Source organism: Myxocyprinus asiaticus, chromosome 14 (genome assembly GCF_019703515.2).
Source record: "Myxocyprinus asiaticus isolate MX2 ecotype Aquarium Trade chromosome 14, UBuf_Myxa_2, whole genome shotgun sequence".
NCBI lineage: Eukaryota > Metazoa > Chordata > Actinopteri > Cypriniformes > Catostomidae > Myxocyprinus > Myxocyprinus asiaticus.
In genome coordinates, this window is record NC_059357.1 from 37607419 (window position 1) to 37895776 (window position 288358).

Here is a 288358-nt window from a genome sequence, read left to right on the forward strand (position 1 = left end):
AATATTTTTTTATTTTTTTTTTTAATGTTCAGCTGGCAAATGGAGGAAAAGTCACCAAGTCTTGTACTGCTCAGATAAAAGAAACCATTCTTATTACATTTTAAAATGTATTGGACCCACTTTATATTAGGTGGCCTTAACTACTATGTACATTTAATACAATGCACTTATTATGTACATACATGCTGTTGCATTGTAATTACATTTAAAGTACTTGTATTTAATTACATTCGTAGTTACAATGTTAATTTTACCCCTAACCCAACCCTTACCCCAAAACCTAACTCTAACCCCTAATCCTAACACTAACCCTACCCTTACTCCTAATCCTACCCTTACCTCAACCTCAGTAGCAGCAAATGTGGGAATTTTTACAATAGTTACACAGTAAATACATAGTCTTTTATGTATTTAATGTTATTACATAGTAGTTAAGGCCACCTAATATAAAATGTGACCAGTTTATTTAGGTCAAAAATGACCGAATACCATAGGAGGGTTAATGGGGAAAAACTACTGAGTGCACCTTTAAAGTTTTAGGTAAGTTTAGGTTTTAGGTTTTTGTTCTGTGTAAAAAATGTGGCTTTAGAGCTGCTTTGTTGTTAGCATTATGGATGAACTCAGTAATCAATATTGCTGTGAAGTCCACAAGTAGTAAGTTGAAAATTAATGATTATGTCATTGTAATACTTGCATACTGGTCAATACTTGCATCTTTCTTATATCTATTTTCATCTCTTTTTTTGCATCTATTTATCCATATAGCTGCATTTACACCATGCAGATGGCGTTGCGCTGTTTTTATTTTCATGCAGAGCTTGGTGTCATGCTAACAACAAAGAAGCTCTAAAGTCATGTTTCATTTACACTTTAATACTATTCTTGTGCTGCATTGCCAGCACTGATGTCTCCCTCAGGAAATGCAAATCTAGTTCTCTCTGTGTTGTTTTGGAATGGTCGTCAATTAGCAAAGATTATGATGAATTCAGGCATGCGTTTAAATGGTTGGATATAGTCGAAAAAGAGTTCTGCAAAAGTTTTGCCAAACTGGGAAACTGATCAGGACATACAGCATGATTTTGATGTTGAACAGCTTGTCTGGAACAATTGCCTGCCAGGAAGTTAGGCACCTGAGTGAGATATTTTTGGCGAGGGAGGAGGCATGGGGACCCTAAATGGCCACCATTTTATAAGTCACTTCATCTTGTAGTTAACTGGTCAAATGTACTGCAATAGGTGGCTTTATTAAGAGCAAAAGAAGGAGAGAGGACCATAAACAGTGAGTTCTGAGTTCCCTTTCAACTATGACTCACTGGCAACAGTCATTAGAGTGGAATAATATTGTTCCAAAATAATCAGCATTGATGTCTGGCACCAGAATTACAGTGCAATTCCAAATCCTATGATTGTGGTTGATTACATTAATTATTAAAACTCTTCCAGGATTCTTCGGTGCAAGTCAGGTAAATTACACTATGCGTGTTTGATAAACAGAAAGAGTTTCCTAAATATATTTCATACATTTTCCAACCTTCACTCTGTATATGTAGGCTTAAGCAAGATCATACCTAATTTGTCAGTTCGGTTGATCTTTTAACCTGCACTTTCCTCTTCAATTGTCAGGTACTATATCCAAAGCCTAGTGAGCTGCCTACAGAGGCAACATTTTAAAGCATAAAAATTGCTTGGGATTTTGTAGTTACTGCAACTTTTACACTTCATTTTCTCAGAATCTGAGCATAATTGAAAAATAAACTGTTACAGGGCAGATCATTGTCAGAAGCCAATTTTGGTCATAAGTCAGTTTTGAGTGGCTAATGTGAAGCTGTTCCAAAATGTACTAGGCAACTTTTTTATGCTGCCTCCAAAGTAGGGTTGCCAACTGTCCCATATTAGCCTGGGCATCCCATATTTTGGTCGAAATAGAGACACCCCATAATTCACTAATAAATCCAAGATGGCAGATGAAGCAAGGTATTTATTATACATTTTGACAAGCTAAAAAGTAGTTCAGTATACTTAGAAATGTATTACTTTACCCAATATGTGTGTGCATTGTGTATTTTTATGCTTTTTAGAGAATCACACAATGTTAGCTTAGCAACATGCTAATGTAAAACTCTACTGAAATCAATGTGTTTCTATCTTATTTAGCAACATAAATCTAGTAATTTTTTTATTATTTTATGTAAATTTAAAAGATTGTTCTTTGTTTTATATTACCTTGGCGTAAGTTTAAAAAAAAACAAGTAAACACTGCTGCGATGGGATTTTAAACAGCGCTGCTGAGGAAGTGACAGTAAATTTGGTATGAGAGAAAAAGCCAGGCAAACTTTAGCCTGCTATTTGACTGCACTTTAGCTTTTAGCTGGCAATTAGCATATATTACTGCACTTCTTTCCTTACTAAACTACTTTGTGTTTCCTCACACGTTGCCTATACAAAATGACTGGTTACCATTTAAAAATCAAAACAACTGTCCAGCTTATACTGTATAACATGAAAACGTAATAGTTTATAGCCTACACTGAGGCGAAGTAAATATAGCAGAAAAGATCAAGTACTTTCTACAATGAATACGTTAGTTTAAACGTGAACTTGAAAATATTAAGGAAATTCTACATTTGTACTCAATTCAAACATGTAAAAATTAATGCTCTAGCTTAAAAATAAATGTTATTCATGATTGTTTATCTTTACAATGCCTCTTCATTTATCAATCCTAAAGTAGAAAAACATATTCGCTAATTTGAGTAAATATCACAGGCAAATAAAATATGTACGTTTTACTTAACTTTTCGAAGCTGGCACCAGGCTTGAATAATAAATGAGCTTGCATGGCTTCACTGTTTGCATGTTTATTTACACTGTTTTTATTGTTGATTTATTGTCTTTTGTCCATTCTGAAGTTAATTTTCTACTCAAAACTACCCTTCATCGTGTTTTGCGCACCAGTGTTGAGGTCTGCGTGCCAGCCCTGTAACTTGTTTCTGTTGCCTGTAATAGGTGTTGTTGTATTATAGACTACATAACATGCATTAAGATTCCTTCTGAAAGGCTTCCGTAAGTCATGGTGTACACGATTAAACGTGTTTTTAAGGAAAGTTAAATATGTGACATTTTCAAATAAAATGTTCATTTACATTTTTTCACAATTTATTTAAGTACCATGTGCATCAAATTTGTAAGTAAAAGTCACTGTTTTAACTGAAATGTTCAAATTCACTTAGAAAAACAGTGTGCAAAAACTTTGTTTTTAATAAAAATTAAGTAAATCTTACTAGTAATTTTTTTTCAGTGTACCAATCTTTAATACTACACTAACATACTCTTTCTCCTACTGCACCACCATACCAACTGCTTTGATCTGTATCTCCCTACATAATGGTTACGCCACTGTGTCATGATTACATCGGAATAATACCTATAGTCTTAAATTCATCGCCATAGAAGTTTACCCCACCATAGTTTACTTCCGTGTTCCAAACCCAGAAATGTAAAAAGCGTCCTCCCATTTAAAGCATTATTTGTGTGACACATGATGATAAGGATGCTGTCTTAAAATGCAGCTGCCTATGTAAGCAGTAGGCAGCAATGCAGCTCACTAGGCTTTAGAACAAAGCAATAGTCTTCTCAGCTATAGTGGGAAATTTTCTTCATACTGAAGACCACCTTTAACTTCACCAGAGGCCAAGTGCACCAGGGCTGCATCATTTGTGCAGAAAGCAGGCAAGAGAAAGCAAAGCATTGTCTTAAACTGAAATACATACACTACCAGTCAATAATACCTGTCAGTTGTGCTTCTTTTGTACTTTTTGGAGCTCAACTTTCATTGTAAGGAAAATAATAGTTTGAACATTCTTCAGAACATCAACATGATGTTCCACAAGATGAAATGAGGATGAATGATGACCGAATTTTCATATTCCTTTGAAACCCAAGTCTAATTGAGAAGGATCAACATACAATGGAAAAAGTATTGAATAAGTTCATCTATCTTTCATTCATTTAATCAAACATGATTTGAACACCTCTTTAATCTGTCAAACCAAAAGTATGGCAGATGTCTGGCACCCATCACTGTTACCATGGTAAAACTGGTCTGAAAATGTCTTATGTGGTTTAATGAATAGCCTCAGTCAATGTTGTCATTAAATGGCAAAACAAAGAGAGCTTTACTTAGCTTTTCATTTGCTCTCTGAAGTGTCAACACGGTTGTGATGTTTAATTTTCCTGAGCAGCTGCCCCAAGTCACTGTTTTGCACGTACGGTAGTTATCTGCATGCAGACTGCACACCAAAACATATACAGTACAGACACACACCTTTGGCCATTCCCCTTCAGGTGTGTGTGAAGATGTTAAACAACATGGGTGGGCCTTGCCTGAGGATAGTAGCTGTCACCTATCAGACTAACTTCGATAGCTCCAGACTGTTTTAGTTCGCTTCAAATGAGGTCTGAGTGACAAAGGTGTCAAACCTATGAAATGGATAAATATAGAGGTAATGATAATGTCTCTATTTGCCTGAGACTTCAAGTTCAGGGATTAATTTGACTGAGGTTAACTGATCCATGCAATTAGGCCAATAGTGACTAATCCATTGTGTTTTGGTATATTTCATACACTGTAAGAAATTAAATCATGCCAACGCTGTTGTGACCTTAATGGAATAGTTCACCCAAAATGAAAATTCTTCTTTTGTTCCAAACTTGTATGACTTCCTTAATTCCGTGGAACTCAAACGGATAAATGGAAAAAGCAATGAACTATAAACTGTACCCATTTATACATACCAGTGTGCGCTCGTACACTGGGGGAATCCTGGAGATATTCTTAAAAGTGTTGTAAGCGATTTTAGCCATTCTAACTTCCACGAGACTGAGCTGTTGATTTAGCCACACCCCCTCTTTCCAAAACACAGCCCCGATACCGTTGAGACTGAAACAAAGCATGTTCCCACAGTTGTCAAACATAACAGTAGTGAAATAGCTCCCTCAACTGACAAATTATAAATCAGAATATGTCATTAAGCCTCAATAATTTGCTGCAACGACAACACTATGAGAACGCGCAAAATTATTGACAGGCATAGTGTCAGAGACCGAGGCCCACGGACACATTTTTGTTTGCTGTCTACAAAGTCTGTAGTGGTAACAGAGATCGGTAAGATATCTCATGATCTCATTCAGGTAGTAGGAATGTTTTTGCATACCTTTCCATGAAAAAAAAAATCACTTACAGAACCTTTAAGAGGGAAACCCCACTATTGCAGAGTAATTCTGCTGCAGGACACAATAGAAAGTCAAGGAAACAAACACAGCAACAACTCTGAAATATCTGGAAATAAAGCAAAGCATATAGTGAAGTCTTCCTCAGATACCATGCTTGTTATTTACATAAGCGGCACCTGGATATTATGTTGCTCTGGAGAAAGCTGCTTACTGACTGAGCCACATACAGGAGTAAAGAGTACGCCGCTTATACTGTACAATGCTTATAAATGCAGAACGCTGCTTTCTCGCAATATCCCGCTTTCTAGCAAAAAGCCGCTTTATGTTGTCCATGTAAAGGTAATGATTCACTTTTACCCTAAAATGCATATGTGGGTAAAAAAAATGACAGAGCTGTCTACTTTTCGACTATAATTATTAAATGAAGTGGTCTTTTTATCTGATACTGCAGGTATTCTTCCATTAAGGTGTCTTTGACCACATGAACTGACTTTTTAAAAATGTAGTTGAATATTTGTTGAATTGTTATAGAGTTTGTATCATTACTCCTAAAATGCTTAAGTGGGTCCTATAAGTGTTTACTATGGTGTTCAATGCACTTAACACTGGTCTTACTCTTGTAATAAATTAATTGTTTTCATTTTCCATCTGTTATGTAATTACATATATGCAGGGTTGGGAGGGTTACTTTTGAAATGTATTCCACCACAGATTACAGAATACATGCTGTAAAATGTCATTTGTAACATATTCCATTGTATTACTCAAGGTCAGTAACGTATTCTAAATACTTTGGATTACTTCTTCAGCACTGGTAGATTTTTTCACTTGTTTTGACTATAAAAACTCTGCCAGTGCAGTAAGACAAAATACACATGTTAAAAATACATTCTCTGAAAAACCTAAATATCTTATGCAGTGTTGTTTCTAAAACAAGATAAATCAAATTGATCTTGTTTTAAGGATTGTTTTTATATTTTTTCAGGAAAACAATTAAAAAATTATTATCAAGAATATTATTTTTGAACTAATATCAAAGGTCTTACTAGAAAAAAAGAAATTATGATCCAACGTGAATTTTCGTACCTGGAAATTCACGTTGGATCATAATTTCTTTTTTTCTAGTAAGACCTTTGATATTAGTTCAAATATGATTGTACCTGGTAACATGTGCATGTATAATGGCTAGAAATAGCATTTTAGCTTAGTGTAAAGCTGACAATTTACACAAGGTTTATTTCTATTTCTTGTGCTCCAAACTTCTCTGTCTGCTTGTATGAATGTAACACATCATAAGAAAGTGTTTCACTGCTGTTCAAATGCACTTTGGATCACATCATTTATATGTATAAATGTTTTCCATCTGAAAGGACTAAATATTTAATGAAACAAATGACAATTAAATGCAAAGTAATCTCTTCAGTAATCAAAATACTTTTTGAATGTAACTGTATTCTAAATACCAATGATTTAAATTGTAACTGTGGTGGAATACAGTTACTTATACTTTGTATTTTAAATACGTAATCCCGTTACATGTATTCCGTTACTCTGCATATATGTTTAATACCATGTTCATGTTCATATTTACGTGTAGTATGCAAGTAAAGCAAGTTGCCCTTGTTTTTATCCAAAGTGTTTGACATTATACCAATGAAAGGGACAATCCTCACTGAGCAATCTGATTCTAGATGCCTTGTTTATGGCAAGGGCACAATGGTAATAGTAGCTCCTGGACCACTTCTTAGTGTGTTTAGACATGCAACTTTTTCACCATTCCAAACAACAAATATAGCTACATAGAATAATATAGAAATATAGTGTCATATGGCAATAAGAGGTTGTCTATTTTCAAGATTTTTTCTACATTTGATCCAAGTCCATTGTACTTACAGTGGCAAGAAAAAGTATGTGAACCCTTTGGATTTACCTGCATTTATATATAAATGTATCTTAAAATCTGGTTTGATCTTCATCTAAGTTACAATAATGAACACACAATCTGTTTTAATAATAACACAAATTATTGTATTGTTCTTGTACATTTTGAATACATTGTTCAAACATTCACAGTGTAGGTTGGAAAAAGTATGTGAACCCCTAGGCTAATGATGTCAACAAAAGCTAATTACTGTCAGGAGTTGGCAAACCTGGCATCCTTTTAATGAAACGATATTGGAGGGTTGGGTTAGAGCTACTTTGATTTATAAAAAGCACTCAAACATTTTTAATTTGCTATTCACAGGAATAATCTGCTGACATTGACCGTGCCTCGCAAAAAAGAGATCTCTGAAGGCCAGCGATCTAGAATTGTTGCTTTGCATAAAGCTGGAAAGTGTTACAAAGTTATCTTGAAGAACTTAGATATTCATCTGTCCACAGTTAGAGAAAATGTCTATAAATGGAGACGATTTAGGACTGTGGCTACTCTCCCTAGAAGGGGTCATCCAGCCAAGATGGCTCAAATGAGTTATAAATAGAACCCTAGAGTGACAGCTGAAGACTTGAAGGAATCATTGGGACTGGTTAACATCTCTGTTCATGAGTCTACTATACAGAAAACATTAAACAGCCATGGTGTATATGGCAGGACACCACGAAAGAAGCCGCTGCTTTCTAACAAAAACATTGCTGCACACCTGAAGTTTGCCAAAGACCACCTTGACACTCCACAATGCTAATGGGGAAAATGTTTTGTGGACTGATTAAACTAAGGTTGAATTATTTGGGAAGAACATGCAGCACTATGTGTTTGGGATGTGCCCGAAGCCGAATAACCTATTCGGAAAGGCACGAATAATGACTTCAAAACGAATAACGGATTCATCCGAATAATATAAACAAATATTCGTTTGACTGATTATCCAAGAAGCACAAGAATAAAGCAACATTTTAGATAAACATATCCAAAATGACAACAAATTTATGGATCTGTGCAGCCAATATTTCTAAAGTGTAATCTTTATAAATGAAAATGCGCACGTTGTGATTTCAAATCGGATGGGTGCGGTCTCTGTTATTTGTGTGCATCTGGAGCTTATCAAGTGTAAAATTAAGATACAACATCATATACACTTTCAACTTCTTGAAATGTCTATGCTAATGTATCACATGATTCACACGTGATTCTCATGTATTCATTTATAGCCTAAACCTGAGCGCGATGTTAAATTCCTGACCCGAAGTGAGGATTTCACATCGGAGCTCGTCTATCCGTCTCTTCAAGTTGACCACATTTATATTCACTTCAGTGATTTGGGTAATTATCTGGTTAAGACTTCATTCCCCCAAAAAGTTAAAATGCTCCATAAAGGTTTAAATGCTCCATAGAGTATTCATCTTTTAGGAATATTCCTCCTTATATTAAAATGAAGAAACTGAAACATGCTCCATCTTTTTTTCATTCTTCTTCTCCTTTAAACTGCTAAATTTGAGAATGTTAAGTGTTCTTGAGCTCTGGAAAGGCGCTATATAAATTTTACATTATTATTATTATTAAATAAATAATGGTGTCCTATTATAAAAAATCAGCCCAGTCTAATAATAATAGTAATTATTATTATAATTATTATTAGGCTATTATTATAAAAAGGCATATACAAGGCATTTTATTACTATAAATAATAGTTACACTTAATAATTAGGTTGACGCACTTCCGATTTAAGCCCCGCTCACATCCTGTAGTTTTGACATACTTCCAGTTTAATCCTCTGGGGTCCACGGACATGCCGGCATGTCCTGCTGGATTTTTTCCACATAACAGCGGAAACAACTTAAAATACTCCGTCATTTTTGGGCATACAGATAAGTGTAAGACATCTTTAGAAACTATAAAGGGTCTACTTTTATTTGTGTACACTCACAGTAACAATAAAACATTGTGCTTTAGTAAAATAAAGAAAATAAACAGGGTGCGCTTTCAGCCGTCTCTGTCTCCGCGAGCATCTTTCTGAAACATGTCACAACAATTAACTGAAACTCCGCGAATATTTATCACACAAACATGAAACATATGTCTAAAGAAAGCTTAAAATGTCTACTTTTAAATAAAACAATTCAATTTAAAACAAATATTCTTCTGTAATGTAATCTGTATGAAAAAAAGCGATGTACAGTTTCTCCTGGCTCAGCTAATTATCGCTAATATGATCACACCCACCAGCAGAGCGCGCTATTCATACGGTAATGTGCTGAGGCGGTCTATGCAAATATGCAAATGGTAAACGCCCCCACAACAATGCCTTAAAAACATCAAGTTTCATCATCAGATTCATTCACTTTCCTGCGCGTTTGGAAGACGGCATGCTACACAGGTGAGAAAGCTCTACAGATGGTCCTGGATAGTGACGAAGAGTTCACATCTTCCTCAGAAGAAGAGCAGGACTCCGACGATGAACGTTTACATTTTGAAGAGCGAATTGATCCAGCCGAGGATACAATTTCGGATGAGTAAGTCATTTAGTTTTACTTACATTAGTTGACATGCTATTTTATATAAACATGGACATATTTTACTAGTTGGACTATTTCCAGACTTGCCAGCCAGTATTCAGAGTATTGACATTTGAAATATGTCCGAATAGGCAAGTTTAGTTACATTTAAATGTTGTTTCAGCTAAAGCAGGTATTTAAATTGTATGCTGTATGATATAAATATATGTAATATGCTATAAAAATAATATGAATGTTTAGATTATATTTTAACCAGTGTTTATGCTGCCTCATCATCATCAACGAAGCTTGTGCTTGCAAATATCTGTTCGGGTGTAAATGTGTAAAATGTGCTGTAAATATGCCCATATTAGAAAAGCAGCATATTAGAATGATTTCTGAAGGATCATGTGACACTGAAGACTGCAGTAATGATGCTGAAAATTCAGCTTTGATCACAGGAATAAATGGCATTTTACAATATATTCAAATAGAAAACAGTTATTTTAAATTGTACAAATATTTCACAATATCACTGTTTTTGCTGTATTTTGGATCAAATAAATGCAGCTTTGATGAGCAGAAGAGACTTTTAAAATCATTAAAAACATCTTACAGATCTATAAACTTTTAAATGGTAGTGTAGGTCTAACGTTTTTAAGTAAAGTCTTTATGTAAAGAAAATATTTAATCAGATAATACATTCAATCATTAAGTCTCCTCACATTCATTCTCTCTCAGGGGAGGGGACTTTTTTCCTCAGGTGTGAATCACATCAATATTCATGATCATCCACGCATCCTCGCATATTTTAGTGGCCTTTTTAACACTAAAAGTGTCTTACAAAAGTTAAACGACTATATTGTTTTGTATGAATGAGTGATCAGGATGGTTTTCACATCATTTTGTAGCAAAAACTCTAGGCTACAAGATCCAGTTCTCAAAAGTCTTGTGAATAAATGTTTAGTATGTGTTATATGGCCTTATTTCAGTGACTTACAATTTTTGTTTTTTCAAAAACCAGGCATAAAGATTATTTTCTCAAAAATACAAACATGTACATACATGTTGTTCATGTATTATTGTAGCCCCGTTTGTGCTGAATACAGTGTTATCAGACTTTAGCCATTAATATGTTTTTAAGCAACTGAAAAAAGCACAAATGTCAAGGCATGTCAAAACTTCTCCAGGACCCAAAACACCTCAGACCCCAGAGGGTTAAGCCCCTCCCATATTCGGTTCCATCCGAATACAGATACAGATCATTTTATCAAATGAACAAATACAGATAATTACTTCGCTGCACACCCCTATTATGTATGGCGTAAAAAGGGCACTGCATACCAACATGAAAAAATCATCCTAACGGTGAGGTATGGTGGAGGTAGCATCATGATTTGGAGCTGCTTTGCTGCTTCAGGCTTTGAAAGCTTGCCATCATCAAGGCAAAAATGAATTCCCAAGTTTATCAAGATATCCTACAGGATAATGACAGGGTGGCTGTGTGCCGGCTGAAGGTCAGTAGAAGTTGGGTGTTGCAGCAGGATAATGACCCTAAACATCGAAGTAAATCAACCTTTTGAAGTGGCCCAGTCAGAGCCCAGACTTCAACCCAATAGAGAAGCTGTGAAATGACCTCAAGAGAGCCGTTTACACCAGATATCCTAAGAATATGGCTGAGCTGAAGCAGTTCTGTAAGGAAGAATGGTCCAAAATACCTTCTGAACGTTGTTCAGGTCTAATCCTCAGTTACCGGAAACACTTGGTTGAGGTTATTGCTGCCAAAGGAGGATCAACCAGTTATTAAATCCAAGGGTTCAATTACTTTTTCCACAGCATTGTGAATGTTTAATGGAATGTGTTCTATAAAGACATGATAGACTATAACAGTGTGTGTGTTGTTAGTTTAAGCACATTTTATTTGTCTATACTTGTAACTTTAATAAAGATGAGATCACATTTTATGACCAATTAATGCAGAAAACCAGCTATTTGTGTGCGTAGGGTTGTTGAGACATTTCACACCACCATACATGGAAATTGCCTCTGTTGCTGTTATACAGACTTTTTTACAGTCACCCAAAACTCCTATGAATAAATGTGCAGGTGAATAAATGTGCAGAATCTTCCTTTTTGGTTGAACTATTCCTTTAATTGAGCTATTTCTACCTAATCTGACCCTTAAAGGTGTAGTTCATTTAAAACGTGGAACACATAAGGAGATGTTATGAAAATGTTTTACACACACACACAAACACACACACACACACACACACACACACACTCACACTCACACTATGAAAGTATAATAAGAGTAATCCATACTACTCATGCGCTATATTCCAAGTCTTCTAGTCTAAAGCCATGATAGCTTCCATTCCACGCAGCCCTTAAATCTCATTTGTGGTTGCAGATATTTAAATCTGCAGTGTGACAATGTGTTTGACATCAATGACATCAAAAGTTATTTGTTCTTGCATCTAATGTGACCGATCTCGTTGCACCATGTTTGAATATGTAGAAATGCAAATGAGATTAGAGAGATTTTCAGTGAGTATCTTAAATTTTGATCTTTTCATCAAAGAAAACACATTTTTGGTTGTACTAGACCTATTTACCTTGTTGTTGAGCTTCACTAAACTGGACATGGGTGGACTGAGAGAGATTGACCCTATTTTCCAATCCATTTTGGTCTTACTTGTCAAGTGAGACCTGTTTTTTATTGCTTTATTTTGTATTTTCTTCTTCATAGATTGTGTTCATTGCAAGTAGAAACAGAGTTGATAAATTTGTGTCTAGGGTCACTCCAACAACAGCACTGAGGAGGTCCCTCTCTCCTCACTGGCTAATCAAGTCCATTGGCCTGCCCTGCATTTAGCGTCTCAAAGCTGTGGAGATCATTCTCTGTCACCCAATCCTTTTAGAAACAACATTTGCAGTTTAGACTTGCAAATTCTTACTCCTAATGTCCCAAAGTTTTCATTAGCCACGTGGCGTGAGTTAGGGTTATGGCTACAGCACCTTTTAAAGATCCCTCATGGTCTCAATTTACCCAGTCTGGAAGAGCATTTTAATCCCAGTAGTCTTGGTTGATGGCATGTGCCATGCACAGACAGGCTGCTAATAACAGTGCCCTTGGCCTCTAACATTAGCAGCTTTAGAAGTCGGTCTATGAAGCAACACACTGATAATGAAATTCTTAGTTGGTGGTAAGAGACACAGCTTCAAACATGACACCCTCTCAATAGATGGTAAAACGACACTCTTTGTGAATAAGTTGTGGTTTTGGCTGATCACACATGTTCTGAGAACCTGCCCTGCAGACATCGGGAGTGTCCAACTGCAGGTCACGACCTGGACTTGATACCTTCAACAGCCCTTTAGTCTCAGTTAGCTTTGTTTTTTACTAATGCTAACAGAAACTTAAAGGGTATCAGATGACTACATTTGCATTTCAAAATGCTACATCATACAGCGAAGAGGTGATTTAATGTGTGAGTAGCCTACAGGGATTTAATTAAAGAGGTTTCAGAAATGATAAGGCCTGTCAGAGCAGCTGGAAACTGGTTTCAGCCAGCCTTGCAAGGCATTGTAAGGATAAACTGCTGCCAGTGCAGCCAAGTACTGCAAGTCACACCTCACTGACCTCTGCCTGCATCATCTTGTTCTTAGGATGGACAACACAGCAAATAAACTTCTATCAACCGCAATCCAATCGAACAGCGAGTAACACCTCTCTTACCACAGCTTGCGTCACTTTTCTTAAAATGGAAAACATAGACAATAAATGAATGGCAACTGTAGACTTCATCAGCCAAATAAGACACTTCCGCATTCAATTCAGGATGGGCTTCAAAGACACTTAATCATTAATTTTACAGTTCATTCAATATCCTTTTTATTTTTATTTTTTACAGTTTTAAACATTGCCCACCACACATCTTCTTTGTTTACTCAATTAATACATGGCTTGTATTACACATAGATAACTTATACTGGCATTATATTCATGCTGTATAACCAAATGGGAACCGGTTCCTCCAGTTGAGCCTGCTTTCTCCCAAGTTTTTTTTTTTTTTTTTTTTTCATTAACTCACATCTTATAGAGTTTTTTTGTTCCATGCCACAGTTGCATTTGGCTTGCTCTTTGGGGGCCTAAAGACAAAGAATTTTTAGGCATGATTTTCCATATAGTTTTTTCAATGACACTGCATGATGACTTTAAGACTTTTAAGACTAGGGTTGCCACCTGAGCAATGACCAAAAGACGTATTTCTGGCCATCATACAAGAAATAAAACATATTATTTTCTGATTGTTTACTCCTTGTTTGATATAGAAATGACTGAATATATAGCATATAATTGTATCAAACAATAACACACACACACACACATACACAAAACAAAAGTTAGATTTTTTTTTAAGATATACATTTCAATTTCATAGCTAAAGTCCATCAAAATGAATTTTTAAATAAATTAAATAAAACTTAAAATATTTATTTATTTATTTATTTTGTTAAAGACATTTCAATTTGATGGAATTTTGTTATGAAATTAAAATGTGTACAAAAAATGTTTAGTGTAATTTAGTAAATTCGTTTTGAGTTTTGGGCATTGTAAACCTAAGAGATCTTACAGTAAAAGGAAGGATTTTCCTTTTTTGGACATGTTTACCAGAACATTAAAGCATTATAGTAAGTACACTATAATGTTTAAACGATTGTTCACACAAAAGTGAAAAATCTCAATCTCAATCTCAATCTCAATCTCAATCATCCAAACAAACCAGTTCACTAAAATTAAACATATTTTCTTATTATTCATATAAGTATGGGTTTGATTCTCCACCTTGCCTAGTGTGCTTATAAACAAGGGTTTATATGTGTGAACGTGTCAGGACATTATTTAAAATCTGGGACATTTTGCATACTGGAAAGGAATATAATTTGTCCAGGACAGATGGTCAATTCCATACTTACTGATAAGTGATCATTTCTAGGTAGAAACTGAACAGCCTGATCTCATGAAAATTGTGTGACTGTGGTGACATTTTTGCAAAATGTTATTAATGTACATGGTTTCTTACACGTATCACAGCAGTTTCGAGTTGGTATGTCCACAGAAAGGCACTAAAAGCAAGTTAAATGTTCTCCTAAACAGATGAGGTTTTAAAGGTTAATTTTCCATTGAGATTTAAATCAAGAAAACCTACCTCCCTACCCTAAACCCTAAACCTAGACCTAACCAATAGTGTCATAAAAAGCTAATGTTACATAAAAAAACGCAATTGCCAAAGCACCCGCGTCATTTTGTGGTGTTTCTATGACACTTTCAGCTCATGTGTCGACTTGCATGCTCTCCAGGACTCGTATCCCGGTCCAGTCATGCACTATATTAAAAGTATTTATATGTCATAAGATAGCATTGTGTGAGGAATACAGGGAAAAGTGTTTATGAACTAATATTCTGCTGTTTTACACATGATTTTTGTGAAAGAAAATAAAAGTCATTGGTGTTTTAGCACCTCTTGTGTTCATTTCACCAGGAAACTGCCACGGTATGTACAATGAGGAATGTTAAATTATTTTGCAAAAATGTAGGTATAGTAGTATGAGACCTGGTTGAAACTTGATCATAATATAAAATAAATAAATATATTTTTAAATGTATTTACCCTTTCAACCGCTTCATCAGACGCCATTTTTATTATTTCAACCAACCATCAAACTGCACACACTCGAGTCTGTGATATCATACACAGCAAAACGTGAAAATGTGCCGTTGTTAACCTACGCAGCTATTTCTATCTAATCTGACCCTTAAAAATATTTTACCTAATATAATTAAGTTAATGTAGTCATTTTAATTTTTTTTTTTTTTTTTTTTTACTTAAATAAAACTTAAGGTAGATATTAGTCTATCACATGAAACACATTCATTGGTTACCAGACAAAATATTTTTTACAGCTTAGAGAGCTAAGGCTATATGCAACCTTTAAAAATCAAATACATGTAAGCATTTTAGTTGACAGGATGTTACGCACACATTGATTTCAGCCATCCTTTGATGCCTTTCTACCTCCATATACTGCTTGAGAAGGCAGGAATTTTCAAGGCACTGTCAAAGTCCTGCTTTCACAGTATTAGTATTAGCAATTGCAAAGGTCATGGGTACCAAAGGCCATGAACATTGGGGAAACAACTTTATTAGCTCAATAGCAGTTAGACTCTGAGACAATAACTCACCATCTGGCCGCAGACTCAACAATAACTTGAACTGAAGAGATTATGATTATGTAAGTATTTTGTAATTTTTGTAAATTATAAAGTAAACTAAAACAGAACCATATCAATGCATGAATGAAAGTATCACAAAATCTTAATTCCAATACGGTTACAGTATGAACTGGATCCGACAGAGAACTTGTTGTAAGATAAAGAATCGTTGATGTAGTTCGTTCTGTAGGCATGCTGGTCTGTAGTATAAATACATTCTTACTTACTTACTTCAATTGCTGTTTTCCCTTTGACCTGTGTGTTTTTTAACATTAATAGACAACAACTAGGAAAAAGTGGAGTTAAACAAGTATAATTTAACCATGAGGAACAACCTTCTCACTCAGTAGGTCATCTGGGTAGACTATTGTTCGCCTACTGTATCACGAATGCAGAGTTTTTGAACATTCTTCTCATTTGACATACTGCTTTTTTCATACTGTATGTTAGGGAAGTACACATATTCAGATGCAGGGTAAGATTGAGCTCATGAGATGAGCTTTATGCTTTGCATTGTAGGAGATATGCTGTGATCTTTTCCCTTTGACCTGTTCCCCTCTTACATTCCTGTCTCTTCTCGGTATGAAACGAGCATGATGAAGTGGTTTTCGGGTGGAAATTCAGAGGCAGGGGTCTTTTGGGGAAATGCAGATGCTTGAGATCCCCAACATATTGATTTAAAGTAGTCAGGAGAGCCTCTGAAACGGCTCGTTTGCGGGTGCATGTTTCCTGCACAGGTTTGAAAGCACTAAAAGATCCATCAATGCTTGAACGTGATTAACATTTGACTCCAGACTAATAAAAACAAATGACAGAACTGAGGTCAGAAGGTCGAGATCAAGGCTCAGAGGATCTCCTCTCAATTTCCAGCCATAGAGATTAATGGTTCCCCTGTGATAAGAGCAGAGAGTGGCTATTTTTCAGTATCACTTACTCAATGAGGCCTCTGAACCCTTAGGCCTCAGTGCACTGCCCACCTGTTGCCCCATTAACTACTAATGGACTGCACAACAGAGAGTTGAACAGAGAGCACTTTTTGGAGGCAGTTTGGCAGTTTGAGTCAACTGGGGTTTGAAAAGGTTTGTTTGTGAAATAGGAAGTAAAGGCAAGTTTATCTGAATAGCATATTTCATATACAATGATCATTTAATGTGATTTATACAGACATAATATTAAAAACAGAGAAGTTTTAAGTCATATAAGAAGATAAAAATGAGAGAGTGCTATGTAAAAAAGGAGAGTGCTTTGTATTTTTATGTGTAGTTGATGACATTATAGACTGTCCAATATTGTTTTTAATGACCGATACGGTACTGATTATTTTTGTTTAAGTGTCCGATTTCTGATATGCATAACCAATTTTTTATTTTTTTATTTCTGCTTTTAGACACATTTACAACTTAATCATTTATTACTAACCTCTGGTGAACTGCTTTACAAAACCAGTATTGCGTGCAGTCTACAAATAATTTATTTGTCTAGTTTTAGTTGCAATATACACTTGTTTAAAGCCCCTCATTTAAGTTATATTTAACATGTAAAGTCTTTTGAGTCCAACTTTATCTGTAAACAAAATATTAAAGAACCAATTAAGATGAAAATTGTAAATATCTGTAAAAATATCGGTTAAACAGATTATCACTTGATGACATATTTATGAACCCTTTTTTTTTTTTTTTTTACATGAAGATAAAAATGCAAATGAATGTATACGGGAAAGTGTATATTTTAGGTGCTGTAACTGGTCACAGTTTCTTTTTTTACCATTTTCATTTACCTTTTAGCTTTTTAGCATTCCAATTAATAGACTTTCAGTGTAACTTAAAAAAAGGCTACTTTTTTTTTTAAACAAGCCCTTTGAAGCCCTTTGGGTCAAGGTTTGGCTGCTTAGCATGGTCCAGTTAGCCTCTGCTGGAAGATGCGGTAACTACACCATGATGGGGGCAAAAAAAGCATCTTTCTGCATTGATGACCATTCAAAAGTAGCCAGCTGAGCAGCTGCTATTGAGATTAATGAGAATGCTAATGGGTGGCTTTCTCCAGTCAAACAATTACATACTTCTGTGTCAGATGTGTGAATCACAGACTTTGTAACATTTTTAGAATGACACCTTATGGTTGTCTGTCATCACCATTTCAACACCTATCTGTGCTGTGTTCACGTTAGCTATTTTTACCCAACATTTGGAATAGTTACAGTGCTCCTATCTTTGCATCTAACAAATTTGATTTTGCTTCCGCTACTGTCTTTTACCTGCCATGCCCTAATACTTTCCATAAAGAGTTACACTGTTCACATTCAATAATCTTTTTTGATCTTTCAAGTGGGATCATACAGCTTATCGATGATTCAGCTTGATTTCCCACAATGTTTTATTTTTATTTTTTGTCATGTCCTTTACCTTGTGTTTGAATCCATCTTTAATCAAAGGAGTCACAGAGTTAAGAGAGATCATTTGGATGGACAATGGGGAAAATGTGAGAGAGCAGTTAATAGCAAAGTCAATTTAATCTTCACTTACAGTTTAAGCACTGTTCTCTCCAGGCCCAATGTAATGTCACAGCAATTCTTTGGTAAATCCTGTCCATATTACCTGACTTGAGATAGTGTTAAGGAAATAATATTTCTTACCCATAATTCTAATTAAAGTTAAAGCATTACTAAGCAACATTATTTTCAATATTATTATAACCAAATACTTTTTGATACATCTTTCTCATTTATGTTTCACAGCATTTCTTCATTGTAATGGGTTGAACGAGCGCGTATACATGCACGTTCTTACACCGATTATGCTTAATAAGCCGACAACGCATGTGATCATGTAAACACAAAAAAACGCATTCCTTTATTGGCGTAAAAGCCATAAACGGTTTATGAATAACCCAATCGACACGAGTAGATTTTTGCCCATTACACCGATTTCGCGTGCAATGTAAACACCTTACCCCGTGTTCTTACCGGCTCATCCAATGTGCGCACGTGTTGAGTGCATGTCTCTTCACGATTTGATTTCAAATGTAGAGAATAACACAATTATTTCAAATATCGTGTAAATGCGGATTTCTTGCCTTGTCAGACTTTTCAAATAAGCTGATTTTAGAGAGTAATCAGTGTATTGATGTGCATATAAACGGGCATTGATTAATTTGGTATTATCCTCTTATACATATAATAAAAGGGGGGGGGGGGGGATGGAAATGATATGAACAATAATAATCATTATTAAAAACATTATAAATATTAGTAGTAGTAGTAGTTGCAGTAGCAGCAATAGTAGTATAAGTATTGGATTACATTTATTTGGCATGTACACTGAAAAAGATTTACTTTCATTTTGATTTCTCAAGTTTTTGCACACAGTTATTCTTAGTACATTTTAATGGTATAAAATTAAGTAAAATCTACTTATCTTTGTGACTTGATTGAAGTGAGTGAGTTAATTTACCTTAAACATTTCAGTTAATACAGTAACTTTTACCATCAAACCAATCCTCTCCTCGACATCTCGATCCTTCTGTCAGCGGCGAGGGCTCTCTGACAGCACGTCTTCCTCCAGTCCCGGGTTTCGGCACCAGTGTAACAGATCTCTGCTTGTTCTGGAAAGGAGGAAGCAGGAACCGGATAACAATCAACAGACTTTTAATAAAACACTGACGAAGACTTAACATAAACAAAAAGCACACACACACGAACACTGCTGCGTGTGTCTCTCTCTCTCTCTGGCATCCCAGGCTAACCTTTTATCTCTCCTGCTTATTGGGCAACTCAGCATGCATCCTCTCAGCCTGGCCACGCCCTCGTCGTCGTCACACTTACTCATTATTCAAGCCCGGTGCATGCTGGTAACACAAGCTTCGAAAAGTTAAAGGTGCTGTTTCATGGAAAGGTTGGTATGCAAAAATCTTCCTACTCCCTGAAAGATATTAATGAAATAAGGCTTTGTTCACATAGGCAGAAAAAAAGCTGATTTTTTTTGGCCTATCTGACTCAAATCTGTTTAGGTTTTTGTAGTCTGAACAGGACAAAAACACAAGAAATCTGATTTTTACAAACCTGATTCAAACCACATTCGTAAATGGTTTGGAATCCATTAAAAATCAGATTTTTCTAAATGCGTCTCAGTCTGAACAGTCAGATCGGTTTTTTATGTGTTTTTTCCTCATTCATTGTGTGTCACGGGTTGTTTCATTGAGAAGACATGTACTGCGTTCCAAATGGCTTAAATGATGTCTTCACAGGGCACTTTGAAGGGAAACCAATAATGATGACCATGCTCTAAGATCGTTACAAGAAATTTTTCAATGAAAAATGACTTAAAAAGGGAGTTCAGAATGACCGTTTTATTACACCTTTCAGCCCTCCGACAGTGGAAAGTAAACTAGTCTATGAGAGGAATAGGGCATTGGGATGATCACTTCTCAATGGAGCACACCCATGTGTCATGTATAGTATTTGTTACAGGGCAGCCAAAGCAGTACAAACCTCTAAAATAATACAGATATTTTAAGAGCACGATAAGCTATTGAATGACACACGCAAATACTGGACACGCTAACCGCTAAAATACAGAACAACAGGTTTCCCGTATGGGGTAAAACACAGGACAGGTCATGGACCGTTGTAAACCATAGCAGCAATAAACATATGCCCTCTCTTCTTTTTTAAGCCATTGTATGTGACTAATGTAATATTTTATACTGCCCTCATGAAAACATCCATTGCTAAACTCTCACACATGAGCCTCTATTCCACCATCGGGCTGAACTGTTCTTGTTGCGAAACCGTTCTATTCTGTGCCGATCCGGGCCAGCCGGTATTGTGTCGAACTCTGTTTCCCCGTCGGGATATGTTTCCCACCAGCAGATCTGTATGGAGGGAACAGTATCTGATGGTAACATTCTCCACTGTCAGAATATGTTCCCCCATGCACAAACCTAAGCCTAACCCTTCCCTACCCTACCATACCCTAACCCTAACCTACACTACCCTATCTACCCTAACCATAACCATAACCCCATACCCTATAGGGGCTAGGGAGAATCAGATTCCGACGGGGAACACAATTCGTTACAACACCGGCACGGTTACAGATTTTTTTTCCACTGTGGTGCTGGGGCTGGTTGCACCAGCTGGACATACACCCGGTTGTAAGGTTAGGCTGGACGTAAAAGGCGCCTTAAGTGTTCTGTAGAATTTATACCTGTTACTACGACTGAGACTAAATCTTACACCTAATCAAAGGTAGGTGTAAAGTGAAAAGTCTTGATTAGTTTCCAATGACAATAAAAACTAAATAAAAACATTGATACAATGGTGCAACTAATATACAGGCTACATGATCAGTGGGCTTTCAGGCGTGAAAGAAAAATGAGAGACTGCACCAATCCTCTGGATATATATGGGGATAGAGAGCTCATTGAAAGATTTTGTTTTAGCAGGGCTGAAATGTTAGAATTAATTATTGATTGATTTAATTGTGTTTATTCAGGGATTTACAGTACATTTATTTAGATTAATGGGGTGTATGGGATTATTTAGATATTCATAAAAACACAGTCATTCTTGATTGTGGAGCTGGCCCTTTGCTGTAATAGCTGGATTTCTAAGGCAAGTTTCCATTTCTCGAGCTCAAGCTTCTACTTTTCCACCCTTATCCTCTCCGTCTCCATCTCCACTCACATAATTTCTTTCTCCAGTAACACAGATTGGAGATTCGGAGCTCTTGTCTTCCGAGCAGGTAAAGTTAACGTGTTTTTCGGAGCTGTCCGTGGTGCTAAAGGCGGGTTGGGATTCTCTGCAAGAGATGCAGCTTCATTCAAATAAAACTTGCTTCATAAATTTGTGTAGGCTACTCTGTACACCCAGTGGAAACAGGTTTATTACTTTTTATTAGCCTACTATTTTTAAGAGGCAATGTTACCTTCATGACTGGAGTCTGACATCATTTTTTATCTATTTGACAGTAAATTTAAATTTGTAACCATAGCAACGTGAATGGCGTGCAGGGTTGTGGAGTAACGGAATACATGTAAAGGGATTACGTATTTAAAATACAAAATATTAGTAAATGTATTCCACTACAGTTACAATTTAAATCATTGATATTTAGAATACAGTTACATTCAAAAAGTATTTTGATTACTGAAGAGATTACTTTGCATTTTATTGTCATTTGTTTCATTTAATATTTAGTCCTTTCAGATGGAAAACATTTATACATATAAATGATGCGATCCAAAGTGCATTTGAACAGCGGTGAAACACTTTCTTATGATGTGTTACATTCATACGAGCAGACAGAGAAGTAAGTTTGAAGTAAGTTTGGAGCAGAAGAAATAGAAATAAACCTTGTGTAAATTGTCAGCTTTACGCTAAGATAAAATGCTATTTCAAGCCATTTTACATGCACATGTTACCAGACACAATCATATTTTTTTATCAAGAAAATTCACGTTGGATCATAATTTCTTTTTTTCTAGTAAGACCTAGTAAAATCATATTCTTGATAATAAATTTTGTATTGTTTTTCTGTAAAAATATCTAAAAAATCCTTAAAACAAGATTAGTTTGATTGATCTTGTTTGAGAAACAACACTGCATAAGATATTTAGGTTTTTCAGAGAATGTATTTTTAGCATGTGTATTTTGTCTTACTGTTCTGGCAGAGTTTTTATAGTCAAAACAGTAGCAGATCATCCAACAGTAAGGGATGACTTTGTTTAGGAGTAAAACTGTGGGATGGGAACAATGTTGTCAACAAAATGGGAATAATTCGGATATTAATAGTTAACATTATTCATCTTGACAACAGCACTATGAAAACGTTGTTAACGATAATGTTGGAACGCTAAAAAATTTATAAAACCTATTAGGTGAAAAAAATAGCCATTTTACTACAAAAATGAAACCTAAAATGCCACAGGGACGTCTAAGAGCCATATCAAGCGATAATTCGATGTTGGAACCGGTTCAGTGATATGAACCCTTCGAACGAATCAATTCGCTAAAATGAATCAGACTTCTCAACACTACTCAGGAGGCTATGACAGAAAGAAGGGCTGTGGCTGTGTCTCGTTTAGAAGGATGCGTCCTCCGGAGGTTGCATTTGTCGGCCGCATACGCCATCGAGGCTGTCTCATTTCAATAAAGCAAGTAGGACACTTCGAATGTGACCTTCTTTCACGGGAATTCGGAGGATGCATGAGGTGTATCCTTCGTGGGCACTCATAACCCACAATTCCTTGCTTCAACAGAAATGTCTAAAATAAATGACGCCAATTTGCCCGTAAATATGATGTTCAAACACAAGTAATGTTAATTCCCAAGTTGAAGTACCTCAGTAGATGGGTGCAGAGTATATAATATGTATAATTATATTAATATATAATTAAAATAAAGTATTAGACTAAAAGTATACCTGTGAAATCTATTTTCTTTTCTCTTTACATCATTATAACTCTCCTAAAATGTACCTCATACATTCCCTTCTAAAGGGACTTTGTTCCCTTCTCACTCGAAGCGCTCGCGCTTGTTTAAGAGTGTACGTGCTGTCATAGCAACCATGTTACGTTCAGTTTCCGTTTGTTCTACGAAGGCCGTCTCGTTTAAACGAGGCTTGTTTAAAGGGGGACACTCGGTATACTGCAGCCTTCAAAGGATGTGTCCTACCTAGCATGCAGCCTTCCAAACGAGACACAGCCAAGGACTCTGCGATGGTCCTTTTTTAGTGCAGTTTAGACTACATTAATGCAGCCACATGATGGCAGTGTTTTCTTTATAAAGACCCAGAGTTCAGCTCACGTACTGTTCAATAATATTCCTAGAAATATATTTCGTGTCTATGTGTTGTATAGCCTCTTCTGTTATTTCCTTATTGTTCTTTACTTATTTTATTTTAGAAATGTGTGTGTATATATATATATATATATATATATATATATATATATATATATATATATATATATATATATATAATCTGGAAAGTTCTGTTATCTTCTTGCACTGTTTGAAGGAGATCCCATTGTGATTTTACTGTAATAATACATAAATAAATTAGGCTAACTGTTGGGTTTTGGCTGAAAATAGTGTTACTATTTATTATTTATTATTGTTTGCCTACTCTTTGTCCTGTTTTAAATTGCTCTGCAGACCTGGTGAAACGACAGTTCGCTCCACATACTCAATAACACTAGCACGTCGTGTAAAACTACATTTCCCATCCTGCACCGCGCTCGTGTCGTTCCGCTGCTGTCACTTTGCCCGAGTTGAGAATCGCCCAGCAAGCAGCATCTCTTTTACAGAGAGCAGTCAAGCGCAGCGCAAAAATGCATTGAAAGATGCATCTCAGGACGTTTCCATCCTTTTTCTGTTTGCCATGAGGGCGTGTGACGGGAATAATGTGGATGTTCGCACCGGAATACGGGCCTTTATTTTGAGAGAAATGCGGAGTGTTTTGCGCTTGAGGTGTTAACGCAGAAAAAAAAAAAAAAAAAGAAAAAATACAAAAATGAAGAAGCAATTCAATCGGATGCGACAGCTCGCCAACCAGACTGTTGGCAGGTGAGCGCTATGATCTTTTAATGTGATCATTTCATGGCGTGACAAAGTTTATTTAATATTTATTTATTTATTTATATATTTAAAAAACAGTGAAAGTTTGAATGAGAAACCATCCCAAACTGCAGTGGTTTCGAATTCAGATTTCAGGTATATTTTCCCATTCAAACTTTCACTGGTTTGGCATGTATAAATACATATGTTTATACGCAAGTGTTGGTCTGAGCCATCAAAAATCACGTCTTCCTGACTGCGCAACGCATCTTTAAATAGCTTCATGCATTATCATCTTCATGTAATGTTATGCATTATTATAAATCCACAATCGGAGGTTGTGCATGCATTTCTCCTTTGCGTATTATGCGTAAATGGTTCACTGCAGAGGTAGTTTTTCCGGCGCAATGCCCCTCAGAGGTTCCCCGTGGCACAGATATCAGGACGCACAAACGTCTCACGGGTATATTTCCATCAAATGCAGCTTTTTGTCTCCCTGCTCTATCAGATCTAACTGGTTTGAATGAGAGGTGTGAGTGTGACATGTACAGCTGATGCATATGAGGGAAAACGAGAAAGGCGCAATGTTTTCATCACGCACTGAGCTCTGGAATAAGGAGGAGTTGGGTGCAGTACACCAGAAAGATCTGTCACTGATGTAGTAGAAGGTCATCATTGCTTCAGACAGCATGGCTTCAGATTTCCATGCATGTAGAACATGAAGTAATTAATGCAATATATTGAGAACTGCCAATATGTTTTAAAAGCTGTTTCTGAATAATAATAATAATAATAATAATAATTCAGTTACACTTTAATTTTAATAACATTAATGTTCCCTTTGTAAAGGGCTTCTAAAGGGGTTTATTAATGATTAATAATTAATTTACAAATGCATTATAAATAATTTATATACAGTTGTAACAGCATGATTTAAACAGAGCAGCTTTCATGTGATACTTGCCAAATAGTGAGCCATACTACATTACATGTTATAAATGCTTTATAACACTTATTCAGCATTAGTTGTTTGTAAAGTAAATGTGAAGTGGACACATATGAAGCATTTATAAAGGAGGTGTCAACATTACAACCTTATGTACATAAAAGTAAAGTTCAGTATAGTTTAATGGTCATTATGCTTTACTATTATGATATATGTTGTGAATAAGCATGAATACCTGAAATGTGTTTTTGCAGAGGACTTTATGTAATTAGGACTAGGTAAGTTGGGAAACCACTCAGAGTAGAACCATTCTTTAATATCAAAAGTGACAACACATGATTCAAGATATTACAGTAATTAATATAATATAAATACAAGGTGGACTGTAATGACATAATCCCTCCTTTTAATTTCAGTGTAATTGTCTATTTTTGCTGCATTGTGACATAAATCATGAATTTGGGCATTTTATTTTTGGATTAATTTGAATAAGTATATTAAGTATGAATAACTATATTTATTAAGCATTTATAACATATGAGATAAAATGGCCCACTGTTGTATTACATGAATGTTGGTCTTTTTATTAATGTTGTTATAACTGCATATCAATGATTTTTAGTCATTAATAAACCCTTTTATAATCTCTCAACAAAGGAAATATTAATGTAAAGTGTAATCAATAATTCCTTTTTTTTTTAGTCACTCCTGCTTCACATTTCCATGCATGCAGAACATAATACATTATACTGTGGGTTGTGCAAATAAAGTTTTAAAAATAAAAAGAAGCGACATCATTTTGACAGAGAGGAAGAGATATTTCTTTATTTTTGGTCAGTTGTGCATCATGGTTGCGCCAACATTTATCCTGTTTATGCTGGAGTGGGTGTGCAACATTTGACCTTTCACATGCTCCATTTGTTTGTTACATTCCTCGCCCACCCCACCTCTCTCCCCACCTGGTATTGAGAACAGCTTGTCTACGCGAGGCAGTGCGTAGGGCCAAAAGGTGTGCTTTGCTATCGGGCAGCTCCTTGCTGGGAGATTATTCATCAGTGTTGTGGGTCATCATTTCAAATACATGTCAGATTTAGAAGTCAGATTTGCTTTCATTGTCTCTGGCTGTCATTAGCAGGGTACTGGAAAATGGCAAGCCTGGCCAATTCAGGGCATCACATTTTGTGTGTGTGTTTGTGTGCGTTTGTACGTTAGCCCTTCATTAGTATTCCCCACCTTTCCTCAGCAATGTCCAGGGAACAGTGGTAGTGGTCTGCTGTGGCATTCTGTTCGTAATGAGAAACAACATGTTTCCTAAACAGCAGTGTCCTGAGATGCAGTAAAATGTTCCAGGGCTGGGAAGGGGCACGCTGGACTAAGGTTTGCTTTGTAAAATAGATTTGCATGTTTCTGTCATGTACTATCACAAGAGTCACATCACTCAATACCAGCTGAGAGTGGCATGGTATGTAATTATATACTCTGTTCGTGACCTTGACAGACTTATGTAGAAGTAATGCAGTGTAAGATGTGATCAATGGCCCTTGTTACGTCACTGACTTCTGATATCCATTATCACCACCATCTTTGTGCTTTAAACTGTTCAAGAAGGCTATTTATCAGAGGATGGAATATGTTATTACTCTGTTATATGTGTGTAATTAAAATGTAATTACACTATAGTTCCTCACAAGGCAAAGATTCCTTTATAGTTTAGGTCCAGTGGCCCAGGGCTGCTGCCTGAACACATTAAGACTGCACGAGACAGCAAGCAGCCTACAAATCATGTGGTTTACATCACAAAGGTGATTTTAACTTACTGTATATACTCAATTGACTCGGTGACATTTGTGTATATTAGGGGTGGGTAAAATGACAAACATCTATTACAGAATAATTTTATATCACAGTAATGGTATATGTTACAAATAGTTATGTTATTTGCTGTAATTTCATTGAAAAATTGTTTATATATAAGATAACATGGTAATGCCTTAATCCTGTAAATTTAAATACTTCTTATAATGAAAAGTACTTTATTTAATTTGATTATTGTCATTTTTATTCAGAACATGATGGATGCAAACCAAAATATAAGGTTATTCATAACAAATAAATGATAAGCCTGACATCAGTGCAAAAACAGTGTCACATCATGTCACACTTGAGTTGAAAACTAAAGACTCAAAATAGTGAAACTAACTTTATAAAACAGATAGCTTCTGCTGTGACCACACATTTGAATTCTATAATAATGTGCCTTGTTTTAATGTTGCTTGGCAACTGAAAACAACTGCTTTGCTTTATAGTCATTAAAGGAATAGTTCACCCAAAAATGAAAAATATCTCATCATGTACTCACCCTCATGCCATCCCAGATGTAATGACTTTCTTTCTTCTGCTGAACACAAAGATTTTTAGAAGAATATTTCAGCTCTGTAGGTCCATACAATGCAAGTGAATGGTGACCAGAACTTTGAAGCTCCAAAAAGCAAATAAAAACAGCATAAAAGTAATCCATAAGACTCCTGTGGCTAAATCTTTATCTTCAGAAGTGATATGATAGGTGTGGGTGAAAAACAGATCAATATTTAAGTCCTTTTTTAGTATACATTCTCCTCCCTGCCCAGTAGGTGGCGATATGCACAAAGAATGTGAATTGCCAAAAATTAAAGAAGAAAAATGTGAAAGTGAAAGTGGAGAGTTATAGTAAAAAATGTCTTAAATATTGATCTGTTCCTCACCCACACTTATTATTTCGCTTCTGAATAGGGGTGTGCAGCGAAGCCATTATACGTATTTGTATATGTATCTGTTCATATGGCAAAATGATCTGTATCTGTCTCTGTATTTGGATAGAACCGGGTGTGGGCGGGGCTTAAAACGGAAGTGCGTAAAAACTAAATGAAATGCCCATTTTTAAATGTTACTCTTACATTTATAGTTTTTATTAATAAAATATGCTTTGTATATGCCTTTTCATAATATTAACATAATAATAATAATAATAATAATAATAATAATAATTATTATTATTATTATTATTATTATTATACAACAATTATTTAAAAAATATATATAATTTATTATTTTATTTCTTACCATATAAAGCTGCATTTGTAGGATACATTAACTGTGGAATATGTTGTTAACTTTGGTTTCTCCTGGTATTTCTGATATTAATATCTGCATGAAACAGAATTTTTGTTTGTCTGTGCATGTTTAACAAAATTATTCTGGAGGCAGGAAGTGTCAAGCAAAATGTGAAATGTCAAGCACACATTTTTCATTGAATAATAAATACAAATTCAAACAATAAAAGAAATGAAAATAAAATCAATATAGCCTACAAACATGAAAGTCCATGTAAATCTATCAGGAATGTTTATGATAAGACACCATTATTTAGTTAAATAATAATAATGATGATAGTAATAATGTTACATTTATATAGCACCTTACCAGAGGTAGCACAGTTTAAAGAAGAAGAAAAAAGAAAGACGGAGCATGTTTCAGTTTCTTCATTTTAATATAAGCAGGCATATTCCAAATAGATGAATACACTATGGGGCATTTAAACCTTTATGGAGCGTTCTAACCACAAAGTCTTAACCAGATAATTACCCAAATCACTGATGTGAATATAAATGTGGTCAACTTGAAGAGACGGATAGACGAGCTCCGATGTGAAATCCTCACTTCGGATCAGGAATTTAACATCGTGCTCAGGTTTAGGCTATAAATGAATACATGAGAATCACGTGTGAATCATGTGATACATTAGCATAGACATTTCAAGAAGTTGAAAGTGTATATGATGTTGTATCTTAATTTTACACTTGATAAGTTCCAGATGCACACAAATAACAGAGACCGCACCCATCCGATTTGAAATCACAACGTGCGCATTTTCATTTATAAGGATTACACTTTAGAAATATTGGCTGCACAGATTCATAAATTCGTTGTAATTTTGTAAATGTTTATTTAAAATGTCGCTTTATCCTTGTGCCTCTTGGATAATTAGTCATACGAAAAAAAAATTATTATTCGGATGAATCCGTTATTCATTTTGAAGTCATTATTCGTGCCTTTCCGAATAAGGTATTCGGCTTCTGGCACATCCCTACTTCAGAAGAAATGGATTAAACCACTGGAATCATATGGTTTACTTTTATGCTTCCTTTATTGCTTTTTGGACCTTCAAAATTATGGTCACCATTCACTTGCATTGTATGGACCTACAGGGCTGAAAACATTCTTCTACAAAGATTCATTTGTGTTCTGCAGAAGAAAGGAAGTCATACACATCTGGGATGGCATGAGGGTGAGTAAATGATGAGAGAATTTTCATTTTTGGGTGAACTATCCCTGTAATAGCATATTCTTTGTAGTCTTGACTTGTTTGGAAAATGCCCCACTCTGTATATTTACATTACTCCATGTTTCTTTGCAGAAGCAATCCTGCCCACTGATAGCTGCACAATTATATCTACCATGGTATAAAGAGTATAGCAGAATCTCTACCAGAAATGTTGACATATTTCTACCATTAAACAATATATATGTCATACTGCCTAGCCTTGATGTAGCTATACATTTGTATTTACGCATTTGACATTTGTCCACAATGCTTTTATAGCTTTTTCCCCAACCCTCCCCACTGTTTTAATTTTTCATCTGTAAATCACATTCCATTTGCCCAGTGTGGTGAAAATAACTACACACCCACTGCTCCATGTATGTGTGTGTCTAGCTCATGGGCAGTATTTGTGCCCTTACACACATTGTTCTCATTGGGAATTTATTTATAGTCCTCTCATTCATGTTTTTGTGGCTGTAAGTGTTTGTGAGTTTGTTTGTTTTTTGGGGGGTTTTGCACTGCCTCTAGTGTTTTTTCTCTCAGGAAGTGTGGCAGCCTCCCCTTCCCTCAGAAATGCCAGCTTGTTTTTTTACAGGGGGTAGTATGTAAGTGCTTTCAGAGATGTGTGTTTTTTTTTCACTGTCAGCAGAGATAGGGAACAGTGTATATGTTGATTTATGGCCCAGCGTAACAAACATGCCCACACATTGCAGGGGAATCCTTCCAGAGAGCAATCGTCCATGAGTGGTATACTGTATATCTGTTATTTATTGAGTCCTTATTAATGCTTTTACTGAGTGTTGGTTGTTTAAAGATGGGTTAGTAATGAATTTTAAAGTGACATTTTGTCATCATTTACTTATGAAAGTGAATGGGGACTCAAGCGATGACTTCTTGGGGTTCACCATAACTGTTAAAGCAATCCCGTTTAGCTTGTGAAAGTACATCGCTATTGATAGCATACAATTTGCCAATAGTATAAGGAATTTTTCATTGCTTCTTGTGTCCACAGAAATTGCCTTTGGCAAGTAGCTTTCATTTTTGTGAACAACACTTTCCATTTGTTAGTCGTTACCTAGCTAGAGTGGTAAACATCTGCCGCTAGTACTCATGGTGGTACACGTATTGCAAACATATTGTATTACAAAGCCAAGTATTGTAATGGTAGAGGAATCAAACTTAGGTTCGGATCAAGCAATCGGAACAGTGTCCCCTTGTAGTGCATAGAAATGCAATCCAGGTTGATGTTTATGCTCAGATTGGATGACTCATCAAATCTCATATATTGCCACTGTCATGTTGTGAGACTGAAACCCATTAGTCATATGCTGAAGATGTTGTGTTATATTATGTGTTTGTTAGCTTATTGATATAAGCTACTAATATTTCTTCTGCAGCAAAGCTACAAGGATTCAGAGGGTTTTCCAGTGAAGCTAAATAAATTCATGTTAGCATGCTCTAATTGTACTTTATTTCAAATCGATCTGAATTTATATGTTTAAATGGTCAATAATACAGATAATTATTTTTATGTTATTCCTGATTATGGCAGATATTTTAAATCAAAATGGTTTTGTTTAATGTTGAAAAAAAAAGTAGGCTAGTCAAAGTTATGTTTCAATGTATTTGACATGCTATCGGTGAAATCAAGCATCAAAACATTGTAATGTACATTAGATACAAAGGCTAACTGTTTCATATGTTAGTAGTCTGGCATAGAACATTTTTAACTTTTTTAATAGTTATTGTTTTGACGTCATCAAAATTTCATTAAAAGTTCAAATTAAGAGTTAGCATTTGAGTTGCAGAAAATAAACCTTGATATTATAGCACTGCTTAAAAACCTGGGTTGCATCTCAATCAGCTCCCTAGTTCAGTAGTCAGGGCACTGATCAGGGAGTCGGCCAGTTCTAGGGCAGTCTCAATCACAAAAATTAACCTTAAAAACCAGGGACCATCGTTGCTCACTATAATCCCTTACAAGAAACTTTGTCATGTTCTGAAGTCTTTCAAGTCATTAGAAGACGAGCACTGGTGTAAAACTATGAAGTCAAAGCCTTATTTTATCTTTAATCCTTGTGTGACCTTCGGGACATTTTTGTCTTTTTCATAATTTTTTTTTTTCGATCATTTTGGCTGTGTTAATGCCAAAGGCATACATTTTGCAATGGTGTGTATTTTGGGGGGAATTTTGATATTTCAGCCTCGGTATAATACATCTATAATACACTGTGTACACAAAATAGTTACACTCAGGAACTTAAGGACAAAAATGTCCCCATTGAAACCCATTAAATTGATCCCAGTACCATTAAAGCATAAAATCATGAATTTTACGATATTATGCTTTCATTCCGGAGCCCTAGCTTCAAAATGTAATTTTTTTTATTTTTATTTTCCACCAGATGGCACCATTTTTCTCATCTTTAGACTATGGAGCAAATACATGCTTTTTCCCTATTTTCTGTTTGCTGTATTATAGAGCACTGCAGGCCAATTGAATAAATGATGAAACTAAAATTGTGTGGGTGTGCAGGTTTAAGTGGTTTACGAGGACTTTTTTTGTAGGTTACAAACTGGTAATTACAAGGGTATTATGCTATAAATGTGGTTTATGAGGACATTTCTAGTGTTCCCATAATTTAAATCGTTTAAAAAACATACTAAATGATGTTTGAGAGTTAGGTTTAGGTGTAGGGTTAGGGTTAGGGGATAGAATCTATAGTTCGTACAGTATAAAAATCATTATGTCTATGGAAAGTCCTCATAATGATAGCTGCACCAACTTGTGTGTGAAAAACAACACTGGCATTATGTAAACAAATTGCCATTTAAAGGGTTAAAATCCTGAACATTAATGAATATTTGGTAGTTATGATCAGGACTGATGTTGGTTAAAAAAATAAACTAATTGAAAGTGGAAAATAATATTAATATATTTTTATGGCAGTTTTTTGATACAGACATTTTTGTCCTCTAAGGACCTCTGAGTAACTTTACTTTTTGAATCACAAGTGTTAAAAGAGATGTTGTTTGTAACGTCTTTCATCCATAATGACCGTGAAAGAGAAACAATCTTTTAAATATAAGAACGTTAAATATAAGATATATTACAAGATTATATATAAATATAAATACGTTTAAAAATATACTCCTTTATATTTGTATTTCTTTATTTAAGTCATTTATCTTTCATAATTACACTGTACATTTGAATATTTACAACGAAAATGCACAACAGCGTCATATCTACAGCGATATTGTTGGTTAATACTAGTTGTGTTTTAATGCACAAGCTCATTATCGTGTCACAGGTGATTGAGTCATAAGTGTTCCAATGTTCAGTGGATGAACACCCTTGTCATTGCCTGAATTATACTGATTCATGACATAGAGAGCTAGGGAGCTGATTGAGATGTACTGCTAGTGAACTGCCTACCTAAACAGCATTTTAAGACTTCATAGGCTGTTCACAAAACTAGGCAGCAAAATAAAGACAGCACTGAATGGTTTCTTTATGAATAAGTAAGTGCCAGAATGTATAGTGAGTGACAGTGAAAAAATAATTAAAGATGGTGGACAGATTTGAGAAAAATTTCATTTTAAAATACATTACAGTTTTAAAAATGTAATTCATTCAGTACAGAAAAGTAGCGATAAAATTAGTTCCATTTCATTCAAATTGACTTTTTCCCCCAATATTTGTTTGTGCTGTTAATTTTTTTGGACTTACTGACTTTAGCTTAGCAACATACTGCATGGTAATGCCAAAGACTTAAGTTGAGAGTGTCGAGTTGTTCATGTGACATGCATAAAATGTACATACAATGGCAAGAAAAATTATGTGAACCCTTTGGAATTTGCTGGTTTTCTGCATTATTTGGTCATTAAATGTGATCTCGTCTTCATCTAAGTCACAAGTATAGACAAACACAATATACTATAGACAAAAATAATGGCAAAGTTTGTCGGACTGATAAAAACCTGTGCACCCTGACTCCTAGATGTTGCATATTAATTCAGGCAATCTGATTGTAGCTTGTGGTTTTCACAAGTCTTTCTAGTTTGTGGCAAGATTTAATTAGCTGGTTTTCTGCATTAATTAGTCATTAAATGTGATGTCATCTTCATCAGTGTCACAAGGATAGACACATACAATGTGCTTAAGCTAAAAACACACAAACAATTATACTATTTCATGCCTTTATTGAACACATCCCATTGACAGTGCTGTGGAAAAAGTTAGTGAACTCTTGGATTTAATAACTAGTCGATCCTCATAAGCAATAACCTTAACCAGGCGTTTCCGGTAACTGCAGATTAGACCTGCTCAATGTTCAGAAGGAATTTTGGACCATTGTTCCTTACAGAACTGCTTCAGCTCAGCCATATTCTTAGGACGTCTAGTGTAAACGGCTCTCTTGAGGTCATTCCAAAGCATCTCTATTGGGTTGAGGTCTGGGCTCTGACTGGGCCACTTCAAAAGGTGGAAAATGAAGCCATTCTGTAGTGGATTTACTTCAAGGTTTAGGTTCATTGTCCTGCTGCATCACCCAACTTCTGCTGAGCTTCAGCTGGTTCTCAGCCACCCTGATATTATCCTGTAGGATATTTTGATAAACTTGGGAATTAATTTTTGCCCTCAATGATGGCAAGCAGTCCAGGCCCCGAAGCAGCAAAGCAGCCACAAATCGTGATGCTCCCTCAATAGTATTCACCGTTGGGATGATATTTTCATGTAGATATGCGGTGCCCTTTTTATGCCATAAATAGTGCTGCGTGTTCTTCCCAAACAGTTCAACCTTAGTTTCATCAGTCCATAAAACATTTTCCCCATTAGCATTGTGGAGTGTCAAGGTGGTCTTTGGCAAACTTCAGGTGTGCAGCAATGTATTTGTTAGAAAGCAGCGGCTTCTTTCGTGGTGTCCTGCCATATACACCATGGCTGTTTAATGTTTTCTGTATAGTAGACTCATGAACAGAGATGTTAACCAGTCCCAATGATTCCTTCAAGTCTTAAGCTGTCACTCTAGGGTTCTTTTTTTTTTACCTCATTGAGCATTCTGCGGTGTTCCCTTTGTATCACCTTGGCTGGATGACCACTTCTAGGGAGAGTAGCCACAGTACTAAATCATCTCCATTTATAGAAAATTTGTCTAACTGTGGACAGATGAATATCTAAGCTCTTCTAAATTACTTTGTAACACTTTCGAGCTTTATGCAAAGCAACAATTAATGATCGTAGGTCTACTGAGATCTCTTTTTTGCAAGGCTTGGTCCACATCAGCAGATGCTTCTTGTGAGTAGCAAACTCAAAATGTTTGAGTGCTTTTAAAAGTCAAAGTAGCTCTAACCCACACCTCCAATCTTGTTTCATTAATTGGATGACAGGTTTGCCAACTCCTGACTCTGCTTAGCTTTTGTTAATGTAATTAGCCTAGGGGTTCACATACTTTTTTTAACCTACACTTTGAATGTTTAAATGATGTATTCAATATGTACAATACAATAATTTGTGTGTTATTAGTTAAACCAGATTGTGTTCGTTCATTATTGAAGATCAAACCAGATTTTAAGACAAATTTGTTCACAAATGCAGGTAATTCCAAAGGGTTCACCTAATTTTTCTTGCCAAACAATATAATATTTAACATAAAACACCCCAATGTGCATAACTGATATCAAAAATAAGAAGAAACATAAATCTAAAAATAAAAGCAAATGTGGGTCACGCAAGGACTTCAATTATTGTTGTAAAAGTAGGCTACGTGTATTGTGTATTACATTTTCTGTTAACTATAAGATAAATCATACTTTTTACTTAAAAAAAAACATTTTTTATTTATTTTGCTGTAAAATGGCATGTATTTTCTTGTTAAATAATATATATATTTTTTACCATACATTGTAAGGTAACTACCAGTTAACCAGTTAACAGTTTTTCTGTTGGCATTAGACAGCAAGGCAGCTCTTAAGGTTTGAAACAGAGACATTAATAACTTCACAAATTAGCCAATTCAGACTTAATAAAAAAATAAAAAATCCTAATATTGGTAGATACTCATATGGTCACCAATATATTTCGCATCCCTGTAGTACAATGTCTGAGTTTCTAGATGTTTGCTCTTTTGTGATCATTCTCTCTTTGAAGACACTGTGACACCTCCATTCTTAGATACTAGAAAATGCTCTTTAAAGTTTTGCCAGTTCAAAAATGTTTCCTAGCACAAAGGCAGGGTCAATGTATGCAAGCATTGGCACAGAAGCTGAGACTTAGCTCTCCTACTGTAGCTCTATCATTAGCCTGCCCTATATTTGATGTAAGTCACAGGGACAGTGTCTTTTTTCAGCCATCATGGCGTCTCTTCGTTGCTCTGCAGTGGCCTAGTTTTTAATTAGATGGGAAATGCTTCTATAAAGAGGTTCTTCTTCCATCTCTTCTCTTCTCCTGCCTCCACCTCTGTGTCTCTGGGGGCGTGCAGGTGTGCAGTGTCAGCAGCACAGAGACAGAACTCATGCGAATGCTGCTGGTGTGATGCTCCTCGTCCACTGCTTAGTGGTGATCAGTCACTGCACTGAGTGCACACAGAGAAAGGAGTTACTGGTCCACCTGTTGGAGAACAAGGTGTTATCATAATTAGTGGTGAAGACATGAGAAAGCAACTTCACTCCCTACTCTTGTTCCATAGCCCAGGCCTTTTGAAATAATACTCATTATGGTGCAGTAATAGATGTCTGCAAAGCAATTAAGGGCTGGTGGACTCTCTCTAATGCAGGGTCCAATTACCAGAACGAATCCACTGTTTGGAGTGGGCACTGTGGTCCCCTCACAATCTTTGTCTCTGTTAATCTGTTTTCCCCCTCTGCTTGGCTCAGAGGACATGCACGCTCAGGTCAGAATACATTACAGATGAGCTCTAACCCAGATTGAGTAGGATTACCAAGCTGAGAGCAGAAACTGGATGTGTATTTGGTTGCTGTGGTGTGTTTTTGCATGGGGATGTTTTAAAGAGCATTCACACTAGAGCTTTTGGTGCAGTTCTGAGGCTGTTTGACATCAACGTTTGGTTAATTTGATTGATTTGAAAGTGTTTTTTCAAACTTAGTGAGCACCAGTGAATCACCCGATGTTCATGTGAACTGCAGTAGAGTTTGAAATTGTATGAAAGCACTCTGGCCTAACTTGCAGGATTCAGCCACTACAGATAATGTATAATTGGCATCTTTACATGCTTCCAGTTGCAAAGGAGCACAACAGTCTGGTTCCGGAAGTGAAAATTGCATTTTTCCATATAGTAGATTAATTGATTTTTAAGGATAACTCATGAACCTTTAAAGACAGACCTACTGTGAGCCCAGAGGTTGTTGATTGTACTGTATATGTTTCTGTCAAAGCTATCACTCTGGCTGGCTACCACCCCTGGAGTTTGCTAGTTCGAATCCCAGGGTGGGCTGAGTGACTCCAGCCAAGTCTCCTAAGCAACCAAATTGGCCTGGTTGCTAGGGAGGGTAGAGTCACATGGGGTAACCTCCTCGTGATTGCTATAATGTGGTTCGTTCTCGGTGGGGCGCGTGGTGAGTTGAGCATGTATGCCGCTGTGGGAGGCGTGAAGCCTCCACACACGCTATGTCTCCGTGGCAATGCACTCAACAAGCCACATGATAAGATGCGTGGGTTGACGATCTCAGACGCGGAGGCAACTGGGATTCGTCCTCCACCACCCGGACTGAGGCGAATCACTGTGTGACCATGAGGACTTAAAAGCACATTAGGAATTGGCCATTCCAAATTGGGAGGAAAAAAAAAGCTATCACTCTGCATTATTTCAATGTCATGTTTAAAAAACATGTTTAATAGCAGAATTCATGGTGAAAAATTATAGGAAAACGAGAATCACGGCAAACAAAGCACAACAAAAGTGCTCAGCAGTGACCGCCCACTTCCATGAAGCACTGTGGATGATGCAATCAATTCGGTCTCCCTACACTCTCAAACTATTAAAATTATTGTATATATATGAATATTTTGCAATAAATCAAAAACATATTGTTTCTACACTTATTATCAACAATTTAATCAACTATCACAGAATGAGACCTTTTTGTCTGCAAGCGCTTTTCATGTGTAGTTCAAAATTGCTCTGAAGTCCTGATGCGAATCATGAACACGGCTTCGCGATTGCTCTAAAAAAATGGATAGCCTCAGTCTACTGGCAGGTTAATATTGTGGAGGATGAGAGTTTAAGAGATTGAATGACCATTGCAATGAATATGCAACCTATGTGGGGACTAGTTCTTTCAATTAGTCAAACTCCCACTTAGACTTTGTGAAACATTTAATGTTAATTGAATTGGTGATATTTTAGTGTATTTCTATCTTTATACTGTGGATGGCTTTGTTTGGAAAATATTAATAAAGCATAAAGTTGTTACATATTGTTTTGCTGTCTTTCCTAATAAGGAAATAAATGCATTTTCACAGGAAAAGAAGTATATTTAAAGTCAAATTTATTTACATAATCAATTAATCACAATTTACTACAGAAATGTATGCGATTAATCACAATTAAAATTTTAATTGACTGACAGCACTATTTTAAATCAATAGTTTTATATTTTCATGTAGTTATTTATTCGATATACAACATTCTCAATACTTCATGGGATTGTAGTTCATTCAGTTCATTATGTAGAGTCTTGTATATTTGTCTTTTCGTTCAGTTCTTAAATACTTCTTTGCTTCAAATCAAAGCTTGTAATGTTGAGATTGACCTCATAGATGGTTATTTTTTAAAGAGATTTTTTTTTTTAATTCCTATGGAAAAAATACTTCTAGAACCAAGATAGCAGAAAAAGTGGGCGGGCATTGTTGCGCTCTGTTAGCATTGTAAAACTAATTTCTCCTAGCAGCTTGCCTACGATTTGTCTTTCGAGTGCAATTTGCATTTTTCACATGTCTTGTACTGCATAAGTGGCAGAAAAATGAATGGGCAAAATCGAAGAAACACTCAATATGGCGGCTGTTGAAAAGGGAGTTGCACTTTGGGGTATTAAGTATTTAAAATACTAAACATACTTTAATGTGCCAGCTTAACCCACATCACCTCCTAGTATCAGAGGCTCTGATACTGTTTTGGTTCTCTATGACCCCGTTTCCACCTGGTATTACAATGCGTCTCAGGTGATCTGGTGAGACACATCAGTGTTTACACCTAGTCATTTTAATGCATCACCTGTGACCACTTGTGATTGTATTTGGAGGGGAGGATCTCTGTTTCATGACGACATACATCAATCACTATGTCAGTGTGTTACTGCATGATATTAAAGCACAACAAAATCAGAAAAGACTAAGAAAGGGCGTAAAAAACAGTGCGCTGTTTCTCCCAGTTGCGGTTGAAATTTAATCTAAGCACAAACTCAACATGTCAAGCAGAATTATCAGTTATTTTAGTGGATTACTTGTATTAAAGGAGCTTCAGGTGTTTGTGCTTGTCATCTGTGTTGATACCAGACACACTGAAGAAGATCCGTGAAACTCTCGTGACTGTGTATGTATCCGCTTTTTTAAATTTTCCAATCGGATGGTTATTTCCTTTTAAAGCAGCTCTTACCAGCAAACTTAAAACACTTGTTTTAGCGCAGCAGTTGATTGACAGGTGAGGGGTGGTGCTTCACTGCTGCTGTGACACATACGGGATGGATTAGCATAAATTAATTAGTAACTAATTGAGACTGAGGGCCTCAGGTCCATTTAGGGCAATCACAGGGGCTTTTGTTGGTGAATCAGCAATGATGTTTGTGGTGGCGGGGGCGAGGTCAAGCGTTCGTCCGTATAGAGAGAAAGCGGTAAGGGTGCACACACCTGAGTGCTATAATGTCTAATGTTTCTGATTGCAGTAAGCACTGGGGAGAGCGATAAAAAGGGACCATGCTAGAGATAAGGGGAGAGAGAGAGAGCTACCTGAGAGAAAAGACTGTGTTAAAAAAGTGTGACCTGATCTGATGATTGTACTGCTGAAAAGCCACTTTGAGTTTGTTTTATTAAAGTTCTACCTTTGAGTTGCAATCCTAAGTTTTCCATTTCCTTCTTTCCCACCCTATGAACCTCTTACAATGTTATAGTTTGGAAGATTCCAGACCTAAAACCATATACATTATGCATACAATGATGTGTAGTGTCTGTAATAAAAGTTTGCATACCGTATTATCCGGAATATATCACTTTTTTTTTTCATCATCTGAAAGGTCTTGCGACTTATTGTCTTATAATTATAGACTTATAATTAGTAATGTGATTACTTTTTAAATGAAGTAATTATTAAAGTAATCTTATTACAATTTTAGAGAAATAATTAGTAATTTGTAGTGTATTACTATTTTTAATTAACTTACCCAACACTGAAAACGAAACATACAAATGGAGAATTGCATACCTATTTAAATTATTCAAGTTCTTATATGCATAAAACATGGCCATATTTCACAATGAGTTTATTTATAGAAACATGGAGGAACCAAGAAAAGAGGCGAAAAAAGAGACTCCACATAAACATTTTCAAGGTATTAGGAAGTAAAGGCTTGATAAAAGTATTCTAATAATAAGAGTTTCTAATAAAAGATAGACTGCTGAGTGTCAGAAAGTTACATTGGCAGTCATTGCAGCTACTTCAGAACACTGCAAAGTTACAAAAAGTTTAATCAAACAGTTATTGAACTGTAAGTTTTGGGAGTGACAACTGCAAACAGCACTTTTTGGACATTTTTTGCTTGTTTTGAACAAAGCACCCAAAGGAGTGCCAAAAGAACCCGGAAGTGCCGCCACCTAGCGTTTGTTTGTAAACAGTAACTAACCCAGGCAAGTTGACCCAAGCAAACTTGCAGCTTCGATGGCTGTTTCCTTGCGGAAAAGACCAGCTTAAGCCAGCAGAGACAGGGACGATGCTTGTGCACACTGGTTTATGCAGGTTAGTGCTGGCTGATGGGTCTCTCTGGTGAAGCTGGTTAACCAAGGAAGTCTTGCTGGTTAAGCCTATTAAGAAGGAACTTTGATCTCATGAAAATGTTGTGACTGTGGCAACATTTTTGCAACATGATATTATGTGAAATGTCCACAGACAGGCGCTAAAAATGAGTTACATTTTCTCCCAAACAGATGAGGTTTTTAAGGTTAATGCTGTATCAAGTTTTAAATCAACAAAACCTAGCTCCCTACCCTAAACCTAACCGAAATTGACATAAAAAGCAAATGTGAGATAAACAAACACAACTGCTGAAGCAACCACGTCATTTTGTGGTGCTTATGACACTTTCGGCTCATGTGTCGACTTTTGTGCTCTTCAGGACTCATAGCCCAGTCCTTTGCATCGTAAGTTGCAAGCTACTGCACATTAATCACACTCGAACAAGCTTGTAAATGTAGTTGATTATGTAATGCAAACATTAAAATGTATCACCTTACAACTTATGCACTATAGTAAAAGTGTTTTGATATCATAAGATAGCATGGAGCAAAAAGTATGTGTTTATGAACTGATAATCCGCGGTTTTACTCGTGATTTGTGTGAAAGTGAGTAAAAGTCATTATTGCAGCACCTCTAGTGTTCATTTTAGGAAACTTGACGCAGTACGTACAACAAGCCTCGTAAAGATCTTTTTTTCAAAAATGTAGAGATCACGTTTTCTATTTTTCTTTTTACCATTTACTCAATTCTCAAGTTATTGGGGTTGCTGCAGAGGCAACAGTAGAGCTGCATTTTGCCTGAAATAAAGGTTTATAGGTTGTATAATTTAACAATATATTATTCAGCTTTTTCTGCAGCAAAATCTGTTTCCTTCTGGTTTGATATATGGTACCGATCAGGCTGATCTTTCAGATGCTTGCTTCATTTTGTTTGTCCCTCAGGTCAATTTTCCCCTCCAGATCTGTTTTCATCTCCCTGTTACTATCTATTTTATTCAGAACTTTGTGTTGTTAATGTTATAGGAATCTCACATTCGGTTGCCTAGTAACCATGCATCTCGCTTTTTCAAATTGGTAGCTTAGTGCCTACTTGATATCGATAATTACATCCTGTTATTCCAGGAAGGTGAAACACAAGTTACAAGCCAAAGCCATTTGGTATTTACATCAGAGGTCCAACTGCATCACACAGAAATGTGCTGTAATTAATTTGGCACATATTATGTGTTAGGAAAGTTAAATTGTGTAATGTGTCGGGTAGAATATAAAACTTTTTATTTTCTATCTTTTGTAACTTTTTAATGACCAAAACTAGCGATGTCCCGAGTACTGACACTACCAATACCTTTTTTTCTGAATTCCATATCAACAGTTTATTTAATTTTTTTCAACAAAATGGTGTCTAAATAAATGCATTCATTAAAACTATAATCAAAAGAAAGCAGAACAATCATTTTTCAACATAATATTATATTATTTTTATCAAATGAAGAGCTTTTCCTCACAGCACAATCCAGAATACAACATTGGAGTTATTTTTGTCAAAACAATTCTGCATAACAGAGCATCACAGATGTGCGATACTAAAATATAATACAGTAACCAGTAATTTATTATTATTAATATTAGTAGTAGTAGTATTACAGTTAATATTACATAACTAAACAGTAGTGATACATTTCTGTCATACTTCTTTCCTTTTAAATTGAGCCTTTATTTTGGTGGAAGCTTTTATTTTGAAGCTGTTTCCATTTCTGTGTGTTTTTGACGGAAAAGCAGGTCACAGTCCGGAAAAGCAGGTCGCTACGTAACTCAATGTGATTATTAAACCACAAAAGTCTGCTATTTGATTAAATAAAAATGTAGTCTGTATGTGCCGTGCGCTACAAAGTGAATTAGCACTCTGCTCGCTGTCATCTGCTACAAACAATGCACGATGCTCATGATGGTGTTTTCCGTGTATGAGACAAGGAGCTCTAAAAGGTATGAACATTCACTTTGAAGCATGCAGCACACGTGATGAGATGTATTTATCTCATTAAATTGCAGCCTTTGTGGTTAATAATCACATTAGGACGTAACGTGATTTTAATTTGTGTGCTGAATGTTTACAGAATGATATTTGTACAGATGGGATGTTTTTTGTTTTGTTTTTTGTTTTTGTATCAGAGCATTTTTACTAGCACAAGTACAAGTACATGAGCGTGGTATCGGACCCAGTATCTGTATTGGGACATCCCTAGAAAAAACACAAATGAGACCTCTTTAATATCTCAATTACTGAGGGGGCCTGGGTAGCTCAGCGAGTATTGATGCTTACTACCACCCCTGGAATCCAGGGTGTGCTGAGTGACTCCAGCCAGGTCTTCTAAGCAACCAAATTGGCCCGGTTGCTAGGGAGGGTAGAATCACATGGGGTAACCTCCTCGTGGTCGTGATTAGTAGTTCTTGCTCTCAATGGGGAGCGTGGTAAGTTGTGCATGGATTGCGGAGGGTAGCATGCTGGGAGTCTCCGTGGTGACATGCACAACTAGCCACGTAATAAGATGCACAGATTGACGGTCTCAGAAGCAGAGGCAACTGAGACTTGTCCTCTGCCACCCAGATTGAGGTGAGTAACCGTGCCACCACGAGGACCTACTAAACAGTAGGAATTGGGCATTCCAAATTGGGAGAAAAAGAGGATATATATATATATATATGTATATCAATTACTTATCCTAGACAGCAATCAGGATGAGGAGAGCAAAAGTCTGAAGTCTGTATATCTTTCGATTCTGTGCAGTTTTCAACCATATCATGTGTGCTAAATTAAACTATTCCACTATTTGATACTATTCGATGGGCTTCACATGTTGCATCTTTAGCTCAAACATCTTGGCATGTCTGCTGTGCTCTAGGGACACTCAGGTTCAATATCACTGTTGCGTGATGTTTCAGAAACTTTATGTGTGTTTGTTCCTTGCAGTTAATATTGCATATTTAACAAAGTGGTGACCTAGTTCACAACATGGCCCCAATAAGTGGGTTATTTGTTTGAGTAGCCTCGTGTTATTCCTTGTCCTTCATTTTTATAATTTCAGTGTCGTGTTTATGTCTCTTGCTCGTTTTTGAGGCATAATATTTGCAAAATATACTCTGTGGAGAGATATTGTAAAAGCGGGTCTTGCATGAAAATGCCTCTCAGTTCAACGCCAACGCTCCAGGCCTCAATCATTCTCTCCCTTCTCCTCCCTCTTTCTCACACTCTCTTTTTGTCTCTCCATCTCCCCGTTATTAAAATGTAGCATCTCTTGTGTGAGGTTGTGTGAGAGAGAGAGAGGAGAGAGGGAGTGGGCGGCACAGTGTGATAGTAGTGTCGGCCTATTAGTCTCTCCAGATCAGATATACTCATCTTAGGCCCAGAGTGAGGAGGAGGAGATGGAGAAAGAGGAGGAGGAAGAGTTTGAGCAGTCAGTTTGCTCTGCACAATTGTATACTATTGCTGCTGCTAGTTTATTCAGATTTGATTATATAAATGTGAATTATTCATGGCTTCATAACTGCAATATACTGAAAGGTAAAGTATCAGGCTGATCAAATATGAACAAATGTGATATTAAAGTTAGAACTGTATAAACTAGCAGTTCTCAGCTGGTTTTGCTTTTGGACCCAGATTTTGCATGAGACATCATGGGTTGTATTTTTGTATTGGTTTTCAAGGTTGATGCGCTGTTAACCAACCTGTCTTTGTTGGTAGCTTCTTAATCTAGGCCACGTCCACACTATTATGTTTTAATTTGAAAATGCATCTTTTTCTCTACGTTTTGGCCTTCCGTACACAGACAGCATTTTTGACTGCAAAAACAGAGCTTTTCGAAAATGCTCTCTCAAGTGGATACATTTGAAAACACCGTCTTCGCATTGTAGTGTGGACAGGGGAAACGGAGATATCTGAAAAAAGATGGCATATTTGTTGTCATGTGACACAGTCATGTGATCCATTCAACCCAAAACATTCAAGATGGCAGCCTATGTTGTAGCGCTGTTGTTTTGTGTGCTATTCACTTTGATAGCCATTGTACAGTAGAGTTTGACTGGATGCACAATTAGTTGGACACACAATTGATTGGACGTTTTTGATGTCAACAACAAAAGATATCGGAAGCATTTTCTCTTTCATTTTTAAAGTTGATAAGTCTATTTATTTTGATATTCTTACTATGCACAATTATATGGTTTGCTGCATTTTATTTTTAGCATTTAACTTTTTTTGGGTTAGGCTATTTGGTTAGGCGCAATTTGATTGCATCTGAGCAAGCTTGTAAATGTATTTGATTATGTAAAGCCCATGTTTAAATGTATCGCCTTACTAGTCATGTGTTATAAGAGTATTTTGATGTCATAAGATAGCACTGTGTGGAAAGGGTGAAAATGGTTTATGATAATCTGCTATTTTACTTGTGATTTGTGTGAAAGGAATAAAAGCCATTGTTGTTGTAACACCTCTTGTGTTAATTTCACCACGAAAGTGCTGCGATATGTACAATTAACCATGTAAATATAATTTTACAAAAATGTAGGTATAGGAATGTGATTGTATGAGATCATGTTGAGAATATTAGTGTATTGCTAAATGGCAGTAGCTTTGGGGCACTTGTTAAAGGGACATATCATGTAAAATAGGATTTTCCTTGCTCCTTTACTTTCACAACACAAACTATCACACCTCCCTAGTTTACCCAGACTATTTATGGAAATTAAGCTGCAAAAATTGTCATGGTATTGACGTGGGCTTCAGTGAGTCTGTTAGTTCTGAAGATTTAAATTTGAAACCACTTTAAATCAGTAAATATTTGACCATGACGCAAATGGAAAGGAAGAGATTCAGAAGCAAATGGAGCTCAACTGATTTGGCAAAGGCTGCTACTACAGTAGTCTCACATAGCCAGACCTTTGATTAAAGCAGCGAAGGTCTGGGATCTATAGCAGCTTCAATGACTTCAAGTTGGACAGGAAAAGCCCTGTAAAAAAAAAAAAAAAAAAAAAAAAACTGTAAAGCAGTCAATCACAGTTAGTTTAGTCATCACATGCCATTTAGGGGTGTGGTTATCAAAGATATACTGTATCATTCCATAATAAAAGACCATCATGGGGAAAGATAAAAATTATATAATGGCGTACGAGTCTCTGCAAACGATTGCACAGAAAACACATAAAAATAGCTAAAAATATGTACATAGTCTAAGTAAAACACAGAAAGCCCAATCACTGAGTATTTCACAGAAATAACTAAGTAAACAAAGCAGAAAATGCAGCTCTGCTCGTGGATATCTGCTTTACTTTCTGCTATGTGCCTCAAACAAAACCCTGAATACCTTTTAAAAGATTTGATGTCACTAACCTGGCAAACTTTTTTATGATTATTTTGTCCTCAAAAGTGCTCATTCTATCAGTGCGGAACCTTGTGAACATAATTCTGTTTACAGGCGGACTGATAAAACGTCCTGTGTGCGTCTACTCGCGGAAGTTTCATCGAACCAGCCTATCAGATATGTGCTCAGTTGTTCGAGAAAGCGTTTTCCAATTTTGTGTGCTAAAAGCATCAGACGGTTTGTGCATGGACTTTGGGCAGTCCTTGGGCATGCTGTCTTAGGCTAAGACTACTCCTACAGTGTCTTTACACCGCAAAACTACGACAGTCAAGCACATGTCTTGTTTTCTTTCAACATTTGAACATTGTTTTCCGTGATTGTGATTCCATGTAATTACATTTATGCCACCTCTGTGTGGCATTAAAAAGTCTGTATAAACCATAGAAATAGGAAATAGTGGTTGAGTCAGGGACGGGGTTACAATTTCCAAAGTCTCAAACAACTGTCCAACCGGGGCCCACAGGGCAGGGCGCAATGGCTCAAAAAATTCTGAAAATTTTGATATTTTCCAGGCTGTTGACGATATTCGAAACGTGTTTACAATTGTTTATTTGCTCAGAAATTACATAAAAGTGATTTTAAATCAGATTATTTTTATTCATCCTAACTTTTACAACTTTTTTTTACTCAGCCATTGTAACCAAGTTGATTCAAAATGTTTAATGAAATAAAAATGTAGTTTTTCGCTAAATGAACACAATGAAGAATGGCATTTAGAGTAACTTATAATACACCTGTTATAAATATAATTTGTATGCACCAATACAACAATACAGTAATAAAAAGGCAACGTATACCTACATATATTTTTTCAAAACATTTTTGTGAATGAACAGGGTGGGCAAAAACTACAACTTCATTCACTTATATTTTGGAGCCTAGCTGAATATTATGTATTAATGTCCAGTCAAGTTTATTATTTTTATAATGTGATGCTGAATTAGTATTATTATTTTGAGGGCATGTTTTATACAATAGTAATATATTTCTGTCGTACTGACTTCACCTTTACCTGAGGCTTTTATTTTGATGCAGTGTCAGTATGTCACAGTTTACAATGTTACTTATTACAAATCTGGTGAAATGCTGTCACTTTCTCCATTTCAGTGATACTGCATCACTTTTTTAGATCTGTATAATAAGCTGTAAACTTTAAGCGGCTTAAAATCTTTGGAATTTTGTGAATGGGTGAACCTGCAGTACTTTGCCTTCACAATTTACGTGAACCACTCCACAACCGATGAAAACAATGTATCCGAGCTGAACACAGAACAGCGTATCACCCATTGAGTGTGTTGCCATCCGATCGGGGGACCCCCCGACATCCAGGGCCCCAGAAATTGCATGGTTTGCGTGATGGTTAACACTGCTACTATCCTGGGTTGAGTGGCAGTTAGCATGAAACTTGTTGTCAAGTTTTATTGTATAATTAACTATATGCTATCTGTTGTTATTCATTTAATGCCTAATAAACTTTCTCAGTGCAAGCCGATGTCATCCAGACCACTGTTGAAGCGACCGTTTATAAGTGTGTGATACGTTACTTTTCTCAGCGCTGGCAAAGGACGTTTGAATGTTTTTTTAAGCAAACATATGACATTTAATATGATGTAACTACTGATTCAGTTTAGCTACAGTGTTTTTGTTAAAGCTTCAGTTTCAGGCATCCTTATCAAATAGATTCAGGATGTGCATGTGAGTAAAAAGTACTGAGAGATGGGTGACAGATGGCTCTCTCTGTCTGCCTTTATGTGACTTCTGCATGTGATTCCACCCACACGATTATTAAAACCGTACCCTATATTTATCCACTTCTGATTAAGTTGATATTAAAGCCAAGTCATATGCACAAGTCACAAATACTCACACATACAAATATACATCCTCTGTCTTTACATCCACATCCTGTCTATGTTTGTGGTCAATAAGACCACTGTGTTTGGGGTTATTTCCTGTTTTTCCCACAAAACAAACTGTGCAATTGGCTTTCAGCACTTGACTTGATAGGCAGACCGCGTGCATGTCAGATATCACAGGAGGAAACTCCTCCCCTCTGAAAATAAACAGTCAAGAGGAACATGACCCCAGTCTGACTCTTTAAAGATCCATGCTGATATTTCGCTTTTGATGTTGATTCTGGCAAAAATCCCCTCCTGTCCCATGTGTTACAGTCAAGTGTCCTCTCGCTTGTTTTCTGGGGCTCATCTCCTGTACTGGGGCCTGGCAGCAGAGAATAACTACCTGTCTGTCTCAAATGACATTTTGATGCAGAGTTGGCGAACAAGTGTAGCTGCACTGCAAGTAGGAGGCTTTCAGCTTTGAAGATGTGACTGCCAGATGTCTGATCTCTCTCTTTTTTTTTTTCTTTTTTTTTTTGCCTCGCTGAATGTGTCAACTGGCACGGAAGAAATCAGCTCAATACTGCCCAGAATGCCTAAAGATTGTTGCTTTGGGGATGAACAGCACGTGTGGTTGTCTTTGGTCAGACTGATCGTACTGTGAAGTTGTAAAGTGAGTTTTTTTGTTGTTGTTGTAGATGATGTAAAACAGTCAACAGAAATGCATATTTGATTAACTCTAACCCATAACCCAAACCCCAACCTTAAACCTTATCATCAGAGGAGTAAAATGTAATCTTAGAGAGAAAATGCAACCTCCAAATCACACTCATAATGAATATCATGAGGTGGAATTTGTAACTAATTGTTAAGGGTAAACAAATTTGGCTTGCTGTCCGTGAAGGAGGGGCTCGAGCATGAGGGGTTTGAGCATGCGGCTCAACTCAAGCTCTATGTCCCCCTCCCCCCCTTCAGGAATACTTAACTTAAGTTAGATAAGGTTAATAATCATGGAGGAGTAGGGGTGGTGGAGGGACGCCAGAAGAATCATCACGGGAGTGAGGTAAGTGGCTGCTTATATGTGCTTGCATTATGACTGACAGGACTGGCTTGCCAAGCTCCTCCCTAACCTTTGATTAGAACTCCATTATGTGAAAGCGATTACTTCCTGGTTTCTATGGGACCAGAGCCCATGTCTCATCAGTAGCACAAGTAAAAGATGCAAAAATGTCTGAAGGGAGAAGGCACTTGTCAGTAATTTGCAGAATGTTGATTTCAGGGTACTGGAACATTCGGTAGCAACATGTCGATTTCCTATGTGATCATGTTGCTTCCCTATGGTATATGATTGTTTTGAATACAGTCTAGTGTTGGGGTACTCAAGTTTGGTCTCTGACTTTGGTCTCAAGAAAAACTATATTATAATTGGATACCCTGATATTGACACGTTGTTTTCCGTTTTGATGTTAAAACAAGCTTAAAATATTGATGTAATGGCTTAGTGTTGAGCAGAGGCAATTCAAGGAACTCTGGGGGCCCTAGACAAAAATAAAAAAATGTATTAGTCTTATTGTAGATTGCACTTACTTCACAAAAATTGCCTGCCGCAGTTTAGATTGCGCTATTACCGTGAGTGAAAGTAGGCAGTAAAATGAATTTATTTAAAAGAGACATTTTCAACTGATCATTTCAGCTGTAGCCTAATCTAGTCTAATCTAATAATCATCAAATGATTGAGAAGAGCGTTATAACCTGGCATATATCCAGATGCGCGGTGTAGTCAAGTGCACGTTCTGCATGTTTAAGAGATGATTCAGGTGTTGGATCACAGTGATGCTGTACAGTCCTGGCAGGGTGTGTCATACGGTGGTCTGCGACATCCTTTTGCTTGTGCAAATTGCGCTCAGCAGCGATTTTGTGGGCGTGTTTGCGCCGTTGCCTGATCTGCTTAATTTATTTAGTAAATCGGGCACTAAACCAGCGCAGAGTGCATGCAAAAATGTTTTGCTTTTACTGGACACTATTCATTTTTAGTGAATCTGCCCCTAAATGACAATCAGTAATTTCTAAATAAATTTGAAGTTGGCCTAAACAAGAGAATCCATAAAATTGTCTCTAAATGCACACATATTTGGACTGCAACTTTTAATGGAAGTTGTTTGCTAAAGCCTCACAATGACAAAAAGAGGAGCGCTCACTTTAATGGGCATGTGTCTTTATTACATGTTTATGTCCGTAACTTGCGTTTTGATTTTGCGTGTCAGATGTGTAGGCCCTTCTCCCGATATGAGTTACTCTCACTGAAACATTTCTATCATAAAACAGTGGTGAAATATCAAAGCTGGAGATTACGCCTTTCTAATGATGTAGTTATATATTGTTGTGATAAAATAAGAATTGTATGGACAACAACGTGCTGTGAATGTAAATTGTGCGGCCTTTGGCAATCTTTTCAAGAGAATGGATAATTCAGTTAATATTACAGATTCTGTAACGGTCAGCACAGTCATGCTTTTTCTTCTCCTCTTTCTTTTTTCCTCTTCTGACTCCCAGATTAGTACGTCGGACATCCTCTTCATGATGCCTGCATCCCTCTCCTACTTTAAATTGATTGTAGCTAAAGGGATGGGGGCCCACTAGGGGGATTTTCAAAAATGTCATTCTAGTCTACTAAGCATTGCCAATCATTGGTTTCAAGTGTCATTGCTGTGAACTACTGTAATTGCCGCCCGTGGGGGGCCCCTGCCAGCTTGTGGCCCCAGGCAATTGCTTGCCTTGCCTGTCCCGTAGCTTCGCCTCTGAGTTTACAGTTAAATGTTTTATTCAGATTCATGACCAGACTCACTTAGACTTGATTTGCTCTCGGCTGTTATGGTAAAGTAAAAGTAAAAGACAAGAAAGAAAGCGCTAAAAAACGGTGCACATTTTTTCTTAATTACATGCAAACATGACGAACAGAGTTATTTTATTTCACTCATGATTACAGTTGGAGAAATGCAATTTCTGGGAATGTATTACTTAGCAGAATTAAAGGGGAAAGGGGATTGAGTTTAGAACAAAGGAATTTGAATGTTTGGTCCAGTCTGGCTACAAGGAGAAATAATACAATAATTCAGCTGTGATAATTATCGCTATAATAAAATGTTTTTTCTGATTTCATCACTATGATGAAAGCATGCAAACTGCATTCAAATCTGAATTAAATAGTGATATGTAACTATGTGATTGGCTGTTTGTTGTCAAACAGCCAATAACTCTTCCTCCAATTCGTTGTCAAAGAGAATGAATTGGAAACGCCCGCTCATGCTACGCGCTCTCTTACATGCACCATCAGAGATAACAGTAAATCCATTGATTTGAATGGGGAAGATGTGTCGCCAAGATATCCACAGTTTTTCTGACTAACCACTGGGTGGTGCCATGATGATTCTGATAACCACTGGACGGTTTTCTGGTTCCAGTCTCCATAAGAAGCAATATGAAAACTATCGAAATGAGCGACAACAATTTTATGTGTTTTTTGGAGTAAAAAAAGAGTTCAGGCTCAACTTGTACAGTACAACTCAAAGAAGTTAATGATAACAACATATAATCCCCATATAGGGCCATCGCTTTATGTTATCGACCCACTCGGGTGAGGCACTTTCAAAAGACGGTCATCGCAACATGTTTTTTTATTCGCCAGCTTATTTCGCTAAACATCACATTTTCTGCTAAAAACATACGCAGATGTGAGTGAAAACAACGGAGACTGGCTTCCGTTATGAACCATGGAACATTTCTGCATCAGGTGGATCGAGGGAAACTTAAGAAAATGTATGTTTTTCTGCAATGCATTCTGATGTAACCATCCGTTGACAAATGAGAATTTCAGACAGGTCGGTCCAGTTGTGCCACTTCATTTCAAGCTGACCTTTCTTTTTCCATACCATCAAAATGCATATTACACATTCCCATCCATCCCATCCTGTTCCTTTCTCTAGTGTGTAGGAGCTCTTATTCTGGCTGTCTCTGCCTCTCTGCCTGGGGCTGTTTGCACACATGCAGAATGACAGACCCACAGCTGCTCTGCTTTCTGCATCATGTTGTGTGTAAATCTGCGGAGGATGTATCACGATAACTGAAAAAAAAGTGAGCAGACTGCCAGAAACCATTATTTTTTGTTTGTGTTGGTAGCTTTGTGTGTACACCTGTTATTATCAGTATCCACTATTTTGGTCCTCTGCCATGCAAATAATTGCTCACATTCTGTCCATCTCACTATGGCTGCATGTAGCACATGCTTAAGAAAGAAGCAGTCCATTTCTGTGTGTGATGTCCCAGATAACTTGGGATGTGTCCTCATGTCCCACTAAAAGATACTTTTGGAGATTACTTATATGCAATATTCAGTTAAACACACCAGGGATGTGTAAAACTACATATTTTCAACTTAACTGGACTTAAAGGGACAATTCACCCAAGTTATTCTACTCTTTTCAGCAGAAGTAACCTTTCTGTCTTGCCTAAATGCATTATTAGCATATTTTCTTGTAGCTGCTCTTTAAAAGGGTGCCTAAAGCTTCAGAATAACTGTTTTAGGCCTGCAAAGTGCTTCAAATAAGATGGAGGAATTAGTAGAGCCAAGGAACAGATGGCACAAAAACAATCCTTCCACCACAGGGCTGTTGGCTTTAGATAAGAGTCCTGATAGCAGCTCTATTCTTCACTGCAGTGGTACAGTCTGATGCTGTCTTTAAATAAAAGCAGCAGAATGGCTATTATGCAGATTGTCACGGCAGCGGCGTGGCTCCACTCAAGTCACAATAGCAGGAAGTGCTTTTGCAGACAGGACAGGAAGTGGGAAGGAGAAAGTGAGTCTGTGTGGCTGCTGTCTTGACTGTTCTGAGGTCCGTGATTTGGGTTGTCCATACCCAATCATTGTTTCTGTGGTCTGCTCAGTGTCAGACAAAGGCCTCGCTCACACAGGAAGTGCCACGACTGTTTGGAATTCTGGAAGTGGAGAGTGCCTGTAATAATTAGTGATTGATATATGATATCTGCTGTTATTTGGCCATTTTGAGATTATGGGCTTAGGGTGGTACTGTAACTATATCGATTAACAGTGGTGGTCATTCCGCCTAGTGTCAGTTCCACAACCTACCGACTTGTCTTTGGATTTTGCAGAATTTCTATTTTGAATATTGTAAGTGAAGTTTGAGTAAATATTGTGTAAAATAAGTATGACATTTATTTCAAGCTATTGTGTGTAAAATATTATAACATTATAACATATTATAAATTTTAACCCATTTGCACAATAAGTGCCATTTCCACCTACGACAAAGAAAATGTACAATGAGTTTGATGTCTGCTTTGCTACTGGCATATCTCGGGCGCTCGAACTTTAGCAGGTTGCTGTGGACAGGATCAAGGTAATGTTCCTTCTATCCTGGTTGAGCGGCCGCACTCAAGAGTCGCACACAACCATTAAAATGAATATGTTAATAAAAATCTGTTTATTGTATTCACTGCAGTTGTCATCACTGCCGGATCCTAATATAGAGTGGCAATGTTCTCTCTTGCATAAGGATTTAGAAAACCCCCTGAGCAGAATGTTTCTGGAATATCAATACAATGTTTTAATAAAAACTAAATTTCTACAAGATGTTTGCAAACTAAATGCTACCTGTGAGAGTGTTCCTGCTGTCCATGGGTTGTGAAGAAGAGCTTTTTTGAGCCTCTCGACTGGACGAGTGTATATGTTTGTTTGTGTGTGTGTCTGAGTGAAGTCCCCGGTCAGTGCCTCTCAGCTCTGGCCCGGCCCCAGCAGGCTCTGCTCTCAGCACTAGGTCATTCACATGCATCATCTCTCTGCTGCCAGCCTGCTTGTTTGTTTTCGTATTTGCCTTGGGAAATGTTCAGTGTAGGAGAGCTGTTCAGCTTGAAGCATCTGTTGCAGGCACCTTGTGTGTTGGTTATTTTTTAATCAATTGATATGGAGGAGGAGACAGCAGCTCAAAAGCAGGATGGAGAGTTTGACAACAATTATGCAAACTCTGATTTTATCAGACACATGCTTACATGATGTTTGTCTTATCTTCAGAGTTCTTATAGATTTTGTAAGAGTGATATTCAAGGCCTTTAAAAGTAACTACAGTAAGTTAGGTCCGGCACTACACATACATGTCCCCCAAACTATTTATAAAAAAAAAAAACAGAAAACATGGTGAAATTATAAAATAATACAGAATTTTAATAGATCTTAATGGATGCCTTTCTTGGTTAAATCAGCAGAAAAGACAAAACCAGATTGCCTCAAGCAAAATTCTTGCCTTTAGATATAAAACACCCCTCTATCTACATCAAGACCCTCTCTTACACTCTAACAAGTCACTGTGATCATGGATGGGAAGGAGATGTTATGGTGTCTATTTTCATTCCCCGACATTTGCTGCCATGGCAACCTGCTCTTCTTTATGTATGTGAGCGCCATATGGGTCATGCTGCTTTTCTGAGACTCAGTAGGAAGAGAGAGTGAAAGGGAGAACCTGTATCCTTGCCGTGGTCTCAGATTTGCTGTGATTCATTATAAATTTGTAATAGTCAAATTTCATTCCGCAGCATTCAAAGGGGTTCATGAAGATTTTCATGACTCATGGATGTATCTGACCTAGAGGAAGTTGAGGACTGTGTTGATCCTCCACTCATTTCTAAAAAGTTTGTTGCCTTATTAGGTCCAGGCAATATAATATGTACTGTATATATACAGTATATACACTCACCAACCACTTTATTAGGAACACCTGTACACCTACTTATTCATGCAATTATCTAATCAGCCAATCATGTGGCAGCAGTGCAATGCATAAAATCAAGCAGATATGGGTCAGTAGCTTCAGTTAATGTTCACATCAACCATCAGAATGGGGAAGCTTTCTGTTCTTGGCTGACAGAACTGAACCCGAAGTGGTCTTCTACTGTTGTTTCTAGTTTATTTTATTTATAAAGCACATTTAAAACAACAGTCGTTGGCCAAAGTGTTGTAGAGTAAAATATATAGAAACAAAAACACACACAAGGAAATCAACAATTTGAACATAAAAACATAAAACACATAAACAGACGATCTCATGCGGATGGGTTGTATCCCATCTGCCTCAAGGTTCGAAGTGTTGTGCATTCTGAGATGCTATTCTGCTCACTACAATTGTACAGAGTGGTTATCTGAGTTACCGTAGTCTTTGTCAGCTGTATGATGTACAAAACAAGCCCAGATGGGACTTGTAAGGCACATTTTAATAACCACAGAAGCAAGTCAAGTCTTAACTGTTACCAAAACGCAGAATGAGATGTTTTTATCTGGAAGTGCTTTTCATGGGTGATTTCAAAGCTTGACGCTGGCATTGATGCTCTGATGCAAATCATGAACGCAGCTTCACGATTGTTGTAACAAAGTGGATAGCCACAGTCTACCGGCAGATTAATATGAAATGGGTGGATGGAAGATGAAAGTTTAAGAGATTTAATGCGCATTGCAATGAATATGCAACCTATGGGGAAACTAGTTCTTTCAATTAGTCAAACTCCCACTTAGACTTTGGGAAACATTTAATGTTACTCGAATTGGTGCTATTTTAGTGCATTTCTTGTGGAAGGCTTTATTTGTAAAATGTTAATAAACCATTCTATCTTTTGTTTTCTTTCCTAAGATGGAAATAAATGCATTTGGACAAGAAAATAAGTATATATAGTGTCAAATTTCAGCACTTTGAAAATCTGTGATTAATCGTGATTAATCGACTGACAGCAGTAATATACATGCAATATCACACGAGCAAGAGTACTGTATATCCAGCTATCAGCATGGCTGTGATTCTACAGCAGGTAATCACAGCCGTGCTGATAGATAAACAATACAGCATGATTGCTAGTGTGATATTGCTTTTATACAACAGTTCAATAAACAAGTAAATAAATAAGTAGGGGAAAACTAAGGACTCCCCCCATGGAACTATTTGAAAACCCATGTGCATGGAACTACACAGGAACTGAGGCTGCTAGTTTGAAATAAATGTCCAAGCCTCCATTACTTAATCGAGTATGATTATCTAGTAGTGATGAACAGTAATGCAGCTGTTAGTTTAACTCTATTCCTCAGCTGTAGTGTGATAGTAATCTGCTCTGATTGTGGAGTGATGCTGCCATACATGCTATCTAAGTCTTTAATTCATGCTCAAGTGTTTTGTTGTCAGAGAGAAATAATGGAGGATGCCAGTTTCATTCTTGTGTATTTCTAGGGGAACTCATATTTTGACACTGACACAGAAAGCATTCTCTTTTCCGACATGTTTAAAGTTTACGTCTTCTCCCAACTCGGAAACTTGTATCAGGTAGGCGCTCTGAGCGTGTTTGATTACTCCATGTGTAGTGACTCTCAGCTGTGATCAGCAGTACTGCTGAAGCTGTTAGTTTAACTGTATTTCTCAGCAATAGTATAGTAATCCGAGCAATCATGGAGTGAGAGGTAATTTCAGATGACTTCAAAGAAACTCGCGCACTAACTAATGCATTTTGTCAACGTCAGCGCATCTCACTCATAACACACAAGATGGTCTTTTGTCGCTGCCTGCTGGCTCAAATCTTTAATGTCACAGGGATAAATGAAAATTCACACATTTAGCTGCTCTTACACATCAGCACTGCTAGTTAGTTTGGAATGCCACGAACACAAGAGGAGTGATACAAACAGTAAAGCGTCCCAGTGGTGATGGTGTGAGCTATCAACCTTCTTGGAACGGCTCTCTTCCAATCTTAATTTTTCAAGACTTTATGCCTTTATCTCAATATGCTCTTAAAAGGTTTATTTTTTATTAGAGGAAGCATCATTTTGACCAAACAGTCATTGTTTCAGTACATACATTAGAATACAATAAATATTTATATAAAATAATCAAGGTATGGTTTTTTCACACTTTTTTTCAACTTACAAACACGAACAAAGAAAATTACAACTATAATAATATAGTAGGGTGAAATTATCAAATGTATTCCTTGGTTATATAATTGTTTATTTAAATTATTATTAATAATAAATATAACTATTATGAAATATTGATTTTTTATTATACTGTATAGCTGTTGCCACAAACGGGGTCTGTACTTTGCATCATGCCTACTGTAAGAGCACCCCTCATCACTGTAGCACACAACCTTAAGTGAATTATTGCTTTATTAAACAAATCGTTCAACAAATCACTGAATCAGTGTTTTTAGCTTTGATTCATTGATTGCTTGGTGCTTGTTGATTTGATGTTCGTATGATATCATCAGTTTAAGGCAGAATAAAAATCATGGTATCATATGAAAAAAATACTTATCATGCACACATTTAGATGTTTTAAATAGCTTGTGTTTAATTAATTACAGATGGTATTTAGACTTATTCCCATGATAGAAGAACTCCTGCTGATATGGCTTAAATATAGCTAAGCCTCTTGCTGCTGGTGCACCTCCTTAATTTCTGTTTTCTTCCACATTACAGGGCAGAAAAAACAGAGGTACTCAGTGAAGACCTTCTACAGGTGAGACATCTCTTTCTCTCTCTGTCTGTCTGTCTGTCTGTCTGTCTGTCTGTCTGTCTGTCTGTCTTATTGTAGATGTGTTCACACCTGTGTATGTGTTAGCTGCTCTTCAGATGTGTTTGTATTTTGTATTCAGGTGGAGAAACGTCTGGACCTGGTGAAGCAGGTTTCTCACGGCACACATAAGAAGCTGACCGCCTGTCTACAGGGACAACAAGGCACCGATGTAGAAAAGAGATCAGTCAAATCACCCTCTGTATGTTAGCACTCACACATCACATACCACAGTTTTCAACATTACACTTTTATACACTCATAATCCTTTTATTTTAATGTCTCCCTGTACAGAAAAAGTTGCCCCTGACAACACTTGCTCAGTGTATGGTGGAGGGAGCTGCTGTGTTAGGAGATGACTCTCTTCTTGGGTGAGAATAGTACATGTTTGCCTCTTCGCATTGTGCTAACAATACAGAGGTCATTGATTTGATTCCCATGGAACACACATACAGTATTGACAATAAATGTATACCATGCCCTTGAATGAACTGTTAGTCGGTTTGGAAAAGCATGTGTTAAATTCTTGACTCCTTGGCTGCATCCCAAATCACACACTATTCGTTCTATATAGCGTGCCAGATTAGCATGCTAATGGATTGGTGTGTTCCAATATAGTATTTTTATGTTATATAGTATGTTTATAGTATGTTAAAAAAGGAGCATGAATGTCATAATTTATACAGCAGATTTTCAAATGATGCATCTGTGCGTGTTTTTTTAAATTAAAGTCACCCCTAACCTCTTGTGATATAGAAAAGAAGAGGAGTTCCCCTTCTGTCACTCACTCGACATTGTGTCGATGTAGTGACACTAGGGGTCGCACTTGGGAGCCCCAAACACCTCTAATCTTTGAGAAAAGGCCAATGAGAATTGACGAGTGGAATTTGCATGCCACTCCCCCGGACATACGGGTATAAAAGGAGCTGGCTCGCAACCACTCATTCAGATTTTTTCTTCAGAGCCGAGTGGTTGTGTGTCAGCGAGCTGAATTCCACTGCCGGTCCATTCACCTCAGAAAGAAGCGTATGTTGTTGGATATACGGCGCATTCCAGCGGCTTTCTCTCCTTCTGTACGCTTAGTGCAGACTATGCCCCTGGGCACTTCGACAGCGGTACTAAGAGAGTATATATTTCTGCAAAGAGTATATTTTCCTCTATCAGAGCAACACATTGACATGAACGTCTTTTTAAAGATGCCTTTCCATCTTTGTGTGATTCCTGGATGCGGTCGTTATCTCTCCGCCTCCAATGGCCATGTGCACTGCCTCACGTGTCTGGGCCGCAATCACACTGAGGCAGCGTTCGTGGATGGTTCGTGTTCTCATTGCAAGAACATGACCATGGCAACACTGCGGTCGCGGCTTTCCTTCCTCTGGGGGAAAGCCACTCCAACCGCCACCCGCGCTGCGCCTTTGGGGATTTCAGTGGGCGCGGTCTCGCCGGGTAATTCCCCGAAGACCTCCCATTCCCCAGCACGCTCGTCTGCCCCTGTCGAGTTCCGAGATGAGACCAGCTTGCCTCACGGCCAGCTTAACATCTCTTTCGGGGCTCGCAAGCAGGATGAGTCCTCAATCGCTGCGTTAGAGAGCGCACTGGTGATGTCGGATGCCAAGGACTTGACTGGGCTGCCACCTTCGTGTCTGCCTGCCCAGTCTGAGGCCAACCCAGAGCTGACTGCTATGCTTGCCCGGGCCGCCGCGAGTGTTGGGTTGGACTGGAACCCTCCACCCTCCCCTGAGATGACTGGTTCCTGGGCTCTGGGCGCTGCTCCCCCCCCCGGGTCCCTTTCTTCCCGGAAGTGCACAACGAACTGACAAGGTCATGGAGGGCACCTTTTTTTCTGCCCGAACCCGACTTCTCAGTTCGTCCGCTCTCACTACCCTCGATGGCGGGGTGGCCCACGGGTACACGGAGATCCCTCTGGACAATGAAGGTCACGGCGCAAGCACTCGGGCAGGCGATGTCCACCTTGGTGGTCCAGGAGCGCCACCTGTGGCTGAATCTGGTTGAGATGAGGGACGCCGACAAGGTTTGCTTTCTCAACGCACCCATCTCCCAGATCGGCCTATTCAGCGACATCGTCGAGGACTTTGCCCAGCAGTTCTTGGCAGTGAAGAAGCAGACGGAGGCGATACATTGCCATGGTGCGGCTCAAGATCCCGTACCCTGTCTGCTCGCTGAGGGTGTCCCCCTGCGGCGGCGAAAACTCAGGTGGCTCCGCCACAGCCCAAGCCCAGTTCTCGGCCCCAGCATAGAGCCCCCCGCAGGAAGCTGACGCCCCCCGCCTCACGACCTGGCACAAGGATCCGGAAGGCTCCTAAGTGCCCCTGAGATGGACGACCCAGGGAGGGAGATGTCCGCTGCTACCGTAGAGCTTTTACCCAGGCCACTCCGTGCCCCAGTGGAGGGCCGGGAGGTAAATCCTATGTTTCCTTTTTTGTACCCACATTTTTTAAAAAAAAGAGCAGTTTCCTCACTCCTTGGGTCACATAATCAGTGCAGCCAGGGCCCTGCAAATGCGGCCCCCCATATTCGCATGCCCGGCCGCACCCAGCCCTGTCATTGCTGTGTCTGGTGCATGCTTTGCGCATCTACTTGGAACGCATGTGGAGCTTTAGACACTCTGAGCAGCTCTTTGTCTGCTTCAGCGGACAGCGGAAAGGGAACGCTGTCTCCAAGCAGAGGCTTGCCCACTGGATCATGGATGCCATCACTTTGGCATACCAGGCCCAGGCCATGCCTGCCCCTTTGGGAATACGAGCACACTCTACAAGGAGTGTGGCATCCTTGTAGGCACTGGCCAATGGCACCTCTCTAGCAGACATCTGCAGAGCAGCGGGCTGGGCAACACCCAATACCTTTGCGAGATTTTACAAACTCCGAGTTGAGCCGGTTTCGTCCTGTGTTTTGTCAGATACGAACAGGTAAGTTTGGTAATATGGAACAGCTGGCCGGGTGTATCGCTTGCATTTTGCCCCTTTCCCCTTCGTGAGGCGAAAACGTGTGCTTCTTCTCCCATGCGAGTTCACGAACCGTGAACCCTGGATGTCCTTCCCCCCTAGCCCTGTGGCTCGCGAATTCGGTGGAGGAATTCACAGCCAAACCCACTACGGGTACTAATATGCCCTGTACTGTGGTAGGTGCTCCACAGGTGCCAGTTACTCCGGTATCACCCTGTGATGTATTTTCTGCAGTATGGTCTCCCTGTCAGCAGACCCGCATCTCCCTTAGACAGAGCTCTCTCTGCCCTGGTTGCTGTGTTTGTAGAGCTCCTCCCCTTCGAGGCAGGACCTACCACCGTGCCTCTTCCATGTGCAGCTAGTAAGCCCACGTGACGTATTGCCACATGTTACCTCCCCGTCGGGCAGGATGTGGTCTCTGTGGGGTCTTTTGCCCCTGAAAGAATAGGAAAGGGAAAGAACACCTTCCACGATGTGTATAACAGCGTTAGATGGCCCCAGCCGAATCTAATACTCTTTGAAGAGAAACATAGAGAGAAAAGGCCGAAGCTGGCGCAGCCTGCTCCCATGCTAGTTACGTCGCTTCCCCCCTCTGGGATGTGGGGAATTACATGACGTCTTGTGGGGCATTGGGGGAGGTTACGTGCGGACTGTTGCAACTGCTATTACGCACGCAGCAGCTTTCTTGCACCTGCATCGGCAGTTCACGTAACACGGTCCAGCTGTTGTGCCATTTTTCTATAGGGACACCTAGTGTCACTACATCGACACAACATCGAGTGAGTGACAGAAGGGGAAGGTCTCGGTTACTGTTGTAACCTCTGTTCCCTGATGGAGGGAACGAGACGTTGTGTCCCTCTTGCCACAACGCTGTACTCTCCACTGAAATGGCCGTGACCTTGTCTCGGCTCCTCAGCACAAAACCTGAATGACTGGTTGCGAGCCAGCTCCTTTTATACCCGTATGTCCAGGGAAGTGGCATGCAAATTCCACTCGCCAATTCTCATTGGCCTTTTCTCAAAGATTAGAGGTGTTTGGAGCTCCCAAGAGCGACCCCTAGTGTCATTACATCGACACAACTTCTCGTTCCCTCCATCAGGGAATGGAGGTTACAACATTAACCAAGACGTTTTTGACGCTTCTCTTGCAACTTTTTCAGTTGAGGTTTGCAAGAATGAAACTGCAACAGTACTTTTTTTTTTAAATGTATGAAGTTGAGGAAACATGCAAGGGGGTCTCAAGTGGTATCAAGATGCAGTTTTATGGTTTTATAATTGGGGCTATCAATCGAGTAAAATTGTTAAATAATTATGTAATGTGCCGATTAATTAATCAAATTTATTAGCAAATGTCAATATTTACAAACTTTATAAAATTGTATATATAATAATGAAAATGATTATAAATATAATATATTACAAATATTATAATTCAGATAATTCAAATACATTACACCATATACATATATTGTGGCAGCAGACAAGTTAAGCATTCCTACAATACAAAAAAGTGGCTCAAAAGTCCAAATATTGTTTGTTTTATTTCCATACCATTGAATATAACCATATTATTCGCCTACTTTTGTCTCAGCTATTGTCTCAGTCAGCTCCCTAGTTCCCTATGTCATGAATCAGTATATCAAGAACATGAATTCGAGCATTGGCAAGTGTGTTTATCCACTGAACATTGAGACACTTGTGACTCAATTACCTGTGATAAAATAACGAGCTCACTCGTTAAAAAACAGCTGGTATTAATCAACAACATCGCTGAATAAATGACACTGCCATGTATTTTCGTTGTAGATATTTAAACGTACAGTGTTATTATGAAAGATAAATGGGATTAAATAAAGAAAAAAAAAGAGTGTATTTTTAACCTTCTTCTAACAACTTATTTAAAAGATTGTTTTCCTTTCATGGTCATAATGGATGAAAGACATTATAAACAACATCTCTTTTAAAGAGAAAATAAGCCGTTGACTTCATAGCATTACACTTGTGCTCGTCTCCTAACGATTTGAAAGACTTCAGAAGACCTGACGACGTTTCCAGTAAGGGAATATAGCGGGTGTGTCTCAGTACGAAGGCTGTTGTAGGTCACGTCCTCTGTAGGCAGCAGTATACAGAGCGTCCTCAACTTAGAATTAGCTTTGTTTAAACCAGCAGCGTAGCTAAACCCTGGCTGATAGGGTTGAAGCCCCAGTTTTTTTGTTAATAGCCCCAAATGTTTTTTATGATGAAAAAAAGAAAAAAAGAAGGCTTAGTGTTCATTACATCAGGGTACAAATGCAACAAGGCAGGCTGCAATTCTGGCTTCAAATCTAAATTAACACGATCAGTGAGCCAAACTTGTATTAACTGACAGTTCGCACTTTGACTTTTACCTGCTGTTCGTGCTCAAGTTCATCAGACACATTACGAACACCTCGAGTGGGAGCTTTCTGTTTTCTCTCACAGGCGTGCAACTTTTCTGTATCAGAGGCACTAAGGTTTTATTATGCAAGATTTATTTGTAAATATATAATCTATAAACCTCATTTCTAATCTTCATTTGTTTTTAACAATCCACACACCAAGTAGATTTTAATGCATGCATCAGTCATCTTGTTCGATTATTCGAGTTTAGTTGGGAGTCAGTACGCGGGAATAAAGAATGTTTAATGCAATGGAATTTCCTTAAACACAACTCAAAATAGCAGCGCAGTGAGCTATAAGCATAAATAGCACAATAAATAGGTCTTAAAATGATAAATCACACAAAAGTCAAACAAAAATGATCAAAGTGTCACTGCCCGTATATGCGATCTGCCCGTGCTGGTTCACATTTCCATGTCATGTGCGTGAAGTTAAACTGTTGCATTTAAATAGTCTCTTTGGGGTACCTTGATTTTTAAATGGTTTAAAATCAAATGACATTTAACTTATCTAATTATTGTACTTAAGTCTGCACACCAGACCAGAGCAAAAGGGAAAAAAACATTGTCTTACCATTTATCAAGTGCTGAAACAGTGCTTTGTAAAAAAAACAACAACCTGGAATAATGTTTAATAACAGTCATGAAACCCAACGCAGTTGTTTCGAGATGCATTTATAAAATTTATGTTATATTTTACTTTACTCTGTGATCCCATGATGCCGTTTTATTGCAACGTTAAATAAAATGCAAAAAATTAAGATTTCGAGAAAGTCGTAATATTTTGCAAATAAAGTAAAAATTACGAGAATAAAGTTGTAGCGTTAAGAGATTAAAGTTGTAATATTATAAGTAGTATATTGTGTGAATAAAGTAGAAATATTAGAGAAAAAAATCTCAATATTAGGTTAAACAGTGCCTCATTATCACAATGATAGAATGGACACCGAGACAGCAGCTTCATTAATGCAAGAGATGGATGTGGAAGATGTAGTTTAATCATACTTTAGGATAGGATTTATGCAATAAAGAAATCCTTGGTCTTTTGGATCATCAGCACAGAGGTATTAGTATCCGGACTCTGCAGTGGTTATGTATGAAATGTTATTTATTCAGGAGAAAGAACCAGACAGATTTGCACAGTCCCGATCGGTGTTAGGTTTTCCTCTCTTAACAATACTGTAACTGAGGGGATGTTACCACATCTTGATATGGACTTATATAGTTCACAGCAGTTCCAATTATTTTTCACTTCACTTGAGTTTGAGCCTATACAGAGACTATTAAGCAGAGACAGGCCACTTCTATTAAAATGAATGAAGCTCTTGCGCCCAACAGTCAACTGATGTAGAAAGGAAGTCCCGCCTTAAAGATAAAAGAGCCAATCACTGTTTAGATACAGACATCGCCTGTCAATCACCTCGAGAACACGCATGTGCATAAAAACTGCGTGTTTTAGCACAATCTGAGGTAAAGAAGCACAATTTATTATTCCAATATTATTACATTTTATTGCTGATTTGAAATATGTTCTTTGATCGTAATCTTGACCAACCGTTTTTTTAGATTTCGATGTTCCCCCATTCAAGTAGAAAAGATCTGCACTGTCATGACAGGAAATAGTCTCCCGAGAGCATTCCAAACATGGCCGATAGTGGACTGACTTGCTATAAAGACTTTGGCCTATATCTCATGCCTCCCTTGACAGGTGCCCACATGTTGAAAACTCCTGTACTAATGCACACCTCATTCATGAACAGAGAGCTCACAAAAACTTCCCACATATTCTGCTCGGTTGCATTGCCAAGAAATCTCCCTGGTTAGTGATGTTGTATGTAAAGACCCAGACACTCCACTTTGCTGTTGTCCACCACATCACTTTGATGTTACTTTCCTTTTGATTTATTCTCAAAATATTACAACTTCAATCTCATAATGCTTCGACTTTCTTCTCTAAATTTTTACTTTATTCTCAAAATATGAATGACAATTGCACATTTAAATAGTTAAATAATATTGATTTTATTGTTAGCATTAATTTCTGCACAATGAACAATGAGCCGACAAGTTGTAATTCTCGCTTTGATCCTCTGCAGTTTAAATTAAAACGTGTTTGATTCAATTATTGTGCGCCTGACCTTTGCTCATATAAAGTTCTGAACCGTTGTCAGTGTTGTGCTTAAAAAATGACCACCCTACCTGTCAAATAATAATTATATTAAGTCATGGAAGGAAGGATTCTTCTTATTTTTAGATTATAATATGGCCTGTGGGCTAAGCCCCGGATGACACTGAAGGCTAGCGACGCCCCTGGTTTAAACAAGATGGCCTTCGTAGGACAAATGGAAACAGAACATATCATGGTTGCTATGACAGCTCGCATCGCTCTCCAGCTGTGCGAGCGCTCTGAGTGAGAAGAGAATCTTTGAGGTAAACTTTAAGAGAGTTATAACAGTTGTAGAGAGAAAAGAAAATGGATTTTGCTGCAGTACTTTTATATTTACTTTATCATTTATTTTATATTATATATTATTATAATTTTACATATTGTATATTTTACAGACGTCTACTGAGGTACTAACATTACTTGCATTTGAACATCATATTTTCGGGTAAAACTGTGTAATTTTTTCAGAGAAATTATGTTAGTTTATGCTCACGCAAAGAATTGTGGGTTGTGAGTGCCAACGAAGGATCTCTTGCATCCTCCAAATTCATGTGAAAGAAGGTCGCCTTCAAAGGCTGTCCTATTTGCTTCTCTAAAAAAAACAAGACAGCATCTGTGATGTATGCGGCTGACAAATGCAACCTCCGGAGACCCCACAGCCATCGAAACGAGACACAGCTGGTGAGCAACGATACTCCCTGCTTTTTGGGAATTTTTAGGGAGTGAACGTTTCAGTGCAGATTTCAGATTAGGACAGCCCTAGAAATGGCAGACTCCCTAATCAGTGCCCTGACTCAATCAACTTGGGAGCTGATTGAGATGCACCCATGTCATGTACTCATGCGTCAGACGGACACTTTTTGAATGTCTCACTTTGGTTGTGTCGCGTTTCACTAATTTTCAACGTCTCTAGTCATATGCATTATTTTTAGGATGCTGTGTCAAGTTAAATGTAGTTTGAATCTTTGAAAAAACGTGTCTCGAGATTCCTGCATTTTGTTGTGGTCGGTCCAGCTGTCTTTGAGCCCATAAACACATCTGTGGAAGGCTGTGCTGCCAATTCCTCTTGTTGGTTTGACGAGACACGTTGCTTGAACAGCTGGAGCGCTGACTGCCCCCTGCTGCCACATCAAGGTAGAACATCAAGCTTGAATTGCTCTGTGGTAGGAACATTCCTTATTACAGAATTTACGTACGGATCGTGTGCATGTTTAACTGGGTTATTTTTTTTAAAGCATTATTTCATATGATTAATCGCACTAAATTAGCAAGTTAATTTGACAGCCCTAGTTACAGTATAATACAGTATGTATTACTACATATTTAAAAATATGTATTTAGCTATCACCAGCAAATTAGTCACATTTTCAGGTCACATTTGACCCCAAAATCAAAAGATATATTAATTAAACATTAAAAATTTGATTTTGCATATAGAATGGACACTAGGACTAATAATATTTGTATTGTGACATTATTTTCATGACAATAAAGCACATTTTCCTCCAAATTCTCATTACAATAATCTATATAGATGTTTCATTTCTCGATTTTTAGTGAAATATGACTTTGATATGTTTCATGAGATTCAACCAGAAGTGTGTGAATTGGGATGCAGCCTTGAACTCAGTTTCCTTAAATGCAGTTTCATTGAGCATATCTGATTTAATTTAATTGACTGCTGGCCTCTTTTTTCAGTAAGATGCTGAAACTCTGTGGAGATACAGAGGAGAAGTTGGCCCAAGAGCTGCTTGTCTTTGAGTTTCAGATTGAAAGAGATGTGGTTGAGCCTCTATATGTGCTGGCTGAGGTGAGTGTATTTTCCTGTCAACGCTCTGTAGTAATCCACATCTCACATACACCCTCGTGAATTCTGAAAGCTTTAATAGTGTGTCATTTCTTCAATAACAATATTGCTTTCTCTTCAACTTTAAAGGTTTGTAAGTATTGTTAGTTTCCATGCAAGACGGATTCATTATTAAATGATCTTCATATGCGCCTTGCCTTTTAGGTGGAAATTCCAAACATACAGAAACAGAGAAAACATTTAGCCAAACTTGTCCTGGATATGGATTCTGCAAGAACACGGTACTGAATATCAATGATGTTGCTGATTGAGATTAGATTCTTCTGCACTCTGCATTCTGCTCTCACCGTGTTGTTTTGTTCACTGTAGGTGGCAACAATCATCCAAGTCTTTGAGTCACCCCAGTAATGTGCAGCAGTGCGGAGCCAAGGCTGATTCCCTGAGAGAGGAGATGGAGGAGACGGCCAATCGGATGGAGATCTGCAGGGTGGCGATTTCTCTCACTCTTTCACATGCATGTAATCAATTGCTGCATTCGGAATGGAAAACTACCATACCACTCTTACTCTTTCTGCCATATATATATATATATATATATATATATATATATGGCAGAAATAGCAAGATAAATATGGTAGTATGCCATTTTGAACTCCGACCATTAATTCGGAAAATTATACTACCACACTTCTTTTACTATTTTTGGAGTATATAGCATGTATGCTGTGCACAGTATGCACATTTTCTGTATGCATATACCCAGATGATCTACTACATTTGCCAAAATGCACCACAGAGTATTATTAGGCTACCGGATGACATTTGTACTCAAAATTGAATTAAAAAATACAAAAGAACCAAGTTTTTGTAATGAGGTCATGTGACAATGTAGCATTTGCTATTTAAAAAAGATTACATTTGTGGTATAATGTTGATTACCACATAAATCAAAATACAGTTTCAAAAGTATAACCACAAGACGTTAACAAAATGAGTGTTAACATGACCTTTTCTGTGTAAAGTTATAGCCAATTTTACAACTTCGTTGCCATTACAACTCAATGGCATAAACCCTAAAACGACCATAAAAACAATGATTTAAACAACTCTACAGCTCAAATAATGCAAGTTTTAACAGAAGAATGAATGTAAGTGCTTTTATAAAATTATAAGATTCACATTTCTGCCTTTAAATCCTCCAAAAATTGGCCCCATTCACTTCCATTGTAAGTGCCTCCTGTAACCTTGATTTTTGCTTTTTAAAGAAAAGGAGGGAAGAGTCTAAATATTTTTTTTTTTTTTGCCTAATCAACATTATGCCACAAATGCTGACAATTGAGCTTAACTTGTATTAAGCCCGGAATATTCCTTTAATATTTTCAAAACATACTAGCTTAGAATACTAGAATACTAGAATACTGTGCAGTATTCAGCAGGTTGTAAGCTAGTATTCCATTCCAAATGTATGTAGGGTTGCCACCCATCCCGTAAAATACAGGATCATCCTGTATTTAAAGATAAAATGATTGATTCAATACGGGACGTGATTTGTCCTGTATTTAAGCTGGTCAGATAGTGTCACGGTGAAATCGTTCCAGATCGGCAATTTAACATTGATATAAGTTGGAAAATTTGGCTACGGTGGGTAAGGGACCATCTGGAAAGTCCACACATTGTGCTAAAACGTGCTAATACTGTGGAGGGTGTGGTAAGGGACTGTCTGAAAAGTCCACAAATGGTGGTAAAACTGTGTTTTTTTTCTATATAAATGTTCAATAAGATCAAACAATGAATACAATCATAAAGTACAGGTGAAGGAAAAAAAAAAAAAAAATATATATATATATATATATATATATATATATATATATATATATATATGTATAAACCATCCAAAATGTATACATAAATAAGATAAAGATAAATAAATAAATATATTTTAACATATAATTTTTTTGTATTTATTTTTTTATAAGTCATGGGTCAGGAAAGTTCTCATTTTAGCATATAAGAAAGGATATACAGTTTTTATTAATAACGCATATTAACTCAACGCATTTATTGCTAAAACTGTGGAGTTTTAAGTGTCCCTTATTTTAAAACTTCAAAAGCGGCAACCCTAAATGTATGCCACGTCCACACTAATCTGTTTTGTTTGAAAAGGCATTTAGTTTGCTACATTTATGCCTCTCATCCACACTTGAACAGCTTTTTCCTTCACCACAAACGGAGACTTTTGAAAATGCTCTCCATAATCGCATACTTTGGAAAATTATTATATTAGGAATCTAATTTTCAAACAAAAACAGGTTTGTGTGGATATGGAAAGTCACTATGAGACAGTTTCCATCTCAAAAAGTTTGTTTTATTAGAAATGAGAACTTTCAAAAATTCACGACATCGAATTTATACATCTCTCCCTCTGCAGGACCAGTTATCAGCTGACATGTACAACTTTGTGGCCAAAGAAATAGACTATGCAAACTACTTTCAAACGGCAAGTACTTCTGCACAATACTAAAGGTGAAGTGTGTAAATTCTCTGCCACTTGCGGCACCAAACAGAATCAAATCGCAATTCCGTTTGTTGCTGCTAGTGGTGCAGAAACTACACTCTTTACCTTTAAATCCACTCTTAAAACAGCATGCAATGCTACATGACCAATTAAATCAATAAGATACTGTAGTGGAATGCTGTGAGAACCCTTACATCATGCATGTCCTCTTATTCCTCTTCCTGTAGCTCATAGAGGTTCAGGCGGAGTACCACAGGAAGTCTTTGGAGATTCTGCAGAGTGTGCTGCCACAGATCAAAGCTCACCAAGGTGAGGCTCTCCACCTCCACTTTAGTGTGTGTGATCACACAAGTTGGGTTCAGTTGTGTCTTTCATGTGCCTGTGTGGGTCTGTCAGTAGACCTGTTTCTATGGTTTTGAATTTAGCCTGAATCGACTCAAAAAAGGTGCATTTTAATGTGCATGTGTGATTAACGTTAGTCATGATGTGTTCCAGAGGCCTGGATAGAGAAGCCGTCGTATGGAAAGCCTTTAGAGGAACATCTGGCCATCAGTGGCAGGGAGATCGCCTTCCCCATCGAGGCGTGCATCACCATGCTGCTAGAATGTGGCATGGAGGAAGAGGTGCGAGACTGCAGAGAAATCACAGCATGCCATATTTATACCTGTAAACAGGTTTCCCATTTGTTCTTACAAACTGCGGGGCAGGTCGAAATTATTGACTGTTGTAATCAGCATTATGTCACAGATGTTGTCCATAAACAATAAAGGAATAGTTAACCCAAAAATAAAAATTATGTCAAAATTCACTCACCATTTGGTTCCAAACTGTAACACATTCTTGACTCTTCAGAAATGAGGAAGCAGGAGCCAACGAATTTCCACCTTCTCTGATCTTTTATTTTTTAAAGCACTTTTCAGTGATACACCAAAATGTCCACATAAACACACACACATCCAACATGTGTCAGTCCTCTCATCTGTGACTCTCAGCTCCCTTTTATTTCTCTGTCGCCTCTCACTGCAACAAAGAACAGCTGTTAGTAAAATTGCCCACAGGTCTATCTCCTTACCACTCTCATCTCCCGGTCTCGCTCTCCATTCTCAAATCGGCGCTCGACCACACCCCACCGCCACACAAACCCATTTAATTTTCTTTCTTATGCAGAGAAAAGGATAATTTTAATGAATACCCAGGTCTATCTTTTTAATACAATGGAAGTTGATAATGACTAATTTTAAAGCATAAAAAAGGACCCAAATGTATCATAAAATAGTCCATGCAGCTTGTGCATCATTTTCCCTGTCTTCTGAAGGCACATGTTCACACTAGAACTTATGCTGTTTTGAGCTAAAAACAACACATGAACCTGTACCTTCAAAAGACTTAGAAAATGATGATAACTTGCGTTCACGCTTAGCGCTAAACAACTCAACTTCTCGCATGAATACGCAAGCCACAAGCTTCTCTCATAGCGCTCTTGAACACCTAAATTTTATCATACTGTATGCCTTCAGAATACTTGGAATATGATGCACACACTGTAAACCCTAATAAATTAGCAGAACTTTCAGATTTTGTTTTTGTACTACACATGCATGTTAATTGCTTTTAACTTAAAATATTGTGTAAGCATAACATTTTAATGGCACTTTAAATTTAAGTCATTGGCTGAACTTTAAATTACCATGTAAGCTTAACTTAAATACTTCAAGTAGAGGGAACCTAACTAGCTAGTGCTAGCTAGAACAAGCTAGTTCAATGAATGTTAGCATGCTGGAGACATGCTAACTGAAAACACCATGCTTTGATTAGCATAGCAATTGCTCAACAAGTAAAGGAATATACTGTAAAACAGTTTTTAATTGTACCTTTCCTCAACCTAAGCTCAAGATTCACCATAAGGGTCACCCCCAAACACTTTAACATAACAGAAACTCTTCTAAATAACACAACAAAACATTCAACACTAACAAGTATCCCCATTTACATTAATCTTGCACAAACACTTAATTTTAACATTTACTCTCCCTGGGATGCATGCAGAGCATGCTGGGATATAGAAATGCCCTGCCCAGTTTCAGTTAAATTTAAGTTCCTATAAATTTAAAGAGACAAGTTAATTAAACTCAAAACAATAAAACAATTCAGGTTGCTTAAAAGATGTCAGTTTCGTGAACTCAAAAGAAAGAGAAAGTTCTAAATACTCATCGATGTTCATTTATTTGAACAAATTTGTATAATTGATTGTTTTCCCAACTCAAAACAATTTGTTATTTTGAGCATTAGGGTTTACAGAATCGCATGGGCTATTGTTATGATACTTTTGAATCATTTTTGAAGCTTTAAAGAGATAGTTCACCTAAAAATTATATCATTTACTCACCCTCATGCCATATCAAAATCATAAGACTTTCTTTCTTCTGTGGAACAAAAACAAAGATATTTTAAAGAATGTATGATGTGTTTTTGTCCATATAATGTAAGTCAATGGGTCCAAAACTTTCAAGCTCCAAAAAAGACATAAAGGCAGCATAAAGGTAATCCATAAGACTAGAGTGGTTTAATCCATTTCTTCTGAAGTGATATGATCAGTTTTTGGTTAGAAACTGTCCAAAATGTAAGTCCTTTTCCACTATATATCTTGACATCCGGTCTGATTGGAACATAATGTAGACTTCAAGATAGTGATACTTTGATGCTGCACACAGTTGCCAGGTTCTCAGTTAATATATACAATACAATATTACTATAAATCAGTAATTGATGAGAATTTACATTTTTGGGTGAATGCCTCTGGGTCTGAGACTGTCAATCCGTGCATCTTATCACATGGCTTGTTGAGTGTGTTACCGCAGAGACATGCGTGTGGAGGCTTCACGCTATTCTCTGCGGCATCCATGCACAACTCACCATGTGCCCCACTGAGAGCGAACCGCATTATAGTGACCACAAGAAGGTTACCCCATGTGACTATACCCTCCTTAGCAACTGGGCCAATTTGGTTGCTTAGGAGACCTGGCTGGAGTCATTCAGCACACCCTGGATTTGAACTTGCAACTCCAGGGGTGGTAGTCAGCGTCTTTACTCGCTGAGCTACCCAGGCCCCCCAGGCTGGGAATTTTCATTTTTTGTATAACTGTTCCTTTAAGTTGAAAAAAAAATGATTTAGTCCAATTAAAGTACCAATGACCAGGACTATAGTCTCATCCTCAGACAGCCACAGTCATTCACTGACAGACTGATGCATGTTGCACACAAAAAAATTAAAAATCACAAGCTGCAATCACATTAGAGCTTGATTTAAAACACAACTTCCAGAAGTTTCCAGGTTTAACCAGTTCGCCAGGTACACAGAGCGCTTTTGAGGAAGAAATAATCATTGTAGTAGCCAAAGTTTTAAGTTTTAGTCACAAGTCTGGTTACGTTAGATTTTTTGGATTTTATAGCCAAATAATCAAAATTTACACTTTCCGTCACTATTAGGGTTTATTCCGGGTGGCCCCTTCGGCCTCGAAGCTGAAGAAGCTGAAAGCGTCACTGGACTGTGGGGTTCTTGATGTGCAGGAATACTCAGCCGACCCGCATGCCATCGCAGGTGAGCATCTGTGCATCCATTCTCTCTCTCCTCTTAGAAGTGTTCACTGTTTTACGCACAGTGTCTTTTTTGCAGCTACAAAGGGTCAGACCCCAAGGCAGTTCCCATTAAATTCTGTCCCAGGTTAATTTGATCTCATTATAGTGGGCCTGTAACATGACCCAATGCCGCCTGGTATGGGGCCCACAGCCGATAGGCAGTGCATGCTGATTGTGCTTTTGACAGCTCATTTATTTGTCAGGCTTTCCTTTTCTCATTTGCATTACAATTTAAGATTCAAGCACACCTCCACTCACTATGGTGACCAGATTTTAAAAGGATAGTTTACCCAAAAATTTAAATTCATAATTTGCTTACCCTTATGTTGTTTCAAACCATATGACTTTTCTTAGTTTCTTAAGGCAGAATGTTAGGGACTGAGAGCCTCAGTTTCCATTCACTTTCATTGTCTAGGAAAGATCGCTGCATTAATATTCTTCAAAATGTAACTTCTTGTTTTCGAAGGAATAAAAAAAATCATACAGGCTTGGAACAACATGAGGGCGAGTAAATAATTACATACTATTAATTTTGAACTTACCCTTTAAGTCTTAAACTGGGGAATGTAAGAGTCATGTTTTTTAATCCTAGTGTGTTTGAACCCTGGGCACACCTCACCTGTTGAACATGGGGACATATTTACATTTTTTGTGAACTGATGGGACCCAAGAACACCTCATTACACTGGGGCTGTCTGTGATCACCCTACTTCTCATGCTGTAATCTCATCTTCCATCATGTTCCTGCCTCTTTAACTCTCTCCTTACCGACTGAACTCTACCCGTCATCCTCTGCTTCCCTCAGGGGCATTGAAGTCTTATCTTCGTGAACTTCCTGAACCTCTAATGACCTTTGAACTCTATGATGAGTGGATTCAGGCCTCAAAGTGAGTAGCGGTGGCCTAACACACATTCCATTGCCCTTTATCCTGAGCCATTTTCATATTGTTGTGAGACTTAAGGTCTGTTCCAAAACCCAGTGAGATGCCTAGTAGACAGCATTTTAAAGAGATGAAAAATAAAACGAATACACTGATCAGCCACAACATTAAAACCACTGACAGGTGAAGTGAATAACATTGATTATATCATTATTATGGCATCTGTCTAAGGATCTGAGCGACTTTGATAAGGGCCAGACTTTGATGGCTAGACGACTGGGTCAGATCATCTCCAAAACGGCAGGTTTTGTGGGGTGTTCCCGGTATGCAGTGGTTAGTATCTACCAAAAGTGGTCCAAGCAAGGACAACCGGTGAACCTGTGACAGGGTCATGGGTGTCCAAGGCTCATTGATGCGCATGGCGAGTGAAGGCAACACGTCTTGTGCGATCCCACAGAAGAGCTACTGTAGCACAAATTGCTGAAAAACTTCATGTTGGCCATGATAGAAAGGTGTCAGAACACACAGTGCATCGCAGCTTGCTGTGTATGGGGCTGCATAGCCGCAGACCGGTCAGAGTGCCCATGTTTACCCCTGTCCACTGCCAAAAGTGCCTACAATGGGCACGTGAGCATCAGAACTGGACCATGGAGCAATGGAAGAAGGTGGCCTGGGGAAGAGATGCACTATGGGAAGAAGGCAGGCCGGCGGAGACAGTGTATTGCTCTTGGCAATGTCCTGCTGGGAAACCTTGGGTTCTGGCATTCATGTGGATGTTACTTTGACACGTACCACCTACCTAAAGATTGTTGCAGACCACGTACACCCCTTCATGGCAATGGTATTCCCTGATGGCAGTGGCCTCTTTCAGCAGGATAATGTGCTCTGCCACACTGCAAAAAAATTTTCAGGAATGGTTTGAGGAACATGACAAAGTGTTCAAGGTGTTGACTTGGCCTCCAAATTTCCCAGATCTCAATCCGATTGAGCATCTATGGGATGTGCTGGACCAACAAGTCAGATCCATGGAGGCCCCACTTCGCAACTTACAGGACTTAAAGGATCTGCGGCTAATGTCTTGGTGCCAGATACCACAGGACACCTTCAGAGGTCTTGTGGAGTCCATGCCCCGACATGTCAGAGCTGTTTTGGCGGCATGAGGGGGACCTACACGATATTAGGCAGGTGGTTTTAATGCTGTGGCTGATCGGTGTATTTTGTAATGAAATACTTACCCTAATGTTGTTCCGTGGAACACAAAAGGAGATGTTAGGCAGAATATTAGCTGCAGTTACAAGTTTTTTCATACAATGAAAGTGAATGGTGACTGCGGTTAACATTCTGCCTGACATCTCCTTTGGTGTTCCACTGAAGGAAAGAAAGTCATACAAGTTTGGAAAGACATAAGGGTGAGTAAATGATAACAGAATTTTGCGAATTATCCTCCAAAACAGAGGCAGCAAAATTACTATGCCTTTTAAGATACCTCATTTTGGACAATTACTTAGGCAGCATCACATGTGACCATTGTGGATAATGCCATCCCACAATCCAGCGCAAAAAGCTCTGTGAAAATAAAAAACATTTGTCTAATATGGTGGACGAGTCTAAATAAATGCAGATTAGTAATTGATATTCATTAAATACTGAAAAAATAGCTTATTCAATTAAAAATTCGGTGCAATGTATTTTTTGCTTATTAGAGTAGCAAATGTAGGCTTGCCAACTTTTTGCCACACGAATATAGGATGTTTGAGCATTATGCCGCTTCAATACAGGACACGATGCCTTCAGTACAGAGCATTTTTATAATTTTGAGCACTTAAAGTTTTTTCTCATTAAAAAAGTTTTACTCTTAAAGAAATTAACCTCTTCAACTCTGCGGACCTGTCGTCAGTTTGAAAAGGGACGCTAGATCATGAAAGAAGTTTACGCGTAATAGTCTCCGAATACATAAGTCAGGCATATGTGATATCGTTGGAAAGCTTAGAATATGAACTTTTCATAGATAACAATCACTTCTTCATTTATGTTACATAAAATAACAAAATAAGACCTGAAAACATTCGCGTTTCAAATCAGCACCACCTAGAGGTCATGTGGTAGAAATATGAATATGAATAGAAAAGTCTTTCAAATAGCACATAAATAGACAAATCATATATCAAATCAAAGCTCTCACTCTCAAGAATGTGACTATACTTTATTTTGTTGCCCTAATACCACAGTTAGAAAGAGTTTCAAAAGAATCAAGTGAAATATGATTTCTGAATAACATCAGATATAAACATCTCTTTTATGTGGCGATCACTGCTGCTGTAAGCCCCAAATAGTTAAAAACGTTACATATGCTTTTACCTTAGGCCATTTTTTTTTTTTTTTTTTTTTTTTTTTACTTGTCTGTGAGCTTGCTTGGCTGAATGATCTAATGTTAGATATTAGATGTCCAGAACAAAATATGCAGTCCAGCAGCATGCTAAACAAATAATCGGAAATACATGTTATCGACTATTGATGATAAAATGTTATACATATCGCAAAGCTTTCTAATGACACCTAGATTGAGCTTCTAGTCCATTTCAGATCTACATTTTGTGATGGAAGGTGTTGAGTAGCCGCAGACTGGTCAGAGTGCACATGATGACCCCTGAAATGCGGGACAAAATGGGGATGCTGTAATTTTGGCCAAAATATGAGACTTCCTGGCCAATAAACGGCAACCCTTCCCTTACAAAAAACAAGAGTTCATGGCAAATTTGACGCAAATTCGGCACTGATCGTTTTCACATGCAAACGAGCTTGTGGTTCACCACAAATGTTTGTGGCTAGTTTGCCTGTGCTCTAGATTTTTTGTAAGGGTTATCACATTGTTAGCTTATCAACATGCTAACGATAAAGTCTATTTAAATTAACTGTGTGGCATGCATGAGCAACTGTTAATGGACCTGTTTGCAGCATTCCAAATCATTTGAGGTTGCTTTATGTTCAATGGTTTGGTTTCATTTCAGTTAGGATGCTAACTGTTCAGACCAACACTCCAAATGTGGCGCTCCTGCATGAGACACTGAAAAACATTGAGACTCTGCTCATCGGTCAAGGACGTCCATCTAGTGCATGTTTACATAAGAAAACAATAGAAACACAATGCAGAAATGCAAAAGCGTGTTCAATGTGAATGGCCCCTTAGAAGATAGCAGCATATTTATACAGTAGAATACAGGGCAGCTTACTAAGCTTTGGAACAGAGTTATTATCTACATAAAAAACAGCAGTATATTCAGAGAACAAACTGCATCTCTCCCTGTATCCTTCTCTAGTATTCAAGATATGGATAAAAGGCTCCAAACCCTGTTGGCTACATGTGAGAAACTACCAGCAGACAATCTGAACAACTTCAGGTATGTGGTACCTGTTAGTCACCGGATGCTCACTGTGTCTAATGAGGGTTTTGTTTTTTAATCAGACAAATGCTCATTAGCAGAGAGGTGTCAAATGTGGCAGGACCTTCACTGACAGGAAGTGGGCATATTTCTGAATATTTGCTGTTGCTGTTGTACTGAATATTAGCACAGTTGTGATTTGGCCGCAGGTATCTTGTTAACGTTTTCTACATCACACTCCACACTTATTGGTGAGATAAATGCACTCAGAGCAATCCTGAAGCGAGAGAAAACAGAGAGAGATAGAAACACGTTCCAGACAAAATTGCACGACTCCATTTCCACTCTGCACCATTCATATACTCATGTCTGGAACGCTGCGAACAAAGACAAGCAGAGTGATACAAACAATGAAGTGTACCAGTGCTGTTATACTATATATCAGCACTCTTGGAATGCCGCTTACCAATCAAATTTAAGGACCAGAACTACAGTAACTGTTATATCATGGTCAATACTGTATATCATGAAATTGGGATTATATTCAAACAAAGCTTCCATTTAATAAAACAGCTTTATACAAATTGATCGTGCAATTTTACGTACAGTGCCACTGTCAATTTCTGTGAACATTTGGCAAATCTTTACTCCTAGCCAATATGACAAGGCTGTATTTGGAGGTTAACTCTGGGTCTATATGGGTCATGAGTGCACCTACCTCAGTCATTTCATTCAAGCTCACTGAAATACTGATAATATACAGCGACAGAAGAGATCAAGTAAAAGTGAATGTCACAGCTGAAACCCTTTTGTCAAAGCTGAGATTGAAATTGAAGATACATTTCTTTCCTTTTCTGAACAGATATTTAATCAAATTCTTAGCCAGACTCACAGAGCATCAGGACGCAAATAAAATGACACCAGGTAATATTGCAATAGTTCTCGGACCCAACCTGCTGTGGACACATTCAGAGGGGTGAGTGCATGCCCTCCTTTGCCTTAACGCTCTCATTTATGTGGGGAGCAGCTAGAAATTAACTTTTTTTTAAGGGGTGATATTTGTCCCCCTGGAATTAATTTTCAGGTGCATTTTTGCATTTATGAAACCATTTTTATCCTTATAAATGCATACAATGAGTCATCCATGTCAAATACTCCTACTGAATTTCAAATCATTGGAATATATTTTAAATTTGAACAATTAAGGCTGTAATGTATAAAATAATACCAATATTAAATACAAAAATAGATGTAAATAATGGACAAAATATCATAACACAATAAACCTTATGCTACAATAGATTTAAAATAATTGGTCAGCCCCTATATGATATTAAATGGTTCTCTACTGTCTATTGTCTAGTATATTTTGATGTTATTACTGTTTTGGAGTTGTTGGAATTTGGGAATGTTGTTTCCCTAGAGTTCTTTAACAGAGCTGATTTATTTATTTATTTATTGTTAAAGAAAAAACACTTAATGTTAGCTGCACATTTTACAACACTTACCTCTGAGACAGTTGATACATACACCGATCAGCCACAACATTAAAACCACCTGCCTAATATTGTGTAGGTCTGCCTCGTGCCACCAAAACAGTGCCAACCTGCATCTCAAAACAGCATTCTGAGAATAGCATACAGAGCATTTATCTGAGTTACCATAGACTTTGGCAGTTCAAACCAGTCTGGCTGCTCTCCGCTGACCTCTCTCATCAACAAGGCATTTCTGTCCACAGAACTGCCACTCACTGGATGTTTTTTGTCTGTACAATTGTGGTGAGAAGAATAGTATCTCAGAATGCTATTCTGAGATGCGGGTTGGTGCTGTTTTGGCAGCATGAGGGGGACCTACACAATATTAGGCAATTGGTTTTAATGTTGTGGCTGATCGGTATATATTTGAGAGCCTCAGGTCACTACAGTGTCTGCAGTGGCACTAAACCTGTTACTAGACTGGTCTAATAAAATATTATGAAATCAATCAAATGTTACATAACTGATTCTTTGGACATGGGACAAAACAAGTCCAATAACTTTACCTACCATTAGATTTTGAAAAAGCAACATTTTCTCTTTGAAACTAATCAGCGATGATCACTAGAATGATCTTAAGGGATAGTTTAGCCACAAATGTATTTCTCACCCTCATGCCATCCCAGACTTTCTTTTTTTCTGCTGAACACAAACAAACATTTTTAAAATAATATTTCAGCTCTATAGGTCCATACAATGCAAGTGAATTGTGGACTCCAGTGGTTAAATCCATATCTTCAGAATCGATATGATAGGTGTGGGTGAGAAACAGATCAATATTTAAGTCCTATTTTTACTATAAATCTCCACTTTCACTTTCTTCTTTTTGTTTTTGGTGATACGCATTCTTAGTGCATATTGCCACCTACTGGGCAAGGAGGAGAATTTATAGTAAAAAATTACATTAAAATGTATCTGTTTCTCACCCACACCTATCATATCGATTCTGAAGATATGGAAGTAAACACTGTAGTCATGTGGATTACTGTTATGATTCCTATCTGTGATTTTTTTTAAGCTTTTTTGGAGCATTGTTCTCTCTGATCAAAATTATGACATTACATCATCACTCACAACTCTTAAAACCACCTGTCCTCAGACCATAATAATACAGAAATTTACTACAGGGGCATTTTCATTTTAAATACCTGGGGCATTTTGCCCCAAACCCTGAATATTTCTGACCCCAGTACACTGTAAAAAGTGGAACTGTAAATATGTTTCCTTAAGGAGTTATTTCTACCTGAACTGACCCTTAAAATTATTTTGTTTTGTTTGTATAACCTAATATAGTAAGGTTGATTTAGTCATATTACATAAAATTTGACTTAACCAGTTAATTCAGATGTTACAGCACAAAGCAAATTTTTTAGGTAAATGACAAAATATTTTTTATAGCGTAGCATCAAATTCTACCAGCATCTTAATGAATCTTGGTGTTTTTATTATGAAATATGAAATGTGTAGATTAAATCAGTCATTAATCTCCACAGGAACATAACAGAAATGATGACCACCGTATCACTGCAAATTGTTGGCATCGTTGAGCCGATTATTCAACATGCTGACTGGTTCTTCCCTGGAGGTTAGATAGAAAGAGTTATGAAAACATATATACACACTGCAAGCTCTCCCATGAGATTTGAACTCATTTTTCTTGGCTATTCTTAGATATTGAGTTCAACCTGACAGGGAGCTACGGAAGCCCCGTGCACACCAACCACAACTCCAACTACAGCTCGATGCCCTCTCCAGACATGGACCAATCAGATCGCAAGCAGCAGCATGACCAGGGCCGACGCCCACTCAGCGTTGCTACTGACAACATGATGCTGGAATTCTACAAGAAGGATGGGTGAGTTGTTCTGTACTTGTCAGCCATCACTGTATCTCTCCCACACTCATCCATTCCCTTACACCATCCTTACTTGTTTTAAAGGAATACAGTAGTTCAAGCAAAAATGAAAATTCTGTCAACATTTACTCACTCTCATGTTCCATGTAACACAAAAGGTGACTGGGACAGTCAAGCTTGAAAATGACAAAAAAGCACCAATAATATATCATGACAGTGGTCCATACAACTTGTGTGCTATTTTTCAAGTCTTCTGAAGCCATATGATAGTTTGTGTGAGGAACAGACTGAAATTTAAGTAATTATTCACTGAAAAATGTCCTCTCTGCTGCAGCTCTCGAATGAAATATGGCCTATTTTGATGCATGAATCATCATGACACTTGCATTTAATGTCAATGGCTTCAATGGTCCATACGATTTTGTAGTCTATTTCAGAAGATTATGACTGAATAATGACTTAAATTTTAGTTTGTTCCTCACACAAGGCTATCACATGGCTTCAGAAGACTTGGAATATAGTCATATGGAGTCATATGGACAACTTTCATTACACTTTATTGGTGCTTTTTTGTCATTCCTTAACATTACAGACTTAGTCTACATTCACTTTTATTACAAGGTGAAGAGCAGCCAAATATGTTTAAAAAAAGAGAATGTCATTTGAGTTTGGAACAAACTGATGGTGAGTAAATGATGAAAGAATTTATTCCTTTAAATTAAACGTCACTGGTCTCATTGTACTAACTGCCCATTACTGGCAGGGCTCGACAGGGCTGCTTAAATCAATTAGAGGTGGAGGATGAGACAGCGGTAGATAGCTAATGTGTTCGGCAAGTGATTCACTTAGACTGGGGTGTCAATCACAACCTTATCCAATGACCTTCCAGCATAATTTGTTCTCAATAGGAGTCAGCCAACTCCCACAAACTGCTCTCTATTTAAATAGAGCTAGTTTCAGGCTGATGGGCTACCAGGGTCTCTATGGCAACGTGGATGGAGTGTTGAAGGAGGGCCGCAGCTCGCTTATCATTCACTGAGGGGGCTGGATTTCTGTTGCTATCGGCAAAGACACATGGCAGATGTGCCAGGCTCTGACTCATGCCACCTGCAATGCTCCAGCAGGTGGGAAAATGCCGCATACGGAGGAGGAAACTGGAGATCCAGACTTCTGTTAGTCACAATCCTAACTCCAGACTGCTTTACAAAAATATTGCATTCTGGCAAAGACTTGTGGCAAACATTGCCACAGATGTACCACATATTAACTGCAAGGAGCTTATGAGTAATTATTTCTGGCAGAGACACACCCATAGGAAAGAAAAAGCACACATGAGATCTCTCAGTTGTTTCTCCTGGACAGCAGTTAGATTACATGGAGAGCAAATTCGCTGAAAAACTTTTGAGTTTATACCTTACATAGTCATAATTTTTTATATATATAAATTACACAGCAATTAAAATGTATGTTCTCAATCAGCCTCTCTGGGACTATTGGCTTTCGTCCTGCTTGCCTGTGTTTCATCTGCTTGAAATATGCTTTGCTTCTCTCCCATAGTTCATTGTTTTGTAATGTATATTTGGTATATGTTTCTTTGTTTAATGTTTTATGTTTAATTTTACAGCATCTTTGAGTTTTGGAAAGGCGCTATTATTATTATTACTAATCTATTGATCTACTGACAAACAAATCATGGCTAGTATTAAAAGTGATCGATAGTTCTTTGATTTAATCCTTTGGTGGAATCCCCAAACTGCAAATGCAGGAACTGATTTTAGACTTTGTGGCTATATTAGACGTCATAGTGCAATGACCAGGAAAATAGCTAATTGCACAGATAGCGCAAACACTCCCACCAGCACCCACTTGCACTGTAGAATTAGCGCTCTCATTAAAATTCAATAAATCTTAGTGCACAGTCGTTGTGCTTAGCGCTGCATCTAGCATGGTCATGGAAACAGAGCCCAAGGACTCAACCAGTAGTATGAGTTTGGAGCTGGACTGTCTATTTGTCTGATCAAAAGCAGAAGGGGGCAGCATTCGGGAAGGTTGTTTGAAAACAATAATTTTCTTCTTCTGCGCTAGAAGTGCAGAAATTACACACTTCAACTTTAAAGACTCTTGTCGACTGTATTTTAGGGTTGATCTGTTGTGTTTGATTGGAGACAAAGTGTGTAATTGTTTATGTCCTAAGCACTCTGGGGAAAAGCAATTAAAGTAAATGAGTCTTAATGGTTTCACAGCAAGTAGGAATGCCAACCGCTCATTTAGGCTGACATGTTCTCACCTCTGAACCTCCCTGATCCCCCAGTATCCTGTCAAACTACACATGTCCCCCACTGCATGCTGCAGACTTCACGTTCTTATTTATTTTCTACTCTTACTCAACTTACTCAACTCACAGTTTTTTTTTTTCTTAATGTAAATGCACTGTTTCTTTTAAATTCATTCTTTTATTTTCACTTAAAGCAGCATTAGGAAAATCCAAAGGTACTGTCTAATTTCTTTACTAGAATACATTGACTTTCTTTGTTTTTGGTAACACTTTTTAATAACTTTCATTAATAAGTCATTAACAATACTATGTAATGCTTTACACATCAGCTGTTAATGTACTTTCAAGTATGTATATATATAATATTCTTCAATTAGGGACACTTTTTACTTTCTTGAACAAACTTTAAAGGGATAGTTCACCCAAAAATGTAACTTCTCTCATCATTTCCTCACCCTCATGCCATCATAGATGTGTAAGACTTTCTTTCTTTTGCTGAACACAAATGAAGATTTTTAGAAGAACATTTCAGCTCTGTTGGTCCATACAATGCAAGTGAATGGTGACCAAACCTTTCAAGCTCCAAAAAACACATAAAGTCCATTTCACATTTTGAAAGTGAAAGTGGAGATTTATAGTAAAAAAAAGTACATAAATATTGATCTGTTTCTCACCCACACTTATCATATCGCTTCTGAAGATATTCACTGAACCACTGGAGTCTTTATGTGGTTTTTGGACCTTTAAAGTTCTGGCCACCATTCACTTGCATTGTATGGACCTACAGAGCTGAAATATTCTTCTAAAAATCTTCATTTGTGTTCTGCAGAAGAAAGAAAGTCATACACATCTGAGATGGCATGAGGGTGAGTAAATGATAAGATAATTTGTACTTTTGGGTGAACTATTCCTTTAAGTGAATTTTGATATTATGTGTGATAGTAATGAGAAAAATTTAAATAAGCTTTGGACTTGTTAACATAACAAGTCAGCTAGCGCTCAATAACCTTATATTTAGAAAATTAAAAAGAAATGGATTGAAGTGTAAAGTTGTAATAGTTGTAGTAGTAGTAGTAGTATTTAAAAACTTTTTTTATATTATTTTATATTATTATCTATTTTATATGAATATTATTTAGATTATATTATTTTCATAATTATATTATTATAAAGGGGAACTTAAAAGTCTGGGTAAGGGGCATGCCCAAAATAGAGAAATACTTGCAAATTTATCCTTTCAATATTTTTCTTGAAAATGAGGAAAAAGCAATTAAATAGGCTTAATATAAAAAGTTTAAAGCTATTGTAATCTAGCCTTTAAAACTAAAATGATTAGAGTTTTTAAAGCATTTTTAAGAAAAGTAAAAGAAAGAAAAGTGTATACATTAACTCGTAATCTGGTAGCATATTAATCTGATGTATATTACACACAAAAATGGCGAGAGCTGGTTGAAATTTGATATGCTGGCTGCTGCACAATTTGAATTTTTCCAGTGCATGCTGGTTTATAACTGTGTGTGTATTATTATAAATATGTCATATTAACTCTCTCCTAAACATCATGTAAAAAAATACATGTTGATCAGATGACCTCTTCCTGTCTACATGGACAGACTTAATGGCAATATGAGAGACTAAGCATTAAATAATATAATGCTTGTTAATGTTATAAATAAAGGTTATTATAAAGTGCTTAATTCCTGTAAAGTAAATCTAAATGTTTTTGTGTTCTGCACATGATTACTATCTGACTCGGTTTTGTTTTTTATGTGGTCAGTGTGGGTGTCAGAGTGATGGACACGTCTTGGGTGAAGGGCAAGGGTTCCTCTACACTGGCACGTAAAGCCTCATCCACTCCGCCCGGCTCTCCTGCTGACACCCTGATCACAGAGCAGCCCGGCGAGCTCGCAATATCTCCAACCCCTACACCCCCTCCTGCAGACAGGGGCAGGTAAACACACACACTATCCCTGTCACACTGTATCTCTATTTCATGATCATTTCAATATACATATATACACATTTCACATAACTAGTTACATTAGTGAAAAGTAGAAGTAATGTTTGACCTCATTGTTTTCCATTCAGCAATTAATTGTTTCATCTCTCGCTTTCCTTGGATTTGCCTATTAATGACATAATTTCCTCTGCTTTTTTAAGCTTTCCTTGTTTCACATTATTTATTTATTTATTTATTTTGCCTTGGGTAATTCCTAAAATGCAGTACATGTTCATGTCCCAATCGTATATGTCTTAATATATTGGATAAAATATATATTTATATATTGAAGGGATAGAAATGTGATGGAAATGATGGGATGCTGCCATTTTTGTCCCCTGGTGCTATGTATGTACCTACATCTAAAATTCCAGGTGTCTCTTTATTCCTTTTTCTAATTTAAATAACTCTAACTTAAAGTTCCCTATCTGTCACTCACTCGACGTTGTGTCGATGTAGTGACACTAGGGGTCACTCTTGGGAGCCCGAGACACCTCTGGTCTTTGATAAAAGGCCAATGAAAATTGGCGAGTGGTATTTGCATGCCACTCCCCCAGACATACAGGTGTAAAAGGAGCTGGCGTGCAACCACTCATTCAGATTTTCTCTTCGGAGCCAAACGGTTGATGTTTACTGAGCTGACTGTTCATTCACCTCTGCTGGATCTGACAGCGCATTTCAGCAGCTTCTCCCTCCATTTCACTGGTGCACTGCAGAGAATGCCCCTGGGCGCTTCGGCAGAAAAAAGAGAAAATATTTTCCTGAAAGAGTATATTTCTCTAAAAGAGCGGCACACACGGAACGTCTTTTTAAAGATGCATCTTTTTAAAGATGCCTTTCCGTTTGTGTGTTATTCCTGGTTGCGGTCGTTACCTCTCAACTTCAGACGGTCACGATCGCTGTCTTTCGTATCTGGGCGCGACCCACACGGAGACAGTGTTCGTGGATGGTTCATGTTCTCACTGCGAGAACATGACCATGGCAACATTGCGGTCACTCGGTCGCTCGGTCCTTCTACGTACGGGTATGAGGCCAGCGCGGTTAGCACTGGGGCAATTTGGGGAACCCAGTGGGATCGCCTCCGCCGGGTATCCCCCCGCAGACCTACCATTCCCCAGCACGCTCGTCTGCCCCAATCGGGCTTCCGGATGAGTCCGCCGGCTCATCTCACAGCGAGTTCAACCTCTTGTTCGGAGCCCGCGAAGCTGATGAGCTCCCTCCTACGGAAGGGTGCGATGGAACCTGTCCCTCTGGCCGAGATGAAGAAGGGGTTTTACAGCCCCTACTTCATCGTACCGAAAAAAGGCAGTGGGTTGCAGCCAATGTTGGACCTGCGAGTATTGAACCGGACTTTACACAGACTCCCGTTCAAGATGCTGATGCAAAAACGCATTCTGGCGAGCGTCCGGCATCAAGATTGGTTCACGGCGGTATACCTGAAGGACGTGTACTTTCACGTCTCGATTCTACCTAGACACAGACCCTTCCTGCGGTTTGCATTCGAGGGTCGGCGTATCAGTACAAGGTCCTCCCTTTCGGTCTGTCCTTGTCCCCTCGCATCTTCACGAAGGTTGCAGAGGCAGCTCTTGCCCCGTTAAGGGAGGTGGGCATTCGCATTCTCAACTATCTCGACGATTGGCTAATCCTAGCTCACTCTCGGGACATGTTGTGTGCACACAGGGACTTGGTGCTCTCGCACCTCAGCCGATTAGGGCTTCGGGTCAACTGGGAAAAGAGCAAGCTCCTCCCAGTTCAGAGCATCTCTTTTCTCGGTTTGGAGTTGGACTAGCGAGCGAACGAGCACGCACAGTCAGTGCTGACCTGTTTGAAGGTGTTCAAACAGAAAACAGCGGTTCCACTGAAACTCTTTCAGAGGCTCCTGGGGCATATTGCATCCTCAGCAGTGGCCACTCCGCTCGGGTTGATGCATATGAGACCGCTTCAGCACTGGCTTCAGACTCGAATCCCGAGATGGGCATGGCGCCACGGGACACATTACATGGACATCACTCTGGTCTGTCACCATCTCTTCAGCCCTTGGACCAACCTCACATTTCTACGGGCAGGCGTTCCCCTAGAGCAGGTCTCCAGGTGCGTCGTGGTCAAGACAGACGCCTCCAAAATGGGCTGGGGCGCTGCTTGCAACAGGCAGGCTTTTTATGGATGTTTATGGATGGGCCCGCGGCTGCGTTGGCACATCAACTGCCTCGAGTTGCTGGCAATTCTGCTCGCCCTGCGGAGGTTCCGGCTGTTGATCTAGGGCAAGCACATGTTAGTTCGGACAGACAACATGGCAATGGTAGCATATGTCAACCTCCAAGGTGGTCTGCGCTCTTGTTGTATGTCACAACTCGCCCGCCGTCTCCTTCTCTGGAGTCAGCAGCACCTCACATGCGAGCCACTCACATCCCGGATGACCTCAACACTGCAGTGGACGCGCTGTCACGGCAGGTTACCCTCAGGGGAGAGTGGAGACTCCACCCTCAGGTGGTCCAGCTGATCTGGAGTCAATTCGGACAGGCACAGGTAGACCTGATCGCCTCCCAAAAATCCTCCCACTGCCCGCTCTGGTACGCCCTGACTGAGGCACCTCTCAGCATAGACACGCTGGCACACAGCTGGCCCCCTGGCCTGCGCAAATATACATTTCCCCCAGTGAGCCTACTTGCACAGACTCTGTGCAAGGTCAGGGAGGACAAGGAGCAGGTCATCCTGATAGCACCCTACTGGCCCATCCAGACATGGTTCTCGGACCTCACGCTCCTCACAACAGCCTCCCCCACTGGTGAATTCCCCTGTGGAAGGACCTTCTTTCTCAGAGACGGGGCACCATCTGGCACCCACGACCAGACCTCTGGAATCTCCATGCTTGGCCCCTGGACGGGACGCGGAAAACCTAAGCGGTCTACAACCCACGGTGGTAGACACGATTACTCAGGCTAGGGCCTTTAAGTGGCATCTGTTCACTAAGTGGTGTTCTTCCCAACGGGAAGACCCCCAGAGATGCGCAGTCAGATCGGTGCTTTCCTTCCTGCAGGAGAGGTTGGAAAGGAGGCTGTCCCCTTCCACCTTGAAGGTGTACGTCGCTGCTATAGCAGCACACCATGACACAGTGGACGGTAAGTCCTTAGGGAAGCACGACCTGATCATCAGGTTACTGAGAGGCACCAGGAGGCTGAACCCCTCCAGACCGCACCTCGTTCCTGCCTTTATGTGGTTTTTGGACCTTTGCAGTCAGCTGAGCTTGAGGCACTCTCCTTGAAGACTGCCCTCCTGACTGCGCTCACTTCCATCAAGAGGGTAGGAGACCTGCAAGCGTTCTCTGTCAGCTAAACGTGCCTGGAGTTCGGTCCGGGCTACTCTCATGTGATCTTGAGACCCCAACCGGGCTATGTGCCCAAGGTTCCCACGACCCCTTTTAGGGACCAGGTGGTGAACCTGTGAGCACTGCCCCAGGAGGAAGCAGACCCAGCCCTGTCATTGCTGTGTCCGGTGCGCGCTTTACGCATCTATTTGGATCGCACACAGAGCTTTAGGATCTCTGAGCAGTCCTTTGTCTGCTTTGGTGCACAGTGGAAAGGAAGCGCTGTCTCCAAGCAGAGGAACACCCACTGGCTCATTGACGCCATAGATATGGCATATCACGCCCAGGATGTGCCGCCTCCGGTAGAGCTACGAGCCCATTCTACCAGGGGTGTAGCGGCCTCCTGAACCCTGGCCAGGGGTGCCTCTCTAACAGACATTTGCAGAGCAGCAGGCTGGGCAACACCCAACACCTTTGCGAGGTTCTACAACCTCCAGGTGGAACCGGTTTCGTCCCAGGTAGTGGCACACAATATAAGTGGATAATCCCGGGATAGCTGGCCAGGTGTATCACTTGCACATAGCACCTTTCACCTCCTCTGAGCTGAAGATGTGTGCCATTAATTCCCAGTAGTGTTCACAAACTATGTTCCCTGGTTGACTTCCTCTGAGCCCTGTGGAAGTCGAGTTTTCAGAGAGACTCGCTGCTGGCCCAGAACACGTGCTAACTAAGAGCACTGTTTTGGGGTAGGTGCTCCGCATGTGGCGGTTCCCTGTAAGGTAACCCCATGTGATATATATCTTCCGCTAATTCGTTTCCCTGTTGGCAAGCTGCGTCTTCCTTGGGCAGAGCCCCCTCTGCCACAGTCTCCATGTTTGTAGTAACTCCTCCCCTGTTGGGTAGGATCTACCATGAGACTTCTCCACATGACATACTTCCGACATAGTTCGGCAAGACCATGTGATGTATTTTCCACTTAAATATCCCCCCCCCTCTCTGGGCGAGGTGTGGTCTCCACGGTGTCCTCCCCTTGGGAGGGACACCCCCCGACTAGACCTGGTCGTCCCAGTTGGATATTCTCCCTTTTTTTAGGGAGTGGGAAAAAAAGAAGGGGAAAAGAGGCCACGACTGGGCTAGCCTGTCTCTATCTTTTGGGTAGTCAACTTGTCCCCAAAGGGCCGTTCAACACTCATAACTATGTTGGGGGAGGTTACATGTTGGCCTGGTGCACTGGCTACAAGGCACACAGTTGTCTGCCTGTCACACACTACCAGTTCACGTAACACAGTTCAGCCAGTTGCAGCATTTTGTATAGGGACCCCTAGTGTCACTACATCGACACAATGTCGAGTGAGTGACAGATAAGGAATGTCATGGTTACTTACGTAACCTCCGTTCCCTGATGAAGGGAATGAGACGTTGTGTCCCTCCTGCCACAACGCTGAACTACCCGCTGAAATGGCCAGACCTTGTCTCGGCTCCTCAGCATAAAACCTGAATGAGTGGTTGTACGACAGCTCCTTTTGTACCTGTATGTCCGGGGGAGTGGCATGCAAATACCACTCGCCAATTTTCATTGGCCATTTATCAAAGACCAGAGGTGTCTCGGGCTCCCAAGAGTGACCCCTAGTGTCACTACATCGACACAACGTCTCGTTCCCTCCATCAGGGCATGGAGGTTACGCAAGTAACCATGACGTATTTATTTCCATCCGCTTAGACATCCTAATAATATTGTGTAACTAATCAAGTTATAATTAGGGCTGTCGATTTAGCGGTGATTTAGTGTGGTTAATTATATAAAAAATTATATGTTAAAAAAATAACGAAATTAATCATGTCCCCAGACCATAATAAGGAATATTCCTGAGCAATTCAAGTTTATAGTACAACCTGTTTACTCCAGGGGGAGCAGTAAGTGAAACTCCAGCTGTACAGGGAACATGCAGCTTATACAGAGAACAAACCACACAAGAACACTTTCCGACAGCAGAAAGCACAAGATGTGCACGCATTCTTGCGTTCAAACACTTAATGGAGCACAAATCCAAATGCAGGGATCTCAAGACGTGTTTTTCTAAGTGTTAAACTACGTTTAACTTGACACAGCGACCTAAAAATTATATGTTTATGACCGAGACCAAAGTGAAACGCTCCAAAAGCGTCTGTCTGACGCAGGTGTACACTGACGGATCCTTAGACAAGCCCTTATAATAAATCTTGGACTGTTGAAGAATTCAGTTCAAAAATGGATTGCTATAAACTGTAGCCCTATGACTGGATTATGTTCAATAATATGGAAATAAACAATTTAATGGATTCTAAAGCCAATTTTTTTACTGTCTTATAAATGCTTTACTCATCTGCCACAATAATGTAATGCATTTTAATTAGCTGAATTATATTATTTTATAATATATATATATATATATATATATATATATATATATATATATATATATATATATATATATATATATACGTATATATATATAGATAGATAGATATAGATATAGACATTATTATTATTTGTAATTATTCAAATACAACTATTTATAATTATTTCACCACAAATATTTATATTATGTGATTAATAGTGATGAATTCCATGTAATCCATGGCATTACCATGTAATTTATTCGATTAAAAATTGTAATCGATTGACAGCCTTAGTTATAATTAATAAAGTTTAAGTGCCTGAGCTTGACCAAAGCATATTTCTGAAAGTCTTGTATGTCCTAAAAAAAAAATACTTCCTTAAATTACAATACGAGCAAATCAATCTTTTAAATGAGTTCAAAAGGTACTGCATAACAGGAATGACCCCTCAATGAGTGTTTTTACATAAATGTAGGCAGTACTTAAGTCAGTATATAGTCATTTAGTGAGGATAAATTGTCACAATTTTCTACGACTGGTCTCATCAATTGAATGTGAAGAATTCATGCTGTGGCTTACTGTACCATTCATGAAATTTCACTAATCAAATCCATAAGCCCATAATATGTTAGTCATTCATTAATGACTTGCCATGGTTCAGTCATTGCAGTATGGGTTTGTGATGGCTGATGATTTGACTGGCTTAACTCCTCCCCTCTGTGACTCTTTCAGCCAAGGAAAGGGTTTTTGTGTCTGTGTTTAACTGCTCTGGGTTTTGGAGACTTGCTTGCTTTCAGTGCTTTCTCTAGATAGGTTATTGTACATGGTAAGAAAAATACATTCCTCTCTGATTTTCACATCAGAGGTTGGGCTTTTACTAGACAATTTTATCTTTACTTGGTGCAGTGCGCAGACACAAGGTCATTTTCAGTGTCTTTTTTTTTTTTTTTTTTTTTTAATGCATCGCTATGCTTTTCTCCTCCAATGGAATCTGAAGTCTTTCCTTGCGCCTATTTTTCGTTGCTAAGCTTGCTGTTTGTTAAACCTGTTGCTCATTGCCGCGTGCTAAACTGGCTAAATGCTCATATCAGCTTGAGACAAACATGCAAAGTTGCAGAAAAAAAAGATCCTGGTGGAATTTTTATTATAAATATTGTATAACATTTGAGAGCCACAGCTGGAGCTAAAAATCCACTTTCCTGTTACGCTGTCATGCGTGTGCAGTTGACCAGAGCTCTCTCTCCTGTGTTTGCTCTTTGTTTTTTTCAATATCTGCAGCTCAGACGACGTGTCGCCCAATCGGCCGGATTCCTCACATGTCTATGCGTCACACGTGGAGGAGCGGCCACCCCCTCCTTACCCTTCCTCTTCCTCTCACTCCGCCCCTCTCCACTTCTACCCCAAACCCCCTCCCTGTGCTCGGCCTGTGGCCCCCGGCCCCGAATCACAGCCTCCCAGCTCCCCACCTCTGCCCCTGCGCTGGACCGGCTTCAGCCCCCCCCAGCCCCTGCCACCCCCTTCCTCCTCTTCCTCTTCCTCCTCTTCCTCACTCGATATCAACTCCAACCCCAAACCGAGCTGCCTGCACTTCCCCAAACATGGCCCCATGTGTGATGCACCGCATGCCGCTCTGTCCGACACCAACGCCTCGCCCCTCTACGTTAAAACTCCTCTCGTGCTGACCCGTCACGACATGTGCCTAGGAAACCCCCCTAGCCTACCCTCCTCCGCCCCTCCGCCGTGGGCTGCCTGTCCATGTGCCCGCGAGAGAGGACCCCCCAGGCTGACTAGGTAAATACCATCTGCCTGCGGCCACCAGGGCTCTCCGTACTGTTCGAGCTGTCACCTTAGAGACCTCCATGCTGGCTCCCGCTTTTGATCTTGATTTTTGAACTTTCTTTGTAATGTTATTGCTTTTTCAATCTCATACCGCTGGTTCTGTAACATTGAGGTTGCCTAGCAACTGAGGATGTTACTGGCCTTTAGTTAAAGTGGATCTTTGAAGTTGAAATATATACATGGATGGAGCTGCATATAGTTACATGGATGCTTATGACAAGGCTATATACACATACTATATATAGACACTAGCTCTGTTCCAAAGCCTAAAATCATGCACTAATGCGACGCACTATATTTCCAGTGTTCAATAATTTGTCTGTCTGCACTGAAAGTGAAATTGTTGTGCAATGAATCACTAGCGCATGTCAGAAGACATTTAATGTATAAAAAATAGTTATGGGTAATAGTTATGGATGGGCTACACAGCATGACACCACAGAAATGTGCACATACACAGACACTAGCTCTGTTCTTAAGCATGAAACCATGCACTAATGCGACACAAAGGCTAGGAAATACCGCATATAAATATAAGCTAATCTATCAAAACATTTTACTATTTCACCCGATACTTATGTGTGCTATGTATTTTTAAGTTGTTAGCTTAGCAACATGCTAATGTTTGACACTACTGTTAGCATCAGTCAAGTCTCTTGTACATGAATGACTGTAAATGACCCCATGGAATGTCCCTATGTTTACATATTTCCTATTGAAACAGGAAGTTTGGGTTGGACATATTGAAGGGCTTCCCTTACAAAAAAAATCTAAACTAGCAACAAACTTGCTGAAAATTTTCCGCTTGTGAGCATTTTATTCACTGCAAGTGTTTGCCAGAAGTTTGCAGCTCTTCGCCAGTAGTGGTGAACCTCCGGCAAACCTTTGGCAGCAATGGACAATTTGCCGCGAGTTTGCTCTAAAGCTAATTTGCATGTGAAAATTATCAGTGGGGAATTTGCTGCAAATTTGCCATGAACTTTTGATTTTCGTAAGGGTTGACAATCACACAACCATTATTTGCTAATTCCTCAGTTGTTGGCAAGGCTCATTCTAAAAAGCTTTTCATTGCGCAAAAATTTCTTGCAAGTGCAAGAATATTTATTATAAGAATATCTTTGGTCTATTTAAATTTCACTTATAAAGGTTCCATTTCTGTTAGGATTCTGCCTTAGTAGCAACTCACCAGGTTTTGGAACAGAGCAAGAGACATACATTCATAAGTAAAAATGTTCACATAAAATGTAATCATTTGAGCACGTAGTCAAAGTCTTCCCTGTTCAATAGCCATTGTAATTTGAGGACTTTAAAGCCTAAAGCAATGGCAACGTATTTTAATTGCCATAAGGCTTCAACAACATTTACCAAATCAAATTAGAATTTCTAATAAGACTGGCGTCTCACATCCTTACAGCCCTAGTAATGTAGGCCAAAAATATAATTGAAGTGGGAATTGTGTATAAGGTTGCTCTGTTTTTGGATCATCAGTCTCCACATTTGTTTGAAAGGTTGCAGGAATGTCAGTGGAATTAAATAAATTCCCAATGCTTGCTGCACACATGCAAACACCATCGATGTAATAAAGATCAATGTGAGATCTTTATTAGGAGTGCTCAGCATCAGCAGGGACAGTATTAGCCAGTGGTTCTCAAATGGTGTTGCGATCCAAAAATGATTTGCAGGTCTGTTCTGCTTATACAGAAAATATCATGCTGCTTACGAATGTTCATGTACCATGAAATCAACCCCATTCTGTTGAATTACTGACAAGCACCATCTCCAAAAATGTGTTCACCTGTGCTGCTACTGATAGCTTGTCACACAAACACTCTATGATACACTGGTTCTAGTCCCATGGAAACCAGGAAGTAAACGCGTTCACCCGGAGATAGGGGTTTATGTTCTGTGGAAACCAGGAAGCAAACGCGTTCAACCAGAGATACGGGTTTATGTTCTGTGGAAACCAGAAAGTAAATGCGTTCCCCCGGAGATAAAGGTTTATGTTTTGTGGAAACCAGGAAGTAAATGCGTTCACCCGGAGATAAGGGTTTATGTTCTGTGGAAACCAGGAAGTAAATGCATTCACCCGGAGATAAGGGTTTATGTTCTGTGGAAACCAGGAAGCAAACGCATTTACCCGGAGATACGGGTTTATGTTCTGTGGAAACCAGGAAGTAAACGCGTTTACCCGGAGATACGGGTTTATGTTATGTGGAAACCAGGAAGTAAATGCGTTCACCCGGAGATAAATGTTTATGTTCTGTGGAAACCAGGAAGTAAATGCATTCACCCGGAGATAAGGGTTTATGTTCTGTGGAAACCAGGAAGCAAACGCATTTACCCGGAGATACGGGTTTATGTTCTGTGGAAACCAGGAAGTAAACGCGTTTACCCGGAGATACGGGTTTATGTTATGTGGAAACCAGGAAGTAAATGCGTTCACCCGGAGATAAAGGTTTATGTTCTGTGGAAACCAGGAAGTAAATGCGTTCACCCGGAGATAAGGGTTTATGTTCTGTGGAAACCAGGAAGTAATCATGTTCACCCAGAGATACGGGTTTATGTTCTGTGGAAACCAGGAAGTAAATGCGTTCACCCGGAGATAAGGGTTTATGTTCTGTGGAAACCAGGAAGTAAATGCATTCACCCGGAGATAAGGGTTTATGTTCTGTGGAAACCAGGAAGCAAACGCATTTACCCGGAGATACGGGTTTATGTTCTGTGGAAACCAGGAAGTAAACGCGTTTACCCGGAGATATGGGTTTATGTTATGTGGAAACCAGGAAGTAAATGCGTTCACCCGGAGATAAAGGTTTATGTTCTGTGGAAACCAGGAAGTAAATGCGTTCACCCGGAGATAAGGGTTTATGTTCTGTGGAAACCAGGAAGTAATCATGTTCACCCAGAGATACGGGTTTATGTTCTGTGGAAACCAGGAAGTAAATGCGTTCACCCGGAGATAAAGGTTTATGTTTTGCGGAAACCAGGAAGTAATCATGTTCACCCAGATATACGGGATAATGTTCTGTGGAAACCAGGAAGTAATCATGTTCACCCAGAGATACGGGATTATGTTCTGTGGAAACCAGGAAGTAAACGCGTTCACCCAGAGATACGGGTTTATGTTTTGTGGAAACCAGAAAGTAAATACGTTCACCCAGAGATACGAGTTTATGTTTTGTGGAAACCAGAAGGTAAACACGTTCACCCAGAGATACGGGTTTATGTTTTGTGGAAACCAGAAAGTAAATGCGTTCACCCAGAGATATGAGTTTATATTCTGTGGAAACTAGGAAGTAATCACGTTCACATAAGCAATTTTGAACGCGATTAGGAGGTTGAATTTTCGCTCAAAAATTGTCAGCTTTGGGGTTAGGGTTTAGGTTAGGATCTAGGTTTAATAGGGTTACGTTAGCAAAATAAATTGGCTCCTAAACTTTTTTCTTTGATGTTGACATCATAGGTTGTGCATCCAGACAAATATTATGGTATTTTGGCGCAAATGCATCTGTCAATTGGTAGAAGCTAATTAATTTAGGAAAGATTCCTTGATTCCACTCATCCTTGAAAACCATGAAAAAAATGGAAAGGAAAAAAAATATGACCCAAGCTACATTGAATGCAGGTTTACTTTCAGAGAGGATAAACAAGGTTGGGCCTACACTGCAAAAATATATTTTTCTTACTGACAATCTGTGTCTTATTGTAAAAATAAATAAATATCTGAACATCCTTAAGGGGATAGTTCACCCAAAAATGAAAATTCTCTTATAATTTACTCACCCTTATGCCATTCCAGATGTGAATGACTTTCTTTCTTCTGCTGACTTTTTTTAGAAGAATATTTCAGCTCTGTAAGTCCATACAATGTGAATGGTGACCAAAATTTTGAAGCTTCAAAATTCACAGAAAGGCAGACATAAAAGTCAATAAGACTTCAGTGGTTAAATCCACATCTTCAGAAGTGATATGATAGGTGTGGGTGAGAAACGGATCAATATTTAAGTCTGTATTTACCATAAATTCTCCTCTGCCCAGTAGGTGGCAATATGCACAAAGAATGTGAAAACAAAAACAAAAAAATTTGAATGTGAACGTGAAAGTGAAAGTGGATACTTACAGTAAAAAAGGACATAAATATAGATTTTTTTTTTCTCACCCACACCTATCATATCACTTCTGAAGATATGGATTTAAACACTGTAGTTCCCTATCTGTCACTCACTCGACGTTGTGTCGATGTAGTGACACTAGGGGTCACTCTTGGGAGCCCGAGACACCTCTGGTCTTTGATAAAAGGCCAATGAAAATTGGCGAGTGGTATTTGCATGCCACTCCCCCAGAAATACGGGTATAAAAGGAGCTGGTATGCAACCACTCATTCAGATTTTCTCTTCGGAGCCGAATGGTCATGCTCACTAAGCTGAATTCCCACAACTGTTCATTCACCTCTGCTGGATCTGACGGCGCATTTCAGCGGCTTCTCCCTCCTCTGCACTGGTGCAATGCAGAGAATGCCCCTGGGCGCTTCGGCAGAAATAAGAGTATATTTCTCTAAAAGAGTATATTTCTCTAAAAGAGCAGCACACACGGAACGTCTTTTTAAAGACGTGTCTTTTTAAAGGTGCCTTTCCGATTGTGTGTTATTCCTGGTTGCGCTCGTTATCTCTCACCTTCTGACGGTCACGATCACTGTCTTTCGTGTCTGGGCACTGCTCACGCAGAGACAGCGTTCGTGGATGGTCATGTTCTCATTGCGAGGACATGTCCATGGCAACAATGCAGTCGCGGCTCACCTTCGTAAGAACGCAAGCTATCCCAGAGGCTCCCCGCTCGGTCCTTTTACCCACGGGTATGAGGCCAACGCGGCTAGCACTGGGGGCGATTTGGGGAGCCCAATGGGACCGCCTCCTCCGGGTATCCCCCCGCGGACCTCCCATTCCCCAGCACGCTCGTCAGCCCCAATCGGGCTTCCGGATGAGTCCGCCGGCTCGTCTCACGGCGAGTTCGACCTCTTATTCGGAGCCTGCGAAAGTGATGAGCTCTCGAGCACAGCATCGGAGAGTGGGCTTGTCCAGTCGGACCCGGAAGCCTCAGCTGGGCTCCTCCCTTCAGGGATGATTGCCCAGTCACAGGCTGACACAGAGATGACGACATGCTTTCCTGGGCAGCCACAAGCGTCGGCTAGAGTGGAACCCCCTGCTCTTCCCTGAACCCTTGCGGCTTGATGATTGGTTCCTGGGCTCGCGGCACCGCTCAAAGCCACGCCCTGCCCCCGTTCCTTTCCTTGTGCATGAAGAGCTGATAAGGTTGTGGGAGGCACTTTATACTGCCCGGTCCCGATCTTTTTAGCTTCCCCACCCTCACTACCCTCGATGGTGGGGCGGCCAAGGGCTATTGGGCAATCCCCCGGTGGATAAAGGTGCTCGTGGTGCACCTATGCCCGCAGAGCACCGCCACCTGGCGCGGGTGCCCAAAGCCCCCGTCCAAGGCCTGTAGGTTTACGTCGTCTCTGACGGCCAAGGCCTACGGTGCCGCTGGACAAGCCGCTTCCGCCCTGCACACCTTGGCTCTCCTGCAAGTCCACCAAGGCGCTAAAGGAACTGCACGAGGGTTGTTCCACCCCGGGATTGATGCAGGAACTGCGCTCGGTGACCGACCTCACTCTCTGAGCGACGGAGGTCACGGTGCGGTCTCTCGAGCGGACGATGTCCACATTAGTGGTCCAGAAGCGCCACCTTGGGCTCATCCTGGTCGATATTGGTGAGGCCGACAGGACATGATTCCTTGCTGCCCCCATCTCCCAGGCTGGCCTATTCAGCGACACCGTCACAGGACTTTGCCCAGCAGTTCTCGATGGTGGAGCAGTAGACGGAGGCTATCCGGCATATCCTGCCCCGGCGCGGCTCAAGATCCCACACCCCATCTACTCATCGCCAAGGGTGTCCCCCTGTGGTGACTACACCGGCTCCGCCGCAGCCCGCCCCTTCGGCCCAACCCCGGCGTGGAGCCCACCCGTCTTGCAGCTGCCCAGAACCCGTGAAAGGCTTCAAAGTGCCCTTGAGACGGGCAACCCAGGGACGACGAAACCCGCTGCTCTGGAGCTGGTAAGCAGACCTCTCCATCTTTTTGTTACCTTTGGCATTTAATTGCACTGCATGCCCAAGTGGCTGCAGTACTCAAGAGTTCAGCAAGAGCGGTTTCCTTGTTTCCTGGGTCACGTATTCGGTGTGCACGGCCGTCATCATGACCACCGTCCACCACTCTATTTGGCAGGTTTGGCGTTCCAGCAGAGGTCTCCTGCCCCTGAGTGCCCAGCTGTGGCACAAATCCGCCCCCGATGTGACAGTCTCCATGGGTCACGAGGACAAGCCTCTTCCTCCCCCATCCCAGGCTGTTCCGGGGGTGGTCACAAGGAGCCAGGTAAGTGCTTTGATGTCCTTAGACTCAGCACGGCACGACATGGTGTGGCACCTCGAGCTCCGCCCCGCCGCGAGGCCCCACCTGCCGGTACGTCCGACGACATTGTCCCTTTGGTTGCCCTTGCGCGGAACTTGGATGCGTGGCTTGCGCTTTCCAATCCGTCACGATGGCTGGCCCAGACCGTCCGACTCGGCTACACGATTCAGTTTGCTGGGTGTCCGCCCAGGTTCAGCGGTGTCCACTTCACCTTGGTGAAGGACGAAAACACTGCTACCTTGCGCGGAGATTGCTACCCTCCTACAGAAGGGCACGATAGAATCTGTCCCTCCAGCCAACATGAAGAAGGGGTTTTACAGCCCCTACTTCATCGTACCGAAAAAAGGCGGTGGGTTGCGGCCAATATTGGCCCTGTGAGTACTGAACTGGGCTTTACACAGACATTCAAGATGCGGACGCAAAAACGCATTCTGGTGAGCGTCCGGCATCAAGATTGGTTCATGGCGGTAGACCTGAAGGACACGTACTTCCACGTCTCGATCCTTCCTCGACACAGACCCTTCCTGCAGTTTGCATTCGAGGGTCAGGCATATCAGTACAGGGTCCTCCCTTTCGGCCTGTTCCTGTCTCCTCGCATCTTCATGAAGGTCGCAGAGGCAGCCCTTGCCCTGCTAAGGGAGGTGGGCATTCGCAATCTCAACTATCTCGATGACTGGCTTATCTTAGCTCACTATCGGGACATGTTGTGTGCACACAGGGACTTGGTGCTCTCACACTTCAGCCGACTAGGGCTTCGGGTCAACCAGGAAAAGAGCAAGCTCCTCCCTGTTCAGAGCATCTCTTTTCTCGGTTTGGAGTTGGACTCGGTCTCTTTGACAGCGCGCCTCACAACCGAGCACACCCAGTCGGTGTTGGTCTGTTTGAAGGTGTTCAAACAGAAAACAGCAGTTCCACTGAAACTTTTTCAGAGGCTCCTGGGGCATATGGCATCCTCAGCGGCGGCCACCCTGCTCGGGTTGATGCATATGAGACCGCTTCAGCACTGGCTTCAGACTCGAGTCCCGAGATGGGCATGGCACTGCGGGACACATCACGTGGTCATCACACCGGTCTGTCACCATCTTTTCAGCCCTTAGACTGACCTCTCATTTCTATGGGCAGGTTTTCCCCTAGAACTGGTCTCCAGGCGCGTCGTCGTCACGACGTACACCTCCAAAATGGGCTGGGGCACTGTTTGCAACGGGCACGCAGCCGCCAGCTTGTGGACGGGTCCGCGACTGCATTGGCACATCAACTGCCTCGAGTTGTTGGCAATTCTGCTCGCCCTGCGGAGGTTTCGGCCATTGATCCAGGGCAAGCACGTGTTAGTTTAGACAGACAACACAGCAATGGTAGCATATGTCAACCGCCAAGGCAGTCTGCACTCTCGTTGTATGTCACAACTCGCCCACCGTCTCCTCCTCTGGAGTCAGCAGCACTTCAAGTCGCTGCGAGCCATTCACATCCCGGGCAACCTCAACACTACAGCGGACGTGCTGTCACGACAGGTTACCCTCAGGGGAGAGTGGAGACTCCACCCTTAGGTGGTCCAGCTGATTTAGAGTCGATTCGGACAGGCACAGGTGCACCTGTTCGCCTCCCAAGAATCCTCCCCACTGCCCGCTCTGGTACGCCCTGACCGAGGCCCCCCTCGGCATAAACACGCTGGCACACAGCTGGCCCCCTGGCATATGCAAATATGCGTTTTCCCCCAGTGAGCCTACTTGCACAGACCCTGTGCAAGGTCAGGGAGGATGAGGAGCAGGTCATCCTGATAGCACCCTACTGGCCTGCCCAGGCATGGTTCTTGGACCTCATGCTCCTCGTGACAGCCCCCCCCCCCTTCCCGGTGAATTCCCCTGAGGAAGGATCTTCTTTCTCAGGGACGGGGCATCATCTGGCACCCACCACCAGACCTCTGGAATCTCCATGTCTGGCCCCTAGACGGGACGTGGAAGACCTAAGCTGTCTACCACCTGTGGTAGACACGATCACTCAGGCTAGGGCCCCCTCTACGAGGCGCCTGTATGCCTTTAAGTGGCGTCTGTTCGCTAAGTGGTGTTCTTCCCGACGGGAAGACCCCCAGAGATGTGCAGTCGGATCAGTGCTTTCCTTCCTGCAGGAGAGGTTGGAAAGGAGGCTGTCCCCTTCCATCTTGAAGGTGTACATTGCCACCATAGCAGCACACCATGACGTAGTCGACGGTATGTCCTTAGGGAAGCACGACCTGATCATCAGGTTCCTAAGAGGTGCCAGGAGGCTGAATCCCTCCAGACCACGCCTTGTTCCCTCATCGGACCTCTCTGCAGTTCTTCAGGGTCTACAGAGAGCCCCCTTTGAGCCTTTGCAGTCAGCCGAGCTTAAGGCACTCTCCTTGAAGACTGCACTCCTGACTGCGCTCACTTCCATCAAGAGGGTAGGTGACCTGCAAGCATTCTCTGTCAGCGAAACGTGCCTGGAGTTCAGTCCGGGTTACTCTCATGTTATCCTGAGACCCCGACCAGGCTATGTGCCCAAGGTTCCCACCACCCCTTTTAGGGACCAGGTGGTGAACCTGCAAGTGCTGCCCCAGGAGGAGGCAGACCCAGCCCTGTCATTGCTGTGTCCGGTGTGCGCTTTACGCAACTATTTGGATCGCACGCAGAGCTTTAGAATCTCTAAGCAGCTCTTTGTCTGCTTTGGTGTACAGCAGAAAGGAAGCGCTGTCTCCAAGCAGAGGATCGCCCACTGGCTCATTGACGCCATAACTATGGCATATGTCACCCAGGACATGCAGCCCCCAGTAGGGCTATGAGTCCATTCTACCAGAGGTGTAGCGGCTCCCTGGGCCCTGGCCAAGGGTGCCTCTCTAACAGACATTTGCAGAGCAGCGTGCTGGGCAACACCCAACACCTTTGCGAGGTTCTACAACCTCTGGGTGGAACCGGTTTCGTCCCAGGTAGTGGCACGCAACACAAGTGGATAAGCCCAGGATAGCCGGCCGGGTGTATCGCTTGCACATAGCGCCTTCCACCCCCTTTTGAGCTGAAGACCTGCGCCATTAATTCCCAGTAGTGTTCACAAGTTTGTTCCCTGGTTGACTTCCTCCGAGCCCTGGGGCTGTCGAGTTTTCGGAGAGAACATGCGCTAAGAGCCCTGTTCTGGGGTAGGTGCTCCGCATGTGGTGATTCCCTGTAAGGCTAACCCTATGCGATATATATCTTCCGCTAATTCGTTTCCCTGTTGGCAAACTGCATCTTCCTTGGGCAGAGCCCCTCTGCCCCAGTCTCCATGTTTGTAGTAACTCCTCCCCCATTGGGCTGGATCTACCTTGAAGATTCTCCACATGGTTGGAAAGACCATGTGACATATCCTTCCACTTAAATATCCCTCCCTCTCTTTGGGCGAGGTGTGGTCTCCGCGGTGTCTTCCCCTTGGGAGGGACACCCCCCTACTAGACCTGGCGGCCCAGTCGGATAATCCCCCTTCTTTTTTAGGGAGTGGAAAAAGAGGAGGGGAAAAGAGGTTACGACTGGATTAAGCCTGTCTCTATCTTTTGGGTAGTCGACTTGTCCCCAAAAAGGGCCGTTCGACACTCATCACTATGTTGGGGGAGGTTACGTGTCGACCTGGTGTGCTGGCTATGAGGCACACAGTAGTCTGCCCACCACACACCGCCAGTTCATGTAACACTGTTCATCCAATTGTGGCGTTTCGTATAGGGACCCCTAGTTTCACTACATCGACACAACGTCGAGTGAGTGACAGATAGGGAACATCATGGTTACTTGTGTAACCTCCATTCCCTGTTGGAGGGAACGAGACGTTGTGTCCCTCCTGCCACAACGCTGAACTACCCGCTGAAATGGCCGGACCTTATATCGGCTCCTCAGCATAAAACCTGAATGAGTGGTTGCATACCAGCTCCTTTTATACCTGTATGTCCGGGGGAGTGGCATGCAAATACCACTCGCCAATTTTCATTGGCCTTTTATCAAAGACCAGAGGTGTCTCGGGCTCCCAAGAGTGACCCCTAGTGTCACTACATCGACACAACGTCTCGTTCCCTCCATCAGGGAACGGAGGTTACACAAGTAACCATGACGTTGTATGGATTACTTTTATGCTGCCTTTATGTGCTTTTTGGAGCTTCAACTTTCTGGTCACCATTCACTTGCCATTCATATGGACCTACAGATCTGAAATATTCTTCTAAAAATCTTAATTTGCATTTTGTAGAAGGTTAGTCATACACATCTGGGATGGCATAAGGGTGAGTAAATGATGAGAGATATTTCATTTTTGAGTGAACTATCCCTTTAAAACATTGCAAGAACAATCATTAAGATGCGGAACGACAAGATATTAGGCGTTTTTTTCAAAAAAATCTAACAAAATTTAGTGGGGTTTATGCTTAAACAATATATATATATATATATATATATATATATATATATATATATATATATATATATATATATATATATTTGCCAATGGGGTAAGACAAAAAAACTTGTTTTCCCCTTGAATCATTTTTTTTTTTTTTATCCCATTGGCAATGTTTTATATATATATATATATTTTTTTTTTTATTTTTTTTTTAAAGAAAATTCTATGTCATTTTACATCAAGTAAATTCATCTTTTTTAAGAATGTTTATAGATATTTTTACCAGAAAACAAGAAAATGATTTTTTGCAGTGTATGTAGTTCATGTTAATATTAATAAATGTAAATGTTTTATTTTAAGGACATTTAATGTTTTGTACAACAAACAATTTTTGTACTGTTGGATTGCAACCTATGTCCAATGTAAAATTTGTTTCCTGAAGCAAAACCAGTTGAGAACCACTAGTATGGGCCATACTAATTCTATTAAATGTGTCTTAGACCAAGACAGGGTGATAGAGCTTCCGCCACCCCATCTACCCTCATAAGCCTTCATTCAAAAGTCCTCAACGCAGGTAACTGCAGCGATTAAGTCATAGATGTGGCGGATTCATTCCAAACATAGTCACATAGATGTAGATACCGCAGATTCATTCTCTGCGTGTCTACACAGATACAGATGTAGAAGACTCATGTGTCCATGTGTGCACATAGAAACAGATTTATCTTCCCCAGAGTGTACTGAGAGGTGCCTCAATAGAGCTGTCAGAGTGACAAACAAGCTCCACATGCTCAGTTATATTAAAGATGCATGCTGCGTGTGTGTATGTGTGTGTGTTTGCTGGGCAAGGACACTCAATCCCTCTCCTGCTGACGCGGATGAGAAATACACTCACTGTAAATCCACCTTCACATGTCTTTGAAAAAAAAATGTCACCCACACGAGATCAAATGGGGATTTGATTTTAAATAATGATGGTGGCCACAGTGAATGTTCAAAATATCCCTTGTGTTATCTGAGAAATTAGCAACAAAAACAACATCTGTTTTGTGTAATCAAGTTCTTTTAGTCCCTGTTGGTAGAGTAGTGCGCTATATACACCAAGGTTAAGGGTTCAAATCCCAGGGAACACACATGCTGATAAAATATGTTGCTTAAATATACTGTAAGTCACTTTGGATAAAAGCATCTGTTAAATATATAATTGTAAATTATTAAAAAATGTGGGCCTACTGAAAAACGAAACAAAAAAACAAACAGCTTAAACCAAAGTTTGCTGGTCTGGTCGGTTTCTGAGTCTGGCCAAGCTGACAAATGCGCTAAACCTTTCTAAAACTAGAAAAAAACAGACCAGCCTGAACGTCTTGGCCAGGCTGGGAGACTAGCAAACATTAGCTGGTTTAAGCTGATTTAGCTGGTCTCCCAGCCTGGCCAGGCTGGTTTTTAGCTGTTCTAGACAATTTCCTAGCCTGACCAAGCTGGTGTTTGGCTGGACTCCAAGCATGACCAGCTGGTTAGTGCCGAAAACCCTCTAAAATCAGCAAAACAGACCAGCTAAACCAGGCTGGGAGACCAGCAAACCACATTAGGCTGGTTTAAGCTTGTCTTTTTTTTATTTATTTATTTTATTCGGGGCATCAGAAGTTGCGATATTGTTATGTTTCATTGGTTACAATGGGGGAGTGTGAGGGGTTCTTGCACACTGTTTGTCAATGATCATATTATGGGCACAGACTGATGGCAGGCAGTCATGTCTGTCTCTCTCTCCAGCACTCTGAAGACCAAGGAGCTCTCTCCTGTGATTGGCCACAAGTCTGTGCAGGCCTCAGGAGCAACAGTGCCCCCTGTCAGCGGTCAGCAGAGCAACAGCCAGTCTCCACACTCGGCGGAGCACAGCCCCCACACCCTACACAAAGGTTCCTGTTCAATGATTTTAATCATTTGATGTAAAGTAATGTCAGGATAAAATCCTTCTACATACTGTTTACACCTGGTAGTATCGCTATTATCATTTTTTCAATTATCAAAAGTGGTCAAGTTACAGAACATATAATTTTTTTGTATGACTGGCAATTATTAACAGTTAATTTTTATTGTAATTGTAATTCCTTACTTGTACTTATTTTTTTATGGAACTATACATTATTATTTGAATAAGCTGGAGTTATGATGGTAACAGGGTTAACACAAGCTGGGAGAATAAATACTAAATACATAAGTTGGATAAGTTGTAAACACAGGGCTGGGGAAAGGTCAAAAGGCATTCTTATAAAAGAAGATGATAAAAAAAAAAAATAAAAAAAATAAAACATACTTAAAAATAAAATAAAGTTACTGGATTTTTCCTGATGTGCTAAGAAATTGCCTATTATAATACGTCGTAAAAGTTGGCATCAGCTATTCATTGTTAAAAAGTCATTGTTTACACAAAATTTAATGAGAGACACAAAAGGCACAGATTTCACAGAATGACAGTAAATTAAAGGAATAGTTTACCCAAAATTTGAAGTTATTTTATATACTCACCCTAATGTAAATCCAAATAACATTCATTCTTCTGTGGGACACAAAAGGAGATATTTTAAAAAATGTTGCAATCAAATAACTAATAGTCCATGCAACTCATTTAAGATTCTTATGTTGTTGTTCACTCTCATTGGTTCTTGCGTGTCTTGTGACTAAAAGTCATGGCGTCATGATGACACAAGAACAAATGAGATTTGATGTTATGGACGTGGCGCCATATTGGATTTGTGTGCTGCTCACAAATTCCCAAAAATGACCTAAATATGGGGTGAGAAAATGATTAATATTTAAGTCCTTTTTCACTATAAATCTCCACTTTCACTTCCACTTTCACAATTTGCTTCTTTTGTTTTCGGCCATTTGCATTCTTTTGGCCATTGAATTCACGACTTAAGTTTTGGCCTGTACATCTGTGACAAGGAGGAGGGCGGGGCCGGGCCGTAACTATGCACGCCCGTCCCACAATTGGACTAATCAGCCGAGGAGAGGGATAAATGCAGCCGGATATGGCAGTTCGGGAGAGAGAGAGCCACATGCAGCTGCCCTGTGTGTGTTTATGTTTGAGTCTTTTGTTTAAGTTTTCATTAAAATATTACTTTGATGCTTCAGCCGGTCCCTGCCTCCTCCTTGCCCATTTTAAACCTTGTTACAACATCATACAAAGTGATTGTATGGCTTCAGAAGACTTGGAATGTTCCACATGAGTTGCATGGACTTACTTTTATGACACTTTTGGGAGCTTTTTTAAGCTTTAAAATGATTCACTATCAAATGCTATTGTTTTGAAATAAGTGATTGCAACATTCTTTAAAATATATCCTTTTGTGTTCCACATAACAAAGAAAGTCATACGAGTTTGGAGCAACATGAGGGTAAATAAGTGATGACAGAATTTTCATTTTAGGGTGAACTATTTCTTTAAGAGACTCGTTGTCTGTTGTATTATTAGTTCTTCTGAGGTCCAAAAGGCTTTGAGACCAAAAAATAATAATAATTGAATTAGACATATATTGCAAAAATAAATACGATTTTTACCACTTGCAAAACAAACACCCTGGATATTTAACCAAAATGAGTTTCATAGTTGTGTGCATGGATTTGGTTTTCTCAATTTGTGTGCTTATGATCAGGATGTCATATATTTGGTTTATGTACATCTCATGCAAATAAACTGCGTTTTGATATTGCTGTTGTTATTATTGCACCAATGTATTTGTCGTAGGTCCTTTGTTATATTTTGTCCTGGTTGGGGGGTCATTTATGTCCCTGCCACCAATTTTACCTTTAATTCTGTCCACTTGCGTACACATTAGACGGATGTTAATACTATGTGTAAATGAGTAGGGTTTTTAAGGGTTACATGCATGCAAATGTAAATTTTGTCTTCTCTCTCTCTCTCTCTCTCTCTCTCTCTCTCTCTCTCTCTCTCTCTCTCTTTTCACAGCCTCTAAGAAACTAGCCCCTGTGCCACCCAAGGTTCCCTACAGCCAGTCGGGGGGGATGTCAGACCAATCCACAGGTCAGCCGTCTCCGGTCAGCCTGTCCCCCACTCCCCCAAGTACCCCTTCCCCTTACGGTCTGGGCTGTCCCCCTGGACACGCGCCCGCCTCTTCCCCTGGCCAGATCCCATTAGGGGGACCCCATTCATTGTCCTCTCCGCCCTCTCTGACTGGTACACTCACAAAATCCCGGCCCACCCCAAAACCCAGGCAGAGACCCAGTTTGCCCCCTCCCCAGCCGCCCACCGTCCCCCCTATGGCCCCCCAACCCCTGGAGCAGGGTCTACTTGACGGATTGTCCCCCGGGGAGAGCATGTCCACAGGTAAACATGCCTCAGTGGCAACAACACGAGTGGGGGTCCAGCATCCCTCTCTCAAACTGTCTGTCTCTCCGTCCTATGCAGGCGATGAACTATAAGGAGCCGGGTCCCCAATGATAATTCTGTTCTACCTTAAGTCTCTAAATATGGGGTGCCCATAGATTCAGTTGCCTTTAAGATGTATATTATTATTTTATAATTATGTTGCATCCCTAATATTATATTCTAGTTGTACAACTTTAACAAAATAATGGAAACAAAGGGAATTCTTAAATGTGAAGTGTGTAATTTTTGTGCCACTAGCAGGACCAAAAGCAACTGCAAAAATGGGTCTCCTCAAATAAGTTTCTCAAACACTCTCCCTTTGCTCATCTTACCATCTTTCATGAGGGCATGAACTAAAATCCTGTGAACTATTGTGAATGATGTGATTGATTTAAAAACGATGGAAAAAATATAAAACTATAGATTTAAAGTATAGATACAATATATTTTTATTTTATTGCAAAATATTCAGATATTTTTGTAGGAAGACCGACTTGAATGCATCATTTACAGTATGCCATGCAAGTAGTCGCTACAGCGTTTGTTTGGTGTGCTTTGTTGGCCACTTTGTTAGCCGCAAGGTTTTTAAAGGTTAAAGGTATTGTTAAAAATGAATTTGCCAGTAGTAAAAATGAATGAGATATTGACTTTCGGAACCTGACTTTTGCACTCTATATGGAACACACTCTATTCTGAAGTCTGCCTATGTGAGACTGACCTGCACTGAAAAAAAATTTTTACGTAAAAAATGTGCATCTATGCCGTCTGCATTAATCGGATACATTTTAAAACTATGTTTTAGTTTTCAAAACGCTCTCTGTCCACACTGTGTTTCCCTATCTGTCACTCACTCGATGTTGTGTCGATGTAGTGACACTAGGGGTCGCCCTTGGGAGCCCCAAACACCTCTGATCTTTGAGAAAAGGCCAATGGGAATTGGCAAGTGGAATTTGCATGCAACTCTCCCGGACATACGGGTATAAAAGGAGCTGGCTTGCAACCACTCATTCAGATTTTCTCTTCGGAGCCGAGCGGTTGTGTTCAGCAAGCTGAATTACTCTGCCGATCCATTCACCTCGAAAAGCTGTTGGATTTATGGCGCATTACAGCAGCTTCTCCCCCTCTTGCACAGGTGGAGTGCAGAGAACGCCCCTGGGCGCTTCAGCAGCCTAAAAGAGTATATTCTTCCTCTAAAAGAGTATATTTCCCTTCTAAAAGAGTGGCACTCACGGAGCGCATCTTTTTAAAGATGGCTTTCCGTTTGTGTTTATATTCCTGGTTGCGGTCGTTATCTCTCCGCTTCCAGTGGCCACGATTGCTGTCTCATGTGCTTGGGCGCTGCCCAAATGGAGACGCCGTTCGTGGACAGTTCATGTCCTCACTGCGAGAACATGACCATGGCAATGTTGCGGTCACCGCTTTCCTTCCTCAGAGGGAAAGCCACCTCAGCTGCTCCCCACCACAGTCCTTCTACCAATGTGTTTGAGGCCGCGTTGGTTAGCACTGGGGGCGATTTGGGGACCTCAATGGGAGCTTCTCCACCGGGAAACCCCCCACGGACCTCCCATTCCCCAGCACGCTCGTTTGCCCCAGTCGAATTCTGGGATGAGACCGCCGGCACGTCTCACGGCGAGTTAGCAAACTCATTTGGCGCTCGCGAAGTGGATGAGCTCTCGATCGCAGCATTGGAGAGTGGGCTCGTCCAGTCTGATGCTGAGGACTCGACTCAGTCGCAGGCTGATGCGGAGCTGGTGGCCATGCTTGCCCGGGCGGCTGTGAGTGTCGGGCTGGAGTGGAACCCTCTACTCCCCCCTGAACCCTCGCGGCTCGACGATTGGTTCCTGGGCTCAGAGCACCAATCATGGCCACGCCTCGCTCCTGTTCCTTTCTTCCCGGAGGTGCATGATGAGCTCACGAGATTGTGGCAGGCACCTTTCACTGCCTGGACCCAAATTATGGGCTCCTCTGCTCTCACTACCCTCGACGGTGGGGCTGCCAGGGGGTACTCAGCGATTCCCCAGGTGCACTTGTGCCCGCAAAATGCCTCACCTGGCAGAACTGTCCGAGACTCCCTTCCAGGGCCTGTGGGCTTATGTCATCACTGGTGACTAATGCCTACGGTGCCGCTGGACAGGCCGCCTCCGCCCTGCACACCATGGCTCCCCTGGCTGTGGGGATTGAACCAGCAACCTGATTACCAGTTATGAAGACCTGGAGATGAAGGAGGCTGACAAGGCACGATTCCTTGATGCCCCCATCTCCCAGGTTGGCCTATTCGGAGACACCGTTGAGGACTTTGCCCAGCAGTTCTTGATGGTTAAGAAGTAGACAGAGGCTATCCAGCACGTCCTGCCGCACCCCTCAAGAACCCGCACCCCTTCTGCTCGCAGGAAGCAGACACCACCCGTCTCATGGCCTGCCGATAAGAACCCAAGGAAGGCTTCGAAGCGCCCCTGAGACGGGCGACCCTGGGAGACGGAGACCCGCTACAGACCTGGAGCTGGTAAACAGACCACTCCATCCCCTGGTGGAGGGCCAGGAGGAGAATCCTTGTTTTCCTTTTCTTATGATTTCACCACACGCCCAAAGGGCTGTGGTACCCACATTTTCAAGAAAAGAGCGGTTTCCTCACTTCCTAGGTCACACATTCGGTGTCCACGGCCGTCGTTATCACGACCGCTGGGCACCGCACCTTTATGGCAGGCATGGCGCTCCGGAGGCGGGCCCCCCGCCCTCACGTGCCCAGCTGTGGCACAATTACAGCCATGCCAGGATGGTTGCGACAGGCCACAAGGATGATTTCCCTCTTCCCCCATCCTAGACCGGTCCTATGGTGGGTATACAGAGCCAGGTAAGAGCTTCGATGTCCCCAGACTCAGCACGGCCACGAGTTCGGGGCTCGAGCCCCCCCAACGTGGCGCTCAGGCTCCGCCCTGTCGCGAGGCCCCACCCGCCGGTACGTCCGACGCGATTGTTCCCTTGGTCCCCTTCACCCGGAGTTTGGGGGCATGGCTTGTGCTCCCCAACCCGTCACGGTGGCTGACCAGGACCATCCGACTCGGCTACGCGATTCAGTTCGCCAGGCGTCCGCCCAGGTTCAACGCCGTCCGCTTCACCTTGGAGATGGCCGAGAACACCACTGCCTTACGTGCAATAGAGCCTGTCCTTCCTGCCGAGATGAAGAAGAGGTTTTACAGCCCCTAATCCATCATACCAAAGAAAGGCAGTGGGTTGCGGCCAATCTTGGACCTGCGAATTCTGAATGGGCCTTGCACAGACTCCCATTCAAGATGCTGATGCAAAAACCCATTTTAGTGAGCATCCGGCATCAAGATTGTTTCACGGTGTTAGACCTGAAGGATGTGTACTTCCACGTCTCGTTTTACCTTGACACAGGCCCTTCCTGCGGTTTGCTTTCAAGGGCCGGGTGTACATGTACAAGGTCCTCCCCTTCGGTCTGTCCCTGTCACCTCGCGCCTTCACGAAAGTCACAGAGGCAGCCCTTGCCCGCTAAGGGGAGTGGGCGTCTGCATCCTCAACTATCTTGACGACTGGCTGATTCTAGCTCACTCTCAGGATTTGTTGTGTGCACACAGGGACTTGGTGCTCAGCCACCTCAGCCGGCTGGGGCTTCGGGTCAACTGGGAAAAGAGCAAGCTCTCCCCGGTTCAGAGCATCTCTTTTCTTGGCATGGAGATAGACTCTGTCTCTATGATGGCGCGCCTCACAAGCAAGCGTGCGCAGTCGGTGCTGAACTGTCTGAAGGCGTTCAGGTGGAGAACGGCTGTCCCACTGAAACAATTTCAGACACTCATGGGTAATATGGCATCCTCAGTGGCGGTCACACCACTTGGGTTGATGCATATGATACCGCTTCAGCACTGGCTTCAGACTCGAGTCCCAAGATGGGCATGGCACCGCGGGGCACATCGCGTGGCCATCACACTGATCTGCCACCGCCTGTTCAGCCCTTGGACAGACCTTGCATTTCTGCGGGCAGGGGTCCCCTTAGTGCAGGCGTCCATGTGCGTCGTGGTTACGACAGACGCCTCCATGCATGGCTGGGGCGCCATGTGCAACGGGCACGCAGTCGCCAGCTCCTGCCATGTTTTGGGCAGTCGACTTTTCCCCGAGGTGCAGGGGACCGTACGATGCCCGTAAGTGACGGCCGGGTGCGCTGGCTACAAGGCACACAATGGTCTGCCCGTCTCGCACCGCCAGTTCAAGTAACACAGTTCAGCTAGTTGTGGCGTTTTGTATAGGGACCTCTAGTGTCACTGCATTGACACAACGTTGAGTGAGTGACAGATAGGGAACGTCCTGGTTACTTTCGTAACCTCCATTCCCTGATGGAGGGAACGAGACGTTGTGTCCCACCTGCCAGAACACTGAACTACCCGCTGAAATGGCCGGGACCTTGTCTCGGCTCCTCAGCACAAAACCTGAATGAGTGGTTGCAAGCCAGCTCCTTTTATACCCGTATGTCCGGGGGAGTGGCATGCAAATTCCACTCGCCAATTCCCATTGGCCTTTTCTCAAAGATCAGAGGTGTTTGGGGCTCCCAAGGGCAACCCCTAGTGTCACTACATCGACACAATGTCTCGTTCCCTCCATCAGAGAACAGAGGTTACGAAAGTAACCAGGACATTTTCAAATGTTTTCCAAATGTTGCTCGTCCACACAGAAAAAGTTTAAAGGTGCACTCAGTCATTTTTTCCTCAATAAAAAGTTTTACTTCTAAAGAAATGAATTGTAATTTTGAAACACATGTAAAAAATCGTGACCACTCAAATGAAATGAAGACTCCAGTCATATCAGTAACCTTATAAAGGCAGTTTTATTCTACATGGGTAGGGTCCCCTTGTGGGGGCTGCCATGTTAGGATCACATGACCAGGGGTGGGTTTACAATTTCTAAGGCCCCAGCAACCGACCAACTGGCCCTATTTAGAAAAATTTTGCTTAAAAAACATGTTTATTTTATAGATTAAAAAACATATAGATTTCATCCTATAAGCCATTGTAGCCAAGTACATTCAAAATGTTTAATGAAATAAAAATCTAGTTAAAGATAATTAATGCTTGTTTTCCAGTTTTTCTACAATACAGGGATAAAAAAGCAATATTTACCTACATATATTAGGTAAATTTTTTTCCTTTTTTTTTTTTTTTTTTTTAGTGAACAGGGTGTGCAAAACTACTTCACCCAGTAACATTTTTGAATTCCCTTGTTACAGAATATATTAATATTATAACCCAACAAATATTTATTGTTGTCCAGTTTGTCATTATACAGTAATATGATACAGTATTATTATTATTATTACTTTGAGGCAGACATGTTCACAAGTCTCTGAGGTCCAAGTCAAGTCTCAAGTCTTTCAAGGCCAAGTCTAAGTCAAGTCTTATTTTGTTTATTTATTTATTTATTGGCAATAGTTCTTTATCTGCAGCTGGTTAGATTAATAAACCTTGAATAAGGCTAATTCAATTTTGAAATATTAAAACTGACTACTTTAAGGGATTGCCTTATTTATTTATGTCTAATAAAATACATAAGGTTTTACTTTAATCATGGGTTTTATTTTTATTCAGGAATCAATCAATTAACTATCCATTTCTATTTATTTATTTATTTGCATTAAAAGAGAACAGATTTTACACAGAAGGAAAACTAGCTTTGTCCATAAATCTTTAGGGCTTTAAAGCCCTTTATTCTATTTTGCATTTGCCCTTATGAAAATGTACCATAGATTTTATAGTTTAAACAGTGGTATTTGTTTGTAACAAGACCATGGTAACCTCAGGTAAAATCAAGGACGGATCATCACTACCGTGGTAAAATGTAACATGATTTCTATAAAACAAACTTTGGCGTTTTTGTAAAGAAAAACATTATCCTAAACTCATTTAAAACTATAAATACAAAATTATTTTTATTTTTTATTTTTTATAAACTGCTATAGTTGGAACAAAAATGTCCACAGCTCCCCGGCCCCCCCTCTAGAACCGCCCCTGGTGCCGAACTATCTGGAATAATGTTGAACATTGAAACAGTCACCTCTTTGCAACCTGAACTTGTTCAGAACGTTAAATATTTGTGACACCCTGTGTCCCAATCAGCTCACTAGCTCCCTATGTCGCGAATCTGTATATAGTGATCATGAATTCGGGCACTGGCAAGGGTGTTCATCCACTGATCATTGGGACACTTATGACTCAATCCCCCCCATATATATATATATATATATATATATATATATATATATATATATATATATATATATATATATACACACTACCAGTCAAAAGTTTTGAAACACTTGACTGAAATGTTTCTCATGATCTTAAAAATCTTTTGATCTGAAGGCGTATGCTTAAATGTTTGAAATTAGTTTTGTAGACAAAAATATAATTGTGCCAACATATTAATTTATTTCATTACAAAACTTTTTTTTTTAAATTGATTACTTGGACCAAATAATAAAGAAAAGCAGCCAATAAGTGCCCAACATAGATTGGAACTCCTTCAATACTGTTTAAAAAGCATCCCAGGGTGATACCTCAAGAAGTTGGTTGAGAAAATGTCAAGAGTACATGTCTGCAAATTCTAGGCAAAGGGTGACTACTTTGAAGATGCTAAAATATAACACAGTTTTTATATATTTTGGATTTTGTTTAGTCACAATATAATTCCCATAGTTCCATTTATGTTATTCCATAGTTTTGATGACTTTATTATTATTCTAAAATGTGAAAAAAAAAAAAAAAAAGAGTAAGTGTTTCAAAACTTTTGACCAGTGGTAAATATATATATATATGTATAGAACTGGATTGCTGATGACGTCATAACATTGAAGCCACTGCGCTGCCATATTGCCGTTCTCAAAAATTCCAATGTGCCTATTGACTTGAAATCTCTCAAATCTGCCTGTACATCCCTACAACGCAAACGTCCTACACATGCAATTATTTATTTGCACCAATAAACAATAATTTTTCTTGTTTCTTGAAAGCCTGAGCAAGTTATGTATCTTTACTGTATATTAAACAGTATACCTCTTACTAACTTCAATGGCGAACAAATCAGCTGAATGTAAACAGGTTCACAAAGACTTAGGTAAGATAAAAGCAGACATTTTCAGAGATATTTATTGCGAACATCAAAGTGTTCATTCAGAGTTTCGTGTACGGTAAATGTTTCCATTAAAAACGTGCCGTTTTCTCACGGTTACTTGCCTGAGAGCGCGCATTCTCTCACTCCCTCTCTCTATCACACACGCAGCAGACGCACAGAGAGGGAGGGAGACAAGCAAAGCACAGATGAATTAAACTGATACGCTAGGTTTAAATGGCAAATGCATACGTAATGTATGACATATTTATGTATGACTACATAGAGCACTTCAGTAGGAAAACAGGCAAATCCCGGGCATTTTAGGTGATTAAGAAATCCTGGTCTGACTTTTTTAAGAATCCTCTGTGGGAACGGACATGTTGTGACCCTACAACAAGCAGATATTACAACTTTTCCTACATACATTACAACTTGTGGAAAGTTTTTCCACGTCCCTTGATGATCGTTGTGCTGCACTGAAAAGGTGAATACTTTGCGATCCGCTTACATCTTCTCCCTCGTAATAAATATAATCCAAAACAAGCTAATTAAACATTAATCATGATTGTCATAAGAAGGCGAAATTCGACTGTCATATCTAGAGGTCAGAGACGGTGAAATGGGGGCGTTATCAGCTGTCAGTCATTGAAGCTCTATGGCAGCAGGGGAATACCAAGATGGCCGCTCAAACACTTCTGATAGCTTCACCTCCTGCTGGCAGTTTACCATTACACAGCGATCCAGTTATATATATATATATATATATATATATATATATATATATATATATATATATATATATATATATATACTGTATATATCAGAGTCTGAAACACAATTTTCCTTGTGTTCCACCGGCAGACAGTAATTCCTAGTAAAGTTCCCATCACATATGAAGTAATGTAATGTGAGGGTTGTACAACGTAACATTAACAACGCTATCAAAGTGAATAGAAGTCACAACAATGGATAGCAGGATTGAATGGATCACATGACTGTGTCACATGGCAACAAATCCTTGTTCACTCTACAATGCGAAGACGGGAATTCAAATTTATCTACTTGAAAAAGCTCAGTTTTTGCTGGACAAAAATGTTGAAGGAAGTTCCTCAGTGTTGAAGGAAGGCCAAAATATAGCGAGATTAATGTTTTCAAATGAAAACGTATTAGTTTGGACGTGGCCTAAATTAACAAGTTTTATTTATTTAGTCAAAAATATTATTTAACGCAGGGGTTCTCAACAGGGGGCATTCAAAGGATGCCAGGGGGCGCTGAGAGGAAATTAGTAGAGAGGGGGATGTTAGGTTACAAATGGGGGGCATTTATAAGTCATAATAATCAAATCTATCGTCAAGTTCCTTTTTGCATTAAAACTTTTATCTAGACTTGGAGTATATCACTTGGCTCTTAATTATACGGGTTGTTAATTATATGCATTTGTACCGCGGTACATCTGATTTTGAAGTCTAGCGACACATCTGAAGTTCTGGTTTAGCAGCGTCAAATACACGACCTCCGCTAATACACCTTTATGGCTCTGTAGGTGGATACAGCTCAATGGACAGAGCAGCGCGAGTGCAAAGCAGGTGCGTTTTTACTCGCAGACTGGTGTCGAGCTCTGAAACGCGAATCAGTGAGAAGCAAGGCGTGAGAAGCGGAAACCATTTACCCTTGAATTTACTATAGGAACACTAACTGTACTTTAGGCAGAAATTGATTGATAATAAATATGATCATATCACTACTTCAGCTCTATTAAATTTGTAATAGGCTACATTAGGGGAGTGAGGGATTTTTGTTACAACTTATAAATGTTTATATTTTGTATTTATTGTTTTTACATGTGTTTAGAGTAGGTCTACTGTTTATAATTACAAAAATACAAAAATTATATAAATCATGTTAATCTAACCACTGTAGTGAAGATCCATGCTTCCATGTGCTTACTATGGTCTTGTTACAAACACCACTGTTAAAACTATAAAAAATAAATAATTAATGAATAAATTAACATTTTCAAAAGGGCAAATACAAAATACACTATTTTATAAGATGAAATAGAAATGCATAAATCCTAAAAAAAAAAAAAAAAAATAGACTAAAATATTTTTGAGTATAAGAAAATATAACTGGTTTACTTTTTATAGATGTTATAGATAACCTTACTGTTGTTGATACGAGTAAATTTACATCTGCATCCAACTCAAAATCAATGCTGTAATGTAGAATGAGCATTTCAGTGGGACAAAATATGCAATATTATTTTTCACTTATTTTAACTTTTCAGTTATTTTTGAAATATATTAACAATATCACTTTTATTATTAGTTTCAGTCTTCGCATTTTCATTTTAAAGGTCCCAGATATACTGTAGCCCTCCATCTGCTTGAATTCAAGAAACGCACGGTTTGGTCTCGTAAGCCTGCTGAATTTATTAACAGAACTTTAAAATTATGCAATGCATCGAAGTTTCATCTAGCAATTTAAGCAAATAACACAAACATTGAGTTTTGTGTTTTATGTTTTTTTCTTGGTCCAACAAAGTCTCCGCTTGGGTAAGGCGGCTGGTGTAAGGGAATGAAGTAGGTGGGCGTTCATCAAAAAAAGGTTGCGAACCACTGATTTAACATGTCTGAATCATTAGGTTACACCAACAAAACTAATGTTTAAGTGTTAGATCAGGTACAAAATAGCTCCTTAAGGGGCGGTTACACTAGGCTTTGAGCACGCAAATTTTTTCAGGCAACACAGCGAACCAGGAAATGATGTCACGTGGGAGGGCTTTTGGTGTATGTAAATAATGCATCACAAATGACAAATAATATTATATTTAAAATGTTTAAATATATTGTCTACTCACTTTCCTGCAACAATTAAACACTTGGCTTTGAAATATCATGCATCCTCTTGTCATACAGATTCAGGTCAGAGTTCATCAAACTTCGAAATTTCTTCGCATGAGCTTGCGTTTTCTAGTCTCCCGCGTTCGGATGCATTTCAATAGGACTGAATGGCACGCAAAGTGTAGTGCGACCGCCCCTTAAATGTAACAATTGCAGGTTAACTCCTTTTTAGTGCACTAATGGCCTACTTATAGTTGTCTATCCACATTAAAGAGTAATAGAATGAAGTTTTAGCATCAAAAAAATTACACACTTCACCTTTTAAAGTTCAGTATCAGCTCTGGTTATAGTCTCAGTGTCAGTGTGAGACTGTCCTCTCAAGTAAGGTTCTGTGGTGTTTGTATCATTCTAGTGACCTGCTGTGTGGCACTGACTGTATGTTGTCTCATCTGAGGCATGTCTGTCAGTCATTCTCCTGAGCACTGATTGTTGTATGACTCTTTTATCCCCTGTCATCGTTGTGCACCTTGCAGCTGTGTGAGGCCAGGGACTGAGTGTGGGCTGAGTGTGAGGGGGACATTTAGGGTAAGCCAGAGCCCGCTGTGCCCGTGCCATAGCCTCATCTCACACTGTCTGGCCTGGTGCTATGGCTGAATCTGGGGCCTACTGCAGCCTTGCTCTCTGTTTCATATCGTAACACTACAGCTCTCTCATTTCTCTCCAAGTCATGGGGCTGTCCTTGGCTTCTTCATCCTGTCAGTGTAGTCTGTGCATGGTGTGAGACTGGTCTGTGCATGGCTTACAGCCTTACTTTCCAGAGCAGCATCACACATTTGCAAAAGCCATCGCTTCTGAAGTTCATCTCAATGCCTCGGGCCATCCCTACCCATGCCCCGCTTCCAATAACCCACCACCGTACAGGTGGGCCCAGGTAAACCCCAACCAAACTCTCTCTAAGTCAAATCCATCACAGAGTGCCAATTAAACTCTACACCATCCGCGTCCATCTCATTCTTACACAGGGGAGGTCATCACAATCAGAATACAGTCCACCAATCCGCATAGCCCACTGACAAGGTTCTTATTGTTACCACATGTTCACTTTGCGACCATCTCGTTGTCTCTATGTGGAGTTTTTTGGTCATTGTGATCAGTGTTGGGGTTATATGTTACAAGTAAAGATTTTAGCAAGATTTTTTCAGATATAAATGGGGCTGCTCATTGCACAATAGTGTTTGTCTTTTAAAACAAATTTCTCATCACAACTTTGGTAAAGTGTGAGCGGCAGGGTAAATTAAAACGGGTCGCACACCAGATGACATGGCACATTCTAAAATTCTTAACAATTGTTTTCTACAAAGGTACACACACACCACCAATGCTCAGCGTCAAAATTCTGCAGCGCCACGGAGCGCAACTCGCATAGTTTTCTATTAAATTTGACCTGAATCAATATCAAAGGACAAAGATTATTTACTCTAGCCATTACTGGATAATATATTGTGTATGTGTATCTTTCATATTGCCTACACAATGTGTTTTCAGTTTGACAGTTTGACAGTTTGAATGAAAGACCTATTCAACACTACATACAGTGAAACTGCATAATAAATGTCGCCATTTCTAATAGTTTAGTTTGCACAGTTACACCAGTTTTATACACTAACCTGCAAACTCATCAATGTCACTTTGTTCATTCTTGAAGTACAAAAACCTTCATAAATTTGGACTGCCTTCTACTGCGCCGCATCAGCAACATATATTACCAGTGCTTTTCCTACCTGCGACCCAGCTTCAGTAAATGTTATATCACCTTCTTGTGGTCTCCCAATGCTTTTACGCCAGACTGTTAAATAGAAGGCCAATTGAGTGAGCTGGAAAGCATGCAAATTAGGCTTCTAATTTAAATGTCGTCTAGTTTTAATATATTGATGCCTCAAAAATATATCGATAAAATAGCGTACTGATCAATAATCAATATATCGATATTTTATGACTTCCCTAGTAATCAGATTACATTTTTGAATTAACAAATAAGGGGCTGTTCACACCGAAAGCATACTTATGGTAAACAAAGCCAGATGTAGAGCCACCAATAGAGCAGAATGCAAGTTCTTTTTAATTGAAATGGCATCTAGCGAATTTTTATGGCATAATACTAAAGTTACTTTTTAAAATAAGTAGCTCGCATTACCATTTATTTATGGGAAAATACAATTGGAAGCTTCTCCTTTTTCTATATTGTAACTGCAAAACTCCTACAAACAAAATAACTTTTCGTGAACAGGCAAAATTGTTTACAGAGAATTTGTTTTTTAATTAAGTTTTAAGTTGCAGCTTAAGTTTTTTTCAAAGAGCTGCCCCAAACTTTGCCATTGTCATGTAAATCAGCGTACATCTTTTACTAAGACCACAATTGGCAACTTTTTGTAAAAATTTGATCATGTGATGCATTGTTTCCCGTAATTGATTTCTGTGTTTACATTTATGTTACCTCCGTGCCGCAATAAAATGCACATTTTTGTGGTATATCTGTCATTTATGTTTATCAAAACACCTGCAAGCCAAGTGTAGCACCATCATTCTTGAATAGAGAGACCCTCAATCAGCTGACGGTAAAAAAAGTAACGCAAAAGCTAACACGTTACTTTTTGTAAAAAGTAACGATGTAACAGACTGATCACGCTGTGAATTCGGCAAACGTAGGTCAAAAGTTCTGCTGCTGAATTTGGTCTGTTTACCAAAATTTGAACCACTGCCCCGAGTGGCCGAATCTGGAAGTGTTATTTAGGAGAAATGTCCACAGAGTGACGCCAAAAGTGAGTTGTATTTTTACCATAAATGGCATAATACAGTCAACAGGAATACCAATTTATTAATTTTATTTGGCAGCATGGGGTCGATTTCCGGGTACATGAACAAACGGAAGCAGCGTATCGATTTCCTGTGTGATCATGATGGATGTAACCATATTAACTTTTTTAGGAGTAGTGAGTTGCGTTCCCCAACACTGATTGGTGGATATGAATTGTTATTGTTTCTGTTATTTTTACTTTCTGAAAAAACGACATAAAGCTTGGTGAATTACTTTGTTTCATATTACCCTAATAAGAATCAACACACATTCAACACCCCTCGCTGACTTTGCCTCTAACAACGGCCTGGAAACTGAATGTACTTTTGCTTTCTCTCTCCTTTCGTTTTTTTCAACATCATCATCGCCACTTCCATCGCTTCTCTCTGTTTTAATGTAAATCTGTCTTTGTCACGCCATTGTGGCTATCATTTTCCATGATCCTCTAGCAGATCTCTTCAGTTTGGAAATCCCCTCCATCAATGTCAATCTAGACAGCCTGCTGGACGAGTTCAGAGTGGTCCCATGTCGCTTTTCCACGCTCAGCTCTCCGGACGGGGACTCCGTGTCTGAGGAGGAAGGCCAGAGCACCACGCTTTGAGCCTTGAGCCTACCCATCAGCTTGACAGCCTCTCCCAGAGCTCACCTAATCCTGTTGAGGCCCGCCTGGAACCCCACCCAGCCCAAACCCTGGATTCCCACCTCTTCTGGTCACCGGCACCACAGGAGAGACGATACAAGATGCCAACCACACAAAAGGTGCCATAATAAAAGCAACAGAATGGATTTCGTTCAAATTGCCAGTAGAGGAACCTGGAGTTTTGTCTTACAATTCCTGTTTCTCTTTGAACGATTCTGTCTGTTTTGTTTCGTTGTTGTGTTTATTTTATTGTGATGTTTTTATTTATGCCTTATCGGAGCTGCAATTACAGTACAATGCACATAGGAAGAAGTTTGCTGACTTTAAAGGAACCTCATACACTTTCTTGTGCTGGAGGCATGGAACTAAGACCCACCCTAATGGTACAGAGTGGGACTTCTATGTTTTCCCTACAGGGTCCAAGGAGATGTCATGCCATACTCTTTGTAGATGACTTGGTGCCATATAGAATGCAGGTTTATTAAGTATAATTTTGCAATGCTGAGGTCGATATCTTTGTCCTCTCTAACCTACACACTTAAGACAGTACATCAAATTTTTTGATTAATAGTTACATTGATGTGCATTTATCTGATGTGCATTTATCTGTGTTAGTGCACTAAGGAAACGGTGGGCGGAATCTACACCCCTGGTCTAAAGTCAGCATATTTGATTTCAGAGCTTCAGCTAAGGACTTTTTACTTTACTGGTGCTTTTGTGTCATTTTGAGGCTTGCCAGCATCTGTCTCCATTCACTTTCAGAAAAACATAAGGGTAAGTGAAGACAGAATTTTTGTTTCTGGGTCAACTGATCCTTTAAAGATGCACTCAGTAATTTTTTTAAGTATGTCAAAGTATGGCTAACACTGACACCTGGTGGCTTGGAATCCGCATCGTTCAAACACAGTAGTTATCAGTTAGCAATGCCATTGTAGAAATTCACAATGCACAGTAAAACAGGATTAATTTAAGCTATGAAGGTGTCCAATAACAGGGCAGTTGCTGAGATTAAGCAAGTAGTATTCAGCTGGTCATGTGATTCTAACATGGCAGCCCCCATGAGGGGACCCTCTCCATGGAAAATAAAAGAGCTTTTATAATGTTACTGATATGACTGAACTCTTCATCTCACATGAATGATCATGATTTTATACATATGTTTCAAAATTACCATTCATTTTTTTAGAAGTAAAGTTTTTAAATAATATTAAATAAAATTACTGAGTGCGCCTTTAAAAAGCCAATAAAATATAATGCAGTCCCTGAAGTCAAATGTAGGCCAGTGGTGGGAAATCCAGGGTTCCCATGATCATGGAAAACCTGGAAATGTCAAGGAATTTTAAAACTGGGATTTCCAGGGCTGGAAAAGTCATGGAAATTTCTATAATGAACATATATATTTCTAGTTATGTTCAATTTAGACATATTTCTTCAACTAGAAATTACACTGTAATCACAAACAACAAGAAAATTGTGGACAATTGGAATTTTAACTCTTTACCCCCCAAAAAGAAAGCGTGTGCTAAAAATGGGTCAGACCATAACAAATAGGTGTTTACCACCCACCCCCTGCCCCCCAAACTTTTTCATCATCATGACTTTTGCCAGCCACTACCAAGATCAAGCACTGGTTGCGCTCTAAATGCACTGCCTTGGATTTTCGGTTGTTTTTCTGCACACCCTTATGCCCTCCAAAGTGCTTGAAGTGCAGTGCCACATGATCCCTTATGTATATACCAAGACTATATATAAAGATGTGTAGATAAGTGTCAATGAGAGGTCAAATGTAAAGGCAAATATGAATTATATATTCAGAAAAGTGACATGCCATATTTATCTTGTATAGAGATGGTGTCCTAAGTATTATTTTGTCCCTGAAGACTTTTTGTCAGGTTCACATAGCAAGTGAGTTTTTGCACTTTTGTAAGCCATTAACTATGTGTAGAAATATGAATGCAGATGTGTCAAAAATGTAGGTAGAGTTATTCCAGAGAGAAATGTTATCCCTAGACCGACCTTATCAATAACAGCCTTAAATTAAAGCATAAGTCAACAACACAAACTTTATAAATACATATTATTATTATTAGAAAATATATTTAAAATTCAACAGATTATATCAATTGTATAAAATTTGTTCAACCTTAGTATTGTATAGCAACTAAAGGATTGCATAAATATAACTTACCCATGCAAATACAGCAGCTGCCAGAAATTTTTTGACACTGAAAGGAATGTTCCAGGTTCAATACAAGTTAACCTCAATCGGCAGCATTTGTTGCATAATATTGATTATCACAAAAGTTAATTTGGACTCTCCCCTCCTTTTCTTTAAAAAAAGAAAAAAATCTGGGTTCCAGTGAGGCACTTACAATGGAAGTGAATGGGGGCCAATCTGTAAACGTTACAGTACTCACTGTTTCAAAAGTATAACCACAAGATATAAGCGATATACATGTTAACATGATTTTAGTCTGATAAAATCACTTACTAACCTTTTCTGTGTAAAGTTACAACCAATTTTAAAACTTTGTTGCCATGATGATATAATGTCATCAAACCGACAATTTAAAAATGACAAATTTAAACAACTTTACAGCTCAAATAATACATGAGTTTTAACAGAAGAATTAATGTAAGTGCTTTTATAAAATTATAAACTTCATATTTCACCCTCCAAAAATTGGCCCCATTCACTTCCATTGTAAGTGTCTCACTGTAATCTCGATTTTTGCTTTTTTTTTTAAAGAAAAGCAGGGATGAGACTAAAAGTCAAAATGATTTTTTGTGGTAATCAACATTATGCCACAAATGCTGTCGACTGAGCTTAACTTTTACTGAACCCAGAATATTCCTTTAAGAAGCACTTTAAAATGTCTGAATTTCATTGCATTAGACTGACAAAATATCAAACCAAGTGGCATGATTTTAGACCTTTTCACCGACCTTTTATCGATTGTTTTATCATTTAAAACCTAACAAACTTATTTGTGTTTAATGTTTTACTTGGATAGTGTGCTTCTGGTATGTTTCTCTAAAATAAATGCCACTTGGTTCGATATTGTTATTGAATGCCATGTTCCTAAAATACTTTTTGGGGCCACTGTATAGTGTATCTCCCCATAAAATCAATGGAAAGATATAGATTCAAATATCATCTCAAAGATTTAGGGCCTAAAAAGCCTTTGGATGGCACAAGTCTGGCTATCTATTTCAGTTGACAACACTATGGGACTACTCTGCCATGCAAAGGCAAAACCCAGTAACTACACATTTTTGTAAAAATGTAGTTATGTTGAAATCTGGTCTCTTTCATTGTGATCTGTCATGTAACAAATGCATTTGACTCAACTATGCGCAGGCTGGCAGATTCAGCAAGAAACAAAAATTGCAGTAACTACAAATTTAACCCTAAAAACGAGTCACTTTGAAGCATTTTGTCTCGGTTTCAGTGTTGGTGTAGTAACTGTGTTTTGCCTTTGTAGGGTAGTACGGGATGCTGCAATTTCTCATGTCTGAACTTGCACAAAACCTGCAGGACTTTATTAAGTTCAGACCAGCTACAACATTTGTTCACTTCTGTTCTGAACTTGTGGAAGGAGTGAACGCTACATGTTTGTTTGAATACAAGGAACTCTACTTCCAACATTGGAATAGCCATGGCTTACTTACTCTTTTTCTCTTTTTGAATAAGCATTAGTGTACGTCAGGGACAAGATGAGTTTTTCTGCTGAATTCTGTGATATGCCTCAGTGTGTGTTCTTTGATGAAATATAGTCTAATGAATATTGGTGACTGAGTAATAGTTGTAGTGATTACACAATGATAATTGCAAGTGCCCTCACATTCAGTATTTATAACCCGAAGCTAACGGCGAGTTTTGTGCGTACTTGAGGTTGTGTCCGTGCCGGTTTCCTCAGTGTTCTGTGAGGAGGCAGTCGTGTCTGTTGAAGTGTGCTGATTGAATGTGATTTAGCCTTTACTCTCACGTGCACCAGGGTAAAAACCTCTTGATACCTTATAGCAGCTGCAATGGACGCATGGTTTATTTTCTTTATTAAGGTGACACTTTCTGTTAGCAGTCATAATGAATGCTTATGTAATTGTAATGAAGGCATGGGGAGGGTTTTATACAGTATGTACATGCATTCTCATTCCAGTTCAGTACTGCATCTGTTATCACATGCTTTTGTGATAAGGTGAAAAGGTACACAGTATACTGTACACATGATCCTAATTTCTTTCATCTGTAAGTTAAGCCAGTCTTTGTCATTTAATGTAGTTATTATACAGATATCATCAGATTTATTTCTTGAATTATTGGTCACAATACATGTATATGAAGTAAAACAATGGATGGATGTAATAGCCATGAAATTGCTTAAACAGTACAGAATTTGACTTGTTCGGTTGGCCCACACAGAATCTACATGGGTGAATTTCACAAAGTCTTTCAAAAACATGCCCAGGTCATATTTCACCCCCAAACCAAAATAAAGACTTATGACATTTTATTTTGCTTAAAGTAATATTCCAAGTTCAATACAAGTTAAACTCAGTCAAAAGCATTTGTGGCATAATGATGATTACCACAATAATTAATTTAGACTTTTAGTCCCTCCTTTACAGTTGTTTCATTGTTTTGTAAAATGTGTACATTTTACTTTACACAGAAAAGGTTAGTAAGCAATTGAATTGCACTAATATCTTGTTAACGTACATATTGTTTACATCTTGTGGTTATACTTTTGAAGTAGTGAGTATTACGGATTGGCCCCCATTCACTTCCATTGTAAGTGCCTCACTGGAACCCAGATTTTTGATATTTTAAAGAAAAGGAGGAACGAGTCACAATTAATTTTTGTGGTAATCAACATTATACCACAAATGCAGCCGATTTAAGTTAACTTTTCCTTTAAATATACCATTAAGATTTTTTGCATTGTGAAATTAATTTAATAACAATTAAGCACCAATCTCATTACTGTAATGTTAAAAAATGTGATCTAGACATTTTTTTTTAGGCTCACCCATGCTTTTATTTATTTTATTTATTTTTTTTCGTTTTCTGCACTGATTGGTGATAAAACTTACATGTACATTTCTATGGCAAAATGGGTTAAACAGACTATTATTTATTAAATATATTTATTAAATCAACATCAAAGCAATCAAAGCGGGAGAAGTGCAGAACTTTGTGAATGATGAAATCATGTGGAAATCTGCAGAGATTTTGTACAAGCCTACAGATTTGATTTGAAAGCATCTCTCTTTTTAAAATGATCTGTTTTGAATCCATCCCATTACATGATGATAGGTTATTCAATGCATTTATTATGAAGAAAATATGTATAAATATGGATTTATGTATTCATTTATTGGTAACATTTTCAACATGAAATGAAATGTTCAGAAGAGAATGATGAAAAAAAAACATGAATCTTTTTTTAAACAATAATAACAGAGACAAATTGAACTGATGATTTCAAACACATCTATTTCTCAGTACTCTTGACAAGTGGATATTGTCCCTTTACATCATCCTGTGAAGATCAGAAAGCAGTTGAGACATAACATAGAATGTATTTAGTTACTCTCTTAAGATAATCACGTGTTTCAATTAAAACGTTACCAGCTAATAAACAAGGGAGACAAAGGAATGTGTGAACAGGTGCTTTAGAGGTGATGAGTTCATTAATGAGTGCACATTCAACAATGTACAGCCCTCTCCACCTCTGCTTACCCAACTAATGTACAAATCTGCCTGTAAATCACACTCTCCTCAGCTTAGCGCATATCAGTGGAAGAACACAGTGTGTACTGTGAAGCCTGCCGCAGTCCTTATCAGAATGTCAGAAATACATAGATATATATTAAATTCTACATTTGTAATAATTCTGGTGTAAGTGCTTTTGTTTGCTTTTGTGCTTTAAAAAGTGTTGTTCATTATATTGTACTGTGTTTTTCTTATAACAGTATCAAAATAGAGTTTCGCTGAAGTCTCCAACAGAGTCTCATCACAACCCGTAATAATTTGTACAAGGTGGCAAAATCTCTATGACTTTATTCCCATAGAGACCAACCAATCAACAAACAGAATTTCAAATCGAAACAATACAGGCATAACATTTTAGCTCTCCCCGTATCCAGCACTTTATTAGATTTCGGTTTGGGTTCGTGGTTAAACTTAGGAAAATCGTCATTACTTTATTCTTTTTATTTTTCTCTATGTGAGTAAAAGTTGTACATTTTTGTACGAGCCAACTTGTACGATTTCTATTGATTTCACCATCTTGTACTAATTATTATGATTTGTTTACTACAGAGAGATCTCAATAGCCGCGTTTCCACTATCGGTTCAAATGAGAGTGTGCGTGCCAGGGCCAGTTGCATTCCCACTGTCACTTCCAGGGCTTCATCGTGCCTCCTCGGGGCCAACGGCCAAGCGCATGTGGCCCGCTGATTACCCTTGGGCCAACGAAGGCCAACTGGGGATTGAGGCGAGGTCAATGTCAAAGGCGGAGTTTCGGAGTTTTCGAGTCACATCAGAGGTTTCAGCATCAATATACTAAATTCCCAATTTTTTATATCTAGCTACCAGCTACAGATCAATGGAGAATGGAGAATCGTCAGTATTGTTAGTAGATAAAATCAGGGCTCTTCTGAATATTTGGGCAGATGAAAATGTACCATGTCGGATCAAAGACATGATTAAATATTTTGACGCCGAACTGGCCAAGTTGTGTATCCAGCACACAATGGTACATGTTCAGGTAAAATAAAATAAAAATTGCAGACACAGTACAAATCCGTGTTCATTTTGAGGACTAGCTGGTCTCCAAAGTCGGATACATCAGCTTGAGTTTCCCTCTTGCTTGTGAAATGGGTGGGGTGTGTGACGTTGGCACCAGGACAGCGTATTAAGGGTGAGTTTTAGGGCAACGCTACAGGCATATTAGCCTGATGGTAGGAATGCAGATCGATTTTGGTCTTGCGGCTTGAGGTCTGAGGCTATTGGCCCTGGCTACCAGTTGATAGCCCTAGCTCGCACTAGCCCAATAGTGGAAAAGCAGCTAAAGATACCTCAAACTTTGTTCAGATTTGCCAGGACACAAAGATATTAAAATCTGAACTCAAACATTTCTCTTTAAATTCTTTTACTTTTTTTTTTTTTTAAACATCTGAGAAAAAGGTGATACTTAAACAATTGAAAACTCCATTCCAGGTTCAAAACAAGTTAAGCTCAATTGACAGAGTTCATGGCATGTTGATTATGACAAAAAATCATTTCAACTCATTCCTCCTTTTATTTAAAAAAAAAAAGAGAAGAAGATGCAAAAATCCCGGTTACAGTGAGGCACTTACAATGGAAGTTAATGGGCCAATTTTTGGAGGGTTTAAAGGCAGAAATGTAAAGCGTATAATTTTATAAAATCACTTACATTAATTTTTCTTTTAAAACTCGTATTATTTGAGCTGTAAATTGTTTATATCATCAATTTTACAGTCATTTTAGCATAATGTCGTCATGGCAATGAAGTTGTAAAATTGGATATAACTTTACGCAGAAAAGGTTAGTAACCGATTTGATCAAACTAAAATCATGTTAGCACACATATTGTTTACATCTTGTGGCTATACTGTTGAAACAGTGAATATTTTAACATTTACGGATTGGCCCCATTCACTTTCATTGTAAGTGCCTCACTTTAACCCAGATTTTTGCTTTTTTAAAGAAAAGGACAGACGAATCAAAATAAATTTTGGGGGGTAATCAACATTATGCCACAAATGCTGTCGACTGAGCTTAACTTTTACTGAACCCAGAATAGTCTCCTGAGCTATATAAAAGAACAACCTCTGAGCAATGAAAAAGCACACTGGTCAATAGGTAAAACTACTAGTACAAACATGTCGAGCGGAGTTTCTGCAAAGTAGAGATTTACATTGAGATAGCATTGGTGTACAGCTACATCACAGAAACATCCCCTGAACAAGTAGGGACTGTTAACTTGAGCAAAATATGAGGTGTAAGTAATTTCAGGGCTGGAACTCGAAGTTTTCTAGTCTGTGTGACAAGAATTTCTGGATGAGTGAGGGTGTGTTTCATTACTAATAAGCAGAAGAAAAGAAGCTCACTGAAGTTTCATCATGCCCTTTCCACGTTCTCAAACTTTGTGTCAATGGTAGTAGTAACAGAATCCCCCAATGGTCTCTGCAAGATGTAGTGACAACCAGACAACCAGCTCATCTTCTCTACTCCAAGTTTAAATGTCCGCATCTCCTACCAGTAACTTAATAAGAGAGCCATGATTGCCTCAAAATTTTCTTCATCATAGCAGCTTTGAAGATTTAGATCCAGAGCAAAACAGATTTGTTTATCAATGTTATGTGACTTCAAGGTCGATTAAATGTTTTGTAATGAAACCCTATGTAACCATACAGTATGCCTCCCTTTAAGTCACTCAAAGACAGGCCAGAACAAGCCTTGGAAATAAAAACCTTCTGTTCTTCATAAAACGTTCAATGTGACTTGTGAAACCAGTCCAGAATACATCTCTTTTTCAATAGTGCATGACTTTCCAGGTCAAAGTATATGCGTAAATAATCAATACTTGTCTTGAAGGACTTGATCATGCATTAGGTACCACATAAAAACCTGTTTAAATTGGTAAAAGTGCCCTTTAAAAACAGAACCCATGGAATTGTGGTGGCCACCAATGCCAGTAAGGAGAAAGTGATCAACAAGACCAGAAGGCAACAGGAGATGGTTCAAACCCTGAGTCCATTACTGTTGTAGTTCTGCTGTATGGTTGAATTAATCCCAATGTCAATAATATCACCCTCTGCCATGGATCGACCAAACTCACTAATGATGAACACTTCTGAATTGTCTCTATTAGGACAGATGAGTCTTCTTCTACATAGTCTACATGAAATCCTTCTTAGACATCTGCAGATACAGGCAAGACCTCCTCTATGGGACCCCTCAGCAGGGAATACAGGAGTGGGCACTGGTGGCACCTCCAAAGTCTTTCCAGTCTTTTTGGCTTCTACTGTGAATCCGTGGAGCTTAGTGATAAATGTAAGGTGTCTGCAGATGGGACAGATGATTTTATGGATCCGTTTAGGCTGGTATTTACCAAGGTTTGCACCAAGCAGTCTTGGCAGAACTGGTGCCCGCAGCAGAGCGTCCTGGTGCTGTCCAACAGATTCTCGTAACAGACAGGACACTCGCTGTCCTGAGCTTCCTCGTCCATGTCTCCGATGGAGATCATCCCTGATGAATCTCCTTGACTCGCTTAAAGATGCTTGATAGCGTGTTGAGGAAAACAGACTGAGAAAAACAGAGTACAACTGATACACATGCATGCGCACTGCCGTGCTGTTGACACTGTGACGATGCTGCTACTGTCATGCGAAAAATTTTGACAAACGTATACTGTTAACTAGAATAGAAGAGGAAACTAGAGGTACAGTATGTCAAGGTAAAGGTTACACAAGGATACTTTGCTGTTTGGAAGATTTTGTGTAATTTTGAGTCCTAGGAAAGGTGTATTCAGGTCTCAAGTCAGTGCAAATATTGCCAAATTTGACTTTTGCAGACATTTAAATATATTTTATCCAAGATTAATCTCAGTACACCGGCGAGTCTGATGTGTGACCGGCGAGTACACACGACTCTCAGTACATCACCGTAAACATCTCTCATTCAGAAGTTACAAATGTTTTCATGTTGCTTTCTGCTCTGATTTGGTCAAAATATCACAAAATGTCTGTGATGATTCCGTCTGTATGAATGTAATAACTGCTTTTAACTCATGAAGAATACGCAGAAAGCAACCGAAGCATATTAGTTTTACATTGTAGTGTTGCGGTGTGAATAAAGCCTGTTCTTTATAATCATATGTGTTGTTTATTGACTAACTTTAGTATACACACATTAAATATGTAGGACTGTATATTGACATTTATTGTGCTTTTTTATTTATTACAACGTGTTACAATTACCGCATACCTTTATACAGTCTGGGTGTTATGAATAACATCGTCCTATCTGCATTAACAGTTTAATTGTATCAGAACCCATATGTTATTTATAACTGACACACATGTACAGATCACTGACATGTCTAAATAAATGAGCAAAGACCTACAAGTGTTTTTTTATCCTTGCTCTCCCCATTTTGTCACAGCTTGACTTAAGCGAAATTAATTGAAGCCACTTGAAAGATAAAACTGTATTGAAAGAAAAATGACATTTTGGCTCACGTAATTAAACAGCAGTATCACCTTTTCAAGATTTATAAATAGAAACAAAAATTTCGCTGGCTTTTGCCACATCCCACAGAGCAGCAAAATGAAGGTAAATGGAATTCACAAACATGGTGGCGCGATCATACAGTGACGTCACATGAAACAGGTCAATAGCCGATTATTAATCATATAGACACATGCAGTAAATGTTTGAGAAAATTGGTCAATGTGCTAAGAAACTTTTGATAAATGTATAAAATGAAACCAAAATTTAAATAATAATAATAATAATTATTATTATTATTATTATATATATTTAATAAATAGTCTACACAAAATAGGCTATCAAAAACATATAGTCCTAGTTAAATAATAGTATAAATATTAATAATTATTTTATTAATTATTAAATAATCTAATATTATAGATGAATATTTATAAGTTTATACTGTATGCACATATGTATGTATTTATTTATTAACTAAATTTTATGGTAACACTTTACAATAAGGTTTAATACGTTAACATTAGTTAATGAATTAGGTATCATAAACTAACAATGACCAATTATTTTACAGCATTTATTAATCTTTGTTAATATTAGTTAATAAAAATGTAATTGTTCATTGTTAACTTATGTTAGTTCATAGTGAATTAACTAATGTTAACATACAACTTTTGATTTAAAACATTTATTAGTATATGTTGAAATTACTGTAACATTTACAAAGATTAATAAATGCTGTAAAGGTATTGTTCATTGTTAGTTCATGTTAACTAATGTTGTTAACTAATGGAACCTTACTGTAAAGTGATACCAATATATATATATAAATATATATATATGTATGTATATATATATATATATATATATATATATATATATATATATATATATATATATATATATATATATATATATATATCCTCTGCACTTCAATAACTGCCTGGTTTGGTTCAGCTACAAAATCGGACATCAGAAGACTACAAAGGACAGTTCGGACTGCTGAGATGATTATTGATTGCCCCCTGCCCCCCCTTCAAGAACTATACACTTCCAGAGTGAGGAAAAGGGCTGGAAAAATCACCCTGGACCCCACTCACCCTGCCCACTACCTCTTTGAACTGTTGCCCTCTGGCCGGTGCTACAGAGGATAACAGTTAAAACTGCCCCATTGAGCAATAATTATGTGCAATACACAGCTTAGTCTATTTATATTTATCCAACATATCCTACCTCTTCAGCCATTACATTCCCTTACACTGTATATAACAGATTTGTATTTGTACATACGTATATATATATATATATATATATATATATATATATATATATATATATATATATATATATATATATATATTTATTTATTTTTCGTATTGTGGATTTCTATATATATTTATATTTTCTTTTCACTTTATTCTATTTTTTTATTATCTCTGTCTTGTTGTTGGATTGTTTGTGCACTGGAAGCTTCTGTCACCAAGAAAAATTCCTTGAATGTGGAAACATACTTGGCAATGAAGCTCATTCTGATTCTGATATATATATATATATATATATATATATATATATATATATATATATATATATATACACACACACACACTCACCGGCCACTTTATTAGGTACACCTGTACATCTACTTATTCATGCGATTATCTAATCAGCCAATCATGTGGCAGCAGTGCATAAAATCACGCAGATACGGGTCAGGACATTGAGTTAATGTTAACATCAACCATCAGAGTGGGGAAAAAATGTGATCTCAGTGATTTCTACCATGGCATGATTGTTGGTGCCAGACGGGCTGGTTTGAGTATTTCTGTAACTGCTGATCTCCTGGGATTTTCACACACAACAGTCTCTAGAGTGTAAAGAGAATGGTGCGAAAAACAAAAAACATCCAGCGAGCGGCAGTTCTGTGGATGAAAACGGCTTGTTAATGACATAGGACAGAGGAGAATGGACAGACTGATCCAAGCTGACAGGAAGGTGACAGTAACCCAAATAAACGCATTACAACAGTGCTATGCAGAAAAGCATTTCTGAACGTACAACATGTCGAACATTGAGGCGGATGGGCTACAGCAGCAGAAGACCCCTCCGGGTACAACTACTGTCAGCTTAGAACAGGAAACTGAGGCTGCAGTGGGCACAGGCTCACCAAAATTGGACAGTAGACGATTGGAATAACATCGCCTGGTCTGACAAATCTGGATTTCTGCTGAGGTACACAGATGGAAGGTCCACTGCAGCTTCAGATTTCTGTTCTTGGCTGACAGAAGTGGAACCCAATGTGGCCTTCTGCTATTGTAGCCCATCCACTAGATAGCACACGTACGTCTCTGAGTTGTTTATTATATATCTTTTCATCTGGAAAGCATCATAATCTAATTAACATCTGCTAAACATCTTAAAAAGATCAGATTTACAAACATTCTAAATCATAAACGTCTCAAAGTTATCTGAAGAATGTCTTATTGACATCTGAGACATACTTATTGACGTCTTATAGATGTAAACACACACATCAAATGACGTCTGGGTTTCAGGCTCAACTTGTGCTGCTGTTGGCTCTCATTACATCTCAAATTAGTTGCTAAGCTTGGACCATCACTTCTTGACATCTACACACTCAGTTGAGGCACTGTCATTAAAAAACAGTCATCTCGACTTTGTGAAGAATGGGCACTATAGAGCCACATGTTTTTTTGACCATTTTTACAATTACATTACATGCTAAGAATATACGCCAATGGGAGTGAAAACACTGGAGACCGGAATTTGAGAACAGTCGAATTGTAGAACACTTCCGCGTTCAGGAAAAGGTGGATAATGTAAAATGAGACATGAAATCACTGATAATTTATCCCTTTATTAACAATCGTACATGTCAGCTGATATAGTCAGTGCCGGATTCAGAGGAACTTTACTGGCATCATTAACAAAAGAAGTTTCACTGACGTCACAATGACGTAATGAAGCGGTGTCGTCATCTTTACCCGGAAGCTGAAGAGGGAAATCACAGTGGAGTCGCGTTGGCATTTGGATCAGCTGTGCTGGAGCGCACGGGAGACACCGAGTCTGTTCGCTGACTTCAGGAATAGGACATGATAAGGTAATATTTGATGACATTAATTGTTTTAGACAATTTCACAAAACGCGTTCAAGATATATAATTTAAAAGAACGGGCGGTTTATTTTTAAGCTGTCATTTACTAACCGACGGAGACCAAGAGCTGCCGAAATCAGCCGTTTTCACATGTGCAGACAAATATTCTTTCGATTAAACGATGAATCTGGCAGTCGCTGGGTTTGATGGTTTGTGTGTTAAAGATATACTCGAAATGAACCTTTAGTCTTCAAGGCTGGACACATCCGGCATGCTGACCTGTCGTGCTGTACCTCACCCGAACGATTACCAACGAATCAAAGCTGAGATTCCTGTTTACGACAAGACCGTCAACCATATTTGACATAATTTTTGTCAAATGACGGCATAACATTTATGAAAAATACCTAAATGTAACGCTATTTACATCGTTACATGAATAAAGGTGGCTGAAAATATACAGTAACCACACTGTTTTAATTTACTGTACCACATTTAGTGATATTGGCATCAGATACTGTAATTTGACATCATATCTGTCTTGCGTCATGCCGTTTTTGACAATTAGGCTAAAACCCAAAATGTTAAGTCACACACATTTTTATATAGATAAAGGTGACTTTTAGATTACTGTAATCCAGTTACTGTTTAATTATAAATATGTAAGACAGTACCATTTAAATTCATGTAATCAGATTACAGTTACTGACTTTCAACTGAGTAAATTACTTTTAATTACATCTCTTGGGTTACACATTCCTAAAACAATATTATGTAGAACACATTTAAACATGAATTATGTTCATATGTGTATGTTTTTGTTTCTGTGACAGCTGAAGGGACAATTAAAAAACAAATACATATTATTTTGATTTCGTTGAGCGTAAAAACAAAAAAAAATCAGTGAAAATTGTTTTAAAAAGTAAAGTAATTAGTAATGTGATTACTTTTACTATTAAGTAATTAATAAAGTAATCTTGTTAATTTTAAAAAAGTAATTTGTATAGTGGATAAATATTTTTGAGTAACTTACCCAACAATGTTTGAATTCTTACATTATAAGGTTTATTACAAATAAATTCCAAGATACATTGATGAGCCAATACATTATGACCACCTGCCTAATATGCGGTTGGTCCTTTGCGTGCTGCCAAAACTTCACCGATCCACCGAGGAATAGACATTACAAGACCCCTGAAGGTGTCCTGTGGTATCTGGCACCAAGACACTAGCAGCAGATCCTTCAAGTCCTGTAAGTTCTGAGGTGGAGCTGCCTTGGATCGGACTTGTTGGTCCAGCAAATCCAACAGATGCTCAATCGGATTGAGATCTGGGGAATTTGGAGGCCAGGGCAACACCTTGAACTCTTCATCATGTTCCTCAAACCATTCCCAAACAATGTGTGTAGTGTGGCAGGGCGCATTATCCTGCTGAAAGAGGCCACTGCCATCAGGGAATACCATTGCCATGAAGTGGTGTACCTGGTCTACAACAATGTTTAGGTTGGTGGCAGGTGTCAAATTGAAATCCACATGAATGGCCGGACCCAGGGTTTCCCAGCAGTCTAGGTGCTTTCGACGGTGGACAGGGCTCATCATAGGCACTGTGGCTACGCAGCCCCATATGCAGCAGGGTGCGATGCACTTTGTGTTGTGACGCATTGCTCCCGTAACCATCATTAACATTTTCTGTGACTTGTGCCAGAATAGGCCTTCTGTCAGTTCGATCCAGTCGGAATAGCCTTCGTTGCCCTCGCACATCGATGAGCCTTGGGCACCCAACACCCTGTCACCGGTTTGTGATTTGTCCCTCTTCGTACCACTATCAGTAGGTACTCACCACTGCGGACTGGGAGCACCCCACACACCTTGCCATTTTAGAGATGCTCTGACCCAGTCGTCTGGCCATAACAATTTCTCCTGCATTCAACACGTTGACTACGAGAAATGATTGTTTGCTTACCATCTAATCTATCCAGACCTTGAAATGTGCCCTTGTTAGGAGATGATCAACGTTATTCACTACACCTGTGAGTGGTCAATGTTTTGGCTCATCGGTATATAATCTTCTTTAGATGCATAAAAGTAATTTATGGTGAAAATAGATATAAAACATACAAAAAATTATAGGGGCAATAATTTAAAGCAGTCCCGGTAACTTAATAGTGGCACAGCTCTCATCCCTAAATCCTTAAGGATATGACATGTTTTTGGTATGTTATTTAGCAGGGTGGTGTGTGCTGGATTGTGATTCTGGAAATAATGTCATCCCTGATTAAAGAAAAAAGATCTGGCCTCTCATCAGAACCTCTGGCTGTGCTCAGTAACCGGCAGAGACTGTAGGTTGTGGGATTTGTTGCAATAGACAGGAACTATCCCGCTTTTCCTGTGGTGCGGGACAGGCGCTCTGTGGCCGGACAGATGGCCTCACTGTCAGGAGTGGGTTTGGGTGGGTGAGGAACTCTGTGTAGGGACTATATAAATGACCACAATTGAAATTACATCACCTCAGGAGAACAAATATTTGAAGTCCTATTCCGCTCCAGTGTAGCAATCCATCACCGTTTTGGTGTTTGATGGCTTAATTATTCCGGACATGTTGTTTTTTTTTTTTTTTTTTTTTTTTTTTTTTAAGCATGTGCCCGTTTCTTTAAACAATTCAGTGGCTTTGTATTTTTGGAATCACTGCTCTTCTCTGGGGTGGTTTGGCATCATATGTCGAAACGGGCTGGATATGTGGAAAACTGTACAAATATGTCCTGCATGCTCCTCACAATTTCATTGAAAAAGCTTATGAGAATTCTTTACAATAAGTTTGTGTTCGCTAACCGCATTACAGTAGTTAGCCTAACATTAACTAATGAACAACACTTATACAGCATTTAGTAATCTTGGTTAATATTAATTTCAATTAGGGCTGCACAATTAATCGAAATAAAATCGAAATCGTGATGTGACCTTGTGCGATTATTAAACCACAAAAGGCTGTGATTTAAATAAATAAATAGTCTGCATGGGCTGCCCTTCAAAGTTTATGTGCACTGCTCTGTCCTGTCTGTATTGTGTTTGTGCATTATTACAATGTTTTCAGTGTATTATATTTAGATTAGGTTAGAGTTTTTGGGATTCAAAATAATCACAAAATGACTTTGTCTATAACCGTGCAGCCTTAATTTCAATATACACTACCTGGCCAAAAAAAAAAAAAGTTGCATACTCTAATTTTACACTGGACCGCCTTTAGCTTTGATTACGGCGTGCTTTCATCGTGGCATTGTTTCGACAACCCTATGCGATGTCACAACATTTATTTACATTTATGCATTTGGCAGATGCTTTAATCTAAAGCGACTTACAGTGTACTTATTACAGGGACAATCCCCCTGGAGCAACCTGGAGTTTAGTGCCTTGGTCAAGGACACAGTGGTGGTGGCTGTGGGGATTGAACCGGCGGCCTTCTGATTACCAGTTATGTGCTTTAGTCCACTACGCCACCACCACTCTCACTCTATTTCTGGAGAGTCTTGTATTGATGACGGGAGAGTTGAACCACTCTGTAGAGTCTTCTCCAGCGCATCCCAAAGACTTTCAATGGGGTTAAGGTCAGGACTCTGTGGTGGCCAATTCATGTGTGAAAATGATTCCTCATGCTGGCTGAACCACTTTTGCACAATTTGAGCCTGATGAATCTTGGCATTGTCAAAAACACATTGATGGGATAACCTGGTCATTCAGTACATTCAGGTAGTCAGCTGATATAGGGCTGGGCAATAAAATCTCTATTGCGATAAAAAAAATCCACTAAATCGATGGCAAGCTTTTGACTAATTTTTGATAGTTAGTCTATGTTCGACATCTAGATGATTAGGTGTGTGTCGCTAAATATGCAAGCAGTTCGGCTTTCTCAGACTACGTTTCCACTGGCGTGGAAGCAAGCCCCTCATTACACTAGGGAACAGCGAGCGTGGCGCTTGGCTTCCATAGGAATGAATTGAAAATGCTTTTGCTACGCCGATCACCGCAGTTCAGAAACCGGACTGATTCCATCCGGACTGCTAGACATATTGATGACGGTTGCACCCTCTCATCATCTCTAGTGAGTAGCACGACAAAACAACAGTTCTGTGTACACCGGATGTGATCTTTCTGCACTATATTCTTGAATATTTTTCTTTAGCACTGAACACACTTCATTTATGCCCTGTCCCACTCCGCACGCGATGCCTCTTTTCCCAGCATGTGAGTAGATATGAGGTGCCGCTAAAGTTAATGTGGTTCCAGTGGTAAGACCATAACGCTCTTTCCTTCTAAATTTAGCTTTATTAATCAGCATGTTACGAGCCTTTAATAATAAACAAATAGATTTCTGTTCTAATTTTGTGAAATTAATCAGATGTCATCATCTCTGACATGGACGACAAGGAAAGACATTCAAATTACTAGTTTGTAGCCTAGTCTTTCTTACTTTAATGAAAATATAAAAATTCAGACTTTTTAAATTTTCTCTCAGGGTATACCTCTGAACCCCCATACAGTATCATTCCTCAGGCACAAGGGCTTATATGAACCATACTTGCTATCTGAAGGTAAAGAAATATATAATATGTAAAAATATTCAAAAAAATACCAGACTGCTGTCATTATGCATCAGCTGTGGCTCAGGTGGTAGAGCGGGTTGGCCACTAATCACAGGGTTGGAGGTTCGATTCCTGGCCCACATGACTCCACATGCTGAAGTGTCCTTGGGCAAGTACCCCTAGTTGCTCCCAATGGCAGGCTAGTGCCTTGCATGGCAGCTCTGCCGTCATTGGTGTGTGTGCGTGAATGGGTGAATGAGTCACAGTGTGAAGCGCTTTGGAACCACTAAGGTTAAAAAAAGTGCTATTTAAGTGCGGACCATTTACCATTATGCATCAAAACGACCAGATGATCTTTTAACATTCATATCCAACTGCACTCAATTGATAAACTCCTGTAGAAGATCCATCAGACCACCACTGTCTCTGGGTCCCCAGTACAGTTTTATATAGACTATTTTGACTGTTTAGGATTATTTATTTTTTCTTCTGCCAACTTGGAAATAAAAATAAAACAATTCGCAAATGTGAATGTATATTGTGATATCGTTATCGAACGTTATGAAAAAGAATATCATGATAATATGTTTGGACATATCGCCCAGCCCTATTATATGTGTTAAGTGTCAGTTGACTTCATTTTATTGTCGCATAACATTGCTGAGCCTAGACCTGACCAATTGAAGCAACCCCACATCGTAACATAGTGGGCACTATGCATGACGGGCACATCGCTTCATGTGCTTCCCTTCTTACCCTGACGCGCCCATCGCTTTGGAATAGGGTAAATCTGGACAACATGACCTTTTTCCATTGCTCTACATTCCAGTCCAGTTCAGCGACAAAGAAAATAAAACATAAATTAAAAAATATCCAACAAAAATAAACACTTCTTGAAGAAAATAAATATCACTTTTTGCAAAATAAATAAATGACCGAATTAATGCAGAGTTCATCTTTTGGCTTTCATAAAATTCTTTTGTGTGCTTCATTTTGAGGTGGTAAAACAGATTGCTTGTATTACAAGTGATTATATTATCTTGCGACAGTTTGCAGATTACATTTTTCTGCTCTGTGCCGGCTTTTGTGAACCCAAACCACTGACGTCACCCCTGTTTTAATAACCAAGTAGGCCTACTCTTCATTTTCTTGACCTGTTTGGGAGTCGTCCTGTTCTGTGGAGATTTTTTTCCTCGTAGTTCGAGTGATCTCACTCTGAGCTCTCCTGTCTCTGGAGCGCAAATATCAGAAAGCCTGCTGGACTCGCATGCACTTCGAGCTCCAGAGACAGCCAGAGTCACATGAAACATTTGCGTATCAGATGAGAAGAATATTTAGCACTTTTGAAGCGCCAACTGCGAGATGAAGGTCATTAAATTTGCTAATGAATAAGTGCCGGAAAAACCCCATCCATGTTTCTTCAATTCTTTCAGTCTCACGTGAAGCCCTGCCCACAGATAGAGAATGCGCATATGGATATTTACATATTGAGATATACACGATATAGCAACATCAATCGTCATATCGCCCAGCCCTAATATTCAAGCAATATCTCACATCTGTGATGCTTTATGCAGCACTTTATTTGTCAGAAATAACTCGTAAAAAGTGTTATTTAGGATTGTGCTGTGAGGTTCTGTATAAAATCACTTCATTTGTTAAAAATAATAAAATTTCATGTTGAAAATTAATTATGCTTTAATTTGCTTAAAATTTTATTTATTTAAACACAATTTTGATGATAAAACTGAAATAAACTGCTGAAACTGAGTTCAGAAAAAAAAAAAAACAGGTATCGGACTCTATCGGCGAGTACTAAAAAAAAAGTATCGGTACTCGTTCTCAAAAAAATGGTATTGGAACATCCATAAGAAATGAGAAGCTACACACTGCATCATTTAGGGTTAAAAAAAATTGTTGCCAGCTGAAACATATTAATCACTGCAATAATGATCCAGTCATGGACTCTTAAGTAAGGCAGTTTTTAATAAAACGAAATATTCCGATAAAATCTTTTTGAGAACGAGTACCGCTACTTTTTTTTTTTAGTACTCGCCGATACAGAGTCCGATACCTTTTTTTTTTCTGAACTCAATTTCAGCAGTTTATTAAAATTTTATCATCAAAATTGTTTAAATAAATAAATAAAAACTTCAATCAAATGAAAGTATAATGATTAATTTTCAACATGATGTTGTATTATTGTTATAAAATGAAGTGGATTTTATACAGAACCACATAGTACAATCCTAAATACAACATTGGAGTTATTTTTGTCAAATAAAGTGCTGCATAACAAAGCATCACAGATGTGAGAGATTGCTTAAATATAATAGTTACTATTGATTTATTATTATTATTATTATTAATAGTATAACAGTGAATATTACATAACTATATAGTAGTGATCTATTTCTGTCATACTTTTTTCATTTAAATTGAGCTTTTATTTTGAAGTGTTTCTGTGTTGTTATGCTGCGTTCCATTCAACTTGGAAAGTCGGATTTTCCAACTTCCTACTGGGAAAAGTGCGATGAAATGCCACTTGATGTCGTAATTCCAACTTGGAAAGTCGTGCGGAAATTTTAAACTCCGATTTCGCCCAGATGCAGGTGCGTGACGTCACACAATCTTGTCGGCACCCAGGAAGATGTACAAATAAGTGATAAACGTTCACTTTTATGAAATAATATCGATAAATTAGTCAAAGTTCCTACATAACATGATATTAAAGCTTGTTCAACAAATGTTAGCATAGTAGCAGGTGTTCAAAATTATACTCTCTTTTGATAATCGTACACCTGTACCACAAATGCTAGCGTTGCAAATTGGTTATGAATTGGGTTGCTAGGTGACATCTCTAGTGACAGTCAAACACCTGCTCAGCTAACGGGAGCGATGCAGTTTTGTTTCCTTAAATGTCATCTGAGCATCTGGCAATGGAATGCATTTATGGTTGGAGATATCAAGTAGGAATATCCCACATCCGATTTGAATGGAATGCAGCATTAGACCAAGGATCTCTGACATAATGACGGCAGCTTCCCAATCCATAAAAGCCGGTCGCTACATAAATCACAGTTATTATTAAACTGCAAAAGGCTACTATATAAATAAATAAATATGTAGTCTGTATGTGACTTGTGCTAAAAAGTGAATTAGTGCTCTGCCTGCTGTCATCTGCTACAAACACAGCATGCAATGCTCATGATGGTGTTTTCCGTGTATGAGCCAAGGATCTCTAAAGGTATATGAGCAGTTTATGTCTCTATGTCAGCACAACACCGGCTGCACAAATTCACAAGCACTCGCATTTAAAACGCTGCAAGTGCAATCTCATTAAATCGCAGCTTTTGCTGTTAAATAATCTCACTAGGACATCATGTGATTTTAATCTGTGCGCTGAATGTTTACATAATGACTTTCGTCCGTCAGATGGTATCGGAGCATTTTACGAGTAGGAGTACAAGTACATGAGCGCGGTATTGGACCCGATTCCGATACCAGAATTGGTATCGATGCATCCCTAAATAAAACGGTTTTAAAGGTGTATATGTTAACATTAGTTAATGCATTGTGAACTAACAATTAACAATTGTATTTTTATAAACCATCACTAACCAAGATTAATAAATGTTGTTAAAAATATGAATTGTAAATTCATGATACCTGATACATTAAATAAATGTTTGCAAATAGAACCTTATTGTAAAATTTAACGCTAATGACTACAGGGTCCCATGGTCATGGAAAATGTTAAAGTTTGATTTCCAGGCCTGGAAAGTCATGGACATTTTTATTGTTAGTAGTATAAAGAAATTTTGCTCGGCTCGAAAATATTTAATCAGTTAGATAATACTTTAAGTATTTGTGTACAGGACAACTTGCCCGAAAGCCAATATTATAACATCAGTTATTTACACTGATGACTATATTAATTTAAACCTAATAGGTAATTCAATACATGACACAAAAATAGAAATCCGCCTGAAAAATCTCTGAAAAATTATTTAATGAGTAATCATGATCAACTGGAAATGGAAAGTGTGAGAACTCTGGAAAAACAAAATGAGAAAGATCATGTGATGGTTCATAGGTTTGTTAGGTTGTGTTTCAGTTTGACTTCCTTTTTAAAATGTCTCATGGTATGGAAACTCCTCTTAGCAAACGGTAATTTACAGTGGGTATCTGCATGGTGTTTCAAGCATGCACAGAAACTGAAGTGCTGGCTCATACCATGTGACGCTCACAAGAATGCAGAGAACAGTTGTGTGCAATACTTACTGCTTTTGAAGCAGACAATGTCCATCTGCTACTAGTTGGGTCACTGACAGATGCCCTGCGGAAAGTTGAAGCTGAAAGTTTCTGCTCTTCATCATGTCAGGACTAATGAGCGGTTGCACACAAAATGACCTCCGATAGGAGTTAACTGAGAGGATATAGAGACTGGTTTCAGAGAAACGCTGAGAGAAACTGTGCTGGTCAAACAAATGATGTCCCAAAACAAGACTAGGACGAAGAATGTTAATGAGGAGGTCATTTTCAGTAACACAAGAGTTATAGAGGCATATAAATGCAAGACTTCATAATGTTTTTAAAAGGACAATATCTGTTAATCTTGATATCACTGCGTTTTTACTAACGGAAAGGCTGCTCTGTTCTTCCTTTCATAATAAGTGGTTTTGTAGTTGGCAAAAATAAAAGTTGAGGGATAGTTTACCCCCCAAAAAAAACCTGTATTTTCTTCAGTGAAATTAAAAAATAGATCTTAGGAAGGCGCATTTAGGAAGCAGTCAAGTTAAAATCAGTTTAGCTAACCCTAACCCTTTAGCACATGTCTCGAGACTCCTGTGTTTTGTTACATTTTGGTGCACTTCATCTTGATTTTTTTTTTAACTGCAAGAATGTATTCTGTGTGAATGCCCCCTAATATTGTCACCAGAGACAAGCGAGACCATATAGATATTTTCTGTGAACAGTGAATGCTAAAGGCCACAGCCTGAATCATTGTGAGAGCGTAAAGGGCTGAGTAAGTATTGTGAGTTGGGTAAAGGGCCAAGTAAATATATAGAGACTTGTGCCAAATGAGGACACTCAGCCTGGGCCCTCAGCTTTTGATCTGCTTGGGGTTGTACAGGGACAAAAATGCGAGAGGAGGTGCAAATGAACAGACTCTCTGGCTCTCTCTCTCTCTCTCTCTCAGGACTGATCTAATTCCCATATGCTTCTGCAGGTCGCCATCATGGACACAGAGATGATGCCGAAATTCTCCTCGAAAGACGAGGAAATCGATTACTGGAAGAGTTTGACTCTCAAATACAAGAATAAGTAAGTCATTATGTCATAATTTTTATTTTTAGCTCTGTTAAATGTAGCAATCAACTGAGCTTTTTACAATAGGGAATCATCTGTTTGTTCACTTCAGACAAAAAATGCTATAACGTGTTTTTAGAGTCAGTTTGGCAGGTTTCTCTTTCTCATATCTGGGATCACAAGGAGTCTTCATGTGCAGAACTTTCCAGAAAGCTCTGCACATTTCAGTAGAATATGAACACCTGTCATTCACAAAGTTCTGGAGATCCCCCACCTACAGCATTTTCCTTAATTAGGTGATTTAGTAAACTGTCAAGAAATGTCCTGGGCATATTTAAGCCCAAATCAATACAAAAAAATATGAAATAATATTTTGCTTTAAGATTTTTTGCATTATTACATTATTTTAAGGACATTTTATTTTACCCCCTATTCTCATTACTGTAACGCATCCAAATGTTTTACTTTTTAGTTTTAGTATTCCCATTGTTTTCAATGATGATTCTTGATCTTGTAACACATTTTTTTATTTTTTTTTATTTTTTATAAACAGTATTACAGTAAAACAATGCTGTTGTAGGGAGTACAACTATGATGTATGAATACTTGACAATTTAAATAATATTAAATAATATTATAATTTAATATAATTTTTCAAATTGTATGTAACTAGAATAAACCGTACAGTTCGCCAACCACGGTTTGGTAAGCATTTGCTCTGCGGTTCATCTCTAGTTTAATAACGCATCTGGATCATACAGTTTGGCGAAGAAAATAAAGAGGCAAATAGTCAGGCGCAGTTGTAACCTCCACTAATGCACCTGTATGGCTCCGTAGATGGACACACTCCATCTGTGTTTCACATGGGTCAACTTTCTACAAAGAGAAGCTGTCCTATAAACTGTTAGTATGTTAAATTAGTTGATGACATCACAGTTCTGCATGTGTTCGTTGGCAAAATGGCAAGCGGAGAAAACAAACTGCAAGAGAGAAGCCCTGTGTCATTTAAGTGTCCTTAAGTGAACTTTTTCTTTATGCAGTCAATTACAACAGATATGGTCATTAAAAACATTTACAAAACAGGCAATGTTTGCGGACGTTGTTTGACGCGAGCGCCGTATACTGGTAATACATCGATGTTTCATTAGCTATTTACTAGGGATGTGCACGAGTAGTCGAATACTCGAGTATTCGTTCTGCAACAATAATTAGAATAGTAAAAATACTATTCGAATATCACAAAGTTTTGCTTTGCTGGCCATGTGAGATGCATGTTAAATCCTGAACACACAAACTGGCAGTTATAACAGAATGCACTGGGTGGCGCTGTTGAGTGTGGACACAAGTTGATCACATTTGATGAGCAAACCGCTCTGTCAGTACGTTTAGATGGACACCAAACAAGCGGGTTATTTTGAGAATGTGGCTTATTGCGAGAAAGCTGGGTTCCTGTTTAAATGTACTGGATAAGCGGTGTACACTTTACTCCCATATATGTGCAGCTCGTCAGAAAGCAGCATCCCTGTAGCAACGTAATCCCCGCGACACTTCTGTAAACAACAAACATGGCGTCCGAGAAAGACTTTGCTAGTGAAGGGACATTCCATCATTTAAATTGGTGTGTATAAATGAGTATAGTTTACTGAGCATGTGGATATGCTTGTTTTTATCAACAAAAACATGAGATACAATATAAACATAACTATTATATGTCAAGTGTTTATATTCATCCTGTACGTTAACTGCGTCAGTCTACTTCATTAGCGGTTTCTTTTTCTTCACTTTGCATGAGCTTAAATGCTTTCATTCGATACTTTGTTTTCACGCATTGCTTGTTTAAATATTTTCAACCAAAAAAAAACACAGGCCATAATATAAGCTTGTTTGGATATAATTAGAAGCTTGTTTTTTTTTAATGGTGATGCAACCTTTATGACTTTATATAAAATAATTTTACAACGTCTCTTTCTCATTAATTACCTTCGTTTAAATAATAGAATATTTGATTATTCATTTTTTATGAGCATAAATATTCAAATACCAAATTATTGATGAATGCCCATCCCTACTATTTACGCTGACTTCACCTTAGGATATATAGGTCCTGTAGGTATATTGGTGCTCAGATGCAGGTGAGCCCAAAACTGCACACAGACACACTCCCTTCTGTCTTAAAACAGGCACTCTGTGCAAGTTCGAACAGACATGAAACAAGAACTAAAGCGCTTGGGGTGTTGTCATAGCCAAAGTTATGTTTCCCTTAACTCCACTGATGAAGATGTGGGATTTCTGCATATGATTAACATATTCGAGTCACATTATAACATCCATTCTTGTATTCATTTTAATAGCAAATTTATTTCTAGTGATGTTCAGATTCTGAATGTTGAATATACGTTGAGTTGAGTTTGAAATGCACTTTGTTGATGCATGAAGCGTAATAATGCAGGTATTAAGTTAAAATATTGAGTTAGTAATTAGAGGTTTTTTTTTTTGTTACCCTAATGATTAATTAACCATGATTTTACTATAGTAATGTTGTGGTAACCATGACTGAAATAACAATGACTGCTGTCACCATTGTTTTCTTGTCAGAAATCATAGTTTTGATATAATTAACCATTGTTTTACAACAGTCATACTGTAGTTTACAGTAACATTGATTTTACTGCCCATTTTACTAATACATTGAAGTATTGTAACCATGACAGTAACCATGTTAATTTTGTGGTTACTATGATTTTACAACAAATACAATGTTTAAACTACGGTTACTGTAGTAAAAGCATGGTGATTTGTAGTGAGGGCAAGTCTCTTGAAGTGTCTGCTACCAAATAGAATATTTTTCCTTTGGATTTGGCAGTAATATTTTCTTTTCCCCGAACATAAATACTGAATCGTACCGAAACCTTGACCTTAAAACAATATACAAACCGAACCGTGAGAAATTTGAACCATTATACCCCATATATATATATATATATATATATATATATATATATATATATACACACACACACACACACACACACACACACACACACACACACACACACACACACACACACACACACACACACACACACACACTCACTACCGGTCAAAAGTTTTGAAACACTTGACTGAAATGTTTCTCATGATCTTAAAAATCTTTTGATCTGAAGGTGTATGCTAAAATGTTTGAAATTAGTTTTGTAGACAAAAATATAATTGTGCCACCATATTAATTTATTTCATAATAAAACTAAAATTGTATTTAAAATAAAAAAAAAAGTTTTTCAAATTGATGACTTGGACCGAATAATAAAGAAAAGCAGCCAATAAGTGCCCAAGATAGATGGGAACTCCTTCAGTACTGTTTAAAAAGCATCCCAGGGTGATACCTCAAGAAGTTAGTTGAGAAAATGTCAAGAGTACATTTCTACAAATTCTAGGCAAAGTGTGACTACTTTGAAGATGCTAAAATATAACATATATATATATATATATATATATATATATATATATACACACACCTGTGTAACATCATTGTTCTGCAAGCATTGTGTGTAGTTGAAAATAGCAAGTGGAGAAAACAAAACGCTGAGAGTGAAGCCCACTGCGTTTCTCCTTTCTGGGAACATTTTCTTTTTGCGGTCAATTACAACAGTGATGGTCAAAAGATGTTTACAAAACAGGCACTGTTTGCAGACATCGCTCGACACGAGTGTTGTATACTGGTAATAGATGTTACTAATGCACGTGAGGGTTTATTTAAAACGTGCACGCAGGTTCTTCCTGTTTCCTTGCGCGGCTGTAATCTATCACGAGCGTCAGTAATGTGCTTTGATTAATGGCATTAAAATGCCATTATAGTAATACATTGATACATGATTAATCGTTTACGCCGACATCACCCAGGGAAAGAGCCGCAGGTGAGCTGAAACTGCACTCACTCCCTTCCATTTTTAAGCAGGCATTCAGTGCTAATTCGGACCCACATGAAACAATAACTAGAGCGCTTGGGGTGTTCATGAGGGATTTCCATGTATGATTAAAATACTCAAGCAGCATTATCATAGATACGGTCAGGAGCTTCAGTTAATGTTCACATCAACAATCGGAATGGGGAAATTTTTTTTGATGATTGTTGGTGCCAGATGGGCTAGTTGAGTATTTTTGTAACTGCTGATCTCCTGGGATTTTCACGCCAAAGTCAACGGTGGCCAGAACTTTGAAGGTCCAAAAAAGAAATAAAGGCAGTGTAAAAGTAAGTGTGGTGGTTAAATCTTTATCTTCAGAATGATGTGTTAAGTGTGGGTGAGAAACACATAAAAATCCAATTAAATTTTTTACTATAAATTCGCCTACCTGCCAAGTAGGTGGCGATATGCACAAAGAATGCAAATCGGCAAAAACAAAAGAAGAATGTGAAAGTGGAGATTTATGATAAAAAAATTAATATTGATCTGTTTCTCACCCACACCTATCATATCACTTCTGAAGAAATGAATTTAACAGCTGGAGTCTTATGGAATACTCTTATGTTGTGTTTGTGCTTTTTGGAGCTTCAGAGTTCTGGTCACCATTCACTTGCATTGTATGGACCTATAGAGCTGAAATATTCTTCTAAGTCTTTGCCTAAATTTTGATGCAGGGTATTATAAACCAAAAAGGGTGCATGAGACATGAACTATTATTTGAACACCCATCAGCAACAGTTGTTGCTGGCACTAATGCTGACTGTGTGTCTGGTGGTGGTCTCCTCCACACCGCTGCTTTCAACTTTCACACTGGCTCAACACTTGCTCGCACTAATTTGGGTTGTGGCTCTTCTGCCCCGGAGCTTTGGTGGACCACGGGAAGTGCTCAAATTCCTGGAATTTCCTGCTAAGGAAGGAGCAAAACAGGCTTTCGTAGAAATAGTTGTACATGATTTGGTCTTTGACTCACTTGACAGAGAATCAAGACTTTTGTGTTGACTTTATGAAATCAAATAACTGGTATTAAAAGGCCAATTTTTTTTTTTTTTTTTTTTTTTTTTTTTTTCTCTAAGTTCTTTGAAAGCAATGCCCTGTAATGGGACTGCATGTTGAATGTTTAGAAATAGTCAAAATCATATTTACTGGTAATGGTTGTTTGCTAAGCGATCACTATTATTATTGCTCATACTTCGCTTTAGGTGTTTGAACAAAGCCCTAACCCTTTAGTAAACATCAGCACATATCACATCCTGCACCGTTTGACATAATACCTAAAATCATGAGGTTTGTTGAAGAACTGTGCTTTTACTTTTAACTGATTTGATTTAGAATTAACGCATGGCAGATGACAGAATACAGATCCCCAGTCAAAACTTGATTTTTACAGTGGAGGCCAATGCTATAATTTTAAGACTGCACAGCAGAGAAATTGTTTTATAATAATAGATTCAAAATCATGTCTTAAAGCCCTGAAATCCCTCAAAAAGGACCACTCAACTCTTAAAGTAAAGATTTTAAGCAAACTGTTGTCCCTGGAGGAACTGAATTTTAATATCTACTTCTGTTGGGTACCTAGCCATTGTTGGATCTCAGGAAATGAGCAAGCAAACACTGCTGCTATAGAGGCTTTGTTCACTGATCTTAAAAAATGCTCAATACCACCCTCAGATCTCAAACCCATCATAATATCTTGTATCATCAACAAATGGCAAACTGAATGGGATCAGTACATCACAAACAGACTACACAAAATCAACCCTGTAATTGGAAAAAGACACAACAAACAAACATGACAAGAGGACAAAACGGGCTAAATAAAATTGTATTGGAGTTACCTGAGCCATACCTAGAGACCAGAATATCATACAGATTTAGGGCCCAGTAAGCAACCACCTTGCTAACTCACAGAACTTCCTATCAAGCGCAGAGCAATGCAATATTTAAACAGTCAGAACACTTTAGCAACCACTTAGCAATGTCCTGACAACCGCTAACAACACCCTAGCATTGTAGTGGCAAGTTTTGCACTAGCAAGCGCTACTCACTTTTTCTTGAGAAAATAAAAACATGTTGTTTGACCATATAATGTTTATGTAATCTGATTGGTGTTCAGAGCAGCTTTCTGTCATCGAGTGAGTGTTTTTATGGTTTGTGCTGAGGAGGCAGGCCGCTTGTGTCTAGTATATCAGTAAGGGAGGGAGGAGGTGACAGATTTAAGGTTCCCTGTTCTCATGACAGGAGGAGGCCAGTGGGAAAAGACCTGGGGTAAAGTAATGTGTCCTGTCAAACTGTACCACATGGCTTAGGAAAACACTGTCTAAAAACGACCTCGACCATGCAGACAGACTGTTGAGCTCATTTCCTTCCACCAGACCCCCACCAGAGATTATTTAGCAGAGATTGGCCACTTCTATTAAAATGAATGGGAGAAATTGGAACGTTCAACCACGGAGCTCTGAACGCCCGACAGTCAGCGGATGTAGAAAGGAAGTCCTGCCTTACGGTTAAAAGAGCCAATCACCTTTTAGATACAGACATCGCCTGTCAATCAACATGCATGCGCATTAGCTGTAAAAGCTGGGATAATTGCTTTTAGTGTAATCTGAGGTAAAGAATCACAATTTATGATACCAGTATTGTCAGATTTTATTGCTGATTTGAAATGTACTTTGATTGTAATCTTGACCAACCGATTTTGAGATTTTGGTCATTCTTGACTCAAGTAGATAAGAGCTGCACTGGCATGACTGGAAATAGCCTCCCGAGAGTGTTCCAAAGATGGCCGACAGTGGACTGACTTGCTAGAAAGACTTTTCCCCCACTATTCATTTAAAGCCTGGATGTGACCTCTGATCTTTAGGGGTCAAAGTGAACATTTGGCTTTGTTTGTCAGTGCGGAAATGCATGAAGTAGATCTTCATTGTAATTGTACCTTTTCTGGCCCAAGATATGCATCTGACATTCACAACTGTTTTTTCAGACAGCTGAGACTGCCAAATTGAGCTTGGTCGTGGTTGAGATTGTGGGACATGTGATGGTTGGGTTACAGGAAGGGTTACCTATTATTAGCAGTTGTAAAATAATACATGGTTAAAATCTAATTGTAAGACTGATAATATGACCCTTTCTAATATAACTGATGTGATTTAACTCAAGGCAAAGACATACAAACCGTCTACCAAAAGAAAACATTTTCTATATCTACAGTGCATCCAGAAAGTATTCACAGCGCTTCACTTTTTCCACATTTTGTTATGTTACAGCCTTATTCCAAAATGGATTAAATTCATTATTTTCCTCAAAATTCTACAAACAATACCCCATAATGACAACGTGAAAGAAATTTGTATGAAATCTTTGCAAATTTATTAAAAATAAAAAATGAATCACATGTACATAAGTATTCACAGCCTTTGCTCAATACTTTGTTGAAGCACCTTTGGCACCAATTACAGCCTCAAGTCTTTGAGTATGATGCTACAAGCTTGGCACACCTATTTTTGGGCAGTTTCTCCCATTCTTCTTTGCAGGACCTCTCAAGCTCCATCAGGTTGGATGGGGAGCGTCGGTGCACAGCCATTTTCAGATCTCTCCAGAGATGTTCAATCGGGTTCAAGTCTGGGCTCTGGCTGGGCCACTCATGGACATTCACAGAGTTGTCCCGTAGCCACTCCTTTGTTATCTTGGCTGTGTGCTTAGGGTCGTTGTCCTGTTGGAAGATGAACCTTCGCCCCAGTCTGAGGTCCAGAGCGCTCTGGAGCAGGTTTTTATCAAGGATGTCTCTGTACATTGCTGCATTCATCTTTCCCTCGATCCTGACTAGTCTCCCAGTTCCTGCCGCTGAAAAACATCCCCGCAGCATGATGCTGCCACCACCATGCTTCACTGTAGGGATGGTATTGGCCAGGTGATGAGCGGTGCCTGGTTTCCTCCAGGCATGACGCTTGCCATTCAGGCCAAAGAGTTCAATCTTTGTTTCTCATGGTCTGAGAGTCCTTCAGGTGCCTTTTGGCAAACTCCAGGTGGGCTGTCATATGCCTTTTACTGAGGAGTGGCTTCCATCTGGCCACTCTACCATACAGGCCTGATTGGTGGAGTGCTGCAGAGATGGTTGTTCTTCTGGAAGGTTCTCCTCTCTCCACAGAGAAATGCTGGAGATCTGTCAGAGTGACCATCTGGTTCTTGGTCACCTCCCTGACTAAGGCCCTTCTCCCCCGATCGCTCAGTTTGGCCGGGCGGCCAGCACTAGGAAGAGTCCTGATGGTTCCAGACTTCTTCCATTTACGGATGATGGAGGCCACTGTGCTCATTGGGACCTTCAATGCTGCAGAAATTTTTCTGTACCCTTCCCCAGATCTGTGCCTTGATACAATCCTGTCTCGGAGGTCTACAGACAATTCTTTGGACTTCATGGCTTGGTTTGTGCTCTGACATGCACTGTTAACTGTGGGACCTTATATAGACAGGTGTGTGCCTTTCCAAATCATGTCCAATCAACTGAATTTATCACAGGTGGACTCCAATCAAGTGGTAGAAACATCTCAAGGATGATAAGTGGAAACAGGATGCACCTGAGCTCAATTTTGAGTGTCATGGCAAAGGCTGTGAATACTTGTGTACATGTGATTTTTTTTTTTTTTTTTTTTTTTTTTTTTATAAATTTGGTAAGATTTCAAACAAACTTCTTTCACGTTGTCATTATGGGGTATTGTTTGTAGAATTTTGAGGAAAATAATGAATTTAATCCATTTTGGAATAAGGCTGTAACATAACAAAATGTGGAAAAAGTGAAGCGCTGTGAATACTTTCTGGATGCACTGTATATTTACCTTTCCATTGGCAGGGGTAGCAAAAAGTTAATTTTGGACCCTGTTTACAGGGTGTCCTAGCTAAAAATGGGCTTCACTTCCAGCCCTAGGACCTCCAAAGTAGCTCCAATCTGAATGGCCAAACATGAGTGACCATAATTCATTATCCACTTAAGCACCAGCTGACTTCTCCTAAACGTTTGTAGCGGGTCACCTTTTTGTTACAGTCAGGGTGTCAATTTGCATTGCCTAGTTAATGTGATGAATGTGCAGCCGCTGTTCCAGTTGGCTGATTTTTTTATGTTTGTGTATCTGCAGTTATCATGATGCTCAGGAGGAGCTGCAGGAGTTTCAGGAGGGCAGTCGAGAGCTGGAAGCCGAGCTGGAAGCTCAGCTTGTCCAGGCAGATCATCGCATCCGAGACCTGCAGTCAGAGAACCAAAGATTGAAGAGTGAGGTGGACACACTCAAGGTAGGACGGTCCTCACTCCCATCTTGAAACGGGATTTCCTTTGCTGTACCCAGTCCATTGAGACTATTGCTCTTTTTTTAGAAAAATAAGATATAATCTATAATGTTCACAAAGCAAAGCTCCCTCCCCAGACCACAGAAACTAAGTTTCCAAAAAATGTATAATGATATTTGGGTAAATCTCACGAAACCCATCAGGAAGAGTCAGATTTTACCTGACAAAATCTAAACAAAGTAATAAGAAATTACTGTATTATTTTGTTCAAAAAAATGAAGCCTGGATTTAACTATCTTTTAAGCTTTTAAAATAAGCTTTTAAAAACTGTTTTAGGTCCAAGAAACTTGCAGTATTAGTGGGAAAATGCTCCAAAAGTGTATAAAATGGCCCCTTTAAGTGCACAAAGGTGTGTAATGGCAGGGATATCTCCTCTAGCATCTGCCTTTTATTAGGGTTTTTTTTTTTATTTTTTGTTTATTTATAAAGGATCAGCAGTGTGGCTACTGTGTTTGGCCAAAAACATCGCACTGTAATATCCAGCATGTCCAGTGTGTGAGCTGTCAAGGGTCTCACATAATCCCTTGTGCACTGTAATTGGATGTCAGGATCAAGAGGAAGAAAATAGAAAGTTAATGACTCAGCAGAAAGTTCACTTGCAGCACAGTTGTTCTTTGAAGGTCCAGACAGAAATACAGTATCCTCATAATAGCTTGGGCTTAGGTAGACACAGAACAGAGATCTTGATTTACACAGCTTGTTTTTAGAAACGCAGGATTAGGTATTGCCCATTGACCATGGTATTGTTCTGTTGAATTGTTTTGCCATGACCCGAAGCAATACGCTTATTTCAATATGCTAATAGAAATTAAGTGGATAAAGTAGGTTAACTACAGGAGCAGTCAAGTCCGCTGTCCTGCCTCTTTTCAGCTCCTCTTTAAAGGAATAGTCCAAAAATGAAAATACTGTCGTCGTCATCTACTTAACCTCACTTTCCAAACCAAGCTTGGAAATTCAAAAGTCTGTGAAACACAAAAGATGTCGCAAAAGACAACGTGCTCGTTTCCATACAATGAAAGTTAATAGAGACTGAGACTGTTGAGCTCCAAAAATTACCGTAACGTAGTCCAAACGACTTGTGTGCTAAATTCGAAGGGCCCTCAGCACAGCGCTATGCGATAAGTCCACAGAGCTCTAAAATACCTGGAGAGCGCTATCATTAGCATCCCCATTCATCTCTGTGGCTGTGCTCAGCTAGCGCAGGGTTCCCAGGAAGCTTGTGAAATGAGATTGGGTGTCACCGGGATTGGGTTCAGGGATTGCGCTCAGTTCCGGGATTGGGTGTCACATGACTGATCACTTGTCAATGGGAATAGATAGGGAAAAATATAAATAAATTTAATACCTTTAAAAGCCCTTCAAAAGCAATTCGTCATCGGATGAAGATGTACTTTAATGTAATGAAAGCATTTAGATGGAAATGTTTCTTGGAAAAAAAATATTTCGTTATAAAACATGGCTACTTTTGAATGGCTGTCAATGGAGAAACATGCTTTTTGCCATTGGGTGGTGTAGTTCCAGCATCTACCAGCAGAGACTAATAGTGACCTGATAACCAGCCAATTCCTGACCCCCTGGATAAGCCATGCACGCAAAGTCAATGGGCATGGCCATGAAGTTTTGCCATTTTCGTGCAAGCATGTGCTAAGTCTAGGCGCAAATGGGTTTGGTGAAATTGCACGTGAAAGCGCTAATGGGCTGGGTCAAGTGAAATATAATTCTGAGGTTCCATTCCCTGACAAGTACCAACAATATGAAAAACATAAGTTGTATGAATATGTAGTGTAAAAATGGGCTGTCTGTATGCAAGCAATTAGAAAAATAGAAATATGGACTTGCATTCTTTTGTGCATTAACTGCGTCCTTGTTGAATATTAGGCCATATTTCTATGAAAGCGACACGCTCATTTTAAACGCATGGAAAATGTTGTTCTCATCAGCACTTGGATGTTGGCTCTCAAATTATAGAGAATATTATTAATCATATTGATTAACTGACACACAAATCATGGATAGTATTAACAGTGATTGTATCGGCCTTCAGGTTAGGCTGTGGAACGAGGAATCTTTTATTTATTTATTTAATTTTTTTTTTAAATCCCCTACTCTCCCCAGTCTGGAATGCCCAGTTCCCAATGCGCTCTAAGTCCTTGTGGTGGCATAGTGACTCGTCTCAATCCGGGTGGCGGAGGACAAATCTCAGTTGCCTCTTATCACGTGGCATGTTGAGCGTGCATGGAGGCTTCACGCTGTTCTCCGCAACATCCACACACAACTCGCCACGCGCCCTACCGAGAATGAGAACCACATTATAGTGACCACGAGGAGGTTATCCCATGTGACTCTACCCTCCCTAGCAACCGGGTCACTCAGCATGCCCTGGATTCGAACTCGTGACTCCAGGGGTGATAGTCAGCGTCAATACTCGCTGATCTACCCAGGCCCAGGTCGGTTAGGCTTTAAAAATGAAATTCATTTATTGAAACACGAAAAACGTAATCCATTCTACATTCAAATTACACTTGAAAGTATAATCAAAATAACGAAGTGGTCAAAATTATAGTGTTGCCACCATAAAAATTACTATACGACAAGGTGGAAAAATACTAATACAAATTAGATCATAAATACAATTGTAAATATAAACACAAAAAAAAATAATAATAATTGAAAAATAAACCATGACCTCTAGAAAGTTTAACACAAATGTAATACATTTTTGTTTCATAAAACGGCTACAACAGAAGATTGTCAGGGTCATAATTTGATGTTCCACTACATTTTCCGAGTTTGGACATGAACTTTATTACCACCTGCTGGTGGAATCTCCAAAATGTTGCGCTGAGAATAGATGTGCTCCTGAAACGTCTTCGCACAATGACATATTTCTCAGGAAAATAGCAAACTGCACTTTGCGCCACTTTTTTTTTCTTCTCCAGAATGACACAAAATAAGGAATTTTCCTGGCATTAAGCCACCAAAGGAAAAATATGAGGGACAAAATCAGTATGGATCTTCAGTTTTATGACAGATGCAGTTTTACCTAGAGAAGGAATTAGGGTCAGGGGGATGAATAATTGAATTTTTTCATCGCGTTATTTTTTTTTTAATTGACACCATACAATATAATTTTAACAAAAACTATGCAAAATACAGTTTCATGGCCAGTAAATTTCAAAGTTCACCCTCCATTGGCAGTGTGTGGTGGTAAGTTTATTCTAGCCCCAAGTTGTGGGTGCAGGTGACTCAGAATGTGTCTCCTGTGTGTCCCTGAATGCAGGAGAAACTGGAGCATCAGTACGCTCAAAGCTACAAGCAGATCGCCATGCTGGAGGACGACCTGGTCCAAACGCGCGGCATCAAGGAGCAGCTGCACAAATATGTCAGGGAGCTGGAGCAGGCCAACGATGACCTGGAGAGAGCCAAAAGGTACACAAACACACATACCGGTACACAAGCCAGCTTTGTCTTTCTAAACTGACTTGACCCAGAGTTCCTGCATGTCTAGACTACTTTTGGGCAAACAGTTTGGATATAGCACAAGACTAGCCTACATTTCACCAAGACCTAACAAACCCAACCTAAATACATAGCATGAGTGGTCCGCATGTTTAAAATGACTGTCTGGACTGCTGCAGGGCCACCATTACATCTCTGGAGGACTTTGAACAGCGGCTAAACCAGGCTATAGAGCGGAACGCCTTCCTGGAGAGCGAGCTGGATGAGAAGGAGTCACTTCTGGTCTCTGTGCAGAGGCTGAAAGATGAGGCTAGAGGTAGTTTACTGCAGACCACGTTTGTCAGTGAAGGAGCGTCTCTGTTGACAGCATCTGTGGCATTACTACAGACAAGAATTGCTTTTACTGTAATGCATTTTCAGTGATACTCTATGGGGCAAGAGGGTTTAAAAGCAGAAATATGCAGCTCACATTTTTATATGAGCACTTATACATAGTTATTCTGTGCAAAAATGTGTTAGTGGAGCTGAAATTGTCTAAATCGCTGCTTTAGTGGTGGCAGTACTGTTCTAGGCTGAATTTCTTATGCGTTACTGCTGTAATGTTCTCTGCGTGAAAGCAATATTTGTGTCACGTCCCTTCCTTTTATCCTCGCACGTATTAAGCGATTTTATGACGCTAATTAAAAGGATAGTTCACCAAAAAATGAAAATTCTCTCATTTACTCACCTTCATGCCGTCCCAGATGTGTATGACTTTCTTCTGCTGAACACAAAACGAAGGTTTTTAGAATATCTCAGCTCTGAAGGTCCATACAATGCAAGTGAATGGTGACCAGAACTTTGAAGGTCTAAAAAGCACATAAAGGAAGCATTAAAGTAATCCACACGACTCCAGTGGTTAAATCTATATCTTCAGAAGTGATATGGTAGGTGTGGGTGAGCAACAGATCAATGATAATGCCCTTTTTTACTATAAATTCTCCTCCCTGCCCAGTAGGTGGCGATATGCACAAAGAATGCGAATCGGCATAAACAGAAGTTAAAGTGGAGATTTATAGTAAAAAGGACTTAATTGTTTTGTTTCTCACCCTCACCTATTATATCGCTTCTGAAGACATAGACTTAACCACCATTTAACCAATCCAAACAGTCACTTGGATTACATTTATGCTGCCTTTATGTGCTTTTTGCAGCTTCAAAGTTCCCACCATTCACTTGCATTGTATGGACCTGGAGCTGAAATATTCTTCTAAAAATCTTAGTTTGTGTTAAGCAGAAGAAAGAAAGTCAGACACATCTGAGTTGGCATGAGGGTGATTTTTGGGTGAACTCTCACTTTAACATATAATGTTTAAGTCTTAAGGCCATACTTTCGAAATTGTATCTATTTTAGAGTTTATTCCAGGGTAGTTACTTGCCCCGTAGACTGTAAATGTGATTTGGTTGTTTTCACAAACTAAGGGATGTCAAAACTATTTAATGGGATGATCCACTGCATGTCATAGATGCTGATGACTGAGCTTAAGTTGTAATAAACACTGTTTTTTAAGTTTGCATCGGTTTATCTGTGCTAAATATGCTTGTTCTTTTAGACCTGAGACAGGAGTTGGCTGTACGAGAGAGGACGACAGATGTTTCCAGGATGTCAGCTCCCAGCTCTCCCACCTTAGACATCAATAAGACGGACTCAGCCGTGCAAGCCTCCCTGTCCCTCCCGGCCACACCTGTTGGAAAGACCATCGAACATCCTTTCATTGCTCAGAAAGGTAATCGTCCCCTTTTTTTACTTTTCTTTAAGGTGTGGTCACACTATAATTTAAGTATACAAAGGTTTTTCTCTGCAAGGGCTTCTGTTTATAAATTCTAAAAAGCAAATAATAAGTTATTCAAAATGCATAATCTAGAGCACTTTCTTTTCTCATCTAGAGCTGAGTTGAGGTGTGATGTTTAGATCTGATATAGGTCAAACTCAATCTAGTCTCACAGAATGAACGTAACCATAACTATGTTTTACGTGCCGCATTCAACATTTTACCACAGTTTCCTTGTGAAATTAACACTAGAGGCACTACAACAACTGTTTTATTTAATTTTACACAAATCACGAGTGCAATGGCTGATTATGACTTTATAAACACTTATTTTTCACTCTATTACTCTTACATATCATTTGAAAAACGAACAATTTTTGCAGACCCACCTACTTTTACACTCTTATTCAAGTGTGGTTAGTCTCCACGGTAGCTCACCTGATAGAGGGTTGGACTTTGGACTCAGAAGGCCGCGGTTCAAGCCCAGCAAGCATGAAAGCTGACACGTGAGACGAAAGTGTCATTGAAGTAACACAAAATGACGTGGTTGCTTCAAAAAATGTGCTTTTTATGTTGCATTTGTGACAAGAATACTATCGATTAGGTTTAGGTATTGGTTTAGGGTAAGGATGTCTGTTTTGTTCACTTCTTATTTATCTTTTAGGACACTATTTGTAAGGTTTAGGCTAAAGTTTTAGGTTAGCAAATGCATTTTACTCATTAAAACATCCATCTAAAATTCACCTCAAAAACCTTGTCTGATTTTAACATAATTTCACTCACTTTTGGCGCCCCCCTCTGGACATTTCATGTGCAAACTGCAGCCAAACGTGTAATACAGCATGTAATTTTGGTTTGCAAAAATGTTGCCATGGTCGTGTAAATTTAATGAGATTAGGCTAGTCAAACTACTATTTTTTTTTAACAAAACCATGTTGCATGGTCAATACCAAAACTTTGGTACACAGCATAGATTAAATGTCTACGCAATATGCGTTTACACTCTCCCAAGTTTCCATGTGTTTGAATGGAAATGGATGAAACACGAGTCTATTTCGACTGCACCATAAATGCCTGCAGGAACATGTATTTTCACATCCATGTTACTTCATTTTTTATTTTTTATTTATTTTTATTTTTAAAAGCATTGACCAATGGCTGTGGAAACTCCCCCCTCACACCATCTGCACGGATCTCAGCACTTAACATTGTTGGTGACCTTCTGCGTAAAGTCGGGGTAAGTCATGAACTTCTGCTCTTCAAGTGTGAAACTGGCCCTTCATAAATGACACATTTACACTCAGTCCCGCACTCGTCAAGAACAGTTTGTGAATACTTGTCTTGGTCGGCTCGACAACAAACTTACACTAAATATGTAATAATGGGAAAACACGTGACATTTCATCTTGTGCAGGCTCTGGAGTCTAAACTAGCTTCCTGTAGGAACTTTGCCAAGGACCAGGCAGCAAGGAAAAATTACGCCTCAGCAAATGGAAACCTCATCAACAGCAACTCAACCAAGTTCTCTCATTCAATCCACACTACGTATTTTGACAAGACGTAAGTGCTTGAGATTTTTCTATTCGGGCTCTAACACACAAAGTCTCAAATTACAGTGGTATTGCCATGTTCATTTTGATAGACGAGAAGATTAAAACCATCACTTAAATGCATTTTAACTATAAAACTATAATATTGCAAAAATGTTGCATAATACTGATTGGGTTTAAAATTACATAATGTTAGGTTACTTGAGATAAAATGACTATTTGACAGTATTTACGATTTCTTTCTTTGTTGGTCATTGGTGTCAATAATGTTGACAATTTGTTATGGCCTTAATAGGGCAGTCGAGATTATGAAATTTGGCTGACGATTAATATTCATACTAAAAGTGTATGTGTTCTTCGTACACCTTAATAAGTCATATATACATATTTAAAGCCTATGTAACTTTTTCAGTGTTAAAATACTTTCTACTATCCCAGCTTAATGTGCAGAGACAACTATAAGTAAGCCATTCATCAAAATATTTTTAACAAAAACTGTAAACTCTGTGTCTGTGTGGCACTATAAAAATTCCTGTTTGTTTTGAGAACCCGCTTAGCCCACCCCAACAACATTACTCCACCAATGGCGTGAGTTGGGGTCGTGTCTATCTGACCTCCTGGTGCACAATGCATTAAAATAGTTTAATGCAAGGGGCCTGTGTAGCTCAGTGGTAAAAGACGCTGGCTACCACCCCTGGAGTTCGCTAGTTCGAATCCCAGGGGGTGCTGAGTGACTCAATCCAGGTCTCCTAAGCAGCCAAATTGGCCCGGTTGCTAGGGAGTGTAGAGTCACATGGGGTAACCTCCTCGTGGTCGCTATAATGTGGTTCGTTCTCGGTGGGGCGCGTGGTGAATTGAGCGTGGATGCCGCGGTGGATGGCGTGAAGCCTCTACAGGCGCTATGTCTCCGTGGCAACGCGCTCAACAAGCCACGTGATAAGACGCGCGGGTTGGCGGTCTCAGACCTCTGGAATTCATTCTCCGCCACCCGGATTGAGGCGAATCAGGAGGACTTAAATGCACATTGGGAATTGGGCATTCCAGATTGGGTGAAAAAGGGGAAAAATCCCCTTTTTAATGCACACCTAGTTGTGGATTATTCAGTTTATACCATGGTCATTTGCATTTGGCATGTAAAGCCTTAGAGTGTGTGAGGGTATGAATGAAGACGACGATGGTGTGCCTTGGGCTATTTTTCTAAATGCAATGCGCCATTATATTCTTTAAAATATCTTGGAGCGCCATGTTAATATCATGGTGATATGACTATGATAATCATTTAGTACAATATTATATATCGGAGTACCATAACTATCACTGATGATGTCAATATTTGTGATTTGCATTGACTGATTGATTGCTCATTGCTGTTCTTCACAGGACTATGAATGGGCTGGATCCTGGCACTCTCACCACCATGGCTGCCCCACGGGCTGTCCCCCCTCCTGGCATGCTCCCTCTCAGTGTGTGAGAGACTTTCCCAGAAACCTCCACACAAGCCCCGACACCACATGGACATAGAGAGGACACTTGAAGGAGTGTGTGCGTGAGAGTATGAGTGTGTGTAAAAGAGACTGCTGAAAAGACGTGCCTCACACGTGTCCGACAGATACATGTCAGGCGCAATGGTCCGTTCCTGTGACCATGTGTCTCTGTAGACCTGTGTTCTTCGCAAGGTCTCTGCATTTCTCAGTTTTGTTTTCACCCGAAGCCAGCAAAATGACAAAGGTCTGCATCAGACCACAGCTTCTGTGTGAGTTTGTTTTAGTGTGTTGCACAATTGAAAAATATATTTAGCAATGGAGAAAATGGCGATAAAGAATGAAAAGGGATTTTCTTTGAGGTGAATGTTGCTGTATGCTGAACTGTACGCATGTACATACATGCGTGTGTGTGTGTGTGTGGCAATGACCGAATAACATGTTCACTTTTTCACATTTACTGGGTCTAGATTCCTCACGCTGCAAAGGTAATAATGGTATCGCCCTACATTGATCAACTGTTTTAACTGTTAATCAGTATCCGTGCAATGTGACCATCGTCACACGAGTTATCAATGGATGTATGAACCTCATTTCTATCCCATGTGCCTCTGGATCTGCTGGCGAGTTTGATACTCACTGTTTATTTATTTCACTCGAGGAACTGATGCCAACTTATGTTTATCACAGTTTTTAAGTTCGGCAAACTTATAGAAGCACACGTTAAGTGTTAATTTACTCATGTATTTTTTGTTTTCACAGTTAACACGCACTTTGTTGGCTATTTTGTAATATTTCATGTATATAGATTTGTAAACATAGCTGCAGTGCCCAGTAAAGTCTGTAGATACTAAAAGTGGGCCAAAGAATTGTTTAATTTATTTCAGAAAGTTTACGGCATGTGTTGACACTCAATTGCGTTTTACATACAGTGCATTGATTTAAAATCATATATTAAGATGTCAAATTGGTTATCTAATATGTGTAAATAAATAAAAGGGGGAAAAATTGTCAAGTAAATGTTTTTGAAAAGTGCTCTTGAAGTGAATTTTTACATTTCAACAAATTGTTACTTATATAACCAGGTTTCTGGGAATATTAGGAAATTAAGTCTGATTTGCTGACCTGATGTAGTTATGCTCAACTTGATAGATATTTTGTCTAGGAATTGCTGTTTTAGAGTTATTTAACCCTTGTGCGTCAATAAAAAAAAGTTACTCAGAGGTCCTTAGAGGACAAAAATGTCCGTGTCAAAAAAATGCCATAATAATATTATATATTAATTTTATGATCAATGAGTTAATTTTTTTAACCAACATCAGTCCTGATCGTAACTACCAAATATTCATTCATTTTCAGGATTTTAACCCTTTAAATGGCATTTTGTTTACATAATGCCACTGTTGTTTTTTTACACACACACACACATTTCTCAATACACACATACACACACACACACACATTTCTTGATACACACTTTGACATCCATACCAACACAACCACACAATTTTAGCTGCATTATTTATTCAATTGACCTGTAGTGTTCTATAATACAGCAAACATTAATCTCAAAAAATTAGAATATGGTGACATGCCAATCAGCTAATCAACTCAAAACACCTGCAAAGTTTTCCTGAGCCTTCAAAATGGTCTCTCAGTTTGGTTCACTAGGCTACACAATCATGGGGAAGACTGCTGATCTGACAGTTGTCCAGAAGACAATCATTGACACCCTTCACAAGGAGGGTAAGCCACAAACATTCATTGCCAAAGAAGCTGGCTGTTCACAGAGTGCTGTATCCAAGCATGTTAACAGAAAGTTAAGTGGAAGGGAAAAGTGTGGAAGAAAAAGATGCACAACCAACCGAGAGAACCGCAGCCTTATGATTGTCAAGCATAATCGATTCAAGAATTTGGGTGAACTTCACAAGGAATGGACTGAGGCTGGGGTCAAGGCATCAAGAGCCACCACACACAGACGTGTCAAGGAATTTGGCTACAGTTGTTGTATTCCTCTTGTTAAGCCACTCCTGAACCACAGACAACGTCAGAGGCGTCTTACCTGGGCTAAGGAGAAGAAGAACTGGACTGTTGCCCAGTGGTCCAAAGTCCTCTTTTCAGATGAGAGCAAGTTTTGTATTTCATTTGGAAACCAAGGTCCTAGAGTCTGGAGGAAGGGTGGAGAAGCTCATAGCCCAAGTTGCTTGAAGTCCAGTGTTAAGTTTCCACAGTCTGTGATGATTTGGGGTGCAATGTCATCTGCTGGTGTTGGTCCATTGTGTTTTTTGAAAACCAAAGTCACTGCACCCGTTTACCAAGAAATTTTGGAGCACTTCATGCTTCCTTCTGCTGACCAGCTTTTTAAAGATGCTGATTTCATTTTCCAGCAGGATTTGGCACCTGCCCATGCTGCCAAAAGCACCAAAAGTTGGTTAAATGACCATGGTGTTGGTGTGCTTGACTGGCCAGCAAACTCACCAGACCTGAACCCCATGGAGAATCTATGGGGTATTGTCAAGAGGAAAATGAGAAACAAGAGACCAAAAAATGCAGATGAGCTGAAGGCCACTGTCAAAGAAACTTGGGCTTCCATACCACCTCAGCAGTGCCACAAACTGATCACCTCCATGCCACGCCGAACTGAGGCAGTAATTAAAGCAAAAGGAGCCCCTACCAAGTATTGAGTACATATACAGTAAATGAACATACTTTCCAGAAGGCCAATAATTCACTAAAAATGTTTTTTTTTATTGGTCTTATGATGTATTCTAATTTTTTGAGATAGTGAATTGGTGGGTTTTTGTTAAATGTGAGCCAAAATCATCACAATTAAAAGAACCAAAGACTTAAACTACTTCAGTCTGTGTGCATTGAATTTATTTAATACACGAGTTTCACAATTTGAGTTGAATTACTGAAATAAATGAACTTTTCCACGACATTCTAATTTATTGAGATGCACCTGTATTTGCTCCATAGTCTAAACATGCAAAAAAAATGGTGCCATCTGGTGGAAAATATAAAACAATATATAATTTTGAAGCCAGGGCTCCAGAATGAAAGCATAATATCATAGAATTCATGATTTTATGCTTTAATGGCACTGGGATCAAATTTTGCACTTTTATTGGGTTTCAACTGAGACATTTTTGTCCTGAGTGTAACTATTTTGTGTACACAGTATTATAGAAACTGAGGTTGAAATATCAAATTTTCCCCCAAAATACACACCTTTGGCAAACTGTATGCCGTTGGCATTAACAACCAAAATGATCGAGGAAAAAAAAAAAAATCAGACAAAAATGTCCCAAAGGTCGCACAAGGGTTAAAATACTTAGCTGATAATCATGCCTGACTCAAAAATAGTAGAAATGAATTGGTCAAAATGTGTGGGAACTCACCCTGTAAAAGAGATATAACATTACCATGTTTTCAGTATTATTTACTGTATTAAGCTCTCGTTAACGTACACAAACCTGTTTTACCGGTATAACATTTTAGCAAACAATACTGACATTCAGAAAAAAACATGTAACATTGGAAAAGCGCTGCCAGAGATCTTCTAAACTATCTCCACGTTTTTAACATAGGAGAGAGCGTAACGGTCAACAGTAAGTCGATGTTTGCGGATACCATACAAACGAATGGGGAGAGCCGTAAACTGACACCCATCTGTCGCAAGATTGTCCGTATGTTCTCTAATAAAACAGCAATTTTATCGTAGTAAACTCCATACACAGTTCATTCCAAAAATAATATTTAGTGTAAAACGTGTTGAGGATTAGCGGACTCGCGCTCAATTCATTAAATGATGAGCTGTTTCCTCAAAAAAGCAGTTAATTCAGCGTAATGAAGCATCTCCTCCATAGACATTCTTTAAAAAAACGGCCTCTAGTCTCATCACCAGTGTACCGCCGCCCATATGCTATTTTATGCTAAGCTTGTAGGAATATGTAGAAGGGTTCTGGCGCTTGTGTCTTTGCCGTAACCAGTGACACGACACTGCTGCACGCTTGTGATTCTTTGCAGCTATGACACATCACGTGACATTAAGAAGGCGCGAGGGAGGCTTTTCCGTCACATATTTGCTCTGTTTATATCTTATCCTCAGTCTTCACAAGTTGCCAGTTTTTTACTGAATGGAAATGAAAACAAACCCTTAAACTGAAGCGTATATGCAAAATTATTAGCATTGTTTGCTACATTCAAATGGAACGCAGCATGTTTTTTTTTTTTTTTTTTTTTTTTTGCTGTTAATAGACATTTAAAATAAACAGCTCTGTTGAAAGAAAATAGCCAAAACCAGTCTAAGCTAGTGGAATAGTCTTAGCTAGTCACTCAGGCTAGTTAGTTGGCTGGTAGACCATGCAGCTAGCCTCCCTGACAGCTTACTCGTTTCGCATGTTCACGTGTAATTTGTGTCCACTCAACAAGCATCACATTGTACTTTATATTATTTACAAAGTGAGCTGTAAAATTGATGTCAATGTTAGCGACATCCAGTTGTCCAGGCTGTTCCAAAACATCTATTCTTGTCTGTACCTAGGGTTGCAACTCTCGGTACATCCCATACTTTGGATGAAATGAAGATGTCCCATATTTTGGCAACAAGACGCTTGAGGGTGTCAAGCAAGCCTGGGGGTTTTAACCCCATGTACTGTCTTTCCACTTATTGGACAGTTATTGAAAAAGCGTTTGATTTATTCACCTTGAACAAAACTGAAAATAAGTATGGTGTCTGACAATAAATATGATTAGCTACTAGAGTACATAAATGTGCAACATTTCAAAAGATATTAAATGTTAGATCAAATTACTTTTAGCCCTGTTAACCACAACTGCTACCATTTTCTTTTAAAGTATTAGTACACATTAAGTGAGCCTCTTCAATATACATGTGGAAGATCTACTGTGCACTAAGACATTATTTGCTAAGAGCCTTTGAAATTTCAGAATATTTCAATAATAGGCTACTTTTTGGGTAGGGCGACCCAATAATAATTTTACAACACCAAATGTAAACATGTTTTTGAGACTGCTTTACACTTTCAGCACCACAAGACAGTGAGAAATGTTCAACTACCGGACCAGTGAGATCAAGCACAAAGAGTGCTGAGGCAACAAAACTCACAAACAACATACAATGCATCAATTTTCCTTTAATGCATAAAAATATATAAATTACTGATTTTAAAGAGCCATTTCTACACAAACTTAAAAAAATAAATTAAAAAATATATAAGATTTATGAGACTTCTTAAACATAATTTAAAGCATCTAGAAATTCAAATCATTTATTGCACAAAGTTATCTAACACATTCCCTGTGTATTCTACATTCATTTGTGCCCAGAACGATCAAATAACTAAAATTACATTTAAAAAAAAAAAAATGTGTGTGTGTGTGTGATGATTTGGAATGATTTCAACTGATTTTTAATTCTCACGTGGCACCATGAAATAGAAAATAACTGAAATGTTAGGCCTGCAGTTCTGATCCAATCCATTTTCTACAGAGGACAAAGAAACTGTACACATAGAGTACATAATCGGTTAAGAATAGCTGTAACTGATTCTCCACTCATAGGAGGAGGATGGGAAAAGTGATGCCGGGGTGACAGAGTTTATCATGTGTTTTAAATGAACAAAATCACTGTGCTGAACTGTACTCTAGGCTAGTGTTTCCCAACCCTGTTCCTGGAGGCACACCAACAGTACAAATGTCAGACGTCTCCATGATATGACGCATCCATTTCAGGTCTTGTGGTCTCTACTAATGAGCTGATGAATAGAGAACTGCAGGAAAACGTGTACTGTTGGTGTGCCTCCAGGAACAGGGTTGGGAAACACGCAGCCCGATTCACACATCGGTCTCAATGTCTCTGATATTATTACTTCTTAAAGGCACTTGACTGTAATCACAATCAATGGTCATCTTAATGCTTGGCTTTTGAAAATGAATGTCTTTTGGACAAAAGGACTTGTTAGTCTCTTTGTCTTTCTGTCTGTCCAGCCAGTAGAAGGACAACATGATGAAGACACCATCTGTGGATCCAGTTACACTGCAGGCGATAAACACATAAGCGTATTGCCTAGTGATGTAAACCAGGATTCCTGTAAAAAAAAAAAAAGGTTCATATGAATGGAGACATGAACATTTTGCATCCTCAATCTCTTGGTAAAGTAAGAGGCAGATTTTGTGATCGTCTCTTCAGAACACACAGCAGCAAGAGAATGATCTACCTGCTTTTTTACAATAAATGCAGATGTTAGAAAATGATCCTATGTTTATGTAATATTCTGCTGTACATCCTGTGGTTGTGTGATAGTTTATAAGTCCACACCACTAAATGCTGGTATTATTATGCTTCTAGTTATTTACACCGATGAGCCAAAACATTATGCTCTGACCCAGTCATCTGGCCATAATAATTTGGCCTTTGTCAAAGTCACTCAGGTCTACTCATGCCGATTTCTCCTGCATTCAACACATTGATTATGAGAAGTGATTGTTCACTTACCATCTCATCTACCCAGACCTTGACATGTGGCCTTGTTAGGAGATGATCAATGTTATTTGCTTACCCTGTGAGTGGTCAAAATGTTTTGGCTCATCAGTGTATATTGCAGCTTATGTAGTAGAACAACACTTGCCAGAAATGCAACCACTGCTTACTTCCGCGTTATACAGATATACTGTATAAGTTGTTTGAGAGTGTCAGAAGAGCAACTATGTCATTTGCAATGCTTTATAAATTGTTATAATATTATTAACATTTGAAAAACTTTTGTTCACCAAATCAAAGTCAGGTGTTGTAATCAACATCCAGAAAGCCATTTTGTTGTCATGTGTTAAGAAAACCCTGTTTAGACCCTCATGACTGATAGGTGTGATAAGTGTGGGTGAGAAATAGATCAATATTTAAAGTCATTTTTACTATAAATCTCCACTTTCATATTCACATTCATCTTCTTTTTGTTTTTGGCTATTTGCATTATTTGTGCATATCGCCACCTACTGGGCAGGGAGGAGAATTTATAATAAGAAAGGACTTAAATATTGATCTGTTTCTCACCCACACCTATCATATCGCTTCTGAAGATATAGATTTAACCACTGGAGTCTTATGGATTACTTGTATGCTTCCTTTGTGTTCTTTTGTTAGCTTTAAAGTTTTGGTCACCATTCACTTGCATTGTATGGACCTACAGAACTGAAATATTCTTCTAAAAATCTTAGTTTGTGTTCAGCAGAAGAAAGTAAGTCATACACATCTGGGATGGTATAAGGGTGAGTAAATGATGAGAACATTTTCATTTTGGGGTAAAATAGATCTTTAAGATCACATCGACCTGTGGCTTCTACAGAAGCACATACCATTGATAAACACCCTTGGAGCTCATTGTACATCTCTCTTGAAAGGTTTAATTATTATCACAAAAAGTCTATTTTTCTATGGAGAAAATAAATGGGTATTTTACTTCAGGAGCCCTACTGTTGTGCTCTATTGGTAATGAGGAGACAGTGCAGTGATAGCATCATTGCTTGATCATGCACTCAACAAGTGTCAATCAGCACCACACCTGTGAGAGCAGCCACTGCCATGTGCCTTGACATTTTAGTTTCCATGGCACTGTTAACTGGAGAGGACTCCCTCAGTGCTTGATGTTCTGCCCCTATTAAAGCTTTCTATCTAGTCACCTAACATAAGTTCAGGCCTGAAATGTTCCCAGTTTGATTACATATCCCTAATAGCACCTCAGTAACAAACACGCAAACCGAAAAGGTGGACAGAATAATAATTTTCCTAATGACTTCTTCCACCTTTAAAAATGTAAAGGAATAGTTTAGCCAAAAATGAAAATTCTGTAGTCATTTAGTCATTCTAAACCTGTATGACTTAACTTTCTTTAGTTTCCACAAAAGGAGAAAGAAAAAGGACTATAAAAGCACTATACTAAAGCCCACACCATTAACACATAAAAGCCTACACCAGCATGGGAATCTTTTCAGCACTGTCAAACATAGAAAGAATCTCTCAGGACGAGGATATGCACCTGCTAGTGGTGGGCCCATCAGTAGCATAATGCTGTCCATTAGGCTGATGAGACCCAGGGCAGATGGGAAGTGGCTCATCTCGACTGTGTCCATCAGTACGGTGAACAACAAGGAGCCAATGAGGCTCATGGAAATGCCAAAGACTATAACATAAGTCACTAGTACTGGGATACTTGTGGCCATCCCACAGATACAGTTGCTCAACCCGCTGATCAGAACCGCCATTGCAAACAGGTAGACGAAGCTATGGCTTCCTCTGAAACGAGGCAGCCCGAACAGTGATGTTGACTAAGCTGAGGATGGCAATCAGTAGAGCTGCTTGGTCTTGTTCTATACCATACATGGTGGCATGTGGAACCAGGTAAACTAGGGGCACCACGAAGCCCAGCATCATCCAAGTTATCCCAAGAGCAAAGGCACGGAAGCGAATGTTACTGCACAGGAGGTCAAAAGCCATGTGTCTGTGCATGATGGTGGAGAGAGTGGTCCGCAGGCAAACTGTCAGACCCTCTCTTTCCTGATGAATGGAAAGTAGTGCTATTATCGTTAACAAAAACTAAAATGAAATAATAATGATAAAAAACCCTAACCCTAACATAAAAAAAGAAACTAAACTAAAATGCATTTTCATGACTCCAAATGTAACTAATAATATAATAAAAATGAAACACAGTATATTTTAAATATAGCTTGATATTATATTTATATATTTAAAAAATTGGGTTGTCAATCACTTAACAAATTGAAATCAAAGTAATCACATGATATGCTTGAAACTTTGAAAAACATGGCCGAGTTTGGAATGGTGTACTACTATACTACTCTTACTATTTCTGCCAAAGACAAACATGGCAGAAGTAGTAAGAGTAGTATGGGTAGTATGCGATTCTGAACTCAGCTCATGTCTTGAGATATAGTTTGTTTTCTGTTCAGCTGTGCATTGCCTATACATCTGGATTTACGCTTCCTGCCCCCTGCTGAAAACAGGTGGTACTTCAAGCTTGAATTGCTCCGATAGTACAGTAGGAATATTCCTTTTTATGGTATGGGGACATGATCAGTTGCATACATTTTTTTAACGCAATATCATTTATATAATATATTTTCGCATTAAATTGACAGCCCTAATAATAATACAGTATGTATTATATATTATATTATAACATTTTAAAACTTTACAACCTGTCTTCATAAAAAATGAAAAAGCCGCTAGATAGAAATAACACTAGACAGCCCTGAGAAATTTAAAGGAATACATATTTAGCACTAAAACCAACAAGTTTTTGTGTGAACATGCCACTGTGAACAAGTTTCTCTCACAGTGCCAATGGTGTGCACAGAAAGGGAGCATCAGGGGCTAAAAAAATATAAAATGGTTAGTCGTTCAGTCTGAATCATTCAGACAGTTCACCTCACATACTGAGTCATTTGGAGCACTCAGTAACATAAACAGGATACTTTAGAACACAGAGAGCAAAAAAGAGTGCTGGTTGGTTTGCACATGTAGCCTACGTTAAAAAACATTATTATTCATGAATATGGTAATCATTTAGTACTGTGGTATGCTCTATGTAATGTGCTATGGTATAACCATCTGATACCATCACTGCATCATGATACTGCCACAAAAGACTACTTTTTAGAAAGGTAATTTTAAAAAGTCTTTTAGAAATGCTTTGTAGCCTATAGTTACATTAATAATACACAATTTACTCAAGAAAATGTAAAAATGCTACTCCCAATGTCATCAGAATTGAACGCTTTTATACTGTTTTGGCAAATAAATAAATAAACCTTCACAGGGAAGCATGTTCCCATCCTCACTAGACAATAGACAGCTTTTTTACTTGAAAGGGGAACTGTGCCCCATAATAAAAGGCTAAAAACACCCCTGGTGATGAGACAAGAAAAACATGAGAGCCCTAATAATTAAAAAAAAAAAAAAAGCTGTGGCAATATTATGTGGCGAATTATCAACATATTTAGATTCCGTGGTATTTTCATGGCAATCTTAGGTCCTTGAAAGAATACCATGGAATTATTGTGGTAAATGTCAAATAAATATGGTATTACCAGAGACCATATCTAAAAAAACATTGTAATACCATGTTACATTTTTGTAAGTGAGAAAGATAACAGAGTAGGGTGCTACTGATGCAGAAATTAATCTAAAAAATAAAAAAAGATGCTTAAACTGTAAAACCAAACAAAATGAGTTATAATTATTGTTCATAAAAAAAATTCTGTGCCTCTTTTTATCCATCGCCCCTGCAGAGCTCATTGCACGCCACTGCATAACGCTCACAAACGTGCAATGGATGTCAACATTTTCACAGAAAAATTATATTTTGGGTTGTTTCAACCAAAACCTTTCTTATGTCTTCAGAAGACTTGGAATATGATGCACGACACTTTATATTCCTTTTTATGCACTATCAGCTGATTTTGTATTGAGGAGATGGACCACGACATTCATTTAAAATATCTCCTTTTGAGTTCTGCATAAGAAAATCATACAGTTTTGGAATCATGACAGAATGTTTTATTTTTGGGTGAACTTTTCCAAGCGTAAAAATGGACACATTCACTTTGGCAGCCCTAAAATACTAAATCTAAATAAAAAACTATAAATTTAAAAAATAAGGTTGCATGATATATTGAATTTCACTATATACTGTATTACATAGCACGGTTGTGATAAGCATTGCAATATGATTTTAATTCATTAATCCACAACGTTTATGGAGATGCAGATAGCAGACAAGTATTATAAATCTATGAGTAAAGGGGAAACTAATTTTTTCATTGGAAAAGTTTAAAATATACGGAAGCTCTGAACTGCAGAGTGAAAAAAAAAAATAGTGTCTCAGTTCCTTCCTGAGCCTAAGTCTTAAATTTTTTTCTCTCTTCCTAAATTTTTTTTTCTCTCTTCCAAAATTTTCTCTCTCTTAAATTTTTTATTTTCTCTCTTCAAAAAAATGCATGCGGTACCAACCTTGGCCACCAGGTGCCAGTAAACATGTAATCTTATGCTTTTAATGCTTTAACACATAAATAGCCACAGAATACATAATTAAATACCACACATCATAAATACACACCATCAATGATTAGTCAATATATGCCATTTATACCACTCAAGCTAAATACATAGCCGTCATCAATTACATTACAGAATGCATATGGAGAGAAATGTTTTTTTTTTTTTTTTTTGAAGAGAAAAAAAAATTTGGAAGAGAGAAAGAACTTATTTTAGGAACAGAGCAAACAATTCAAGACTTAGGCTCAGGAAGGAACTGAGACACACATTTTTTTTTTTTTTTCACTTATAATAGCGAAAAAAACAAAACCAAACAAACTAGGCAGACTAACAAAAAAGGTAAAACAGAGAACTGAATGCACTGAACCAGACCAGAAAACAGCACAAATCAGACCAACAAGATAAACAAAGAACATGGAACAGAAGTGCAAGAGTGAGAGACAATCCAGCACAGAACAGTGTAAACAGAGGGAACATAAAGGGGAAGCAAGGAGGGCAGGTGAGGGACTTGAACCAATAACAAGGCAAACAAGGGGGGCGGGGTCAAGAGAGATGAAGCACATGGTGACAAGACACAAACAGAAGCCTTGTGCTCAATAACAGAAAACAGAAACACAAAACCAGAATAAACGGGTGAAAGGATCCCGACACTAAATAAAACCACAACAAGAGTGTCGGGGTCCTGGCAATACTAGTTTAGGATTAACATAATGCTTTTTTAGTAATGGAAGAATACACATAATAATAAATAATTTAACTTTAGTGTCCCCCTTTACCTGTATTCCCCTAAATTAGGCCACAGGAACGTGTTACTTTGCTCAGAGGAGGGAATATTAGTGTTCCTGAACATTGTGCTGAACATTCTGCCTCTTACCAGTTACAGTTTGTGGTTTTGTTTTTCATGACTATTATTTGTATTTAGTTATTTGAATCAACGTTCTGCTTCCTAACTATGGACAAACAGTTGTTTTGGTTTTGATCATGTGAAAATCTGTCTGCAATTTATATTGTACCGTTTGTTTTTAAAAGTTATATTTTATATTTTCTGCACACAATACTGTATATAGGGTAATTGCACATTGTTTAGAGGAGAATATTGAATAGACAGGAAAATCTTGTTTTTCAATAAATTACAAGAAATAAAATTCAGCCTTTATCTGAACAATCAAATAAATAATTGACAGATTAATCATGATCAAAATAGTCCTTTGTTGCAACCCTTATGCCAACCCTTGTTCAAAAGGCCTACTTTCTCAGATTAAAATGTAACTACATATAAATAAACAATATGATTAAAGATTATATGTGGAAGTGAGAGGAGTTGGAAAGCAGAATGTGGGAAAGCAATGGAAAGCCTCACATGTCAAGGCCATTCACCCCATAATTTGTTTATCTTAAGATGTCCTTAGGCCCACGTAAATTGATAATTAAACCCAGCCTTTTGGGGGGCCTGGGTAGCTCAGGGAGCAAAGACACTGACTACCACCCCTGGAGTCACGAGTTCAAATCCAGGGGTGAGTGACTCCAGCCAGGTCTCCTAAGCAACCAAATTGGCCCGGTTGCTAGGGAGGGTAGAGTCACTTGGGGTATCCTCCTCGTGGTCACTATAATGTGGTTTTCGCTCTCGGTGGGGCACGTGGTGAGTTGTGCGTGATGCTGCGGAGAATAGCGCGAAGCCTCCAAACGCATGTCTCTGCAGTAACACGCTCAACAAGCCACGTAATAAGATGCGCGGACTGATGGTCTCAGACGTGGAGGCAATTGAGATTCATCCTCTGCCACCTGGATTGAGGCGAGTCACTACACCACCATGAAGACCTAGAGCGTATTGGGAATTGGGCATTCCAAATTGGGGAGATAAGAGGAGAGAAAGAAAAAAAACAGCCTTTTTTAGATATACAGTTGATTGCCAGTAATGCCATATAATACTGGATGAAAAAAAAAGACTGTCACTTCATGTCACTTGGATATGTCATTGTTTTCTGATTTTACTTGAATATAATTAAAATACATTTTGACACATTAATCTTAGGTTTTTCGCAATAGATAATAATGTTATCGTATATCGCATTTTCCCTTCATATTGTGCAGCCCAAGTGAAAAAGTAAAACTAAACTGAAACTAGAAAACGCTGAAAAAAGTAAAACCTAAAACCAAATGAAAAAAAAAAAAATAATAAGCTAAATTCAACTTTATTTTAAAACTAGAAAAACAGATACAAACTATAATAATACCCTGATGGAAAAGTATTTTTTTTTTTTGGCAATTGGTTGGTTATTCTTTGTCTGTCTTTGGTTTGACTTCCAGAGGTCGCATCACAGCCCCACAAATGCAGCAGGTCATTAGAACCCCTCCCAGCACCAGAAAGCTCCCCCGCCAACCAAACCTGCTGAGGAGATAGTTGGTGAGCAAGGGCAGGGTACTCAGACCTAGAGTGGTGCCAATAGAAGATAAGGCATTGGCAATAGCCCTGTGATGCAGAAAGCATTGGCCCACCATGGTGACTGATGGCTGGAAAGACAAACAGAATCCCATTCCTGAGAAGTAAAGTTTATAATGATTCAGTCCATTTCATTTGGCCTACTGAGAAATAAAATCATTTTCACACCACTGTATCCATTTATGTAATATATACAGTAAGTGTTTCTTTAACTTTGGGCACTTTTATGTCCTGTAGATTTATTTTTATTAAAACTTTCTGATTTCAACTTTTTCCTTATGGTTAATGGTCACATAGGTCTTTGGAACAGTTTTACTCTACCATCGTCATTTTCCAAATGCCTATTAGCGTGAACGATCCTCTCTGCCCATATTTGGATGACTTCCACCTTTGGTTGCAGCGATCTGAATCCTAATATAATTGGTTTAGCATTCCATGACGCTGGACAAAGTACTATATCATTTGCAAAAAAGTCATCTGATCCAGGAAAGCTAACGTGTTTTAGCCATTTAGCCATTGTGTGCTGCATGTACATTGTGCTTCATGTGGATTATCTAATGATCTATGCATCCGATTACGTTGTGTGTGGGCTCATTTTAAAGATAATCCCCTCCTCTAAGTAATGGCATTTTATGTTTTGTTTATTTTTTGTGAAGTTATAAGTGAAAATGCAGCTTATAAGCAACACCTGTTAACATGTAACATGAATATCAAAGACATATACTTAGTTTTTATTCGCTATATTTTTGTGAGTGAGTGAAATAAATAGGCTGGTTGTATTCTACTCTTTGAGAGCTTTCCAATGACATATGACACATGGTAATTTGATCAATTTGATGTTTTTATCGATTACAATAATATCTACAGTGCAAAATTATTAATAAATTATCAAAGCGGAACACTTCTGATTTGTCTGCAAATTTCAAAGCACTTGTTCTGTTTTGGTCATATATGCATTGTAAAGTAAAGCTTCTAAGCTTTAAAGTGACTGGTTGCTCAAGACTGTAGTTATTTACATTTTGATAATTATTTTTTTCTTGGCAGGCTGTTTCGAGCTTAATGGGTTAAAAGCACTGGACCACACCGCGCTTCTGGATATATGCCAGGTCATAACGCTCTTCTCCATCATTTTGATCATTATTTGATGAACTACTGCTGCCATGATCGATAGAAAATGTTCGCAAACATCTCTTTAAAATAAAATTCAGTTTACTGCCTGCTTACCTCGGGTGTGTATGCGTGAGTGTGTGTATGTGCGTGTGTGTTTGCTTGAGTGTGTGTGTATGTGTGTATGTATGTATGTATGCATGAGTGTGTATGTGTATATAGGTGAGTGTGTGTGTGTGTATGTATGTATGTATGCATGAGTGTGTATGTGTATATAGGTGAGTGTGTGTGTTTGTGTGTGTGTGTATGTATGCATGAGTGTGTATGTGTATATAGGTGAGTGTGTGTGTGTGTGTGTGTGTGTGTATGCGTGAGTGTTTGTGTGTGTAAATGCGTGAGTGTGTGTGTGTGTGTGTGTGTATGCGTGAGTGTGTGTGTTTGTGTGTATGCGTGAGTGTGTGTATGCGTGAGTGTTTGTGTGTGTATATGCGTGAATGTGTGTGTGCGTGAATGCGTGAGTGTTTGTGTGTAAATGCGTGAGTGTGTGTGTGTGTGTGTGTTTGTGTATACGTGAGTGTGTGTGTTTGTGTGTATGTGTTTGTGTGTGTATACGCGTGAATGTGTGTGTGTGTATGCGTGAGTGTGTGTGTTTGTGTGTATGTGTGAGTGTGTGTATGCGTGAGTGTGTGTATCTGTGTATGTATGTATGCGTGAGTGTGTGTGTGTGTATATATACGTGAGTGTGTGTGTATATGCGCGAGTGTGTGTGTATGCGTGAGTGTTTGTGTGTAAATGCGTGAGTGTGTGTGTGTGTGTATGCGTGAGTGTGTGTGTTTGTGTGTATGCGTGAGTGTGTGTGTATGCGTGAGTGTTTGTGTGTGTAAATGCGTGAGTGTGTGTTTGTGTGTGTGTGTGTGTGTGTGTGAGCATGTGTGTTTGTGTGTATGCGTGAGTGTGTGTGTATGCGTGAGTGTTTGTGTGTGTAAATGCGTGAGTGTGTGTTTGTGTGTGTGTGTGTGTGTGTGTGTGTGTGAGTATGTGTGTTTGTGTGTATGCGTGAGTGTTTGTGTGTGTATATGCGTGAGTGTGTGTGTGTGTATGCGTGAGTGTGTGTGTTTGTGTGTATGCGTGTGTGTGTGTATGCGTGAGTGTGTGTGTATATACGTGAATGTGTGTGTATATGCGTGAGTGTGTGTGTATGCGTGAGTGTGTGTGTGTGTGTATGCGTGAGTGTGTGTGTTTGTGTGTATGCGTGAGTGTGTGTGTATTCGTGAGTGTGTGTGTGTGTGTGTGTATGCGTGAGTGTGTGTGTGTATGGGTGAGTGTGTGTGCGTGTGTGTGTGTGTGTGTGTGTGTGTTGTTGATGTTTTATTATTTATGGTAAATATATGGACACCTGACTGTCAATCTTAGTATCTCAGAATTTATTAATCTTGGTTAATGTTATTTTCAACATATAGCAATAAATTTTAAAAACAAAAGTTGTTTTAGTTAACATTAGTAAATATGCTATGAACTAACATGAACTAACAATGAACAATTGTATTTTTGTAAACTGACATTAACAATGATGAATAAATACTGTAAAAATGATACTGTCCATTGTTAGTTCATTACATCTAATTAATTTATTAATGTTAACAAATTGAACCTTATTGTAAAGTGTTACTGTAACAAAAACTGTAGTGATCATGGTATTTCTATTACTATGGTAGGCCTACTTGTATGTAAAAGCAACATATTATAAATGTTTTTATATCATTAATACTTTATAAACATCATTATTATATTACATTGGCCACACCCACCAAATATGAATAGGCTATCACAGAGAAGCCCATAGTGCCCAAGGACTGTTAAAGCAATATTAAAAAGCATATGTCCACTACAGTGAACACAGAAGAATTAGTGGCTCTCAGGAACATATTAAAGAATCAGTAACATTCAGTTTGAGTAGCCTAATATTCAGCTTTAGAACTAAGTTTCATAATATCTAAATTCCCTTTTTTCTTTGCTGAGCCATTATCACTAGCTGAGTTTAGTTCAGTCTATAAACTGTAAACAGCCTTTATAATCCCCAGTAACAACCGAAAATGATTTAATTAATTCGTTACGCGATATTTTGATCGCATTCCTCCTCTTTATCGCGCGCTGGTCTCCATGGAAACACTTTGACAAGCCAGCAGCACCTGCGTGCTTCACAGGTTATCAAGTGCCCTGACTCTATGAAACACGATATAAAATACATAAACAATAGGATGTCTTTATACCACAAATAATGCCGCAATAAAGATACAGCAACTGCTTTATGTGTGATCAGAAGTGCAAATCATCCGTATCAATGCATCTATATCCAGCCACCCATACCACAGATCCTAATTAGGCACCCGGCAGGTTATTACGTCCATTCTGTCACCCTTTCATCAGCTAAATAAGCAAACAAAACTCCACCAAGATGTTGTTCTCACGTTTAGGCAGCAGATCTGTACTTGACGTTAAGTGGCCATTCTTGATGTTGACACTTGGCTGCCCAGTAAGCTCCTTGACACAAGTGAACTCAATCCTCAGAGAGAGCTCGTGACTGTACTTTACTAACTCCATTATGAGTTCTTCATCTCTGCTTTATTACTATTGAGCTCTGACGTATGAGCAGCAGGTCGCCAGCCACACCCACCTCAATACGTATAAAACATGACATCCCATTATTTGAGACGAGGCCGTTCAGAGAATGTTTTGATATTGTTACTGTGTAAAAAAAATTGGGAAGATGTGTCTGGGTCTTTTAACAAAAAGGAAAAAAGTATTTAACTTCATAATAAAGTGATATTTTTTATCTGGCATTACAGGAATCTCTTAATTAAGATATTTTTGTTCACGTGTTTTCACATGTAGTTTGCTATTTTTCAGATTAACCTTAGAATGCATTTGCAACTTCACCCCCCTCCAATTTTTTTTTTTTTTTGTGAAGTAAAAATAGCAGAAAACATTAAGTACTTTCTATATTGAATATGCTAGTTTAAGTGTGAACTTAAAATATTAAGTAAATTCTACATTTTGTACTCAATTCAAACATATAAAAATGAATGTCCTAGCTTATAAGTAAATATTATTCATCATGTATCAGTCCTAAAGTAGAAAACCATGTCATATTTATTCACTAATTTGAGTAAATATCACAGGTAAATAAAATAAGTAAATTTGATTTAACTTTTCGAAGCTGGCTCTGGGCTTGAATAATAAATGAGCGTGCATGGTTTCACTGTTTGCATGTTTATTTACACTGTTTTATTGTTAATTTTGTTGTTGTTGTTGTTAAGTTTTGTCAAGCTTGAAGTAATTTTTTTACTCAAAATTACCTGTACATGATAAGAAAAATGACCTTTTCATTGTTACCGTCATTGTGTTTTTTTGTTTCTACTGCCAGTAATCCAAGGTGATGTTGATTTATAGACTAAGCTACCATATGGAAGACTTCTGTAAGTCATGTGGTACATGATTAAATAAAATGTAGAAAGTTTCAGTAAAATATTTATTAAAATTTTACTACATTTAATTAAGTATCATGTACATCAAATTTTCAAGTAAAAGTTACTGTATTAACTGAATGTTTATATTAACTTTTTAAAATTGCCCTTAATTTTATACCATTAAAACTGAAACTTAGAATTCTTAAAATCTATCTATCTATCTATCTATCTATCTATCTATCTATCTATCTATCTGTCTGTCTGTCTGTCTGTCTGTCTGTCTTTCTATCTATCTATCTATCTATCTATCTATCTGTCTGTCTGACTGTCTGTCTGTTGGTTTATTTAGCTTGCTGGTTGTTTGTCTCACTGTCTGTCTTTCTGTCTGTCTGTCTGTCTGTCTGTCTGTCTGTCTATCTATCTATCTATCTGTCTATCTGTCTGTCTGTCTGTCCGCCCGCCCGTCCGTCTGTCTTTCCATTGGTTTATTTAGCTTGCTGGTTGTTTGTCTCACTGTCTGTCTTTCTGTCTGTCTGTCTGTCTGTCTATCTATCTATCTGTCTATCTGTCTGTCTGTCTGCTCGCCCACCCGCCCGCCCGCCCGTCCGTCCGTCTGTCTGTCCGTTGGTTTATTTAGCTTGCTGGTTGTTTGTCTCACTGTCTATCTTTCTGTCTGTCTGTCTGTCTGTTGGATTATTTAGCTTGCTGGTTGTTTGTCTCACTGTCTGTCTTTCTGTCTGTCTGTCTGTCTGTCTGTCTGTCTGTCTATCTATCTATCTATCTGTCTGTCTATCTGTCTGTCTGTTTGCCCGCCCGCCCGCCCGTCCATCCGTCCGTCCGTCCGTCCGTTGGTTTATTTAGCTTCCTGGTTGTTTGTCTCATTGTCTGACTTTCTGTCTGTCTGTCTGTCTTTCTGTTTATCTATCTATCTATCTATCTATCTATCTATCTATCTATCTGTCTGTCTGTCTGTCTGTCTGTCTGTCTTTCTGTCTGTTGGTTTATTTAGCTTGCTGGTTGTTTGTCTTACTGTCTGTCTTTCTGTCTGTCTGTCTGTCTGTCTATCTATCTATCTGTCTGTCTTTATGTCTATCTGTCTGCCCGTTGGTTTATTTAGCTTGCTGGTTGTTTATCTTTCTGTCTGTCTTTCTGTCTGTCTGTCTTTCTATCTGTCTGTCTGTCTGTTGGTTTATTTAGCTTGCTGGTTGTTTGTCTCACTGTCTGTCTTTCTGTCTGTCAGTCTATCTGTCTGTCTGTCTGTCTATCTATCTATCTATCTATCTATCTATCTATCTATCTATCTATCTATCTGTCTTTCTGTCTGTTGGTTTATTTAGCTTGCTGGTTGTTTGTCTTACTGTCTGTCTTTCTGTCTGTCTGTCTGTCTGTCTATCTATCTATCTATCTATCTATCTATCTATCTATCTATCTGTCTGTCTGTCTATCTATCTATCTGTCTGTCTTTATGTCTATCTGTCTGCCCGTTGGTTTATTTAGCTTGCTGGTTGTTTGTCTTTCTGTCTGTCTGTCTTTCTATCTGTCTGTCTGTCTGTTGGTTTATTTAGCTTGCTGGTTGTTTGTCTTACTGTCTGTCTGTCTGTCTGTCTGTCTGTTGGTTTATTTAGCTTGCTGGTTGTTTGTCTCACTGTCTGTCTGTCTGTCTGTCTGTCTGTTGGTTTATTTAGCTTGCTGGTTGTTTATCTTTCTGTCTGTCTTTCTGTCTGTCTGTCTTTCTATCTGTCTGTCTGTCTGTTGGTTTATTTAGCTTGCTGGTTGTTTGTCTCACTGTCTGTCTTTCTGTCTGTCAGTCTATCTGTCTGTCTGTCTGTCTATCTATCTATCTATCTATCTATCTATCTATCTATCTATCTATCTATCTATCTATCTATCTATCTGTCTTTCTGTCTGTTGGTTTATTTAGCTTGCTGGTTGTTTGTCTTACTGTCTGTCTTTCTGTCTGTCTGTCTGTCTGTCTATCTATCTATCTATCTATCTATCTATCTATCTATCTATCTATCTATCTGTCTGTCTGTCTATCTATCTATCTGTCTGTCTTTATGTCTATCTGTCTGCCCGTTGGTTTATTTAGCTTGCTGGTTGTTTGTCTTTCTGTCTGTCTGTCTTTCTATCTGTCTGTCTGTCTGTTGGTTTATTTAGCTTGCTGGTTGTTTGTCTTACTGTCTGTCTGTCTGTCTGTCTGTCTGTTGGTTTATTTAGCTTGCTGGTTGTTTGTCTCACTGTCTGTCTGTCTGTCTGTCTGTCTGTTGGTTTATTTAGCTTGCTGGTTGTTTGTCTGTAATGTCTGTATAAACTTCAAACTTTAAAAGCTAGTTTAAACCGTCAGAAAAGGCTTTGTCAAGCCAGCATCATAGTTTGCTTTTTACCAACTTTACAATCTAGTTGTTCTTACTGTAAGGAAGCTGTGGCCTTTTCCTGACATCTAGTGGACAAGACAGACACTGCAGTCTCGTTTTATTTAAATACACTGTAGTTTCTCTCCAGTCCGCTAGGTGCCAGTCACGAGTCACTCCGTTCTTAATCGTGTTTCCGGTGTCCGGCGGCCATCACGCTTCTGTCATTGCAGCGGCTTGATTCTTGAGCAGTAAGTTCGTGCCGAAATGCAGTCCTTTCTTAAATACAGCAGCGCAGATTGCTTTTATCATTGATTAGCAATGAAAACTAGTTTTTATATTTCATGTTTATGAAAAAAATAATACTGTTTTTGGGTGATTATCGTTAAATTTGGCTTATATAAGGCATATCTTGACCTTGCCTTGTTGACTTGTGTGCAAAACAGCATATTTTCATTTCTCTGTTTCTCATTAATCTTGATTCGTTTTAATGACCATATTAACCTTAAAGTGTGATTTTGACTGTTGAATACATATATGGCTAATGATTCATGTGTTCATTATGCTTGAATGTCAGATCCACCTGTGCCTGAATATTTGTGTGTGTGATATATTTACAGTTTTTCTCAATCGCTTTGGCTCATTTTTTGAAACAGTCTTAACATTCTCTAAACGGTAAGTGCAATTGTCACAACTGTTTTAAAAAGAAAGAATGAGAAAGAATGTTTAGAAGTTGTGAAGAGTATGACAATTTCACTGAAAATTAACTCATCAGTTTTGATCAGCAAGCCATGTGCATTTAGTTACTGTACAAATTGTAGACAACTGTACTTGCGCTTTTGCACACATATGCCAAAACCCGTGCAATTTGCTCAAATGAATAAGAAATTCAAATCTGGTTTGAACAAGAAACTAATTGTTCAGAGATTTGAACTTAATGTTTAAAAAAGAAAAAAAATCTCATTTGAGAATTGAGCCAAAGCGATTGAGAAAAACTGTAATACGTTTATTGCAATCTTGATGTGCCTGACTCCAAAATAATAATACGAAAGCAAGCTATTTAGCCCCTGGGACAAACTTGCATAGCAAACAACTAATCACAACTCGAATCATGACATCTGAGCTTGTTTAAGGGTTTGTTTATATCATTACCAATAACCATCTCTTTTGAATATTTTGACAGGAACAGAAAGATGGCAGGGCGTCGCGCAGCTGTAAAGGCCATTGATTGGCTGGCTTTTGCAGAGAGGGTCCCACCAAACCAGAGAGCCATGTTCAACAGCCTGAAGACCCGCAGTGACGCCATCACAGCAAAGTGCGTCTGCTTACTGCCACATATATAGATCATGAAATATTCTTCCCGCAAGGGATGATCCATGAACGATCATCATTGTGGCCTTGAGCACAATTCTTAACCCTAGGTCAAGTGCAGGTCAAGGGACTGAAATGGACCTTAGTCAGGGTAGACCTCATATTAAATGCGATGCAAATGAAAACAAGGCATTTGAAGGTCAGGTGTGTGCAGCAACAATGGTTAATGGGTTGTACTGTCGTAATGTCTTTAGTCATGTCTAATTTTTACCTTGACTTAAGGTCCATTTGTGTTCTGTATGCTGCTTTTAAATTTCAGTTAAATTACAAATTGGTTAGCATTTGATAAAAGATATCAAAATGTATTTATTTTGTTAAACGTTGTGAAATTTACATAATAGATTCACTAATTCAGTTGTAATTTATTTGAAATCATTTTCACTGGCAGACTTGCGTCCTTACCAGAGAAGCCAACTCCCATTGACTGGAGTTACTACAGAAGTGTTGTGGCTAAAGCGGGCATGGTGGATGAGTTTGAGAAGAAGGTAAGGTTCACTGATTTCTCTTAAACTTGGACTCCATTTCTTCTGCTGCAGTGTGTATAAAGGATTCTCTTTCTTTCTGTCTGTCTCTCAATCTACAGTTTGCTGTATTGACAGTCCCTGAGCCAGTGGACACTCAGACTGCAAAGATTGATGCACAGGAGCAGGAGGCTGTGAGTTTCTGTTTATTACTCGGAATTCAGTCGTGTCCGATTAATACGATACTGTATGTTCTGCAGATTAAAAGTGTACATGTACCTCTTTAACCATTTGAATTGTTACGAGTCATCCCATCACTTGCATACTAGCAATACGCTTTGAATCACAGTCATTACAAGGGCTGGGTGACATGATCTCTATATTGTTCAGCCTTTTGGTGATAAATAACCCAATATTGGTGTCTTTTACTCTGAAATGGCTTAAAATATTATTCTTTTTTTTTAAATTTCACAATCAGAGAAACATTGATATTGACCAAACAACCACTATGGCCAATTATATTCAAAATTCTTAATGCAAATGTTTAAAATACAGGGTTGAAAAAATAATGCTTTCGACAGTTATTCATTTAATGAATACAATGAAGAATCCTTAATCAATATTTTTTCATTTATATGCTATATATATATATATATTTTATACTACCTTAACGCATGATAAATGCCACATGAGCACTTCAGTGAAAATTAAAAGAATTTGTGCATTTGAGCTGATTCATGGAAAATAATCAAACTTTAATGCTTTTTTTGTTACTGAAGTTTAAAACTGAGACTCTAAAAAAAATATCTCTTTTTGAAGTTCTCATTATTCGCAAGTCAACTGACAAGGAAACTGACTGGCTGAGGAAAAAGTTAATAAAATTCATTGCAAAATCCACAGTGTTGTTTAATTTGTAATTTCTCCAGAAATATCTCTCAGTATTCAATATATCCCTTAGCCAATCATCTCCTAAAGTGCCATGGCATGTATGTTATAATTAGGGATGGGCATTTTCGAGTACTCTAACCCACAAAAAAACGAGTAATTTATTATTTGTAAATTAAAATATTTGTTAAAAATAAGTATGACAAGTACGTGAAATTTTGTTTTGTTTTATTCACAATTGTTACCAAGAATTGCTTCAAAATAAGGTAACTTCAACAAACTATGCTTTTCTTTTGGAAAAAATCAAACAAACAATATGCATTAATAAAAATGGAAAAAAAATAAATCAATAAATAGATTTAAAACTCACCCAAAGCTTAGAAACATAGAAACCAAAACTGACATCATTTGGGTAATGCACATATATAAACTCTAGATAAAGGCCATTACATTTTATAATTTCACATGTTATTATTCAGAAAAACAGAGATGTTCAGAGATTTAATATGCATACACCCATATATTGGTCTGATCAGTTTCGGAGTTTCTCGTACCGCTTCACAGTTTCTTTCCACCATAAAAGCAGAACCTTGTCTGTTGGTTTGCATGACTCTAAAAAGAACCGAATATCGATAGAGTAGAATTCAGTAAGAATTGAATAGTATTGCTAGTGCTACACTAGGGCTGAGTTTGCAATGGCATACTACTCTTACTATTTCTGACATCGACAGATATGTCAGAAGTAGTAAGAGTAGTATGGGTAGTGTGCCATTCCAAACTCAGGCTTTACTTTCAAAAGCACATGCATCATAATATCATCTTCTCTCATCCAACACCTCTACGACACATCCACAGTCCTCCCCAGTGGGCTCAATTGAAACTGTGAGATTTGGTGAGAGATTCAGAGGGAAAGTAAAGTATTCAGTGCTGCTCAAAGCAGGCAAATGTGCAAAGAAAATTCAGTTTGCGATATTTGAGTAGTGTTTTTAATAGTTGACTAACTGGTGCAGAACAAGTACTCGATTAGTCGATTACTCATGTTATAATGTTATCAATTATATGTCAACCAGTTTTACAGATTTTGTTAAAAATGGTTCTTAAACGACTTGTATAGGTTATTAGTTGTTTTACCTGTTCTTATGTTTTAACCTGGATTTTACCATGGAAATAACTGTAGAATGGCTACAATGTCGTTGCATTAAAAACATACAAACTTACCTTGTGTTTTCTCTTGACATATTCCAGAACAAAAATGCATCCGCGTATTTGGAAGCATCTAAAGCTCGCATTGCTGAGTATGAGAAGGGGGTGAGTTAAACATGCACCACTACTGCATTATAATCATTGATTAAAGCAAGTTAGCATTTTATTACAATCAGTTATAAACAACAAAAGTGCTTATAAGACCCAAGCCAGGCTGAGTTTATAAAGAGAACTCCTCCATATTCTTCAGAATTTCTGATATTGATGATAAAATTCACAATAATGAAGTATTGAAATGAAATCTGTTCATTTGTCCCTCTATGATTGTTTGTCCTTGGCAGCTTGAGAAGTTCAGGAACATGATTCCTTTTGACCAGATGACCATAGAAGATCTCAACAACACCTTCCCAGAGACCAAGCTTGACAAGGCCAAACATCCATACTGGCCACACAAGCCTATCACTGACTTGTAATTTATTAGCAATGCTCACAGCTCCTAAGTAATGCATCTTTATGAGACTCTGTATAGTCTGGTCTGATAATGCGTCTACTGTAGAAGTGATTCCAATCGTGAAATGAGTCATTACTGTTTTATGTTTGGTAAAAATAAATAATAAAATATATAAATTGTTTAAATAACGACTAGCTTTGTTTGTGCAAAAATTCTTTTTAGAACAAAAGCAAATGGTAGTACTTCAAATCTCATAATTTTCTTTCCTAATTAACATTTTTATTGATTATATAGATAACAAAGAAAAACATATATATACAGAATCAGTGTTTAACCCCACTAATACCCCTCCCTATCCCCAATCCCACCCTGACCCTTAACAACATCCCTGTGGTCACAAATGATTATAGACACACACACACACACACACAAAATATAATAATCACACAGATAAAACTAAACCTCTCTCTCCACTGCCCCTCCCCGAGAGCCCTCCAAAAATGCCAAATAGCTGTCCCATTTCCCATCAAATGAATCCCAACTCCTAAGCCTTCTACATGACGCTTCCTCGAATCCCACCATCCTCCCCATTTCTGCGTACCATTCTTGAAATGAGGGCACTCCAGCCGACTTCCATCCCCTTAAAACAATTTGTCTGCTGACCATGACACTGGTTAGAACCCAATTTGTTATGTGTTTATCTCCTATATTGATGACCACCCCATCTCCTTAAATACAGAATCTGGGGCAAAATGAAATTTGAGTGCCCAATACATCACACATAAAACTCTGAACCTTCAACCAAAATTCTTGGATCTTAACACACCATCAAAAGACATGGGTTGTGTCTCCATTTTCTGATTAGCATTGCCAGAAGGTGGGTGTGCCTTTAAGACCAAGCATATACAATCTAGACTTGATGTTTTTTAGAATCCTAGCCCACACTCCCTCCTCCAATACCAAGTTTAAATCTTTCTTCCATAATCTCTTGATAGAATTTAAAGCTCCATCCCCCAGACTCTGAATTAGCAGGGAGTAATACTCTATTGCCTCATGACCTTTTCCAAAAGCAGTAATCACCACTCCCAGTGTATGCTACTCCTAAAAATAGTACAGAGCAGGTGGCCAGCTGTAAATACCTAAAGAATTGAGATCTGGGAATCCCAAAATGTTGAACCAAATTTTCAAAAGATCTCAACACTCCACTCTCATATAGGTCACTGAGTGTATTAACCTCACTCACAATCCACTCTGACCAGCAGAAAGGGGACTTATTAATACATAATTTGGGGTTCAGCCATATGCTCGAGGCAACATTTAAATAAATGTCAGAATTAAACACTCTGGACTCCATTCCGAGTGTAAATGCGAGATAATGGGGTGTAACTTAACTTTTCTTATTAGTTTAATAGAAAGGCTTTGCAATGGCAAAATAGGGGCAAGAACTTCCTGTTCAATACAAAACCAGGGAGGGGCTCTCTCTGGTGGAAGTGACCAATGTGCCAAATGTCTGAGACCGAATGCATAATAATAAAACAAAATATTGGGTAGGCCTAGCACACTTTGTCAATCGGCCTATGCAACTTATTGAAATGTAATCTGTGACGTTTACTATTCAAATGAAGGACTTCGCTATGCTATCAAATTGCTTGAAATAAGAGAGGGGGACATCTACATTGTAGCAGGTAGTTGAATTTTGGAATACAATACGTTTTAATAACATTAACCTTCCCAATCATAGATACATGTAATGAAGCCCACCTGTCCACATCGCAATCACAAGAACAATAATGGGGAAAGAGGGCAACCCTGCTGGGTGCCCCTATCCAAAGTACAATAATCTGAAATTAATCCATTTGTTTGTACCGCCACTATCGGGTGTCTATAAAGTAACTTAATCCATCCAATAAAAGTATTCCCGAACCCAAACATTTCCAAAACCTTAAAAAGATAATCCCATTCTACCATATCAAACGCCTTCTCTGCGTCAAGTGAGATGGCAGCGACCGGGGTCTGATCATTCGCCACTAACCACATGATACTGAATGATGAAATGCTTCATGTTATCAGAAGAGCTATGGCCCCAAATAAACCCCACCTGATCAATATGTATAAGAGATGTCATAACTTTACTTCATCAGTTAGCCAATATTTTTGACAATATTTTAATGTCTAGCTGGATCAGGGTAATTGGACGGTAACTCTTACACTCGCTTGGATCTTTGTCCTTTTTAAGAATCAGACTGATCCGGGCTTGTGTCATGGTTGGCGGAAGCTTTCCATTCTTTAATGATTCCGTATAAACTTCTAGCAAAAGTGGAGCCAGTTCTGTAGCACAAGATCTAAAAAATTCAGCGGCAAAGCCAGCTGGCCCCAGAGCCTTGCCTGCAGGCAAGACCTTAATTACCTCGCCAAGCTCCTCCAAGGTTTTCTTAGAATCAAGAGAATTGTTGCTCAGTCTCAGTTTAGAAAGTTCTAATGGTTCCACAAAGTTTCTAATATCTTCATCAGTAGACGAAGACGTGGAACTATAGAGATCGAGATAGAATTCTTTAAAAGCATTATTAATATCAATGGCTGAGGTAAATATTTCACCACCAGCAGAATTCACTGAGGGAATAGTAGAAAAAGACTCTCTCTGCTTTATATATCTAGCCAAAAGCTTCCCTGCTTTGTCCCCAGATTCAAAGTATGACTTTCTTGCCCTGAATAGCCAAAACTCCATCTTCCGTGACAAAATAGTATTATATCTGTATTTCAATTGGGTCAATTCTCTGAGGCCATTAGACGGCATTCAGCTCTTCAGCTCTGCTTCGGTACTTTTAATATTCCCTTCCAATTCCACGAGTTCTTGTGCTCTGGATTTTTTGGTAAATGAGACATACTCTATGATCCGGCCCCTAAGAACTGCCTTAAGTGTCTCCCAAGCCACGCCCACAGAGGATACTGAGGACCAGTTGGTCTCCATATTAACATTGATTTCAGCCTTTAGCATTTGTTGGAATTCAGGATTTTGCAAAAGGGATACATTAAAGTGCCAACTATATGATTTATTTTTCTCTGTATGTGGCAACACCTCTAAACACACCAGGGCGTGATCTGAGACTAAAATGTTTCCAATTGAGCAATCAACAACAGATGAAATGAGAGACTTAGATATAAAAAATAAAAATAAATATTCTAGAGTAAATCTTATGGGCTGATGAAAAAAATGTATAGTCCCTACCAGATGGGTTCAAAAGTCTCCAAATATCTGTAAGACCAAGATTCTTACACATCATGTGAAGCGTCAATGTTGCTGTAGGTGGCTTGCACACTTTTGCTTCACTATGATCAAGGACTGAGTCCATCAAAAGATTAAAGTCTTCTCCCCATATTATATCATATGCCAGCAGCTTGCAACATCCCTTCAAGATCTATAAAAAAGCCCTGATCATCAGCGTTGTGCATAAATATTAGCCAAAATAAGACTTTGCCACTGAATTTCTGCTAAAACAATAGTGACTCTTCCTAATTTATCTTTAATCTATTTGAGACATTTGAATTGTAGATGTTTACTTATCAGTGTAATGACTCCCATGTTCTTACTCGAGCCAGCACTAAAGAAAACCTGTCCACCCCAAATTTCCCAAATTTTTCAGCTTCCTGAAAAAGATGTGTTTCTTGAAGAAAAACTATATCATATTTCTTATGCTTAAGAAAAGTAATAACCTTCCTTCTTTTTATGGGGTGCCCCAACCCATTCACATTCCACGTGGTGAGAGACAATCCACTCATATTAACATTTTACATTTTGACATATGAGAAAAAATATATTGTGTCAAAAACAAAATTATAAAGACCACATTCCAAAATTTGAGCAACAAACAAACTCCAAACTTCCACAGAACCAAACAAACAGAAAAAAGAAAAATGTGCACATTAACCCCGCGCACCACAGTGCCAACTGGTGTCCATCCCCCTAAACTCAAACAGTCCATGTACGCCTACGAGAGCCCCCGCGACACTTTTGCCGTCGGAATGCTCAAGTCTGGTGTTTCTATACAAATTTTGTGAGACAGAATTACACAACAAAAGATAATCTATAAAACAAACTCCAGCCAATAGGTGGAATAAACACAAAGAACGTGTAGATTCATCCACATAACTGTCCTGAAGGTGTGTTCCTCCACAAAACAAATTCCAGCCGCTGGGTGGAACCAGCACAAAAAAATGTAATATAAATAACAATACAAAAAAGCTGCTCATTTTCCTCGGACAGTCAAACGAATGTTCATTGAGCCGGCCTATTTAGCTGCTACATGAGTGCAACAAATTACCTAATCACTCTAATGTCTTGCAAGAAATACTCCACGAAACAAACTCCAGCCCATTGGAGGTATAAGCACAAAGAACGTGCAGATTCATCGACAACGCTGTCCTGAAGAAGTGTTATTCCACAAAACAAACTCCAGCCGCTAGGTGGAACCAGCACAAAAAGAAACAAAAAAGGCGCTCAGTTCCTCGAACAGTCAAGTGAATGTTCAGTGAGCCAGGCCCACTCGGCTGCAATGTGAGTACCACAAAATAACTTGCTCACTCCATTGACTTCATGAAGGACAATGCTTGCTGTGGGCATGTGAATGTTTTACGGCCAGCCTTAGCATCTATTCTCAATTTGGCCGGGAACATCAGTGCAAAAGCGACCTTCCGTTTTTGTAAGAGTTTCTTGCATTCCTTGAATCAATCACATTTCTCTCTTGTCGAATTCCCAAAGTCTGGGAACAAGAAAATGCTGTGGTTTTTCCAAGAAAGCTTTCCTTTATTCCTCGCCACGCGTAATACAAGATCTTTATCGGATGATCTCCGAAATTTGGCCAGAATTGATCAGGGCCTGTCTCCCTCAGCGGATCGCTGAGCCAGAGCCCTGTGAGCTCACTCGATTTCCAGCTTATGGCCTGTTATGTCAATCAGACTCGGAAAGAGCCCGTCCAGGAATTCCACCATATTCTGACCCTCTGCTCCCTCAGGAATTCCAACAATATGGACATTATTCCGCCGACTATGATTCTCCATATCCTCCAGTTTCTCCCAGATACGCTCCAAATCCGCCTTGGTCTCTAGCAGATTAGCAGCTAATTCCCTATCCGATGATTCCAGATAATCTATCTGTTTCTCGACATCCCCCACTCTTGTAACCATCTCAGTGAATTTTGTCTCTATGGCAGTGATCGATCAACGTATTACAGCAAGATCCTCCAAGTCAGCAACGACCTTCTTCAGCACTGCCGGCAAGTTCAACAATTCTCGCCGAATTTCACGCACTTCACCGGCCAAATCGACTCCCTGCTCAGGGGCGTCAGCTTGAGCATGTAAGTGTCTTTTAATGTCTCCAGAGCCCAAGGATTTTGAATTCTTAGAACAGCTATGGAACAGGGTGTATCGAATCTCACTGGTTTATGACAATAATAGTGTTAAAACTAGCAAAGTGCACAGAGCTCGCCGTTCACACGTCTGAACCTTGCATGGCGTCACGTGACGTCCAATCTCATATATTAATTAAAGAAATAAGCCACATAAGGCCTTGTTTCACAGTAAATTTACCACTGGAAATGAGTGACTTTCACATCATGCCTAAAAACCCCCTTAACTGTGGTAAAATCACTGTAATGTACAGCCTTCAGTGGTTTATTGCTTTACAAATGTCAGCTACAGCACTACCATAAAAAGACAATGTTCAATAAATAGCAATTTATTAATAATTAATGGAATAAACAATTCTGTGCTACATAATATAGTTAACTGGCCAAACTTTTAGCTCTTTACAGTTGCCCAACAATAAAAAAGCTATTAATATTGATACAGAATGTGTTGTCACACGCATGCATTTATCGACTATTTTACAACAGCTTTGAATGCAGCTCATCCATTCAGAATCTAGAGTACTTTACATTTTTATTTTTTACGGTTGGCATAAAATAATCCCATGGATGCTTGGCTTGTAAGTGCCTTTTGATTCCTCATCAACTAGAGGGCACAATTGATCTGTTTATATAATACTCAATGGATGTGAAAGTAGAAATGTAGATAGATGGCATGAAAATGTCTCTGCTGACTTTTAAAAAGCATTTTCCTTCAAAGGGGGTAAAATTATCTATGGGTAATAAAGCAATACGTCACCTGATGCCGTGTTAAAATGTCATATGAAGTGCCTAAAACCCCCATAACTAGTGAAACTGCTGTGACACACAGACTTGAGTGACTTATTGCTTTTATAAAATGGCTGCAATAGCAGTATGATAAAAGTGATGAAATAAAAAGTTAGATAAATACAGGTAGCTTAGTTACATTTCTGATCAATAATTATCACGTCTCATTTGTGTGCTACCTACCTACCTACCATCTTCTTGCCAAAGCACAAGTTATAATCAAATCAAACAAAGCAGAAACATGTGTTTAACATTAATCAACAGATTTAAACTGTAGATATTTAGAACACAGTAATTAACAAACAAATAAACAAATGCATTGTATGTAAATATTTTAAATCACATATAACTGATGCACAGTAATATACTGTATATATAATGAAATGATGTATGAACTAATGTATAAATTTAAGTGAAAAAGTTTGGTTTAGTGGCTCAGAGTTCTTTCTCTCAGGTTATGGCAGAGTGTGACATATTTAGCAGCTGTTGGGGCCATGTGTTCTTTCTCTCCTAATATGATTTGAATTTGTTCAATTTCAGGCAGTTCACATATTTCAGGTATAGATTCACTGCATTTGGTGAAGAATGTGTTTATAATGAATTAATATTTTCCACAGTGGAGGAGAAAGTGCATCTCTGTTTCAACCTCTCCATACTGGCAGTGAACACATGTACTGTTTTCTCTGGGGAGCCAAGACTTTTTAAGTCTCCCACTTTCTATGGCGAGGTTACGATCACTCAGCCTGTATTTGGTCAGGATGTGCCTCTGTTTTACATCTCTGACGGTGGACAGATAAACCAGTAATTCATATTTTCTTTTTAGACCTCTATAGCATTCTAATTTGTGTTGTGATTTAGTTTAATTCTCCCAATGTTCCAAATAGGTATTTTTATTTTGCTTTATGATTTGGCTGAATTTGATATGTTTTATTTCAGGAGTACTGGTCTGTAACTGGATTGAGCTGGTGAGTTTCAGGACCAGCTGGCTGAGAGGACTGCTTTTTGGGTTCATCTCTTGGTCTAAAAATGCTTCATGGTGGAGTGTTTGATGGGGGCTTGATTTAAGGTGTTTCCAGAATTTAATAGACCTCTTTTGAATGTGTAAAATTAAGGGGTATCTGCCTAATTCGGCTCGGCACGCATTATTTGGCATTTTCTTTTGGACTTTTAAAATGTTCCTACAGAATTGTGTATGGAGGGTCTCAACGGGGTGTTTATCCCATTTAGTGGAGTCGTGACTACAGAGGGATCCCCAGATCTCACTTCCATACAGGGCGAAGGGTAAAATGACACTGTCAAATATTTTGTTCCAGGTTTTGATGGGGATTTCTATGTTATGAAATTTTCTTTTAGTGGCATAGAATGCTCTCCTTGCTTTCTCCTTCAGTGTGTTAACAGCCATCTTTCTCTCTCTCTCTCTCTCTCTCTCTCTCTCTCTCTCTCTCTCTCTCACACACACACACACACACACACACACTATTTATCTCTCTCTCTCACTAGCTAGCTAGCTACAGTCACTGGTTGTTTATCTTAAAGAAATATTCAGGGTTCAATACAAGTTAAGCTCAATCAACAGCATTTGTGGCATAATGTTGATTACCACAAAAAGATAATTTCGACTCGTTCCTCCTTTAAAAAAAGCAAAAATACAATGGAAATGAATGGAGCCAATTTAAGATATAAAAACTGATATAAACAAAAAAACAAACAAAAAAAAAAACATTGTTGCATTAGTATAACATTTTTATAAGTTGTCAGACAAAAATATCCCTGCAACATTTTGGGAATGTAATTTATGGTTATAAAAAATAAAACCAGACACTATTTAGCTAGAGACTGAGCACTTGTATTACAATAAATGGGAGAAATTGGAACGGCCAATATGGTGGATGTAGCAAAGGAAGTCCCGCCTTACAGGTAAAAGAACCAGTCAACTTTTAGACACAAACATCACCTGTCAGTCAATTCGAGAATGTGCATGCACATTAGCTGGACAAGCGCTTTTTAGCGTGATGAGAGCTAAAGAAGCACAATTAATTATACCATTGTAGTCAGATTTTGATGCTGATTTGAAATATGCTCTTTGATCGTAATCGTGACCAACCATTTTAGAGTTTTCGTTCTTTCTGCATTCAAGTAGATAGAAGCTGTACTTTTATGCCACTTGTTTCCATAGAAAATAGCTGCCCAGAAGTGTTCCGTGGAGTGGACTGACTTGCCTTGAAAGGGATGTAAAAATAAAACCTAAACATTTTAGAACATTAGGAATTGGTTCCCAAAGAATAGCCAAATGGGAACCATTTACTAATGTCAGTTTGAATGTTCCGTGTTTGCTGGGTTAAGTCTTACATAGATGTTTTTTTCAATGTAACAGTTGTTTCAGTAAATATCATGAGGAAAAAGAGTGTCTTGGCATACAGTATATCTGCTCATAGAACATTTCCCATTTACTCACATTATCTGTCAAAGTGGGGTATTCATGGCATTTGACATTCCTGAGCAGCTCTACATGTTATAGATAGCTGAGGTTGAGGGAAATTTTGTCAGCACATTTTCCAGTTTAAGAAGCACGTCTGTCCACCCATAATCAATCTCACAGCTCACAGCAGCAAACAGCAACAACTGTTTCAGCAGTCAGGCATGCAGTCAGTGAGTGGAGACTGAGCTGATGGTATGTCTGCTGAAATATCTGATGCCCTGTTCATTGTGGCAGAACATGACCCACAAAGTTAACTACACAGCCAGGAAATGGTGACAAATCACTCTTTATCTGAGAAGACCATTCAAAACAGTTGAAAAACTGCTAGAAACAGTGCCTGGATGGTGTTACAGAAGGAGATTTCCTGGACGTACACTGGTACTCAAAAGTTTAGACACACCAAATCATTCTTTATGCAGTATTCATATGGGAATCCTGCTAACACTGACATTTTCAGCCCCATCACTTCAAAATCTGTTTACCCTGTACTCATAATATACTCATGATTGTGTTTACTCTCCCACCTGCTGTATTTAAACACCTGCAAGTCATTGTTTTCTTTTTTGTGTGTGTGGTTTTTCTTGCCTAACCAAGTTCTCAAGGGTCAAGGGGTCACATCCTACAGAGATCTCTTAGTGTTGCCCATACGAGGAATAATAACGTCAGGATTGTGCATGTGTGCAGCAACCAGGGTGGACAGTGTGTGCACATGTGTGACTGTTGTTTAATATCTACTTTCTCTCTGCTCAGCCATTCTTTATACAGCTGATAATTCAGCTGTCACACACACACTTGTCCCTGTTCATATGGGTTGTCATCACAGCGGGACAGGCCATAGATAGTGTAATGATAATAATTTGTTGATGTCCAATGCATAACCCCATCGCTCTATGTTTACTGAAGTTCCTGTTTTCACAGTGTGACACATCTCAGACCTGACACTTTTCACTGATATTACTCATGTCCTGTCTGGTTAGGTCTTTGCTCTTGTTGCCTATTTTTGAACATACACTTTTAAAAGGTTATTTAATGGTTAAGCCTGCAACCATGTTTCATGGTTCTTTGAGTTGGCTATGTGGCTATTTGGAGATTACAATTTTTCTGAATTGCTAAACCCCATTCTCTGAACCAAACAATCAATTGCCTGAACCCATTTGTCGAATCAAACACTCTTTTGGGAAAACCTTAAACCATATTGGCCTACTTGGACACAATTTGCAGAACTCAGAAACACTTTTTTCAAAACTCTAAGCACATTCTCATACTTTAAAGCTAATTTTGCATGGAGACACATTTGTGATGCAAAAGTTAAACACAATTACAACACAGTTGTCATTTAAACACAACTCAAAATTGTTAACACTAGTTTCTAATAATGAAACCAATTAGTGAATGGCATATAAGCCAGTGCAAGTGGCAAGGGCCATTTGAATGTTGATACTTAGGCAGAGGAGAAAGAGTTCACATCAGAGGTGGCGGACAAGGAGGAAGGGAACGTGTAAGAGGTGGTGGACAAGGAGGAAGAGGAAGGAGTTCCAAGAGCACCAATTTCCAATTAAATTTGTGCCACCGTCATTGATCATGTCATTGTTCATGGGATGAAGGAAGCTGGACAACGGGTTCAACCAAAACTGAGCAGGTTCTCAGTGTCCACCATAGTGAGGACTTTCAGACAACATAACAGGTACAGTACAGTAATTGGGTTCCTAGTCCTTGAATATTTACTGTATGCAAACATTTCATTACAGTGCATCACTTTTCCAATAGTAAAGCGACCGGAGAACAACCTGTATCATCTATGTATTGAAATCAAATCCATTACTGTACTATCTTCACAGTACTGTATGTGTATGTAATTTCACCTTTGCTCTTTGTAGAACTGCAAGACCGCCTCGGAGGTGGCAGACGTTCCATGTTTACGCTACAGCAAGAGGCTCACATTGTTGATATGGTCCTTCAAAATAATGCCATCCGTCGTAGAGAAATACGAGACCAAGTAATTAAAGATGATGCCAATTTTGAAGGTATCAAAAGCATGAGCCTCTCCACTATTGATTGTATCTTGTAGAGGAACAGGGTATGCATGAAACAAGTGTACCGGGTACCCTTTGAGCGCAACTCTGAAAGAGTGAAAGAGCTGCTCTTTCTGTATGTGCAAGTAAGTGTACATTCCAAATGAGTTTTGGGTCTTACAGTACCTTACTACATAAAGTACTGTAAAACTGTCAAAAGTCTGCACTATAATGTAGTACTGTAAAGCATTGTGGAAGTCCCTGGTCTGCGTGGAGACAATGTGACCCTTTGTACAGCCATCAGTAACAGAGGGGTTCTCCACCGCCATGCCACCTTGGGGCCTTATAACACTCAACAACTCCTCACATTCCTGGGTGGCCTTCAGGATCACCTGTTTGATGATGAGCTCCAGGATCATGGCCAGGCAGAGCATCCAGTCTAGGTGGTTGTTTGGGACAACGTTCACCGTGGTGCCCAGGTCTGGGAGTAATTCAGCATCAACCAATGTTTCTTGAAGTTTTTCCTTCCACCCTACTCTCCTATTTTAAATCCAATCGAAGAGTTCTTAATATTGAGAAGGAAGGTCTATGACCGGAACACCTACACCATGGAAAATCTTCAGCAGGCCATGTAAATGGCCTGTGGTGATATAGGTGTGGAGTCCTGTCAGGGTTGGATTTGGCACACCAGAGGATTCTCCCCCTGTTGTCTGGGACGGAAGAATGTGGCATGTGACGTTGACTAAGTCCTCTGGCCTGACCCAGCACAGAGGTGTGATGCTGAGGCACAGACAAAATCCCGAATTTTATTACAAAATGTGTACTGCACTGCAATGCATTGTAGTTTGCTTTTCATTTTTCTTTTTCTTTAGGACTTTTGCATTATGCGTGCCATATTCTGAACATGCACTACTGTAGTTGCCACTTGCTGTATACAATGCTGTAAATATTTATTGTGAAAACAATAAAATGTGTCTGTTGCAATTGGTCTCTCATAATTGTTTTTATGCAATTGGCAATGGAGAATGCAAAACGCAAAAGACCTTATGCACAATAAGTCATTATTTCTGTACCTATATGTCCTGAACACAGTGTTTTAAATTTTGTGGTGTAGTGTCTAATGGTTGCTCAGTAGTGTTAACATGTTGACTGGCTGTGTCTATGATCGGAGAGCATTTTTTTTTTTTTTTTGGTTTGACTAAAGTTAATATGGTTTTGAGGCGACGTTTGATTTAGCCAGGAGTGTCAGGGGTTTTGTGTTTACAACTGTGAGAAAATGGGTGAACGTTTCAAGAAATGTGTCTTGGCAATTGTGAAAAACTGTAAAGAAGTTCTTTAGATTCATTGAGTGATTCTCACAAAACCTGTCAAGAAAATGTCTGTGTCCTATTTAAATCAAAAGAAACAAATAAGAAATTACCATTAGGATTTTTACATTGGTACATTATTTTCATGACTGTTATGCTCATTTTAACCCCCAATTGAGAATGTGGGAGAAAAAAAAAAAATGGTGAAGTATTTAAATATAGCCTACTCTCTCATGAACACACACAGGAGAGCAACAGTGATGATTTATTCAAAATAATTAATAATAATTTGGTTTGTTTCTTACCAAACCTTATCGTATGCCTTCAGAACAAGACATAAGTTTCATAGAATAATTTGTTATACTTCTGAATTACACTTTTGTGTGCTTTTGAAGCTTGAAGATGTGGTCACCATCCACTGCCAATGTATGACAACAGTGAGAAGAATATTTTTTTTCACAATTTCTCCCTTTGTGTACCGAAAAAAAACAAAGTCATATGAGTTTAGGACAGGGGTCAGGAACCTTTTTGGTCCGTGTATCATCCGATCATTCAATTATTTCATTCAATCTGGCAAATGAAAAACGAAAAAAGGAGTCAATATTTCATTTTTGTGAAGTTTCTAATAGTAAGTTCGGGAGGAGCGAGTCCATCTAATCTTTCAATTAACAGCCAGAGTATATAAGCAGCTGTTTACCTCTCTTCGGTCTCAGCTGTTTCCAGCATCCAGTCGTGCCATCCCCGAAACATGTCCAACCTCCCGGAAATCCAGCTATCCCATCAGATAACGAACTCTCTATTCTTCCAGACACACCAACAATCTCCTCTCATACTAGACTGGATCCTCCTTTTGCAAGCACGGATAGCCCTTCTGAGCATTCAAGCCACAAAATCCAGCACTCCTACAAACCATGCTCCAGAAGACCGCTCTCCCCTCCTCCTTCAAGACAGCCAGCTTTAACCGCGTCTCGTTCCCTATCTTCCCAGACTTCATCTCCTCATTCTCTCGCCGTTACTCCATCGTGTCCCCCCATTTCAAAATGGTCTGTCAACAGCCTACTTCAAGCCCTCTCCAGTTTCGGAATCCATTTCTTCCGCAGATCTTCAAAAATTCAACAAGGAGGCCTCCTGTTCAGCCTCCCTCTCTCTTTCCCTACTCTACCTTCCCTTCTACAGCTCCAGCTCACTTGCCAGCCCATACACTCATTTCTGCAGCTCCTCTTCCAGCTCCTTCCCATGCAGTTGCTTTGGAACCACCTCCAGTCTCAACCCACCTCCGCTCCCTAATCCTATCAGGTGCTGACGTAGATCTTCCCACTCTGCTCAGATCAGTCCCCACTAATGAATCCCATCATTCCTTTGACTGCAGCCCCTTAACCATCAACCTAAAAAACTCAACTCCTTCTACAAAACGAGTGCTCACTCTTGCAGAATTCTGCATAGCTTTTGGTAGATTCACCAAAGTAATATGCTCTATTTTCCCCACAAGATGCAAGGAGCTAAACGATTACCTCTCCATTATAGCAGAGCTCAGCCTCTCCTTTGGAGGCAGCCACTTTTACACGTTCCATAAACTTTTCGCAGCAAAATACGCCGCTCGCGTTGCCCATTGGAACCAATGCCCATATTGGGGGGCACTCGACCTAGAACTCTACAATAGAGTTTTCTTAGGATGTCAAAGCCTCTCTTGCGCCATCTGCAGATCCATAGTTCACACAACTTCGCTATGCCCCCAAATCAAACCAGATCCACCAACCTTTTCAGTAATGCCCCAAGCTCCTAAGTCTACCTCATACATCCTCCATTCCCAGAGCGACTGCAACCAGACTCTCAAATTTAACTCAGGCAGACAAGTGTGCAACAGCTTCAACATCTCAGGCTGCACCAGACAATGGTGCTGCTTCCTTCACATTTGTAATTTCTGTGACGGAGCCCATGCCCACTCTATTTGTCCTGTACGTCGCTCCTCTGCTAATCTCAATAAAAATTTCAAAAAGTATCTCTCTTCCCCTATTATTGCATCCACCTTATCAACTGAACTAGAAAATCATCCAAATAAAAAGTTCCTCATTTCAGGTCTGCAAAAAGGTTTTGACCCTGGCCTGGAAAGCCTACCCAACTCCAGTTTGATCTGCAACAACTTGCAGTCCGTGACAGCCGAACCCGACATAGTAGAAGGCCTCATCAACAATTCTAACATCCTTTCAATTCCCCCCATTTGAATTGTTCTGCATAAATCCAATTGGAGTAGCCACTAGGAAATTCTCTGGTAAAAAACGCTTTATCATCGATCTCTCTGCCCGTCATGGCAATTCCCAACCCAGTATCAACAGTCTAATTCCACTAGATGAATTCTCTTTGCACTACCACGATATAGACCAAGCTATCGCCCTCATTAAATACGCAGTTTTCGGAGCTTGGCTAGCAAAAGTAGATATAGCTTTTAAAGTTATGCCCATTCACCCCGATTTCTGGCATCTGTTCGGCATTCGCTGGTGTGATCAATTCTACTTTGTAGTCCGTTTGACTTTTGGCTGCAAAAGCAGTCCCAAAAATATTTGACATGCTCTCCGAAGCACTCTGTTGGATTCTACAAAACAGTTATGCAATCCCCTACCTCATTCATCTCCTCGACGAATTCCTCATCATTTCCCCAAGCCATTTTTCTGCAGCAAATAATTTAACAACCGTCCAAAAATTCTTCTCCAAACTAGGAGTTCACCTCTCTCCTGAGAAAACCTCAGACCCATCTACATCCCTGGAATTCCTCGGAATCCACCTAGACTCTGTCAAATTCCAAGCCTCCATTCCCAAAGAAAAAATAGACAGAATAATCGCCATTGCATCAAATTTGCTAGAAGCAACCAGGTGCAGCAAGCACGATTTATTTTCTCTCCTAGGCCACTTAAACTACGCTATGCGCATAATTCCCCAAGGCCAGCCTTTCATTTCCCACCTGCTTACACTCGCTACCTCAGCTCCAGTTCTAGAAGACACCATTAATTTAAGCCCCCCTGCCGGGCAGACTTGAAACTCTGGACCATGTTCTTAAAGCAATGGAACGGGCTAACCTTTTTCTATGAAAACATTTTGTTCCAACCTTGCGACATCACCTTGTTTACTGATGGCGCCCCCTCCATAAGTTTCGGAGGTTACCACAAAGGACACTGGTTCGCCTCGACTTGGCCACCCGAGCTCACCTCTCCCCCCCAGTCTGCCAAATCGTCCGCCCTGTTTGAGCTGTATCCCATCCTCGTAGCAGCCCATCTATGGGGTTCTGAATGGTCAACAAAAAAATTCCATTGCGATAATTCAGCCACTGTCCACTGCATTAACAAAGGCCGTTCAAATGCTACAAAAATCATACTCCTTCTGAGATGCCTTATTTAGATTTCTGCCTGCAACCAATTCGTCATTAAAGCTGAACATATTCCAGATCACCAAAATCAAATCGCTGATGCCTTATCCCATTTTCTATTTCAGAAATTCAGAACATTGGCTCCAGAAGCAGACACCAACCCAACTCCAGTTCCTCCCTATTCAGAGCTCATATTCCTGTAAACCACCCTCTTAGACAACTCCACACCCTATCTATGGTTTCAATACTACAAGCCATCTCTCCCAGAACACTCCAAACTTACTGGACAGCTTGGAGTTCCTTCAAAAACTTCCATAGAGCATACAGCTTAGTTTTTCCAGATTTTTCCCTCCTCCCCATATCCTCTTTCATATCTCACTTCCATAATACCAAATCAATTCAGCCAGGAACAATCAAAGTCTACCTCAGCTGCGCACATTTCTTCTTTAAACTCATCCACAGCCAACAATGCCCTTCCATTACAAACCCTCCCAGATAGCTCTCCTTATCAAAGGTTTACACAAAATGAATCCCACCTGTCCGGACACCAGACAACCACTAACCACTGACATCCTAACCAAATGCCTTGTTACTCTTCGCTCCACTATATTTTCCCCCAACAAAACAAGAACCCTAGATGCCATGTTCAATTTGGCTTTCTTTGGCTTCCTCAGAGTCTCAGAACTCACCATCCACCCCACCTTCTCTGATCTTCAATTCTTAAACCATGACACAATCCGTTTCAACATCAAACAGAGTAAAACCGATCAATTGAAACGCAGACATTCAGTTTTCATTTTCAATCTGCCAACCCCCATTCAGCCATACCAGTCCCTGGCTTTTTTTCTACTCCAGAGAAACTCTCAAATCACCTCTTCGCTCAACCCTCTATTTGTTGATGACAAAAACCTCCCCGTGTCTAGACATTGGTTTCAAAAGAATCTAAAAATTATCCTCAACAGATCCGGCATTCTTACCAAACATTTTTCTTCCCATTCCTTCCGCATAGGGGCCACTACTTCAGCCACCCAGAAAGGTCTATCTGAACACCAAATTAAAATGCTCAGTCAGTGGTCATCCCACATCTTCGAAATGTACATTCAATCCAACCTCCATCAGATCAGACAAGCACACCAAACACACATCTTTTTAGGCTTGGACCACACCTCCCTACTATTACACACCTCGCCGCTAACCTAGCCCCGCTGGGCTCGTATCCATCTGGATGCAGCGAGAGCCCTCCCGTTTGAGTGCGTGTGAGCTACCATGCCTGGCGTGGACTCTCCCATTTGAATCGCTGTGTGGGCCCTCCCGACTAGATGCAACGGGGGCTCTCCCATTTGAATTACAGTATGAGCTCCCCTGTTCGATCACAGAGTGAGCTTTCCCGTTTATATATCAGGGGCTCTCCCTTTCGAAGCGCAGCGGGAGCTCTCCCATTCGAATCGCAGTGTGAGCCCTTCATTCAGGCACCGTGGGGGCTCTCCCCTTCTGCATCATGAAGGATCTCCCATTCAGATCGCAGCATGGGCCCTCCTATCTGAACAGCGGGCTGGAGGTACCAGGATTTGTTTGTCCCCCGAGTGCAGCAGGCCCCCGTTCTCCTTATGTGATCTAGGCCCTCACGTTGGAAAGATTGTAGCTCTGCATCTTATCTATATACCATAGGCTCCCTCCTTCTGATACCAGGAGGTTTTGCTTCAGATATCATTTGGCCCGTTCCACTGGGGACGAGGACCTCCTTCCCCGTCTGTGACATTTGAGAGCCCATGCACTTTTGACTCATGGGCTCCATGTCATGGACGTTGCGGCGGGACATACTCTTACTTTAAACCCTCCGGTCCAAACGCTGCTCCCACAAAAGCATTTTCAGAGTGTCACTACCGCAGCAGTGCTCGCTCACGACTCTTGGTCGATAAACGCAGTGGCGAGATACGTCCAATTGCTAAGCTTATGAAATCCTAATGCAGCTCCATGAGCTTCCCGCCTTTGACACTGCCGCAGCAGTACCTCAATCACAGCTTTCATCGCAAACACATCGCTGGGACACACTTTCCAAACACAGCTCCTGCCAGAGCCCCTTTCAAAATAATACTGCCGCAGCAGTACCCAGATCATAGCTCCACATGGTGGACATAGTAGGAAGACGTCGGTCCAGCCTAAGCAGCAGCAGCGCCTGCTCATGACTCCAGGTTGATAAACACAGCGGTGAGATGTGTTAGCCTTTCGAATTTTTATGCAACTCCAGCTGACACTGCCACTGCAGTACTCGCTTCTGTATACAAATAGAAAAACACGCAGCAGCGTAATGAGTCAAAGCATTAAACTCCATACAGCTCCCCTGCAAATGGAAGCTCCCACAATAACTACCTCCAATGCCAATGCACAACAGTTGCCCCGCTCACAGCTCCTGCAGAAACTAGGCAACCACCATCCCTCGTCATATATCTTCGTCCCTTTCAATTCACTCCTTTTGGGAGGGTTCTTCCATACTACCAAGCCTAATGATCATCTGCATCAATTCAACCTTTAAGCATCCAATCCCTTTATTTTCAACTTGCTTTCCTAAACTCCTCCTGCATCTTTTGGGGGATACTACAGAGCTCGAGTTGAAGCTGCTTCCTCGAGCCCCTCCACTCTGGACAGCAAGCCAAATAAGTTTAACCTTAATAGCTCAAAGATTATATGGGCAAATTAACTCATGAAATGAAGTTCCTAAACGTATGTTTGGCAGGAGCAAGTCTATCTATTCTTTCAATTAACAGCCAGAGAATATAAGCAGCTATTTACCTCTCTTTGGTCTCAGCTGTTTCCAGCATCGCTCCACCTCCCCAACTCCACCTTTACCCTAGGCATCTTGCCCCACATAATCATCTCCCATTAATAGTCCCAGGGGGGATACTTCAGAGGGCCCCTCCACCGTGGACAGCAAGGCCAAATAAGTTTAACCTTATTAGCTCAAAGATTATATGGGCAAACGAACTCGTGAACTGTTTTTCTGTATGCACCAAAAAATGACAGCTGATGTTTTTTTTCCCCTCTTTTCAACTTGAAATGTAAAATCCAATAATCAATGAAACCAAAACAAAATAATAAGTCTAATTTAAGTTTTTTTTCTTTATTTCCCCATTTCCCACGGTGTCTTTCTTCTGCATGTCCACGCTTTGCACATGCGCAATGTATAGTCGCCTCGCTAACTGGCCATTGACCAAGTAGAAGTACACGCTAACGGAGCCAACAGCAGGCAACGAAATGGATACATCATTTGTGCTTTTCACCGTTACCAGAAGAGTCACATTGAGAGAGGAGGACATGACGGTGGAAAAGATTTCAAAAATATTTCAGGTAATATAGTTATCGAACATTGGTTAACTTTTACACAAAATAGTATGTTTCTTTCTCAACATAACGTTGACGTTTGATGGAATTTATTGTGTAGTGGTTATTTTGGTGCTCCTTGTATGGCATGGGGAGGGGGGGGGTTGTGCTTGGAGCATCTGGAGGCAGAGAAAGGGATTGATTCACTCCCACTGAACTGTTGCTCAAAGTGCACCTTGCTTATGTCATACATAGGCTCAAGTACACCTGGAGGATGCTTTTTGTATACTGTCTGACATCTGAATAACCACTGCTTCAGTTGAAAAAAACAAAACAAATTCATTCTGTTTATGTCTTCATTTGTTGTGTCTTGTATTGCGCTTTCAGACCTGTATTAATTATTTCTTACACTGGCAGGATTCATGGCAGATGCCGTATTTGCAGCATGCTGTGAAAGCTTGGTTGGATGCAGATCCTGCACTACTTTGTGGCTTCAGAATTCATTACTGTGTTTGAAGTGTCGAGCAGATGATTTTTCAACCAACATTCACAGGGTCACTGGCCTTTCCGAACTAGTGAATGTTGTCAGAGAACTGGCACGTGAAGAGTAAATGCTGTACTTGTTCTTGCCACCAATCCCTTTTCACATTGTTATGTGATGTGATTGATAAATGCTTTTGATATTGAGGATTTATATGTTTTATGTTGCATCATTGTTCTCAGTTCACAGGGATTTATAAGAGTTAGAAAATGTAGCAAGATGTTTTTATTATCTCAAGATGGCGCCAAGTATGGTTGCTGCGTTGCGAGCTCCGACACAACATAGTAATGTTTTGTTTGTTTTGTTCACAATTCTTATGTTTTTTGTCTTGGATGTTGTCTGCCTTATTGTCTACGACAGACAAACACTTTTGGACATTGGTTCAGCAATCTCACACCGTAAACCGGACTTCACATTCCTCAATGCCGACCCGCTGTTTACAAACACGCAAGCGGAGCCCTTTGTCTGGGCAGCACGGCCGTGGAAACGCAGGAGGAAAAGGGGAAACAGAGCCGGCGTTCTCATCACCAAAATATCACCAGCACATTAGTTTCAACACACGAGGGGACCGGGTTTTGGACCATTGCTACTCTCCATTCCGGGATGGCTACAAATCCCTCCGCCGCCCGCCATTTGGCAAATCGGACCACTCTTCAATTCTGCTTCTGCCCGCTTACAGGCAGAAATTGAAACAGGAAGCACCCACCCTCAGAACGATCCAGTGCTGGTCGGACCAATCAGATTCTACGCTACAAGACTGTTTTGATCACACGGACTGGGAGATGTTCCGGTCCGCCTCTGATGACGACATCGAGCTTTACGCTGATAGCGTAATGTGTTTCATCAGAACGTGCGTAGAGGATGTCGTTCCGACCAGAACTGTACGAATCTATCCGAATCAGAAACCTTGGATCAATAGCGATGTTCGCGCAGCACTTAATGTGCGGACCTCCGCTTTTAATTCCGGGAATGTGGAGGAGCATAAACAAGCCAGTTATGCCCTCTGAAAAACTATCAGAACCACAAAAAACCAGTACAGGAGTAAGATTGAAGGACAGTTTAACACCACCAACTCTAGAAGCATGTGGCAGGGAATTAACATCATCACGGACTTTAAAGGGAATAAAAACTCCGCCATGAACACCGCTGCCTCTCTACCGGATGAGCTAAATACTTTTTATGCTCATTTCGAGGGAAATAACACCGCTCTCGCGGAGAGAGCTCTCGCGGCTGAAGCTACAGAGGTTAGTTCAGCTGACTCCGTCTCTGTAGCGGATGTAACACGATCCTTCCGACGGGTGAATATCCGCAAAGCCGCTGGCCCAGACGGCATTCCGGGCCGAGTCATCAGAGCGTGCGTGAACCAGCTGGCTGGTGTTTTTACGGACATTTTCAACCTTTCCCTCTCTTTGTCTGTAGTCCCCACATGCTTTAAAACATCCACCATTGTGCCTGTTCCAAAACAATCAAAAATAACTTGTTTAAATGACTGGCGTCCTGTTGCTCTGACCCCCATCACCAGCAAATGTTTTGAGAGACTAATCAGAGATTACATCTGCTCTGTATTGCCACTCTCTCTTGACCCGCTGCAGTTTGCTTACCGCAACAACCGCTCCACTGATGATGCCATTGCATCTACAATACACACTGCTCTCTCCCACCTGGAAAAAAGGACACTTATTTGAGAATGCTGTTTGTAGACTACAGCTCAGCATTCAACACCATAGTGCCCTCCAAGCTAGATGAGAAACTCCAGGCTCTGGGCTTAAACAGCTCGCTGTGCAGCTGGATCCTGGACTTCCTGTCAAGCAGACGCCAGGAGGTTAGAATAGGCAGCAACATCTCCTCCTCACTGACCCTCAACACTGGAGCCCCACAGGGCTGTGTTCTCAGCCCACTCCTGTACTCCCTGTACACACATGACTGTGTGGCAACACATAACTCCAATTCCATCATTAAGTTTGCTGATGATACGACGGTCTGATCACTGACAATGATGAAACAGCCTACAGAGAGGAGCTGCACACTCTGACACACTGGTGTCAGGAGCACAACCTCTCCCTCAACGTCAGTAAGACAAAGGAGCTTGTGGTGGACTTCAGAAGAAAAGACAGAGAACACAGTCCCATCACCATCAATGGAGCACCAGTGGAGAGAGTCAGCAGCTTCAAGTGCCTGGGTGTCCACATCACTGAGGAACTCACATGGTCCATCCACACTGAAGTCGTTGTGAAGAAGGCTCATCAGCGCCTCTTCTTCCTGAGATGGCTGAGGAAGTTTGGAATGAACTGCCACATCCTCACACGGTTCTACACCTGCACTGTGGAGAGCATACTGACTGGCTGTATCTCTGCCTGGTACGGCAATAGCACCGCCCACAACCGCAAAGCCCTGCAAAGGGTGGTGCGAACTGCCAGACACATCATCGGAGGTGAGCTTCCCTCCCTCCAGGAAATATATACAAGGCGGTGTGTGAAAAAAGCTCGGAGGATCATCAGAGACTCCAGCCACCCGAGCCATGGGCTGTTCTCACTGCTACCATCAGGCAGGCGGTATCGCAGCATAAGGACCCGCACCAGCCAACTCCATGATAGCTTCTTCCCCCAAGCAATCAGACTTTTGAACTCTTGATCTCCCACGATCAAAATACATCAGCACTGCACTTTATTACCCTTACTCTTATATCTCACACCGGACTGTCATAAATTATATTATTATTATTATATTATGTTCTCTCTTAACAACTGACTATCAACCGACAGCCTGAATGTCAATACAGTACAATACTGTACATTCTATATATATATATACTTTTTTATATATTGTTTTACATTTTTTTTTATTGAATAATGTGTATCTATATAGTGCATATTGTATACTGTACAGTGTATGTTATTATTTGTATACTGTTGAGTGTAATTATGTGTAATTATGTGTATAACAGACGTTTAAATTGTGTTGTGTTAATTTGATGTTATTGTAAATTGGTATATGTCTCATCACTGTCACGACTGCTATGTTGATCGGAACTGCACCCAAGAATTTCACACACCATTGCACTTGTGTATATGGCTGTGTGACAATAAAGTGATTTGATTTGATTTGATTTGATATGATTATTTACGTTGCATCATTGTTCTCAGATCAGAGATTTTATAAGAGCTAGAAAATGTGCCAAGATGTTTTTATTTACGTTGCATCATTGTTCTCAGATCAGAGATTTTATATATATATATATATTCCACAAAATGGTCTGTGAATACTGTGTAACATGGATACAATGACAGCAAACAAAATGGAATGGCATTGTTTTTTATGGTAACAAGATAGACAGTAGACATTTTTACTTGTACCCTGTACTCTTATATTAGTGAGTGTATAATTTTGGAGTCCATTGTTACAGTATGTCTCCTTAAACAAAACTTAAGAGATAACAAGTTGCATACCCACACAGCTGAGGCTATCCTTCAATCCATGACAAGGCTTCTCATGATCCAACTTACATGAAATTAGGAACATCACTTTGTTACATTAATGAGGCAGATCAAGGCCTCTTTGAATGGAGCATAGTTGTAATTGACAGCATTGTCAAAAACAACTGAAAGGTCAGGATAATATTGTGCAAAGTGCTGCTCTGCTCTCACTCTGTCTGCCTCAGACAGAAAAGGGTCACTTCCGAATGAAGATGTTCTGGTGAGGGATGATCCCATGTCCCTGTCATACATGTCAGCTGCTACTGTGGCATCTGGTAGAAGATCTGTTGTGATTTTTCTCAGTGTTCCAGTCCCTGCCAGGTGATTAGGTATCCCTTTCCCTTTAACAACACAAAACAAGTTTTTTTGTTATGTACAATGGTAAAACACTTCTAGAACCTGTTACAGTGAATAACTTGTAAGGGATATGTAACATACCTGGGATCCTGTGAGCATTCCATGAATGCACAAGTCTGTTTATGCCAATATGGCACATTTGGCAGGTCAGATTGGATGTGCAGAACCTTGTCATGCTGTCCTCCATATCTACTGCTTCATCTTGTAGCTGTACCAGGGCCCCTTTAGTGGGTAATGTACCCGGTTGTTGATTTCTGGCCACATACTTTTCAACTGTGTGATTCTGTTAAAGAAAAAAAAGATGTGGGTAGAAGGCTGTTCTCATAGTATGTCTCTATATTATTGATGGTTGGGAACTAGAGAAAATACATTTATTAAAGAATTTATTGCAATTGATGGAATTTACATTGTTTTTTTGTTTGTTTTTTGTGGGGCAGCCACATGCAAAATTCTTTATGTAGGCTAGCCAAATCAAGCTGAGAATTGCATTTTTTTTTTTTATTTATTTATTTTTTTTTTTTGCATGAAAAAAAACAAGGTATATATATATATATTTTTATAAATTGTTAACAGAAAGTGAGCAATACTTAGTTTTTTCTGATTTGCTAAATCAGAATTTGATTCATTTAAATTACTGATTTGCTATTTCAAACAAAGACAAATAATATAATATATATAATATGTTGCAAATTATTTTAAATTAAGTAATTGACACTTTTCACGATTATGTAATTGCAGCAGCTGTAATTGTAATCTCCATTATTTTTTCAATTAATTGTGCAGCCGATAGTACAGGTACTTAGTTACTTTTCACCACTGTTGTAATGTAGGCTGATGGCTTGCAGATGACTAATATTTCCCTTGTTGACTGAGTTTGGAAGTATGGCTCTCTTTGCTGGTTGTGTCTATAATCTGACAGCCTCTCTTGCATGTACAGGCAGAGGTAAAACTCTTTGCCATGATCCACACGAAGTTGATTCCACATTCCATAGCGTGTTACTTCAGGTCTACATAAACTAGAAATGCTTAATAATTGGTATTATAAAAATTAATACAATTTTCTTTCTAACAGAACATACAATACTGACCTGTACACCTCTTCATACATGGCTAGATTGTTTTTTGCAGGCATAGTTGTATTTGCAACAATTTTCTTGCTGTGTCCATCTACAGCAATCACATGAGTCACTCCAAACATGATCAATTTAGCATTTTGGTCCATGTGTAACTTGTGTCACATATACTCTGCATTATATGGGGTTGGGTTAAAGTTACGGGTACTCTATGCAAGTGAGAAAATATAATAAATTAATAACTTTGCTCTGCATAGATGAAGTCTGGGCATTAGCATGTGCATGGCATCACATCCCTGACTCATAAACTCTCGTAAAAACATAAAACATAGGACTACTTAATAACATACTTGACGCTGTTCTTCATGGTAAGGGGCATGGGCTGCCCTCAGAACACTTCCAATTCGGCATTACCCTGCATGTACCCCAACTGACAACAGGTAGCCTGTCATCATTTTACGACCATAAGTTGATCCAGTCTGTTAAAACACACACACTCACACACACACACACACACACACTTGTTTGTCTACAAGCAAATAGCAGGGGTGTGCTATTGAGTGAGTGGGACAGAATTTTTTGCACTGGACGTAATGTATAAGAAATTTATTTTTATTTTAAGACCAAAATTAATTTTATGCTGCTTTAATAATTAATTTTGGGCCAAATTAAAAGCACATGGAATTTATTAAATTATCAGAAAATTTTAGATTTCTTACAACTTTGGGGTCATTTTTTAATTATGAATCTACAGTACTTCTACAAGTTCTAACCTTAAAAATACTTTTGTTGCTTATGTAACCGTCATAATAAATTGTTTTTCATTTTAAAAAGCAGTTAAATTATATGTTACCACAGAAGATTTTTTACCTAGTAACCTACAAAACATTTTATGCACTACATGAGAGTGGTAAAGTCAAACAAACAAATAACAATACTGACCTTCAAAGGCAAAACACAGAAACAACACATTTGAATGGGGGTAAATTTACACTCTTTAGAAAGAAATGTGCTTCATATGGTAACACCTATATGGTAACAGGTTTGATTGTCAAAAGTCAAAAATATGATTTAACATAACCGAAAAAGCTAGTTTCAGGGGATAGATCAATTGCATGTTAGCCTACCACTTTTTAGTGGTTTCTGTAACACAGTTTCAGTGTTGGTGTAGTTACTGCATTTTGCCTTTGTGGAGCAGAAAATGCGATTCACACTCCGATGTCAAAGAATCCCTACTAATATAATGTTTATTATATCTAGTAATGATCATTTAGTGAATACTTGGAAGCATAGATTTTTTATTAATTGATTTATTCATTCATTCATTCATTCATTTATTGCCGTTATCATCATGCACGGCTCGCACAACCGTTAAAGTGTGCAAATGAACTGGTGTGCTCTGGCACACTTGTGTCACTCACCGTGATATTGGATGAAAAGCCTGAATAATTTGCGTTTATGCAGGAGTGCCGATTGAGTGCAAAATTAAAAGAAAGCTCCTTCCGCTTTCAGATGCAAGTTATAATACCATAATAATATCATAGATTATCATCAATAAACAGATGTCAAATGACAAACACTGCTTGACGTCAAAGAAAAACATGAGTGGAAAGTATTTTTCCACGTTGAGTTTGAGACTAGTGACCGCTGGCTGCAGATCCAGCACAGGCCACTGACGTGGTTGCCATGGAAACGATGCGACATTATGAGCGCATTCAGTGTTTGCTTTATAGGGTAACACCTATATGGCAACAGGTTTGATTGTCAAAAGTCAACAATATTATTGTGATGTGGTTGCCATGGAAACGATGCGACATTATGAGTGTATTCAGTATGTGCTTGAGCAGAGCTCGTCTCTTAAGAGATTATCCAGTGATTTTTAAAGTTTACATTAACATATTTACACATTTGCTGTATAAATCAAACAACGTAAACATATTTGCCCTGTGTCCAAACTTAGGTTTTATTGAAAGTGAGGGACACGACCCCACGTATTCTACACCCATGGCAAATAGTTCATGTTTGTTTTTTTTGTTTGTTTTTTTGGGGGGGGGGGGGCATTCCCTTTTTCACCCAATTTGGAATGCCCAATTCCCAATGCACTTTTAAGTCCTCGTGGTCGTGTAGTGACTATTGCTCAATCGGATTGAGATCTGGGGAATTTGGAGGCCAGGGCAACACCCTGAACTCTTCATCATGTTCCTCAAACCATTCCCGAACAATGTGTGCAGTGTGACAGGGCGCATTATCCTGCTGAAAAAGGCCACTGCCATCAAGGAATACCATTGCCATGAAGGGGTGTACCTAGTGTGCAACGATGTTTAGGTAGGTGGCACGTGTCAAATTGACGTCCACATGAATGGCTGGACCCAGGGTTTCCCAGCAGAACATTGCCCATATCATCACACTCCCTCCTTGTCATCTTCCCACAGTGTATCCTGGTGCCATCACTTCCCCAAGTAAATCATGGGCACTCTGACCAGTCTGTGGCTATGCAGACCCATATGCAGCAGGGTGCGATGCACTTTGTGTTGTGACACATTCCTCCCGTAACCATTATTAAACTTTTCTGTGACTTGTGCCACAGTAGACCCTCTGTCAGTTCAGACCTGAGGGGATAGCCTTCTTTGCCCTCACGCATCAATGAGCCTTGGGCGCCCAACTCCCTGTCGCCGGTTTGTGGTCTGTCCCTCCTCGGACCAGTTGGTAGGTACTCACCACTGCTGACCAGGAGCACCCCACATGCCTTGTCATTTTAGTGATGCTCTGACCCAGTCGTCTGGCCAAAACAATCCGGCCCTTCTCAAAGTCACTCAGGTCTTTACTCATGCCCATTTCTCCTGCATTCAACACGTTGACTACGAGAACTGATTGTTCGCTTACCATCTAATCTACCGAGACCTTGACATGTGGCCTTGTTAGGAGATGATCAGTGTCATTTGCTTCACCTGTGAGTGGTCATAATGTTTTGGCTCATCTCTGTGTGTGTGTGTGTGTGTGTGTGTGTGTGTGTGTGTGTGTGTATGTGTGTGTGTGTGTGTGTATATATATATCATAATTCTTGTTTTGTGCTTGTGATAGAAATATACTCGTCAGATCAACCTACGAATACAACGAATATTAAGTGGTGAATGGAGAAAGTATTTAAACAGAAAAAGTTACACACATTAACTTAAAGGAATATTCTGAGTTCAATACAATTTTAGCTCAGTCAATAGCATTTGTGGCATAATATTGATTACCACAAAAAATTATTTGACTCATCCTTATAGTATATAGGTTATAGTGAGGCACTAACAATGGAAGTGAATGGGGCCAGTCCGTAAACGTTAAAATACTCAGTGTTTCAAAAGTATAGCCACAAGATGTAAATATTATATGTGTTAACGTGATTTTAGTATGATAAAATCAGGGACTTATTGGTTTTACAGCATTTACCAGATTACAGGGTCTAACAGCGTTATTTCGTCATGGCATATTGGATATAATATTGGATATAACTTTACACAGATGAGGTTATTAAGCAATTTTATCACAATAAAATTATTTTAACATGTATAATGTTTACGTCTTGTGGCTATACTTTGGAAAAATAGGGTATTTTAAAGTTAATGGACTGGCCCTATTGACTGTCATCGTAAGCGCCTCACTGTAACTGCGATTTTTGCACAATATTTGCACCAAAACAAATATCCATCTTTCCACAACAAACATTAACACAAACATCTGTGGAATAAAATCAATGTCTCTGTCAATGTCCTTCAAGCCCCCTTTCATTCCATCACTGTCATTTTTGCCTTCCAGCAAACAGCTTACATCCGCCTCTGTGTGGCCCTCCGTCTCCATTTCCCACCTATCAATCTCATTTTCCATTGTGCCATAGAGAGATCCATCCATCATCACAGTCTATTCGCCTGCTGTTTGCTGCTGAGACCAAACCAACATTGTCACTTCACAATGGCTGTTGTCTGTGGGACTCTGCTGTGACCCTGTCTGCCCTTATTCTAATGACTCAATTTATCCTGGGTTAGTTCAGGTCCACTTACGTCTTCGTTGAAGGGGTCCGGGTCAGGGTGGGACACTATGGTTGCCAGGGATTCCGTTAGAGCAGCGGTAACACCACAAACGCTCTGTACTCTGAACAAACAGTAGGCTTTGCAGCCTGACTCCAACACTGATATTTAAGTGTGGAAGAGGCGACTGAGATGCCTGCTTTTGAATTAATGGAGATGTGGATCCTCTACAAATGCTAATGTCTGTACACTCATCAAATTTAAGATCTGGGAGAAGATCAAGCCTACACTGACACCAATGCACTCTGTTAATAGTGCTTGTTTTATTGTTTTTTTTTATCCCCTTTTCTCTCAATTTGGAATGGCCAATTCCCCCTACTTAGTAGGTCCTCGTGGTGGCGTGGTTACTCACCTCAATCCTGGTGGTGGAGGACAAGTCTCAGTTGCCTCCACTTCTGAGACTGTCAATCCGCGCATCTTATCATGTGGCTCGTTGTGCACGACACTGCGGAGACTCACAGCACGTGGAGGCTCATGCCACTCTCTGCGATCCACGCACAAATTTCCACGTGCCCCATTGAGAGCGAGAACATCTAATCGCGACCACGAGGAGGTTACCCCATGTGACTCTACCCTCCTTATCAACCGGGTCAATTTGGTTGCTTAGAATACCTGGCTGGAGTCACTCAGCACACCCTGGCTTCGAACTCGCGACTCCAGGTGTAATAGTCAGCGTCAATACTCACTGAGCTACCCAGGCCCACAATAATGCTTTTGTTAAATATTATCCACTCTTTTTTTCTTTTTTCATATATTGATAAACTGAACTGAAAAGAGCTTTGTGATTTGATAACTGGCGTCCTAAAATTACAATCTACCATCATAATTAGGGTAACAAGGCATCCTGGTTTACCGGGACAGTCCTGGTTCATGAGGTGTGTCCTAGTGTTCTGCCAATTCACTAAAAATTTAAAAATGTCTAGGTTTCAGTTGCTAGCCTCCCTGTCTTAAAATGAAGTGCCTTTTAATGCTAGTCAGTCCACTTGGTGGCCATCTTTGGAACGCTTCTGGGCAGCTATTTTCTATGTAAAAAAAATATAAATATTTTTTTTCAAATCAGCAGTAAAATCTGACAACAACAGTATCATACATTGTGCTTCTTTATCATGGGCGTCACTTAGTTTAAGTTTGACTGACAGGCGATGTCTGTATCTAAAAGCTGATTGGCTCTTTTATCTTTAAGGCAGGACTTCCTTTTCTGCAACAGCTGGGTGTTGGGCGTTCTGATTTCTCACATTCATTTTAAAAGAAGTGGTCTGTCTCCACTAAATAGTCTGCTTAAAATGAACCTCAGTGTCCTTCTAGCTATTGGAGAGTTGGCAAGTCACTTTATTCACTGCAAGTTTTTAACAAACTTTAATTGCATTCAGTGTCTATTAGTAAATCAGCATGAAAAGTATCTGGTTATCAATAATGGTAACAATAAGTTCACGCACTTTCTCCTCTCACTGCAAGCAATTTACCAAGTAAGCTAGCTAGCTGGCTAAGTTACAGAAATAGCCAAAAAAAAAAAAAAAAAAAAAAAAACCCCTATCCATTTTTTTTTCACATTTGTTTTTCAATTTGTTTTGTAGTCACTGTAAATGTTCATTTTAAATAAACAATACATTTGTAGTTATTTATTTTTTATTATTTGCATTTGATTCTGTAAAACAATTTGGGAATCTGAATAAAACAGGAGGGCGGTGACCAGCAAGATGGCTGAACTAGGTTTAAATACACTAGGCTTAAACTTGACACTACACTGAGAGACATATTCTCAAATTTTGATCAAATAAACTACATCTTTTAGAACGAATTGTATTACTTTCAGTAGTTCAGACAAGAGTGGGTGGGCATTTCCCCCCCCAAAAACAAAACAAAACAAAAAAAAACGTTATAAGGGATACGCTTCACCCTCTGTGATTGTCCCGGATTGAGACTTTAAAAGTCTGGTCAGCCTAATCATAATGCTAGTGTGTTGTGAAGTAAATCTTCAAATCGGTCAATGGCCCCACACTAATTCTATTTACCTACAGTAACCAATATAATTTAATTTACTGAAAAATCCATCTTGATTTAAAGACACATCATTCCAAGTTATCATAAACATATCCCCCTCACTGATGGGCTTATCAGAGTACCAGACAATGCAATATTTTATTGTGCCAAGATAATGAATTCATGACATCATGAGAAAGTACTTACCCCAGTGACATTCTCTTGTTGCCATGGGGCCACTGAAATGGCACTGCCAGCTTTTTGTAAATGGCAACTGGGGGAGGTGGGAAAGTAAACAAAATTGCCTTTGGTAGTGTGTTTGTCCAACATCTTCCTCTCACAACTAGACACAGGTCTTTTTGGGGTGTTGAGAGGGCCATTCTCGAGGGCCCTATACCCTGTGTGTATTCACTCACAGGTCCCACATATATGGCTTCATCCACTCATGTGAGCATACAGAGGCTCAACACACAGTCAGAATTGGTGCGAGTGAATGGCAGAAGGGGAAGACTGTAAATCCAGTGTGACACAATTATAACATCTTGGACTCAATTTGATTTAACATACTCATAAACTTATTCATCACGATGGTGCCGTGGACGGCTGCCTCGGTGTGGAGCTCCTCAGTTCTTTTGTTGTTTTTGTTTGTTTGTCCTGTGTTTAGTAATCTTTTTCCAGTGAGTTTTAACAGAGATGAACTGCTGAACATTCGACAGCATGTACCAGACAATCTTTTCCCGGTTTTTGAATATTCAGACGTTTTGCTAGACATTTTAGTTGGAGGCTCGGCTTTGTTGTTCAGGAGACGCAGGCGAGGAAGACGAGCTGGTGCGTTGGTCAAACTCCATCGGTGTGGATTTCGAACAGCGCTGCCGAATATTCACTTAGCGAATCTCCGCTCTCTTCCTAACAAAACGGACGAACTACATCTCCTCACCCGCACAAACAAGGATTTTTCAACCTCTGCTGCCTTGTGCTTCACAGAAACCTGGCTGAGTGAAGCCATTCCGGACAGCGCGTTACATCCGCCGGGCTTCCAGCTGTTCAGAGCGGATCGCATCGCGGAGTTAATGGGGAAAATGAGAGGCGGTGGAACATGCTTTTATATCAATGAAAGTTGTACAGATGTAACAACGTTAAAAAGGATGTGCTGTCCTAATTTGGAAGCGCTCTTTATTAATTGTAAGCCTTTCTACTCGCCGCTGGAGTTTTCCTCGTTTATTCTGGTGAGTGTGTGTATATCGCGCCAAATGCGTATTTGAACACAGCGCTGCAACAGCTGGCTGATCAAATCACAGACATGGAACAACAATACCCGGACTCAGTTATTATTATTCTTGGGGATTTTAACAAAGCAAATCTCTCACGTGAACTGCCCAAATACAAACAGCACATCACATGCCCCACCAGAGACAGGAACATACTGGATCACTGCTACACAACAATAAAGGATGCATATCACTCTGTCCCTAGAGCAGCTTTGGGACTCTCTGATCACTGTCTGGTTCATCTTCTTCCAACCTACAGGCAGAAATTAAAATCAACCAAGCCAGTAGTAAGGACTGTAAAGAGATGGACCAATGAAGCAGAGCAGGAACTACAAGCCTACTTCGATTGCATGGATTGGAGTGTTTTTGAGGCTGCAGCCACAGACCTGGACGAGCTCACAGATACTGTTACATCATATATCAGTTTCTGTGAGGATATGCGCATTCCTACTAAGACTTATTTAAAGTTCAACAACAACAAACCGTGGTTTACAGCAGAGCTCAGGCAGCTTCGTCAGGCCAAAGAGGATGCTTACGTTGTGGGGATAAAGTCTTGTACAATCAGGCCAGGAACACACTGAACAAGGAAATCAGAGTGGCTAAAAGAAGATACTCTGAGAAGCTGAAAAACACGTTTTCAGCTAACGACCCTGCATCAATGTGGAGTGGCATGAAACAACTCACAAATTACAGGACTCCTACCCCCAACCCTGTAGGGAACCAACAACTGGCTGACGACCTGAATGTGTTCTACTGCAGATTTGAAAGGCCCAATCTCACACCCCACACCCACTCTGACCTTCACTTCACACAAACACCAACACCTCCCGTATAACGTACTTGTCTTTAAGACTCAGTGATTGTATTCATACATTGTTTGATCTCATTGAGTATTAGCACCATTTGTGGACTTTTCAGACAGTCCCTAACCCACTGTAGGCACATTTTCCAGCTTATATTAATGTTAAATAAGTGATCTGGAATGATTCACCATGATGCCATCTGACCAGCTTAAATTCGGGAAAACTGCGTCCCGTATTGATTCGATAAGGGATGCATAATTTTGTCTTTAAATACGAGACAATCCCATATTTTACAGGAGGGGTGGCAACCCTATTGCTGTCCCTTATCATATTGCTGTTGCCTCTGTTTTATAATAGTTCCGCTTCACTTTGTGTCTAAAAACACCACTTGGTAAAATCATTGTAAAAACTCATGGTAAAATCACTGTATAGCACGGCTTATAGCAAGGCTTTGTTCATTTTTATTTAATTCACAGATTAGTTCCGTGTCCATTTCCAAGTAGGCATAACTGCAGGCCAGAGACCTCCAAATGGGGTTGGAATATCCAAAAGTGGGCGGGGTTACTCTAGAAGGGGTGTGGTTACTGCAAAAGTGGGCGTCACTTCCACTCACAGTTAAGCTTAGGGAACGGGTTAGGTAAGGGGCTTCTTATATCTTTAATGGCGGTTTTGAGCTCCCACCCAATTTTGGAGCAATGCCTGCAGCAATATCCTTCTCAATTTCTTGAGATTGCATATTTATGCCAGTGGGTGGCAAAAAATGAGCGTCTTTTATGTTACAAGTCATTAAATCATTGACTCAAATTATTTATTAAAAAACAGCCCTTCACAACAGCAACAATGAAAGTGAACGATTCATTCACTTAAACGAATCGTTCAAAAACACTGATTCGCATACGAATAAAACACCACTAGTTCAAAACAGAGTACTGAGTGCAGTGCAAAGAGTGAAGTTGTGCTTGATGATTTGGTTGCTTTCTGAACTATTTTCGCTGATGGAAAAGAAATGCATAAACTAACTGGACATTTTTTGTCTGAAACATAAGTTATTCAATATTATTCACATGTTTATTGAACTGTTGTATACAAACAATATCACACTTGCGATTGTGCTGTTGTTCTGTGTATATCAGCATGGCTGTGACTCTTGCTCATGTAATATTGCTTAAGTATAAGTTTCAGAAGCTGTTCTAAAGACATCATGAAATCCAAATGGGAGTTTTGTGGCTTTAAGTCCATGTTTGTTAGCTTTGAGATATGCTAATATGCTAGATATGCTTATGAACTTCTAAAAGCTAAAGTCAAATCAAACTTGTAGCAGATATACACTCACTGAGAACACCTTGTTGATGAGAGAGGTCAACGGAGAATGGCCAGACTGGTTGGAGCTGACAGAAAGGCTACGGTAACTCAGATAACCACTCTGTACAATTGTAGTGAGCAGAACAGTATCTCAGAATGAACGACACGTCGAACCATGAGGCGAATGGGCTACAACAGCAGAAGTGTGGCACTTTATTAGGACCATAGTGTTTCAAATAAAGTGCTAAGTGAGTGTACATTTAGAGTGCTTTCACACTAGTACTTTTGGACCCACAGTGATTTAGGTGTCTTTAACTACAATGTCCTTTCGGTAAGTATTTAATACAATGTACTTATTATGTACAAACGTGTAGTTGTATTGCACTTAAATTTAAAGTACCTGCATTTAATTACATTTGTAGTTACACTGTGAACCTTACCCCTAACCCTAAAACTACCCAATCCTTACCTAAACTCTAAACCTAACAGTACCTCAACCTCAGTAGCAGCAAATGTGAATCTTGCGAGAATTCTGAAAAACATATAGTTAGAATAAGTAAATTTTATTGGATGTATTTTAATGTTTTAATGTTTTTTTAAACTGGGGCCACACTTTTGGTGCACACCTGGGTTTGTTTGACGTTTTTAAAAGTTTGTCAGTACATAGGTGTAAAAGTACATATAACATTTATAGTCAATGTAGGTGTCAGTAATATCTGTGCTCTGCTCATAAAGACAGAAGACCTCCATGCCCCTTCAAAAGCCAGTTGAGTTTGTGCATTATGGAATGTCTTCATAGACTTCCACAGACTTTTATACACTTGGCGATCATAAAACACTCAAACTAGTCCTCACCACACAGTTCCATGCTCGGTTTTGGCCTTTCACATTCAGTTAATATTTCAGACCTGTACTTAATCTAATTGTCACAAGCTATGTGGGCTATGTGCATTTTTTGCTCTATAGGGTTTATGTGAAATATTTGCACAGAATAAAACAGCTAAAGATAATTTATAAAGAGGCTATGACAGAGGCAAGAATTACTTTTTCCTTATAAAGTAAGGATTGAAGTCTTGCATGATTTACTGGGAGTGCGCTCAGATTTCTCCTCTCTTTGATTATTATGGAACATTTTATCATCTTGCTGGGTCATTTTAATCCAAGCCCTCTATTTCAAAAGTAATTTTTTACCACAATGTTATTTTTATTAGGTAAAACACTTTAATGGATTTTCCAGAACCTCTTCTGGAGATTCATCCACTTGTTGGGTATTGCTTTTGTAGATAATATTTCATTTCTTAATTATAGTATATGCACTGTATACGATGGCTATAGGCATGAAACACATAAATTAATAAATACAATGTGATAATTTATGTAAGAATGGTTTTACCAAAATTTATCGGAATAGAATATAGTGTACTGCTTACTGTGCAGTATACACTTAATGTAGTACTAGTACTGTATGTGAAACAGAACACATTATACAAAGCTAAACAATTAAAACCAACAAACTATCATGACAACTCATAATAACTCGTACAAACGATGGCCAAATCATAAGATATTGTAACACTTGGCTCGTATGAAAAGGTGTGAATTTTATTCCCATAGAGACAACAGTACAATAAAGGCATCGAATTTTAGCTAGCTTCCTATCCAACACTTTACTTTAAGAAAGAAAATGTCTGTGAACAAATTTAGACTTTATAGTTAGGTTAAATATTAAGCTTAGAAAAAATCATAATAACTGTTCATTGTTTTGTTTATTTTTTTTTCTATGGGAGAAACATTGTATGTTTTTGTATCAGCCAACTCATACAATTTCTAATGATTTCGACTTGTCATTGTTTCAAACAGTAGTTTGCTACAGTTGCCAAATACATTTAAACTCAGTTCTTCACAATTCCTGATATTTAATCGTAGAAAACATTCCTGTCTTAGGTCAGTTAGGATCACTACTTTATTTTAAGAATGTGAAATTTCAGAATAATAGTAGAGAGAATGATTTATTCCAGCTTCATCACATTCCTAGTCGGTTAGAAGTTTATATACACTTTGTTAATATTTGGTAGCATTGCCTTTAAATTGTTTAACTTGGGTCAAATGTTTGGGTAGCCTTCCACAAGCTTCACACATTAAGTTGCTGGAATTTTGGCCCATTCCTCCAGACAGAACTGGCGTAACTGCGTCAGGTTTGTAGGCCTCCTTGCTCGCACAAGCTTTTTCAGTTCTGCCCACAAATTTTCTATTGGATTGAGGTCAGGGCTTTGTGATGGCCACTCCAATACCTTGACTTTGTTGTCCTTAAGCCATTTTGCCACAACTTTGTAGGTATGCTTGGGGTCATTGTCCATTTGGAAGGCCCATTTGCGACGAAGCTTTAACTTATTGGCTGATGTCTTGAGATGTTGCTTCAATATATCCACATAATTTTCCTTCCTCGTGATGCCATCTATTTTGTGAAGTGCACCAGTCCCTCCTGCAGCAAAGCACTCCCACAACATGATGCTGCCAGCCCCATGCTTCACGGTTGGGATGGTGTTCTTCGGCTTTCAAGCCTCACCCTTTTTCCTCCAAACATAACGATGGCCATTATGGCCAAACAGTTCAATTTTTGTTTCATTAGACTAGAGTACATTTCTCCAAATGTAAGATATTTGTCCCCATGTGCACTTGCAAACTGTAGTCTGGCTTTTATATGGTGGTTTTGGAGCAGTGACTTCTTCCTTGCTGAGCAGCCTTTCAGGTTATGTTGATATAGGACTCGTTTTACTGTGGATATAGATACTTGTCTACCTGTTTCCTCCAGCATCTTCACAAGGTCCTTTGCTGTTGTTCTGGGATTGATTTGCACTTTTCGCACGAAACTACGTTGATCTCAAGGAGGCAGAATGCGTCTCCTTCCTGAGTGGTATGATGGCTGAGAGTATGATACTATCATTTGTACAGATGAACATGGTACCTTTAGGCATTTGGAAATTGCTCCCAAGGATGAAATAGACTTGTGGAGGTCCACAATTTTTTTTCTGACGTCTTGGCTGATTTCTTTTGATTTTCACATGATGTCAAGCAAAGAGGCACTGAATTTGAAGATAGGCCTTAAAATACATCCACAGGTACACCTCCAATTCAGTACACCACATATTAGAGGCTAATTGGCTAACTGTCTAAAGACTTGACATAATTTTCTGGAATTTTCCAAGCTGCGTAAAGGCACAGTTAACTTAGTGTATGCAAACATCTGACCCACTAAAATTGCGATATAGTCAACTAAAAGTGAAACAACTGTTGGAAAAATTACTCATGTCATGCATAAAGTAGATGTCCTAAACGACTTGCCAAAACTATAGTTTGCTAATATTAAATCTGTGAAGTGGTTAAAAAATTAGTTTTAATGACTTAAACTTAAGTGTATGTAAACTTCTGACCTCAACTGTACAATGTTGTTACATGACCTCATTATGTTGCTTGTAAATCAGCTGTTTATAATTTTAGACATTTAGTAATACTGCATTTTTTGTCCAATTTTGTGAGTCAAGAAAAAGATTTTACATTAGAAATAGAAAGTCAAGCGCATTGCTTTGCAGGACACACTATTCCATGCACTGTGCTGTGGTGTAAAGGGGGGATAGGCAGTTCTCTAATGGGTACTTACATAGTGTATACTGCAGAAATAGTATGAGTAGTATGACAGTATGCTATTAAATACATATAAATATAGCTATTAATGGAAAACTGTGGATCCTTCACTCATTTACTGTATGAAGTCAGTTTTCAGTTCCCATATTCAAAGTTAGACATGCTCAAGCAGTGCTAAGTGAACAAAAAAACCAAAAGCAAAAGCTTAAAACATAGTCACAGGTGCAGTAAGTACATTTGCAAGTGAGAGATGTATGTGTTTTTGTCTGTGTGCGAGTGTTTTGCCAGTGGGTGTCCTCCGGGCTGAGGCGTAGTGTTTGTACTGGAGGAGGTGCCACGTGCAGACACCACAGAACTCCTATTGATTCCCCTCATCAAGACCAGGCTTCTATGGGAGGTGCGCGTGTGTGAAGTCAACACATTCCCAGCATTCCTCCACTTCCCCTGCAGGAGAGATGTCACTGGCCTGCAGAGCACCAATCACTTGCATTGTTCGCTTGCCCATCTCCTCTCCTTCGGGACCCCCGGCTCCCTCTCCTTCTCTCTTGCTGCCAAGTCACTGAGCAATTTGCTGTTACTGCAAATATCTTAACCGCTCAATGTTTATTTGGTCCACCCCAAGGATGTCCTCAATGAATAGTTTCCTATATTCTCACAATTTGTATGGTTGGATGTATGTTTCAGCATTAATTGGACCAGAACCATTCATTGTGATTATAGCATTTAGGATCCAGGAAACAGTGTGTTGTCTGTTCAAACCTCAACCTTGGACTGAACTGGGCAAGTGAAAATAGCTTTACTCAGGGGCGTAGGAACGTATTGAAAAGTGTGTGTGGGGTGGCTGGGAACGCACAATACAAAACTTATCAGCTTTACTTGTGATTATGAATTATAAACATCACTGATGTGATGTTCGCCTAGTAGTATAAACTGATATGTTGAAAAGCAAAGTAAGTGTTCGGCGTACCACTTACTACCTACTGGCAGAGGGTTCTGCTTGATCTTGAAGTTGTCGTTTTTTCCTTCACACTGTGGTAAGGTAAAATTAAACTCTCAAAACGTAATGATTATCTCTTAATGATTATCTGGGAGGGCGCAAACTTAAAAATTTCTAAAAGTGGGGGATCACAATAGAAAAAAAGTCTCAGCTTTGCTTGTGATTATTAATTGTGACGTGATGTTCGCCCAGTAGTCCTAACTGATTTGCTGATCTTAATCAGGGTAAACACCATATTTAATTTAATATGAATGGAAATGAAGCTGTGAGGGATAGACACACAGACGGTTCAATAGGTTTTACTGTTGGGTATTTTGGCATTGATTGTTCAGGCGACAGAATTCGTATTAAAAAAATGTTGTCAGTTGCAATTTTATTTCGGAAAAAATCTGTTGTAAAACTTAATTGTGACCTAGAAGACAATGCAACCCATTGAACAGACTATAATTCTTTGCCTGAGCCTCATTTTAATTTCGTGTCAAATTAAATTTGGTTTCTAACCTGACTAAGGTCCATACTGCTTTATTTAGACCACTGCAGACACTACCGGTAGGCAAAGGCTTCCGTTTATGCAGCTGGCTATATTATATTCTTTGCACTGTGGCAAAACTCTCAAAGGATTATCTCTCAAAAAGTGTGAGTGTGTGTATGTGTTGAGGCAGTAATAATTAAACAATATTGTGATTCGGCTGTAGGAACAAGGCCACCCAACATGATCACACGGAAAGTCGACATGTTGCTACCAAATGTTCCAGTACCCTATCATTAGCCCCTTTCACACTTGCAAACTGGTAAATTGCAGTAAAACTGTTGGATTGCCTTTACTGGTAAATGTACCACACCTGCTATTCACAAATGCAACGGTTTCCATCTTTTTACCATTTTGCAACCATTCACACATCTGCACCAAAATGCCATTAAACTCTGAAATGTTGTTAGTTATTTTATCAGTCGACAAATTTCTTCATCTGCTTGGATGAAGAGAAGCGCTTTAAGGCTGGATTACACTACACCACTTCTAAAATCTGTCCACAATCTAAAAATACTAATCACATACTTACCAACTATGTAAATGGCTAAAGCCAAAAACTGGCCATCACACATAAAAGGAGAATAACTCCAGCTATCAAGTCAATCTGATCACAAACTCACGTGGAAACACAAACCCCCGTTCTAGGAGACGCATGACAGATGTAAACAAACATGGATATGTGGATGTACTGCTGTTGATGTTGCTGCTTCTCTGTTCTGGGTCTCAAAAAAATGGGCCGAGTGCATTTGGGTGCGGTCTTGGGTGGAAAGTTAAATGTTTTCTCCACTTTGAATGCTTGTTCGCTATCTCCATTTCTTCGTGGTGCAGTGTTGTGGACGCGCATGGTCAATTTTCATTGGCTGCTTAGCCTACTTATCATATGACTTTAGATTTGAGTTGTGGAGCATCATACACTATGAGGTTTATTTCTATAGTTGGCTCTAAAATATCTAATATTTTTTATATCCTTCAAATAAATTGAATAATTTCACTATGCTGTATGTATGTCCAATTTTGAGAAATTTTTGGACTCCAGAGTAACTGAATCATCTCTGTTTTACGTCAGCGCATCCTGACCTCATATGTGCTTAAACCATTAATCTTAAAATTCTGTTCACAGATAGCATCAAAACTGAAACTTTCAAGTAATGTAACAACTTCTCATTCAAGGAAATAGCCAGTGCAAAACGTACTGCTATTTTCGAACGTGTCGTGTTCACACATGACCTCTAACCAAAAAATTGCAGTACATTTTTTGGAAAAGGCTGTATGTGTGAAAGCGACTATTGACCCCATTCTGCTGAATTACTGACAAACGCCATCCCACATCAGACATTTTTGCATCAGTCCTAACTTGTTTACCTTTTCTGTGGTGTTACTGATAGCACATTGCACTAGTAGACTCAGAGGCATGGATTCTGGACCCGTGTGAAAACCAGGAAATAATCGCGTTCACAATGTATGGTGAATGCAATTAAGAGGCTGCAAACTTTTTACTCCACTGGTTAAGGGTTGGGGTTTGGGGTTAGAGTGTATGGTTAATAATTCATTCCTCTTCCCTGTATTACATCATTTACAATAAAAAAAACAACTTGCTTTTGGCACCACTCAGTGGACACTTTTGACAACTGGGGCAGTGGTTGAAATTTCGGTAAGCACATACCGATTTTAGCTGAAGAAAATTTGTTGCCGAATTTCATCATGAGATCAGTCTAGGCCACTGGCTTTCTATATGACAGTTCTACAAGCAAGAAATTCATATCAACCAACTTGCATTTTAGACACAATATGGCCAGTTATTTAGTCTATTTTTGCTCTTTTAACAAAAATAATTACAGACAAAGTCAAAGCACGATTACCTGTTGCGTGTCACAAAGCAACATAAAGAGTTACAACCTATCTGGAATGTTGCAAACACACAAAAACCAGAGTAATACAAACAGTGAAGCATCTCAGTGTTGTTCCTAAATATCTTGGAACACTGGACAAGTCTGAAACTCATCCAATCAGATTAGAGGCCCAGAACTTACTAAGATTTGGAAATGGTTGCTAAACTGCTGGCTGTAGCAAGATTTATGCTCAAGAGAACAGATGAGTCTAAATTCTCAGCATTGGGGAAGGTCATTTAGCAAGACAGAGCAAATTCATGTTGGTGACTGGGGGCATAGGTCCACTTCTTCAGTTTATTTATGTCTACATCAACAACTTAACACAAGTGGTAGTATGCCCTTTCTGTAGTATGCCAGATGCAATATCTTATCCATAAACCCTCCTCCATGATCATGATTAGGATGTCGAACGTGGTATGCGAGACACTCATAAAGTGTTGGGGCAAATGGACATCCAGTTTGGGGAAGGTCGTTCAACAAGACACAGCAACTTTATCTTGGTGACTAGGGCAGAGCTTCACTTCCTCAGTTTATATATAAATCTACATCAACAACTTACACCACTGGCAATGTGCCTTTACATCAAGGATATATTCTAGTTCTAGGGAATATCTTATTCATAAACCCTACTCATTTTTCCAAACATACTTATAAAGGATGCCAATTGTGGTCAGGATACACTTGGACTGTGTGCCGCCAGCGAGACACTTATAAAGTGCCGGTGCAAATGGACAATCATGCTTCTTTTACTTTCTTTTCTCCCTCTCCTCATGGGAGCTTGGAGCGAAGGTTTGTAGCACCACATCGTTGTCATGGGAACACTATTTGCATTTCCCAGTGAGTAATTTCAGGGCTGCTGCCATTGAACTGGAATTCAGACTCTCCATTCAGCACACAGATCAGTCTGGAAAAGCAATTGTCTATTTGTGGCCACTTACCGAGAGACATGGGTGTTTCCGTCAAAGTAAAACTGAACGAGAATATGCAAAGCAAAACCCTGAACCAAAGGCGAACTCTGCCAAAAAGAAGGAATTTCTTATTCTTACAAACAGCTTACCCTAATTCTGTTTGATGTTTAAATTAGGGATGTGTAAAACTATGCATTTTCATAATCGACTAATCTGTGGTTTATGAGAACAACTATTAGACTAATCGGTCTCTAGGAAGCCCGTTATAATAAGACTGGCTTTGGGTTCATCTGAGCCTGATCTAAAACATTTCTTAGGGGGCAATTACATAAAATGCGTTGTTGCATTCAAAAACAGCTAAACAGAGCCCAACAGAATGGAGGGGGGTCTTGAGACATTTTTTAAAAGTTGGACTATATTTAATTTGGCATATCGTACAATCAAAAAACAGCGCAAACCAAAACACAATGGCTAGAGCTGGGTTTCAATATAGATATCCAAAATTGATTTGATTCCGACACACAAGCACTTGATCTGATTTTAATATGATTTGATTTGTTTCTAAAATTATATGGGCGAGTCATTTCTGTGCCACTAGAACCAGCGCTAAAATAAATGCAATAATGAACATTGTTTTTAAACAGCCTTCTGAATACACTGTTAGTCAAACAGATAGTCCTGCCCCCAAATCACGGTTGAGTCAATGTTGTTGTGTCAAGCTGGACGGGTCACTTAAAACAAATAAGAATTTATGAAGAGACACAGTGTTTACAGTTTTTGATCAAATTAATCTATGAATGTTTTACTTATTTTTGTCTCTGCATATTACACTGGGATAGGAGAAAGTATCTTAACATAGAAAAAGTTACAAGCTTTATCTTTAACAACAGGGCCTAAACTTTTCAGTTTAATTGCAATTTATTTATCAGATATAATAATCAACACAATCAAAACTGCAGTAAACTTTAAAGTAAAATACACATTTCGATCTTTGGATTTTAAGAATTGATATGTGGGCAGATCAATTGGAGATCACAATTAATGTGAAAATCCATATTCTTTTCCAGCCCTAGCTGTAACGGTGGTTCCTTAAAGGGGATGAATTTGAAGACTATTTACTATAAGGCTTATATACACTGTAGCTTAAACAAAGCACACTGTCAGCATGGTAATTAAATATAAAACCTATATAAGATAAAATCTAAATCTTACAACCCGAGACTCAGTAACCAAAAGACTCCGTAGTAACTTTAGGAATTTCTTTGGCATGGCTTCCCCTCTTTCCGTTTGATAGTTCTAAATAAATAAATGCCCTGAAAATAAGCCACATGAGTCGGAAATGGTCAAACTCAAAGTGCAAACAGTCCATACCTCCATTTTGTGTGGCATCACAGGGCTCTATTGAAGCCGTCTCGCTCTCTCAGACTGGGCCCAGCTAACACAAAGGGCCCTTTCACTCTGACCTTGACTGAGCGCCTCCCTGGGCACCACAGCAACCCGTGGAGAGGAATCTGCCCCGTCTGCCTCCAGTGAATGATAACACTCCTAAAACCAGAAGTAATGCATTTCATATGGAGCGGACCAGTAGAACAACCACCAACAGTGCCTCACATATCTCACAGGGAGTCTGGACGGAAGTGAAAGTGCACACAATATCTCAATGGATAATGCATGTTATGCATTATATTCCTGATTTAATAATAATGGGAGAGGCAGAGGATGGGCAGTTAATCACAAATATGAGGCTGGTGAATACTGACAAAGGAATTTTGTCAGAGAGGGATGTGTTTCAGGAAGAAAAAATCTGTTGTAAATCATGTCATTAAATCTGTTAAATGATCATCTAGTTTGTTGTAAAACCAGTACCCCAAGTGATTAGTGGTAATTGCTAAGGAAAGCAACAATATAATTATTGCTCATACTTAGAGTACAAACTCATAACTCTAATTATTAAACTTAGTCATTGTAACTCATCTCACACCATTTCACAGACGTTCCAAATTAAGTAGCTTGCTGAAGAGAGGTGCTAAAGACTTACAATTTTCAACTGGTGGTTGATAAAACGGGCAATAAAATCCCAGACTTACACTAAAGGAGGGACCCAAGCCATATCTAAGCACCGGAGATATCATAAAGACTTAGCGGTTTTAAGTTGGGCTAGTAAGCAACCACCTAACAATATATTCAAACAACCTCCAAGTATGTAAAATTGTAGTTTAAAAAAATAAATAAAAAAAAATTCTCCCCCTTTTCCCCCAATTTGGAATGCCCAATTCCCAATGCGCTCTAAGTCCTCATGGTAGTGTAGTGACTCGCCTCAATCCGGGTGGCGGAGGATGAATCTCAGTTGCCTCCGCGTCTGAGACCGTCAATCCGCGCCTCTTATCACGTGGCTTGTTGAGCACGCTACCGCGGAGACATAGCGCGTGTGGAGGCTTCACGCCATTCTCCGCGGCATCCACGCACAACTCACCTCGTGCCCCACCAAGAGCGAACCACATTATAGCGACCACAAGAAGGTTACCCCATGTGACTCTACCCTCCCTAGCAACCGGGCCAATTTGGTTGCTTAGGAGACCTGTCTGGAGTCACTCAGCACGCCCTGGGGTGGTAGTCAGCATCTTTACTCGCTGAGGCCCAAAATAAATCATTTTTGAATATTTTATATTTTGCTCAAAGATTAAGTAGTTGCATCATGCATAAAAGGATGGCAGAGCACTGCACTTTGACCTACTTTACATAAAACACAGGCACATGATTTGGTTCCAAAGAGAAAAATTTGTTTTAATCCTTGGAAAGACACATCTGCAAGTGAACAGCCTGAAGACAAAAAACAGGCAGGAATTGCACTTCAATTTTAAAAAAGCAGGCTTTTTCTTCAATGTATTTCTGTCATAGAAACAACTGCAAAACTGTACAACAAGCTTTTTACAAAGCATTTGGGACTTCCATTTTAGAATTTTCTTTCACATTTTTACACATTCAACAGCAAGGTCTGCTACATTGTGACCGTAAGGAAAACAAAACATCAGAAAACGTCTTAAGACATGTCAGAAGAAATCCGCATTGGCTTATTAAGTAAAAGTCCAACTTTAGTTTTCTTTGCAAGATGTTTTAAGTGCATGAGTCTGTCTCAGCGATTTCTGGGATAGCATGCAAGACGATTTTAGGGCAATATTCCAGTCTATACTGATCTATAACCGTTCCTGTCCGCAGACACACACACACTCAGAGCAAAAGAGACAGACAGCTGCTCGAGGGGTCACAGTTTTCCGTGACGGGGTGGACCATGTGGTTTCCTGGAGAGAGTTCAGTCTGTGTCCAAGTGACATGGGTTTGTCCCTTGCTGCTGTGCGTCCTGATACACCCTAAGGAAGTCCTTGTACCTTGGAGCACAGCTGAGCCAGGCCTCCCCGAAGCGCACAGTCCCAGTGAAAAGGAACTCACCCTCCCCGGGCTTAACCCTGCACTGGCTGGGCATCTTCACAAAGCCCGTCCAGCGTTTGGCCCGGCCACCCCCTAACACAAACACTTGTGTCTTCTGTCTGTAAAGGCGACTCAGGGACACAGTGACGGACGTCTGATTGTCCTCTTGTGTCACGCCTAGTATAGTACCCCGTGCCACTGTAGAGCAGAGAGAGAGAAATTATTCCAATTAAACCACACTACAATTTTATTTGTCTAATAGTTATTTTTTTCTTATTGATTGCTCTATGGGATATCCCTAGTGAAAAAGCTCCTCTAAGAATGTGTACAGGATTCAAATTTCTTTCAAAACTGGGAACCAACAATTGTATAAGACTTTTCTCATACAGTACAAAACAAAAACTAGATATTTTAGAACATGGAGTTCCCAATAGGACTATTATGATTGCCTAAAGGATCAAATGTCCCTTTAGGAAATTTAGGAATTTAACAGGATGTAAAAATCTTTAAATCAGATCTGGGTTTTAAAGTCTCCAGTGGCAAGACATTATTAAAATACAACAGAAGTAGAGTTTAAAGATTACATAATATCCAACTCTTTAATTAGTGTTTGAACCATATGGGTTTTTCAATGACCAATGCTGATACTTAAAAGAGTAGGGTGGCCAATATGATGCCAACATGTACATACCGGTACTACAATTTGATGATAGCAAATAAGATGTAAACAAAATTGCTGAGATGACATGAACACTGATTTTTACTATGATTTTACTTAATTCACTGAAAAAATGTTGATTATACATTGACAAGGCTGCCAGTTGATTTTGGAACTAACACAAAGGGGGAGTAAGGGACTATTAACGACTATGATCGTGTTTTTGCGTTATAGAAACTAGACGAAGTGCAACAAATGGAACAAAATGCAGATGTCTTGAGACACATTTTTAAATTTGACACAGCATCTCATGCATGAGATGCTGCACAATAGTCAAAGACATCCGTCAAGTGCATTTTACTTAGAAATGTGTTCGGTGTGAATGGCCCCTAACACTTCTTTTAATCATCCAAGCAGTTATCAGCCAATGCTGATAATCTCAAAATGGCCAAATATCGGCAGATTCATTGCCAAATACTGTGTATCAGTCTAGTACTACTCTTGAATAAGAAAAACCTGTAGGAAATTCAGTTTATTCAGTCGGATCTTACTAGATTCTCAGAAGAAATGTTTTTATGCTTAAAGGAATATTCCATGTTCAATACAAGTTAAGCTCAATCGACAGCATTTGGGGCATAATGTTGATTGCCACAAAAATTACTTTCGACTCGTCCCTCTTCTCTAAAAAAAAAAAAAGAAGAAAAAAAAAGCCAGAAATGTGAAGCTTATAATTGTATAAAATCACTAACATTAATTATTCTGTTAAAGCATGTATAATTTGAGCTGTAATGTTGTTTAAATCGTAATTTTTACAGTCATTTCAGGGTTTTAGGATTTGCACGTAATGTCTCATGTCAACGAAGTTGTAAAATTGGCCATAACTTTACACTGAAAAGGTTAGTAAGCGGTTTTATCACACTAAAATCATGTTAATAAGCATAAAGTTTACATCTTGAGGCTATACTTTTGAAACAGTGAGTAATTTAACATTTACACATTGGCCCCATTCACTTCTATTGTAAGTGCTTCACCGGAACACAGATTGTTGCTTTTTTTAAAGAAAAGGAGGGGCAAGACAAAATTAATTGTTGTGGTAATCAATATTTTGCCACAAATGCTGTCGATTGAGCTTAACTTGTATTTAACCCGGAATATTCCTTAAGGATTGATTCCAAACAATGATAGAAATTTCCTGTACACATTTCTTTAGGATTTCTGACATCAAGAACATTAGACATTTACTTCAAGCTGCCTCTTTTCTTACCAAAGTCACTGGTGCAAACTGCCAGGAGGAGTTCACCATCAGTACAGGGTTGGCAGGGTGCTGTAGAGAGATCAAAAGAACAAAATCAGAACAAACACTCAACACTTACACAAAAAGCAACAAAACAAGAACCAACTGTAGCACAAGTGGACGTACCATGTTATTTTTTAGAAATCGCTATAAGAGGCCAACCCTACAGCACACTAATGCATCTACACCAGCCACTTGTTCCCAACACTCATTGGACCTTCAAAGACATAATTAATTTCTGCTGCAGATGGTTATTTATTGACCGTGCGGAGGCTGACTTTATCGTCATGGCTTGTCGGTTTCTAACCAAACAGAGATGGGGGTTGCCCATGAGAAATGGCTCCTCATAAAAATAAATAAATACCTCTCTAGACAACAGTGGGGAAACCATTTTTGCTTTTGGATGCAGAAAATGGTGGTGATCCAGCACTGTCTATCATACAAAAAGCAAATAAAAAATTCTTTAAAATGAAACACTTATATTACCATGAACTACATAGGCTCAAAACTACGCAGAATTATTGAGTGTTTCATGTTATTGTTTCATGCTCTGCCAATAATTCACAGCACAACACAAACTGTGGTCGCCACAAACCATGTTTAACCTACTTTTGTAAGTTTGTTTACTTAAGTATACACTTTTTTTTAATGTAGTCACATTTTCTGTTACTCTTGCTAACAGTTGTTTTTATGAGGTACCAAGTTGATACAATGAGATTAAATAATCACTGGATTTGCCAAAGTTTGCCAGGTTATTGCCTTAAAATCTTTGATTTATTTGAGGTACATCATTGAAAGTAAGCTAGAACAGTGCATTCTGCTTTGCTTTCTTAGTTAGGTCTGTGAAATTGTATGCACTTATTTTCTGTAATGTACTTAATAGTCTCTACACATTTCCATCTATCTTCATGCGTTTTCTATACAATTATTCTCACAGATTGCCACACAGTTATTTCAATTAACTTACTGTATGTCTCAGAAAACCCTGCCCCTAAATGGCACATGGGAACATTACTAACTGTCATTGAGCCCATTTACATGCACACAAATACACTGATTACTCTCTAAAATCAGCTAATTTCAAAAATCAAGAAATCCGCGTTTAGATGACATTTGAAATAATCGTGTTATTCTCTACTTTTGACGTCAAACCGTGAAGAGACATGCGCTCAACACGTACGCACACTGGATGAGCCGGTAAGAACACCGGGTAAGTGTTTACATGGCACGCTAAATGGGCAAAAATCTACCCGTGTTGATCGGGTTATTCAGAAGCCGTTTATGGCCTCTACGCCGATAAAGGAGCGTGGGTTATTGCATTTACATGAGCATAATAGTGTAAGAACGTGCATATAAACGCGCTCATTGATCACTGTACATGTTAGTCAGACGGCTCTAATAAGTGGTCAGTTCTTGGCCAAAAAAAGTTGCAGTATGGGACAGACCTTTAGCAGTTTAGGGTCTAGCTACACAAGAGATCAACCCCTTCCCCCACTACAACAACACTGACAAACACACACACAGAGTCTTCACACCCTAACGCAAATGAGATCCAGCTGAGAAGAACTCAAACAAGCAGCAGCAACTCCAGGGACTAGTAGCTCTGGATACAAAAAAAAAAAAACACCCAAAGGAACCAATGTTGCACCACACCTGTGCCAACAACCTAGAGTGAGTTGAAAAATGTGTACTATTTTACAACCCATATCGACACATGACGAGAATAACACTCCCTTGCTTTCAGGTCGCCGCTCATTCATGTGACTGCAACAAGGCAATCAGTAAAACCTAAACACTGCCTGCACCATGTCAGCTTTGATCAATGTGTTTTCTCTCCAAATAAATCAGGGCACAGTCTTGTGGCTCATGGGTCTTTACAGCCCCTATGCACAGATATAATCCAGCATAACACCCTTACACTTGCAGCCAGGCGAGGGCTAAGCGTGTGACCAGTTGATTCAGGTGGCTGCGTGGAGGTTTACGGGTGTTTTATGTGTTTATGGGTTGTGGTCTGTGGGGTGTGAGTGAAGGCTGCACTGTCAGCGTTGCACTTTGGGGTGTAATTCAAAGCTACTGACCAAATGTTTCAGTGTCTGTTAGTGCAGGTGGGCTAAAGGGCTTCAAAATATTTCTAAAAATATAATAACAACTAGATTTTTCCAGAAGAAAATGTGTGCAAACGCCATTGTCATGATACGAGGGTGTTTGTGGATTTTTAGCACATTTATTATGTGGTTGCTAGGGTACTCTGGGTGGTTGCTAGTTAGTTGCTTACAGAGTGCAACAGTGCCTGCCCACTTTTTTTTTCTTGGTTCTGGAAATATTTTTCACCTTTAATTTTTTTTCATAGGGATTTCATAAAAACCTTCATCAAATAGTTTTAAGCCATGAACCAAACCAACCAGCTCCAAAGTGAATCACAACACAAAATAACAAACTTTGATTTAAAGCAAAAAAAAAAGTATTAAAACATTTAAAAAAATAAAAAAATAAAAAAAAGAGTAAAAAGTACAAAAGTAAAAAAAACTGTATTTAACGGCTTTAATGAGGCAATGAACTACAATCCCATGAATAATTGAAAATGATGTACTCAAATTAAAAACGATGGAAAATTATAAAAATATTTATTTAAAACGGTTGCTTGTAAATATAAAAAAACAATACATTATAGATGTATTGCAAAATATCCATACATATTTATTAGGGCTGTCGATTTAATGCGTTAATTCAGTGCGATTAATTATATAAAAAATAACGCGTAAAAAAAATAAATAAAAAATAACGCAAGTAATCAGGTCCCCGGACCGTGATGAGGAATATTCCTTCCGTCTGAACAATTCAAGCTTGAAGTACCACCTGTTTTCTCCAGGGGGCAGTAGGCGAAACTTCAGCTGTTTGGGCAACGTGCTTATACAGAGAACAAACCACACTCACTGACAGCAGACAAAACAAGATGAGAACACATTCTTGCATTCAAACACAGCTTGATGGAGCGCAAATACGAATGCAGGGATCTCAAGACATGTTTTTCCAAGTTTCAAACTACGTTTAGCTTGACACAGCGACCTAAAAACTGTGTTTATGACACGCCGCAAACGAGACGCTCCAAAAGCGTCTGATGCAGGTGTGCATTGATGAACCTTAGAAAAGCCCTCATAATAAATCTGTCTCTGACTGATTTATGAATTCAACTGCAAAATGGATTGTGTGAACTGTAGGCCAATTATAAGCAGATGACATAAGTTCAATAATATGGAAATAAACATATATTGCATACTAAAGCCACTGTTTGAATTGTCTTTTTGGTAACACTTTACAATAAGGTTCTATTCATTAATATTAGTTAATGCATTAGGTATAATGAACAAACAGTTAATAATATATTGTTTACAGCATTTATTATTAGTTAATAAAAATACAATTGTTCATTGTTAGTTCATAGTGAATTAACTAATGTTAACAAACATAACTTTTGATTTGAGAAATGTATTAGTATATGTTGAAATTGACATGAACTAAGACTAATAAAAGCTGTAAAAGTATTGTGCATTGTTAGTTCATGTTAACTAATGTTAACAAATAGAACCTTATTGTAAAGTGTTACCGTATTTTTTAATGCTTTACTTGTGTGCCACAATAATGTAATGCATTTTAATTATCTATATTATTTTTTATAATATATATTTTATTTATAATGATTTAAATATAACTATTTATAAGTATTTAATAATTATTTATTGCATTTTTTTTTATTTGAGGGGCTAAGCAAAAATGTATATATGCGATCAATTGCGATTAATCGGCATACCATGTAATTAATTCGATAACATTTTTTAATTGATTGACAGCCCTAATATTTATGTATAAATATTTAAGGAAAGTGATTAATTTTGAAAAAAAAACGATTGGAAATGCACATATTTGTTGGTATCATTTTACTTTCTATTTGGAGCCAATTAAATGTTTCGTTCGAGCTGTTTGGGAAAATGTGCTACCACTGTTTGGCGGCCATTTTGAAAGTTGCTCAAAACGTAGCTGTTTCTGAAGACCTCAAAAAAAGCTATTTTTCTGGAGTTAGATGAAAAACTGGGTGAGGAATTATAAAAAAATAAAAAATAAAATAATAATAAAAATTTACAAATTTTGATTAACAAATCAAATACACCTTGATATTATTTTCTTTATATTTAACAGCAATACTTTGCATTTGAAAAGATGAATTTCATGAGTTTCTGAAGCTAGTGCAGGACACTGCCTGAATGATGCTCACAAAGATGCTGTAAAAGAAAACAAATGAATAAAAACTGCAGATAACCACATTAAATGAAAATATTAAGAAGCTTCTTGAGTTCAAACAAGATTTAGTGCTCTGCCTGTAATTATAATCTAGAAATATAACTTTCTTTTCATGTGGGTTTATAAGGAACAGCGCCTTTGAAAAGCCTGGTTGCTCACAGATTAAAAGCAGAATAATATATATTTTTTTAAACATCAATAACAAACATGCTCTACATTGTAAAATATAGTGTTTTTTATTCATGAAAAAATTTATTGTTTACTTTGACACTACTATAAATCATTGAGGTTTATTTTCCATTGACCCCTATTGTTCCTAATAAGCCCACTGAGCAAATAACCCATTGAACCTCATATTTAAAAAATGTTAACTGAATTCATTGTCAACTCTACATGCTAAATCTATTTTCAGTGCAGGGGAAAAAAATCTAATGACTGTCCAAATATGATTAAAGTTTGCTGGATTCCTGTTAGAGGTCCAAATCTAAAAATGAATCAAAATGGAGGGGTTTATTTAGTAAAATGTGAAGCATTTACATTTTAAAAAGCATAGTGGGCTTATTAAGAACACATGTGGGCTTAAATGGTACAAATGCTACTTATAAGCCCACTCCAGACTTTTCACATTTAAATAAAGTAACTTCATTTTGTCAGTTTATGATAAACCATAACTTGAGTGTTTAGATGAGAGATTGATCACTGATATAATACTCAATTTATTGGAAGGCTGTTAACATTGCTATTAGAAAACATGTCAAACTCAGATTTGGGTGGGCTTAGTTGGGTCACTTCCCTTATGTTTGAGAGTGTAGGGAGAGCAGCTTGGTTGCATCATTCGCAGTGCGTCATGGTGTAGTTCGTCACCAGAAATTCTGGTATTGAAAATTTTTTATTATAGAATTTGAAATAACACAGACTGATGGCTTCAACGGAAGCATATACCATCGATTAACAATCTCAGAGCTCACAATGGGTCTTTCTTTGAAGGTTATCATTATAACCTTGAAAGTAATTTGTAAGTTATCATTAAAAATGTATTCCCAACGGAGAAAATAAATGGGATTTGTACTTCCGGAACCCGAGAAGCATCAAACAGTTCAAAGAAGAGCTCTTATAAAAGAGGAATGTTAGTTAGAGTGTTAGAGTGTCGGTCAGAGCCATGGCCTACTGGTTAGCACACATGCTCCGACACATTGAGCCATGGTGCTGTTGATGGCAACGCAAGTTCTAATTGGTCTCACGAAATTTCCAGATCCCATCCCCCACTCTGTAAATAAATCTGGGAACAAGGCCAAAACTATAACATTTATAAAGTGTTGCCTGGTAGCTGAAACTGTGATCTATATCTTGACCATTCACATATGAGTGGATGTGGTCCAGTCTTGTCTGCTGTAGAAGTTGTGGGCGAGGAGAGCGGGCCAGAGCTCGGATGCTGTTGCAACACAAGGAGCAAAGCACCACCAATGGGACCAGAGGTCATCCAGGCATCAGCTTCGCAACAGCTGGCAAAAGCCAAAGCTTCAAAGTCGGTGATCTTACAGAAGTCTAGGCCTTACAAAGTTTTGATGTGATGCCGCTTGCATTCACATCCTGAACACCAAAGCTGGGCTTGGAGCACAGATGGGGTTTTTTTTCAAAGATTTGCGGCAGCTCACAAGCAAAAGTTGAAACAGAACCACAGGAATGGACTGGCATCTGAGTCAGCAGCCTTCGCTGCCCCAAATTAATGCAACACTGCTGCAATCGCGACCACTTCACACGCTGGCAGGGCGAAGGGGAAGATAGTGTCCCTGCTACATCTGGTCCCCTACGCATTCCACGCTAATCGAGAAAATATTCATATTCCACTTTGCTTGCATCCCGACCACTTCAGAGGCACAGATAGAAGAGTAATGAATGAAAAAGAGAGGGAGGGGAAGCCAGAGAGATGGAGGAGAAAAGAGGGAAAGAGGAAAAGGAAGGGAGCTGGAAAAAAGATGGAGATAATGTGTCCTCCCAACAGCTGGTGTAAGACGTTCAGAAGTGATGGAAAGCTACTCAATTCCAGCACAGCAAGTCAGCATTCCTGAGGTGACAGCAAAAAACACCCGCAAGCTCTGAAAAAGGAAAACAGGTCACCTTACAGATCTGCTCACTCAGATTGCTGAAATCACAACCTTTCTGCCAAAAGGGGCAAACACACAACCTCTCTGGAGAGATCCAAACAGACATCATTGCCCACGTGTTTAATGCCACACAGTTTAAAGTTACTCTGCTTAAAGGGAATAGTTCACCAAAAAAATCATATTAATTACAATTCTGTCATTATTTACTCACCCCTTATGTCGTTCCAAACCCACAAGACTTACTTTCTTATGTGGAAAAAAAAAATGCGGATTTATCCTGGTCTTAAGAATATCCTGGTCACTCTTTTTTATATAATGAACGTTAATGGGGACTGGGGCTGTCAAGCTCCAAAATGACATAAAAGCACCATTAAAGTGGTCTATATGCATCATGTGTTATATTCCAAGATTTTTGAAGAATACAACGTGCGAAGAGCAGACCAAAAAAAGAAAACAAATCTATCCTAGCTCTACTTGGTGTGTTCATGAAAGTTCATGAGAGAAGTACTGATGGGGCTGCACAATTACGACAAAAATAAATAATAATTGATGATTATTTCCTTTGATATTGTAATTACAATACATTTTTATTAATAGAATTTACATTAAAATACTTATTTTGTGTGGGACATCTGCATTTTTGTAAATCAAGACTAGTTGCCTAAATGGTCAACTTCACATTGGCCCATTTGGAAGCATAAAAAACAACACTGTAATTAATTAATTTTGTTTTTATAAATTATACACAGAAGCAAGCAACAGACTTGTCTGAGATTGGTTACAATACTCAAATGCTGCAAAAAACACGTCAAATAAAAATTAAATAGAACATTTTGACGCAACATGATTAGACCTACTTCAATTGACACATTTACTATTAGTTAATTATGGATATCCCGAAACTGGTATCGGAAACGGTTCTGAAACCTCGCTCATGTACTTGTGCTCATAAAAATGTTCTGATACCAAAAAACGATACCATTTGACAAATGAATGACATTAAGTAAACATTCAGTGCACAAATTAAAATCAGGTCATGTCCTAGTGAGATTATTTAACAGCAAAAGCTGCGATTTATTTAGATAAATATATAGTTTGCATGTGCAGCGCTTTAAATGTGAGTGCTTGTGAATGTGTGGATCCGGTGTTGTGCTGATATCAAATAAAATAAAACAGAGATCAAACTGTATCGGCGAGTACAAAAAAGAAAGTATCGGTACTCATACTCGTTCTCAAAAAAAAAAAAAAAAAAAAAAAAGGTATCGGGTAAGGCTGAAACGATTAGTCGACATTATCAACAATAAAAAATTGTCAACAAAAACTTTTGTTGTCGAATAGTCATTTGATCTCATTTAAAATAACATGAGATCACATTTAACTCTAATAATGACGTGCGAGAGCAGCACTGCAGCTCGCGCCAGACTAGTAAAGTAAATGTATCTTGTTTTAAGGATTTTTAGACCATGAAAATGAAAAACAAGACAAAAACACTTGATAACAATAGGATTTTTTGCAGTGAATTTCTTTACTGAATTACACTTAATAAAAAGTTTTTAAGTTTTCCTTTAATTCAGTGAATGTCATTTAGAGGTATTTTTAAAAGATGATTTTGTCCTCTTTATTGTTAGTAAACACGTTTAATACAACCTTTTAACTCAGGGCACAAGCTGAATAATCGGCAATAATCGCCGAATAGTTGAATAATCGTTCTAATAATTTGATTAGGTATATTAGTTGCAGCCCTAGTATCGGGACATCCCTAAATTATGGCATCTCAATTATTTATTCGATTAATTGTGCAGCGATGTAGCAATGTTTAATTTGTGAACTAATCACTCTTTAGAGCTTGAAAGCCAGAGTCCTCAGTCACTTTTGTTAAATGGAAAAGAGAGGCCAGGATATACTTTCTACATTTTCTGTTTTCCTAAAAAGAAACCAATACGGTTTTGGAACAACATGAGAGTGAGTAAACAACAGAATTTTCATTTTTGGGTGAACTGTTCCTTTAAACTGTGTCCATGCCTACAAAATTACTGCAAAGTGCTGTGTTTATCAGAGCCAGATTTACATGCCAGCTATGAATGCATACCCCCAGAGGGGGAGAACACAGTAAACAATACTTTTGCTTTGTTTGGGAGTGGAAAAACAGACCACTTATATGCTGTATCTACAGCCTTTTAGCAATTCAGTTTGGGCAGGTGCACTGCTTAAAAAAAACAAAAATTCTAAGTAGTGGCTGACTGTTAAACAGGCTTTCCCGGAGTAAATTACTGATTTAAACAACAGGGTGCTTATATCGTCCCAGCATGATACCAAGGGAACTATGCCACAAGTCCTGGAAAATACAGTCATTATGGCAAACAAGGTTCAAATCAGTATCACTGTCCAGTGCAAATATGAACACAGATCAGCCATTCTCAGCATCACAGAGGGGTGGATGTTTCCTGAGGTAAAAGAAACCATCCATTGCCAACCATGAAAATATTGGCCGCAGCTCGCACACTGTTCAAAATAAACAAACGCTTGCCATTGCGTGCAATAATAACCTTTAAAACAAAAACCATGGAATCACGAAAACTTAATAATGCCCATTACATTATTGTTGGAATGCTAAAAATGAGAGTATACCCAAAAATAAATATTCTGAGAATCTGAAAAATAATTTTTTCAAACATGGATTTAGAAGACTTGAAATAGAGTCATAAGGACTACGTTTATGCTGCTTTTGTCCTCTTTGAAGATTGGCCCCTGGTCTCTTTACTTTTTTGCTGTATGGAAAAGAGCAGCTTAGACAACTTTTGTGTTCCATGGAAAAATAAAAATAACAAGACATGAGGATAAGGAGATTTTCTTAAGCAGAAATTAGCAGAAGTTTCATTTTTGAGTCGTCTATACTTTTAAATACCTCATGAAATCAAAATAGGTGTTTTTTTAGCTTTTGTGTCCATCTTTATGCTAGTGCACTCCTAGAAGTAAATTATCTTATAGCATACAGTATATACTTCTAACCAAACTTCCTCATTCAGTAGAAAATACGTCAACACAGGGAATAAAACTGCTGCCAATGATGCCATTTGTAGATAAGAGAGAACATCAAAAATTCATACCAGATAATGAATGTGGGTCTGCTCCTGGTCTGTGGTTGACCAGCTCGTACTGGAAAGCTGTGATTTTCCGGCTGATGTCCCTTTGAGGCACCGCCTCGATGAACAGCGACCCATCCTGTATGCTGAAACAGTGCACTCTCCCCTCTGCCTGATCTTCCTCACGGAGGAGCAGTCGCAGTTTGCCCAGCCGGTCCAGGTAGATGTGGGTTCCACTGGACTCTTTAGTTGGTTTGATGCAAACAGAAAGAAGAGAGGCCGCTGGGGACAGCGTGTTAGGGCGCAGGTTGACGATGATGGCTCCTGTGGGGTACAGCCACTCCAGGAACCCCTGGGCACAGCGGAGATACACCTGTTCCACATCCCGGGTGTGTCCCTCATGGGTCAGCCCACTACAGCAAGACGAAAAGAGAAAGAAATAAGTTATAAGCTCTGCTTCAAACCCTGGTGAGCTGTCTCACTGTCAACTGCCTACAACGACGGCTACCTTCTATGGCAGCAACCAAAGCGAAATGTAGCCTTATAAATAACTAAAACCGAAATGCTCATAGACAGCAACATACAAAAAGCATTCCTCATGTAAAGCTCACAAGAGACTCAACTCGCAGTCAATTCCTGTATATTGACTTGAGCATGTTGCTGAGCAAATTATGAAATTTTTTTTTTTACAACCTTTACTCAATACACTAAAAAAAACTTGTATCGGCATGCGGAAGTCAAAAGTATTCTACTGTATGAATATTTTCACTTCTGTTAAATGGCCAAGTGGGCACAGTTATCAGTAAATGGTGTAATCTTAAAATGGACAAATAGTGGCCTAGCTAATACTGTACATCAAAACATCTAAAAAATAATAAATTTTTATTTTGAATTCTCTTTAGTATGACTATGCCTACTCTTCAGTATATTTACAATTGGCATTCATGCTTGACACAATCCTCCATCTTGGATGATTTTTATCAAGACACTTAGCGCAATGCATTCTAGGATTGCCTTTGTGTGAATTTGACCAAAACTTATTTTCTTTAAGCACGGTCACATTTACATTTGCACGGCTAAATTCTGCAGGTGAAATACAGTCTCAATGCCAATCTCAATGGGAATCTGTGCAATCGTTAATTTCGAGCGATGGACTTCCAGCAGCGAAGAATTTCCCTTAACGGATTTCACACAGAGTTACATTTTTGTCAACTTTGTCAGGCATATTCGCTGCATTGACCAATAGGAAGTTGCTTGTTTTGGCAGTGACCTCTGTGTGGCCGGTGCGTCGTACACTGCTACAATGAATATTAACAGTGAACAAGGAAATCATCTTAGCAGTGAGTTTCTTTTTAACGTCACTCTTGTGGAGTATAAAGTCTAGCATTAAAAAGAGACTGCTTGCCAATTTGTTTTTTGCTGGTTTCACACATGCTTATAATCCACCCTAAATGTGGCAACGCCTTTAGGAGGCAGCATAACTGTTCAGAACAGCCTTCTCATCTGGAACACACCTATGATGCCTTAAGGCCAAAGTATATTTTGGTTTTCGTCACACCATTACATCTCGCAAATACCTTCATTAGCACAGTACGCGTGGACTTCCAGTGTGCAGCTAACTATTTCTAGTAGAGGTCAACCGATATATCAGTTTTGCCAATTAACAGGCACGGATAACAAATTTCTGGAACTATCTGCAAAAATCCACACCGATAGTTTTTCCCCATTGCGTCCGGTGCTGGAGCGGCTGGGAAGGGTCCGCTGTTGTTATACAGTATGAGAGTGGCCTCTAGAAGCGAAAAATAAAAACTGTCACTTCACTGATGCCTTGTGGTGTTTGTTTTGACATGTGAGACTACACTCTGCATGGAGCGGAACACTTCAGATGGGATTTAAAACATCAACAACAAAAAGGTATGTTTACAGTACACGTTGTCATATCATTCTAAAGTAATTAATTTGTTGACTAGATGCTGCATTAGTAGAGAACAGCAGTATGTTTGCCGACAAGGCTGAGAGGAAGCTAACATTAAAGCTAACCTCAATTGGTTAGAACAATGTGACAAATATACATGCAAGTCCTACCCAAATGTTTAAATGTCACGATTGTTACCATCTATTACCATCTATTTGCATTAGTTTATATCCAGCTGGTCACTTTATGCATTCGTTAGCCAGCTAAGTTGCATATTTAAAGCTAGTGACGTGAGAATGCAAATTCATATCTTCATGCAGCCGAGAGAAAAGTATAAACAAATCAGAAATGCATCTGATTTCAATTCAATTTTTTGTATCCTCACTGTAATACGATGACTTCAGATCAATTCAATTCTTGTGCTATAAAAGGCTAGACACAGCGCAACAAATACAGTTTAACAGAAAGCAGGTGTCTCAATATGCTTTTAAAGTTCTTTTTAATTAGACACATCATCTAAAAAACAGCGCTCCTGCACGAGACACTGAATAAACAAAAACAAAGGGAAACAAAGACGTTCGTCTAACGCGTGCTAACATAGAAAAACCAATGGATGGTCGCAAAAGCGTTCGGTGTGAACAGCCCCTTACAGTTGGTGGAGGTCTTTGGCTGTTGTTCCTGCTCTCTTATAAGCGTTTCTCAGATTAAGCAATGAGTTGTTTAAATGCTTTGTCAGGAAAGATGTTCAACTTGGAAATGTGTGTCTCGAGATCCTAACGTTCGGTTCCAGTCTGTTGTGTTCCATTTGTTTGAATAGCCCCTGGCCTGGGCTCATAGTCTGAGCCGCTTCACCACAGAGTTCAGCCGAATACCACTGCTACCCGTGAATGTTGCTACCCTACACACAACTGTATTGTATGTGGTATTACACTGTTATTATGAAGCTTGAGTCTGGAGTAGTAGGAATTAGTGCAAGTGTAATACCATGTGAACTGTCTATTGAAGCGTTTCCCCCCCCCTCATTTTACTTTCGACTTAAAATTTGAGAATATGGACCAACTAAAACCTTTTATTTATTTAATGCACATTAGTTGAAAATGAAATGCTCTTTTTTAACAGTCAGCATAGGAATGTTCTATGCAATAATATAACGGTGCTGAATGGTTTATGTATTTATTGCGCCCTCTTGTGGACTAAGGAAACAATGTAAATTAAAAAATCATCTTACTTTTTATACATATATATTCATATTTATATATTTATTTAATTTAAAAAAGTACAATACATTTTCATGGTTTAGTCAGTACTGTTTATTTTTGTAATACATTTACAAAATAACTTATTTTTGTATTAAAGCACTATTTTAATTTACGTGTTATTTTTTTTCATTCAGTATCAATTTTAAAAACTATTGGTTGATTAATCGGTTATCGGCAGGTACTGCCCAACTTAGTTATCGGTAAAATCCACTATCGGTCGACCTCTAATTTCTAGACGCCCGGACAGTCAGCGTCTTTGCCCATCGTGGGTGCATGCACTGCTAAAAGTGTATCACAAAGCAGTCGTAGTGCGTATGCATCAAATGCATCAGTTTGGGCTCATGGTCAAAAGTGTATACTTAGAAAGGCTGAGGTGCTCCACCATGCAAGGGACAACGCCTTTAAAATGCTGTCTAGGTAGGCAGCTCACTAGGTTTTTGAGTTATTATCAACCATTTTGTAATGTTACTCACCAAATTCTAATATTTAGTTGAAATAAACGGCTGATTAATTTGTATACAGCTAACTACTTACAAATACTTTTGATAAAGTATATTTTAAAGCAAGTGACCCTAACCCAACCCCCTAAATAATGGTGGAAATTCTGTCAGCTTTACTTTAGCTGCCTTGTGTCCAAAACACAGCAAAGGAAACTTCAAACATTTGGGGAATTGTTCTTAACATTCTGTGCCATTGTCGAGTCCAAAGCTGAACCTCATATCAAAGCAGGAAGAATGAACTTAATGTCTTTTCACACAAGGTGTTAAGACCAATGCACAAGGCTTGCTGCATGACCCGTCACATGCAGACATGTGCGCGCACACACATACCGTCTCTCTTTTCTTCTCTCCGTTCTAACGCTTTGGCAAGATCCAGCACTGGCATTCTGCCGTGGGTAGGATTTTTGCAACTTAAGTCAAAGGATCCTTGGACACACGGGCCTCTCCACAGACAAGTGCAGAGACAGTAGCGGAACCTGGAGCTTGCAAGTGCAAATGCAGGTCACGCACTGAACCTCCCCTCGCTTTCAACTCCTCAAAAAGACGTGGAGCTACACGTCCGGGCAGCAGTCCTCCCGCTGTCCAGCGAAAGCACAAAAGACTCTCTCCACTACTTTGAGACATTATTCTGCGGTTCCGCACCTTAAGTCTGTGGCTCGTTGTCAGTTAGGCAGAAAATGAGCCATCTGTTTCCGAACCCTTGAGCGGTTCTTCAATCAGCATTGAACTTAGGCCTGCTGTAAGTGGGGTTGCCCAAACTCCACATTCAGATCTTACCAAAATGAGAGGTGAGGACCAAAACATTATGTGCAGCCTGGGGGTGACACATGTGCACAGCAGACTAACAAACAGTCGGCTTCTCATTTATAACGTCTCCTCTTTAATTAAGAGCGTTTGAAATTCAGCTCTGCCGCACAGAGAGGCTGAACTAAGACCTGGCAAATCAACACCAGATTATGGCTGCACACTCAAGAGCACAGCACATTCACTCTTATTATTGTGAAAAGACTTCACAGACACTAAAATCTGTAATGTTAGAGGAATTCTCAAAAGGAAGGGAGCTATTGTTGAGGAATAATAACGAGATGAAGTAATGTGGTGGAGAAATCAGTAGCATCAACAAAACTCCTCATTAGTTAAAGATTTATCACCAAACAGCCTTCACATTTAATTGCACGTTACGGTTGAAAAGTTTAAAGCCACTTTGACCCACTAAGGTTTTTATAGTACATAAAAAGCTCTTTAAGTTCTTCTGGATTTTCTATAAAACTTTCTGAATTTTTGTTAGCAGTGTATACAGTATACACTCATTTGCCTATTCAAAATTAAATTATAGGGACTACAAAATAATTTGTTTTGTATATAAATACAGTGCTTTGCATGTTAAAAATATATGCTTAGTTTTGATAGTTCCTGCTTTGTTTTTTTCTAAACGCTCTGGGCAGATTGTCAAGAAGATTGTCAGTACGAGAAAAGAAATATAGGAAACTATCCAGACCAAGAAAACAAATGAGTAAAAAAACAACTTTTTAAAAGGTTAAGCAATTAATAATAAAATAAACTAATAGTAATGTAGAAAAACACTACAATCACCCATAACAATATCATTTACAACATGCTAGTAAAAATATTGGGCAACATCACCACAACAGCACTTATATTAAAATATGAAATAATAACAGGCCAAATACTAAACATATTATTTAAACATAACTCTGATACTAATATACTACTATAACTATTACTACCTCAACTACAACTAATAATAATCATCATCATCAATATAATAATAGTCATTACAATCAAACATAAAAAACGTGTTTAAACTTTTTAACAGCATTTATTGAGATTTACATAATTATAGAATAATCATAGAATTACAATGGACTAAATGCACGATGTAAATAACGTGGAAGCACTGTAATAAACACATTGGAGCGCGTCTCACCTGCCCCTCCAGCTGCACTGGTCGCTTGAGTACTGGGAGCGCGCAATCCGACACAGAACCAGAACCGACAGCAAATACGCCAAGAACGGCGAGAGCATGTTTGTCCAGCCGCTGTCTACTTCTCCCCTAGCGCGATACTTGATAGATCTGCTTTGCAGGAACGAAATCAAACAGTCCACCGTCTGTAATTTCACTACATCGTGTTGTGCTTCAGTATCGATTGACTTTCTACCGCCAAAATGTCCTCAAGCAGCGAAAGTAAAGCTAAAACTCGCTCACTCCATGTTGCGCTCAGTGAACAGCAGCGCTTTAGCGGCTCTACTCGAGTGAAGGTGGCAGAGGAATCCAAGCAGATACGCTCGTTGAGCTTTGAGGAACGCGCATGCGCAGTGAGCAGCAGCGCTTTTTACTCCAGTGAGGCGCGTTCCACAAGAGTTCATTGAGCGGATCTGCTTGGATTCCTCTGCGCGTCACCGCCAGCTGACTGACACGGACGCTTGCGCAGAAGCGTTTTTGACGCTATTAAGAGTTTGTGTGACTACTGTTGTTTATTTCTTCATTGAGACGAGTTTTGTGAGACCTATGATTGATTTAGTCATAGAATTCAAATATTATCCTGCTTAATGGCAAAGATTAGGTCATAAATTATATCTGTTTGCCCTTACAAACATTGCAAACATACAGTGGGGTTCTAAAGTCAGTGACCACCACCGAAAATACTTCTATTTGGCATTTTTCCTGGTTATTATAATAGGTTAACTTTTATTATCAGCACAACAATTTAAGTGAATAATTTACACGAATCTCACAATTTCGTAGTATTTTTGGAACGTCACTCAAGTTCACATGAACTCCACAAAAACCTGTTGATCTATGATAATCACAGCATGATTTGAGATGAGTGTGTTCAAAGAGGATCTTAGAGATCCTTTTGCAAGAAGTTATCATGGTCAATTTCAAAAATTTGAAGAATGTTAAATATTTCTTCATCATTTTATGTCATAACTTTATTTTTATTTTTTGTTCTTTTTTTTTTTTTTTAACCTAAAACTTTGTGTTTAAAAAATACAATACTTACTACAGTTAAGGCCGATTTAGGGTGCCTACACACTAGAGTTAAGGCTGCGTCAGAGAACACTGCGAATGCATTGATTTCAAAGGGGATGGTGCGTCGGGAGGATGGAGAGGGAAAACGCAAGGGTTTCCGATAGTGAAGCTCCATCATGCGACCAAAAGCTGAGAACATTTCAACTTTTGCCGCAACGCACTCTGGTGTAGGCATCCGTTGACCAATGGGAATCTCAGAGAAGTGGGACTAGCTGTGCTGTGAAATAAAAAAAAACATGGCGGCCAAACTCATACATGCGGTGTATTCATTCTCTGTCCCCTATTATCATTCTCTTTCAAGCTAAAAAGTGAGTTGTGGAGAGAGAGCCTTGAGAAGAGTTTCAATGTTTACTGGTACATTGTCAAAAAGATATATTTTAAATAGCCATCTCGATCCGTGACCGCCTCTTCCCTCTGTGGTACATGCCATCCAAACGGAGCTTTCCCTTGTGTGTTCCCCACTGTTCCTACCGTAAAAACAGTAAAACTCAGATCAGTTATTGTTCCTACTAACTTTGAATTACCTTGGATTACCATGTAATATGGTACATGAAGAAGTTAATCAGTCAATATCATGGTTTATATCAACGTACCATGACATTACCAACTGATATCACCACTGCACTCTGGTACTGCCAAATCAGGCTACTTTTGTTTTCTAAGGGAAGGCAAAAAAAACTAACAATTAGATGTCAGTAAACTATCCTACTCTTTCCCCTGGGGCTTGTTATTTATTGGGGTTTATTCACAACTTCACATGTACTTGTCTCACTGAAACTGATGCACATAAAAGAGTGTTTTATTTTGTATATTCTTCCATCATCCTCAAATTTTGTCAAGAAACCCGATAGACAGGAGAGACTAGAGTGTCAAAGACAGTTATTTAACTGGTTTCACAATGCATGATGTGTGTGTGTGTGTGTGTGTGTGTGTGTGTGTGTGCGCGCACGCTGGCCTGCTGCTGTCTATCAGGATAATGATATGGCTCCTCCTTAAACGAGAACAGCGTGTGCATGTCAGGACAAGCGCACCACAAATCAGAGACACCTGCAGATGTTTTCCTGTATTATGCCTTCTCTGTGACTGTTTACATGCTGATAAGTATGTCTTTGAAGAGACAACAAGCAGAACAGAGATCCTATAACATATATAGCATCTGTATATGTAAACAGTTCACATATACAGTTCATCTTAGGTTTCGTAATCCCAAGCGTACATCAAAACATCCCACATTCATGACCTTTGGTTGCTGAAAGGGTTTCTTTTTAGTGTATGGGGATCTCATTTTGTGTTTTGGCTGACAGCTCTGCCCCTCTGTTTTTACTTTAACTCACTTTATTGCTTTTAGAAAACAGATTTGAAAGGATAGAATGGTAAGAAGAAAACTTGGAGTTTTTTTAAGGGGGGTGGGGTGCACAAAACTACCAGGGTGGTTCATTGTCATGTTAACAAGGTCCAAATTTAACTTTTTATATATATATATATATATATATATATATATATATATATATATATATATATATATATATACACACAGGGTTGGGAGGGTTACTTTTGAAATGTATTCTACTACAGATTACAGAATACATGCTGTAAAGTGTAATTTGAAACGTATTTCATTAGATTACTCCAGGTCAGTAACATATTCTAAATACTTTGGATTACTTCTTCAGCACTGGTAGATTTTTTTCACTTGTTTTAACTATAAAAACTCTGCCAGTACAGTAAGACAAATTACACATGTTAAAAATACATTCTCTGAAAAACCTAAATATCTTATGCAGTGTTGTTACTAAAACAAGATCAATCAAACTTTGAAAAAGTATTTGCCTGATTTCATCTGTTTTTGTGTATATCTCATATTAAACTGTTTCAAAAATTAAATAAAACATTCATAAAACAAAGGCAATCTGAGTAAACACAAAATACAGTTTTTAAATGATAATGTTATTTACTGAAGCAAAAAAGTTATTCAATACCAACTGGGACCGTGTAAAAGTATTTGCCCCCTCAGTTACTAAATCCCCAAATCAATGAAACTGCATATATAATAGGGTTTAGCTGGACTAGATTACTGCCAGCCCTGTTCAGTCAAATCAACACCTAAACAGAACTTTTTCAGCAGCATGAAGTTGGCTAAAAGGCCACACCCAGTAGCACACAATGCCAAGGTCGAAAGAAATTCCAGTCTGGGTAGGGTTACAAAGCTATTTCAAAGGCTTTGGGACTCCAAAGAACCACTGTGAGAGCCATTATCTCCAAATGGAGAAAACAACTTGGCACAGTAGTGAACCTTCCCAGAAGTGGCCGACCTTCCAAAATTCCTCCAAGGGCACAGCGACAACTCATCCAGCAAGTCACAAAAAAGCAAAGGAGAACATCCAAGGAACTGCAGGCCTCTCTCACATCAATAAAGGCCACTGTTCATGACTCCACTATCAGAAAGACACTGGCCAAAAATGGCATCCATGGAAGAGTGGCAAGATGAAAACCACTGCTAAACCAGAAGAACATTAAGGCTCATCTGAATTTTGCCAAAACACACCTTGATGATCCTCAGATGTTTTGGGAGAATGTACTGTGGACTGATGGTTTGAAAGTGGAACTGTTTGGAAGACAGGGGTCCCTTTATATCTGCCGTAAATCAAACACAGAATTCCACTAAAAGAACATCATACCTACGGTCAAGTATGGTGGTGGTAGTGTGATGGTGTGGGGATGCTTTGCTGTTTCAGGGCCAGGGTGACTTGCAATAATTGAGGGAAACATGAATTCTGCTCTCTACCAGAAAATCCTAAAGGTGAACGTCTGGTCATCAGTCCGTGAGTTGAAGCTCAAGCGCAACTGGATTATGCAGCAAGACAATGATCCAAATCATAGGAGTAAGTCCACCTCTGAATGGCTCAAAAGAAGCTAAATTAAAGTTTTGGAGTGGCCTAGTCAAAGTCCTGACTTGATCCCAATTGAGATGCTGTGGCAGGACCTTAAATGGGCAGTTCATGCTCGAAAACCCTCCAATGTGGCTGAACTAAAGCAATTCTGCAAAGAAGAGTGGGCCAAAATTCCACCACAGCGTTGTGAAAGACTGATCTCCAGTTATCGGAAGCATTTGGTTGCAGTTGTTGCTGCTTAAGGTGGCACAACCAGCTATTAAATTTAAGGGGGCAGTTAGTTTTTCACATGGCTGATATAGGTGTTGGATAACATTATTGCTTAAAATATATATATATATATATATATATATATATATATATATATATATATATTTGAAAACTGTATTTTGTGTTTACTCAGGTTTCCTTTGTTTTATGTTATACTGTATCTCGTTTGAAGATCTAAAACAATTTAGCATGAAAAATACACAAAAATAGAAGAAATCAGGATTTCAAAATACTTTTTCACAGCACTGTATATATATAAATACTGTATAAAGTTGGGAGGCTAAATACAAGGAATTCTACATACAGTATATGTCTGCCCCACATGGAAAAAAAGCTTTTAGAAATAAAAAGCAATCTTGAAAAACTTCTTATGGTAAAATGTCCACTGCGGTAAACTCATTTGATTTTAATTTGAATGTAATTTATATCACTAAACCATGAATTGTATTAAGTTCCATAAAGTACCTTTAAGCTCCTCAAAGTTACTAGCAACTTGCAGGTTTTATTTGTTTTTTTGTTTTTTTACTGCAATTTGGCACTTGACAAGTGTTAATTTTGGACCCTGCGTGTAAGAGAGAACTGGTGATTCAGAAGGAAAGAACTGGAGATTTGTTCTGGCTGTTTTTGGTTTCTGTTATTGCCTAATTACATGCAGGGAATGAGTCATCCTGAGCTGTGTACCATCAGTCCCCACAGTGAAAAGCAAATGCAAAGTGAAGTTTGCTGTGGTCAAGGTGTGTTTCTGTGTGTGTGTGTGTGCATAAAGAAGGATACAAGAGGATCAGAGAACCATGTATCATAGTATGACATCATCACTCACTGATTCACACCTCCAAGTTACAAGAAACTTTCTGTCTTGCTTTGTAAATTGAGAACCAATCCCTCATGGAGATAAACATACCAAAACAGTGAGGCAGGAAATTAACCAACCAGCTGTCTCGTTCAAGTGTGTTGCGCAGGGAAGGAGGAGGACATGCTGCTTTGTTCATGCAGTTTCACAATGCCAGTAAACACAGCAAATGTCAGCCAGACAAGTGTGTTTCATAAAACTTTGAAATGTGCTCTCTGTATACACGCACAGACTTCTGTCCATCTGAATCAAATCAGTCCAACTGCAGATACAAGATTTTTTACATTTATTTTATTATTATGTATAAATATTCAGAGTATCATGTCATATTAAATAAATTTTGTATTCATAGAAGCACTGTACATTTTCTACTAAGGAATGTTCACAACACATGTATGCTGGATATTTTAAATCTGTTAGTGTATTGTAACAGTATAAGGATGGGCAAGGAGGAGGCGGGAACCGGCTGAACACTAAACAAAGTTTTAATGTCAAACTTAACTTAAAACCAACATAAACAAACATGCAGCGCGGCCGCATTCATCTCTCTCCCTAACTGGCGCCTATGGCTTGTCTTTATACCCCTTCTGGCTGATTAGCCCGATTCAGGGCCGGCTGTGTCTTCATGGCCCGTTCCGGCCCTCCTCCTCGTACACTCCATCACCCGACTCAGGTCGGGGAAACCCCTGGCATGATGCACTTCCCTCCCTTCCTTTCCGGCCGTGCCTGCCGGCAGGTCTTCCCTGCCTTTCTGGAGCCCTGGGAGAGACGAGGGGAGGGAAAGGTGAGAGGGAAAGAGCGAGGTGGAGCGACAGAGGGAGAGAGAGAAAAACTTGTTCGCCGGCTCCCGGACGCGCTGTCGCCCGGTCCTCAACCGCTCCTCTGCCCTCTGGCAGATGCCAGCTCGCTCCTCCCCCGGCGGACGGCAGCGTGTCCTCTGGCCCCTGGTGGATGGAACTGCTCCTCCCATTCTTCGGCGGATGGCCATGGCTCCTCCGGCTCTTGGCGGCTGGCAGTGACTCCTCCGTCCCCAGGCATACGGCCACTGCTGCTCCTTTGGCAGACGGAAGCGGCGAGGTTCTCCGCAACAGCGCATCCCTCCTCCTACCCGGGTGTCAGCACCACTGTAACAGTATAACAGACAGGCAAGGAGGAGGCGGGAACTGGCTGAACAGTAAACGTAAAGTTTAATGATAAAACAACATAAAACCAACATAAACACAGACATACATGCAACGTGGCCACGTGCGTCTCTCTCTCTCGAACTGGCGTCTACAGCTGCCCCTTATCTTGCTCCCCCATTGATCAGTTGATTCAGCGCTGGCCGTGCTTCATCACAGCCTGGCCACGCCCTCCTCCTCAACACATGTATGTATTTTGATTCAAAGGTTTACATATTAATTATTCTTCTGTTTTATATATTATTTAAGATCATGAAGGCTTTTCATTTCGATTGAGCTATAAATGCAATTTTTAGGCTGGATGTAAACATTGCTAAGAATTGCAGAATTGCACTTACAAAAAGGGATTGAAGCAATGCATACCTGTCATATTCCTGGCATTGGGACAGTATCTGAAAGCCAGATACTTTGCATTCTTCAACATGTTTTGAAAACAACTGTTTATCTGTCTGAAATGAAAGACAAAGTCTTGTCTTGGTATGGAGATTCATTAGTAGAGTGCAGTACGAACTGAGGTGTTGAATGACGTACCAGCCGCCACACATTTCAACACTGTGGCTGCTGCAGAGTCAGTTATCACGTTGGTTGTTATTGTTCCTGGTAAAACTGCCATTCAGTGGGTCAGTGCAGAAATATTTGTTAATAGCATACTTAAATCATACTTAAAGGAATAGTTCACCCCCCCAAAAATAATTAAAAGCATTGCAAAGTTAATTTTGGAGCATTTGTCAATCCTAATGGGGCAATGGCTGCATTGTAAGTGCCTAGGATGACATTTTGCATGTGTGCACTGTGTATCACTCTGCCTGCTATGCTGTATCAGCCCTTTTAATGCTTTCAAGCTGTGCATCAGTCAGCCATCAGCATGCTCATACTTCATTCCCACTCTTTTCCATCGATCTACACCATCTCTCACCCCAAAAACCCTCTCCAGAGGCCTTTACTGACAAAGAGAGACTCACCCTAGCAGGTGGGAGCTTATTGTTTTATGATGGCGGTGCCACATTAGTTCCTCTATCACAGATTGTATTTATTTTTTTATTTTTTTGATAATGAAAATACTGAAAAACTTAATTCATGCTGGACTAAAAAGGAGGGCTTTCAATCGGCTTTCAAAATTTTTTAATCAAATGGTATGCTGATTAATTAATCACATTAATTGGAATCAAATATGTCAATATTGGCTGAGAAAAGTACCCAAATTAAGACAATTTAATACATTATTGTGGCAGACATGTAAAACACTGAATAGACATTACAAAAAGTTTCATATCATTGAACATGATCACTGCCCTAGACTGTTCGAGGTTGACTTAGGCCACATCCACATTAATTAGTTTTTGAATGAAAACTCTGTTTTCAGTTTCCTAATGTCATTGTTTTCCAAGCTATGCTGTTATGGAAAGCATTTTTTGCTAAACGCTCTGTTTTCAGAGGAGGAAAATACCATTCCTGTGTGGGCAAGTGGCGTTAACAAAATGAAATCAATGTATTCTAAAAACGTATTAGTGTGGAAGTGGCCTAAGGGGCCGTTCACACAGGATGCGTTTGCACATTCCATCTGTATACTTTTTAACTGTCGGTGTACAAATGTACTGTAGTCAGATGTCTTTGGCCATTGCATCACGTTTTGCTGTTTATTTCTCCTCACGAGCACCACGTTTTTTTAAGATGCGGAGTCAAGTTAAAAACAGGTCAATTTTTGATATTTTTCTATTCTTTTCTGCTCCATATAGCTGTTTTTAAACACAAGAAAGTGTACTGTGTGAACCACTTACTCATTCTGTGCTGCCTGCTCTTGGTTAGTATTGGACGTGCAAAATAATGCTTTGCATTTAGGTGGTACTTAATGCTTGAATAGTGCCAATGATAGGAAAATCCCTTATTATGTACTTTACACATGCATATGTGATTAAATGTGTAAATGTAACACTTGTTTATAAAATTGACTCATTTAATATGTTAAAACGACAGCCTTACTAAAAGTGTAGCTTATGGTATCAGTCATCTCGCTCAAAGAATTTGACAGATTTGACAGATTATGCCTGAGATCCTGCTAATGATTTCTCATTTTATTTTGCTCCAGATTTTGTGCATGTCTTCTTAGAAAGAATGCTGCATTAGTAACAGCTGGTTGTGGGAGGGAGCACTGCAAATGGCTGTAGTCATAGAGATAGAATTAGTGATCACAGTTTGACTCATCATCTTTAGGAGGGGCTCTTCTTCTTTTCAGATTTGTATTGTCAGACTGATTTCGATACAGCCCCTGTGGTGAAGCGGCCCCTTCTTGGACGGCATTCCAAACCTTGTGTGGGAGGAGAGATCAGATATTGCTTGCTGAAGACAATCATTTTAGATATGCTTGAACCACATAGTGTGCAGACCATAAAAAGCGTCATCCTTTTGCGCTGATGATGGCAGTGGACAAGCATGGAGATCATAGGGTGCAGGAGAACGCTTCGGTTCCCCGTAAAGGCCCCTGGCTTAACAAATAATATGCTTCTGTTTTCATTTAGATTCTTCTGCAGTTCATTCAGATTTTGTAACAAAGAAAAGTTTTCATTTTTGTTCACAAATGCAATGCTAACCTCTGGTTTCAGTCTTACATGACTCAAAAGAAGTAAAGGAAACCAATTATACAAGACAGAGTTCTGTGAAACAAACACATCTTTGAAGCAAATGTTTTCAAAAGATGCTTTGATGTGACACCACCGAATAAGCTGTATCTGGTGAGGTCATACCATTTTGGAACTGGAAATACTGTGAAGACTTTTTAAAGAATAAACATTCAAACTTAAAGGAGCATAAAACATGCACAGTGGGCCCAACAAGTAGGCACAGTTGCATACATTTGACTGAATTAAACAACAAAACAATAATTAAAAAAAAGGCATTTATTTAAAAAAAAAAAAAAAAAAAAACTTTAAGAAAACATTTCAGAAAACTTAGTTTGCCAGGTTTTAAATGATGAAACACTAGATATACAGTTCAAATGATTCACTTTGTGAATGATGCACATGCTGCCTATGTAGAGCTTTTTAACACGGTCACTTATGAGGTTCCATTTGAATTACGATGCTGAGCCAGAGCCAAAATGTTTTTAAACACTTTCTGGTTGTCAAACGTTAGTGGAACATGTCCATAGTTAATGTGATGAACTACACCTGTGGTTACTCTTCTAGTTTGTGAACTTGAGGGGAATTGACTTCATACTAATAATCATCTACAAAAATAACATTGACACCAGTTGGTAAAAAGTAATAATAAAAAAAAAGGCTTTAGTTAGGCCAAGTTAGTTCTGAGAAAATTTCTAACATCATTTGTTAGCAGATGTCACTTTGTTTTATATTTCATATCTAATGCAATGAAACTAAAATGTTTACTTTTTACTCCACTGCATTTCAGAAAAACTTGTCTTTCCTCGTTATTTCAAAGTCTGAAAATAAATTATAGTGATGTCTGATTCGTATTAAAAACGATTGGTTATGAAATAAATTATTCATTCTTTTGAGCCAATTCATTCCAATGAACTGGTTAAGCTGAGTTGCAAATCAGACAGAATTATTAGTTCGCGATTCGCACTGATCTAGACGCTGAGGTTCTCCAAGTAAACAAGCCACTAATTCAGCAATGCAGTCAACCAGGGTTTCAAACTAGCAACTCACTGAATTGGCTTCTCGGTGTTGTCCAACCGAGAAGCCATTCAGCGCATATACTGTATATATACACTCACCGGCCACTTTATTAGGTACACCTGTACATCTACATATTCATGCAAGTATCTCATCAGCCGATTGTGTGGCAGCATTGTAATGTATAAAGTCATCAGATATGGGTCAGGAGCTTCAGTTAATGTTCACATCAACCATCAGAATGGGGAAAAAATGATCTCAGTGAATTAGACCGTGGCATGATTGTTGGTGCCAAATGGGCTGGTTTGAGTATTTCTGTAACTGCTGATCTCCTGGGATTTTCATGCACAACAGTCCCTAGAATGTAAAGAGAACGGTGAAAAAAAATCCAGCGAGCGGCTGTTCTGTGGGTGAAAATGGCTTATTAATGATAGACGAGCTCAGAGGAGAATGGTCAGACTGGTCCAATCAGACAGGAAGGTGACAGTAACCCTGTCACACAACACGTCAAATATTGAGGAGGATAGGCTACAGCAACAGAGGCTGCAGTGGGCACAGGCTTATCAAAACTGGACAGTAGACGATTGGAAAAACATCGCCTGGTCTGACAAGACCCAACGTGGTCTTCTGCTGTTGTAGCCCATCCGCCCCAAGGTTCGACATATTGTGCATTCTGAGATGCATATCTGAGTTACTGTAGCCTTTCTGTCAGCTCAGACCAGTCTGGCCATTCTCTGTTGACCTCTCTCATCAACAAGGCCTTTTGTTCCACAGAACTGCCGCTCACTGGATGTTTTGTTTTTTTCTTTTTCGCACCATTCTCTTGTAGGAATTTACTGGTTGTTTAGATCAGTGTTACTATCAGAAATAATTAATAATTATTTCTTTAGTTATTAATTAATATTTAAATTAATTAATTGAATCTAACTCATTAAAACCTCATATGGGGCTCCAGTAAATGTAGTGCGCTACGTTTAGGAGCGGGTTTGGTTATTATCAATAATTAATAATTATCAAAGATAATTATTAATTATTAAAATCAATAGAACATTGATGAGAATCAATGTTAGCTTTTCTAATCCTTTAAATCAACAATTATCAAAAATAATCGTTAATTGTTAACATCGATGAAACATTGATTAAAATTAACACTAGCTTACTGATCCTTCAAATTCAACAATCATCAAAGATAATTATCAATTATCAAAAACCAATAGAATATTAATAAGGATTAACATTGACGGGGCACCACCCTGGGATGAGGGACTAATAACCAGATAGTATAACAGTCTCAATATTAGATTGTTCTCTTAGGAAAATCGACATCCGAAGAATATCGATTTTCGGGAGAAAAACAATGAATGAAGGCTTGAATCCGAGCACTGACATCCCATCAGCATGACACAGGCATATGCAAAACAAACCAAAACACTTCTCTTTGTAATATAAACAAAGTTTATTTATGCAGTAATATCAATTAATAATTAATACAATGCAGTCAATAAACTTCCGACTTACAACTACCAACTAGACAGTGATATGATTAGATATGGAAATCTAAATAATCCTATAACAAATGAGGGTGTGTGTGTGTGAGAGTGAGTGTGTTTGTGTGTGTAAGGAGGGACGTGCACAAAATGGCGGACGTGACTCTCGTGGAGAGTATGTCACGCGAGACTTCCGGCCAGAGAATATGGGCAGAGAGAAACCAGTCAATGGCGTCTACCAGTTACCGCGTGTATCCGCTTGTACGATAGCTTAGGGACAAAGCTGAGCTTTATCACGAAGCTATCTACTAGCCAAAAATGTGTCAGAGAATGTTTGTGAGGGATCGCGCGCACGTGTGTGTGTGTGTGTATGTGGTTAGTACGAGAGAGAGAGAGAGAACAAAGTGACGGCCCCAAAGCTGGTTTCGCGATCGTGGGAGAGGAAGCAGCTGTTAGTTTATCACTCAGAGACGCGGTGGACGGCTCGTAAACCGTCCCGGTCTTTGATTCTTTAATGGATAAACTCAGTTTGCCGGTCTCACCGGAAATGCACAACAGTCCAATGTGGTTGGACCACAATACAGCAAATCAAATTCGTGATAATTAATACCCTGAGTATTAATAATGAGCGGACATGGCAGTCCATAAACTGTACAAGCAATAACCTTGGTACACAAGAATAACACACCATAATATTCTATCTCTGCCCAGACGTAAACCTCTTACTTGAATCGCATGAGGATGCAGAATGTGTGTTCATCCGTCCTTTAACTCCGACTCGGTTCCTTGAGGCTCGGGTGATGACGGGAGGCCATTTCATCGCTCTGTCGGTGGGTGGTACGGCTGCTGATTCTCGGCGGGCTGGCGGAGAAATCAGTGACGTCGACTTGATTGAAGATGGAAGAGAAATCTTTTATCTCTTCACTTCTGCTGGCAAACGGATGAAGATGCGGATTGCTCGGCGGTCTCCTTCGGATCCGTTAGAGTGTTCGATTGAACACAGAGTAATCTCAACTCGTCCAGCGAGATGGAGATTGTATGGCCACAGTTTCAAGTCGGACGTTACTTCCTTGTGCCACGAGGCTGCACCTGAGAGCAGCGGTGAGCTGCGTCTACACACGGTGAGCAAAGTTGCTGGAAGCAAATCCCGGAAGCATTTCAGAGGTATTTCTACTCCTGATGATGTCATGGTTGAGGTGCGTTCTGTCGTGTGCCTCATCCAATAGGAGTTGAGAGTTCGATCCTTAGTGAGCAAGGCTTCATGGGATTTGTAGTCTGTTTTGGACTCCCTTTGTTTGATTTTCGTGCGGTTTTTATCAGTAAAATTTATGACCCAGTATGTGGGGGCCTGAGTTAGGTTTTACGACTGTGTTAGGCCTGCCTTTGTCTTTTATCTGAATACATGAGGCCCAACACTCTTTACACTCTAGAGACTGTTGTGCATGAAAATCCCAGGAGATCAGAAGTTACAGAAATACTCAAACCAGCCCGTTTGGCACCAACAATCATGCCACGATCCAAATTACTGAGATCACATTTTTCCCCATTCTGATGGTTGATGTTAACATTAACTCAATGTCCTGACCCGTATCTGCATGATTTTATGCATTGCTCTACTGCCACATGATTGGCTGATTAGATAATCGCATGAATAAGTAGGTGTACAGGTGTTCTTTATAAATGCTCAGTGAGTGTATACTTTAGGGCTGTCAATTGATAAAATTTTCCGCTCTGTGTTTGAACGCAAGAACTTTGTCCGTCCTTGTCTTGTGCTGTCGCTAGTGTCAAGCAAGCCTGAGTATGGTTTGTTGTCTGTTCAGCTGCGCGTTGCCTATACAGCTGAAGTTTCGCTTACTACACCTGCTAAAAACAGGATGTACTTCAAGCTTGAATTGCTCAGATGGTAGGCATATTCCTTATTATGGTCCAGGGACATAATACATTTTTTTAATTAGAGTTATTTTCAAAATAATGAATCACACTGAATTAACTTCTTAAAGACCTAATATTTATATTTCCACATTTGTGCATCATCGTATGTCATTTATAACTATTTACTTGATACATTCGGGCTCCCTATTCATTTTCATTGGGAGGTGACAGGCGAGATAATGTAGGCGGCACCGCTTGTTAAGCTCGTCCATGAGAATTCTGTCACCTTTGCATGCATGACCACTTGGCACCCACCGCACAAGATAAAAATTAATCTCTTCGAGGCTGCCGCATGTCATTGACCAATCAGACGTTTTGCTTTTATCTGGCCAGTTCCCTTCAGACAGTCTGAAATCGTTCCATATCTTTCCCACTATGTGGCATTCACTATAGGGAATAGCGAATGAGCGAACATGTGAGAGATATGACATTACTTCTATTTGTGGTTTACTTTATATACATTTCAGTGAGACAAATTATGCAATATTATTAGAAGACGTTGATGGTGTCAGCGCCACCATTCTAATGTGTTTGTCTGGAGCCCCAAAGTACTAGTTATTTCTTTAGAGGAAACATTTTATGTGGGCACCTTTAAATTCCAATAAGTGAGTAAATCAGAACCTAGCACATCTTCCCTTCTCGTAGGGCTTTAGAAGACTTGAAATATGCAGCGCAAGTGCACATATAATAAATAAAATTCCAAAAAATCATTAACGATAGTCTTAATAGATTAGAACTTTTACAGTAATTCTTACAGTAAGCCTTTTAAGAAGCATTTTCAGGGTATTTGTACTTTTATTCAAGTACAGGATTTTTGTCCACCACTGCATAAATGACTACATGCTTATTCGCAACTGCTTTTGTGTGCTCTCTATAACTGCGTCCGGCCCTTCTCAAGAGCGGATGACAGATAAACACACGAGTACACACAAACACATTCTGGTGAACAGAGATTTCATTGTGCGCATATTTTACTCAGAGGAACTGTAAACAAATGATTCACAACCAGAACTTTAGAGCCAGTTTGGTGCTCTTTGTCATTCCTCTGAAAGCTTTCAGGATTGTTTGTCCTAACAATGTGTATCAATGAGCGTAACTATTGATCTTATCCTTTAAGACTTATGACTGTTTAAGTATGTCAAAATAGCTCTCAGTTCCTGGAGTAGTATGTAAAACATTAACTACATTATCATATTAACCCAGTTATGTTCTCAAGCCACTGTGTGGAGGCCCCCTCACAGCATTAAAACAACTATGATAGTCCTATATTTGCCCATCTAGGGTCATTTTTTCACAAATATTGATGCTTGTGGCGCAGTCCTGCTTCTCTGTGATATCTTTTGAAATCTCTTTTCTCTCATTTGTGTCAAGGTAAAAATTTACTGATTGGTTAAAAATGTAAATATCTAGCACTTGGTGTAGCCCACCAGATTTATACTTCTAAATGACATGAAGGATAAGCAGAAAATATTTCAGTGGAGCACAGAAACAAATAAGAGAAATACATTGAAGAGAGGGCTACATTTTTGAAAATAACAATTATCTCCATCAGTCAGATTGATTTTTTGGTAACACACACAATAAGGCTGCATACAGTATGTTAATATTAGTAGTAGTTAACATGAACTAACAATGAACAATTCCTTTTTACAGCATTAATTAATCTTGATTAATGTTAATTTCTGCTGACAGTAAAACAATTTTTACATTAAAGTTGTATTTGTTAACATTAGTTAATGTATGATGAACAAGCATAACAAACTTACAGTGCACAATAGTGTTAAAAATTACATTAACTAAGATTAATAAATGCTGTAAAAAATAATTGTTCATTGTTAGTTTACAATTCCTATTAATACATTAACTACATTAATGTACACAACCATATTATTAAAGAGATAGTTCACTCAAAAATGAAAATTTTCATCATTTACTCACCCTCGTATCATCCCAGATGTATATGACTTTCTTTCTTCTGCTGAACACAAACAAATATTCTTAGAAGAATATTTAAGCTCTGTAGGTCCAAACAATAAAAGTGAATGGTGACCAGAAATTTGAGGCTCCAAAAAGCACATGAAGGCCACATAAAAGTAATCCATAAGACTCCAGTGGTTTAATCCATGTCTTCAGATGTCATATGGTCAATAATAACAGATAAATATTTAAGTCCTTTTTTACCACAAATCTCCACATTCACTCCACATAACTTTCTTCTTCTTGTGTTTTTGGCGATTCACATTCTTTGTGCATATCGCCACCTACTGGGCAGGGAGGAGAATTTATAGTAAAAAAGTACTTAAATATTGTTCAGTTTCTCACCTACACCTATCATATCACTTCTGAAAATATAGACTTAACCACTGGAGTCTTATTGATTACTTTTATGCTGCCTTTATGTGATTTTTGAAGATTCAAAGTTCAGTGCCTGGTTGCATAAAACACCTTAAGATTTCCTCTGAAGTATAACACTCAAAGTGTGATTTTCCCTTACCTAAGGAAATGACATGAGAGAGTTGCATATGCTGTAATCACTTAGACAGTTCACTAAGCTAAAGGAAACCATTCAGGGATTAACTACAGTGAGCAAGGTTTTACCGTAATAAAATTCTACTGTTACCATGGATACAACATGTCCCTACCTTCTTTCAGAAGATCGGAAATGTCCCGACCAACATTTGGGCTATACTATGTTTTTATTTTCCTTTAAATGACTATTAAACTTTCTCACTATCATTATTATTATGTAAATTATTGTCCGACACCTTTTGAAGCGGCAAATAAATGCACGAGGGGAGCATTGTCACATGACAACAGTTCCTTTTCTCAGCAATTTTCAGGCTGCACCAATCACAGTCGTTTGTGATTACTGCAAAAAAAACAAAAAACAAAAACAAACAATATATATATATATATATATATCATACTGATTTCTGGAGGAAACATGGGCAGATTTCCATTTGAATGATGAACAATCCTCGAAATTAATAGATTCAAACACTTTTTTTTTAGTTCAAATCTTTCCCGTGTAAGTAAAAAAAAACATCCTGAGTTTTGCATGCAGACCAAGAAATGAAGGATTCTGTTTTTATGGCCAGTAAGACACCTTTGAATTTGAATGACTGTGCCAGGTAAGGGGTGCATGGTGGTGCAAGGTGTTAAGATGCTTGTTTAACTGTGCAGAGAACTGATTGCCATCCTAAATTAAGAATATTAGTGGTGGACAGTAAGATATATATCCTATAAACATAATTGCGATATATCGCAAATGAATTGCTACATGATTTTAATGCATCCATTTATACAGTTTATAAAGAGCAGAGAGCAGAAAATACTAGGCACATTTCTGTGTGTGTGTTCCTATTAGATCGCCGTCCAGCTTGTTGGCGATTTCTCATATTATGTGATGGTCAAATATGTACCCCTGCAACACAAAAAAATCGCCTTGACCTACTGTACACTTCAACTGGTTATATAAACTAAGCCAACGATGAGAGGATTTTCATTTTTGTGTGAACTATTCCTTTAAGTGTTACCCACTACCTGGGTGTGTAGTGTTGGGTGTAATCTAAATACAAAGTTATTATGTACTGTTATTACATAGGCCTGGGTAGCTCAGCGAGTATTGATGCTGACTACCACCCCTGGAGTCATGAGTTTGAATCCAGGGCATGCTGAGTAACTCCAGCCAGATCTCTTAAGCAACCAAATTGGCCCGGTTGCTATGGAGGGTAGAGTCACATGGGATAACCTCCTCGTGGTTGCGATTAGTGGTTCTCGCTCTCAATGGGGCGTGTGGTAAGTTGTGCGTGGATCACGGAGAGTAGCATGAGTCTCCACATACTGGGAGTCTCTGCGGTGTCATGCACAGCGAGCCACGTGATAAGATGCATGGAATGACGGTCTCAGAAGCGGAGGCAACTGGGACTTGTCCTCTGCCACCCGGAGTGAGGTGAATAACCGCGCCACCACAAGGACGTACTAAGTAGTGGGAATTGGCCATTCCAAATTGGGGAGAAAAGGGGATTAAAAAAAAAAGAAAAGAAAAAAAAAGTACTGTAATTACAGTTAATTACTTTTTTATACATTACTTGGGTTACAAATTTACAAAATAATATTATTGCGTCCCCTAATGAGAAATTAGCTGGGTTTCCAACCATGTATTTTTATGCGCATTTTGGGATTTCACAAAAAACTGCTGAATGGAAACACCAAGATGCGAATAAAATCTTCAAAATGTGCATAAAAAACATATATTCTGGATATGTGGATACATTTTTTATTCGATAAGAAGATTGCATAAACTATGATGGAAACAGATTTACAGAATAAACTCCTATTGAATTTATTAGGAATACAAGGTGCGCATCAAAATATGTAATGTGACTGAATAACTTGTTCATAAATGGACTAACCAGAGGACCAATAATCACATCTGAAATGTTGTTGATCCTGAAATAATGTGTCTAGAAATTGCAAAACCTGAACAGAGTTTGCAAAGCAAATAAGTTGAATACAAACATTAACTGTTCCGATGAGGAAGTTCATTGACACTTTTGAAAAAAGACAAGGAAGGAGGAACACACACACACATAGTGCTCCCAGAACTGTTGCTCCCAGACATGAGACAAAGTTCTTTACAGTGTTTTGGCTGCATGCTCTAAATTGTGAGTATTTTATTAATAAAAGAGTCAGAGTGGATACAATTTCTCTGAAAGTGACTATTTTGTTCTTTTGAACACATGATATGGAAACACGGCTTTATTCACACATTGCTTTTGTGATATTATCGTTTTTCGCATAAATTAAATTTGCAACTTGGATGGAAAAATAGATATTATTTTGTATTTGTTGAGTGGATAAACAAAAACTTTTACTTGGAAAGTAACTTAAAAGTAATTTGTAATGTGATTACTTTTTTTGAAGTAAACAATAATGTCAATAACATGATTACATTTTAGAGAAGTATTTAGTAATTTGATCTTTTTTTGAGTAACTTAGCCAACACTGGAGTATCAGATATTGTAGTCATAGACTGGTCTCCCGGGACATCTGGACAGAGCTGCTCTGTGCAACAGATTCACATTGACTACATTCATGTAGTCTTTGGATTCAAACAATTGCTCTCCTGTTTCAAAGATCGTGTTCTGCATTGCTTGAAAACTGGTCATGAGCCTGCTGCTATTTTACAGGTGGGTGGACACCTGCTTCATTGACTCACTTAGAAAAGGGTGAGGACAGCTCTGTGAGTAAATACCTGGCACCAAGGAGCTGTTTGCTCATCAAAGACATCAAGGATCTATGCAATGAAACTAGATCTTAGTTTCTTGATGTGAAATTTCAGAATTACTTTATTTGTAGGGTAAAAGCCAGAAGCAACAGATATTTCTCAACCCAAAGTTAAAGTAAAAAAAGTTCAAAGATTCACTTCAGCTTTCTGCTTTCGAAATGAATTGCGAATTCAGTGTTTTGTTAACCTTGGTTTTTATCCTAGCAGTCTAATTTTGTGAATTTCTCCAAGACCTTTCATGCCATAGTTTTAGATGTTTGGTGTATTTTAAAGATAACATCCTGGGGGTTTCAGAGACACTAAATATCTGGGGGTTATAATCATTATTACCATTGTTTTTGCATTATAATTCGCCCCCAAAACACAATAGACATGATGTAAAATGTTGATACACACCCATTTTTGCCCATGTTTACACAAATTGAGTTATAATTCATATTAATATTAGTTATATTAATAAAGATAATATTGCATAAAAAATCATCATCAAATCAACTTAAATGAGAAACCATGTCCAATTTGTTTGGTAGAGTTGGGGTACTCGAGTTTGGACTCCGAGTCATGAGTCCAGTTTTAATGGACTTGGACTTGTCACAGACTCGGATGCATTTTTACTCGGACTTGACTCAGACTCGAGCCTTTGGGACTTGGGATTTTTTCCCGAGTCCAGCAGAGTCCATGACATTTGTGATGCAATTAAATAAATAAATAAATAACAAATCCGAAATTAATGAACACATCTCTGTCTGCATGCAGCTGTATTAGCCCCTGAAGTCATAGACATAGCCAGAGTTGTTTTACTGTGTTTAATCAAACACACACACACATACGCACGTGCACACTCATCAGTCAACCAATACGCTTGAATGTTGCTACAGAGACTGCTGTATAACATCGACTACCGAGGTGGCTGGCATGACGAAAACATAAAGATGGGTATGTATCCAATGTAATAGAAACTAAACAAGGCAGATCACACAACATGGGAACTTACAACTGGTAAAACTGTGTGTGGCATTTGTGCAGCCAAGACGGTGCTCGTATTACGGTTTCATAGTGGTTAAAAACTTAAAATCAAGAACTTCATTGAGTCAAGTGACCCACATCATGTCTCTCACAGTTTACTAAAAACAGCATATCAAAATAAAAATACATAAAAATAGTATTAATATTGGATATTAAGTTTTTTTAGACGTAATGTATCTACACATGTAGGCTTCTGTAGTCTGTGGTCCACGCAGTGTTGTCAGCTTGAACTGGTCCATAATAGCTTGATGAATTAACTGTAACTTAAGCAGACAGCAACTCTAAACAGATAAACAGCACCTATTTATTGTTGACTGACTATTTTCCAAGCATTGACGAGCTGCTTAAAATACATTCTTTTACAGCATTTGTCCACCATTCACAACATTCAACCATGCACAATAAAATATTAGGATATTTTGGGCAGTGAAATGTTTTGTTTATAATTTAATTATAGACTATAAAATAAATGTATTATTCAATGACAGAGTTTGTGAATGAAGTTAAACTTCATGTTACGAGATTAATTTAGTTGGTTATGATGTTTTTATTTTTTATTTATTTTTAATAAAATGTTTTTTTTTTTTTTTTTTTTTGTAAACCACTGGGTAACTTTTGCACATCTTTTTTTAGCCTACATTTCTGACACTTTTGAAGGACAATTCTGTTAAATTTATGACTCAAAATTATTATTCTCCATGTTTTTGCAATTAAAAAAGAGCTCAATTAAATTTTCTTTGGTTGGTATTTAAAGATTTCAGACTGATTGCAGACCAACGCGGCTGCCGCTCAAGCAAATATCAATTATTATTATTTGTTTTATCTTCTGCAGCAGCTGCCTCGAGACGCACACGGACGCATCAGGGATTTAGGTACACGAGCAGCACGCAGAACTGCCCTGCAGTGTGCGGTTTCCTGCAAATTAACTAGAAAATCACGTGATGACATGGCCCTAATATTATCAGTGGGCTTTTCCAGTGTTTTTGGATGTAGCATTTGCAGTCAAATCGTGAGACGTAACATCTCAGCGAGTGCTAATTACTACTGTGTTGACTCAATAGTATGTACTGTATTTTCCCAAATCAGTTGGCAGATAGAGAAAAAATATTAAAAAAGAAATCTCAGTATAGACTATTATTTATTTAGATAGAGATAATTTTAAATAAATCTAAATTAAATTGAATTGACAAATTGAAAATGAAGTAGAATTAATAATAATAACTTTGGTTGTAATAACTAATGCAGCTTTCACTTTCTTTAGTCTATTTTGAGTGGAGGGGAAAAGCAACAAATAATTGAAATGTCAACAGAACGCAATAAGAATTGTGTTGCAGGACAGTTTTGTCTTCATACACCTAAAACATATGCTTTCATTCTGAAACCACTTTGAATTTTGTTCAGCAGGATACTAATCATAAAATATATATATGAAAGGCAACAGAGGTGTTTTTGTTACATTTATATTGACAAACAGTTTTTCTTAGTTGTGAAGTTTAAAATAAGCTTAAAATGTTGATATTGAGTTTACGGTTACAATTTGAATTCAGAACATGAACATGAATTCATGAACAGATTCATTCGGACTCGGACTCGACTCGGACTCGGCCTGTTATGGACTCGGTCTTGAGTCCGACTTGGCCCCTTTTGGACTCGGACTTGATTGTTTAAAGACTTGGACTTGACTGGGACTCGACTAAGATGGACTCGAACCCAACAGTAGTGTTTGATTCATATATGTTGATATTGCTGTGCTTATTTCACTCATTTGGATTAAATGACCTTTAAATGCAGGTATTGCTAATTCATATTTTATGCACATATAAATTCACAACATACATCCATCTTTTCAACATTTTTATTATATTAAGGTCTTATAGAGGACATTTTAAAGAAGAAAATGACCCAGAAACCAGGAGAATTTAAAACATAATATTTGCCTATCGTGCCTTAATTTTCTTAAGAACTTTGGATTAGTTAGATTTAGAGAAAACATAAATATGATCAATGCTGGCTAATGAAATACTCTTTACTGGTACCTGCTTCCAGAAATTACGCAAAAATTAATCCTTATTTAATCCATCTCAGATTGTGGTTTGAGAAGAAAATCAGCTACTGTTTTATTTTACTTTTGGTTTCAGTTGACTTTTGTACAACTACAGTGTTGATTTCTTACACAGATCTGACATTTTAATGGGACTTTCACAGTATTTTACACTAATAAGTGCCACAAAACTTTCATGAAAAATGAAAACCCAAAACTTAAGCTCTGTTTTTCATCCATATTTCAACATCAGAAAAACATCCCAAGGGTGCTGAAAGTAACCGGGCATATTTTATGGAAACACCATGTACTAAAATAAATATGCAGAGACAGAATCAGTCAGCAGTCACTTGAAAAGAGCCATTCCCAGGAGTTTTCTAGGTTTTTGGGAATTCAACTGGAGAGCAGATATGACCGGTTTTAGATAGAACATGACCACATTTCCATATCATTTCATGTTTTGGCATCAGTATGTGGGATCATCTTTCTAATGAAGACTGAGTGAACAAACACTCGGCAGAGGTTAGGCAAATCACTGCCAAGCCCTTGCAAAATACTTAATTTACCGTCTGTTGTCCCACAGAATAACAAGTGGGACTTGCCAAGCCTGGGACATTACATATCAGTGACAAACACATAACCTGTAGAGACTGCACAGTACAGAATTTGTCATAGAAGGGACCTGTGCCAAAACAACCCTTGGTAAAAATTTGCCATTTTGAGTTCACTGTGTACAGTGAAATAAGCGGAAAATGGCTTCTAAACTGCAGTAAGGACATCCGCATGTGTGTGTGTGTGTGTGTGTGTGTGTGTGTGTGTGTGTGTGTGTGTGAAATAGGACAAGGGCTATGTCCGAAATCAAAGGCAGCTGCCATGTCTTTCCATCTGAATAAACTGGTTTCAGACCAGTTTTCAAACTGTGCATGAACAAACAGGCAACAATAAAAAAAAAAAAAAGTGTTAGAAAAAAGTAGCAGCATAAAATACAAGTTAACACACTGAATTTGACATTATAACTTAAAAGAATATTCCTGATTCAATACAAAATAAGCTCAATCAAAAGCCTTTGTGGCATAATGGTGATTACCACAAAAATTATATAATTTTATAAAAGCACTTACATTAATTCTCCTGTTAAAACTTGTGTATTATTTGAGCTGTAAAGTTGTTTAAATCGTAATTTTTACAGTCATTTTAGGACTTTAGTGTTTACGTCGAAATGTCATTATGGCAACGAAGTTGTAAAATTGGATGTAACTTCACTCAGAAAAGTTTAGTAAGTGATTTTATCACACTAAAATCATGTTAACACTCTTACTGTTTATGTCTTGTGGCTATACTTTTGAAACAGTGAGGGTTTTAACGTTTACGGATTGGCCCCTATTCACTTCCATTGTAAGTGAATAATATGGAGGAACAAGAATGCCTGTTATTATTCCTAAACACCAAAAGAACTACTGATGATATGGTCAAAACATTACAAACAAGTGGCAACAGTTTATTTTTTAACAAGCTCTTTGATCAATTCAGCCTGATCTTAATAAATTGTGTGACACATTTTGAAGTGGACTGATTTATAAGTCTGCCACAATGTAATGCAGGCTTTTTAAAGTGGTTGTGAAAGAAGAATGGGGCCGTTAAAAGCTGCATTACACTTGACAGCAAACCCAAAGACTGATTTTGGCACCAAAAAACTGTATAATTAAAAGTGGATCTCAGGGAGAAAAAGTGAATTAAAAAAATTATTTGACCCCTTTTAAATTGAAGTTCCGAACAGATGCTGAGGAAGAAAAGTAGAGACTAGCAATTGGACGCATATGAGATTTTCCTATTAAGAACTAGTTTCGTGCATGCTGTGCTGACAACGTGGAACAGAGCAACCGCAGCAGGTCTTATTCAGTCCTGCGTGATGTGGGAGTGGAAGCCAGCTGGAACGGCCCAATGATTGTCATGGCACTGAAATCAAAAAAAGGCAGTTTGGCTGGTTCGCAAGTAGCACTGCCTTGGGCCTCAACTCCGCCCCTTGCACACGAAGTCACACTCCTCACACACCAATGGTGTCAGACACACACGCACATGCCAGCAGGCACACCTTCGTCATGCTCCAAGTCACACACACTGGATGTCGCAAGAATAAAAATTGTACACTCGAAAACTTAACTTACAGGTTCAACAAACCCAAAAACCCAAATACAAAACAGCAGATAGACTTTAATGTTGAAATATATTTTTTTATTGAAATGTTCACAGTTTGAAATAAATTAACAAATAAATATACAAATAAATTGATTTACCTTCCCTCCCACCCTTTCAAACCAGCCTAGATCCATTTTTAAGTAGAATCAACAAATGTTGGGCTGTCAAAATTAACATGTTAATTTAGATTAATTAAATATGCTTAGAAAGTCATTTTTTTTTTCCAGATTATATATATATGTACTGTATATATTAGGCATGTAATGATACACAAATTTCAAGATATGATGCATAACCTCACGATACGAGCACATTTATGTTGAAGGATTCAACATAAATGTCTTTTAAATCATAAATGTCACAAAAGTGTCTGACATTGGGAACAAAAAGCCGAGCTCTAAGTAACTTAAACAATAGCACTGCATTTATTTTGTTTGATTGTTGTGAAAAACTAATATGAACTCACAATTTTTATGTTTTTCTTGAGGAAATAAGTGTCTACACTCTAGTAATTTATATTTTGTATAGCACATTTTCACAATACACATATTTTATTGTGAACAAGCTTAAGTGACTGTAGCAAGGAAAAAAGTCCTTTCAGTGTTATTTAGTGGTTTAAAAAAAAAAAAAAAAAAAAAAACTCGAGAGGAACCTGACCTCTGGTTTTACGATATATGCACATAATCCAATATTATTTAGCAGCTTAAAGCAAAAACCGATTGACACATGTAATTTTTTTTTTGCTCTCTTCCTCGTTTCACTTTGCATGTGAACTTTACCGGCGTTATTACCGGCTTATAACATATGTGCAAGTGTTCTCAAAGCTGTTCACATTTCAAAGTCAAAAGCAGATAATTATGAGTCTCATGTAATCACGGGTTTCTTACGTTGTCGGTTTTTGGAATAAGCTTATTTTTGATAGTTATGACTCATAACTTATGAGCGTCTTGCTGTGTATGTCACGCTCAATGTTGGTTGGGAGAGGCGGCTGTTAAACTTACTGCTGCTGTTTCTGCCTCACAAATCCACTGATTTGCGCGGTGATGTCGACGTAAATAAAACGACATGTTTGATGTACTGTAGCACAAGGCCATGACATCGTTGTTTTGAAAATTCAGCAAGCTGTACCACTACAGTACAAGCTACATGCCGTTTGCCATCGATCTTCTCGCCTATGTACTGTAAGTGTGTTGCTCTGTTTTCCTGTGAGCACTCAGTGCCGCCTCTCTGGTGAGGAGATTATTACGCAGCTCTCAATATTGTGCTGCTTGGTTTAAATTACACTATAATTTGTTTGTTAATGTATCGTGCAATACATATGGTATTGTATAGTGGGCGTCGTATCGAACGATATAATATTTTTTTTACACCCCTAATATATACAGTATGTATATATATATATATATATATATATATATATATATATATATATATACACACACACACACACTGGTGGCCAAAAGTTTGGAATAATGTACAGATTTTGCTCTTATGGAAAGAAATTGGTACTTGTATTCAGCAAAGTGGCATTCAGCTGATCACAATGTATAGTCAGGACATTAATAATGTGAAAAATTACTATTACAATTTGAAAAAAATTTCAGAACTTCTTAAACTACTTCAAAGAGTTCTCATCAAAAAATCCTCCATGTGCAGCAATGACAGCTTTGCAGATCCTTGACATTCTAGCTGTCAGATTGTCCAGATATTCAGGTGACATTTCACCCCACGCTTCCTGTAGCACTTGCCATAGATGTGGCTGTCTTGTCGGGCACTTCTCACGCACCTTACAGTCTAGCTGATCCCACAAAAGATCCATAACACTCTTTTCCAATTATCTGATGTCCAATGTCTATGTTTCTTTGCCCACTCTAACCTTTTCTTTTTGTTTTTCTGTTTCAAAAGTGGCTTTTTCTTTGCAATTCTTCCCATAAGGCCTGCACCCCTGAGTCTTCTCTTTACTGTTGTACATGAAACTAGTGTTGAGCGGGTAGAATTCAATGAAGCTGTCAGCTGAGGACATGTGAGGCGTCTATTTCTCAAACTAGAGACTCTGATGTTCTTATCCTCTTGTTTATTTGTACATCTGGGCCTTCCACATCTCTTTCTGTCCTTGTTAGAGCCAGTTGTGCTTTGTCTTTGAAGACTGTAGTGTACACCTTTGTTTGAAATCTTCAATTTTTTTGGCAATTTCAAGCATTGTACAGCCTTCATTCCTCAAAACAATGATTGACTGACAAGTTTCTAGAGAAAGCTGTTTCTTTTTTTTTTGTTGCCATTTTTGACCTAATATTGACCTTAAAACATGCCAGTCTATTGCATACTGTGGCAACTCAAAAACAAACACAAAGACAATGTTAAGCTTCATTTAACACACCAAATAGCTTTCAACTGTGTTTGATAATATTGGCAAGTGATTTTCTAAAATCAAATTAGCAATGTAGCATGATTACTCAAGGATAAGGTGTTGGAGTGATGGCTGCTGGAAATGGGGCCTGTCTGGATTTGATAAAAAATTACTTTTTCAAATAGTGATGGTGTGTTGTTTTTTACATCAGTAATGTCCTCACTATACTTTGTGATCAGTTGAATGCCACTTTGGTGAATTTAAGTACCAATTTCCTTCCGTAACAGCAAAATCGGTACATTATTCCAAACTTTTGGCCGCCAGTGTGTGTATATGTATATTTATATATAACTTGGTCTTCTGCTGTTGTAGCTAATCCGCCTCAAGGTTCGACTTGTTTACTACTTAGCGTAGCCTCTCTGTCAGCTCGAACCAGTCTGGCCATTCTCTGTTGACCTCTCTCATCAATAAATTATAATAATGTTTTGGGAAATACCAAATATTTTATTTGTCTTTAGAATATCACACATACTCATAAACACACAAAGCTGCCTTTATATTTTAGGAAGTTGGAACCTTGTAAGAGAGTTGTTAAATTTGACGGTTCTTGGCATCAAAACATTTGAACAAACCCTAATCTAAATAATCTAGATGGAGCATATAAAATGTAATCACATCTCTTTTCTAGATTGTAAATAAGGGGCACAAGATTATTTCCAAATTATTCACACAGCAGCAGAATATGGTTGTTAGTCCTGTTTTGCTGGCATTACTCACAGCTGTGGCAAGAACTGAAAAGGGTTTGGCTTTGTTTATTCATTTATACAGAGAGTATTTGAGCTCCTGTAAACTGTTGTATGAACAGGACAGTCTGACACTGTCTTGTTAATAAATTCTTATATAAACTTTTAATGAAATACAGTTGTAAATCCGAAACACAGACTGTGTGAATGTAGGCAAATTGTTTGACCAAAGTGTCTTAAAAAATTAAAAAATGTTTGTCCAGAAGTTTTGGACAAAGTGGATAGCAGTGAGACAGACTTGTACAGAACACTGACATTTATGACAGAAATTTGGCATTTATAACACATTCATAATACAAACTTAAAATATGGTACTCTTCATTAAACAAGGAAAGCAACTCTTCCAGTCTCATCAGTGATTAGGCAGTTGTGATGTGATGAATAGAGCCGCAGCACAATGCCTGCAGGCTGACAGCAGTTCAGTTCTATTGCAGCAAGTGGAGAGGTTTGTCTTTCCAAACACCTGTTGGATTGCATTAATCACCATAGACATGATGCAAGACCAGACATGAGTCAGTGCAGGTGAACTGTGAATAAGACAGAGACAGCTGACAGGTGCTTCAAAAACAGATACGTGTTAAAGGAGTGTGATTGGCTGTATTCACGTTGTTTACTCAAGTTTTTAAAAACTGTTGGGTAGTAACTAAAAGTAGCAGGTATTAGGATTTTAAAAAAAATAATCATTGTTTTCCAACAGATTCCAGAAAATTCTTTCAGTCTTCCATGGGTTGTACAAAGAGTTGGTATCATCTCAAACTCAAAAATGTTATTGTGAGTGATTTTACTGTTTTGATTTGTGGTTTGTCTTTGCCCATATGCAGGAATATAATAATAAATGTTTTTTAAAAAATGCATGGAAAGCCATGTCATAATAGTCAGCATTCTAAATGAGTTTTATTGTTCATGATTTGTTGAAACTAACACCATATTTTTACCGACGGTACATCTTGTGTTCATATTTTAAAAGTTATGGCCACTGTGCAGGTCTTCAATAACATTAAGGCATTCATTATTAAGAATGGCCACTTTAACAACACAGAGGCTTCCTCCAACAATTTACAATCATGTCAAGTAATTTTTCACAACACACATCGTTTCAAAGTTAGCTTTACAGATGATTATACTGTAACAGAAAATTATGCTGTAATATTTTAGTCATCATAGTGTAGTTTAAATGAATTACGTGATTGAATCATGCCTTAAAAATAATTGTGTGAATGAATGCCCCATTACAACCAAGCAAACTGTGACAATCAAATCGGTTTGTTTGGAGTCTTTATTTCAATGAAACAGTTTAATTCACAAAGAGTCAGTTTAATTAATTTGAGTTATCTATCAATAATATTCCTAGATGTCCATGCCTGCACTAAAAAAAAATAAAAATAAAAAAAAAAAGGATTTTGCTGCTTGTTAAATTTACTTAAAATTAAAAAAGACTAAAGCAACACAATTTTAGAACATTTTGTCACAACTTAATTTCATTGTGTACTATCTATTTAAATTTGTAAATTGGAAGTTTGCTTGATCAATTTAAGTTGGAATTACATGAACACTTTTTGTGGTATTAAAGGTGCACTCTTGTCTTTGTGTCATCTTGGACTTACAGTGACACCTAGCAGCTTGGATGCAGCATCATTTAAAATCAATAGTTTTCAGTTTCAGATGCCATTGTAGAAATTTAGTATTCACAGTCAGCCATGATTACTTTAATCAATGAGTGAAAGTGTCAAATAACAGGACAGTTACTGAGATTAAGCGAGTTGTATTTGGCTGGTCATGTGATCTCAACATGGCAGACCCCATGAGGGGACTCTCTCCATGCAGAATAGAACAGCAATTATAAGGTTACTGATATGACTGGAGTCTTCATTTTGATGTGTGGTCATGATTTTCTACATATATTGCAAAATTACAATTCATGTCTTTAGGAGTTAACTTTTTTAATGAGGAAAAAATTACTGAGTGCACCTTTAAGTGTTAATAAATGTGTTTTTGTCAAAGATGAATATAAAGGGGGATATTTGTTAGTGTTTAATATTTTGTTATGTTGAGATTTAGAAGAGTGTAACAAGTTTGTTGTCTGAGGAGGAGGAAGCGGGGACTGGTTCAACAATCCACTTGAGCTTTATTTGAATTATAACAGAAATTGCTTTTCAGCACAACACAAAACACCCCGAACACTCTGCTGCGTGTGTCCGACTCTCTCTCCCCTCTCTGGCATCTGAAATCCCTCTCACGCCCTCACTGCAATGAGAAACAGGTGTCCCGATCTCACTCTCCATTCATAAACCAGTGCTTGACCATGCCCCCACAACCACATACCTCCATCGCCCCACTCAGGCTGGGGAGCCATCCGGCCTGCCCAGTACTCCCCTGCCCCCATTTCTGGAAAGGACGTCCACGACAGCCATCTGCGCCCAGGTCTGTGGACCACCTCAAACTTAAAGGGCTGAAGGGGAGATACCAACACGTGATCTGCACGTTGGTATCTTTCATGCGAGTATCTTTCATGCGATGGAGCCACTGGAGTGGGGCGTGGTCCGAACAGAGGGTGAAAGCCCATCCCAGGAGGTAGTACTGAAGGATGAGGACTGCCCACTTGATGGCCAGACACTCCTTCTCAATGGTGCTGTGCCTCACCTCTCTCGCCGAGAGCTTCCGGCTGATGTACAGCACCGGTCACTCCTCCCCCTTGACCACCTGGGACAACCCAGCTCCCAGCCCCCTGTCTGATGCGTTGGCCTGTAAAACAACCGGGAGAGAAAAATCAGGAGAAAGTAACAATGGCCCGCCACAAAGTGCAGCTTTCACCTGCGTAAAAGCCTGTTGGCACGACTCCATCCACTGGACTGGGTCTGGTGCTCCCTTTTTAGTGAGATCAGTCAGGCTGGTGACGTCCGGATAATTAGGCAAAAACCTTCTATAGTGGCCAGCCAGCCTCAGGAACTGTCTCAAATCCTTTTTGGTCTTGAGTCTCGGACAGGTCACAATTGCTGTGGTCTTATCAATTTGCAGCCACATCTGTCCATGACCCAAGTGGCCAGATACCGTACTTCCAACCGTCCAACTGCACACTTCATTTACGTGCGGTCTGAGGATTCTGTCCATGAGCTGCAGAAATGTGGCCAGAGCCCCAAACAAACCAAAAGGAAGGGTGATAAATTAGTGTAAGCCAAATGGTGTGGAAAATGCCATTTTCTCACGGGACATGGGAGTTAAGTGGATCTGCCAATATCCCTTCGTTAAATCCCGTGTCAAATAAAAGCGAGCTGCGCTTAACCAATTGAGCAGTTTACAATACAAGGCATTGGGTACGCATCAAATTTAGACACTGTTTTGACTTTTTTATAATCCACACAGAACTGGACCAAACCGTTGCTCTTCAGAACGAGCACCACCGGACTGGCCCAGTTACTGTGGGATTCTTCTATATCCCCCATATCTAGTATAGCCTTTAACTCTTCCCGAACCACTTTTTTTGTGCTCGGGTAACCGGTAGGGATGACTATGTACCACTACCCCTGGGGTCGTTTCGTATGGTGCTCTATGAGATCTGTACGACCGGGGAGAGGTGAAAATATGTCTGAGTATTCTCTCTGCAACCTGGCAAACTCCATAACTTGTGACGGTGAGAGGTGGTCTCCGCAAGTGACCAGGGTGACTCGATCGGTTCATCTCTGGTCCGAGCACCTCCTTCTCCAGAACCACCGTCACCAAAGTCACAGGGACCGCCTCTCTCCATGGTTTAACCCTTTCCAGCCGGAGCGTTTAAATTTGGGAACAATCATACCCATAGTTCCTGTATCTTCGCCATCCAATCACCGATTTTATTTCTGAAAACTGCCAGATACTCATAACAATATAAACGAAAAACATATATGATTGGTTAAGGGGTTATGGGCATGAATAATAAATGTAGCGTCATCAGTGTCATCCTCCATTTGCTTGAGCGGAACCAGAGAGGATATGCTGGGAGATTACCTCCAGTGTTGGACTTACTGCTTCAAACTGAAAACTGAGGCGATCTTTCGAGGTAAGACAAGTTATTTAACATGTGTTGTCAGTATTGTCTATTGAAAGTCAGAACATTTTAGTTACGAAGCATTTATTTGTAGGAGTAACGCTAGTTATTTCTGGAAAAAATGACATGACCGTCGGCGTTCATCGGACAGGCAGCTAGCCTCTATTTTTAAGCAAATTTATGTGAAACTTGCTAAATAAACATTAGTTAGCAATACTATGGAATTATTAGCTAAATATCAATAACTTTTTTGGCCAATTTTGTCCCTTGTGGAAGAGAGTCAAACCTTTTTAGTTACGAAGCATTTATTTGTAGGAGCAGCACTGGCTAGTTTTTTTCTGGAAAAATTGACGTGACCGTCATCGGCGAGACTCTTTTTATATCAACCTTTTTTTTGCCAGTTTTTGTGAAACTTGCTAAATAAACATTAGCTAGCAATACTATGTACATTTTTAACTAAATATCAATAACTTATTTTGCCATAAATCTCGCAATAAATGAACGTGTGGTCAAGTCTAAAGCTCGTTCAGGATTTAAACAATACATGAAGGGCAAGCCTACTCGGTGGGGTTTTAAATTATGGGTCAAATGCAACATCAGACTCGAGGTATACTCTCGACTTTAATGTTTACACAGGTAGTCATGATGGGCGTGTCACTGACTTGGCCACCAAAATAGTTGAATCATTACTGCAGCCATTCAAAGACCAGGGCCACAATGTTTGGTTTGACAACTTTTACATGTCCCCAGCTCTTATGGTTAAGTTGATAGAAATGGGAACTAATGCCTGTGGGACATGCAGGGTGAATCATAAACTGTTTCCTGCAGAATTTAAAGGCATCAAAAGATGGGAAAGCAAGACAGCTCATGGGGATATGAGGTGGTGTAGGATTGAGGGGAATATACTTGTAATTTAGTGGAAGGACACGCGTGCAGTTACATGCCTCTCCAATTTCCACAATGCGAATAGCTCAACCGAAATTACTAGGTTTGTAAAAAATGATGGCAACTGGACAAAAGAAGTAGCCCTCTAGTCCACTGTTATCAGTGATTATAACAAAAACATGGGTGGTGTTGATAGGTCAGACCAAATGATAAATTCTTATGACGTCCTACAAAAAACTCAGAAGTGGTGGAAGACTCTTTTTTTCCACTTCATAGACATTGCCGTCGTCAGTCGTTTCATATTGTTTAAGGAATGGCAACACATTCATGCGGCACCAGAGGATGAGCGTAGACCGGTGAACTTAACCCAGATAGATTTCAGAGAAAACCTGGCTCGTCAGCTGGGAGGTATCGATATTCACGCAAGTTCCCTTTGCATACACTAAAGCCTGTAATCCCTCTTTCGTCATCACTCCACACAGCCCATGTCCCTAAATTTGAAGAGTCCTTTAAGAGATGTTGGCTATGCTATCGGAAATGTAGGACTGAAAATAAAACTAAAGTAGCTTGTTGCACACCGGAATGTAATGGCAAAAGACTTTGCTCAGTTTGCGATAGGAACTGTTTTCAGTCTTGGCACTCAGCAGAATGTGACCAGTTTCGTGAAGAGGCTTAGGTTGGGCTGTGTTTACTGGTGTTGTTGTCCTCCCCCTCCCCTCTTTTCTCCTTCTCTTATCTCCACAAGTATTGCAGTTGTTGAGTATTTATGAATTTATATACATTCTGTTCCTGAACTCTTTATTAAAAATGTATTCAATGTAGATAGTTCAAAAGTTTGATTTTGTATGTTTTGCTGTGTCATTCGTGTGAAATTCTAATGTTCAAATTAAATAAAGTGTGTGTTTTATTGAACACATAAAATGTATATTTCAGTATTTGTGTCCTTCAACTTCAGATGCAAACTCAATTTATTATTACAGATGCTCAAAAGGAGTATTTGAGGAGTGGTCATGTGAAATGTATCTTAACATTCTAAATGTTTGTTTTATTCCGTTTTCCCACTAATCACTAGAATGGTCATAACTTTTAAACAATAGATTATATTTCTAATCTGTCTGCTATTCTACATTGCCCACAAAATTATGTATATTTCATACACTCTAAGTTTCTCTCTATCTTGCAATTAAAATGGTTGAAAATGCAGTTGTCTGATGAAGTATGGAGGCCGGAGAAGATTTTTGTAAAAATTGCTGTGTGAATTCTTATTGATAAAGGATGATTAGCCTTAAATAATTATACATATATTTATATCATTTGAAAGCCCTAGTTTTTCTCCTCAATATGGTATATACAGTTCAGGTATGTGATGTTATATGAATATGTGTAGAGCCGAGGAGGGCGGGGCCAGGCTGGAATGAGACACACCCGGTCCCCAATCAGCCTGATGGGGCGCGCGAGGGATAAAGGCGGCCGGGGACGACAGTTCGAGAGAGAGAGAATTGCAGGCAGCTGTTCTGTGTGTTTTTGGTTGTGTGTTTTGTTTAAATTGTTTATTAAATTATTATTTATATTATTAAGCCAGTTCTCGCCTCCTCCTTTCCACTGAACCCCCTTACACTGGTGCCGAAACCCAGGAAGGAGGAGGGATTCCAGTCGCAGGGTCCTCGACACTGCCGTCCACCCAGGGGAGTGCCACTGCCGTCCGACAGGGGACGCTTCCCTCCTCCCCCCGCGGACGGCGGTCTTCTCTCGACCCCTCCGCGTTCCCGGGGGATGGCAGGGCACTCCTCCACCCCCGGCAGCGGCTCCCTCGCTCCAGGCGGTCGGGGAGTCCCGTCCCCACTCACCTCGCGGACGGCGGCCGTTCCCCGCGTCCGGGTGGTTGGGCTACTCCATCCCCCGTCGGATGGCAGCGGCGCTCCCCTGGGTGGACGGCAGTGTCGAGGACCCTGCGACGGGAATCCCTCCTCCTTCCTGGGTTTCGGCACCAGTGTAAGGGGGTTCAGTGGAAAGGAGGAGGCGAGAACCGGCTTAATAATATAAATAATAATTTAATAAACAATTTAAACAAAACACACAACCAAAAACACACAGTACAGCTGCCTGCAATTCTCTCTCTCTCGAACTGTCGTCCCCGGCCGCCTTTATCCCTCGTGCGCCCCATCAGGCTGATTGGGAACCGGGTGTGTCTCATTCCAGCCCGGCCCCGCCCTCCTCGGCTCTACAATATGAATGTAATATGAATATGGATATGAATATCATATTCTGGCACAGAATGGAATTTTCGGAATTTTGGGCTCAGGCTTTAAAGGGTTAAGGAGATTGAGGTGGTTTTACCTCTATCCATTCGTTTAACCTCATAATTGATTTCCCAGACTCGCCGTGTGACCTCAAAGGGCCCTTGCCACTTGGCGAGTAGTTTCAAGCTCGATGTGGGGAGTAATACAAGGACTTTATCTCCCGGTGTAAATTACCATAGCCGAGTACCCCTATTACACAGCCGGCTTTGACGTTTTTGAGCCCGTAGCAAGTTCCCAAGCGTTATTTGCCCCAGTGTGTGGAGTTTTGCTCTCAGGTCAAGAATTTATTGAATTTTGTTTTTGCTGTTTGAAGGTCCCTCCTCCCAATTTTCCCGTAGGACATTGAGTACGCCGCGTGGATGATGCCCATACAATAATTCAAATGGGGAGAACCCCGTGGAGGCTTGTGGGACCTCTCGTACTGCAAACATTAAGGGCTTGAGCCACTTTTGAACGTCTTCATGCACAAACTTACGAATCATATTCTTTAGTGTCTGATGAAATCGTTCAACCAAGCCATCCATTTGGGGATGATAAACGCTGGTCCAAATCAATTTAATCCCCAATAATTTGTACAGTTCGTGTAGTGTACGTGACATAAATGTTGTTCCTTGATCAGTCAGGATTTCTTTCAGAATCCTCACTTGGGGATTATTCTGAAGGTGCCTCCGCAATACTACATGCTGAAAAGTTGCGCAGAGGCACTGCTTCCCGATATCGCATTGCGTAGTCCACCAGGACCAACACAAAGTGATGCCCATATGCCGTCCTCTCTAATGGCCCGACGAGGTCCATACCAATTCTTCAAAGGGGACCTCGATCAATGGAAGGGGTGCAATGGCACTCTTGCTGTGGCCGGCGGATTCACCAGCTGATATTCATGGCATGCTGCACACCACCTGCGGACATCCCCATGAATCCCCCAGTGTTTTTCCTGCCCTAAGTGACCCGCCATCAGATTAAAATGAGCCATATGGAATAACATTTCCCGACGGCTCTTCAGTATTAACAATTGGGTTGTATCTTCCTTTGTCTGAGCACCCTGTGTCACTCGATACAACCAGTCCTTGATAATTGAAAATACGGATATGTGAGTGCAATGTCTGGCTGTAGGCGTGGACTATCAATCCCTTTCACTTGGTCAAAGGCATGCCTAAGTGTCTCGTCTCGCATCTACTCCAGAGGGAAATCCCCTGCAGGGAATCCTCTAAGGCTGGGGAAGCCGAGACTTCCCCCTCCCTTACATCATCCTGACGCGGAGCTGACATAGACGGCCCCGGCTCCGCCTCCCCAGCCAGTGAATCGCAAACCACACACCAAGACACTTTGTTACAGGACCCATCCATGCAAATTTCCCTCAATAAAGTAGTAAATGCCAGCCAATTCGTACCCAAGATTAGTGGATGGGTGAGGCGTGAACAAACCGCACACTATGCTTTTGTCCCCAAGATTGAATAATGACAGTCACAGGGTAATTGTGAATATCACCGTGCACACACCTCACCTTTACCTGGCCGCTTGTACCCAAAACCTCATCATGAACCAACCATTGGTGGATGGAGGTTTGGTTACAACCCAGATCCATCAAGGCTTGGTATGTACCCCCCTTAATACTCACAGGTATGCAGTATGTTCCAGCTCGATCGAGGGCGCTCTGCAACGCATTGGGGATCTAGATCAATGTCCCCACCTCCATCACTGGGCACCGGTCCTGGAAATGCTTAGGCTCCCCGCAGCTCCAGCAGCCCCCAGACTTAACGCCTGCACCCGCGGCAGTGGATTCCTCAACCTGAGGGTGAGAGCGGAGAGGGACAGGGGAACAGGTGGGTTGAGCAAACCTTGAAGCCGGGGAGCCGGTTTGGAGGGGGAACTCCCCATTTTCGGGGAGTGGGAACAGGACGGGAGGAAGGGGAGGGGAAGAGAGAGAAGAGAGAGAGAGATGATGACGAGGGCTTGACAGCCTCCGGATAGGCAGCCATATGATCCTCTGCCAGCTGGATGGCGCCATCCAGCGACGCCAGCCGATGGCACAGGACCCACTCCGCGGTTCCCCTTGGCAGATGAGCAGTGTACTGCTCCAGCACCATCAGATCAATCACCACCTCGCCGTCGCACTCCTCCCCAGCCAGTACCCACTTCCAGCAGGCATCACGGAGCAGCTAGGCATAGACAAATGGGCAGCCGGCCTCACTGAGCATGAGGGAGTGAAAATGCTGGTGGTGTTGTTCTGGAGTGCGGACAAACCATGTAAAGTCATACTCCAGTCAGTTGTCAGTGGGGAGTTGCTGAGCTACAAGCAGGGCTCCCCCGGCAGTGGTAGCAGCTGAATTGCCCACTGGGCTTTCGGCCATCTGGAGGCAGTGGCAGTTTGTTCGAAGTGCCCCACGAATGCCTCCGGGTCATCCTGGGGCCCGATTTTGGCCAACATGAGTTGGGATACAGTCATTGCTGCCTCCGGGGTCATGGCTGAGGATCTTTCCTAGGTTACCAGGCTCTGCAATGCCCGCCGGTCCTCCATTTGGGCCTGGAGAAGCTCCTGGAAGAGCAGCTCCTGAGCTAGGAGAGTCTGATGGTGTGTTTATTGCATGTCAGAAAGGGCACAGATGACATCGCCCAGCAGTGGGGACTCCATGATGGCACCTCTTCCTCCAAGTTTCCCGAGTTTCTGCACCAGTGTAACAAGTTCGTTGTCTGAGAAGGAGGAAACGGGGACCGGTTCAACAATCAACATGAGCTTTATTTTAATTCTAACAGAAACTGCTTTTCAGCACAACACAAAACATCCCAAACACTCTGCTGCATGTGTCCGACTCTCTCTCCCCTTTCAGGCTTCTGGCTCGCTCTTAAATCCCTCTCACGCCCTCACTGCAATAAGAAACAGGTGTTAGAGATAATCATTGACAGGTGATAATTTGCACCGTTCTCATCTCCCGATCTCGCTCTCCATTCATAAACTGGTACTCAACCACGACCCCACCATCACAAAGAGTTTCTGTTATGTTGGAGTTTGGGGTTTACAATTATGGTGAAGAGTGGAGCTTGAGCTAACGATGAGGACAGGTAGATGTCGCACATTAAATAAATGTAAGCAATTTCTGTGCTAATCATAGGATAGTTACTAAACTTCACTCTGTAGTGCTTCCAATTGGCATGTATTTACTAGGATGTACATTTTCTATTCTATGTTGTTTTATACACCGATCAGCCACAACAATAAAACCACCTGCCTAATTGTAACAAACTTCATGCCAGGAGGGGAAGGAGGACACAGGGAAATGGTTTCTTCGACTCACAGGTAAGGTTTACAGTTTCACAATAACACAACAGCTTTTCAGCTTCACAAGAACTCATCAGCTTCACAACAGGTCTCTTTGTCCCTGACTCTCTCTCTCTTCTTGCCGCTGGCGTGGTCCCTTTTATACCGCTCTTCCCAAGCTTACTGCAATTGGAAACAGGTGTTAATCATTATCTGGCTCCCATCTGCGCTCCCGGTCTGTGGATCACCTTGAACTTAAACGGCTGAAGAGCCAGATACGAATGGGTGAACCGCGAGTTGGTATCTTTCATTTGCTGGAGCCACTGGAGTGGGGCCTGATCTGAGCAGAGAGTGAAGGCCCACCCCAACAGGTAGTACCGGAGAGTGAGGACTGCCCACTTGATGGTGAGACTCTCCTTTTCAATGGTGCTGTACTTAGTCTCCCTCAGTGTGAGCTTGTGGCTAATGTACAGCACCGGGCGCTCCTCCCTCTCTACCACCTGTGAGAGAACTGCCCCCGGCTCTCTGTCTGAAGCGTCTGTCTGCAAGACAAAAGGGAGAGAGAAATCGGGTGAGTGTAAAAGCGGCCCCCCACAAAGTGCAGCTTTAACTAGCGTAAATGCCTGTTGATACTACTCCATCCACCGGATCGGGTCTGGAGCTCCTTTTTAGTGAGATCAGCCAGCGGGCTGGTGATGTCCGAATAATTAGGCACAAATCTCCTATAAGAGCCAGCCAGCCCCAGGAACTGTCTCACCCCCTTTTGGTCTTGGGTCTCAGGCAGATCGCAATCGCTACGGTCTTGTCAATTTGGGGATGCACCTGCCCCTGGCCCAAGTAGAACCCCAGATACCGTACCTCCACCCTTCCAATCGCACACTTCTTGGGGTTTGCTGTGAGTCCCGCCCGTCACAGCAACCTCAGAACTGCCCTCAGATGCTGCATGTGCTGCTGCCAATCATACTGTAAATGATGATGCCATCTAAATAGGCAGCGGCGTAAGCCAAATGCGGACTGAGGATTCGGTCCATGAGGCGCTGAAACGTAGCTGGGGCCCCAATCAAACCAAACGGAAGCATCACAAATTGGTGTAATCCAAACGGTGTGGAGAAGGCCGTTTTTTCATGGGATATTGGTGACAAGGGGATCTGCAAACACCCGGCAAATAAAAACGGGCCAGTAGTCAGCTCAGTGTTTTCCTCTCCCCTAAGTGACCCGCCATCGGATTATAATGAGCAGCCTGGAACAACATTTCCCGGCGGCTCTGCGGTATTAACTGCTGGGTTGTATCCTCTTTTGTTTGAACATCCTGCATCACTCGATACAACCGCTCTTTTATTATTGCAAAATAAGAATAGGAAAGTGCGATGTTCGGTTAGAGTTGTTGACCATCAATAACTTTCACTTGGTCAAGGGCAAGCCTAAGGGTTTCGTCTCTCGACTGCTCTAGAGGGAAATCCCTTTAGGGAAATCCCTGAGCATGGGAGGGGCCGCAGCCTTCCCCTCCCTCACGTCACCCTGACGTGGAGTTGACGAAGATGGCCCCGGCTCCTCCTCCCCTGCCAAAGCATCGCACATTTCACATCTAACAGCCTTTGTGCAAGACCCGTTCGCACATATTCCCTTCAACACATTTTTGAACTCAAGCCAATTAGTTCCCAGAATTAGCGGATGGGTGAGGCGGGAACTAACCGCCACCTCCACTCTATGCTTTGTTCCCCGAAATTTAATAACGAGGGTCACTACAAGGTAGTTGTGAATATCCCCATGCACACACTTCACCCTCACCCTTTTGGCTGTGCCCAATGCCTCGTGTTCAACCAAGCATTGGTGGATAGTGGTCTGGTTACAGCCCGTGTCCACCAAGGCTCGATGAGTACTCCCCTTGACACTTACCAGGATCCTGTAC

The 288358-nt window shown here is 39.3% G+C and overlaps 4 protein-coding genes and 2 pseudogenes across 14 annotated transcripts; 3 read left to right on the forward strand and 3 right to left on the reverse strand.

Annotated features, from left to right (window-relative positions):
• Positions 1–24182: 24182 nt before the first annotated feature.
• On the forward strand, positions 24183–123458 carry LOC127451677 (rho GTPase-activating protein 44-like). Of its 11 annotated transcripts, none has more exons than XM_051716539.1 (23): positions 24183–24507; positions 57543–57582; positions 57719–57838; positions 57931–58007; positions 66881–66992; positions 67194–67270; positions 67359–67476; positions 69418–69486; positions 69732–69813; positions 70000–70127; positions 72991–73102; positions 73946–74027; positions 77339–77419; positions 78264–78377; positions 80430–80521; positions 80608–80791; positions 83261–83281; positions 84844–85017; positions 92027–92539; positions 105185–105330; positions 107385–107762; positions 118297–118348; positions 121067–121192. In XM_051716539.1, the coding sequence occupies exons 1-22, from the start codon at positions 24455–24457 to the stop codon at positions 118302–118304; spliced, it is 2781 nt and encodes a 926-aa protein (XP_051572499.1). In that variant the 5' UTR covers positions 24183–24454; the 3' UTR covers positions 118305–118348; positions 121067–121192. The 11 variants fall into 11 exon arrangements, with proteins under 11 accessions (XP_051572499.1, XP_051572500.1, XP_051572494.1 ...); XM_051716540.1 differs by having other exon boundaries at positions 121070–121139; XM_051716534.1 differs by lacking the exon at positions 118297–118348 and having other exon boundaries at positions 121067–123458.
• A 133-nt stretch (positions 123459–123591) lies between these two features.
• On the reverse strand, positions 123592–131284 carry LOC127451678 (RING finger protein 222-like; annotated as a pseudogene).
• Positions 131285–134564: 3280 nt separating this feature from the next.
• On the forward strand, positions 134565–163313 carry LOC127451866 (nuclear distribution protein nudE-like 1-B). Its single transcript, XM_051716871.1, has 9 exons — positions 134565–134636; positions 144440–144534; positions 153608–153761; positions 157096–157244; positions 157454–157590; positions 158867–159040; positions 160231–160322; positions 160500–160645; positions 162016–163313. The coding sequence occupies exons 2-9, from the start codon at positions 144449–144451 to the stop codon at positions 162104–162106; spliced, it is 1029 nt and encodes a 342-aa protein (XP_051572831.1). The 5' UTR covers positions 134565–134636; positions 144440–144448; the 3' UTR covers positions 162107–163313.
• Positions 163314–167975: 4662 nt separating this feature from the next.
• On the reverse strand, positions 167976–179362 carry LOC127452255 (monocarboxylate transporter 6-like; annotated as a pseudogene).
• A 3388-nt stretch (positions 179363–182750) lies between these two features.
• LOC127452220 (ATP synthase subunit d, mitochondrial-like) lies at positions 182751–187138 on the forward strand. Its single transcript, XM_051717560.1, has 6 exons — positions 182751–182830; positions 183763–183894; positions 184339–184435; positions 184534–184605; positions 186542–186604; positions 186841–187138. The coding sequence occupies exons 2-6, from the start codon at positions 183773–183775 to the stop codon at positions 186970–186972; spliced, it is 486 nt and encodes a 161-aa protein (XP_051573520.1). The 5' UTR covers positions 182751–182830; positions 183763–183772; the 3' UTR covers positions 186973–187138.
• A 44070-nt stretch (positions 187139–231208) lies between these two features.
• On the reverse strand, positions 231209–249280 carry LOC127451950 (meteorin-like protein). Its single transcript, XM_051717038.1, has 4 exons — positions 248935–249280; positions 243337–243725; positions 233799–233858; positions 231209–232074 (listed from the first exon to the last, which is right to left on the reverse strand). Exons 1-4 carry the CDS (start codon positions 249030–249032, stop codon positions 231761–231763), a joined length of 861 nt encoding a protein of 286 aa, XP_051572998.1. The 5' UTR covers positions 249033–249280; the 3' UTR covers positions 231209–231760.
• Positions 249281–288358: the final 39078 nt, after the last annotated feature.

Coding starts and splice junctions, on each gene's coding strand:
- LOC127451677 (XM_051716534.1), top strand. CDS start 24,455: ATGAAGAAGCAATTCAATCGGATGCGACAGCTCGCCAACCAGACTGTT. Junction 69,814..69,999: donor ACAGATCAAAGCTCACCAAG/GTGAGGCTCTCC, acceptor GATGTGTTCCAG/AGGCCTGGATAGAGAAGCCG. Junction 80,792..83,260: donor GAATTCTACAAGAAGGATGG/GTGAGTTGTTCT, acceptor TTTCACTTAAAG/CAGCATTAGGAAAATCCAAA.
- LOC127451866 (XM_051716871.1), top strand. CDS start 144,449: ATGGACACAGAGATGATGCCGAAATTCTCCTCGAAAGACGAGGAAATC. Junction 159,041..160,230: donor TCCTTTCATTGCTCAGAAAG/GTAATCGTCCCC, acceptor TATTTTTAAAAG/CATTGACCAATGGCTGTGGA. Junction 160,646..162,015: donor ACTACGTATTTTGACAAGAC/GTAAGTGCTTGA, acceptor TGTTCTTCACAG/GACTATGAATGGGCTGGATC.
- LOC127452220 (XM_051717560.1), top strand. CDS start 183,773: ATGGCAGGGCGTCGCGCAGCTGTAAAGGCCATTGATTGGCTGGCTTTT. Junction 183,895..184,338: donor AGTGACGCCATCACAGCAAA/GTGCGTCTGCTT, acceptor TTTCACTGGCAG/ACTTGCGTCCTTACCAGAGA. Junction 184,606..186,541: donor ATGCACAGGAGCAGGAGGCT/GTGAGTTTCTGT, acceptor GACATATTCCAG/AACAAAAATGCATCCGCGTA.
- LOC127451950 (XM_051717038.1), bottom strand. CDS start 249,032: ATGCTCTCGCCGTTCTTGGCGTATTTGCTGTCGGTTCTGGTTCTGTGT. Junction 233,859..243,336: donor AGACCCACATTCATTATCTG/GTATGAATTTTT, acceptor ATCTCTCTACAG/CACCCTGCCAACCCTGTACT. Junction 232,075..233,798: donor AGTTTGCACCAGTGACTTTG/GTAAGAAAAGAG, acceptor TCTGCTCTACAG/TGGCACGGGGTACTATACTA.